This window comes from Diadema setosum, chromosome 12 (genome assembly GCF_964275005.1).
Source record: "Diadema setosum chromosome 12, eeDiaSeto1, whole genome shotgun sequence".
In the NCBI taxonomy this organism is placed as follows: domain Eukaryota; kingdom Metazoa; phylum Echinodermata; class Echinoidea; order Diadematoida; family Diadematidae; genus Diadema; species Diadema setosum.
In genome coordinates this window covers 5,896,840-6,185,197 of record NC_092696.1, presented here as the reverse complement: position 1 = coordinate 6,185,197, position 288,358 = coordinate 5,896,840, and the positions used below count along the sequence as shown (strand labels likewise).

General features: G+C 37.8%; 5 protein-coding genes across 5 annotated transcripts in view; 2 read left to right on the top strand and 3 right to left on the bottom strand.

Moving 5' to 3' along the window:
• LOC140235692 (palmitoyltransferase ZDHHC17-like) overlaps window positions 1-5,731 on the bottom strand; it is an 18,196-nt gene extending 12,465 nt beyond the window's left edge. Inside the window, exons 1-4 of the mRNA XM_072315710.1 lie at window positions 5,325-5,731; window positions 3,898-4,120; window positions 3,549-3,613; window positions 1,888-2,050 (exon numbers count right to left, since the gene is read on the bottom strand). Coding sequence (XP_072171811.1) covers window positions 1,888-2,050; window positions 3,549-3,613; window positions 3,898-4,120; window positions 5,325-5,602 — 729 coding nt within the window. The 5' untranslated portion in view covers window positions 5,603-5,731. The remainder of the gene's footprint in view (window positions 1-1,887; window positions 2,051-3,548; window positions 3,614-3,897; window positions 4,121-5,324) is intronic.
• A 30,611-nt stretch (window positions 5,732-36,342) lies between these two features.
• LOC140236316 (putative ammonium transporter 1) lies at window positions 36,343-60,501 on the top strand. Its single transcript, XM_072316268.1, has 7 exons — window positions 36,343-36,430; window positions 37,341-37,568; window positions 49,915-50,003; window positions 51,536-51,670; window positions 54,246-54,476; window positions 55,916-56,054; window positions 60,479-60,501. Exons 1-7 carry the CDS (start codon window positions 36,343-36,345, stop codon window positions 60,499-60,501), a joined length of 933 nt encoding a protein of 310 aa, XP_072172369.1.
• A 5,211-nt stretch (window positions 60,502-65,712) lies between these two features.
• Window positions 65,713-66,723, top strand: LOC140235565 (uncharacterized). Its single transcript, XM_072315571.1, has one exon. It carries the CDS (start codon window positions 65,713-65,715, stop codon window positions 66,721-66,723), a length of 1,011 nt encoding a protein of 336 aa, XP_072171672.1.
• Window positions 66,724-103,936: 37,213 nt separating this feature from the next.
• Window positions 103,937-106,867, bottom strand: LOC140236135 (uncharacterized). Its single transcript, XM_072316107.1, has 2 exons — window positions 105,253-106,867; window positions 103,937-104,869 (listed from the first exon to the last, which is right to left on the bottom strand). Exons 1-2 carry the CDS (start codon window positions 106,851-106,853, stop codon window positions 104,581-104,583), a joined length of 1,890 nt encoding a protein of 629 aa, XP_072172208.1. The 5' UTR covers window positions 106,854-106,867; the 3' UTR covers window positions 103,937-104,580.
• Window positions 106,868-124,668: 17,801 nt separating this feature from the next.
• On the bottom strand, window positions 124,669-287,593 carry LOC140235638 (uncharacterized). Its single transcript, XM_072315649.1, has 14 exons — window positions 287,571-287,593; window positions 240,667-240,911; window positions 237,484-239,120; window positions 172,200-172,311; window positions 153,155-153,339; window positions 151,608-151,769; window positions 144,621-144,791; window positions 137,888-138,010; window positions 131,130-131,236; window positions 130,357-130,534; window positions 129,641-129,800; window positions 128,661-128,903; window positions 127,861-127,974; window positions 124,669-125,543 (listed from the first exon to the last, which is right to left on the bottom strand). The coding sequence occupies exons 2-14, from the start codon at window positions 240,830-240,832 to the stop codon at window positions 125,473-125,475; spliced, it is 3,429 nt and encodes a 1,142-aa protein (XP_072171750.1). The 5' UTR covers window positions 240,833-240,911; window positions 287,571-287,593; the 3' UTR covers window positions 124,669-125,472.
• Between the last annotated feature and the right edge of the window lie 765 nt (window positions 287,594-288,358).

The window sequence follows — 288,358 nt, the reverse complement described above, 5'->3', positions numbered from 1 at the left end:
GATGTTTGGAAGACATTCACACATTACAATTAGACTGAACAATGTACACAAACACACGCAAACTCACTTCATGTACATGCACTATTATTCTATTCTAAATGCTTGCGCTGTATATTCTTGCAGACTAATATACATACATTCATACAATCAACACATACAAACATAAACATAATACAGATTTACAAATATGCACCCATAAATATGTGCCTTCATTAAAAGCACATGTGTGTATAGAATACCCATGTACAAACATATACACTATAGATTTAACTTTTCAACAAGGAAAAGTGTCTTGCAATAATGAGCCCAGAAATCTCAGCAGCAAATATCATTCCAACAGCATTGCTTGTCACTCACCTTCAATCACTGACTTCAGTGTCACACACAGACAGATGCACTGCATATTATGTTTTATCAATTTGAGTAAGATGTAAAATAAGTCATAGTAGGACAAATTTGTGGATTAACCCCAACTAGGCCAGGGGGGGGGGGGGGGGGGCTCCGAGGCCCCCCCCCCCCCTTGACGTTTCGCACGATGTATCGCTATCGCAAGAAGCCATCGCCGCGACGTTTCATGACTTTTTTCTTTCGAGTCTCCCGCATCTTTTGACACCAAATTTGCGATGCCCGGGTGTGCGGTTCCGAAGTTGCGCATAAATATGCACGTGCATGTCAGACCAAAACTTGCTCAAAAACGTGAATTTGTGTACAATTTCAAAGCAAACTGTGTTTACAGGCAAATTTCATAAAAGCATGAGTATTTTTGGGTTTTATTGATTAAAATCAATTAATAACGCATTTTCTTGTTTGAAACAATGTCATGGACAAATTTCATCGAAAAAACAATGAAAAACATAAAGTCGAAAAAACAAAGAAATAAATAAGAAATTCAAAAAAACAATAAAATACTTAGGATATTTTTTTCTGATTGCGCAATTTTTTTCTCTTACATTTGCTAAGGACACTAAAAAGAATATTTACACATTTACCCCCCCCCCCCAATAACTGTTCACAATTGTGCTAGCCAAAATATTGCTTCAGTGTTAAAATTGATTCTAAGTAGTCCGCCTGGCTAGTTAAAAAAAAAGTTAAGCGCGACCCCTGATACTGTGGAAACACAAAAAGCATCATTCTATCATTATCATTTTCATTGTAAAACAACAGTTTGAAAAAAATTCTATAACAGGGCCGTATGGTATTAGGATCATTATTGCTGAATGTGCTAATTTTACCGCCATGATCACAGCATGTATAATCATAAACATCTTCTGTCTTTAGACGGCACCGTACAATATACATGTAGTACCCCATAATACAACCGCACACTTTGCTATGTACCACATGATGCATCAAATAATGGCTTTGGTTTTCAATAAAGATGAAAAACAAAAAAACAGAAGGTATTGCATTCTGGGCAACCAGTTCCCCCACACTGGTTGCCCAATGTCGGAATCCAACAAATCATCCCCCAACCCCCCACCCATCATCTGTCAAGTACTGTAAAAGTGGATATTTTCGCGCATCTAATTTTTCACGCTAGGCCCGGCAAGAAGGGTGTCGCATGTTTTTAATTCCGTGGAATCAAGGCAGCAAATACGGGAACATATTGCAAGCAAAAATATTCGCGTGCTTTTATTTTCACGCTAGTTTATGGTTGTGCAAATTGCGCAAAAATTTCAACTCCGTGAAAATTTCCACTTTTACAGTAGATTTCATTGGTTCAGAATGATAAGTGCATTAAGTTGTCTCAAACACTATGGGTTTAGTGGCAACTTTATACAGCCCTTTTCATTCTCACCCGACGATTTGCGCTGCTTACAAATCAAAATGAGAGAATCAAAAAAAAAAAATATCAATCACAGTCATTTTGATGAGGGTAGCACTTACGTTTTTGTTCTCGAGGTAAGTGTCTGCACCATACTTGACGAGGACGTTGATGGCAGCCATGTTGCCTTGCACCGCGGCCCAGTGGATAGCACCGTTGGAAAACTTTTTGTCCTGAAGGTTTGGATTAGCCCCCATGGTGAGGAGGAGGCGAGTCGGATCCATGCTAGGGAGGTAGGGTTATTTGAAACAGCGCGCATAGATAAAACATAAAAGTACTTATCTTCCGATATCCAGTCATCAAACAAACACACAAACAAACAAACAAAAAATCCTACACAAAATCTTCTCCAGAGTTCCTCTCTTTATCCCATCTTTATCCCAACCATGCAACATGTACTTCCAGTTTGTAATCATTTACATTCCCAAGTCTTTCATTTCATTCAAAGAGAGCATTGTTTCATGAATGAAAATCAAGATTCTAGTGATACTTATTTGAAGAAATCTGTGTGTTGGGCAGGAATTCACAACATTGCGTCACCTATAGAGTTTGAATGTGAGATGGTGAAGATATCACTCCTTTCATAAAATAAAAATTCGTATTGGATTACTCAACCTGGCTGTGGGTGGAGTTATGTGTTGCTCTATCTGTAATCTGCTCTTGAAAAAAAAAAAAATGTGCTTTATTGCTTTTACTTTCACCAAGGCATTTAAAGGGACTGTACAGTACTGGTTGAGGTGGGGATTCCTGTTTTGAACATTCCTAAGTGAGATAATGAGAAACATCTTATGAAATATGAAAGAGCATGTAATTTCAAGAAGGATTCAACATTTATTTGATGAAAATTGGTTTTCAAATGGCTGAGATATCCAAAAAAGTGATAACAATAGAAGGCGACAGGCCACACCTTTTATTAGGATCACTTTGTTTCACCTTGTTTTCGGATATCTCAGCCATTTCAAAACCGACTTTCAGCAAATAAACTTTTGATACTTTTTAGAACTGCATGCTCTTTGACATCTCATAGAGTGGTTTCTGAATATCTCGCAAAACGTTAAAAGCTAAATCCTCACCTCGACCAGAACTGTACACACCCTTTAATAGTTTGCCTGTAGATATCAGCTAAGCTTATCATTTGAAGGCAAAGATCATACACTACAACTACATGTATGCTCCAAAGATTTCTGTAAAAGGAACAAGAACTGGGTCAAGTTATTGCAAGCTTTACAGTACTACTAAACTGTCATACTTGGTGTTTACAAAATTCACCTGATAGCAAGTGACAGGTTAAAAAATCTTACAGTATACCATCCCTTTTGCAAACATCACAAAATTGTGCATGGTTGAAGAATGATGTCACTCAACATCCTATGTGATATCTTATGGAAATACATCCAAGTTTGTTTGGGTTTTTTTTAAGACAAATGAAAAACTATTGAAAAACTATTGATGCTGATGTCACTTGATAATATGCTAACCTGTTGTACCAAGAATAACAGTTGGATGATTTTTTTTTTTTTTTTTTTTTTTTTGGGGGGGGGGGTCTGGATAAATTCAAATCTATAGTATGTTTCCCCCTCCATTTTAAAGAAGTTATCTGTTCTATTATTCTAAGGAAAGGTCTTAATTAACTCTTGAAGTGTACCTGCTTATGAAAGGAATCTAATTTTCATGGCAGCAAAGGGGACAAAAGAACTTTAAGAGTGAGGTTAGAGGTACTTACGAAAAAGCTTTGTACGATGCCCACATCAGTGGTGTCATTCCATTGCCATCCACCATGTTGGGATCCTGACGATACGGCACAAAATGACAACAAATTTTAAACTATTAAAACTTATTGTGAATTGGTGACTGGCATTCAATACATCTAATAAACAAAAACTTTTATGCGCATTTTACTTTCACAAAGATTGGCTCTTTGAGATATTCACAAAAGTTTCATGCACTAGAAAATGTATGGTTGTATGGTTAAAATATATCATACAAAGGGTCTACATATAGACTACATTCTACCACCAGTCTCACCTATTCTAAAGAGAATGGAAAATGCCAAAACAACAACAACATTTCACCTGTCCCTTGGCGATGAGGTAGGCCACAATCGGGGTGTGAGCAAACTGGCAGGCAAGGTGAATACAGCTGCACCCTTCCCCGTCCCTCAGGGAAGGATCGGCTCCATACTGCATCAGCAGCACCACCATGGGGAGGTGGCCCTGGCGCACTGCCCAGTGGAGCGGCGTCGAGTTCAGGTCCCCGCCCAGTTTGTCGATGATGGCGCCCTTGGAGACAAAGTACCTGCCCACGAAGAGAGGTAAAGCGAGGGGAGGGGAGTTTGACAGGATCCGGCTGCTCACACTAGTGCCCCCGATTGTGACTCATAGAATCCAAACTGATTATGTTTATATTGTTACTTTACAATATGAAAATATCTTGCAGGAATGATGTTTGAATCATTTCACATGAAAACTGGTTATGTTGAAACATACTGCAAATATTGCATTCTTCGTAATTACAAATACGGTACTGAAATATGTATTCTATAGTATTGTGAAAGGACTAGCCTGCATGGGATTGCTTGTTCTCTGCTTCCTCCTATAAACTTTTTTTTTTAATGTATGACTATTTATTTGGGGTTTTATGCTAGCAATGCTGTTGCTTGGTTAGAAAAAAAAATCATCACTTTAAAAGGTTGCATTGTAGTCAACATTTTCAAGTCAGTATGGTATACTCATTTGTTTGCCATGAAAATGAATAATATGATAAGAGGTATACAATGGAGAACAGTTGGAGTGTAATGTGAGTATTTAAAAACAGAACATTAATGGCTGATGTCAGATCCTAACTATGCACTGAAACAATGATTTAACTTCATGGTAAATGCTCATTCATATACAAGGGGATTTTTTTTTTTGGGGGGGGGGGGTTGCCATTGAGCCATGAATGAAAACTTAAGGTGTTAGCAGTCGCTTATTAAACAGAAATAATCAAGAGAAATATGCCATTTTGCAATGCATTGTTTAATTGTTTGATTTTGAATGCACACTATAAAAAAAAATAAGAAAAATAAAAAAATAAGATGAAAGATAACACCCGGACATGACACTGTAGGCATTTTTGCTCTTTGAGAATAAACATGTAGTATTTCAGAGGCTTGTTTTTTGTCTTTGACCAGGTTGATTTTTTCCTAGGAGGGAACCATGTTTAGTGATGAATGAAACTCAAATATACATCTGTATGTGGATTGAGTTAACATATCAAAACATGAAGAATATATCACTGAAATTATGAGTAAACTAGGACAATCCATTCAAAAGTTATGAATTTTAAAGATCCGGTGCTGAAACTTCATTGATGTGTTCTGCCAATATTTAATGGTTTCTATATCTAGGTTTCATTCTTCTGTGAGAAACACTTAATAATAACAAGTCTGAATGGATCCACAGAACCACCAGGAAAAAGACAGACAATAGGTCAGAGTATAGATGTTTTCCCACTGTACCTAACAATATCCAGTCGGTTGTTGATGGCTGCCCAGTGTAGCAGCGTCACATTTTCTTGGTCAGGTTGGTTGACATCGTAGCCTTCCTCGATGAGCCTACGCACGCGGTCGATGACGCCGTACTGGGTGGCCTTGACGATGTCCATCTGCTCTGGGTCATTTTGGGAGTTCTCCGACTTTGGCTCCGATGATTCCGCGGAGCGGGGGTCGAAGAACATCGGCCCACCCGGGATTTGGCTCGAAGGCTGTACCGGGTAGGGCTTCACTTCTTCCATCATGATGAAATCTTGCAAAGAACAGGCAAAACTTAAGTCAAGACAGTCAGCAGAGAAATTAATCACAGAGACAATGTTTGCTGTCGTCAAGAAAATTGGGTGCTAACGTGCTTTCGCATCCATGTAGATGTCTCAAATTCCATTGAACCAAATTGAATTTAAATTACAGAATATACTACAAGATAATAATTTTTTTCATGCATATATCACATAAATTTGAACCAAACTGCTCATAGGGAAACATGGATATTGACGTCGACTTTCATGTCATCCCGTAAGACACAATCACTCCTCAAGAGCGATAGTGCCTCACAATGGTGCCTCACAACCTAAAACTGAAGCTACTCTAGAGCTCTACATTGTAGACCCCTTCATGCAAAGATTTTAACCCGTTGAGGATGAGTCCTGAGTATATGTATGCTCGAAGGGATTCCAACTCTCCCGCTTTCGACGGGAGATCTCACGCCGAAAGCACATAATTTTGCTAAATCTCCCGTTCTCCCGTTCGAGATTTAATTTCTCTCACCCTGGCTCTGTGTCTTCCCGCTTGAAATGATCTCTTACTTGTGTAGTGTCATCCTATGTTGAAAAATAAGCCTGAGATAGCACGAGAGAGCGTGATCTAGAACCTTAGAGCTTCCAGGGCCCTTAAGCTGGCCCTGGACCCCAGCCGCAAAGAACTTCGCGCTCGTGATGTGCGCTCCACGCCCTTCTACATATTTGGAATCTCCCATTTGCTAGGGGTTTCAGGTGGGAGAATCTCCAGATCAGAAGGTGCTTGGGGTTGGAGTTTCTGTACTCGGGCAAGTGTCTACGGGAAATATGTGTTGTAGCAAAATCAGTTCATCCTCGACGAGTTAAATGTGCTTTCATGATGCTTACACTTCAGACGTTTCAAATATCATTTGTTCTATTATTCATTCTATTATTGCTCTATGACTGTAATACAATATCACTTTTAGTGACAGGTGTGTGTGCAACATTAGAGTTGTAGGAGAGTGAATTGTATCATCGGACGCCTATTTTCTTTGTTGCTCTGAATTCCATACTCAGAATATAGAATTTCAAGCAAAAATAACACCAAAGTACAGAAAATCATGAATTTGCAAAATTTTGTAAATTATTCATTCTGATTTGGGGAAACAGTACTTCAACTTAGCCCCTCTACAAAAAAAAAAAGAAAAGAAGTTATCTTTTAGCACGGTGCAAAATCGCATCATCCATGTAGTGGATATGATTTTTGTTATGAAGTAATTGAGTCATGCACCAGAATCACTATTCACACCCACAGTTCACCATACACATTTGTATCAAGCGGACAAAGAAAAAAAAAAACAGCAAATGAGGCTCAAATTTTACATTGTATTGTAAAAGGTCTCACATGAACATTTCAAACAATTTACGAAAAAAATTGTGATACATTGACATTGTCTTCTACAAATGTAAATCTGATGTGAAATATGAATCTCTTAGCATTTCTACTTCTTTTCTTTTTTTTTTGTGCTTTCTCATACAAAGTGTACATGGGCCCAAAACTTTAGGGGAAGCCTTCCAATATCTCTTCGACAAGCACCTTCTATTGATGGTTTCAAAAAGAACCTCAGCTCAAGACCTATCTCTTCAATTCTATCTGACAATATATAGATGATGACTGGCGGGGGAGGGAACATACCGAATATTCCACCCAAAAGGTTTGAAATGCTATTGAGGGACTTATAGCCTCCTGAAATAGCATTTTAAACCCTGAGGGTGGAACGTTTGGTACATGTTCCCGACAACAAAAGTCATCATCTGTTATATTATATGGGTTAGTCAAATACGTCAACATCAACCACCAGCACGACACACTCGCTTGCTCGCTCCCGCAGAGCCAAATTCACTGTGCGCGCGGTCCTATGCCTTCTGTCATTTGTTAAGTGAAAATGTTTTCCCATGGGAGAACATTACAAAGAATGTTCGCTCATGGGCGAACATAATGACTGTACCTCCATCACATGACTGTGTTTAGCCAATCACTAACCGGTATTTGACTAACCCATTTAATATCAAATATTGTGTTTACCTGTATGTATACATGTGTAGGTGTCTATGTATGTATATTGTTTGTTTGTTGTTCTTATAACTTCTGTGATACTCTGTTATAACGTGATACATGTTCTACAGCACCATGAGTATCTTTTTAAGTAGAATGAGCATTTTATAGAGTCTCTTCATTATCATTATTTCTATATATTTGGCAATTTCGGCCCGCACAATGCTCTGGCCTCTGTTACTGCATGTTATCGTTAGTGTAGTCTAGTGCAGCTGTACTAGTAGTATTAAAGGTGCATAGTCCCGGTAGTTTAGAGGGCGCTGTTGATACTGCCGATCACCGATAGCATTGATACGAAGATTACCGAAGTTGATCTGTCATAAAGAGTAAAGTGCGTAGCTGTTGCTAAGTAACGTTGCCTTCGTTGTCTTCTTTGCGCATCGCGCAGTCTGTAGTAACACCAGGGTGCGTGCATATTACATGCTTGTTATTATGACATCACAAAAGAAGTTTGCTAAAGCTGTCATCCCCCTCAGCAAAATCATGAGCAGAACTGTGATCGGACCACTGACTACAGTAAATCGGACTTCTTTGGACTCTGGGGAAGTGGGCCACAACGTAAAGCGCTAAAGAGGAGTCGATAGCGTAGGTCTCTATACTGCTATACTAAGGAAACTTGCGCCGTGCGCCCGCGTACGCATTTAACTAAAACACCGGGACAATGCATCTTTAAGGCAAGGCTCCGGTCCGGTTAGTCAAGAAAGTCCTGTGCATACTGATTGTCATTATTAGTTATGCAGGGGGGGTGTTTCACAAAACCATTCTTAAAGTTAAGAAGGACTTTAGAGTGCTAGCCCTTGTAGGTATTATTGGTACGGGCCTATGATGTAATACCTAACAACTCACCGAATGGCGAACAGGACGACAGGACTGGGGGTACCACCAACAGGAAGGGTAGACGACCGTATGACACTTAGAGTAGTGTAGAAAGCACCAGGGCACCAGTAGAGGTGAACAGTGTCCTTGTAGGATGTATTGCACTTCCCGAAATGATAAGAACGAATATGGACTAACTCCGAATGCACTTAGGGTGTCCGAAGACGACAGTGTCCCATAGAAGTATTATGTACAAAATATCCAGCAGCAGCGTGGAATATCCTCCGGGTGCCGCGGCTAGCACAAGCGAGGGTAGAGTCCACCGCTGGGGGGCTGGATAGATGAAACTGCGAGGTCCCTGGTAGAGCCTGCACACCACGAACAGAACGCTAGCAGGACCGATGCAGTGCAATGTAGGGCGCAGGTAGATCGCGTTGAATGAAGCGATGTAACGAAGCGCTGATCGCGTTGAATGTCAAAGCGATGTAAAAATCCCCAGGTTGGAGTGTAGAGTATGAAGAAAGGGCGAATCGCGGTATAAAATGTAGCGAAAGTCGCGAAGTATAAAATCCGGGAAAGTGTGATATTCCGAATTGAGAATAATCCGTAAGTAAAGGTGATATGCGGACGTGACTTCGACGATTAGGACGTGCTCTCGGGATGAAAGCTAATCGTGAAGTGAGGAAGCGTGGAAAATGAAACAGCGAAGTCGGAGAAAACATGTCACGGACAGGAGCTTTGAGAGTGGTAATTGGCTGATGAAGATGTGCAGCTCGTCACTAATTGGTAGCTTGTTTCCGTGACAGCAAAACAAGAGGTGTGTTTATGAAAATCCGACTACTGTTGGAATGTGAAATACGCGTACCTCAGCACGATGACAAAAGCGAAGAATGTAGTGCGCACCTGTCATGTGTCGGCGCACAAAGAAAGCTCGCGTGGATGTTGACAAAATACTGTGGCCGCCAGACAGCGTAATTTACAACAGCCAGAGTGCCAGACAATATGATACATAGATATAGAAAACCGCTACATTTAGCCCCCTTCCAGATCGCTAGTAGAAAAGTCAATGAAGTGAAGACTAAAAACAAGCGATCGATATGAATGAAAGGTAAACAAAGTAGAGGTTGAAAATTTCAGGTATCAAAATACATGTATTGAACGTAACGTGCTGGCCAGCGTACTTGCCTACCGGTACGGGTCGTCCGTGTCGGCTGCTGCGGCTGTGCTGGCTGTGTTGGCGTAGGCTGCTGCTGCCGCTGCTGCTGCTGCCGTGGTGTAGTGAGCGGGGCGCTCGGTGTGGTCGCCGGAGTTCTGGCGGGGACAGGTGTAGGCTGCCGGACCAGTGCGGCTTCTAAGAAGGCGGCCTTTAGGCGGTCGATTGTGACAGTCTCCCTCTTTCCGTTGACCTCCAGTGTGAAGTGCTTGGGAGATCGACGCAGCACTTTGTATGGGCCAGTGTATGGTGTCTGAAGAGGTCGATGTACACCGTCCCGTCGGACAAAAACATGCGTGGAGTTGTGGAGATGTGTAGGGATGTGAGATGTGGTGTTCTGTTTGCGTGAGTGGGCTGGATGTAAAGTAGACATGTACTCACGTAAACGATGTACATAGTTGGCAGGATCAACTAGGGTGGTAGTGGTGGCTGGGGTGACCATCTGACCAGGTAGGACTAGAGTCGTGCCATATAGCATCTCAGCTGGTGTACATCCAATATCCTCCTTTATGGTAGACCGAATACCAAGCAGAACGATGGGGAGAAGTTCATACCACTTGTCGCTGAGGTCGTGGGCTTTCAGCGATGATTTGAGCTGTCGATGAAAACGCTCGACAAGGCCGTTAGCTGCTGGATGGTATGCTGTGGTGTGAATGTGAGTCGTGCCCAGTGTGTTAGTGAGCTCGTTGAAGAGTGATGACTCAAACTGGCGACCTCGGTCTGTGGTTACAGTAGATGGAACACCGTGCCTGGCTATCCAGTGGTGTATGAAGGCTTTGGCGACGGTCTCTGCTGTGATGTCACGTATTGGTATAGCATCAGCCCATCTACTGTACCGGTCTACACATGTCAGGAGGTATTGATATCCACTCGATGGAGGGAGGGGTCCGACGATGTCGATGTGGACATGTTGAAATCGAGCATCTGGGGTGGTGTAAGTGCCCAGTGGAGCCTTGACGTGGCGATGTACTTTGGCTTTCTGACAAGCCACACATGACCTGGCCCACTGGCGTACATCTCGATGCATGTTAGGCCATACGAAGCGTGATGAAACGAGCTTCTGAGTAGCACGGATTCCAGGGTGAGAGATGTCGTGCAGTGTATGAAAAACTGTCCTTCTGTGTGACATGGGAACATAAGGACGTTGAACTCCAGTAGAAACGTCGCACCAAATCTCACCAGCACCATCAGGCAGGGGGAGATGCCTGAATGAAAGGGATGGTAACTGCTGAGTTGTCGTCCACTCGTCGTCGTCTTCCTGATCGTCGGCGAGCTGCCGTAGATTGACGACGGAGGATGTATGGAGTGCATCGATGTGTATCCGTGAAAGTGCGTCGGCTACAGTGTTGCTGTGACCACTAACATGGCGTATGTCAGTAGTGAACTGTGAGATGTAGTCCAAGTGACGTACTTCACGGGGGGAATGACGATCTGGCTTGGCCTGGAAAGCGTAGGTAAGAGGCTTGTGGTCTGTGAAAAGGATGAAAGGACGTCCTTCTAGCAGATAACGGAAATGCCGCACCGCTAAGTAGGCTGCTAGTAGCTCACGACCAAAAGCGCTGTAACGTGTCTCAGCCGGCTTGAGTTTCTGAGAAAAAAAGGCAATGGGATACCACTCACCGTGAGAAAACTGCTGCAAAACGCCACCTACAGCCGTGTCTGAAGCGTCTACCATAAGACTGGTAGGTAGACCAGATGAAGGATGTGTTAACATGGTAGCGCTGGCAAGAGCTGCTTTCACACGAGTGAATGAAGTCTCACACTCCGGTGTCCATGGGATGGGCTTGCTGCTGCGTTTGGGGTGATCACGCAATGCATTCGTGAGGGGTGTGAGCATTGCGGCAGCACTGGGAATGAATCGTCGATAAAAATTGACGAGCCCAAGGAAGCGTCGAAGCTGCTTGATGGACGAAGGACGAGGAAAATCATGGATGACTTTCACCTTCTCGGGTAGTGGACTAATGCCGTGCTGGTCGACGTGGTGACCGAGGAAATCCAGCTCGTTCGCACCGAATACGCACTTGGCTGGGTTGATGACCACACCGTATTCGGTTAGCCGTGCGAACAGGGCATGGAGGTGACGCTCGTGTTCCTCAGGGGACTCACTGGCGATGAGGAGGTCGTCGATGTAAGCAAAGACGAAAGGCAGGCCTCGGGTAACCTCATCGATGAAATGTTGGAAGGACTGGGCCGCATTCCGAAGACCGAACGGCATACGAGTGAACTCAAACATCCCAAAAGGTGTGGTGATGGCAGTCTTTGGGACGTCGTCTGGGTGAACTGGGATTTGGTGGTATGCACGAACCAAGTCTATCTTAGTGAAGATGGACTTGCCTTGGAGTTGGGCAGTAAAGTCGTGCAGATGAGGAATTGGGTACTGGTCGGGTATCGTCCTAGCGTTGAGGGCGCGATAATCCCCACACGGTCGCCAGTCTCCCGGGGTCTTCTTGGGCACCATGTGTAGTGGAGATGACCAGTTACTACTGGAGGGACGGATGATACCCAGCTCTAACATGTGTTCAAACTCTGCCTTGGCGATGGTGAGGCGGTCTGCTGCCAAGCGACGTGGTCGGGCTGCCACGGGTGGTCCACGGGTAACTATGTGATGAGTTACCGAATGTTTCACGGCCTTCTGATCATAGGTAGGGCGAGTGATAGGATACTGTTGGACGATAGTATCGTACCTATGATCGTCCGGCCGAGAGAACATCGGACTCACGATGGAGGGAGAGTAGTGGGCGCAGACACCGTTGACAAAAAGGTGTGTAGTGGAGTCAATGAGCTTGTGGTGTTTGACATCCACTAACAAACCAAAATGTCGCAAGAAATCTGCCCCGATGATGGGTGTAGGCACATCAGCTATGATGAAAATCCACCGAAAGGTGCCACGGAGACCAAAATCGAGCGTGAGCGAGCGCTCTCCATAAGTGGTGATAGAAGACTTGTTCACTTGTTCACCGTGATAGAAGACTTGTCCACTGCCAGACAATATGATACATAGATATAGAAAACCGCTACACCCTACTGGTGATCAGTTCTTGTGTGCTATACTTATCAGAATCTCAATAATTCAGCACAAGAACTGATCACCAGTCGCACTTAAGTCCTTCTTAACTTTAAGAACGGCTTTGTGAAACACCCCCCAGAGATATGTGTCTGTAGACATGGTAGATCTAATGATTGTAATCACTAATTTAAACATGCACAGCATCTAACTACTTAGCCCGACCAGGCGCTGTTAATACGCTACGCGAATACGTATGTACAGCGGCGACTGGGCTGTGTATAACTACTGTAGGCCTACTGGGTTCTCACACAGTTGTTCTAGAGCTACGTTGTATATCTATTAGAGAGGATAAACGATCTGATAGCACCGAGAATGATACACTAAGTGTAAACATAATGTATACTTTCGACTATTTTTATCTTCTTTTCTGATTCCACTAGACACCTGATAAAAGCAGCCACCCTTATAATGCAAAGTTATGGCCTTGCCGTACTGTACCGTACACTTAGGGCCTACCTACTTTCTGTTTCTTCAGTCCCATCTATTATAATAGTACGTTGTAGAGTGTGGTGTCATGCATACGACGACACACCATAAAATTCAGATAACAAAAGCACAGACAATATTTCCACGTGATTCTTAATATCAATGAAGTATAACTTTAAACACAAGTCTTACATCAGTTAGGATTCGTCTCAATCTTACCTTCTCAAGTAATAAATATTTGTGGTGCTATTCGTGCCGTTCACCGCAGTTACGCCTCACAGTGCAATAACTGACACCAACCACACCGCACGGGATACTGTATGTACGTACGCAGTATTATTACGTACGTACGTAGTATTTATTACGTACGTACGTAGTATTTATTACGTACGTACGCAGTATTATTACGTACGTACGTAATATTTATTTATTCCTGGAGAAGACCCAATGGATACATTCACATCCTGCTGTTTTTTGGTTTTGTTTTGTGTTTTGTGTGTGTGTGTGTTTTTTTTTTTAACCAGAATAGTTACTTTTCAATGTGAACTAGCCAAGCAAGTGAGCCCCCCCCCCCCCAAAAAAAAAAATGCATTTCTTTCCTTTTCTGGTTTTGTTTTCATTCCCTTCCTTTTTTTTTTTTCTTTTTCTTATCCCTTCCCCCTTATTTTTTTTTTTTTTGGGGGGGGGGGGAGTAGAGGTTGAAGCATTTGCCGACAATAATATTTTGAGAGGGAGGTGGTGGTATCCCCTCTATAGCCACACCCCGATAAACAAGATTCCCGGGTTAGAACAATCCTGTTACTCGTCTTCATGAATGCGGATGTCCTATCGATACAGGCCTCAGTGAGACATACTCCTTCCCACCCCCCCCCCCCCCGGGGGGGGGGGGGATTCATGTAGTACATGAAATGTATACACCAGAGCATATTTCATGAAGTCACAAGTTGAGACTGCTCTCAAAATATTACAGTTTCCAGGGGCGTAGACAGCGGGGGGATGGGGCCGGGGTACATCCCCCAAGAATTTCAGGTAAGGGGGGGGGGGGGGTGGTGTGTACAATCATCCTCCAGGGGCCCGTTGCATAAAACTCCAACCGGATTTTTTCCGGTTGAAATCACAAAATTCCGGTTGGAAGCTCCCAACCAGAGTTTTTATGCAACGGATTTTACATTCTTAGGTTAGCAACCTTAAAAAATTCAGGTTGAGCAAATCCCAACCTGAATTTTTTAAGGTTGTAAAAAAAAAAAAAAGTTTTATGCAACGGGACCCAGGTCTCACGATAGTTGGAATAATGATTGTTATATTTGATCACAATGAATTTGAATTCATTTTTAATTGTTCCTGTAATTGTTATTCCTTATTATTTTCGTTCCTATTTGAATAAATCGTCACCTCATTATGATAATAGATACCGATATGCCCACATTTGCCGTTTCGGGGCGACAATATAAAAAACAGATCGATGTTTATGCGGAAACTGTATTTATTTAGGAATAGCTGAAGTGTAAAAAGAGTCATGCAAACAAAAAGTGTAAACCTATATGGCAAACAATCGGTTATAACGAGTTCGGTTATAACGAGATTCCGGGTATAACGAGGACATTTTTGGTGCATCAAGATAAAGAAAAACATAAGCAATTTGATCGGATACAACGAGATTCCATTTCTTGACCTGCCGCTTTCAAACACGCGACGAACGAAACATTGAAAAGCGAATTCACGCTATCCCCGTTATACATTAGTCTGTGTAGAACGCAGTAACACACTGCACAAGTGCCCGTCCTGTCTCGATCTTATGTACATCGCACCATCTGAAGCGGGAAGACTTGGAAACAAACGTGTTTCAGTCCCGCCGTTACAGTTATCCTTCTTTACCGCCCATTAGTGACGAATAACGGGAGTACCGTTCCTTCCATGTTTCTTCTAAACCACATAACATAATCATAATCATGCCATCACTTCGCGAAGTTCCATTTCTTGACTTGGCGCTTTCAAACAAGCAACAAACGGAACATTGAAAACCAAATTCACGCTATCCATGTCCCTCCCGTTTTGCAGAGTAGTTCCTGTTTTCTTCTAAACCACGCGATAAGACACAGAAATAGGCCCTATACCATCCGATGTTCCTATTTAGTTATTGAATAAAATCATTTGATTTTGTTTTTCGTAAGATACGCGTGCGTGATAAAAGGTCAGACCACAGCGCAACGAGAAAAAAAAAAATATAACGCAAGAACTTTTCATGTAGCGACACTCGTGGCCAAAATGGACAATGATATTGGAATACGTGTGCAACTCATCATTATAATTATCCTTTCCATTTTTAGTTCCAACTTCCAGTTGCTTTGCTGGCTAGTAACTATGAGTGTTGATGATTTAAGCCGAAATTAGTAATGAAATCATAGCGATCTCCCCAGTTACAGTAGCGTAAAAATAGTTGAATAACGCATGTTAATCTACTTGAATCGGTGTTTAGAAAAAGAAACAAACGCATTTAACAGTTTGAATAGATCTGGGATTGTTCATTATCATGTAACAAAACATAATATAAATATGAGTGTGCATGATTAATGCCGAAATAATTAATGAAATCATCACCATCCCGCCGGGTGACAGTAGCGTATAAAAATAGTTGAATAGCGCATGTTAATCGACTTAAATGAGTTGGTGTTCAGAGAAAGAAATAAACGCATTTAACAGTTTGAATAGATCTGGGTTTATTCATTATCATTTACCACTGCATTTCACAATGAAGATTTTTCTTTCTTTCAGAATGGTCCACGAGGTACAGACTTGCGTAAATAGGATCACAACCTTCCAAATTCAACATTGTCGCATATTTTTCAAGAACGGGTGTACAAAACGCGAAGAGATTTTCGGAAGAAAATAAAGAACGCACTTTGTAATCCCTTCGGGCGCAACGATCATACATTGTATAGGATTACAGCCGAAATGATTCACGAAATCATCCTATTCCCGCTGGGCACCAACAGCGTAACATACCTCGCAAGTTACGATAAACAATGCATGTATGTTACTCTATTTGCGCTGGTGTTTAGAAAAACTTAACAAGCGCATTTTTAATTATACAATCTGATTTTGTTCATTGTCAGTTTACACTGTACGCTGTATTTCACAAACGAAAAAGCATTCATCTTGTGGAATGGTTCGATACAAGAGGAAGAGATAGGTGTAGAAAGAATCACGAATAGAAATCCTGCCGAGTAGATCTTCTTCTCAGGAACCGTATTGTGCAACTAGTATTATGCGAAGAGATTTTTGGAAGAAAAATAAAGAATTAACGCATTTCAACATCTACTTTTTTCCCGTCTTTTTTATGTATCAATTCACAAAACAATTTCCCTTTATTGTCTCAATAATAACGATCCATAATTGTGTAATAAGAACGCAAAGGATGTTCTTGAGTTTGATTGACGGGTATGACGTCATGCTTATGTTTTCCTTTGTTTTTTATGCGTACGGTTATAACGAGGTACCGGTTATAAAGAGGTACATAGCGATATCGCCGGTCCCACGGACCTCGTTATAACGGGGTTTCACTGTATAATATTTCATTTTGGCTGAAACCTATATCGAAGTACAAACGTACGAGTCTGTCTCTCTCTGCCCTGTCTGCCGCCATTACTCAAATAACTGCGTACGTACGTAATGAACAATACGTACGTACGTATACTACGTACGTACGTAATAATAATAATACGTACGTACCTAATAATACTGCGTACGTACGCAATAAATACTACGTACGTACGTAATAATAATACGTACGTATAACCTAATAATACTGCGTACGTAAGTTACGTACGTACGTAGTATTTTTTTTTTTTTTTAGGTTGTCAAAAATGGCCCTTAGAAAGCTTCGTACTATCTAGCACAACACTGTCAAATATAATCACTTACTTCATACAATTACAGTGGCTACTTGCGTATAAAGGCAGATTGAAGTAATCGACCTTTATGATAATTTGGGTGCGGCTCCTATATTCCAAACCGAGGATCAGGAGTGCGCCACCAAAAACCTCAACGGGAACAAACTGTGAGTTTGTTCATTGAACATGGATGCACACTCGATCTGTTTATACAATAGTTTAACCTTGTATTAGCTTTACAGATTAAAGTTCGAGCGAAGCTAACGCTGTTGACCTAAACTCGTTTGCACGTCTTTTCAGTTGTAGGTAGCCTTGTCCCATATTATTATGTCGCTTTGTTTTTACATCCCTGCCGGCGGGCCTGTAGAAGTAGTACTTTTCCCCCACATTGAGAGCTGAACAATCGGCCGGGGGCCGGTGTGTCTAATTATAGAAATTAGAAATAGTATTGAATTGGGCCTACTCTTTGGTCCTTCCTCCTTTTCTAAACAATAGACTAAAAACTCAATTTAGCTTTTGGTGGTTTACTTCAACCTTTCAGTCCGAGAGAGTCTAGATAGTAACCACAATCAACCAAGGAGCTAGCTCAGATGTCGATATGACCTAGCAGCTTGACATATCTTATTGAGATAGGCCTATTATTATCTGTATCATTTATCTTTTGCAAAGTCGAATGTTTATGTTTATGATGTAATTCCAAATCTATTATGCGTTATGTTTTGTTGGAAAAAGAAGAATGAAAAATAAATGAATTGAATTGAATTGAATTGAATTGAAATTATTACGTCCTACAAAAGTATCACGTCATAAGCTCACACACACATGTATACACACGAGCTTCACACTTTTGTTATTGCCAATATTTTATTTTCCTTTCTTTTTCATAATAGGCATTATGAACAATGATATACAAATTAGTTAGGCCTCATTGCAAAATAATACAAATTAATATTAATTGTGATAATATGAATTCCACATTGTCAATATTACAAATGAAAAAGAAAGAATTTTGTATATAAAAAAGGAATAAAGAAAGGGCAAACACTGGCATCAAAAAAGGGAACATTAAGACACCATTCCTCCACACTCCCCCCCCCCCCCCCCCCACTCAACCCCGTGTCCGGTGAACCCACTCATTCTGATACTGCCAGGGAAGCATTCTTATAGTTATGGGTGTGTAAGAAGATAAGGCACACACACACACACACACACACACACAGAGTGATTGAACTTACGATGGAGGCTATTCCTATTTAATGTTAATTGATTTTATGCGGAAAGGATGCCAAGTAATTGAGTTTCGCGCCTTTCTGCATGGGCCGCAGACAGTAGATGCAATGACCACTCAATCCCCCCACCCCCTTCAAAAAAAAAAAAAAATATATGTATATATTCTATACATATGAAGAGCTCATTTGCAAAAGCGGTTAGATCCATTTTGATGAAAATTGAGTTATTAGCATCACTGCACAGATTTCCAGTTGAGTTAGCTACAGTGAAAATTTCAACTGCAGACAACCATTTGAATATAAATTATTGCAAAATTAGATTTTAATTTTTCTTACACTTGTGTACAAATTCTCACAAATGAACCAATTTTTCTCTGAAGTACTAAAAGTGGATCTAGGCCCTTTTGCAAATAAACTCTTCATAGGTTGTTGGATCTACAGATGACGAATTTGAGACTCATTCTTCTTTTAACATGTATGTATGTATATATCTATATATATATATACATGAATGGTTTGTTTGCAAAAACCGATAAGTCCATTTTTGAAGATTTTGAAGTTCGATCTCTGTCATAAAGTACAAAATAATACCTTTTAAATGATATATTGGTCACTACATATAAAGGTACATTTTTGAAGTTATGGTCAAAAGAAGCAAACATTTTCTTATTATTCTCTTTATTTTTCTTGACCTTTAATCGCAAATATCTCCATTTGGCAAATATGGACTTATCGATTTTTGCAAACAAACTCTTCATATATATATAATTATAACATAATACATGTTATAAGTATAAGAAGAACGAGTCTCAAATACATCATCTAGATATATATAATATATATATATATATATACATGTTATAATTATACGAAGAATGAGTCTCAAATACGCCATCTGTAGATCCAACAAGAGGGTTTTTATTCACAAAATTTTCAACCCGCCTCGGGCCTCCGTCAGGGTAGTGTAAGCCGCTATAGTTAGGCCTAAAAGAACAAACTGTTCATGGATCTACGTGTTTAAGGGGGTGTCTGGAAAACTTAAAAAAAAAAAAAAAAAGAGAACAAACCTGAAAACACACAAAATATCGGGATTGTCCATCGGATCCACATTCCGCTAAAAATGTGGTGGTTATATTGAACCTTTGAACCTACTCTAATATAGCCGCAGGCCAGGTGAGCTCCTTGCCCCCCCCCCCCCCCCCCACACACACACACAACCGAGAGTCCACGTCCCTGTCATGTCTCGAGTTTCGTTGATTAAATACCTGAGGCACTTAACCATAATAAAGTAACCCCTTGCCGAACCCAAGTTCCTCCTTTGAACTGTTTTATGGAAGCATACAGATAGATGAACTTCTTTGGAGCCACGCATGCATGGCATTAAAAGCCTCTAGAGCATGACATTTTAAACATTAACGGAGAATATTTTACACCCCACTGTATTCCAGATCCACACACATCAATTAATGCTGGCGAATTGCATCATGCACCCACATTGAAAAAAAAAAATAAAAAATCAGGGGGGGGGGGGTAAAATAAATTATGAAACACCGAGCTGGTGTAAATCCCAGTGATCCATTTGTGGTGTTAAATTGATACCTCTGGGTGTCACTTCAAAATATAAAACCTTTTAGATAGATAATCAGTTACTGTTCTTCCTGCTGAGTTTGAACTTTAAAGACGAACAAGAACTTTCCGATAAATATTTTAAGTACATGTACTTAGTACTTGATTTTTTGAGAAAAAGAAAAGTTGTGAACATATTTACACCACAGCAACACCAGTTTGTGGGTGTAATACCATTGACATGAATACCAGCAATATCAAATCAACACCATGTTGTGTCATTGCTAAATTAACACCAGCAGTGTCAAAAATATCACCACCATAGTGTCAAATCAACCCACGAGTCATACGGTACACGAGACAGACAACAAAAATCGGTCCATGAATCATATATGCAGCCCATGAGTTACTAATATACGGCTCACGAGTCATACAGCCCATGAGTTCGACACTATGCACAAAAGGCTCACGAGACCGACACTAAGCAAAGAAAGCCCACGAGACCGACACAATTAACGCAATACCCAAGGCTCACGAGACCGACAGTACGCAAAAGATGCTCACAAGATCGACGCTAAGAAAAGAAAGCCCACGAGACCAACACTCACTAGGCAAAGAAAGCCAACGAGACTGACACTAGGCAAAGAGACACACACGAGACCGACAGGATGAACAGCGCCATCTACATGTCAATTACAAATATGTACCTGAACATGGTGTTCCATGAATGGGAAAACTACATAGGCCTACTAGTACTTCGAATAGCGGGTGCATTTTCGTCACGCTATTAGCTATCGAGCGAGAGATTGTAACTTACAGTACCATCTACCATCGGTTGTCTGAAAGTCTTCACGGGTTCAAGTGTATCATCCAGATTCGAATTCAGAACCTTCAAAGTAGGGTAATACCTTAAAAACAAAACAAAACAGAACAAACAAAAACATTATAGGCGGACTGTAAAAGAAGATTAAGCCCAAAATCTTAACCCGTTCCATACGGGAACCTGGTTGCCTTTGTAATGAGTCTATCGGGATTTCACAATTCAGTATGGAACGGGTTAATTGTGAACAATCATTTCTCGTTGACAAAATAACGTTGTCCTCATCCATGAACCGCAGCAAAGTGTGTGAAAGATAGGCCTATGCAGTCATTCACACACTAAATATACGATTACCCTGTCGAAAACACAGTAGAATTCCAGTACATTGTACAGTGTATTACATCGCGTACTTGAGCACAGTTCACTGCACACAGAAGTGTACAACCGTGATAAGATAAGAAAAGAAAAATGCAATGTTCATAGGTGTAATACAATGGCCATGCATGATTGCTATAACGGGGGAAAATGGTGCCATTTGAGTTGCAATCCATTCGTTATGCCAATAAGAGACAGTGCGTTTTGCACGGTGTGTACGATGCGTACCTGCGTGTGTGCATGTACAGTGTAAATTTGCGTCAGTACACAGTTAATTAATACAGCACTAAATGAAGAGTTTGTTCGCAAAAACCGATAAGTCCATCTTTGCCAAATGGAGATATTTGCGGTTTAAGGTCTAGAAAAATAAAGAGAATAGTAAGAAAATGTTTGCTTCTTTTGACCATAACTTCAAAAATGTACCTTTAAGTGACCAATATATCATTTAAAAGGTATTATTTTGTACTCTATGACAGAGACCGTACTTCAAAATCTTCAAAAATGGACTTATCGTTTTTTGCGAACAAACTCTTCAAAATGGGGCTTTCTGTGCTAACTGGCAATCAAAGCACACAAAAATGCAACACGCAAATCAAAACAAAAACAAAAATGATATAAGCACTGGGTTTACTTGAGGCTCCTCCATGGCACTTTAAGGTACCCATGGGTATAGTCGAGGGTCATAGTAGAATTCGAACCTATCACCTACCAAGTAGTTACTGTACCTCGGTTATCAAGTTCAAGTTTCAAGTTTATTTTCATGTTTGCACTTTCTCCGTGATGGGATTACAAAATGCTTGACAGTAAAACAAAAATACAAAATATACTAGATACAACCATGTCTTTTGATTGGAGAAGAAAGAAAAAAAATATACTTAACACAAATGTATATGGTCATTATCATCTGAGGATGTCACAAGTAAATGTCAGAAATGTCAGCTCTGACGAGTGGGATAACAGTGGATAGAGCGATTCCTTTTGAACATGTGGATAAAAACAGATGGTAATTCATTAGTTGTTAGTTTATACATGAAAATTCAGAGATTATAATAAAGTAGGTCTGGAATTTTCAGAATTCTGTTTTGATGAAACGAACAGTAGGTATGAGCAAAATATCCGCCGTGGTTTATGATTCTTATTGCACGCTTTTGAATACGAAGAAGGGAATCTAATAATGAATCAATTGCATTTCCCCGCGCCAAAATTCCATAATTAAAGTGTGGAGATATTAAAGAAGAATTATGCTCTGCAAAATATAAACAGGGAACAAATGTTTTTAGCTTTTAAAATTCCAATATTTCGTCAAAATTAGAATTGGAATTAACATTCCAATATTTCGTCAATATGCCCGCTATGATAGGCCTTCCATTCTGTCCAATACAATCTCTTTCAGCTCCCCCCTCTTTCCTCACTCCCTCAGTCCTCTCGTTCCATTCCCAGAAGCAACATGAGTTTTCACTTTGAACACTTTAACCCTTTCTGTGCCACGTACTGTGGACAGTGTGTAGAACTCCACGTGGGGTTTTCCCTGCCAATTGACACTGAACGAACGCAAAGGGTTACTGGGGGAACTTTTCGCGCGACGAAATCCGGCCAGAGAAGTTTAAAAAGAACAGAAAATCATGATGGTATTGTTTACTGACTTTTCACCCGAATAAAACTTACTTATTCCCCAGTTTGAAAAGTAGAAACATTGGCCCCCATCCCCCGTCGACTAAAAGAGAATAAACATTATATCTGTTTCATTATGTCTGTTTTGAGATAGCGGGTGCATTGAGCAGGATCCCGGTTTCGGGGGAGGGGGGGGGGGGGTCTCTAACTGTCTATAAAGGCAGGAAAAGCCTGCCTGCGAAAAGACAGTGAAAGGACCGGGTTCAGAAATACTGGTAGTCCTGATAGATAGGTTTGTTGTTTTTTTTTCAAATGGAGGGGACGAGCATAATATTATACCTTAGATGATACTGAGTGGGGGTGGGGGAGGGGAGATTAAAATTACCCCCTTTATCCTCTTCTTAGATATCCGTGTTTTAGCTGTCATCCTAATTGTTTCTTTTTCTTCTTCTTTTTTTTTTTTTGCCTGATTTATGATGTTCAGGAGTTTTACCACTTACCACTTCGCACGTACAGCCCCATGACCACATAAATGTATGTTTACAACACTACCTGTTTGCGTCTGAAAACCTCATGTGTTAATGTGTGACATCAATTATTCTGAGAAAGTAAGGATGCCTTGGGAAACATTTTTTTTTAATCTATTGCATACCTCCTAATAAATTTTGATTACAGTGAACGTGACCGCTGTAATGAGCAATACCCTACCTGTTGTAGAGAAAATGGCAAACTTTGCTTTCATGTAAATTTTATGACAAATCTGCGATTATTTTTCTCTCAAATGCGCAGTATACTGTACCTACGCAGGTGATCTATCACTTTGGTCTACTCATGCTTTGTCTAATAGCCATTAATAGTCTCAACCCAAATGGTCTAAACTAGTTTTTTCGTCTACAACTAGTTCGTTTAATGATCATTTAGTCCATTGTCACTTAGCCTCTTTACCAGTTGGTCTACTTCCACATAGGCTATGCCCATTTCGTCTAATATCCACAGTTTATAAAATAAAATGGAAAAAAATCCAAGGAGTCAAAATTGTAATTAGACCATCTGGTAATTAGACGAAATGATAATTAGATAAACTGGACTAGACCAAGTGAGGATTAGACCAAACAGGCATTATAGAGGAAATTGATAGTAAACCAAATGAATTTAGCCGTAGTGGTGTTAGACGAACTGGTAAGTAGACCATTTGATATTAGCTCTATTGTGGTAAGAAACCCCCTACGCAGTCATGATGTACTTTGGCGCACATAACAGTCGCAGAAATCAGGCAGATTACCTCCCTGCAGGAAACTCAAAATTTACTCGCAAATCCAATAGGCTACACACCGCTTGATATTCAATCACCACGCAATTGGTACACAGGAAAGGAATTGCCTGTGATGCTTTCATTGCACTGGTTATAGCATTTTACGATTTATCGATCGGTTTTGGCGAGTTTGTGCGTTTGAGCAAAATATGAGAACTTGATAGATAAAAGGGACTGTAGTTAAAATGCAAGTTGACTAATACTGATTCACATAGTACCCTGATCTTCACTTATAATGAAAAAGGGGTCTATATCTAGAAACATGTTATATGTTATTACATTCTATGATAATTTTCCACATTTTTTCTTTAATTTGCTCGGACATGCCCACAAAAGCCTTTCAACTAACATTCAACCGGTGGTTGTATCTATCATTGCTCATAAAGTAGGCCCTAAATGATTAACAAACAAGCTTAACGTTGTGTTTATATATCGTATTTTTTTTTCTATAACTTTGCATAATGTTTGTGATACTGTATGTATAATGCTTTTGAAAACCAGCCTTTGGCTGACGAGGGTGTTCCACCCAATAAGAATTAAATTGAATTGAATTGAATTGAATTGAATTGAATTGAATTGAATTGAAATGAGTTAGATTAAACAAAAGGAATGCACCTTTCCCTATAGACCAATCATATTCCTTGTATGTTTCCCTGCAATATCTTTTGGGAATCATAATCATTATTGTACACTGTAGCAACAGACAGGGTGATGTCACTGACAGAATTCTGGTTTTGGATGTTCTTGTGGGTGCATTCTAGTAATCTGAAGAGTGCATTGGGCTTAATATAATCTATATATATATATATATATATATATATATATATATATATATATATATACACTTATCCTTGTATAAAGGCACGTATTCAGATATCCATGTCGCGATGTTGAGGGTATCATGAATTTAGTAGTCAACACGTTTTAGCACTTTAAGGTGCCTCAAATAGCTCTTCTGGTTTATAACTGTAAAATAATCACCCTTCCAAAATTACGTCGCATAGTATACATTACTGACTGCAAGAGTTAATGAACACCATAAGACGACTATAATGGTACTAATAATATGTAATACTAGAACTGGTAATAACAAAAATAGTAATAGTAAAAGTAATAATGATAATAATAATAATAATAATAATAATAATAATAATAATAATAATGACAATAATAATAATGATAATAACAATGACAATAATAATAAAGATAATAATTACTTCTTCATTGTTTGTCTCTCTTCTCAGTCTTCACCAAACTTTTTTTTTCTTTCTTTTTTTAATGGCGGGGGGCGGGAGAAGGATTCCTTCAAAACTAGTGCCGGTCACCAGACTGATGATGGGCCCCTTAAATATACGTATGTAGGTGTTTTTAACATCGTCAGAGATAGACAATAGGCGCCTTTGTTTTCGACGAACAAAAGTTTCACGCGAGGTTAACAGCGTGACGCTTCCCTCGTGCAACAGTCACAAGGACACGAATTTTTTATATATTTTTTTTTTTTTGTCATGAGAGCCATAATTGTTTTGCCAATACAGTAATGTTGTATCTGCAGCAGTATAATTTTAAACGTACTGTTTAACTTTGGGATATCACATTTGATGCATTTATATGCGTAGGTCAGTTGTTTCAGAAAACATCCTACCATGTTACTTTAAACATTTCGCAACAATTCAAGGCTAAAATATAAGGATTACCTTTATTTTTTTCAATAAACCACAACTGTAGACGGTTTAGCCTAAAAACACTCTTTTTATACCTATTGTTCACATTTAGTATATCTAACAATACTTAATATTGTTTATACGATTCAAATTTTTATATTGGCTGTTTTTAGATCCCTTTTAGAACTGTTTTGAAGCAATAAAGCTTTTTTTTTTTGTTGTTTCATCTGCAAATGGTAATGCCTTTAAAGATAGAGTATAATAACCAATTTTGTTTGAAAGTATACAATGACTCGGTTGAATCAGACGGAATGGGAACACTTTAGTCAATCGCTTTGATCACTTCAATTTTGCAATTAGTATAATAATTTGTTTACTAAAATAGTTGCGACTCATCAGTTTGATACAGAGGGACTATAGTGTATATTGAAGTAATTGAACCGATATTATGTGTAATTATGTCAAAATTATCTTTTCTACATTTCAAGGTGTCTTCACGTCACAAGTCCATTCTGCATGATTTCTTATTCGACTCAATCCCACGACCCCTGCAGGGGTCAATGGATTACATTTCCCTGATTATATTTCTATTACCTTGTTCTCTCTTGCGTCACATTGTTTTTTGTTTTTTGTTTTTCTCGACATAGGCCTACTTCTGACGAGATCGCTACGTCTGCTGAACATTTTCTGTCTGTTCTGGTTTCTATATTGTTATGTTAGTTCTGTCTCATTTTGTCTCTTCTCATAGTCAACTCTCCGTTGCACTGTTACCGCTGTTTTCAGTCCTGTTTCATGTTAGCTCTTAATAATGATGATAATGATAATAATGATGATGATAATAATAATAGTACTGTTAACAACAATAACAAATATTCATATAGCGCTTTTAGTCTTGTGTCTATGTGTCTGTTTTTGTTGAACTGTCTTTGTAGTACACTACACGGGCTGCCAGACTTTTTCCTTGCTTTCAACTGATGTTTTTCGTCTGAGGGGCCCACATCCTACAAGATTTGTCTTTTTACTGGGTCCATCCATTTTTCGAATTTCGCATATTGTTTACTTACTTCTAATCAATTAAGTTTTATGACGATGTATAATTATCGTCAGGTGCAATCATTGTACTTTCTTTTCATCCTACATAGTTTTACGCACCTTTTTCTGTTACCGAAGAGAGTGATGTCAAAATGTTCCTGTCGAAAAATAAAGATAAAAATTGAAATTGAATTGAATTGAATCGAATTGAATTGAATTGAATTGAATTGAATTGAATTGAATTGAATTGAATCGAATCGAATCGAATTGAATTGAAATGAATTGAATTGAATTGAATTGAATTGAATTGAATAAGAAATTGATTATTAAGCGTTAAATTCACTGAGAAGATCTGGTGGCACTGCGCTGTGGAGTAAGTCCTATAGAATTGCTTGATGCTGTAAGCCTACTGTTGATATTCATTATTATTACGAGGTTGTCTTGCGGATGATAGTGAGGAATCATTTGAAATCATTAATACTTAGTCCCATGAATTGCTTTCCTTGCAGGATTATGAAAAGCTTCTTAAAGGACAAGTTCACCTTCATAGACATGTGGGTTTAGTGAATGCAGCAATATTAGTAAAACACATCAGTGAGAGTTTGAGGAAAATCGGACAATCCGTTCAATAATTATGAATTTTTGAAGTTTCTGCTCGGTCACAACTGGAGAAGACTACTATGGCTTGTGATGTCACATGAATACAACGATATAACGAAAGAATAAAGAAAATTCAACATATTTCCATTTTCCTCACATAACGAAAGAACACTCAACTTCTCTCTTTCAGAATGCAGGGGGAATAATATTACCCTTAATATACGTCAGTAACAAGTCGAAGAAATGTGCACTTTGTTCAAAAAGTAAAGTTTTGTGAACTTCTCTTTATATTTTCATTATATCGTTGTACGCATGTGACATCATACACTGTAGTAGTCTTCTCATCCAGCAGTGACTGCGCAAATACTTCAAAACTAATTCATAACTTTTGAACAGATTGTCTGATTTTCCTCTAACTTTCACTGATGTGTTCTACTAATGTTGCCACATTCTCTCAGTCCTTATATTAATGAAGGTGAACTTGTCCTTTAAGACGGTTACAGGGTTATGTTTGTCTTTCAAGTTGACAATTATTATTTGATAAGGATTTTTTTTCATTATTTCTTTAGTGAGAATGCCCAAAATAGAAAAGACAAGAGAATATTACTGAACCAGTAGACACATAGAGGAACAGAAAAGATCATTCTAGGAAAGGAAACACTGTACGAATGATATGATTGTCATATTAAATGTAAAGTCATAATACCTGTTGAGATTTGTTTGTGGAGTCATACCAGAGATTACTGTTCTTGTACGCTATGAACCAACTGTTGTTAGCTACTGAATGTACCCATAGGTGTAGAAAGGAGGTCATCCCACAGGACCGACACCCATGAGTCATACAGCCCACGAGTCCTACAGCCCACGAATTCGACACTAGGCAAATAAAGCCCATGAGACCGACACTAGGTAAAAACAGCCCACGAGTTCGACAGATATAACACGGAGTCTAATGTGTCGGTCTCGTGGGCCTTGTTTGCTTAGTCACTTTAGTGTTGATGTTGTGATGGTGTTGAAAAGTGTTCACCTAGCATTTCGTGGTGTTTACTTTTCACACTGCGCTGTCTGTTGTTAATTCAACAATGACACTACACAGTGTTGATTTGATATTGCCAGTGTTATTGCCAATGGCATCATGTCACACCCGCCCAGTGGCAATAGGAGATTACAACAACTGCTGTTATTGTGTGGTGTAAACGTTTTCACAACTTTTTATTTCATAAATAAAATACTTTATATCGGAAAGTTCTTGTTCGTCCTGGGCCCTGTTTCATAAAGCTGTTCTTAAAGTTACGAACAACTTACGAGCGACTGCAGTTCTGATGTGCTATACTTATCAAAATTTTCATAATTCAGCGCAAGAACTGATCACCAGTCGGTCGTAAGTCGTTCGTAACTTTACGAACGGCTTTATGAAACACCCCCCTGTTGACGTTTAAAATCAACTTGACGGAACTCGGTGTTTCTTAATGACCAAAAGTGTGTGTTTGTGTGTTTCTGCCCCCCTCCCCTCCCCCAACTCCTCCGCGAGTTTCAATGTTACTGTATAGCAGATTTCATGTATTCTATATATGAAGGTACTGTCTAGCCCAACCCCTTTGCCTCAAAACAAGACGAAACGGATGGTCTGTTTTCGTCAAACGATCACGCGATAGGCCTACACATTCCATTGATCACATGAAACGTAGATGCATACATTGGTTTTTTCTTTTTTCTTTTTTTTTTTCGAGTACTGTATTCGACGATTTATTTTATTGTGTACGTTTATTGAAAAAGAGCATATTATATTAACAAAAAGGAGTTCGTTTTAACAGCGAGGCGAGTTTACTGAAGCGAGAAAGTGTTTTGTCCTTGTTACGCCTATTACTGTATGTGCATTTTCGAATATAAGTTAGCGTTGTATTATGTTCTCGCACAGACACGGGCGATAGGCCTACACATTCCATTGATCACATGAAACGTAGATGCATACATTGGTTTTTTCTTTTTTCTTTTTTTTTCGAGTACTGTATTCGACGATTTATTTTATTGTGTACGTTTATTGAAAAAGAGCATATTATATTAACAAAAAGGAGTTCGTTTTAACAGCGAGGCGAGTTTACTGAAGCGAGAAAGTGTTTTGTCCTTGTTACGCCTATTACTGTATGTGCATTTTCGAATATAAGTTAGCGTTGTATTATGTTCTCGCACAGACACGGGCTGGCTTTAAGTTTAATTGAACATGAGAGGCGCCCAGGTGAAGAAAGCAGCTCAATAATTCGGGGAGGTCACCCAAAAGGATCTAACCAGGCTACTACCGATGATACTTCGCGGATCCACTATCCTCGAACACTTTACACCCGAACATTTCTGAGCACCATTTCCACACGTGTGAAAAAAAAAAAGGATTATAGGATCGGAAAACTATTTCATCTTCAATAACGACCGAGAGAAAGATAGGGAAAGAGAAATAAAGGGAGAAAGAGAAATAAACTGCCACATAGTTCTTCACACTGGTTAATCTCAGCAGAAAAAGATGACAGACGGAGTTCCGAACTGGAATAAGACGGCGGCAGATGTCAAGCTACTAACGGAAAATGTTGACACCTTTTTCCTCACCGTCTTCGGATCTATCGTGTTCTGTAAGTACACTGGATTTTTTTTTCTTCCGTCGTTGGTATTGTTTTTAACCCATTCCATACTGGATTCTGAAATGCCCATTAGACTCAATACACAGGTCAACAGGTTCCCGTACGAAATGGGTTAACAACTGAAGTTCTAGGAAGTTAAACTGTGTAATCCCTGACGCTCTGTCTGTAAGTTAAAGGGATCGTATAGTTTTGGTTGAGACCTAATTTCAGGTTTCTAACAATTTTGGTGAGATAATGAGAAACCTCTTATGAAATATGAAAGAGCATGTAATCCTATGAGGAATTCAACGTTTATTTGATGAAAATTGGTTATGAAATGGCTGAGATATCAAAAAAGAATGATTCTAATAGTGTGGGACCCACACTTTATTACGATCGCTTTGTTTTACTTTGTTTTTGGATGTTTCAGTCATTCAAAATCCGATTTTCATCAAATAAACTTTGAATTCTTCTTAAAATGGTATGCTCTGTTCTATGTCATAAGTGTTTCTTGGTATCTCGCAAAAAGTTAAAAGACCAATTCTCATCTCCACCAATACTGTACCATCCCTTTAATGTGTTTATTTTGTTTTGTTTTTTCTTCTACTGAAGGTCACAAGAAGTTGAATGGTGTAATCACTGGCATCCTGTCTTCTAAGACAGAAGAAGGAACGAGAAGAAGTTAATTGGCAATTACCAACATTAAATCGAAACATTGCCATGCATTACATAATTTGTGAGAATCGCACAGAATCATTATCCTGTTTATCAAACGATACAGCCGATCCTTGGACCTTATTATACCAGGAGCCCGTTGTATAAAAGTTATTATTATGGTAACTTTGCCATCCAATGGTAACTACCATGGCAACAATACTCAACAGCCAATCAAAATTAAGAAATCCATGGAAGTTACCATAGGATGGCAAAGTTACCATTATAGTAACTTTTATGCAACGGGCTCCAGGTGTCTTCTTCATTCTGCTTACTGTTTAACCACTGCTCCATTGTTTAGCTATTATACAATCCACTTACATAATATAAATAATCTGATGCTTTTGTAATCGAACGGACTGTCTATTCTTTCATGTATTTTGGGGCTGCGGATTAAGGGAAAAGAATCTTCGAACAGAGACCTTGAACAGGGAAGGGGTTTTAAATCCCATGTCAGCACGCGCATGTCATGAGCGTTCATGATTGGATGTTTGTTGGCGTATACGCGAAACGCTTATGCGCATTAAACATGTTAAATAAGTTTGCATTTTACAACTTTTCAAACTGCCTTTTTGAATATCAACCAATGACTCTCACTCAGGTGCCTTATCAAGGCAGGATGTGACAACTCGTTGTAATGACACCTTGTTTAGGTTGAGAAGGTTAGAAGGCAGCCTCATGGCACACGTGAAAGCATGCTTTGTTTGCTCAGTGCAGGGCTATCAACAGGCCTCGATGACCTATCAAAATTCGCCGAGACACCTTGTTCAGGATGTAAATGCAATTAAAAGAAGGTAAAGACTATGGTGTTAAGAATCGTTTGAGCGTGTTGGTTTTAGGACAAAAAAAAAAAAAACGCGAAAAGAGATCTAAAACTAAATATTGTTCTTTGTTGCGTAGTTAGTCTCCCTTGTTCTTCGGAGTCACCGTGTTTTGAGTGTTCAATAGTTTTGAGCAAGATTCCCATCATATTGCCTTGGTGAGTTTCCATGGATCGAATTCTCACCCCCATTAAGTTTTAGCTTCCGTCATGTACTGCCTCATTACTTTGGTTCCAGATTTTGAATAGATTATATAAAAGAAAAAAAAAAACTCGGAAGAGAATTACGTATGCATATCAAAGTGGTTTCGATCGCCTGGGTGTATTATTGCAGGGAGCAGCGATATACATATTATCTCTATAAGACTTTGCATGGTAAGCATCACACTAAAAGACCAGTGATATATACTAGTATATGTCGTTACAGGACGTCGACCAAAAGATATTCGGACAAGTGGAGTTCCTTTGTGAAGTTGTCAGGACTATTTCAGCTGAAAAAAAAATGTAAACATGGTAAAGGTGATATAATGTTTATGGATTGTTATCGGTCATTTAGCAAACACAAAGTCATTTGCCTGTTGGCGTACCTTTAAAAGCAAATTTAACCTTTTGTCATTAGGCTTGAAAATTTGGAATGCACTGTATTATTTTTCTCGCACAAAAGGCATTTCACCTTTGTCTTCCTGTTTGGAGCACTGTACAAATGAGACGTCACAATAGAAAATGGCGAAGTAATTCTGTTTGTAAGATTATACCGTGTGAAAGGTAATCGCACTGATAGGCCTATATACAGCTGTGTGTTTATAAAACAACGTTTTTTCATGCATGCAGTCTATAGTCGACTTTATTTCTATTCTCTTACTGCCGTATTGACTGACTGAACAATAGCCCAGTTAAGTATTGCCCCCTCCCCACATAGACTGTTTTTTTACTCAACAGCAACTGTAGCATTTATTCATTGAATTCCATCCTGTAAAAGTGGATATTTTCGCGTGACTAATTTTTCGCGCTCGGCGGAGTAAGAAGAGTTTCGCGTGTTCTTAATTCTGCGCGATCAAGACAGTAACTGTGGGAACATAATTATTGCAAGCAAAAGTATTTTACGCGCTTTTATTTTCGCGCTAGTGTCTGGTTGCGCGAAATGCGCGAAAATTTCAACACCGCGAAAATTGCCACTTTTACAGCACCAGAAACATCGATCTACTTTTGTATACATACTGTACAATATAACAGAAGAATTCATTTAACAAGGAAAACTATTAAGATATACATTTTCGTTTTTCAATAAAACAAGTAAAATACCATAGGGCCTATACTACAGCAATTACAAAAAAAAAATAAAAAAATAAAAGCATATCTAAAATAAACCACACCCCCCGGTATCTAATTCTGTCCTTCCTCGCATCCCACTTATAGTTTCCAGTCAAACAAATAGATAAATGAATAAATAAATAAATAAAATACTTAACAAACGCAAGTAATCCCCATGCACACAGACACACACAGTAAAGGTGTATGCAGGCGCTTCATCAAATTCGACAGTTTACGAAAGGTTGGCAAATAAGAAGTGCTGTAAAACCCCGACATCAGACACTGTCGGATATACCGCTGTTTTTTCTTTACTTTTATACGTACGCCTCACTGTGCGGTTACACTTTATCCATGTACATGTATTATGATCACAGACATAGTATTAAAACCTAATACACTTGTATTACGGAAACGATTCAAAAGCCAATCAATGCATACAAGGAACCTACTTCGCGCACCCCATATCTCTCCTTTCTGCATCACCAAAGTCTACGTCCATGGTCTGCTACCTGTAGTTAGGTAGACACTGCTTCTTCTATTATTGAGGTATAAATAGATATGTTTGTATAACACTCTCTGACTGTTGCATTTCATTCAAAGCGAATTTCTTTTACCTCCTTTAGGGATTATTGTCTCGAACTCTACATTTTCCAACATTATCCTGTATCACATCCCCCCCCCCACACACACACACCACCACCACCCTCAGGATTATCTTTGTGATATTTGCCCTGTAAATGATGTTGTCTGTCTGTGGTTTGTGAATGTCTCTCGTAAAATGAAGTTTTCTTAGAAAGCATCAATGAATGCATGACTAATGTATGGGGAACGGATAAAAAGAAGGGGAAAAGATTGATACCCAGAGCATTTCATTATCTGAGCTCTTCTAAGAAAAATACACAAGTCAGACAACACACAAACGAAGAACCGTGATGACATCCTATGATCATCGTGTTAATGTCGGGCTTATTGTGGCTGGCATTTTGTGCTATCTACACCCAAGCAGGTGTTCATGAGAAACGATTGGGTTTGTTTGTTTGTTTGTTTGTTTGTTTGTTTGTTTGTTTGTTTGTTTGTTTTTTATTATGAAATCTTCCTCAATTGGTTTCAGGTAATCAGGAAGTCTGAAAAACTATAGGTGCAACGCGCGCCAATCCGTTTATCAATAGTCATCGTGAGAACAGGCTCGTTCAAATTTAAAAGAATCATTGGTAATTTGGTGCTTTTCTCCCTTTCCTCCGGCAAGATCTTGTAGACTGAAAGAGAATCAGATCAAACAAGGAAAACCCGAAGTTTCAATTTTGTTCCTAAGCATGAGATATTCCTAATTATTTGAATGTTCATCATGTATTTTGAGCGAAAAATGCATGTGTGCTCTGGGTAACGTTGCCATCGCGCCTCCGTTTTACACATCGTTGAATTCTTGTTTCGCAATAATATTCTGTCACACGGACCTAGTTGCGTACTGGGCAGTACAAAAGGATGCGATACAAAAGTATTACATTATACGTTTAGGCATTATTATGAAAGAGAACAATCACTCCTGTTATATTTGCATTGCGCTTTCATAACAGTGTTCCTAAGGCGGGAGAAAGAGTATTGATGGGGTTTATTCACTCAGTGTTGGAGTTTTTAAAACCTTTCGACAATTTACCGAGACGCTTCCTTGTCTTCCTCATGACTGGCCGCTGTCACCATGCATTGTGCACCCGCGAATCCCATTGTACATCCGCGCAATTGGTTTGAATTCTTTGCGCTGTTCAAAAGTGCGTGTAAGTGTGTATAAATGTGGGTGTGTGCTCAACTGAACGATGATTGTGTGTTTCAAACACACACAAGGACACGTTTTGTCCTTGTACAGTTTGAGATGTATAAGAAGTCCTCCACACATTCAAGTCATTTTGATGGAGCCTTTGTCGTCTGTCCAGACAGGATTTTCAAAGAAGTCTAGACATCTAGAACTTTACTTGATGCACTGATTGGTACTATTGAAATGGCCCAAGACAGGTGTAAAAGTGAATGTGTACCACCCCTCTTCAAAAATGATTTTCAGAGGGGTATAGGGCCTACTAGTAAATGAAAATAGGGGTAGGCGTTATTATAGACAATTACCTCATACACACATTGCCGATTAAAGTAATAACATTATGCTTGTTAATGAGGCCTGCGCTACATAAAGATGCCTTATCTATCCCTCTTCCCAGTGATCTGAATTTCCAAACTTTCACTGATGTCTTTTTTGTATTAATTATGATGTCTGATTTGTATAAAAATTCAATATCATTCTGTCATTTTTATTTCTGTCTCTTGATTCAATTTCAGTTCATTTATTTTCATTTTTTTTTTCAAAACAAATCATAACAAATCTTAACTGAGGGTATAGGGCCTGTACAATTGAAAGGAATGAGACAAAAGAAAATAAATGGAAAAAGAAGGAAAGAGAGTATGCCAACACGCTACAAAGGAAAACAAAGGTCGGTTTGGACACGTGGAATTACAAATTCAACTTTAAAGGGGCCATGAAATCCAAATGCACGTTGATTTGTGTTGATTTATGATATCCTCGACTCAGCATAACTTGCATGTTCCCTCGCCATGTCTTTTGTTAGTCACATTAACATCACAGAAACATGCAGGTTATACTGAGTCGAGAGGGAAGGTGGATTCCAATGTCTTTTGTTAAACATTTCAGTACTTTAGCAATGATTGACAAATAATGTCATCTCAAGAATATTGGTTTGGAAGGATTTTCTTGTGGGCGTTCTCAAGTAATCTGAAGAAAAATAGAAGAAAAAATCGTTAAAAATATACTGAATGTTTCTAGATATTCGTTTTACCGCAAAAGTGATGTTGAGGGTATCATGAATCAACACAAATCAACATGCATTTGGATTTCAGGGTCCCTTTAAAAAGGAATAAAGCTATGTGTAGCAGGGGGAAAGGGAGAAAATAAAATTATTGCTGAAAAAAATGGCAATTATCACTGATAGCACGCCACAGTTGTAGCTAACGACTGGGGGTAACAGATGTTATATGGAACCTGCACATTTGTGCTTGTAATTGCTGGTATGATCAGAATCATGTCCATGAATAATCTTAAAAGCTTGGATGGTCTCACAGACTATATGAAAGAAGCCACATCCAATTCTGATGACATTCAGCGATATCATGTTTTTTCTGTAATCATTATCATTACTATTTTTTAGATATATTTTCGTCTCCGATAAGGATGCTAACGGCGAGTGAAACACATTCAGTTCATTTCTATTAAAATTTTATTTCATTTTTCGAAAAGAAAAACCCATAAACATTGCACGTTCCTTGGTATAACAGAGAATATTAAGGTTGCATAAGCGAAACAAAGTAAACTGAGAAGAATATGATGAACCCTGTATAGTCATGCTTATGATTGATTTTTTTTAATTTACATTGTGTTATAATTTGTTGAAAGAAAAATGAGAATGAAATGAAATGAATGAAATGAATGAAATGAAATGCAATAATACGATGTCATAAGAACTGAAGTGATAAAGACGAAGTAACATTAACTTTCATTTACATTCTTACTGCTCTTCAGTCATGCATTGCGGCTTTGCCTACCTTGAAGCCGGCTCCATACGGACAAAGAACTTCACAAATACGGTCATGAAGAACCTTATGGACTCAGGTAAGTTTAAATTCTCCTTCTGCTGCTGTTGTTGTTGTCGTTGTAATGGTTGTCGTCGTCATCGTCATCGTCGTCTAGGTCGTCGTCGTCGGTGTTGTTGTTGTTGTTGAAATCTAACCTGCCTAATTAAGATTTACAAACCGAGAAGGGGCAACTTGAAAGCAGAGAGCAAAATTGAAGCTTTTTGATTAACAACAACAACAACAACAACAACAACAACAACGACAACAAAAATTTACACAATTTCGATTACCATACGTTCATATTTTATTGACCAATTGTTCTCTGGTAAGCATACTACCGTGGAGCATCATGTGAAATTTATTGCAACATCATCAAAGTTTTCGTCAGTGGCCACGGTATCAAATATGAAACCAATCTATTGTGATACGCAGCTAACCAATTATAAAGTCATAACTAAATGACTTCTTTTTTCATCACTTGCTTTGTGGCAAAATAGTTTTTAAAGCATATTATGGGCACAACAGGGAAAAGTCATTTTTTAGCATCCTATATCCTCTGTCCTTAACTTCGTCTTCTTATTTACTTTTAGAATATTCCTTTCCTTCAAGGGCATTGGTCCTATATATCCCTAGACAAAAGATTCCATACCAATCTTTGTATGAGCTATTCACAGGTGTCATAGGTATGGTAAGAATTTGTGCATTTCCTTTCAGCATACTGCATACTTATCATCAAACTAAATTATTGCTATCACTTATTCTGTTGTTATTATCATTACTATGGCTATCATTACTTGGCTTAGCATGGCTTTGTAACAACAATAAACGGTGAAAAAAAAAGTAAATGATGACTCAGCCCTACCCTTCCCCCTAATTCTGCCTGCGATGCTCGTATTTAACGCTGTCAAACACGAGATTCATTCCCCCTTAACTTCTCCCATCTATAGGTATAGGAGTTCTCGTCTATTGGGCCGTGGGGTTCGCCTTCGCCTTCGGCAAGGGCAACCCGTTCATCGGGCTGTCATACTTCTTCTTCGACAACCTCTCGGCGCAGGAGTACGCCTTCTTTTACTTCGAGTTCACCTTCGCCGCCGCCTGCACCACAATCATCTCTGGAGCCCTTGCTGAGAGGTTGGCCTTCCTCACGTACATCCTCTACTCGGCAGCAATGACAGGTGTGCGGCGGCTTAATTCCCTCTCCTTTCTCGTGTGTGTGTGTGTGTGTGTGTGTGTGTGTGTCTGTTTGTTTGTTTGATTGATTGTTAATATGTTTGATTGATTGTTTCATTGATTATTTGCTTGTTATGTTCTTGCACATGAGAACACACACACTCTCTCTCACACACACACGTGCGCGCGCACGCACACACATACATATCATGTGATACACGCACAGCCTCAAAATCAATTAAAGACAGAGTCAAGTATGCGAAAATGGAAACATCCATATCGCGATAGGGTGTATCAGATATACATTCCAATTACAGAAGCAAACACAGTAGCATATACGAAGGCCTACATGCACACAATCATACACACATAGGGATACGCCTGTCATATTATGCATACGTCATGGATAGACTAGAGTGGTTATGACTCTGTGATCTTAGATAGAATGCAACAAATTCTCGACAGTACTTGCTAAGCAAAGTTATTGACAAGATTTTGTCATGTAATTGTGTATTTCTAAGACAAATATAATATTATTCTAAGTTGCGTATACTGTGCAATGAGCACAAAATAATTTTGTTCAGGAAGTTGGCAAAGGGTGTCCTAATTCTTGCTTTATTCATCACCCTACTATATGCCCCAAAGATATCTCGAGCTGGCTTGATTTCTTTATAGTCTTGCTCGGGTTTGTCTGTTTGTTACTTTGATTTTTTTTTTTTAGATTGTGTTTATTTTTCTTTCAAAATGATTTCATACATAGCATCAACATTCTTTTCAGTAATATTAAATAAAACATAAGTATACAGATTATGATATACATGATTCGAAGAACGAGAATAAATGTGTAAATAATATATTGATTCCATTAAGTGAAATACATATCCTATTATCAAACTTGCAAATGATTACCTGAGAAATTATTCAGACTTAAGGACTGCCATAAAATCAGGTTCATGAACACGTTGCAGCCCAGAAAATCTGTGCATGATGACGTAGTATACATAGTTAGTATTTTATTATTTCGCAGAATGGGAAAAAGACCTGAACATAAAGTTGCATTATCTTTTTTAAAGTGCATGAGATGCTAAAAGGGTTTAGGTGTCGAATTCAAACAAAGATCAGTGGTTACAATCAGGGCACATTCCAATTTATGTCACATTTGTCGGGGGAAAAAAAAAAACAACTATTGGTTTGCTACTGCCTAAAAGTAATCAAACCCAGTATGGAGAGCACTACCTTATTATCGTCACACAGACTTAATCACCTGATCCGACTATAGATTACGTAGAATATATTCCCGGAATTCAAATAGAATGGTTCTTGCTGCGAGTTGTTTGTTTGTTGTTGTTGTTGTTGTTTTTTTTTATTTTAACTGATTGACAAATTGCATATCGTCGATGTAAATAAACACTGATTACTCAGTGTTAAGCGAGTAGTATAGCTATGATAAACATTATGGGCATACATATTCGGTGGGATTTTGACAGGCGTCACATCTACTAGACTACCGAGCTTCCGCCCAATATCCAGGAATGGTTCATAGCCCTATATAGAACAGCAGCTGGTTTAACACTCTGTCCAGCAATCAGAGGGTCTCGGATTCGAATCCCATCATAGGTCATGATTTTTGTCACGGCTACTTTTCAAATACTGAATAAACCGTATTTCAAAACCGTCGAAGAGCAAATACCATTGTGAACTGCAATTCCTTGGTTTGTCAACAAAAAGGTTCTTCAACAATGCAAATGGGTAATGAAAGATTACATAATACTGTGAGCTAAGCCGAAATTCCGCAGTGGCCCCACACAGTATTTTGTGTTATTTTCAAGCAACTCAATCAATAGTCTCTCTATGGCATGCTAGAGTTATGCCGTAAACAATAGATATAACAATAACAATATATGGAATACCAACAGAGGCCTATTTTAGGATAATAATTGCGCAGCATGCTTGTTTATTCTTTCAAAAGACAGACGTGTTTAAAACAAAAGTTAATGGATAAGTAAGCAGTTAACGTGTTGAAGAACACACAGCAATCTACTCCAAATTCATGAAATTCTTCCGTCGAGGTGTTTTCATTGCAATTGATTGACAAATTGCCCTATATCGACCTAAATAAGAGTTGATTAGAGGTTTCAGTATAGTAGCCATGATAGAACATCATGGGCGTACATACTCGAGCAGGTTCGTATAGGTTCGAAGCCTGCTCGAGTATTGCTACTCGCCCATGATTTTTTTTTTTTTATCATGGCGCTACTACAGTGTATTAGAACACTTATCAATTCAGTGCTTATTTACGTCGATGTAGGGCAATTTGTCAATCAGTGGCAACACGGCAATCTAGTTGTTTCTGTTGGCTATTATTATACCCATGGAACTCCACTTGTTTCAAATAGCCATTATTGCATTCTTGCCATTGGAAGAGACGCGAGTTTCTGTTTGAGTTCCGTCTACAAAAGAGTCATTGTGGGCGGGCTGTGTTTGCATTCAACGAAGAGGTGTTTGGGGAGTATCTCTTGTGAAACAAAAATTATTAAAGCATGATCTCTCCAACGGTTAATGAAGCATGTCTTGCCTTGTGGTATGAGGATGATTTTCAAGGGGAACTTGAACTTGTGAACCGCAGTCGGCATGGATATAGTCAAACGCGCATGAGTTCTTCTCATTCTTGATTCTATAATACATAATGCGCAGGATTGTGTATCCCCCCCCCCCTCCCCGGCTTACATACACTCACACAATACACATGCACACTTGTACACCTTTTAACGATATTTTTATTTGAATTCTGTTTGGTGTCACCATTGTTTTCACAATGAAGCGAATACAAACATTAATCTATAAATTAACGTGATCAAACTAAAGAAAAACTTCTGCTCAATCGGACAATTGATTGATCAGGTTTATTGCCATCCAAAAAACACACAGACGGGTGAAAAGTCCGAAGACTTATAATTCCCGTTTACAAAACAAATTATACACAAATACGTGAAGATACCTTTTACAATGTACAATGCAAAGAATATTATTATCACAAAACAAAGATTAAAATGGGAAACAATCGTTACCAAAAATCTACGAACAAATAAAACAGGCACCCCAACAACCTCATACATTGTAGATTGCACTGTATAATACTCTTTGTACACATATACAGTTGTATCTCCATCTATTTTTTCCTTAGTTTATATTTCATATCAAAATCAGCCTCTCCTTTTAGTCACATCCAAGGGGAGTGGATAATGTCGCTTTATATGTTTCAAATTGTTATGAATGCACTGTACATGAAGAGCTTAGCAAAATGAATGACATTGTTGAGTCACTTTTCATTGAGATTACTGTTCCTGGTAGTAAAAAAAAAATGTGATAGGTATTATTTACAGACCTCCTAATTCCAACAACAAAGATTTTTTATCGTATCTCACTGAGCTGCTTACCAACCCTTTATTTATAAACTCTGATTCCTTCATATTCGGTGATTTCAATATTGATTTGTTAAAACACACAACGGATAATATCTCGGGAGAATTTCTTGAGACATTCTTATCCTCTTCCTTCTTACCTCTTATTTCGAAACCGACTCGCGTTTCCCGTCAGTCGGCCACTTTAATTGACAACATATTTAGTAATGTTATAACCCTTCCAGATTCGTCGATAATTTTATCAGATATCACTGATCATTTTCCAATAATGACGCATTTTAAACTTAACCATATTAGCAAAAGTTCATCCCAGCCATCTTTGAGGCGTAGGGTAACCCAAGAAAATTTGTCTTCATTTTCTGCTTCTTTAGATGATCTCAGTTGGGATAGTGTGTTTGATACTGATGACATCAATTTGGCTATGAATAATTTTTATATTTTTGATATATTTTTAATAATCATTTGGATATTTGTATCCCTAAAAGAAAGGATAAGCGAGGGAATTATAAAACAACGCCAAAGCTTCCTTGGATTTCGAAGTCCATTTTGCGTTCGATAAATAGAAAAAATAAATTGTTTTATGTATTTAAAATGAAAAGAACTGAACAAGCACGATTGAAATATACCTTGTATAAGAATACCCTTATTAAGATAATACGTATTGAAAAGAAAAAATATTATTATAAGCAATTAGAAAGATATAGATGTGATATAAAAAGTACATGGAATATATTAAAACAAGCAATGAATGTATCAAATGAAAAGTCTGGTATATCGAAAATAAGATATAATGATGAAATTATTGATAATTCTGTGGATATAGCAAATATTTTTAACACATATTTTACAACAATTGGAGAAAACATTGCTCAAGAAATTCCTGATACTAATAAACATTTTTCTGATTTTCTAAATCAGTATAATATGCATTCAATATTTTTTACTCCTACCACTAGATATGAGGTTATTGATATTGTATCTGGTTTGAAAAAAAAAAAAAAAAAGTTCAGGTTATGATGACATAAGCAATATGATTTTGAAAGGTGTTATATCTTACGAAAGACCATTAGTGCCACGGAGAAAAAAAAACTACTATTTCAACTAATCTGTTTAAACAGATTATAATCTGTAATAACAGATTACGGTATTTCTACTAATCTGTTTAAACAGATTGTAATCTGTAATAACAGATTACGGTATTTCTACTAATCTGTTTAAACAGATTATGGTATTTCTTCTAATCTGTTATTACAGATTATAATCTGTTATAACAGATTAGTAGAATTACCGTAATCTGTTATAACAGATTATAATCTGTTTAAACAGATTAGAAGAAATACCGTAATCTGTTTAAACAGATTAGTAGAAATACCGTAATCTGTTATAACAGATTAGTAGAATTACCGTAATCTGTTATTACAGATTATAATCTGTTTAAACAGATTAGAAGAAATACCGTAATCTGTTTAAACAGATTAGTAGAAATACCGTAATCTGTTATAACAGATTATAATCTGTTTAAACAGATTAGTTGAAGTAATGTAATCTGTTTAAACAGATTAGAAGAAATACCGTAATCTGTTTAAACAGATTAGAAGAAATACCGTAATCTGTTTAAACAGATTAGTAGAAATACCGTAATCTGTTATTACAGATTACAATCTGTTTAAACAGATTAGTAGAAATACCGTAATCTGTTATTACAGATTATAATCTGTTTAAACAGATTAGTAGAAATAGTAGTTTTTTTTTTCTCCGTGGCACTAATGGTCTTTCGTAATATCTTCTGTTGCGGATCCTCTGGCACATATCTTTAATTTGTCAATGTTAAGGGGTGTGTTTCCAGAACAAATGAAAGTAGCTAAAGTTATTCCTATATATAAGAATGGAGATAAGTTAGATATAAGTAATAACGCATAGGCCTATTTCTTTATTATCTTGTTTGTCCAAGATTTTAGAGAAAATTATATATAAAAGAACGTTGAATTTTTTGAAAATGTATGGTGTTTTTACAAATTCGCAGTTTGGGTTCCGAGAAAAGCATAGCACCTGTCACGCTTTGTTAAATTTTGTTGATAAAGTAGCACATGCTTTAGATAATCACTCTCATATGATTGGTATCTTCCTGGACTTCTCCAAGGCCTTCGACACTATAAATCATGATATTTTACTATACAAGTTGTCTCATTATGGTATACGTGGGAAGGCCTTGGAGTGGTTCAGGAGTTATTTAATTGATCGCAAACAATATGTTTTTTTTTTTTTTTTTTGAATAATCATAACTCTGATATGAGAGAATTTAAGTGTGGCGTCCCACAAGGTAGTTTGTTGGGTCCGCTGTTGTTTATTGTTTACATTAATGATTTTTGTGTTTCTTCCGATGTTTTATCTTTCATACTTTTTGCCGACGATTCAAATGTATTTTATTCGCATGAAGACCCAAACACCCTATTTGTGCAGACAGTTAATTCTGAGTTTAAAAAAGTATGTGAGTGGATACGAGCAAATAAGTTGTCTTTAAATATCCAAAAAACTAAATATATGCTTTTCAGTAATACTTTAGATAATTTGAATATGGATATTTGTTTTGGTGATGCTGTTTTAGAAAGTGTTTCCCATATTAAGTTTCTCGGAATTACAGTCGATAATAAACTCTCCTGGAAATTTCATATTGATAATGTCTGTAAGAAAATTTCACGTAACATTGGTGTTTTTAATAGACTAAAATTTTCTATTCCTCAACATTCGTTGTTTACATTGTATTCATCTTTGATATTGCCCTATTTGAATTATGGAATTTTAGTATGGGGAAACACTCATCAAATATTATTGGATAGGGTTTTACTGCTACAAAAGAAGGCTCTTCGCATTATTTGTAACACCGTTCCATATTCTCATACAGATCCTTTGTTTTTCCATAATAACATTCTGAAAATTAAAGATTTGTTTTTGTTTCAACTCGGGCAATTTATGTATACTTATAATAATAACTGTCTTCCGTCTATCTTTAACTCCATGTTCATGCGCAACCGGACATATTATGGATATCCAACCAGACAGTCAAATGAATTTCATTTACCTTTATTAAGAACCGTGCTTGCTCAACAAACTTTTATTTATGTAGGTCCAAGATTCTGGAACTCCCTTCCCATGGACATACAAAATGCAACGTCATTGAATTCTTTTAAAAAGAGATTGAAGAGTTTTCTTTTGAAGTCTTATAATGCAACCGAATAGATATAATTCTGTAATGTATTTTCTTTCACTATAGGCAGCATTCTCTTGAGGCATCGACCATTTTTTACCGCGTTTAGTATTTTTGTATTCCTCACGTGCCCTCAGGGTTGCAGTCTGTTCCGCTGGAAAGCAGCTCAACACTGTTTCACTCTCGAAAACGCGTGGCTATTTGTCTCTGTGGGCTTCGCCCCGGTGTATGCATCAAAATAATTTAGGTTTTTTCTCTCTCTTTCTCTCTCTTCTCCCCATTTTCTGTTCCCTATTTTCACACTTTTGCTTTCTTTTTCTTCTTTCTTTCTTTTTTTTTTATTCCCGACTTTCCCAGTTTCCCGCAATCTTTGTAGTTGTAAGTTTTTCACCCCCTTTACTTCCCCTCTTTCCCACTTTTCCCTCAGAGGTGCCCACATGTTACAAGCATAGTCTTTGAGTGGGTACCTCCACTTTTTTTCTCACAGAGTGTATAAATAGAGTGTATATTTCTTTTTGTACCAAACATAAGGACATGAGCATGTTGTTATCCCTGTCTGACTATGTATATATGTATGTATATAATCAACGACTCGCATGCCAAATGTATCATATTGTTGTTGTTTTTTTGTACATTCTGTTGGAAAAAGAGTGAAAATAAAGTTTGAATTTGAAAGTTTGAATTTGAATGTTCAGGGAATTTCAAATAACACAGATTGATCCACAGGTTTGTATCTATCAAAAATATTTCAGCTTACACAAAATTTACGTTACCAGGCCCTTATACTCATCAATAAATACTTTACATTTTAATAAAATAAGGTAATAACCCTACTGATCGTTGAGACCACATACACACACACACACACACACACACACACACACACACACACATACACACACATTCACTCACTCACTCTTAAAACAGACGTTAAGATTATCAAAACAAGCATTCCAAAATAGCCACACACGCATTGCAAATTACACATCCTGAGCTATTGAACATTGAAAAAAAAAACATACTCATTGCATTCAAAAACAAAAGTACACAAACAGCACATTATACATTAAATCAAAATCAACAACTTTACCAATATTCAAACCTACCCAGCACTATATATTTAAAGTGAGTAAATTATCATCAATCAAAGCTGTGAAGTACATGTACATTGGAAACACACAATATAACATGTAAATTATCATTAGCATTCACATTATACCTTTGAGATTCTCCAAATTCCCCAAATTTCTTACATCTTTGGGTTTTATACCTGCTGAGTAAAATTAAAATTCGAATCCCAAAACTGTGGATGATAATTACAAATACAATAACAAAAACATGTATACACTGCCCAACAAATAAAGATCATTGACCAGTATGGCCTTCAACAGTCGAAATTCACCAAGATTAACAAATCACATTTAACCGAAATCTCTAAGTGATACACTGGTCCTGTTATAAGAACCTGGTGGCCGTACCTGCAAACCATAGAACGTCACATGTACAGCTGTATGACAAGATTAAAAAAAAAAAAGGACAGCATGACATTAAAGCCTGCTGAATCGCACAGAATAGACAAATGAAAAGACAGCATGACATGAAAGCATGCAGTAAACTAAAATCTCATGAAACACACTTGAATTGGTCAAACGAAATCCTGATTTTTTATATATATATATATCGTACATCGAAAGCATAACCCCTGTTCCTAAATCTGGGACTATTAATCGCCAATCCCTCACTCCCCCCCCCCCCCACCCCATGCTAACTCACTCCACCCACCTCAAACCCATCCCTGCCCACACAAAACACACATTACACACACACACACACACACTCACACACACACACACAAACAAACAAACAAACAAACACACGTTATTAATGCCAATTATTTGCTTCTTAACAATTAACAACACTGATGTATCATTACTATAGGCCAGATCTGTTTGTGTCTCAAGTAACGGGGTCATTCTCCTACAGCCACTAGTGCTGTTGGAAGCTCCTCAATTCCCTCTTCCGTTTCCACTGTACATCGTAAAGGATTTCTCTTTTTTTCTTTCTTTTCTTTCCATTCATTCTGTCGTGGCTCATTCATTTCAATGGTATATACCCCTCAGTCAAGTCACGTCAGGTTGTTGTGTTTCTCATGTCTTTTTACTGTGTATTACTGGAACATATCATTTCGCAAAACGTTTCCAAGTTGTTCGGCCCTTGTTGTCGGAACTCGGTTTGCAAGTGGCATAATGGTCTGCAACTATAGTCGGCTATCAAAATGTTTGCGAACTTTGTCATGTTCATGGTTTGCAGTAAGCATTGGTGGCTGGAGGTCGGCGACCAGGCTTCGCGAATGTGTGGCAGGTGCACATGCCTATTAAACTAAAGCGGTTCAGCCTGCTGTTTTAGTAGACCATGATAGATGTTGTACATGGTACTGGTTGCAACGCGCCTGGACATTCTTTAGCTATAAGTGTGAAGTCATAGGGGAACGGGATACACACCATGGGTGTTGATTCTAACACCAATCAAGTGTCAACAGAGGACCACGACACCGACAGGTGTAGAAAGTACGTTTGTATGGTGTTGATTGGTGTCTATCTGACACTTCGGGGTGTTAATTTGACACAACTGATATTTTGACAATGCACTGTTATCGATTTAACAAAGACACTATGGTGTTGATTTGATAGTGCTGGTGTTAATGTCAATGGTATGACATCAGCCTGGTGTCAATAGGAGTTCACACCAATTGGTGTTATACTGTGGTGTAAATGTATTTCCTTTTGTTTTCTCAAAAGTCAAATAGGCCTACTTTATCAGAAAGTTCTTGTTTGACTTGTTCAACTTCAAAACATCAAGAAAAACAGTATATACATGTACTTATAGTTACCTGTCTAAAAATAGTTTTATATTTTAAAGTGACACCGGAGGTGTTAATTTAAGACTAGAAAAATGAACATCGGGAATTTAACACCAGCTCCAACAGCGTTTCATATTCAACACCCGATTTTTTGCGGTGTACCTGAAAAAGAGATAGCTTACGTAAGAGGGGGAGAGGAAAGGAGGATTCTCTGTCATTATCGTCATATTTCTTCGTCAATAATAGCGAGCTTTAGATCTGCGACGCGAACGTGACGACGGCCACAAATGGTGTTCTGCACACGCGCGAGACAGCTGCTTCCATTGTCCAACTGGGGAGGCTGCGTCGTCTTACTGTTCGCGTCGCAGATCTAAAGGTCGTTAATTTGACACGGAGTTCGGCACGTCGTGACTACAGAACGCTTCTACAATCCCGGCGCTGCGTCTATACGTGATTCTGCTGGTCATTATTATATCGCTGTCACATTTCTTTCTTGGTTCGGATTAGTTTCAAGGCAAAAAAAAAAAAAAAAAAAAAGGTAAATCGGTCAGGCCATTATTGTTGGCGATTCTATGCACAAAATTTGAATTCGTCGTTTACCCATTTTCCTTCAACCCCCCCCCCCCCACACACACACACACCAAATTAACAACGACCACATACAATACGCAAATAGACCTACCTATTGGCAGTACCTCAATCGCGTCGCTCAGGAATTTAAAATAACCAGGTAAAAACCAATGATAAGGGTAAAAGAAGGTCATAGGCTGAATAGTTGCACAGTAAAGTCTATGATTATAGGTGAAAATGTTTACCACTTTGCTTTGAGCTTTTCTCATTTCGTCTTTATCATTTCGTCTATTCATCTTTTCATTCTTTTTTTTTTTTACTTTATCTCATCAAGGACGACATCGTAAAGCGCAAAACACCAGCCACGATCAAAATAACTCTTCCCTACGGATCCGCATGAATGTCGAAATGTTTGGGGGCCTGAATTTATGAATGTACACTAGAAAAAGCATTAAGCATTGGGAACGGCGTGAGTGATGTAAAACAAGCAGTCTTACCGACTAACTAACTTACCAACTCAGTAACAAAACAGCAACCGCAACAGCATCACTGCTTGCCGTCCTCTCACCCGTGAATTCAAAGTTATGATTGTAAGTCTGTACAAACTACGGGCATTCGTTATAAATGCAGTTAAGTTTTTCTTAAAGGGGAAATCAAATCCAAATATGAATTAGTCTGATAAGAAAGAGTAAAATATTACGAGTTCAACGGTGAGAGATCGGATGAAAAATAAGAAAGTTATGACATTTTGAAGTTCCATTATTTTTTTGGGGAAACAGTTCTTGAACAGTGAGCATGTCATTTCCTCACAACTATCTGTATAGTTTGCGTATAAAATTATGAAATTTCTCGTTTTTTATTCACACGCAATTATGCAAGAGGATCAAATCTCCAGAATATACAACTGATCTATATTCTGAAGTTATTCAACAAGGAATAACGTCATGTTTCAGATTTCAAGACGGAAACATTGAGTATCCTTAGTTTTTTGTACACGCTCAGCAGAAAATTGTGAAGGTATGACATGGTTATAGCTCACTCATTTGCATATTCATATCCACGGTACAAGAACTGTTTCCCAGAAATCAGCAAAACTTACATTTAGAAATGTCATAACTTCCTTATTTTTCATCCTATTTCAGTCAAGTTTTTACCTTTGAACTTGTAAAATTTTACTCTTTTTTCGGACTAACTTATATTTGGACTGGATTTCCTCTTTAAAAGAAGGAAATAATGTGTAATGCAATGAATGTCGTAGACAAGTCCTTGGTTTCCATTAATAGATGGTATCATATTTTGGATTAAAAATTATTCTACACTATAGGTTGAAAGAGCTTCACGTGATTATAGATATTTTGAGCTTAGAATATATCACAGTGTTGGCATGCTGACGCTGAGGTATAGGTACTATTCGCAGAATTACGTCACTCTTTATAACGGCATTTCCCAAATAGTATGTATCTATTTGTGAAATGATGTCACAAAAAAATATATTGCACTATATTTTGTCCGTCAAGAACCATCTAATACGACATAAAATGCACGCTCTTTCTACATTGGATTTTCAGTAACCCAATATATTAATGCGCCATCAATCTATAGTGGCATATTATGGAACCTGCATCTTGCAGTCGTGAGTGTTGTAATTTTCATAGTCTTGTACATAGGAAAAGGGTTAAGGAATTATGAGGTGACGTCATGGACTTACATTCAAAACATTTCTAGCTACTGTATATGCTGTTTTTGTCGCGTACAGATGTTTTCGCATGTGGGGAGGTCACAGACATTTTCGCGAGATATTGTTTCGCGAATTGACATCGAGGGTTATTATATACATGCGCTAGTTACATTAGTGGACATGACTCCAACCCCAAGCACCTTCTGATCTGGAGATTCTCCCGCCCGAAACCCCTAGCAAACGGGAGACTCCAAGTTGATGTGTGCGAAGCACGTGTATAGGGTTCTAGATGTTCTCTGGTGCTATCTAAGGCTTATTTTTTCAACATACGATAGCAATAAGTAAGAAATCCTTTCCACCGGGAGACACAGAGCCAGGGCGGGAGAAATCAAATCTCCAGCGGGAGAACGGGAGATTTTGCAAAAATGGGTTTTCGGCGGGAGATCTCCCGTTGAAAACGGGAGAGTTGGAGTCTCTGCTAATTATTTTTTAGTGTTGTCAAGGTTGTTAAATAAGCGGTCTTACTGTGATTCGCTAAAGTCGCGAAAATTATACCATCTCGAGAAAAAAAAAAAAAGCCTACAGAGTATTATGTTTTTCTCCGTTTCTTTGGCAGGCTTTATATATCCGGTGATTTCTCACTGGGTCTGGGCAGAAGAGGGCTGGCTGAATTCCGGGCCTGGTATACCGGGTGTTACCATGCAGGTTGGTCAAAACAAGTAACTGCATTTCAATGGAATTGAAACAAAACACTAATTAAATAAACAAACAAACAAACAAACAAATAAATAAACAGACAGACAAACAGACACACACACACATACATACCCTGACAATCAATGAAACAAACAAGCTGACCGACAAACAGAAAATTAAAAAGAGAGATAATAATAACACGATGCATTTCACCAAGTGCACCGCGATTCGCCCAGTGTAGGTTCATCAATTTAAACATTGAAAAGGCTCGCGCTTCCTGTTTCATACGTGCGGTGTCTACTCCGAAGAGTGCACGTCGAAAACGTTCAGTAGCAGTATTTTTTCCAATAGCGGTCATTGTTCTTTTGATAAGGTACAGCACGCACATAGGAAAATAAAGTGGAGGAGCAGTTGAATCGAAATTGGAACCTCTACGTATCATCAACTGGTGAAAACCTCACACAAAGAAAAATATATCCACGAATAGTTGACGCAGAGTCTATCTTGGCTGCATTAGAATGCTCCAACAATTCAATTCGGGTTTTTATCTATCTTTATTTATCATTCATCTATTCTCCAACCTCACAAAGGCCTATATCCCTTTGCGGCCTCAGGCTTTTTTTTTCTCTCTCTCTGTCTCTCTCCTTTAAAGGGGGTCCGATTCAAGGTACTACATTTTCATCGAATACATATTTTATACTCTATAACAATTAAGCCGCCGAAAGTATTCACGAACAGATTGATAATGTAGGTATTTCTGGAGAGGTAAAGAGAGAGAGAGGGGGGGGGGGGGAGAACCATGCTACTGGATATGAATAAAAAGAAAAAAAAAATGAGGTTCCAATCGATTGACCATGTGAGACACATTCAAATTGAAAGGTCACGGACAGGAGCCAAAGTATTTCCAACTATCTTCAAGAGCGACGCAAAATGTAGGTAGCAGTTTGGAATCATTTGAAAATCAGAACTGTACTACATCAAGACAAGCTGAGACCATTTATATTGTTATAATGTTTCGCCCTACTATGAGCCAAGGATATGCTTATATCACAACTAGTTTTAGGCGAATATATAGCAGCTTAATTTCGCCATACCTAGAGTGCAGTATTGACATATTCACACAACATCAATATTTTCCCTCAGAGTGTGATACAGGACTTGAATCTATTATACACACCACCTTTCTGTTGACTTTTAGAATGTGTTTAGATAGCAAAAAACATAAATGGAAAAAAAATGAAATATGGAAGGCACGTTTCATTAGGATGACTTTGGTTTACTTCGTTTTCAGATATCTCAACCATTTCAAAAACGGATTTTCATCAAATCATCGTTTAATTCCTCTTAGAATTGTTGGTCCATACTCTTATGCTCTGCATCACTGTATTACATAATAAAAGTTGTTTCCAATCATCTGCCGAAAGGTTTAAATCTGAATCCCCCATCTTAACCCAAACTATACCATCCCTCTAAGCATGCTAATATTGACTCGCACTGAAAGGGTTACAATTATTTCGCCCCCTCCCCTTCTCCCCATCCAGGATTTTGCCGGAAGTGGTGTCGTGCACATGGCCGGGGGTACTGTAGGGTTAGTAGGAGCCGTGCTTTTGGGTCCGAGGCTGGGGCGATTTGACGAGCAAGGGAGGCCGAGACAGCTCGTTCAACCGACCATACCTGTGAGTATGTAATGCTGGTCGTTACTATCCATTACCTCTAAACCCTGCGTATGGATTACTTACGAGTATTTATGTAAATGCAGTTTGTGTGAACACATTTGATGGTCTTCCATCTCAACAGTAATCAGTGGGTATATTATGAAATGTTTTGCGACGTACCAGGATGTTAAAGCATTGCCTTGCAGAAGGCTCTTTTTTTTTTTTGTACAGTGCTTGCATTTGGAAAAACTGTTTTTATTGTAATAAACATTGAAATCAAGTGACTAATCTCTGATCTTTTGAGTTGATATACTTTTTGGCCTTAAAATCATCCCCCCCCCCCCCCCCGTCATCCATCCTCGGTTCCAATGGTTCCACTGCTCCTGTGAAGGACTCGCGGATGTCGCTGGTTCAGGAGATTATATCAGAGTATTCAAAGGCTATAATAGCGTATGCCTCGCGTACACATTAGGAACCTACGTTCAGGAGAAACTTTGGCAAAGTCCAGATACCTTCGAATACGTTCAAATTCTCTGGCAAAAAAAAAAAAAAAAAAAAAAAATCTTGTTTTCAGATGTTCGCCTAAAAATGATGATGACCGCATGCTAACCGTATTACTAGTATAAAGCGAAGGAAAGCGTGTGTGCAACGTTCATCCAACTCATGCTGGGCGTTCGAAACGAATGACAAAGGAATGCCCGTCGGATGCTAATATATGCGTCATCGAATGTATTCATAACAACATCTTCAACCAAATCTCTTTAGTAGCGTTACTGAAAAAAAAAAAAAATCGATTTTCAATACATTTTGAAACGGGATCCATCAATTTCCACATAATCTTTCACCTCATATTGGCACACTCTTGAATATCATCCAGTTTATAACTCAAAGTATTTTTTTTAATTCAAGCACCTAATGTGACGTAATAGTCTCTTAGAAGTGGAAATAGATTGAATCAAAATAAGTCCCGAATTTAAGTTTGTATTTCGCGATGAGGTGAACGAGCTACTCACATCTAAACCGCTATCTGAACTGTGCGCAATCGTTAATCTACCGGTAGACCAGCGTCAGGCACGTCAGATGAACGCTTTGTGAATGCTGAAGTGGTTTGGTATATACTGTGCATTCGTTGGGCATCCGTTAGCCATTATGTCACACTAACGCTGTGTACACGCTGTAAAAAGTTTCAGATGGGCTGGACGTATTCTGACGAACGGCGGACGAATAAAACACGAATAGCCAGCGTGTACAGCGTTCAAACAGCGAATGTTCAACGAATACATAGTATACTAAACGTACATAGTGTTTTGATTGATAATGTTGTCATCCGCTCAATGTTTTGAACATTTTCAAAATGTTATTAGGGAAAACCTCTTCCAGTGTATTTCATTTGAATTCCTACAAACAGGTGACGAACATAACAACCGTCAAACATGATATGAATTATACGCATCGGATGCGAATGTTAATGAATTCGTTGGCATTTCGTGGCATTCGTTGGATACGTTCTAGTGTAACGTTGCCATAACGGTTACTTTGAAACATTAATCTCATAGACAAATTAGGAGTGCTTTGTCTAGAGGGAAAATCTCTTCCAGCGTAAATCGCGCGAATTCCTGCGAACGCGTAACGAATACAACGACCGTCAAACATGAGTATTATGAAGTGAACGATATGCAACGGTTGCGAATGTATCTTCAAATCATTTCATTCGTTGGCTCGTTTATCATGTTTACGCTCTGGTGTAAACACGGCCTTAACGGTAACTTTGAGAATCTCTTAGACTAAGCAGGAGTGTATCAGCAGGCTACTGTAGGCATGAACAACGCTCAATTCTGAGTTTCCAGTACGAGTCATTGAGTGCAGGAATGAAGTGTGACACCATGCTAATTTCCAGATAGTGACATAGGTTGATCAAACTCAGCAGATTAGGACAGAGAACGGCATATACAGAGTTCAAAGTTAAGGGTAACACGGAAGTACTTTTTAATTTAAAGAAGATCCTACCTCAGCATAAAGGATTTCTTTTTCTCCTGCTTTTTGACCGAATAAAATGTAAGTTTTACGATTTTTTTTTTAAAGAAAGTTAAGAAAATGAAATCAAATATCTTACATAGTAATCATTATTGTCTTTAGATGTTACCATTCTGGATAATGAATTCTTTGCATTGAGCGTAATTCTGTTTCTTTACGGGTTTAAGCTGGACGTTCTTAATGCGCACTTATCTATATTGGTTATGATTTTGGTTAGCAAGTTTTAAATAGATTTTGAACAGGAAACGATGAATGTAAAGCTACGGGAATAGTTAATGTTCTGTTCAATACGTCATTATCACATGCAATTCACGTTATTTTCACAATTGCTTACTTGTTTATTTAACCAAACCAAAGTTGATATCACTATAATATTGTATTCATGTTTTGTTGAAACTTATATGATTCAAAGTTCCTTAAAGTATTATGTACTCATGACATGTAAGCGTTATGTATATTGCTTTGTATTACTTTATATGGAAATAAAATAATTTGAATTTGAATTGAATTCCCCATTCCCGATTTCTGCCACCACCGTCACCACCACGACCAACATCAACAGTACATAGCCCTCGGGACATTCATTCTGGTGTTCGGCTTCATGGCATTTAACGGTGGTTCTGCCCTCACTCTGTCGAAGCGAGGAGATAATGTGGTCGTCGCTCACTCGATCATCTGCACCGTCGTCTCTGTCGGGGCCTCGTCGACGACCACGACGGCGGTGGTCAGGCTCTTTGGTTCGACCAAGCAGTGGAACTTTACCCTAGTCTGCAATGGCGCTCTGGCCGGAGCGGTGAGAAATCTTCAAACTGGACATTCACTCAACTGTTATTTATGTCTGTTTTAGTATAATTATGATACAAATATATCAATATTTATATTATGTACATATACAGTATGTCCCCCCTCCTCCCCAAGAAAAATACAGTCAGATTCCTGCACTAATAACTTTCAATATGATTGCACTGTCAGAATGCTATTACAGGGTCTGAAAATAAAACATCTTACCTACATTTTGCAGAAAACCAAATTTATTTGGTTAAGTGGTCACAGAGAAATGTGAATCATTGTAAAGCATGTCATGGGTCTGTTTCAGTAATCGGCAAGTTTAGCACTTGGATGTTATTGGAACTGCATATTAATGTCTGAACACAATGGACAGAACTTGGAGCGACCGGATTCCTTACATGCTCTACAAAACTCCTCATTTCTCTTTGACCACTGAAGCAAATCGGATGGGGCATTCTGTTAAACATGTGGGTAATAAGTCATTGTTTCATAACCTGAAATTTTATTTGAATTGATTTACTATTCTTAAAGCTATCATTGCGGAGGGTCCCGTTACATTTTTTTTTTCCAATGGGGGGGGGGGGCAAACGGTATATTTTGCCCGTTTATGTTTACTGTTACTTGCGTTGTTGAAATCATTATGTCCTCAGTATGTAGGAAGGCAGAGAAGGTCGTTTGATATTATGTGACCGTGCATCACAATACCAACAAAAAAGTCGTACCCCTTGATTTTACGCGAGTACTCAAAAAAGGTAAAACTGGTCAACCAAGTCAATCTTGAGTTTTTCATATTTTCATAGAAAGCTATTCTTCTTCTACATTATGCTTAAGTTTGGGATAATGAAATGAATGAGAAACTGTGTTTTCAGCAGTTTTTCTTCAACCCTTTTTTGTAGAGTAGTGTGATCAGGTGTGTCTTAGAGGCCCCTTTGCATTTCTTAAAAATCCTTTGCACACTTTCAAGTCTAATAACTAACCAACAGGATAATGCTACTGCTTTGAAAGTTGGCATAAATCATGGACAGAATGTGTTAATAAAGCATGCTTAATTTCAGCTTACTAGTAATCTGATTAATCTCTTCATTATTAAATTGTTGCTACAGAGGTTTACATACTATTTTGTCCCATTTAACGCAGAGCTAGCATGGCTCGGTAAAGATTAAGTGCTTGAATAGACCCTGTTAACACTACTTCAGAACCTCTAAACTGAATAGAACGGGCATATTACCCCTCTCAGAAACATTATCTCATTATGTAATTGAGATTGGATACACAGACAATGCGCTGATGATGAAAAAAAGGTTAAATTGGTATGAGGTCTGCCAGAAGTGATGATGTAATGAATGAATGAATGAATGAATGAATGACTGCTGTTGTTATTGTTGTTATTGTTGTTGTGCTGTTGTTGCTGTTGTTGTCATTGTTGTCGTTCTTTTTTTTTAGGTGTCGATTTGCGCTGGCTGTGATGTTGTTCCAACTTGGAGTGCACTCATAATCGGCTGCATAGCTTCTTTAACGTACCTCGCATGGAGCTGGCTGGTACTCAAACTACGCATCGACGATCCCGTGGACGCTGTTGCGGGTAAAACACACGCACACACTCACACACACACACACACACGCACACACACACACACAAACAAACAAACAAATAAACAAATGCCACGACAAACAAAAATAGATAAAAAGAAAAAAAAAATCAATGCGGTAAGCACACATACGCTATGTGTACCAGGTAATTAACGAAAAATGCATGTACATATATCGTTGATGGAATGGCAGAATGAACTTTCGAAGCAGAGTAACCAATTATTATAGTCCATGGGCCAAGAGCCGAAAAATGGGTTGTTGGTACCACCCGAGGTGGCAAAACCTTTTTGGTGTCATTTTGTTTGTCGGACATAGATACGCTTATCAAGCTATGATAGCATTTCCAAATGAGTAGCTTAGTCATAATAAATGAATTTTTAACCAATTTGGTCTCGTTTTTATATCCCTATACTTCTGAATCGAAACTAACCGCTATACAAATACGATATTGGAAATGGTTTGAATATGGCAGAATGTAAATATGGCAGAATGTAAATATATACTTAAAGAGCACTTTATGGAAAAATGGCAAAAACGATGGGAAAAAGCAGAATCTCCACTGAAGTTGATACAAAAAACAGTTAAGAAAACTTTTCAATGTTCCCTAAGCAACTGGAAGGAACAGTCTATTATGCGTAAATTGAGAATGGGAAATATTTCTTTGAATTATTATTTGTTTAGATTGAATATCCATGAAAATGGAATGTGTCCGAATTGTCCACATATTTTTGAAACAGTCACTCATTTTTTATGTGGATGTCCAAAGTATATAATAGAAAGAAGTAGGTTATTAGCAGAAATAGATACCACTGACGTGCGTCATTTGCTGTTGGTAGGAACTACTAACTCAAAGCATATGCGTGCTTCTGTTCAGTATGTCCAGAGGACAAAAAGATTTACTCAAACACATAATTTTATTAGATAAGTATATGTTTTGATTTAATTATTTTGCACATTGCACACAGCCCAGATGTTTGCTTTATGTCTTAGCGTTGTTTTGTTTTTCTAATATCATGTACATTTGTGATAAAATTCACGTTAAATACTCCCGATTAATCACGAGCACCGATCGAGCCCCTCTCGTGTATTGGAGTGGCCTAGGCAGGTGGACAGCCAATCATGGCCCCTCCTTACCGAGAAGTCTGCTCAAGGTACCGAGCCGGACTGGCCAGAAAATACGATCGTCGATTGGGCAACTCGAACCGAGGCTAGCGAGGGATATTTATTTGATTTGATATGATAGATTAATTTTGAATGATTTGCAATAAAATAAAAATAATATAGGGTGAAATTTGGAAATTTATGGAAATTTTATGAAAATAGATTTGGCGTAAATATTCCTCGAGGAATTATAAACGCCAAATAAATTCAAATAACAACAGCAACAACAACAACGAGCACTGCCTTCTGTATGTCCACAGGTGTTCTGTTGTAAACGCGGTGCGCTTAGTCTTTATTCAAGGCAGCGAAGGGAATATCCAAAGGGTTATGATGTCCACAGCTGTCACGCCGTGCGCTTAGTCTTTATCTAGAACAATGTACCGTTATCATATCTAAAGTTCCTAATAAAAGGGATTATCTATACTGTTTTTATACCAGCCTCTCAACAAATACATCAGTTTTAAACAAAAATCACTTACAAAATCATTTACAACATTATATTATTATTATTATAATGTATTGTAGTGTACCGGTACATTGTTTTTGCATAATCTTTCATTGTTGGATGGAAATAAAGCGACATTGGCGTGGTATTAGCGTTTTCAACCCAGCTTTTTCACCGGAAAATGATAAATAATTGAAAAAGACGCTAGAATTCACGAGAAATTGCTTTTTTGTTGTTGTTGTTTTTAGATAAAGGGATATACACTGTATCATAAGCTTTGGATATTCCCTTCGCCGTCTTGAATATTAGACTAATCGCTTTGGACATCATAACCCTAGGATATTCCCTTCGCTGCCTTGAATAAAGATTAAGCGCACGGCGTTTACAACAGAACACCTGTGAACATACAGAAGACAGTGCTCTTCTTTGTATAGCGGTTGGTCTCGATTCAGAAGTACAGGGATATAACAACGAAACCAAATTGGTTTAAAATTCATTTACTATGACTAAGCTACTCATTTGGAAATGCTATCATAGCTTGATAAGCATATCTATGCCCGACAAACAAAATCACACCAAAAAGGTATTGCCACCTCAGATGGTACCAATATCTGGCCTGGCCCATGGACTATTATTACTGTGTGTGTGTGTGTGGGGGGGGGGGGGTTGAATTTCCAGGTAGAGTTTCCAAAGATAGAGGAAAACCTGATAGATACTCACTAGTTCAAGATCAGCTCATATATCAGAATAATGATTTGATACGATTTATGACTGTCATATCAGCTGTTTTAGTCTGCTTATATGAGGCCAGGCGGGGAGAAAGACCCCAGAAAGAGGATATTCAGATCATGCCAATATTGTCAAAATGATCAGATGGTGTTCTACACCTTGACTCGTTTGTTTTGTTCCGAACGATGGGTTACAGCTCACACACACACACACACACACCAAAAAAAAAAAAAACCCCACACATTCCAGACGTGAAGTCCCGAGAACAATTATATACAGTGATTCTTCGAATTGCCAGGGATGTGCTATACGATTGAATACAATTTCTTTCCAATTTTCTTTTTGGTATTTTCTCGTTCCTCTTTCTGAACGGGACAATCAAAATTCTGCCGAAATTAAAGTCGCTCACTCCAAAAGGACCTGGGATGCTGCACTCACTGAATGATGTAGGCCTAGATGGGAAATCCCAACAATATTAGCTATTTATTATTGACATGGATGGAAAGAAACTGGTAACTGCAGCATACTCGTCACCAGGTTTACCCAGATAGAAGACGCCTACGATTGTCACGCCAATTCATTTTTAGACAGCCGGACATCTTCATGTTCTTTTGGCAAGTAGGTTTGGCTTGCTTCAAACCAGACAAGACAGCACTTCCCAGAAAAATAAACCCTTTATCAATCAAAATAATGCCTTATCTGCCTTTGAAGGAAATGCAACAAATTCATTTGGAGTACAAATGGAAAAATGTATCTGTGCAATGCAGTATATGATTATTATTTGTAGACCCTGTAGCGTGGGGATGCATGGGTGGCCCGATTCATTCGCTGCCCACCACGGTACATTCGAAAGCCATGAAAAGCACCGGTCAGCGAATTCAGTTTCGTTTGAGATGGGGCTTCAGGTTTCCAACGTTTTAGTAATGATTTTTTCTATTTTTTTGTGTTTTTTTTTTTTGTTGTTGAGATGATGAGAAACCTAGAATAAAAGCATATATGGATAAAGCATATAATTCTAAGAAGAATTCAAAGTTTATTTGATGAAAATTGGTGTGAAATGGCCAATATACACAAAACAAAGCGAACCTAATAAAAGATGGAACCCAACTTTTATTAGGATTTTTTTGTTTTACTTTGTTTTGGATATCTTAGTCATTTCAAAACCGTTTTTCATCATATTGATTTTGAATTCCTCTTAGAATTGTGTGGTCTTTAGCATTTCATGAAGGGGTTTCTAAATATCTCCCAAAAAGTTAAAATCTTCGTCTTCATTTCAACCAATACTATATCATTCCTTAAAGGACAAGTTCGCCTTCATTAACATAAGGATTGAGAGAATGTAGCAATATTAGTAGAACTCATCATTGAAGGGGTTTCTAAATATCTCCCAAAAAGTTAAAATCTTCGTCTTCATTTCAACCAATACTATATCATTCCTTAAAGGACAAGTTCGCCTTCATTAACATAAGGATTGAGAGAATGTAGCAATATTAGTAGAACTCATCATTGAAGTCAAGTGCTCTTTTATTATGCCAAAAAATTGAAAATATGTTGAATTTTCTTTACATTTAGTAGAGCAGATAAGCCGAAAAATTTTGCAAAATTTGACTAAAGCATAAAACTTTCACCAGTGTTAGCACATGTTATAAGATTCATTTTAAGATCGGGAGGTAAGTCTGAATTGGCCTCTGATGTCCTCCAAAATTCAATGACCTCAAAATTTGATGAAAATAGATATTTTGCGCCATTGATGAATGTTAAAATGGTAATGATGTACTAAAAACTAATTTTTAGTTACAGTGGAATTGTCTTCATGTTCCATAGAACCATGCCAGGTTTCTACCTTTGACCTCTGATGACCTCAAGAGGTCAATGACCTCAAAATATCATAATATTGATATTTTGTCATTATATAAACACGGCAATGATGTACTAAAACCATGTTTGTTTGTTTTGGTTGTTTGTTTGTTTGTTTGTTTGTTTGTTTGTTTGTTGTTTTTTTTTTGTTTGTTTGTTTGTTTGTTTGTTTTTGTTTTTTTTTTACAGTGGAATTGCCTCAATGTTCCACCGATCCTTGACAGGTTTCTACTTTAACCTCTGTTGATCTCAAATGACCTCAAATTATCAGAATTTTGAGATTTGGTGCAATTGGTTGATGATAAACATGATAACGATGTCTTAAAAATTCATTTGTGTTACAACTGAATCGCTTCCCTATTTCTCAGATCAAGGGAAATTATTTACATGTCTCTGCCTTTGACCTCCGAGGACTGTGACAGGTCAATAACCTCAAAATATGAGAATATTGATATTTGACGTATATTCAATGGTTAACTGTATACCTGGTGTGTAATCACGCTTCATGCTATTAGCATTTATGCTACAATAGAAGTGTCTTCTCATTCCACAGAACATTGGTCCAACTTTGACATCATAGCCACTGTATACGATCATCGGAGTCTTTACTTCCATTGGCAATATCTAAACAGTTTGGGTGAAGGCAAGGTTGTCTCTATGATGCGTGCATTGCGCATAGAATACAGGATGCACGAGATGATAAGAAAGCTTCTTTTTGACTCGCGGGATAACAATCCTTTCTCAGGCAAAGGTTCTGAATTATCGGATCGTGCTCAGTCTGCACACAGTTAGCTGAACACCATATATCAAGTATACGCGTGCAGTGATTGTGTGTAATGATATGGGAAAATGCATAGAGAAATCAAAATACATATGTACATGTTTATGTATTTAACGTGGAATCAGTTCCCGTCTGTTGTCTTCATCAATCTTGCAATGTTGTTGTTTATTATTTTCCCTCTCCGTCACGAGTATAATATGGAACGTGTTGATTATTTCACGTGAAGTTGTTGTGATGTCGGAAAATGCAAGGCTGTATTGCAGGTGGCCTATTGCAGGTGGCCTTCAATTTATTTTTCACATTATATTGACATGTTTAACAGACTGTAACTCACCAAGATGCCCCTTGAAATGTTTTGAAAAACTTCTGCTTGATTTCACACGAGCGGATGATAATGTCTTTCTGCTATCATCGTGTGTGAAACAAAGTATTGTTTCTCTTCAAAAGATAGCTTGCCAATTAATCTGCAATCACTGTTGGTGCTCTATCATTAAGACATTCCAACCCACCTCCAGCCTAGACATCCGTAGGCGTTGTGGTGTAGAGCGGGATCTGAACATCTCTCATGATTAGGCGAGACTTCTCTTTTCTTTTCCCCACCAACAATGTGAAACAAAGTGTTGTTTCTCTTCAAAAGATAGCGTGCCAATTAATCTGTACTAAGGTTGGTGCTCTAAACAAGACATTCCAACCCACCTCCAGCTTAGATATCCGTAGGTATTGTGGTGTAGACATGGTAGAGCGAGACTTTTCTTTTCTTTTCTTCTCTTTTCCCCACTAACAACTAAGTTTAGCAGTAAACATAGAAGCATTCGCACATACTGTTTACACTTCCCAACACATGCTTTGAACATCGGAATTTTCATGTACACATTTTCCCTGGAATTTTGCCAAGAACTTTTCAACACAATACATGTTCAAAAGAAACCATTTGGTTCATACATAATTTGATTAGAGGGGCCTACTTATCACCGTCCACGTACTCGAACAGTTTTCGCTAAAGATGCAAGTATGTTTACAAGACTGCAAACAGTAGAATGAATTGCCCCTAAACAAATCAGACTACATCTCTTGAAATGTCTTCAAACGTAAATTAAAGTCATTCCTCTTGAACGATTTCTCGTATATTGTATATGAAGACAACTTCATTAGTGTGTAAGTTCCCAAAAGCTCCTTACGACTTTCACCAAGCCGGCGACCATATTATTGTACAGATACATAGATATTGGATTTGTCATCACATTTACAGCTTGCCACTCTAACTGATTTCTCGGCTCAAACATGTTTTTTTTTTTTTTGAGTAATTTGCTAACAAACTTCCTTTCCCTAAAGCATTTCGTTGGCTCAATCTTATGCAGGGGTGTGGTGTTCACTAGAAATGAATTCCTTATTGGTGGGGCTAAGACCCCCCCCCCCCCCCCCTTAGCCCCACCGTCGGTACGGGACCAAGCAAAAATTTGCAAGGGAAGTGTAAAAATCCCTTTAGAGGGATGAATTCTGGCAGGAGGGTGACCTTCCAGCTCAAAAGATCATTTATGTTTGGGGATCAGAGGGTAAAAACACGCCATCATGTCATTCCCCGTAATTTGGTGCGGGACTTTGGGGATGAAGAGCCATTTGAACTGACCACTAGCGGGGAAAGTAGCCAATGTCTAACTTATAAATTCCTATGACCATAGACTTTTCTTGGGAAAGGAGGTTTCGACAAAAATAGCTGGAAGGAAGATAACGATTTCATAAACTCCAAGAAGGGGAAAATACTGAGGATATTGACGTCACTGGGTGACTAGGAAAACGAATGCAGTGTTCTGTTTTCTTTTACTCTCTATTCTATTCTATTCTATTCTATTCTATTCTATTCTATTCTATTCTATTCTATTCTTTAATCTATGTGCTAGTAGCCATCTGGGCTACAATTGTAAAACAGATATGTTTGTTTTGTACATCCTCTAAAGATCACCAGAGGTCAATGGTAGAGCCCTGTCTGTGCTCTTTGGAATATGAAGATAATTTCATTGTAAAACAGATATGCTTGTTTTGTACATCTTAACCATGTTTATCATTAACTAATGACACCACAGATCAATATTATGAAATTTTGAGGTCATAAAAACCTCTAAAGGTCACCAGAGGTCAGAGGTAGAAACCTGTCTTTGCTCTTTGGACTATGAAGACAGTTTCATTGTAAAACAGATATGCTTGTTTTGCACATCTTAACCATGTTTATCATTAACTAATAACATCACAGATCAATGTTATGGTATTTTGAGGTCATTGACTTCTAAAGGTCATCAGAGGTCAAAGGTAGACACCTGCCAATGCCCTGTGGAAACGGAAGATTTGTAGTACAAATGCATATTAGTGCAGCGTAACCAAGATCTAGGCCTATCATTCACAAATGCCTCCAAACATCAATATTCTGATATTTAAAGTTCATTGACCTCTGGAGGTCATCAGAGGTCAAATCAGACTTACCTCCCGATCTTAAGATGAATCTTATGGTATGTACTAACACTGTTGAAAGTTTCATGCTTTAGTCAAATTTTGCACAATTCTCATGATTTTGAGGGCTTAACCGCTCTACTAATTTTCTTTACACTGTTGTACTCATATGACATCACGAGCCTTAGTGGTCTCCTCATCCAGCGGTTCCAACACAAAAATTTTAAAAATTCATAACTTTTGTATCGATTGTCCAATTTTCCTCAAACTTCCACTGATGCGTTCTACTAATATTGCTGCATTCTCTCAATCCTTATGTTTATGAAGGTGAACTTGTCCTTTGAAGGTAGGGAATCCCATTTGCATGCCTTAAATGAAGAGTTGTATAAATACAGTGGTATGTTGAAGAGAGTATCATTTTAGAAGCTCCCATAAAGTATTGAAAGTGGAAGGTAACATTTAATTCATTTTTTTTGACCGTTAGATTTTGAATTGATTTTTTTTTTTTCGGGGCTCACCGTAAATTCCAGTATATTACTAGGCTACCTTTGCAGACCCATGCACTGCATGTGTGTCCATCATGTATATTTTGTGAAGATCATCAAAACTTACAAACATTTCTATATACATTCTTGCCACACACTCTATATGTTATTACATCAGCTCTTATACTTTTAGATTTGTGTTTATAGATAAAAAAAAAAAATACAGAAGACTGCAACAAACAGACTTAAGTGTGGCTGACACACAGAACTACTGAGTAGTTGAGTTTTGTGCATTATTCAAATTGTAGATAACTGTTGACTTCCAAATTTCTCAGCAGTGGCCTAAACAAGTCCCCTGAGTTTCATATTTAATGCTTTGCTGCATTTTGGGAGGTCTGTAAAAGGTATCCCCTACCTTTAAAGCGTACGCTCGTCGGTACGGATCGGCACAGTCGAGACTCTTCGGCTGTGTGTGTCTTTGCGTACACTGTAAAAACATCGATGTTAGATTTAACACCATGGGTGTTAAATCTAACACCGATCAATCTTCAATAGAGGACCACACCCACAGGTGTAGAAAATGTATTGTGACGGTGTTAAAAAGTGTCCACCTGGCACTTCGTGGTATTAATTTGACACTGTAGCTGGTGATATGTTTGACACTGCGCTAGAGTTAATTCATAATGACACCGCATGGTGTTGATTTGATATTGGTGATGTTAATTTCAATGGTATAACACCCGTCCAGCTTCAATAGGAGACCACACCAACTGGTGTTACTGTGGTGTAAATGTGTTTACACATTTTTTTCAAAAATCAAGTACTTTATCGGAAACTTTTTCATCGTCTTGTTGAAATTCAGAATTAACAAGAAATTCAGTAACTAAGAAACTATCCAAAAAAAAAAAACCACCACAATTTTATATTTTGAAATGACACCCGGAGGTGTTAATCTAACACGATGAATGAGCACCGGAAATTTAACACCAGCTCGGTGTTTCATATTTAACACCGGACTTTTTGCAGTGTAGGGATCAGTGATTAAGCTGTACACACAATTCGTTTCGGGAATTCTCGAATAAATCTGAGTAGGACCAGCCTTTCCACTCCACTGTAACACCCCAAAGGTACCTGCTCTTTGTTGGATGGTATCAACATGTAGATGATCCAGGAATTCTGTAAAAGGGGGGGGGGGGGAGGGCGCAACTCATATTTCTGGTGCCACTTCCGGGTTTCATTTCATTTTTTTCTTTTTATTTATTTTGTTTTAACGAAAAATAAAGGGGGGGGGGGCGTGCGCCGGTTGCGCCCCCTCTGCATCCGCCACTGGATAATAGTTACTCACATCTTTTTCCTTGTATATGAGAATCTAAAATTAAAAAAAAAGGAGGACGAAGAAAAATATGCAAAACGAGTTAACTCCGTTTTTGTCGACTGCATATATTTGCAACCGAACATGCTTAAAACAAAGAAAATAATACGAAAGTATGAAATACATTTTCCCTTCCACAGGGCGTTTTATTTATACACATATTCAGAAAGTGACATTTACAAATATTTTTTTTAATGCAAAACAGAATGAGAATGTGTGAGGGCGCTATGGGATGTGTGAGGGCGCTATGGACTGAGTTGCACACTACCTCTCGTAAGTCTCGCAAAACTGACTAAATTTCACTTATTTTGGATATCCTCCTGTTTTATGTGAATCACACAACTTCACCAAACGACGGATTAATAACTACTGTGCAAGATGGAACCACTGAAGTCTGCTCGTCCACAGCGGGTGGCCGCTACCAAGCCGAAAAACTATGGTCCTGCATCGAGAAAAATCACTACCCAGGTACATTCAAAAAGCCCGCCAAATCCCAACGCGAAGGTTGCCAGCCCCACGCCACTGACTCCGGCCGCCGTGCAGCGAGAGTCATTAGACGGTCAGGCAACAACCAGCGATGCGGAATCAGTGGAACTAGTACCTGATGACGTCACAAATATGGCCGCCGGATCCACATCGGTAGATGAAGAGAACACGCAACACGCCGTTCCCCACGAGAAGGAAGGCAATGCCATGGCCTCAACACCTACCCATATCCTTACACCAGGATACTTGGATATATACTTCAAGCAGGCAACAGATCGTTTCCACTCTATGATCCAGAAAGCAGTGGACCAATGTCTTGAGAAGCTGACCACATTGGAATCCAGTGTTGATGCCTCCATACAATTCGAAAGGAAGCGTGTCGACGCTATTGAGGAAAATCAAAAGTTGATGGAAAGCAAAATGAAAATGATGGAAAAGGAAGTCGCCGAGCTCCGTTCTGAGGTAATGAAAAATAAAATTGCGGCGAACAAAAGCGAAAGAATCTCCAGGCGGAACAACGTTCGCATCGTTGGAGTCCCGGAACCACCACAGGAGCAGAGGGAAGATTGCGTTGAAGCTGTTGAAGGCTTACTGCGATCCAAGTTCGAGATGGAAACGAAACTGGAACGAGCCCATCGTGATGGTCGTAAGGTTGAAGGCCGTCCAAGGCACATCCTAGTTAGATTTCTCTCATACCGAGAAAAGGTAGATGTGATGCGTCGTGCCCGGGAGGCCTTAAAGGATGAGCGATGCTTCGTCGTCGACGACCTCACCCAGAGTGACCTGGAGGAAAAACGAAAATGGAGGGATCAAGTCCAAGAAATGTACAAAAAAGGGACCAAACTCAGTTTTTATGCCGGGAAATGGCGCCAACATGGAGGCATTCCCTTCAACTTCAAGTGAGTAGTTAAACATGTTCCCTCATTCACTCCCTGATCATCGAGTTAACATGGTCACTGGAAATTTATGACATTATTTACTGTTTGACATAATACATATACAGATTGATTTGTTTGATATATACAGATTGATAATATTTGTAGTAAACTCTTTATTGAAACCTAATAATGCATCAGTTTCAAACTGCAATTGATACATTTACTTGTGACATTTATAGATGCCTATACTACGATGTAATTTCGTGATATAAGACCGAAGACTGAAAACAATCGTAATTATTATTTAAATATGCATTTATATAAGACAACTAACACACCGTACAATTTCACTACGGTAAAAAAGCTCAACATATGTATAGATCATTGTGTATAGTTACCAAAATGCTGTAATGACCTTAAATTAGATCGTACTGCATGATCTGGTCAATTGATGTGATAAACTTTACCTTAATAGACAATGATATTATTGTAAAGGATGCTATTGTCCTGCCCAATAGGACCCATTTTGTCAAAACGTGCATACTGCTTTTTTTTTTTCTTCTTCTTTTTTATTGTGGCAGAACTCCCTGTTACTCTTGTAGATTACTGTATGATTATGCCTGTACTCAATATTGTTAAAAAGCGAGGTATACACTCAAAATTGCCGTATACATTAATTTATTGACCTCCCCAACACAGTATGACGTAGTAATCATGCTGATACATCTGCAATATATAAACATAAACAAATCTTACTGTGTTCTCCAGCAATGTACCAATATAATACAAATCTTATTGTGTATATTTATATACATTATGCACTTATATCTTGGAATGCCATTAAAATGACATAGCCAAAGGGAGTACAGTATACCAACGAAATACGCAGAAAATCATGTACAACGAACAACGTTTTATATCATTTGTCGCATGTATCCACGACGAATGTCTTTATTATGTGGAAGAGCTTTCTTTTATCGTTGCTTTGTCCCCCCCCCCCCCCGTAAAACAAATCAATGCTGTAATGACCTTAAATTAGATCGTACTGCATGATCTGGTCAATTGACGTGATAAACTTTACCTTAATAGACAATGATATTATTGTAAAGGATGCTATTGTCCTGCCCAATAGGACCCATTTTGTCAAAACGTGCATACTGCTTCTTTTTTTTTTTATTGTGGCAGAACTCCCTGTTACTCTTGTAGATTACTGTATGATTATGTCTGTACTCAATATTGTTAAAAAGCGAGGTATTCACTCAAAATTGCCGTATACATTAATTTATTGACCTCCCCAACACAGTATGACGTTGTAATCATGCTGATACATCTGCAATATATAAACATAAACAAATCTTACTGTGTTCTCCAGCAATGTACCAATATAATACAAATCTTATTGTGTATATTTATATACATTATGCACTTATATCTTGGAATGCCATTAAAATGACATAGCCAAAGGTAGTACAGTATACCAACGAAATACGCAGAAAATCATGTACAACGAACAACGTTTTATATCATTTGTCGCATGTTTGAGCACAAATCCACGACGAATGTCTTTATTATGTGGAAGAGCTTTCTTTTATCGTTGCTTTGTTTCCCCCCCCCCCCCCCCGTTAAACAAATCAAAGTCAAAGGGGCAAAACCAAAATTAACACATTTCTTTTCTCTTTCTTAAAGAGGTCTTCGTGGATTTACACCCACCACATCATTCCATTTGGATTTAATGAAATATAATTTTATTATTGTCATATTACTACTTAGAATGCATGAACTTTGCACAAAGTTTCTCTCCGTTAGTGCACAGTCGTTGGCAGGGGCTAAGCAGCATGACTCAGTAATAGCAACTGAGATATTCTTTTTTTTTTTATCTTGTTATGACCCTTTCGCCGAATGCCGGGCCCTGCCGGCGCCGCTGCATTACCGGAAAGACTTTCTATTTACGTGCATATCTGATTATACCTAAACTGTACTTACCTTTCAACCTTGATATTGACAATGACATCAGTTGGCCACATCTTGGTTTGTTTTTTTTTTTTTTTTTTTTTTTTTTGTTTTGTTTTTGTTTTTTGTTTTTGTTTAAACTGAACTTCTTCCCCATAGAGCACTATTGATCAGCAGAGTATCATTTATTTCCGCTTCTGACGAATTAAACAACATACCAGCTTACATTTAAATCAGATTCTAAAAATTTTGTATAAGATAAACAAACGGCTGATGTTTTTGACGATCGGGACAAATTCAATTGGTCTGGATTTTCCTAAACTACCAGTAGATAATGTATACAGAATGAATTTTTTTTTATTTTTGTCAAGACAGTGTCCGTACACAGTTATAAATCACTCAAGAATGTCCCGTTTGCACTCTTGTAAACTTGTGAACCCTTTCATTGTAGTTTGACACAAGAATTTTCCTCCAGATGTACATTCCTCCTTCATGTCTCACCTTCACAAACTATCTCTACGTAAATGCATAGACGTTCGAAGGGGCTTGTCAGCATGACTCTGTTAAACAACCAATCTAATTTTTTTACCTTAACTGTTAGAACACCTCGTTCGTATACTATTATTGGAGTAATTCTATTTTTGTTATTACCATATAAGCGCCTTGTCTTCTTTTATAATCACTATTATTTCATATTACGCATACGAATTTACCTCACCAACGTTAAGTGTAGGAGGATTCCATTTACTTCTGTAGACATAAATTTAGCGAGTCTACATGATGTAACATTTGTTCTATTGTATAACATAAAAATTCTTTATTTTTGTCAAGACTGTGTCCGTGCACAGTTATAAATCACTCAAGAATGTTCCGTTTGCACTCTTGTAAACTTGTGAACCCTTTCATTGTAGTTTGACACAAGAATTTTTCTCCAGATGTACATTCCTCTTTCATGTCTCACCTTCACAAACTATCTCTACGTAAATGCATAGACGTTCGAAGGGGCTTGTCAGCATGACTCTGTTAAACAACCAATCTAAAAAAAATTCTTTTTTTTTTTACCTTAACTGTTAGAACACCTCGTTCGTATGCTATTATTGGAGTAATTATATTTCTGTTATTACCATAGAAGCGCCTTGTCTTCTTTTATAATCATTGTTATTTCATATTACGCATACGAATTTACCTCGACAACGTTAAGTGTAGGAGGATTCCATTTACTTTTGTAGACATAAATTTAGCGAGACTATATGATGTAATATTTGTTCTATTGTATAACGTAAAAATGTATCAGTATCATTATTGTTATTATCAACGCACATGCACTGCACACCCCCACACATGCACACACTCACATTTACATTCACGCACAGACATTGCAACGTACTACACAAAATACATGGCCCCAGAACAACCATTCTCAACTTTGCACTCAAATCCTCATGACTCATAACAACGATCATCCTGACCAGGGTATCATAAGTAATCACAGTAAATACTACACTATTTCGGATTTCAATAATATGTTCCAATCTTCACTTGATTCCACTGCAAGTCATGTTAACAATTCCTGTAGCAATTCCACAAATAGGAATGATGACACTAATTATAACCCCATTAAAGATTTTAGCTTATTCCACTGGAATGCTAGAAGCTTAAACAAAAATTTTGATTCATTTGAATTACTCCTTCTTTCTTTACAAAATTTTCCCTTTTCCGCAATCGGTATAACTGAAATTTGGCTAGGGCACATGTCTCCAAATTTGTTTAGCCTTGATAGATATAAAATATTTCGCTCTGATCGTAAGAGAGGTAGAGGGGGAGGGGTAGCCCTATATATATATAACGAATTGCGAGTAAAAATAAGAACTGATATTGATATTGAAGGTTGTGAAAGCCTGTTTGTGGAAATCATTAATGATAAAATGAAAAATAAGATAATTGGTGTTATATACAGGCCACCAAATCATAAAACCGAAATGTTTTTAGAAAATTTTGATGAATGCCTCAACACGATTACACAAGAAAATAAGGAAATTTATATTATGGGCGACTATAATATTGACATGACGAAAATAGATACTTTAGCGGTAAAATTAAAAACTATTCTTTTTTCATATGCTTTCCATTCCCATATTGATAACCCAACAAGAATATCCCAAACATCTAAAACCTTGTTGGATAATATTTTTTCTAATAACTTTTCTGTAAATAAATTCATTAATGGTATCTTATATTATGATATATCTGATCATTTACCGATATTTATTATTCTTCGTTATTCTGAAAAAGTCAAAAGTATTTCAAAACCCAGGCCGATAATGTACAGAAAAGAATCAGACGAGAATATTGAATTACTTAATCTTGATTTAGTGAAGGAAGAATGGCAAGAAGTGTATCTTCAAAATAACGCCGATAAAGCTTATGATATTTTCTTAGATAAACTTTTATATTATTATCGAAAAAACATTCCTTTAGTTAAGAAAAAAACACGCAGAAAGAACAAACATCCCTGGATTACAAAGGGAATCATCAATTCAATAAAAACCCGTAATAAATTGTATAAACTGGCGATTACTACCCACAATACAAAACATTTTACAGATTACAAAAAGTATAGAAATATACTCAGTAATTTGATTCGTATTTCTCGTAAAATGTATTATTCCGATAAGTTTGATAATCAAAAGGATAACGTAAATGGTTTATGGGAAACTATATATGAAATAACAGGTAAAAATAATAAGGAAACATCGTCCGTTTTTTATAATGACAACAAAGAACTCATAAACCCTGATGAAATATCTGATGCTTTTAACTCATACTTCGTAAATATTGGCCCCCAATTAGCTTCAAAAATAAAAAACAAACATGTTCATTCAAACTTTACTGAATTTCTTCCACCAAACTGCGACAAATCCCTTTTCTTTACCCCAACAGATGAGGAAGAAATACTGGAGATTGTTAACAGATTAAAGCCAAGTAGATCTAGTGGCCATGATGAAATAAGTGTTTATATACTGAAGAAAATCATCAAACAAATAACCACACCTTTATCTTACATTTTCAATCTTTCACTGTCTTCTGGAATATGCCCGAACTCATTAAAAATTGCGAAAGTAGTTCCAATTTTCAAAAGAAAAGACGACCCTTCTCTTTTAACAAATTATAGACCAATATCGTTATTACCTAGTATTTCTAAAATTCTGGAAAAAAATTATTCATAAACGCCTGTACATTTTTCTTCATGTAAATGACCTACTTATACCTAATCAGTTTGGATTTAGAAAGGGCCATTCCACCGATTTAGCTATAATTCAATTGTTAGATAAGATTACTGAATCTTTTGCAAATAAAAAACATTTTATAGGAATTTTCATGGATTTATCAAAGGCTTTTGATACCATAGATCATGATATATTAATTTACAAATTAAAAAGATATGGTATTCGTGGTTTAGCACTTTCTTGGATTATTGATTATTTATCCAACAGAAAGCAATATGTACTATTTAAGTCATCTAAATCTCCGAATTCTAATATTGTATGTGGTGTTCCCCAGGGATCAATTCTTGGCCCCCTACTGTTCCTTGTATATATTAATGATATAATAAATACATCAAAAACTCTTAAATTTATACTTTTTGCGGATGATACTAATATTTTTTACTCCCATGAGAACCTCGAAACACTGTTTAATACTCTGAACACGGAAATAGACAAAGTCTCCCGATGGTTTATATGTAATAAATTATCCCTTAATGTCTCTAAAACAAATTTTATACGTTTCAAACCTACTGCTTCACAGAACATTAACAGCAGTTATAATATCAATATTGATGGATTATCTTTAACTGAAGTAAGATCTACTAAATTTTTAGGAATCACAATTGACTCGAGTTTAACTTGGAACGATCACATTCATAACATCCACACGTCTGTCTCAAGAACTGTAGGAATTTTATATCGACTGAAAAACTTCATTTCTCAAAATTCCCTGACTATTCTATACAATGCATTGATCTTACCACATATCACATACTGCAATATCGTTTGGGGAAACTGTGGCTCAACTAAAATTAATCCAATTTTTACTCTCCAAAAACGTGCTGTACGTTTGATTACCAATTCCCGTTACTTATCCCCATCCAATCCCCTATTTCATCAACTAAAAACATTGAAAATTGAGGATCTTCACACCTTTCAAACTGCTGTTTTTATGTATAAATATACATTTAATTGTCTTCCAAAAATTTTTGATGGCTTCTTCACTCCAAATTTCACCGTTCATTCATATCCAACACGTCAGTCGTCCGATTACCATCTCGAAAACCCCAGAATCATTTTAGCTCAAAAATCTTTAAAGCACAATGGACCAGATATTTGGAATTCTTTACCCCCTAATTTAAAACAACGTACGTCGTTGAACATTTTTAAACGAGAACTAAAAAACACCCTCATAATCCAGTATACTTCTGACACATAAAAATATTCATACCACCTGGTCAACAAACACCCTAAACAATGAGTTCACGGCCATAACTGAAGTAATATTCACCTCATCACACTGATACACAAAATAACACTCAACGTACAAACCAAGATTCATCCCAACACAATGCACACCGCACTGCACCGTACGCCCTTCGCACAATTTACTTCCCACTCAGTGAGTGGCAAGATTTTCTTTATGTATCTCTTCGTTGTGCCCTTTGCACAATTACCCCCCACTCAGTGAGTGGCAAGATTTTCTTTATGTATCTCTTTACCTGGGGCCATCTTCCTCGTCAAGCTTAGCTTATGATGATGGTCCCCTGCATTTCATTTTTATCATTTCCTATTGCTTCCTTTCATATATGATATTCGTTCTTGAAAAAAAAAAAAATGTATGTAAGATCCAAACGTTACGAATACTAGCTGTGTAAATGACTATGTAAGTATTTTGTTGATTTGTGGATTTGTATTGATTTTGAAATGCAGAAATAAAAACTGAACTGAACTGAACTGAACTGAAGAATTAAATAATAATTCAATCATCGACAAAAAGTGGCCTACTGCACTTATACATATAATAACAAAAATTAATTTTGTTTTGTTACAAATATGTTACAAAACCAAATTTTTTAAAAACGTCTTTCATATATAATATTCTATTCATATATTCGTCTTTCATATATAATATTCTATTCAGAAATATGAAATACATGTTAGATCATAGCTTCAAGACTATTCAGTGTCATGCTCCAATTGGGGTATCAATTGTAAGGTTTTAGCTTACTCTCTCTGATGATGGATAGACTTCAAAATGTTTAAAGATGGCGTTGGCCTGTTTTACTATCGAGCTCTTCGTTTGTTTGGTGTACACGAACCCTCAGAGGACCACTGCGACATATCGCACGATGCAATTGATATTGGGTAAAGAAAGAAAAAAATCTCTGTCGGTTCTGAAAGGGTTAAATATTTTACCATTTATTTTGTAAATGTGTTTCTTCGCTACGTATATTTAGTGCATCTCGGAGCTGGTACCTGGGGGATCATCGCCGCCCCGCTTTTCAGTAGAACCAGAGGGGTTTTCTTCCATTTCAACCGATTTGGCTTCACGGTAATTTGCGCGTAGTTCTCTCTTCATTCATTTATATATATATATATATATATATATATATATATATATATATATTTCTTTTTTTGTGCTTGCATCTATAACACTGACGTTCTGTAAGTTCAAATTTAGATAATAATAATGATGATAATAATAATAATAACAATAATAATAATGATAATACATACATACATACATATGAAGAGTTTGTTCGCAAAAACCGATAAGTCCATTTTTGAAGATTTTGAAGTACGGTCTCTGTCATAGAGTACAAAATAATACCTTTTAAATGATATATTGGTCACTACATATAAAGGTACATTTTTGAAGTAATTGTCAGAAGAAGCAAAAATTTTCTTATATCCTCTCTATTTTTCTTGACCTTTAATCGCAAATATCTCCATTTGGCAAATATGGACTTATCGGTTTTTGCAAACAAACTCTTCATATATACACCAAATACACATACATACATACACTGGCCTATACATCACAGAACTCTACAACATGTGTGTAGACTTTTGTGGCCTATATACAGAGTCTATAGCGCCATTTTCCATTCTGATTAAAAGTAGTAGTAGTAGTCTGTAGTAGTAGTAGTAGTAGTAGTAGTAGTAGTAGTAGTAGTAGTAGTAGTAGTAGTAGTAGTAGTATTGCAATCGTTAATTTCCATTACTGATGATCGAGGGAACAAAACTTATTATCCAACGTTTTCCTCCAGTGCTTCGGATGGAACCTACTTGGGGGCGTTGCTATTGTGGGATGGGCAGGCATCGTATCTTGCGTTCTTTTCGCGTCGCTCAACTTTTTCAACCTTCTTCGAGTTTCGGAAAGGGAGGAGGAAATTGGTAAGTATCATTATTTTGTTTATCGTTAATGATTAATAATAGTCTTTTTATGCAGTGAAGCGGGCTAATTACACATAGACTCAAAGAAAACAGATTGTAAAGATATCTTTCTTCATGTATAAAAAGTGCCTGGTCATTATTGTTATGAGACATGAATTAATTATTGTTTTTCTATCTGTGATACAGATCAATTTTGGCATAAATATTATAGTTCAGAATTAAACATGGGCCAAAAGACCGTTGTGTCTCCATCTCTTGAACCTGTTTGATATAACATTATACAGTTGTATTGCCTTATCATTTAATTGTTTTCACGTAATACTTGGCAGTCCCTTATAGAATTTCCCCTCTCTTGGGGGAAAATGTAACTCCTGCGGGAATGTCAAGCGTTATATTTGATTTTTATTTGATTTTGATTTTATTTCTGAATTTCTTTTTATACATAAATGAAATACAAAGTCATTTTAACGAACCAGTTGGGCACAGTATAGTTTGAATCTGACAGTTAAAACAAATAAATGATTAAATCAAATATCCAACTTTTTTTGACACAATGCAAAATGAAAACAAACAAATTATCCCATGCATACATTTATGCAAGCATAGGTCGGATCCCGTGTATCTGTTGTTCAAAGACAAATTAAGCAACTCTTGATGTACAGAAATTCAGGAGACCATCATCATAAGCAAACGCTTGACGAGGACAATGACCTCATTACACTTGTAAAGATGCAATATATGGATTAATATTCTTCATCAAATCAATACTGGTATAACCATGCTTGATAACAGTCGACGTCTATTGGGTGTACAAAATTATGTACAAGAGAGAGATAGAGAGAGTAAGAGAGAGAGAGACAAAGAGAGAGAAAGACGACAGACAGACAGACAGACTGACAAAGACTTTAAGTGTATCTTTAAAGGGATGGTATAGATTTGGTCGAGATGGTGCTTCAGGTTTCCGACTTTGTTTTTCTGCTATAATAAGAAACCTCTTATATAAGATATAAAAGAGCATACAACCTGATAGAGGAATTCAAAGTTCATTTGATGAAAATTAGTTTCGAAGTGGCTGAGATATCCAGAAACGAAGTAAAACAAAGTCATAAAAGGTGGATCCCATCTTTTATTAGGATCGCTTTGTTTTGGATATCTCAGCCATTTCAAAACCAATTTTTATCAAATCAACTTTAAATTTCTATTAGAATTATATGTTCTTTCGTATTTCATTATAGAGGTTTCTCATCTCAAGAAAACGCTATAAACAGTTGGAAACCTGAAACCCCATCTCAACCGAAACTGTACTATCCCTTTGATATTCCTTATAAAAGCAACACTCTTTAACAGTCAACGCCTATATGGTGTATAATAATTTATAAAGAGATAGTGAAAGAGAGAGAAAAAAATAATTGTATCTTAAATAAATGCCTCCTACCAGGTCTTGATGTAGCACTCCATGGGGAGCCTGCTTTCCCGTGGATAATTGCAGCGCAGCAAAACCATTCCGACCAGTCCGATTACGAGGGTAGGTGTAAGGACACCAGGGGCCTGTTACATAAAAGTTACTATTGTGGTAACTTTGCCATCCAATGGTAACTACCATGGCAACAATACTCAACAGCCAATCAAAATCAAGAATTCCATGGAAGTTACCACTGGATGGCAAAGTTACCATAATAGTAACTTTTATGCAACGGGCCCCTGACCATGATTTTGTTTTCAGGGAAGCTGAATTGTCACCATTAGAGTACTCCATAAACTATTGTTATATTTCTACGAGTTAGCAGCTATTGGTGTTACGGAATTCTCCCTGCTCGTTTTTCAAAACCTGTTATGGGTCTGCCTTAAATAGTATAGATAATTAATGGGCTTTGATGAAAAGTCTAACTGTAGTGAATATCGAGCTTCTGTCAAAATCCAAAAGTTTTTTAACAGGCTCACAGTTATAAGTGTCATCGAGTTTTCACGTTACAGTCATTTCCGACAATCATTTATTCAAGGTCTCTTTTGCTATGAATAATACATCTTTATAAATAACTCTCTTGGTTAAACTGTCTACAAATAAGTTATCGCGTGGTTGCAGTGCCTGTGTGCAGTGAAGAAGGAGGTAATCCTTTGGGGTGCACGTCACGAGACCGACACCCACAAGTCATACAGCCCACAAGTTATACAGCTCACAAGTCATACAGCCCACGAGTCACACAGCTCACAAGTCATACAGCCCACCAGTTATACAGCCCACGAGTTCGACACTAAGTAAATAAAGCCCACGAGATCGACATCAAGTGAAATAAGCCCAGGAGTTATACAGCTCACGAGACCGACACTACGCACATAAGGTTCATGAGACCGACACTAAGCAAACAAAGCCCATGAGACCGACACTACACTTAAAAAGGCCCACGAGACCGACGCTACGTATACAAGGCTCACGAGACCGACATTACGCAAAAGAGGTTCACGAGACCGACACCAAGCAAAGAAGACCCACGAGACCGGCAGGCGACCGGCAGACAGGATGAACAGCGCCACCTATAGACCAATAAATTGTATAGGGTGTCCTGATAATGGCATAAGAAGATATGAGAGATGGAAAAGAAGAGTTGCCAGGGTGTAATCCCATCAGTTGCCCCCACCCCCTGAAACGATCAGGATCTTTCATTGTGTTTGCGTGGGTGTGTGTTTGTGAAAAAAAAATGAACAAAATTCAGGAAAAGTGTGCAACAGATCTTTTCACAGTAAACCTGCGAGGGTGTTGATTTAGTATTAAAGGACAAGTTCACCTTCATAAACATAAGGATTGAGAGAATGTAGCAATATTAGCAAAACACATCATTGAAAGTTTGAGGAAAATCGGACAATCCGTTCAAAAGTTATGAATTTTTGAAGTTTTAATGCAGTAACCACTGGATGAGAAGACTACTGCATTGTATGAATAACTTAGATGTCACATGCGTACAACAGTATAAGGAAAATACAAAGAGAATTTCACAAAATTTCATCTTTTGAAAAAAGTACACATTCTCTTGACTCGTTACCGACATATGTTAGGGGTAATGTCATTCCCCCTGCCTTTAGAAAGAGGCAAGTCAAGTGCTCTTTTATTATGCGAAAAAAGTGAAAATATGTTGAATTTTCTTTACATTTTCTTTATACTGTTGTACGCATATGACTCCCAAGCTGTAGTAGTCTCCTCATCCAGCGGTTCCAACACAAAAATTTTAAAAATTCATAACTTTTGCATCGATTGTCCAATTTTCCTCAAACTTTCACTGATGTGTTCTACTAATATTGCTGCATTCTCTCAATCCTTATGTTTATGAAGGTGAACTTGTCCTTTAATTTTAAAAAATAATGTAATCGTCTATTAAGGTAGCGTTAGGGATTCGGAAAAAACAAGATGCATCCATGAAAATAGCTATTGTATTTCACGAAAAAATGAACTGTTTGGAGGAGAATAACACAAGCCACAAATCGAGGTGAATCCCTGCGATATAAAACGTTTTAATTAGTTGAATTACTTATAGTTACAGAGAAAATTACAAATAGATTTTACTCCAGAACGTCTAAGCAGGAGGGTAGGATATCTAATATAGCCTAAGTAACTAGTGAATCGAGAAAGAGAAGAGGTGAAAAGTAAATCCTTTACATCTTCTAGCTAAAAACTGGGAAAGCATATTAAAGATAGCACGATGGCATTATCAAAGCTTTAAAATTAATCCATACATATCGTTCTTGTCCTCTTTTATTAATTCATTTGTGTTTTTTGTCCTTTTTTTTGGGGGGGGGGCATGAAGAATACAATTTTATTTTTCTAATTAATAGCAATGTCGCTCCCTCACAGACCAGCCCCCCCCCCCTCTAGAAGTATGTAGAAGTACATATTTGATGTCGTTCATAATATGTAGATGGTTACCATCTTTCACTTGATAGCCTGACGAAATTGCACCCGCCAGTATGTTATTTTTCCTTTCATGGAGCACCCTGTACAGGTAATTGACATGCAGATGGCGCTGTTTATCCTGTCGGTCTCGTGGGCCTTCTTTGCCTACTGTCAGTCTCGTGGGCCTTCTTTGTTTAATGTCGGTCTCGTGAGCCTTTTTTGCTTAGTGTCGGTCTCGTGGGCTTTCTTTGCTTAGTGTCGGTCTCACGAGCCTTTATTGCTTAGTGTCGGTCTCGTGGGCTGTGTTTGCTTAGTGTCGGTCTCATGAGCCTTTCGTGCGTAGTGTCGAACTCATGGGCTGTATGACTTCTGAGCCGTATAACTCGTGGGCTGTATGACTCATGAACCTATTATTGATGTCGGTCTCGTGGACCGTATGACTCGTGGGTGTCGGTCTCGTGGGATGACCCCATCCTTTGTACCCTTTTCAGCCACTGTACCAAGCTTTATAGGTCAAAAAGTTGCAGTCTCCATAATCAGAATTTTGTCGCATGGGTATCACACACAGTTGTGAGCGAAGCCACTCTTCATGTCATTTTTTTCGTTGCATACTGTTTCTTTTGTAGATCTGTTGTTATTCTAAGATCATTTATTGCATAAAAGAGATTCTAGATTGTTTAACACGTTTAACGCCTTGGAAGATTAAGATACCTTGATTGCTGGCTTGTAGGAATAAATAAATAAATAAATAAATAAATAAATAAATAAATAAATAAATAAATAAATAAATAAATAAATAAATAAATAAATAAATAAATAAATAAATATATAAACAAATAAACAAATAAATAAATAAATAAATAAATAAAAAGAATGAAAGAAATGACTTGTTTATCTCAGTATTATACAAATGCGGAATTTCATTGATGTTATAATGAATAACAGGAGTGCATTTAAGTAATATAACCCAGATTCGTCGTGGCAACAAAAAATGAGTATAATAATAATAATCGCTGTTGTTTTTTCTTCAGCTTTGATATCATTAATTCCTATTAATTGTTTTTCTTTGGTTTGTTTTTGTTGTTTCTACAGCGATATTCGAGCCTGGTACGTCGGGATCAAGCCACGCCTCCGCACAAGAAAATGTACCAATGAACGGCTCGCTTTCTAAATCAAAGCCTCTCTCAGAATCCTCCGTGCTTCTCAAATCGAATGAATGAGGACAGTAAGATACTGAAGTCAAGGCCGTTAATGTGGAACACCAATCGATTTGTTCGAATATGGACACGCACAGGTCGATGTGCGAATGATAATATTGGTCATTTTCAATATCTTTTTACTTGTGGAGGTTTTGTTGACGATGAAAATCGTATTGGTGGTTGTCTTATTTCAAGGAAATCTTGAATTTCTGCCAATTTACCGGTCCTCAGAAATAAAAACAAAAGAAAGGGAGGGTCTATCATTGCGGTCAACCCCCCCCCCCCCTCCCCCTCGGTCGAGTATTGCGCCCGTGATGTGATTTTCTGTTAATGATTCCTCAAATTCCCAGGGATTTTCTACGGGAAAAATACTTTTATTCTTATTATTCCTTACGGAATGCCAGCGAAAGAGAAGATTAAAAAGCTTAAGAATATCATGAATATGGGAATAAAAAAAAATGTGAGAAAGAGATAATGCTGCAATGTTTCGAAACAAACAAACATATTCCGATCTCACAATAACCGAAGATTATCTTGATTTGTCTGTTCAGCCAAACGGCATCAGGTATTGATATTTTTAAGTCTGTCAGTGTTCTGGTGCGCATGGACAGTCAGGATTTACCGACAATATAACAACAATAATAACAACAAAACAATCCCTTTTTTCAAAGGGTAAAAGGTGCATGATAATATGCTTTATGCTCTTTTTATGCACCTATTATCGAGTTACAATAGTCCTAAGCAACGTCTTGCCCTCTGATGATATCCAAACAATCCTATTTCGACTGTTTCAAAGCATTGTCTGAGAAGTTTTTGTCTTTAGAGGCTGCACTCAAGTTTATCTTTATCTAAAGTGGGATTGTACAATCTTTGCTCGGACTTACTTTCGTACAAATGCAATCATTGATTGGATTATACTGTGTTACATGATTTCTTAGAAATCATAGGATGTGAGACTTGAAGCGTAGAAGACCAATCTGTGAGATATTGTCATAATGTTACAGGCTTAAACTGCATGGGCGGCAATGGTGCCTCCTTGTAGCACAAAAACGTCAGATACATTATTTTTTATTCCATAAAGGCCTTGAATGTACGAAGTTTTGAAAAAAATGCATGTAGTGACTAGAACGGTATGAACATTACATTGATGGTGACATTTCCGTAATCTACTTAATTATCATTGCTGCTTGGTTTTGGGAGAAGTCTTTCATTAATCGCAATATATATTTGTGGTAATATTTTGGTACTTTACCTTGTCATCGATGCTGCTTGTTTGTCGAAGAAGTGTTTCAGAAAAATGACTATAAATCATTTTGTCTTTGTAAGTGGTGACGCAATTCTCAAAGTACAATTATTTTGTATGTATATACTTTAAAACTCATTACATTACAGTGATTTCAAGAACTGTTTTGTTTAAGACATGTATTCCTATATATCTTATGCATTTGTTTTGGACAAGGCGTGTGGGACGACGGACATTCTAATAATGAGACTCTGTGCGTATTTTGTTCGTAGGTTGTCGTGTAATATCTGAAGGAACGAGAAGAAAATAGGCATGCATCATTTTTACGTAATTGATATCCTCATTAGTATACGGTAAACAGCAGTTTTTAATAAATCCATCCATCTAACAATCAGGGCAATATACCTCCCGAGGGAACCCCCCCCCCCCCCCGGCTATATACCGTTTAGCGGTAAGATTATAAGAGTGAAGATTAACGTTAGGGTTAGGTTTATATAAGGTTGAGAGTTTCGGCTAGAGTTAGGGTTAGGTTCGGTATTAGGATTAGGATTAGGGCCAGGGGAAGGGTCCGGGGTAATTGCCCAGGGGGTAATTGCCCTAGACCCTATTTAGTAATGCTAGTGGATATAAAGCATGCAAACAGCGGGGCATTATTCTATGACTTCCGTGCCTTATGTCTTATTTTGAGGAAACCTCTGTTCGTCTGCTTTCGCTTTATCGGTTAAATCAGCTTCACCTGCCATTACCTGAGCTTGGACCAACATGCAAGAATAAACTATTATGAAAGTCATCATAAACACCTGGCATAAGAAATTTTATACAATCCAAATATTAAAGAGCAGGGGGTATAGTAGCCTTTTGTCAAGACCCACTCGTTGTATGGTGAAGAGAGCCCAGCTGCTGAGTGGGGTTGCCCGAGGCCTCGCGCTGTCGCGCTCGGCTACAGCGCGAGGGCCTTGACAAAAGGCTAAGGGCATAGCTCTATAATGATACGCTATCGTCTCTATAAAGTTATTTCGTAGCTGATTGAGGGCTCTTAATAGATATAGACTAAACAAGACCTACATTTACGTTCAGTAGGCATCGCCATCACAATTGTCGCCAGGAAAACGGAAAGTCAGTGTCCATCATTTCTTGGCATTTTTTGCAACAAGTTGACCCACTATATAAGCACGATTTAATCTGGTATTGAAATCAAATTCAAATACTTTGGAGCATGCAACCAACGAATATGAAAGCAGATGCAATTAACTCATTTGACCCTGGTGTATGGTAAAACACCGGTGCATTCTTCTTGCCTACATCTTATGATATACGGATGATATGGATGGCATTACATGATTTCATTTATTTTACGTGTGACATAGATCGCAATGACATGTTCATAAACATTTCTATTATACAAATTCCTGCTAATTCTATTCATCTATTTTTCTCATTGCAGTAAATACCTATGTTTCAGAGTTTTTACAGACAGTAATAAAGGTAATCCCTTTTGAAAATAACACAGTGTCCCACAATGTGAAATACAATGTAAAATGTCAAACAAACTGTGAAATCTCTTCACGCTGTTAAATTCGAGCGTTTTGATAATGTGAACACATTGTGAATCATCAATTCACAGTGTGAAAGAGAACATTATTGTGAACTCTCTGTGAAAACCACAGTGTGAAATCATCTTCACACTGTGAAACGAGCGTTCTCACATAGCCGACTATGTAAACGCATTGTGAACACACTGTGAGACACTGCTCTTTCCAGCAGGGATGACAGGGGTAAAAGCTTTGCCTTGTCATAATCTTGCGGATGATTGCCATGATCATTTAAAAAAAAAAAAAAAAAAAAAAAAAAAATTCTTTGACTGTACTAAGAAAGTGCATTCAGGCTTGATCAGTGACGTATGATACGCGTAGTATTGCAAGTTCTGATAGTTTATACCGGAATGTAAATTCCCTGCTGGAAAGAACACGGTGTCCTACAGTGTGAAACACAATGTGAAACACAATCTAGGTGTAAACACATTGTGAACACAGTGTGAAATCTCTTCACACTATTACATTCGAGCGTTTTGACAGTGTGAAAATATTGTAAATCAATTTACAGTGTGAATCAGAACATTACTATGTGAACACCCTCTTCAAACACACACACATACACAGCAGTGTGAAAACTTCACACTACTGTTGAATTGGAGCGTTTCCACATAGTCGACTATATGTGAACACACTGTTGGACACTGCGTTCTTTCCAGCAGGGTTAATAGTGTAAACAATAATTAGTCGTCTATATTCACTCGATCTCTCTATAGAGGGACTATGGAATAGTAAGAAAAGCGGGTTATTCTGAATGCCAAAATGTTATTGATCACTGAGTATAGTTCGGCATTACTACTGCACAGTATTTCAAAGAAAAGTATATAATAAGAGATTGGTGCTTGCTAAATATGCAAAACATATAGTAATCTTTATTGCTGCATGTAAACCTTTGTACATTAGTAATCAGATATGCGGAGATGATAGTTCAGGAGTATTTTTGAATGAGGAGATTTGGTGGATAAGCCAGATCGTGGTTCCACTTTGCGCATGAGCAGCGAAAGGTCAGTTGTGCTAACAGGACATGCTGGTTTTTAAATACACTGTGATATGAAACAATGTGACTTTGAATAATGATTACTCATGTAATCCTTTTATTATAAATGGTGCTTGTTAGAGAGAAAGAAAAAAAGCCAGGCATAATTTACATGATTCATTTCGACTCAAAACAGTGTACCACCATGGCATAATGCATATAGGGCTCTACAATAAATTATCCAGAATGACTGCTCCGCTCCGGATTTAAATCCTTACTGCTTACTGTGTGGGTTCACCTATGTTTTATCCGCGTTAGCTCAGGTGTAAAGATGGGTCCCCGGCAAAGCTGGGGTAACAATAGTAATATCAACGTTATTGATTACAATGTATAATACTCTGAATAATACTTGGAAATTGGTTTACTCTTAGCTCCTATTTATTCTCCTTTATTTCAGTGCTTCATGGACATGCTTCGGTGCAATAGACTAGTGACATGGAATGCATATACCAGGTAGTTTATAATCCAACTGTTGGAAAAAAAAAATCTATTGTGTGTTATGAAGGGATAAATAAAGGAATATGATATATACAAAGCATATATCACATCAATGTGTTTTGTCTGTTTATTTTTGTTCATTGATTTCAATAGGACTTACTTATTAATTTATTCCTATCAATTTACCGTTGTAGCCCAAATCAATGCATTCTTCACAAACAAAGCTTTGAAGGGTATACACTGAAAAAAGTTTGGTGTTAGATTTAACACCACGGGTTTTAAATCTAGCACAAACCAGTGTCAATAGAGGACCACACCAACAGGTGTAGAAAGTATGTTGTAATGGCGTTGGAAAGTGTTCACCTCGCACTTCATGATGGTGTTGATGCGACACTGTTGTAGCTGCGAGGTGATATTTTTGATACTGCGCTGGTGTTAATTCAACAATGACACTACAAGGTGTTGATTTGACGTTGCTGGTATTGATTCCAATGGTATAACACCCGCCCAGTGTGAATAGGAGACCACACCCTCTGATGTTACTGTGGTGTAAATAAATGTGTTCACAACCCTTTTTCTTTTTTTCTTTCTTTCTTTAAATCACGTACTTTACCGGGAATTTTTTGCTCGTCCTGTTAAAGTTCAAAATCAAGAAGAACTGGAACTAATTACCTATTAAAAAGTTGTAAGTGACACCCGTGTGTGTAAGTGGAACACCACAAAGCAAGATGAGAACCAGAAGAATGTCCCGGTAAGTAGCTATGGATTGACCTTCCACACTAAGACATACGGGTTCAAATTTGAACCCTAAAATTGTCGCTATACAACCACCCTAGGGTGCAACTTTGCATCCCAATAAACAATTTGAGGTGCAATACGATGAATTTTGAACCTGCAGGGGTGCGAATTTGCACCCTCAGTTTTGTGCTAATCAAGGGTGCAAACATGCACCATAAACATTAATACATTGTGAATTGAAAATTTGGACCACGAGTACCAAGGTTTTACTCGTATTAAGATCAAACTTACATTCTGACGGATATGTCTGCATCTTCTACAGGTACGAATATGAACATTAAGAGATTTAATTTTCTACTTGCATAATAAAAGTTGCAATTGTGCACCCCAGGATTCTGCTATAGGGACAAAAGGGTGCAAATTTGCCTCTATCTTTTATTGTGTAGATTTACGTTTCCCTATAAAGAGTATGAGTCCAACAATTTATTGAAACAGAGAAATAGGGCTTGAAAAGCAGGAGGAATATCAAAGGGCGATTCCACATCATTTTCTGTGTAAATGGTCTTTATAATGAAATCAGCAAAACATCAGGAGAATGATAAAAATGTCAATAAAATCAGACCTAAAATAGGAAGGGTATGGAGTTTTAAGCCTTGCATGTTTTCATGACACTCTTACATTAGGAGAAACCACATGAAAAAGGAATGGAAGAACCGCCGGGGCCCGTTTCATAAAACTTGTCATCAGTGACAAGTTGTCATAGGTGTGACAAGCTACGGAAATCCTTGCATCTGATTGGCTGAGAGCAAATTTGTCATAGAAATGTGGCAGTTGTCACTGATAACAAGTTTTATGAAACGGGCCCCGGGGGTATCAAGTATCAAGTCGTCACGATTCCCTCTTGTCCCCCATTGGGATGTACAGAATCTCTGCACATAAATGAGATTGCTTTTCACTTTGACATGTAAGACGATTAAGTATCCTTCCCGTCATATTACTACAGTCTTACCAAGCAACGACAATTTCCAGGAAAAGGGTTTGTAGATGACATCTAATGAAAGACCAAAAATATGATTTAAATTATATTTCTTGTGTACACACCGTATTTTTGAAGTTATAGCATCATCGCCTCTACGATATATTTTGAGATATCTATGACTATCATAATTTATATTTGCGACAATAATCTTATGCGAAGCTACAAAATTCGATAACTCTCTCGTAGTTATTTTTATATCATGTGGCCTCCATCGTTCGGTTTATCTGACTTGACTTAACTCCTTTAGGTCCACGGCTCGAATATAGTTTAGAATTGTACCTTAAGTTAGCCACGAGTTATTTCATTTCTGACAGAAAATGTCTATTTGTGAGAAAATGTACTAAATATTTAACTCACTGCTGCATTGCCGTCACTTTTATATACGCAAGGTCAGAATAGGTTGCTCACAAGTATGGCAGCCATAAGTCTCCATGAACAAACTTTCACGAAATATTGGTTTTCATAATTATCATCCGCTTTATTAACATACTGAAGAAATTAAAAAAAATAATAAATAATAACATAATAAAGAAACGAAGCCAGACATACTCGACTCGGAGGAAGCACAAAACCGTGCGATCGCGGCATAATGTTCAATTTAATCACTGCACATGGACATACTATTTAATTCCGAGAACGGTTTAAGTCCGTTCCCGGACGCTTCATCATCTCCATCGTCTGACCTGGTGGAGGGAAGGCGTCGTTGCCGATCGGCACTGTCGACATTCTTGTTCTCGGCATCAAACCAGTGACTTGATTTTTGTGTCTTAATTGAATGTTATTATAACCTGGATGAATCAGAACTTCTATCATTGTTCGTATAATCTCACCATGCTATGAAAATGATGAATAAGGTACCCACAACGTTCGCTCGATTTTCATCCGTCTTTTAGCTAGTCCTTCTACAATGGACACGTTAACTTGTGTCACCTGGATTGAAAAGAAGTCAAAAATCACAAGCTAGGACCGAAAATTCCACATCGAAAATTGTATACTAAATGGTTTCGGGCAAATTGACAGCGAATGAAAAACTTGCATCCAAGTATCAAATAAATAACAGTATATAGGCCTATTCATCTGCGATGAAAATAATATGGATTGTTCCAGTACATGGGAGAATAGCTGAGATATTGCATTCCTATTGCCGTCTCGTAGTCTTTCGCTGGTACTCGGAAATTTGTGACAGTCGGGTCAAAAGTTCGTAAATCTCCGGGACGACTTGTCAGAGGACTCGTCCGTTCGGCGACGCTTCGGTCGCTGGTTACGTTTGGTGCTGAAAGGCCTGGCATCATCGCTCTGCCTAATTCTCGATTAGCCAAGGATGCTTGCTGGAGAGCCAGGATTCCGGCGTCGTGGTAAAAACCATGCGAGGCTTGGGCTACCGCTGGCATGGCCGGGTAGTGCTGGGTAGGGTAGTGGAAATAAACTTGGTTCGGCGCTACTGAAGCAGGAATCGATGGCACTGGGTATTGTTGCAAAGGTGACGTCATCAACGGAGGAAGATCCGGTGACGTCAGGGGAGCAGTGGAAGCAATACTGGGGTCACGTTTCTTTAAGGGGAAAAATAAAATTCAACGTTAACAATATGGACTAAATCTTAGTTCGAGGAACAATCTGACCTCTAGGGCCCACGCCTATGACACAGGGAAATTGAAACACACGAAGACTGGCCACTTCATCATAGTTCTTTTTAGTCAGTAAATCATGTTAAATATTTGTTAAATATTACGTGAGTTTGCCAATTGGCAATATCCTGTATAGGCCTAGACGACTAGGCTGAGAAAGCAATTGATCACGTAATTTGACAATCATGGATTTCTCAATTATTGTAAAGCACACAGATGAAGAACAACCAGTATATACTTAAGAACCAGTAAATACCTTAAACCAGTAAATACTTAAGAAGAAACCTATGGAATGTCCTGATAGTATTACTCATAATGATAATGTTATCACTAATCCTGACCAAATTGCAAATATTTTTAATAATTTTTTTGTTAATGTTGGTCCTTCTTTAGCAGCATCTATTCCCATAAATGATATAAAAAATTATAAAGAATATTTATCTGAAAATAATCAAAATTCTTTGTTTTTTACTCCAATTAATGAATCTGAAATTATTGATATTGTTCGACTTTTGAAATGTAGTAAATCCTGTGGGCCCGATAATTTGAGGGTGAATTTATTGAAAAAGATAATTTACCCCCTAGCAGCCCCTCTCACCCATATATTCAATCTATCCCTACTTAATGGCAAGTTTCCAGACTCTTTTAAAATCGCCAAAGTTATCCCCATCTATAAAAGAGAAAATCCATTAATGGTGAAAAATTATAGACCCATCTCATTGTTGCCTGTTCTATCGAAAATCTTAGAAAAAGTAGTTTACAAGCGTCTTTACTCGTTTATGATTGGAAATGATATATTGAATACGAATCAGTTTGGTTTTAGGAAAGGATTTTCTACCGATTATGCTATAATCAAATCTGTCGATAATATTATTGATGCGCTTAGTAAAAAAGAACATATAATTGGAGTTTTTATGGATCTTAGTAAGGCATTTGACACTATTGATCATGACATTTTACTTGGAAAATTACAGAATTATGGCGTGAGAGGGATTACTTTGTCATGGTTCAGAAGTTATCTAAGTCATCGCAAACAATATGTTGCATTTAAATCTAGTCACTCATTATATTCTAACGTGTCATGTGGTGTCCCTCAGGGATCTATCCTCGGTCCCCTACTTTTTTTGATTTACATTAATGACATCACCAATTGCTCCCCTCGTTTGAACTTCATCTTATTTGCAGACGACACTAACGTTTTTTATTCTCATAAGGATATTGCAACACTGATTGATACACTTAATATGGAATTAGGTAATATTTCGAAATGGTTTAGAAGTAACAAGCTTTCATTGAATATTGATAAGACATGTTTTATATATTTTCATACTCTTCAATCCCAACCCACCCTTCCCAAAAGTATTTATATTGATGGTATAAACATTGCTGAGAAACACTCAACCAAGTTTCTAGGAGTGACCCTAGATAGCAATTTAACTTGGAATACTCATGCGCAGAATATTACTACAGCAATATCTAAAACAACTGGTGTTTTAAGGAGAATAAAGTATTTGATTAATGATCAAACTTTAATAATGTTATATAACACTTTATTTTTACCATATGTAATGTATTGCAATATTGTATGGGGCAACTGTAGCAAAAGTAAATTGAATACAATTTTTATTCTTCAGAAAAAGGCTCTTCGTATATGCACACACTCAAATTTTTTGGCTCACACCGATCCTATATTTCATCGCCTAAAAACTTTAAAAGCCCATGACATACATATATATCTAACTGCTATATTTATGTATAAACACACTCGAAATTTATTACCATTTTTTCATAATGCCTTAGTAACCAATGACCATATTCATTCATACCCAACCCGTCGTTCCCATGATTTTCATTTAACTAATCCAAAGCTTTTACTTGCTCAAAAATCGATTAGACATCACGGTCCGGATACATGGAACACTCTTCCTGAGGAGTTGAAACAATGTGCCTCCTTGTTTTCATTTAAAGCAAACTTAAAGAAGCACATTTTATTACAGTATACTTCAAATACAAATTAAAAACAAATAATTTATATGATTAATGTATCGCAACATCGCATACCGTTCCCTTTTTCAGCAAACCAATTCGATTATTCTACATTCCAGCATATCTGCCCTTCTGCACTTTCTAGCACTTGCACGCACATCCACCACCACCACCACCATCACGTTTTTCCCCTGCTATCTTCGCAGCAGAATCTGTATTGTATTGTAGTATTACCAGTACACTCCCCTACCTTTTCCTCTGGCCGGCCATCTTTTCAAGCTATGCTTACAATGGCGGCCCTCTGCATTATCGCTCCATAATTATAATTGTTGTAATCCCCGCTGCATAGACATGCATACTGTATATTGTATCATTAATTACCTTTTATATCTTTGTTTACGCAAGTCAAACGACTCTGTTTTGAATCTATTTTGTATATTTTCCACATATTCATGATCATGTGCCTTATGTATATTGATTTGCTGATTGATCTGTTGATTTGCAGAAAATAAAGTATCTATTAAACAAAAAAAAAAAAACAAACAAACAAACATACCACTGATATACCGCGATCCATAATAGGGGAAGGGCTCTGGGAGATTATGGAGTAAAGAATACTAGCACTCAGTAGATTAAGGTGCAGAGGACGAGGGAGTCATCCCACCAGACCGACACCCATGAGTTCGAGATTGAATTAACGTCCATGAGTCAAACAACCCACTAATCAAAAAGTCCATGAGTTTGCCCTCTACAAAAATAAGGCCCATGGGCCTGACACTCAAGCATGAAAGGCCCACGAGTTCGACAAGTGGTTAAAAACAATGGAGCCATGAGTTCGACGAGAGGTAAAAAAAAAATGGACCTACGAGTTCGACAATACATCACGGGCTTAATGTGTTGATCTCGTGGGCTTTGTTTGCTAATACTGTCGAATTCGTGGGCCAGCGTTGGACTCATGCAATGGGCCTTGTTTGCTGAGCGTCGAACTCATGGTTTGTATGACTCACGGGCTGTATTGCTCATGACTCTGATATGGAGGTCATTTTTTTTCTTTTTTTATGAAGGAGCGATACCTTGCAAAGATATCACAAGAGAATCTTCTCTCCACGCATTAGTAAAGTATCTTTACATTCTTCTGAAAACGTCAACGTGGAATTCATTCAAACCTATGCATGGTTTCATTTGAAGTTCCAACTATGAGATAAATCAATAAAGGAACATAATTCAAGACGATCGAACTAACGTCAGAGGTAAAGTTAATCAACTATTCGAAGAGCAAAGACGACTCATTGAGTTTAGGGTTGCTCAGCGATATAATCTTCTTTTTTTCCCATTAATACGCAAAGATAATTACCACTGTGCAAAGAAATTGCGAAATATTCAGTTTCATGTGGAATGGAATGTCCCTTTAACTTACCGCTATGTCCAGACGCGGGACTGACTTTGGGGCAGGAACTATGTCCGTATTTCTGAGTTCTTCCAAACCTCCAAAGTTTCCTAGACGCTCGAATTTTCGCCATTTCGCCCGGCGATTTTGAAACCATATCTGATGATGAAACAGAAACACATGCAGGATCCTGATCAACTTCTTTCATTCAGAACGAGGTTACCCGTTATGATTCGGATGAATCAAATGAAGATGTCGTTTGGCTAATGGAATTATTTAAACTAACCTAATATTCTGATTTTCGAAATAACATCAAACCTATCTTGTATGGTAAAAACTTTAACGTGTAGGTTCTACTAGCTATTTCCGAAGTACATTGCTATTAAATGAAAGCAAGATATTATTCAGAGGGGTGATGGTTCAGGTGTGAGATTCTTCAATTTGAAGAAGTTGTCGCTGTCCGGAAAGCAGTAAATGACAGGTTCGAGTCCCATTGGTTCCTTTTTCCGACGTGTTTGTTAATTTACAGATCAACAGTTGCGATCTTAACAAATTTCATTTGTAGAGGGAGACAAATTGAAGAAACTCACACCTAATCCCAAATGTTATTGTTTATTACAGCGAAATTCAGACAGTCCTCACAGATTTCTTCATGATTATTGTTACCATTGCTACTGTGATAAATCCTTCGAATGCCAATGTCATTACTATACGATCTGATGAATCCAATCCTTTCTTTGTCCTTTTTGTTTTTCTTGTAAACATACTAACTATTTTTCTACATAAAGTGTGCTCGGGGATGACTAACTAATACCATTATATCTTATTTGAAAATGTGAGGAAAATCCGCGGAAGAGATCCACGCGGTATCGCTGGAACCACACCAGCAGCGAAGCTCTTACCTGAATTCGCTGCTCCGGCAGTGCCGTCTTCTTCGAGAGCTCGTCTCGGGTTCTCGTGTCTGGGTAGTGAGTCACCTGAAAGACCTTCTCAAGTTCACGAAGTTGTTCCGGGCTAAAGGTCGTTCTAAAACGTCTTTGTCGCTTGGAACTAATCCACTCGGGCATGCCACCTTCATTATTAGTGTATGTGTTTGGGGTGAGATAAAAAGAGAAAGAGAGTGAGGGAGAGAGGAAAACAGTTATTAGACATGTTTGTCATGTCCGATATAAAGCAGTTTACTTACGCGCGCACAGGCAATTATCAAAACTAAATACAAAAAGCAGCAATAACAAAACACGCGCACACACACACATTACAGAATAAAGTTTGTTTTTTTTTTTTTCCAGTGGAAGTTCATCCAGTTTGCTATCCTCCATTCATTGAAAGAAAAGCATGTTTGACAGTCGCAAGAAGTTATGAACGGAAATCACTAAATGCCAGATAATATGCCATGTAATTCACCTAGTTTTCGCCCGTCCGATCTGCCTTCGTAACTTCTGTCCTTAACGTCGTGTCCGTAATCACCCTTACAGGCATTCTTGGCGTTGATCTTTTCATTGATGACTTCATGGCCTCCATTTTCCTCATCTTCTTCGGGACTCTTTCTCTTGCCCGTGAGCCTCACATTCGTATTACCCTCAACCTGTTTCACTCGGTTTCGTGTAGCACTTAAATCTATTAACGACATGATGTCGCATGAAGAGCTGAATTTCAGTATGCCCTTGGTCTTTTCTCTCCTTCCTTTCAAGATATTTTCTCCAGTCGGATTGATCCCTAACACCCTCTCTCCTTTGATGTTGCACCACAGCGTCTGGTCAAAGTTATGTGGAAGGACTTCTTCGCCGTCTTCACAAGATTCTTGAAACCCTGGCAATGTACAGCAATCCAGATAAAGACAAAAAAAGAACTCGTAATTGGGGGTGAAATTCATACAGCATTTATAAAAACGAATCAAACAAACGTAAAACAAACAAATGTGACACGACAAGTTATAGTTAAAAGTGTTGAGTGGTTTTGTGTTGACAATATCATGATAATGTCGATAATTTAATTGTGTACGGTTCTATAGATTATTGTGTATTTACTGCAAAATGAAAGAATATATGATAACTTTAGTACTGAATAACATATGATCATTAACTGAAAGATAAAAAGCAACTTATATCAATTGGAAATACAGAGAAATGTGTAATACCGAAAGAAATGGTCAAAATATAAAGTTTTCAAATCTTGAAATAACAGGTCATGCACACAGAAAGACAGACACACACACACATACAAATAATATTTGTACAGGATGATGAGTGTGTATGATTATATATATATATATATATATATATATATATATATATATATATATGTATATATATATATACATATATAAATATGCACGTATTATGTTACAATAAGATATAACATTTTGTATACTGCCCCCTCCCCCGCTTTAAACTATACTCAGGGCTCGACATTAGGATGGCCACTAAAATTTGAAGTATAGGGCCACCAGATCTTTGTTTTTGTTGTCCCGGCAGGCAAAATCCAAAATGCATGAATTGTTAATGTCCCTTTTATTTCAGACCACAGCATTACTTTGTAGGACCACCAATATTTCAAATTCAAAGATTTTAGAGGCCCTATTGCGCCACGGGAGAAAACAAGATAATGTCAAGCCGCGTTATACTTAAACCAGTATTCCTGTGGTATCTCGTGATATAATAAATTATTATGCTTGCAAAGTTGTGTCAAAGGACTTTTTGTTTTTCCTCGAAAGCCTACCGATATAGATACTCTCTCTATGCAAGAGAAAAAGGTAAGCTAACCAGAAGTCAGTCGGTACATGCATATCGCACAGTTTCGAGATGTTGTGCTGTGTGTACATTCCGTTAGTTTTTACTGCTCTTCAAATACCATAAACGTTGCATTTTACGAGAAGACAGTGTGAGCCCAGCTCAAGTAGTCATTTTGACGCCCAATGTTTGCAGAGAAGTGAATTAAAGAATGCAACCATGAGGATGTCTCTTTATGCACTAAGAGTTGAAACTAATTGGTGAGGACTACTCCAATTTGGTAGTATTTAAATGGGGTCTAGATCTGTTTAACCCTGGTGTATTTTTATTTCATTTTAATCCACGTGAAACTGTAGCACAATGATTTCTGCAGGATAGAGGAACGATTTACGCGAATGAATGCTTCCTTCTCCCCCCCCCCCCTCTCTCTCTTTGATGATTTACACAGATTTAGACTTCAGAGTTCGTCCAAGCATTCAAGCCATGGATTTTTTTTTTCTTCATAAAGATTAATAATACCCCACCCCCCCCCCCCCCCAAAAAAAAGAAACACGAATTAGCGATAAGGTGAAATATTCTCTCAAAACTTACCTAAATGCGCGATAGGGTGCTTTGCTTCTATTTATCAAAAATGATCTCTCCATCTCTCTCTCTCTCTCTCTCTTTAGAGAGAGAGAGAGAAAGAGAGCCAATGGGATCCTATGTTTCTTGTATTCCTTTTTTTTTCTTGATTTAATTTCATCATCACACATAGACTAGTTTGACGAATAGAACATCAATGCACAGGCGAGTGTATTCTTTCGCCAGGCTCTTTAAACCGGTGCGTTTATTGCACCTTTATTTTTAAAATCTACGGGGCAATATTTGAGTTTATACTTCAATTCCAGGCAGCAATAAAACCATTTGTGCCCCATCGACCCCTACTTCTACCGCTCAGCACAATGAACCTTGTGTCTAGAATGACTGTCATGGTTATTTTAGGGTTATTATAAAGACAATTATGGCATAAATGATCCATTCTTGATTATCATTGCCCCAATTAAGTGGCATGATATGGCATCTTAAGGGCTTTTATTCTTACATGAGAGAGATACGTACGTAAAGATTGCATTATACGTATTGAAAGTAATGTTTGCAGTTTGTATTGCAAATACATTGACTTGAGTGTGCCCAAGTGGCCTGTGATGCATGAAAATGTCTGTAGTAACCTTCTCGACAGTCCTCTGCATGGCAATGAAGTGTACTGCAATGCCTAAAGTTGATTTCGTCAACAAGTCAAGTAGACATAAACAATATTGCATATTTAGCTTCATTGGAATAAAACAGAGAATAATAACAGGTATATAATTTTTATGTTGTACATAATTATTTTCATAATACATATAATAGGCCCTAATCGGGACATCGATTGCAATCGCGTATCACTATGCACATTTGAATGGGATGATTATTGTCATCACCATATGGGTCCGCAATGGGTCAGTACACAAACATCCATGATATTCCTTCAGAAAAATAGAATTAAGTGCTTTCTTCCACGAGGTCGGTCCCATCGATGCTTGTCAACGAATATCAAACTGCTTCGATAGTTTCATTTGACGCAAAATGGGCGATCAAAACTCCAGTCCATGCACTCAACTTATCTGTTTATTATCATTATTATCTGTATGTGTAGAGGTATGACGTCCATTGTGGCAGTCAGCTCCTTCAATCTCAAAGTGTTACACAACATAATTATCTGTAGGCCTATATCACTCAAGACTCGAAATAAAAAAACTTTTCCTTTTTTTTTTTTTAGTTTACTGACAAGCTTAAACAGTACACGTGTATAAATGCAAATTTCACACCATCACGACCATTTAACGAAATATTTTAAAATCGTGAAAAACACAAGAATGCAGAAAATGCAAGATAATTTCTAGCCAAATTGCACCGTGTATAATGATGGTCAATAGAGAGAGGGGGGGGGGGGGGCAGAGAGTGATTTCACAGGTAAAGGGGTGGTCAAATAATACGTCGGAAATTCACGAAAGGCACTTATTTCATTTTCAACTGAAGTGTTATGAAATCAGGGAACACGTGGATTCCCAAAGGAACAATTTATTACAACGTTGTTCTTTTTTTGCTGTTTTGCATTAAGCACTGTTAAGAGTAACGTGTATCTGTTCTTCTGGGGTTTTTTTTTTTACGTCAACACAGTATTGCTCTTTTTCTCTCACTAGAATTTAAATTGCATAACTTTGTTTATGGGGAGATGTGAAATCAGTTCCAACCCGAACGATGAATACTGAATAAAACCTATATAAGTGAATATAAGTCACGTGTCATTCATTCAAACAAATTTGGCTTTCACGTGGATAAGGCTGCCAAAGAATTGACTGCTAATATACTCACAAATTCTTGATTCTATATGGGTAAGATGCAATTAAATATTATTTCCACGCTAACAACACTTGAATCTCAGTCATCATTTTCTAAAAATAACAGCAATGCCACAAAAATTTTAGATTTTGTAAAATCTAGCATTATACAATACCTCCCCCCTCTCAATCAATTATGATGTGAGGGTTTCTTGTGATATCATCAATAGCAATAGTAATAATTACTTTTACGGATAAAGAGAAGTCTCAAATTTAAACTTGTTTTGTAACTTGTGAGATAATCATTGCAAAATTACTTTTTGCGTAAATCATCATTAAATGAAAAGGAAAGAAGACAATCTCGCGGGGAAAAAAAAGACGAATAAAAAGCTTACCGTTGTCAATTCCCGGCACCCGAACTCCAAGCTTGTGAATGGCGGCCCGCTAACGAAGCCTATAATCAATGAGAGTGTCAATCGCAGAAGATTCCCAAGAAAGAAATACGTTAAAGTCAAGTTGGTAAATGCCGTTAAGTCACATGGAGCCGAAACCTCGGAAATAAATTGTGTTGCAAAGTCGTTCGGGATTTATATATACCTTCCCACCACGCTAAAGTTTTATGACTTTATTGCCCTATTCCTCGGTTCTATAGCGCCGATAAATCCACTCCATAGAAAGAACGGATGAGAGCTAAATGAATTCTTGCTTAAACATCGTAAAATGATTAGTGTTTCGTCATCGTTAATGAGTCGAAGTAACGACGTTCTGATTGGGACATTACCTGCAAGATAAATAATATTTGAGAAACTCATATGAATTGATGCTTTGTGAGAAGAGCGCGTTTCACTTCCGTTTCATCGGCTGACAAGAGAGGACGTGCGTTTGATTTGGAAACCCTTCAGTTACTATTGTATAATATTCCAGATTTTACCAATGTTAAAGGAATGATATTCTTTATGTAACTTTGTTACTGTTTATGCAACAGGGTAAATACTTGTAGTGACTCTACCGCTGCTGTTTACTAGTATTAAATGAGGGTGACGGTGCATGTCGAGAATGACCATGGTCATATTCATCCGTGATGTAGTGCAAGCATATGAAGCAGCTATCAATAGTCATGTTAAAGGACAGGACATCTAAAATTACAAAGGCGAATTCAAAACTGTAAATGAAAATTGCCAACATAGACTTTAAAAATGAAATGGAAAAGCTACCATTGTAAATGTTGTCGGTCCGCCAAACTTTTGTGAGATTTGAATTTAACTTTCAAAATTTTGCATTTACCATTTCATTTTTTTTTTAAATAGTGTATTGTATTTATATAGGGCCTACATATCGCAGTGCCGGGCTGTATAAAATGAAACTAAGTCTTTACAGGTCTAATGGAAGTATATATATATCTAGATGCTTGGGCTTATATTACGCATTTGGTGTGTATAATGTTGGCTGTTTACAATGAAAATGCAATAAAACGAAAAAGCATCAACCTCATTATATTCCCATAAAATTGGGCAAATTGATTACACAAGATTACATAAAATGATCATGACTTTCAAAACTGACCAATATTGGTGATAGAGCATGGTCGGCGGAACCGTGGAGGCCGTGGGGCTCGGCCCCCCACACTTTTTGTGCACCATATACAAAGGAATACATAACGTGTCATCACTTTGGGCCCCCACATTTTTTTTTTTTTTTTAAACCCGAAAGTACGTTAAGTGGCACTAAATAGAAATAGATAGAGATCTTGAAGGGTGAGCGCGGTAAGGTTATGTTTTTCCACTGAAGACTTTTGTGTGTGTGTGTGTGTGTGTGTGTGTGTTAACTCATGAAACCCGGAAGTGGGCCCCCACACTTTTGAAATCGCTCCGCCTGCCCTGTAGAGTACATCACTTTGGGAATGGTCATTACATTATTTCACTACATTTTCATCATTTTTTAGTTCCTATACTCATCAAAATGAAGTGATATAAGATTATTAGAATCTTACGGTGTTTCTTTTTTTTAAACATATCTGTCACTCACAAAATGGGCTGCTTAAAACAAAGTATATACGCCCTATACTTGTACTCTATCAGAAGATGAAGTCAGCGAAATTCATGACACTTCTGTCATTAACTGTAATTAACCGATTTTCTCAACCAAAGAAGCTTTGATATATCCTGGATTCAGCATCCATTCTGCTCCAACTACTCGAGAGCATCCTTTGGGTATGGGCATAAAGATGGTCGTTTACATTAGTACGCCCTAATGCCGGCAACGCACACACGAATTATGGCCACGTCTCCTTGCAGATAGTGCATTTACATCACGTTAATTGAATGAGTCCAGGTTGTATTGCTTTATTACACCAATTGTAATTAACAATTAGGTCGGCGCAGATATGGTTCGACTGTGCTAGTGATTTCGTGTAGGTCAGCAGGTTTTTGATCACTCGTCATTTTATTGTGTTAATGTTTACTATAGAAAATCTACTATCTGCTCGCTACACACATTTTCTGCTTTAGTCTTCATTAGCCACGATGCTTTTATTACCAAATCACTCGAGACATCTGTAATTAGCTGTCACGCAGTCAAGATCTGCATTTCTGCCAATATTAGGCCTATCACCTATACTAATATTGTCATACCACTTTTGAGGGGAATTCAGTTGCAAATTAAACATTCATGAAATTTACGCACACCGACATTTCTTCAAAACGCTTTTTGCTTTTTGTTTTTATTTTTTTAATTCTTTGTGGACATGCGTTTGTTTGTTCGTTTGTGTTTTGAACATATATATTTCGGATTTCTGCATATTATTTGATTTCACCACTACCTATTTTCGATTGCATATTACTCTTTTGCCAAAACAAAAGCTTATCTATATCTATATCTATATCAATTTTATACATTACCGCAAGTTGAGCATGTACATTTCACACAGGTCTGTCACAAGTCGTAGTTTGTATATGGTTTTGTTGGCTTCTGTAGGATATTTGCATCAGAAAGACGAGAAAAAAAAAACCAGAAAAAACAACAACACTTGATTAAAGCGAACGTGGAATTAGTAATCAGGTTATGTATAATCTATATTTTCTTTTAATGTTCACCTTTAGAGTGCATTTTTTTTAATTTCATTATTAATCAAGACACTTCACTTTACATTGCATACAAAGAATAATGTTTTGCGTATATTCATTAAGGCACCACTGAAGATGTTCCGCCGAACAACAGGTTACTGTGTATAAATAAGGAAAAATATAAATGCATGCAAAAAGAGAATAAAAAGAGAGAGGGAGGGAGAGGGGGAGGGGATGAGGAGAGATGTCGTTTTGTGCAGCCGCTTCGCTTCCGCTACAAACAGCTGACACTAAACTGATGCATAACAACCATACACAGGTAAACAGAGGCCAGCTATGGAATGGTTCTAAGTGGGTTTTTATGGGGGATTGTCCGGGAGAAGCAGGCGGAAACCCCTTGAACTGGCATCTGTGTCGAGTTACGGTGTGCCGCTAATTAGTGTTTCATCACCAATTCGATTATCATTAACTTGTGTGAAGTAACTACGGCTTATCAACTCTTAGTCAACAAAACCCAAGTCAACAGTGGCCTTCGCTCAGAGGCTCATGCCTTCTTAACTGACTCTCTAAATTAAAAAGCAAAACAAAAATAGATGAAGTACAGTGACAAAGGATGACACAAAAGAAAGAAACAAATTAGTTATCTGTAAAATTTACGATATTGTGTACGTCTATAATTATAGAGTTATAGGTAGTTCTACATCCATACAGATCAGTAAAACCCACACCTTAGTGCCATCAAAGGTCTTCATTACACCCTGTCTTCTAACTCATCAAAATAAAATAAACGAACTTTTAAAAACACGTCTCTCTCCCAATCCCCTCTACGTCTCTTGAAAAGATCAGTATCATTTTGCGGGGCCGTGTGTGACAACGACAGCTACGACGACGACGATGACGATGATGATGTGTGTATGTATCTCTGTGTGTGTGTGTGTGTGTGTGTGTGTGTGTGTGCGTGTGTGTGTGTGTATGTGTGTGTGTATTTTGAATATGCAGGGAATACGTTTTGTGTATTACGGGGTATAATATGCTTATGGTCAGCTGAATTATACATAGCATAACTAGCACAATAAATTTCCTCTTCGGTTCTGTAAAATGTATCATTCATCAGTGCCAGGTCAGATACGATCATCAGATTATGGTAATTCTGTCAATGAAACTAGTACTGTATTTTTGTCTGCATTTGTTCACATTAGAATCACACAAACGCAATACATTTACTTCAGTTACTTCTACAAATATCTCATGCAACCATGCAACACTCTATCATTACACGAAATAAGAAAATAAATCCACCTGTAGCTCTGCTCGACTTCTTGTTTCTTTCTTTCCTCTTTCCGGTCATTTTTTTTTTTTTTTTTGAATAGTGTATATACCTTATATTAACTGAAATGTATTCTCAGCACGTAAGTTGTGTATATCACATTATAAAATGGGTTCAAGAATGTAGCCAATCGGGTATTTACAATGTAGTGCATGTTTCACAATTGTAAATACCCTCGAGTGCGTTACATCTCCACTAACGCACTCTATCCTGTGCATAATTTGTATATTAATACAATGAGTTAATACCCCTTGTTCATCTTGTATATGATTTATCATGTATACATGGAGTAATGTATCAATATTATCCAACGCAGCACGAGCCACCACTCAGTAATACAAAGCGTCAGCCATAAACCATGTTTTATTATCGTGTTATAACGTACATCACAGCGACCTCTAAGAAGCAAAATCTGAATAGCCTTACACATTGATCGATTAAAATATACTTCAATGTGTCTAAGCAAACAAGTGCTATCATTGTATTTAGACATTGATCATTGCATTTATTCTTTACATATACTCTACTTATGGTCGTTGCTGCATATTAAAGTAAAACGACAGTAAGGCAAAATATACATTGTACAGTCAACCTCTCCTAAGTCTACCTCGCACAAGTCGAAAATTACTCGTAGTCGAAGAGAAATTCTACCCCTGATGGGGTATATTGTGTTAACTCTATTGTGCAAGTCGAAATTCACGTATTGTGGAAGGGTTTTTCTCTTGTCTTTTTGCATCCGACTAAAAGGCGAATTTGACTGATAGTATTTTGTTTTCAAAATGAAACGACAGGATTAAAATCAGTTGATTACACATTTACATGAATTATAGATATATTCATTACAATGTTCATTCATCTGCACTCATCCTATCATTGTGCATGTGGGTATACCTGTTCAACTGTTTTAGGACAAATCTGCATTATCACAATGTGGTAAAAAAAAAGCTCCTTAAAATATACAAATTCTAATGTAAAAAGCTTTCACCAACATGCATCGTGTGTGTGATTATTCAAACCTATGGCGAAATAAGATTACACGTATATACATTCACACATCAAGGTATACTAGAGTAGAAAAAGAAACTGCCTGAGCATTTAACATGTTTCTTCTGATGAATAATTAAAGAAATGCATGCATCGCAAACGGATGTGTCGTGTGTAGGAAATTGCACATTTAAGGAGATTGCGAATCATATAGAATAACGGCATCTTTCGTCTACACTGATAATCATTATAACAAGTGAGCGTAGATATCTGTCACTGACCAGTAATCTGCTAACGTTTACAGGCCAGCACTGACATAAGTATGCTTTTCAAACAAAGTTATGAATAAATATGGTATAAATATATATTGTTTTCAAACATTTCACTCTAATACGAAAATCCTCTCAATGAATAAACTTTAAAAATACATCTTTACAAAGGATACATCTTCAATGTATGTATTATATAGAGCAGCACGTATATAGAAAACATTCCAGCGTCTGTTGAATGGTACATCGTATAAATACACTTTATTAGTTGGTATTGGAATACGAATGCACAGACTTGCCTTGCAACTTAATACTTTCTAGATCCACAAATGGTTTAGAATATATAAAAAAAAAAATAATACAGTATATACATTCTACAACGGATACATTCCAGTTGTTTAGATTTGTTTTGGGTTTTTCTACGGTTGTATAGCTTTTATTCATTGGTATTTTTCATGCGTTTCAAAAATACTCCACTCTGAAATTGATCATACCGCAGTATGATTTTTTTTTTCTAATTGACATATAATGCGTAAACGATTCTGCATTTGCATGAGTAGCTGGCAGATTTCGAAGATTGCTTTAAAATTTTCGATTTTCAAAACGCGACCGAAATGTTATCTTGCGAGTATGTTACGGCAATTTCCAAGTAGTAACCTAAAGACAATCACACACACACACACACACACACACAAACACACAAACACACAAACACACACACACACACACACACAAAACGAGCACACACAAAAAAAGACACAAACAGAAACAAGGAAAAGTAGAAATTACGCAGTGCGTAATATATGTCCCCGCCGGAAGTAGCATTTTGTAGCAAAATGTGCAATATAGGTAAAAAATCAAGGTCAAAGGTCAAAGAAGTCAAAGGTCAAAATTCTGTGTAAAAGTTTTGAAGCCCTCACCTAGTGCCATCACATAAAGCAAACGGAATCGAAATCGGGTTAGAAATGGCGAAGGAGTAGCATTTTGTAGCCAATGTACAATACAGGTCAAAAATCAAGGTCAAAGGTCAAAGAAGGCAAAGGTCAAAATTCTGTGTGAAGTTTTGAAGCCCTCACCTAGTGCCATCACCTAAAGTAAACGGAATCAAAATCGGGTTAGAAATGGCGAAGGAGTAGCATTTTGTAGCCAATGTACAATACAGGTCAAAAATCAAGGTCAAAGGTCAAAGAAGGCAAAGGTCAAAATTCTGTGTAGAAGTTTTGAAGCCCTCACCTAGTACCATCACATAAAGCAAACGGAATCGAAATCGGGTTAGAAATGGCGAAGGAGTAGCATTTTGTAGCAAAATGTACAATATAGGTAAAAAATCAAGGTCAAAGGTCAAGAAGGCAAAGGTCAAAATTCTGTGTAGAAGTTTTGAAGCCCTCACCTAGTGCCATCACATAAAGCAAACAGAATCGAAATCTGGTTAGAAATGGCGAAGGAGTAGCATTTTGTACCAAAATGTACAATATAGGTCAAAAGTCAAGGTCAAAGGTCAAAGAAGTCAAAGGTCAAAATTCTGTGTAGAAGGTTTGAAGCCCTCACCTAGTGCCATCACATAAAGCAAACGGAATCAAAATCGGGTTAGAAATGGCGAAGGAGTAGCATTTTGTAGCAAAATGTACAATATAGGTCAAAAATCAAGGTCAAAGGTCAAAGAAGTCAAAGGTCAAAATTCTGTGTAGAAGTTTTGAAGCCCTCACCTAGTGCCATCACATAAAGCAAACGGAATCGAAATCGGGTTAGAAATGGCGAAGGAGTAGCATTTTGTAGCAAAATGTACAATATAGGTCAAAGGTCAAGGTCAAAGGTCACAACTGAAATTCTGTGTAGAAGTTTCAAAGCTCCCATGTAGTGCTATCATATAAAGCAAACAGAATCAAAATTGGCTCATAAATGACAGAGAAGTAGCAAATTTAACATTTTGATCACACACGGACGCACACACGGACGGACGGACGCACGGACGGACGCACAGACACACACACGTACGGAGCCCGTTTCATAGTCCCCTGCTCAACTCGTTCGGCGGGGACAAAAAGGGGAAGGGCGTTTATACCTGAAATTCGCATGTAGTTCCTCACGCGGTGTCTTACGACATGCGTCATTCGCGATGAAACATGTTTGACGGTAGGATTGGTGAATGATCTCGAAAAAGTCATAAAAGAATTCGAAAGCCACACAGGTTATCAAAATAATGCAGAGAGCCATGGCTAGTGGCATGTATGCTTTCATTTCATCATGCTCCATGGACAGATGCAGTGCACTATTATTTTCTGTATACCACACACAATCTAATTACTCCTAATACCTGGACGTAATGGTTGTGATAAAGTCTATAGGAGTGTTTCCCCATAACTAGGAACTTACGCTCCTGCAGTTCCTTAAACGAAACTATGCTTAAATACTTTTATAGCGTGCGGTACGTACGGCCAGCCAACGTGAATAACACAATCCTCATACAATGTGACGTATTTCAAGTCCATATCTGCTGTAATATGAATACTTTCTTTTGTCTCTTTGTTGCAGTTGTTGTTCCAGTTTTGCTTATTTCATTTTTTTTTTGTGGGAGCAGGGAAATGAGGACTATATTTGCACGCAGAGGGCTGCTATATTTGGAGTTGAGTAGACGGACACACTGTCGGGGAGTCCCCGTCGGTCGGGATGGTCTTCGGGGAGAAGCAGACACAGGTTTCCATGGGAGTCCATACTCACGCCAATGGAGACGAAGGCATCGCCATCGAAGTAGAGGGCAGGGTTGTGCGGATACCACTGCTGATAGAGACCAGATGAGAACAACCCGCTCTGCGAATTGCCGTTTAAGAGCCACGAGTCTCCCTGACCGTGTTCAGATTGTCCACAGAGCATCTGCTTCCTAGAAAACAGCAAAATGATAAGTATGGAAATGAAGAATTAATCACACTTTATATAGAAATCATGCAAGCAGGTCCTGTTGAATATTTGATCACCTTCCTGGCTACCGTGGCATTCTATGTAGCATGGTCTTATGAAAACCAAACGTGAAGCCGTTTATAAGAAAGTTACTAAGCATCTGACACCAGCCGTTCAACTGTCTAGCTTTAGAATGAAAATAAAAGAAGAAAAAACGTCAAGAAATGAGGTAAAATAATGATAAATTATAAATAGATAGGAAAATGAAGTGTTTCTTGAATATTACTCTTCCGACACACTTTCATAAAACATGCCCTTGCATTTGATCATATTTCTTCAAATCATTCATTATTAAGAGATACTTACACAACAAGTTGTTCGCAGAACATGATAAACTCCTGCCGTATAGTCTCGTTGTTTAGTATCATAGATCCATAGTTTGCAAGAACCTCTGCAGCATCCAGCGTCGGAGGAATGTGGTTGCTGCCGATGATGATACGCAGAGCGTCCTGAATATCTGCTTCTTGCCCGGGCGACAGCCGATGTTTCTCCACCGAGCAGGTGTCACCGCTGGCATTGGCAAGAAATGACCTGGAGCTCTCGAGCATGTATTGGTAGTCGCTGAGAACTCCTTGAAGACCCGATTGAGAGAACCCAGAACTGTCAACACTGGGATCCTGATAGCCAGCGCAGCACACCCGTTCGATGTCTTTTGCATGCGCTTGGATGTACAAGTAATCAGGGTATGTGGTTTCCCTTGCTCCATACACGCTACCCCTCAGGATAGGATTGTAGTCAATGAGATGCAGATCTTTGGGATGGTATGGGAACAGGACCGAATTGCCGTAATAATTCCCAAAGGCATCAACCTCAACTGGCTCTTCTTCAACTACTGATGTCCCGGGACGCTTGGAAGAACGATTATTCTTATACCTCCTACACCTTGATTTATGACTTGAGATTTCGCACAAGTTATCCGGCTGTGTGCTTCCCAATACTGTCACTGATGCACTGGTTTTGGCAAAGTCGACGTTGAGCTGTGATTGTCGTTTCACTGCATCTATTCCACAGGGGAGGCCGCTCAACTTGTGATCAAGAAATGGCTTCCCAAGATGGATGCTTCGGGAGGAGGGCGCTGCGAACATCTCATATGTCTCCTTAGGAGATATAGTAGGTGATGATATGCCTGAACTTGAGATGCTGGCAGTTGGGACAGGTTGCCTGGCAAGAGAACGATTGGCGGCGCCCTCTTCTCTGTATCGTTTACTTTCTTCAGAGTCGGTATCATCAGTTTCATGAGAAGGTGACATTTCAGGGTCTCTACCAAGATCCTTAGTCATCAAACAGGCCTCTTCCTTGCTACAGGCTTGCCTATTGTTGTCAGGAGATGGCGGGATGTCTTCTGGAAGCAGAACTCCCTCTTGACTTCCAGCACCAGAATCCTTCATTACATCTTGCGTAACTATTTTATCGCCTCTGATGTCTTTACTCTGGCTCTCCAAGCTAGAGGTTGTCGACAAAAAATCATCTTCGCCGAGAGATTCTTCGTTGTCGCCTGTACCCATGCTGTCGCAAACGGGGTTCTTCATGCGCGAATGTGAGGGAAGAACCAAAGGACCTGATTCCGTCAAAGGGGTATTCAAGTCGTTTTTAACAATGGGTGTAACATTGATGTGGCGCTGTCGAAGCCCTTCTCCCTCCGAGAGGGTCTGCAATGATTCTGCGACAAAATCCATCATTTTCGGAGATGACCTGATCTCAACCTTGGATTCGTCTCCACCGCTGGGCATTCCTTGAGAAGCGACATTTTGAAGCGGTTGGGGCTGTGACTCCAGCAGCCGCAGCAGATTTGGTCTATTCATTATATGCTGTTGATTCAAAGGTTTAACGTATCTTAGTTTACCCGAACGATCTTCACTTAAAGATGCGTCCATGCGGATGAGGGCCGGCGGGTCAGGCGTTGGCATGGAAAATAACGGTGTACCTATACATGATGATGATTTGTGCCCTTTTTCGGCTGACAGATCCGGCATCGATAAATCGTGAACACTATCCTGCGAAAGATGCTCTTGCGGGGACCTTAGAATGCCTTCGTAGGTCCCTTGCTGGGTTTCGGAAGTTAACCTTGCAATGTCTGTTCGATCATTCGCCGTTTCACCTACTGGTGCAGAATTAAGTATTTCATCATTGAGTTCGTGAAGATCAGCCTGTTCAGCATTTTCCACAGGGAACACAGGGGGGTTCTCTGGGTCACTACTGATCGTTTCTCTAAGTTCATGGTCCAACATATTCTCGTTCCTCGAGTTTAGTTCCATATCGTTGAGATCCATTCTGGGACACTTACAGGCCGGTTTCTTGTCGCCGGACGACGGAAACCGTAGTCGCTTTCGCGCAGATCTTCTACACTTGGGCTGCCTAGAACTGTCGCCAGCTACCTGTACCATGTCAGGCTTGTGAGCCACTGCTGAAATGCGCAACGTAAACCAAAAAATGTACGTCAGTGGACAATCAACTCCATGTCTCATTTTAAATTCAAAACAGTCAAACCACCTTTGTTTTGACGTTTTGACTGTTGTGCTTTAATTGGCCTCGTAAACTTGATGAGAGGTATGCACATATTATACAAACATAGAAGAAAATCGATTAGAAAAAGAAGTTTAATGGAGGAATCTAAGTTTCATATTTCTTTCTGCACATTTCTTTGACGATTAAAGACATGATAACTAGGTCTTAAAAAAAAAGAAACTTTGCGATTCCAAGACTTCTGGATCATTACGGCGAGTCCATTTTCTTAAATACTCCAGACATTTCTGGCTCAAATATTTTCAGATCGTAGAAGCTAGCACACAAACAGAACCATGTGTTGAACTCAGTTTGCTAAATATGAGGCATTACAAATATGACAGATGGAACAGAAAGTGCCAGAAATGGTAAATATAGTGAACAAAAATTAATGAAAAATCTATCTGCGTTAATACGATTTGTACCGTTTCTTCGCTGGCTCCTTGTCATTCTTTGCTCACTCACAGGGCTCATGCTCGCACCGTTCTCTGCTTTCTCACTAGAGCTTGGACGTCTCTTTCTTAACGTTACCATGTTGCGGTTCACGTCCAAGCCAGTGTTGCCAAATACCAACTGTTTTCACACAAAAAAAAACAACAACAAATAAGTAATGGACATTCAAGGATGATGATTATGATGATTATTATTTGGATGATGATTATCATTATTTGGATGATGATTATCTCTGCAACTACTTGAACCCTTTGAAGACTCACATAACCTAGACCTCCCCGAAAGTGACAAAATAATCAGCATGTTGATTGTGGTCACTCTCACGGGAGAAGAAGGAAACAAAGTAGAATTAAAGTAGACACCTTTAGGGGAACGTGGGGCAAGATGGGACACGGGGCAGGATGGGACAATGCGATAACTATCTAAGTAAGCATCAGAGGGCACTATAATCTGCACTGATAAAAAGCACGCTGTCAGGAAGCAATCTTTACGCTCTGTGAAGCTGAGATTCTCTTGAGCTTTGGTGGACAAACGCAAAAATTGATATTGATGACGGCAGAATTTCTGCAGTTAAAGGGAAGGTAAACCCAAAGAGCAATGTGGATTGAGCGAAAGCAGCAACATTAGTAGAACACATCAGTGAAAGTTTGAGAAAAATCGGACAATCGATGCAAAAGTTATGAATTTTTAAAGTTTTGGTGTTGGAACCGCTGGATGAGGAGACTACTAGAGGATATGACGTATGAGTGGACAACAATACAAAGAAAATATAAAGGATATTCAACAAAAATTCACTTTTTTAGAATTATGAAAGAGCAGTGGACCAACCGCTTTCAGAAAGCAGGGGGAATAATTGCTACCCTTAACATATGTCAATATCAAGTTGATGGAATTTGTAATTTTCATGAAAAATTGATTTTTGCAGTATTTTCTTTACATTTTCTTGATATTGTAGTCCACTCATACGTCATAACCTCTAGTAGTCTCCTCATCCAGCGGTTCCAACATCAAAACTTTAAAAATTCATAACTTTTGCATCGATTGTCCGATTTTCTTCAAACTTTCACTGATGTGTTCTACTAATGTTGCTGCTTTCACTCAATCCACATTGTTCTTGGGGTTTATCTTCCCTTTAAGAAATGTATAGTATCCCTGGCGTAATATGAAGAAAGGTAGAACGTTGATATCGTGTGTGTGTGTGTGTTTTTTTTTTTTTTTTTGTTTTTTTTTTTTTATAGTGATGCATCAAGTTTATTTCACAAAATGTAGGCAGACTGTATGTCATTGCATGTATTGTGTAGAGCTTAGAAGTGTAGTGTGTGTGTGTGCATGGGGCAGGATGGGACGTCCACCTCGGGGCAGGATGGGCGGGTGTCCCATCTTGCCCCATCATATTTGATGTGGTTAATGTATATGTTTTATTCTTTTTTCCAGTTTCAGAATGGTCCGGAATTACAAAAGAAAGAGCGACCGTTTCAAGTGGAACACGGAAATATGCGTCTTCATTGTTTGTCCCATCGTGCCCCACGTATGTGGGGCAGGATGGGACAGATTTGGCTATTTTCAGATGGCTATGACGTAAAATGAAAGTAGGCAATTAAGATGATATTACGTCTGATAGTGACTGTTGCCTTACACAATCTTTGTAAATCCTGTTTCATGTGGTACATTGTAGTTTGTGACGTAGTATTTGAAATAAAGCACATTTAGTGAAATGTGGCCCATCCTGCCCCACGTTCCCCTATTAATTTCATGACTGAAATGGTGTCGGCTAATAAAATGTAGAAATTAGATGACCAAAGAGTTATTCAACTAGATTAGACTACTAGGTATTAAATAGAGGGGATCTTCTCCAAACATTTCAGCATCACATGACTTCCCGACATATCAGACGTCACAAGATTGAATGCTTATGGTTAGACTTCACTATACATTAAATCTCCGAATCTATGTAGATTTAGATAATATTCTAGTTCTGTATTGTGGGTTATGCTACCATCTCATCAAGTAAGTAGAGCTAGATGGGCTGCATATCTCTTCGAAGACTTAGAAAATGTCAAGAAAAGAAGGTCAAACATTGGGAGACATGCAGTTCTCGCATTTTGTAGTGGATGACAACGGCTTTTAAAGCGATTTTTTTTTTTTTTTTTAGGGTACCGTAACAAACTAACCAGACAAGACACAAGATATTCTAAAATCTGACTGAAGAAAAATCGCGATTGAGCATCTTGATATAAAGTTACTTACCTGGGTTTAACCCCAACCCGAGATTCTTGTAGGGCCTAGCCCTAATGTACTAGTAGGCCTAGGCCCTACGATTTGATCGTGTAGAACTCTACATGATGTAGGTAGGCCTAGGGCCTACCGGTACAGTTTCTGGACCTGGGGGGGGGGGGGAGACCAGACCTGTCTGAAGTGAAAGCTTCAGTCTGCTTCTTCAGCCATGTTCTCAGCAGGCCTAAAAGGTGGATCCAAGGCAGGCTAGACTGGATCTTTTTTATGGTTTAATCGTGGCTGTATCGATAGAGCAGGTTCATTATTTTATGGAGCCTGACATTGTCATCAGCGGAACATTTCCCGAAGAAATAGGATACTGTGGTAGACATTTCTATCTAGGTCTATCTTACCTATGTATAACGTGTTAAGTATCTGGGTTCTAAAAAGAAGTCTACGGTCTACAATTTGTGTTTAAATTAAAGCGGGCTTTTCTACCTGTAACGTTAGGCTAGACACTAACTGCACATGTCAAACTCAGTCATACCGGCGGTAAGCTTAACCGTGGAGCGTACAACACTCAACACAGTGCGTGTTGAACACGTTCGACTCTTAAACACAGAGAGTTCTAACATTAGGCCCCATAGACAATTTCTAGACGGTCTAACGTTAGACGCACTAGACTCTAGATATTCTAGACCAATGACCAATGTAACCAAACAACGGTGTCTAAGTTAGGCCTAAAATTGGTTAGAATCTTAAACGTTAGTAGAAGTCTAGGATATTAAGTAGGAAGCAGACCTCCCAACCTTTCTGACTGAAAAATAGGTATGATTTGGTTCATAAGTAGGAAAGAAAGAGCAGTTCTCATACTATGTGTGTAGCAAAATGATCAAGGAAAATAGGAAAATCCTATTGAAATAAGAGTTGGGAATGGACAAAATTCAGATTCTTTCCTCCAAATTCAGAATGGTTGGGAGGTCTGAAGAAGTAACGTGTTAGAATTCAACGACAGAACCAGAACTAACGTTAGATTCTAACGTTAGTTGTGAGACCCTTTCATTCGTGGACTGACCAAAAAGCGACAGTTTGGTCAGTCCACGTAAAATAGAACTTCTACGCCGTCATACGTTCACGCAGTGTTAGAACTAACGTTCGGCCTAACCCGTTAACGTTAGACTTCTAACGTTAATTCTAACGTTAGGTGTTAGGCCTAACGTTAACGTTATACCTAGGCCTAATAATGTTAGCAGATCTAGAAGTCTAGAAAATATTGTTTAGTAGGGCCTACCCTAGGTAGCTGGAACGTACGTTACTTTATAATTTCAAGGGCTGTTTAAAGTTAGTACAATTCTAGTAGATTCTAGTAGTTTCAAGAGTCAATACCACTTAGGCCCTACTAGGCCATTCAGTTGAATCAGGCCTAACTAGTTCTACTGTAGACTAACGTTAAAGATATAGATCTAAAACTAACTTAGGGCCTTACATAGCCCGACCAGACGCTGTTCGCTAAGCGAATACAGCGTCTGACCAGCGAGCGGGCACCTACAAAGCGGGGAGCCACAACACAACTACAAAACTTACGAAAATTTATACGTTCTTTATAAACAATGTAGACGTTACCAAACGTTACTCACCTTAAGTGCATGCTTGTATTACAGAAGGTTCGTAAGTCCATTGAGAGCCCTCGTGATAAGTCCGTGGAACCAAGAAATGATACTTTCTGGCGGATTCCCTAACACCGTCGGGGTTCATCGTTGCAGAATTCAAAATCGCGCCTTGATCTCTGCGGAAATCTTTTGCGTGCGTGCGATGCGCTGCTTGAGTGTTGGTGTAGCAGCACGGTCGACAGCGCGACCTTTTGAAAGGGCATTCAGATCATGTGACCTCCCGGATACAGTACAGTATTGGAAATGGCCTGGCGTGAAAGACGACGTACCGTTCGTGAACCGTTCACACATGCTGCATATAACCATCATTTTAGGTAAGTTATTAAATCTAAATTTCAATATTCATAGCATAGATATGAAGTCTCATTATCATTTTGTTCGTCAGATGAGTTTGAAGTGACAAAAAAAAAAAATGATCTAAAGTATCAAAATTCAATCCGATCGCATGCGGTCGTTGGACCCTCTTCGTGTTTGGAGCTTCGCTGGTACAGCCCTGTCGTTGTGTCGCGCTACGTATGTACAGCGGCGACTGGGCTGTGTATAGTTAGGCCTTACCGTGCCCTAACGTTACAGCTAAATTACAAAACATTCAGTCATAATTTCTAAAGTCAGATCGTTTCTTACCCATTTTTTTTTGTATTTTGCCAAGCAAGATACAAGAGAGCCCAGTTACGGCCGCAACACACATTCATCAACTTGTAACTCGGTCCGTCCTTTTGCGACCCTGAATACTGAAAGTAAACCATAAACGTTCCATCCACAAGTTTGAATGTACACACGTACGTACGTCCACAAAAACAAGTGAAAAAGAAATGGCATTTTGTCTCCGTCCGAATATCTACAGTCGTACTGTAAACCAGTTGCACGCGCAGCATTTTACGCGCATCTGTACATTTTTGCTTGCATGCCAGCTACGCACGAGGAGCTTGGAGATGCTGCGCTTATGTTCTGGGTCAAATGTAACAATCTGTGCGCATAACCTAATTTTAGTGCGTGTGTCCTACATTTTGTTTCCCCCATGAGAAACTAACAGCCGATTCTTTCATCACATTTAAAGAGAAAACTAAGTTCTGGTAAGGGCTTGAGAACCCGTCTGGCACCATTTCATATTTGCTTGCAATATATCGAAAGAGTCTACAAAGAAACTTACCTGGCTGACGCGGTTTGCCGGAATGATGAGTCGTTTTGGAGTATTTTGAGAAAAATAATAAAAGTCGGTAAACCGACTTTTATTCCAGAAGGCTCCAGACTAACTCGGTCTCAGGGAAAACTCGACCCTATTTCAGACAATTTACACACAGTTCGTGATCGCCATGTTCATCAGTAGCCTTATCTTTAATACTACGGGCACAGGCCAAACGAGGCCTTACTGAGCAGACAGGAAAGTGCGTGCTAATCCTGTACAAAACAAATGGACAGCGCGCGGTCCTCAAGCCTACTAGCAAAGACGCTTTATAATACGCACATCACCTCAGTTGCTGAGACGCGCGGTCTTTGAAGTTTTTGTTGTTGTTCATCAATTGTCTTTGATTGTTTTTAGAGGTGCTTGAGAGGCGCACACTAATTTTGCATGCGCGCCAAAGAGGTTTTTGATGCGCGTGTTGTAACAACTCGGACCATTACTCTCTATCTACATCAATTAACAATTGCTTTTTTGAGAATGAAATGGATGTTTATGTAAATCTATTCACTCTTTTGTACGCTGACGATACTATTGTACTTGCTGAAAGTGCGAATGATTTACAAGATGCTCTTAACGCTCTTTCTGATTATTGCCAATTGTGGCATCTTACTGTTAATACCACAAAGACGAAGGTTGTTATTTTTTCTAGAGGAAAAGTTAGAAATATTCCAAAGTTTTATTTTGCCAATGAACTTTTAAGTGTAATTGATGAGTATGTATATTTAGGAACAATTTTCAACTATAACAATAGCTTCAAAAAAGCTATAAATAAACAAGTAACTCAAGCACAAAGAGCTATGTACTCCATGAAGAGCAAAATTGCACCCCTTTGTCTACCTGTTGATATTCAACTTGAGTTATTTAATCAATTGATATTACCAATTCTGTTATATGGATGTGAGGTTTGGGGTTTTGAAAATGTAATTCAAATTGAAACGTTTTATTTGAAGTTCTGTAAAGAATTGCTTGGTCTGAACAAGAGAACTCCCAATTGCATGACTTACGGTGAACTTGGGCACTACAAATTAGAAAAAATTGTCACTAGTCGAATGCTTATGTTCTGGTATCGTCTCGTAAATGGGAAATCAGCTAAATTATCAAGCGTCATTTATAGCTTTGAATTTTTCTCCTTTTTGAAGGGGAAAAATCAGATGGGTTGGATTTTTAAAGTAAAGAATACTCTTGATAGCTTAGGCCTTTTTGACGTGTGGAAGAGTCAAGCAAGTAATCTATCTTTATCTTCATTCAAAAGAATAATAGATACAAAAATTAAAGATATGAGTCAACAGGAGTGGCACAGTGATGTTGAGTTAAACAATCAATGCACTGTTTATAGAATTTTTAAGCAGCAATTATGCTTTGAAAAGTATCTGATTCGTCTTAATGAAAATGATAGGAAATCTTTAACACGTTTTCGTTGCCTTAATTATAAGCTTCCAATAGTGTCTGGGCGTTACAAAGACATTCCAAGAATTGAACGTTTGTGTACCTATTGTTCTAAAAATGATATTGGTGATGAATTTCATTATTTGTTTGTATGCCCCTTCTTTATGACAGAACGTAAAAGATTTCTCGAAAAGTATTATAGGAAGTATCCTAACACATTTAAATATGATCAATTGTTTAATTCCACTAAGAAAAAGACTTTGACAAACATTTCGAGGTTTTGTAAGGTAATAATGTCCTTTTTTAGTTAGTTACTGCACTTTATTATTTCGTTGGATTAAGTTTATTTTATATACCCTTTGCGTGATTATTTGCATCAGGCAGTGCCTGCATTGTGCGTAATTCATGTGATAGTTTTACATTTTATTTTGTATAGTATATTATTCATAACATACTTTTATGCAAATTTTATTTGAAAAGTATGTTGATATCTTGTATATATTTGTATTATATTTGTATATATGTTCATTCTTGTTTGAAATTTTCTATTTTGTGTATTTTCAATTGACATTGTACTCCCATACCCCATGAGGGTCGTTGAGTAATAAATCAAACTTCAAAACTTCAAAAAAAAAAAAAACAACAACAACAACAACTTCAAACTGCGAGTAGCCAGAACGCTACAATGTAGTTTATACAGGCCGCTCCCGTGTGCATAGTACTGTACAATCCAGAGGGAAAACCAGTAGCAGTACAACTCATCCCGCCGTCAAGCAAAGCGAGGCCGAGTTATTCCCGAGTCCGAGTCTAGCCTGACCCCGTTCGGGTAAGTTCCGAGACTGAATGTTTTTGGTTAATATATCCCATTTTCGTCCTTACCCATCGAATATCTTGTTATTACAGCGTTATTCCGCACATTTCCTAGGCATACGTTCACATTTTGGAGCAAAATTTGACAACTTTTGCAGGCATACCAGAACTTTGTTTGGGCTTTAAAAAAAAAGGATAATGATGTGAAATACGGAGGTAGGTGTTATACTTTTGATATCATTACATACTATTTTCCTTTCAGATTTCAGATGAAGTACCGATGTAGATGAGCTTCTACTCTACTGGTAATGCCGGGTAAATGATGATAATTATAGTTGTGATGATAATAGCAAAATCAGTTCGGCTGGTGACGAATGAATTGACTAAAGTGTTGCTGCTTGGTTTAACACGAAAAATCTAACTTTTCTTCCATGGAGCTACATGTGCCGCCATTAAAGATTTACGGAGAGATTGAATAAAGTGTTTCCTCAAGGTGATGAGTTGGCCAAAATAGTGATTCCATGATTTCCTTGATGATCTATAGAGGGACGTTGCAAAGATCATGTGGGCATTATACGTGGCTCTCGAATAGTAACATTAGCCTGCAGAAGCGGATCTAGAGGGGGGGGGGGGTTGGGGGGGTTGCAACCCCCCCCCCAAAAAAAAAAAAAAAAAAAAAAATCCGGGGACAATTTTTTTTTTAGTCTTATCTTCTTTTTTTTTTAACTTGTAATTTTATTTTTTTCTATTTATGGCAATGACCTCTATACCCAAAATAGTGGTGTTTTAGATGCAAGAAAACGCCATTTTCACACACGGATTTTCAAAAATTCTCCCTACTGTGGCACGGGGGGACACCCCCCTCCCACACCCTCCCCCCCCCCCCCCCCCCCCCCCCTCGCTCGCTACGCTCCCTCGCATACCGCCCCCAACCCCCTCCTTTATAAAAAGCTAGATCCGCCCCTGGCCTGGGTTTGTAAATTCTTCTTCTTCTTCTTCTTCTTCCTCTTCTTCTTCTTCTTCTTCTTCTTCTTCTTCTTCTTCTTCTTCTGGTTAAATCTGCCTCTTTATAACCTGAAGATTCTTGCAGACTGTACAATACAGTTTATCTACAGATAGACATAACAACGTTCCAAGGAGTAAAGACTAGCCACTGTGATCAACCGTTAGTTGGTTACGGAATGTTCCCACAGATGGCGCTGCAACAATTTCCGTGGGCTCCAGCTCATCATTAGATTCGCGGAAAGAGCGAATGGCGATGCGATTCATTTCTCGAGTATTAATAACTACTAGTTTCTGATAGGAATAGCTTGGTTGGGTGGCTCTCGTCAACTCAGTAACCTGTTTAATATTATAGTCCTGTGCCGATAGGTGAGCAAGATTATTGTGTATTTTGTAGATTATATGGTTAGCGCCTGTCATTTTTTTCGGCGCTGTTCCAGAGTGGTCGGATCGATTGCAGCATTTTAGTGACACTTGAGGTAGGCCTGTGGAAGCGATTCAGAGTCAATCTCGCAGCTCTTCTCTGGACCATTTCCATTTTGTGGATGTGGTTCTTGGAAGATGGGTCCCAAAATGAGGAAGCATATGCCAAAATCTACAATTGGTCGAACCAACGTTTTGTAGGTAAACTGTGGCTTTGACATCAAAGGTTCTGGACCAATTAAACTGCGATATCAAGTGGACCACTTCCTTGTTCAGAAAAAAAAAAGTGCCTTCAGCGCAACTTCTGGTGCCACTTCCGGCTTTCTTCAACTGTAAAAGCAAAGAAAAGAAGAAGAAGAAGAAGAAGAAGAAGAAGAAGAAGGTCTTCAGCACAAAAACAAAGGCCTTATACAGCCCCCCCCCCCCCCCCCCGAATCATGGCGGGCGACCGCTGGTTCCAACGGCTAAATCCAGTTAGACTGCTCCGGGAATTCCATGCCATAATATTATTCCATAATATGATTTGATGACACTATATAGTATATACGTCAATATAGTGTTGTTAATCACAAGTTTTTACGAATATTTAGGAAACTATAGACAAAACCTCATTCGAAGTCGCCATTTAGGTTACTAGTATTGTACTGCACTAATAGGGGAAAATGATAGAACGTTTGTAGAAAAAGGAAGTCAAGACGCGCTTATGCAAATTTGAAGTTTACAGCGGCGTGTAATGGATGCGCAAATCATTAATTGGCTTCTTATTACATGCGCACTTATGTAGAAAAGCTTTGATTTTACTTCCTTGCGACTCGCCCATGGGGGCACCACCTGCAACGTGCATCACTGCCACCACTGCGCGCTTTAAATTATAGGTGTATTTATGTTTCGTTTTGTTTTTTTCAGGGTGTGCGTGGGGGAGGGGCACAGAAATTATTTCTGTTGGGGGGGGGGGGAGGGTTGTCAAAATGGTACTTAGTAATTCTTTCAGGTTGTTGTGTCGAGTGTGTGTGAAGAGGTACAGAGCAAGAGGTACAGGTACATTGTGGGGGTACCATGTTACGTTTCGCTTTGTTAATCAGGCACTGTGGGGATAAAAATGACATTGTGGGAGTATTTGTCTGTATGGTAGAAAGCAACAGGGTACTTATTGCTAGTTTGTTGGTTGGCAAATGTTTGGGCAATCTATTTTGCTCTGAAATGACTATGAACAGGCAGAATGTAGAGCAGTGGTGACATTGGTGGGCTGGAAAAAAAAAAGAAAAAAAAAAGAAGGAAACACCAAACACTATCAAATTTCCGTGAACACAATTTAGCTCCATCCCCCATCTTTTTTCCAGTCTCTTCTAGTGCGTGCACACTCCACACGACATACGCACACACACACACACACACACACACACACACACACACACACACACACCCAGAGTAAATTGTTCTGTCAGTGTCGCAAAGCCATATTGACTTTAGAAGCGAAATCCCCTTGTGATTTTGTGTTTCCTTTTTTTTTTTGCCTTTCTTGTTTGCGACTTTGCAAAGTGAATGAAAGACAGTATTATTCGGAAGATTCCTTCCATTCTCCTCTTGTTTGCTTTATATATATATATATATATATATATATATATATATATATATATATATATATATATATATATATATATATATAATATGTTATGTTTTTTTATGTAATGAGAATGGCGTAAATGAAATGAATGAAACCCAAATATACATGTGGATTGAGTGCCTTTCGGTGGATGCGAAGAATATAGCAGTTTGTGATATCACGTATGAGGCATATAAATAAAATACAAGGAATATTCAACAAAATTTCACGTTTTTTTCATCCCCTCGCTTTGCTACTGAGGGGTGCTATAAACGTAAGATTACATTTATTTCCCCTGCCTTCTGAAAGAGGTAGGCCTACGTCAATTTCTTTTTTTTTTTATTATGCTTGAAAAGTGAAAACATGTTGAAATTCTAGACATAGGCCTACTTGTCTTTACATTATCGTTCTTCATAACATGTGACGTCACAAAATGTAGTAGTCGTCTCATCCAGCAATGACTGCACCAAACCTTTAAAAAATCGTAACTTTAGGACGGATTGTTCGATTTTCCTCAATTATCTTTCATCGATGTGTTCTATTGCTGCATTCAGTCAAATCCGCATGTTAGTCTGGTTTCCAGACCATTCTGCCTGTATTACTAGTAATTTCTTCCCGGAATATTAACGCCCTCTATCGACGAAAAAAGCAGCAAATTGAGCTACATGGTCCTCCAGACGAGCCTTCAGCAAAGGCGGCGGCTCAGTCTATATAATGGCATCGATTTCGTCGTGGAGAGCGCACTTTGTGCATCAGGGTCTGAAGTTGACACAAGGTTTAGAAACCAGACTAGAGATCTATCACATTGTACTGAGTCTATATCGGTTTCATTCTCCTTCAATGCATATTTCTTTGATTACAGTGTATTATCATTAATGGTAATTCTGCTCCCCTGGAACCTGGCGAAAAAGTGTTTATGATGATGATTACCATTACTGTCATTGTTAATAATAGTGATAATGATATTACTTTTACCATAAATTAATTAACTAATTAATCAAATAATCAACTAATTCATCATTTAATTCATCATTTGAAACTAATCAATTTATGTATTCCTCATTTTCTCTTCTTTTTTTTTGGGGGGGGGGAGGAAGTTATACAATAATGTGTTATTTTTATTTTTATTTTTATTTATTTATTTATTTATTTTTATTTTTTTTTTTTTTGGGGGGGGGGGGAGGGACTTATACAATGATGTGCAATGTCGTTAGTTGCCATAGAACTAGCCCTTTATTAAAATGTACCTGTCATCTCGACTACCTTTCTGGAAGTAGATGAGGACCAAAGAGTATAAAGTGCACTTCTATTGTACTCTTTGATGAGGACTTTTGACTACATGTACTGATTCCAAACAGACATCAGCGGAAAGAAGAATGAGGACAACAGCGCCACGCAAAGTTGTTGCGATAGACAGCAAATGAAGGTAAGGACACAAATAGTGTTTATTGCAAGTTCTTCGAAAGAATGCATCGTACAACGCAGTGGATCAATCATTACGTACATCTTGTCACTCGTTTACACACACCACGGTTCGAGAGACCAATGCGGCCAGGGTCTGCAGTACTTATGCTGCGTTTCCCACCGAGCACCGTACAGGAAACGGCCCAGGTTTTTGCTATGGTGTGCCAAAAGGACCCATGTCTGGTTCTGTTACAAAAGAATCAGCAATTTGGTACAATATCACCCAAAATTTTATTTTTATGTCAAAACTGAAAGCAACAAAATCAACACGAGATTTAATAGCTGGAAGCAATATTGTCACAGAAAAAGATATGGCTCCTTTTGGCATACCATAGCAAAAACCTGATACGTTGCCGATACCGTGGTCAGTGTAAACAGGCCTTTACACGTCAAAAGGGCATCTATGTCATAATATTTTATGAGCGGTTCTCACTGCACATTGTGTCATACACAGATTACACAATCCTGATTCAAGATTCAAAAAAATAGCAAGAGCAGAGAGGAAAATGACTGAAGTAAACACTTATATTCAGACTAATGAATATCCCATGTTATCTTGCCGTATGGAATCCCGATCAATAAATAACAATTGAAACATCGGAACCTCTGAAAGATAAGGCACAATATGACTACCTTGAGCAGTGGTCTTTGTAGAATATGTTTCAATACATACAATTATATTTCTGAGGGTAATACAATCAGTACCTTTACATCTGGGTTTCTGATAAAGATATACATTTGAATGAGTTCACCAGCAGCTACACATTAGCTTGGTTCACAATAGACTTGGTGTTTTGTTTTGTTGTTTAAATTCATACCAAACATACATTTTTATACTGTCCAGTACATGTTACAAGTTATAAAGGCTAATAGGGTAGAAATCAACTCCAAAAACTGTACATTTAACATTCTTTGCAAACAGGGGTATTCACAACACCACAATTCCTGGGCACTCGCCATTGTACAAGATACGTGTACTATCATCTCAAAGTTGTAGATTCTTACATGGAGGAAAAATGCCCAATACTTGGATAAACAATTGTTTCTGTGTAAATATACCTGCAACAGAAATGAAATGTTATTGTGGTTTTAAACATTTCTGATGATTTACCACATATATAAGCTATATGACCCTGTCATACCAGACAATCACTTACATTAGAGAGGAACAAATAAGAAAATGCATAATGTCATGTCGAAATTAGAAATTCAGCACAAAATATTGTTTTACTCTCTTTACTGAAAATCTATCTCTTTCTGTGTACTGTATTTGGAAAACTGACCTGACCATTACCATTAATATATAATAGTGATATGATCCATCATGTGGAAACACTCGACATACCTTTTGACGCCAACAAGGGCAACAGAATGCACTTAACTGTGACAAGGAGGTTACATAATGCCTTTTGCTTGTGTCATCTACAGTACAAAATGTGACAGTGACTTTGCAGACCATTTCACATGGCATGCATCAATCTTTAATATTAACAGGATGGCAATACTTCTGCGAATTGACACAAATTACTAGTCTGCGTGTGTAATGGTCATTGTATATTTCTTTAATCTAAGGACATGGGAGGGGAGGGGGACAAGGGATGGGGGGGGGGGAGGGAGGAGGTAAGGGTTAGTGGTTACTCCTATGCTGCTTGCTTATAGGCAGTTCATACTTCTTTTCATAAAACAAATAGGCCTGAATTCTCAAAGGTGGAATAACTTTATTACACCGCTCATTCCGCCGATTTATTACGCCTCTTATGCAAATCAGGCCCTCGTGACGTAAAATGACTCGATTTCTTCCCCGGAATTTATTGTCAAAGGTAGAATAACTTATTCCCCGGAATAACTATTCCGCGGAATAGTTATTCCAGCTTTGAGAATTCGGGCCATAATGATTAAATTCATTGCAATGACTTGTGACGGACAGAGTTTTCGCAGTATGCCTATTTGTAAAACATATACACAGCATTACTATATGAATACTGCTAACATTTTCGCCATTGAACTTCTTTTTTCCATGACTAATGCTATTCTGCAATGTTGATTCATTGCATGGTGGACACTGTAATGACAAAAACTTTAATATAGCTTAAGACTGTATGAAAAGAGATTAGGTAGACTGGGCATACAATAAGCGAGCCATCAGTACAGTGTGGTAAATTTTATCAGAACAACACAGGTTATAAATCAATTTATCATCTTGTAAGGAGAGTGTACTAACAGAGAAAAAATTTATGCATTATGCTCATATTCAGCAACATTGTTATTTTTTCATTCACACAGTATATAAAAAGAAAGAATAGAGGGTGTATACTTGATAATATTATTGCTAAATTGGAAGAAACATTGCCACCTGTTATTTACTTCCTATAAGATCTAATCACACTACTTTATTCTGGAAATTGCACACTTTAAAGAGAGCTGCTCAATTCTAGACTTCAAGAAAGTAATACACAACAACTACACAATGAAAGAGGCTGTAAAAAATAAAACATGATGTCACAAAGACATCCAATACATAATTTACAATACTGATTGAAAATGACCATTGATAGGAAATAATTGCATATAATCAACAAAACAGAAATCAATATCAAACTTTACTTATCAAGTACAAATCATATAATAGTAAACCAACTACATAATAATATAATGGAATGGCACCAGAGATTTTGAAAATGCACAATACAAAAAGAGAGAAATGCATAAATCAGTGACATTCATTCTTGGCAATTACTTGAACAGCTAACAAAATACCCTATTCCATTCAACACTGCACTCTCTTAGTATCTACGTACAGGACCATTACTGTAAAATTGGAAATTTTCGCGGTGCAGGCATTTTCCTACATTTCTTGTAACAAGAAATTAAAAATGAAATAAAATGATTTTCATATTCAGAATCACCACTTTCTCACAAGTCCACAGAATGCATTCAAAGAGAGGGAAAAAGAATGTTGAGAGATTTGATTTCTGATAAAAGTTTGATGATCAAGATTACATTAACAAAGAGAGAGATACATAAGGAAAGTTAAAGTGAGATTTCTTCGACCAATTGAAAAATAACAGTCATTCAATAACAAGAAACTGCTACAGAAGAAAATGATTCACATAACTGAAGTTAAAAGTTCCATTATTTTTCTTTTTTTAAGATGGGAGGAAAAGCAAGAGAGAGAAGTAAACTTAGCTTGGAAAAAAAATCATTAGGAATTTGGTTGGTTTGGGAAATCAAAATCAAAGGTGCTTTAGGGTATGACAGAGGAACTGCAATAACGTGGATATCCTTGTATTACATCATTGTTTTAGGTATCTTGGCTCTCTAATACAATGTATATGCCAATGGAAGACATAAAACTATTTCACTATGAAAGTGGGAAATTTCTGCATGATTGATTTATTATAAATTGGGCCAATATGAGCGATCCTTGCCTGTCTACAAGTTTGCACTTATAAGTTTTTGAACTGCATATTACACAGACATTACCTTTTCAGAGGTGTAATATAATACACGACAGCGCCACAGGAGTTACGTTTTTCCCAAGAGATTACATTCTTTTTCAAAATGCTCAGCACTGATTGAGGGAAAAAAAACCTGCTCCATGGAAAAATTTAATTCCCTAGGGACTGTAGAGTATTATATTTCAATGATAGACAAGGCAATGTGTGTGATACTAAAACGAATGGTCTACAAATGATTGCAAAATACATGACATTTTATTCTAGCCCCATCTGCAGCCAGTCAATTTCTTGATTATCATAACCTCATGTGATGCCACTGACCGAAATGTACCAGTATTGATCCTCCCTGCATTAGTCACATGATTGCATTATGACCAATCACTGATCAGTATTTACGTAGGCCATTCAATATTCTCTCATAGTTTTGAAAAATATCCATGTGTTCCTAATTTTTGTGCAAGATTAGTAGAGCACACATTGTGTGATATTCCATGTCTACCAGCAAAAAGTCTTGGAACAATTTAGGAAAAACTCTGCCTATGCAACAAAAGTAGCATTGCAATATATACAGCAGATTCGTAATATATATTCATATATTCAGCTAAACAATTATTATATTACACCTGCCTTGATATATATACATGTATAATATAGACTAGTGTTAATCCACAGAAGGCTATTATATTACATTCAGAAAAACTGTACAGTTTGATTGGCTATTTCTACCTCCCTTACTACTGTATATTTCAGCGGTTATCTCCTTCATCGTGTTCTCAAGCTGGACACCATACATACTCTTACTGAACCACTGGAATACACACAGAAAATATTTCATCAATATAACCTATATACTCTCTGATCTTCATTTTAGTGTCATAGATACTCTGTTGCAACACACAGTTTTGTAGTACTATAATGAAGATGCCCATTCATAAATCGCCTCTTGTATTCCAAATCCTTGGGGGGGGGGGGGAAGATCTTCTCCACCTCTGGTTATATTCTTTTTAGGACACACAGGCATAACAAAGAAACCATCGCAGAAAAAGGCTATTCTTGATTTTATTTCTCATTTTTGTTTTTTCTCTTGGATGGTACTCTCCACAACAGGTTGGTTATGTGCCATTCTGTCTTTGATTTTTTAAACAATGGCACCAACCGGTAAGTTATTAGAACAGTCCAAAAATTTGAATAAATACCTACCAAAAAATCCTTCATTTTTTTTTCTTACAAGTGGAGAAGTACATTATGGCTTCTTCTATTATCATATTAAAGAGCAGCACAAGACAAGGAAGCTGTGGCAGCTTGTGTTCAGCAAGGAATGATGCCCTCTTTTCCACACATACCAGCTCACGTATTTCATCGAATGCAAGCATATTATAACAAACTCTCCTGAAGAGTTAACCAAAATGACACCAGGCATCATACTGCCCAGACTGGGAAGAGATTCTATACAAATCTACTCCTGCTGGTCTTCCGTTAGTTAATGATAGAGCAATAGACTTGCCAAAGCCCAAGATTTGCGCTTCTCTCATTCACATTTCTGTTTTTGTCATGCTATAGAAAGACCCGATATCCTCCACTCCTCTTTTCCTCCCTCTCTGACGACGAGAAAAGAAGCGGGAAGTGAGGACAAGGGAAGGGTTGCCATGGCGATGAAGAGAGACTCGGCGTCTGGGGAGGCACTTCACAAGCTGCGATCACATCCTGGAGAGCTCCTTGGGAATGTTAAAAGAGATGATGACACACCAGCCACAGGTATACCACGGATGCAGCATAATACAAGAATTACTCACACCGCATCAAAAGTCAAGGAAAGTTTGAAGTCAGAGACAGTCGATCAAAATAGTAATGATAATGATTACAAGAATGGAGAAGAGGCGTAACTTTCTTTGACCCTGTTTGACCCCAACTGTCTAGGATGGAGATCGTGATGGGAGGTGCATCCATGGACAGTACGGGCTAAAGTTGATTCTCTCTCTCTTTTTAAAGGCCACCAGTAACTGAAAGCTCATCTTTCTTCAGACTGACTCGGTGGAGACGCACGTCGAAGGCCCGAGCGATGACAGAACGCCTGTCTCTAGGGGCAACCACCCCATGGAAGGCAGGGGGAGAGGGTCTTCCGACTGAGTGTACTGGCAGGATTCTTCAGGGTGTGTGTCCAACGTGGTATGTGCCACTTGTCATTTTCATGCAACTCCTGCCACGCACGTTCATCCCCGTTGTTTCTGCCGTGGGCACCCAGAAGAGAGCCGACGATACAGTGTCCATTTTCTCTCCTAACTCTCTCCTTTTTTTCCTTGTCACTATCGACTCGTCACGTTCCCTCGGAAACGGTGGTCACATGGGAGGGGCTTTGCGTCATATTCTGTCGTCCAGGTTGTGCTTCATCCTCATCTTCACTCCCTTGGCGGACTCGGCGAGCTTGAGACCTGCAGGGACAGGAGTATGCAAGACAACTATTTATAACATCAATTTTAGACATGCGTATGTGACCTTCCACCACAAAAACCACCACGAAAGCCACTCATTCCGTCCTCAGCGACTATCAAAATTTTGAATCTCTCTTCTCACTATGATTTTAATTTTGCTTCCCAACCATGCACTATCAACGTTCAATCTTCTGTCCACTTCCTGTAATGCAAATACACCATTTGAGTCTTTGATGTTTTGGCTATGTCAGCTTCATGAAATAATAATTTTTGCTACACTTCATAAATTAAGAAATAATTTCAAGCGCAAAACCTCTTGTCCTTGTAAAAAATAAAAAAACAAACAAACAAAATAAGTAGATATTCAAATAAAAAAGGATGCATATCTGGCAACCAAAATTTTAGGTAAATCCAATGGGAACTTCAGGCCATCTGCTGACAAATTTTGCTTCTCCACTTGCATGATGATTCTTTCTGAATGCTGTCTTTTATTTACAGTCCAACTTTCTCCCCCAAAGCAGCTTTGAATGCCTTCCTTACATTGTCACCTCTTGCACTCATCTATAGAGGAGGGTTTATGAGATTATACCGTGACAATGACTTTTTTTAGAACTACTGCTGGTCTCAAGCCTACAACCTTTCATGCACATGCATGCACAACCTATAAATTTCAGATGGAATTTATTTGTGTACATGATAGACACGTGCAGCATCTCCGCTGCCACATATCATAATATTCAAAGCCCATCATAACCATGGAAACTTTAATAAACATAGTCACCTATTGATCATTAACTTACAGATTCGGGCATTGTAATCATAATCATTGTCAAGAATGTCTGATAGACTGTGCAAAGAGCCACATTACGATTTCCTGACTTCAAAGCAGCCGGTATCCTAAAAGGGCGCTTCACCCACAATCCAATACGTCTTCCCAGGAGCCTCCCCCCTCCCCCCCCCCTCCCCCCCCCCCCCCCTCCAACCCACCGGCTCTGGAGTCGAGTGGAGCTGAGTCACCCCTCCAATTATAGCCTGGTTTGGGTTTTGAGGTGAATGTGGATCTGACCTCGCCGACATTGATGCATCGCTTCCCGCTGGAGACTACATCTATATCTAGAACTCGCCGGTATGTGGGTGTACCGGTACATCCTTTCTCTCCGACTACCAGTAACTTATAATCACTTTTCCCTATGATATCTACTGACTGTGTGAATAGCCCCACTCGGGACACTGCAAAAAACAGGTGTATCCATAAATCCAGAAAGCACAAGGACAAGCCCACACTGTTGAAAATTATGGAGATTTTTGTACAGTACTAATGCTAATGATTCCAAACACACTTTTTCTACTACTACTGCTGCTTCTATTAATACTGTAAAAGTGGATATTTTCGCGCGACTAATTTTTCGCGCTAGGCCGGGCCAGAAGAGTTTTGCATGTTTTTAATTCCGCCGAATCAAGACATCACGCACAGGAACGTATGGCAAGCAAAAATATTCGCGTGTTTTTATTTTCGTGCTAGTTTCTGGTTGCGCGAAATGCGCGAAAATTTCAACACCGCGAAAATTTCCACTTTTACAGTAATTATTGAATGATACTAATTACGATGCTAATGAGGATAGCACTGACAATGACAATGATGACTATAACAGAGGCGGGGGGGGGGGGGGGGCACATCGGGCGGTGCCCCCTCTTTTTTTTTTTGTTAAAACAAAAGAAATAAAAATAAAAAATGGGGGGGGGGCTTGCACCCCCTTTGATATTGTAAAGGCACCTCCCCTTTACAGAATTCCTGGATCTGCCCCTGATTATCATAGTCAACAATATGATAGTCTTACCAAGCTAACTTTAGTCCCTCTGAACTGGTGCTAATAGCACTATAAAACACATGCTCCACTTGCTGCATACATGTTGCCATGTACAAGTACCTGGTACATAAGTAAATCATAAGGTCTTTTTGTGCCATGTTTGCACACCTAACTCAGTCAATGGCTTGTTTAATGATAGCGAAGTCTGGTCAACTTCACAACAACCCTAAAACGGATTTATTTTGAATACTGGCCATTTGCAAGAAAGATGGCTATAGTTTTGTTATGAAATTTACATAACCGCAAAGCTTGCAATTTTCTCTACAATTTTGCTGCACTGCATTTCTGACTTGAACATTTCTATCAGAAAGGTACATGGCTGGAAAACGAATGTTTTCCAAAAGCGCTCATGGGTAGGGGGTCTCAAAAGAATGTGGCACACAGGAAGTTGGCCCCGTGGCAAAGCAAAGAGTTAAGGAAAGATCATGCCTACTCTTTGCCCAACTTACCCGAGTCCTTGATCTCTTTGACGGCCTTCCCAATCTTCTTCATTTTGGCACTGATGTTCTTGGAGTTACTCTTCAGCTCGTTTTCATACTCCCTGACTCTCCTCTCAAAAAGACCTGTATTGGGGGAAGAGAACGGGCGGGGTTAGAGAAACCCAAAGAGCGAGAACACAAAGCAAAGATGCCAAGGGCAAAGAGCAGCTACAATGTAATAATGATAATAATAAATAGTAATAATAATAACAATAATATAAAAAAATATATAAGATAAAAATAATAATAATAATAATAATAATAATAATAATAATAATAATATTAATAATAGTAATAATATTTATAATAATGATGATAATAATGATAATAATGATAATAATAATAACAATAACACAAAACAAAGATGCCAAGGGCAAGGATCAGCTAGGTTTGAGAATATGCCTTTGAATGTTTTTTTTTTTAATAGATATATTAAAGTTTTATAGCAAAAGAAGCTATAATTGTAACTCCATCCTTGTTAAGTTGTGATATTTGTGATTAAACGTGCTAAAAAACAGAAAATAATGAAGCAAATGTATATTTTCAATCATAACTTCAAGAATGTTTCTTGTCACATTACAATTGTCACGTTACAAACGTCCATTACTATAAAAGTTTTATTTTGCTCTAACTGATAATGGACATGCTTTAAAATGTTACAAAAATGGCGCTTGGAGTTGCCATTTCAATCATTACAAAATGATAAGTCTGCAGTGAAACCGCCTCATGACTTGATGGGCTAATATCCACACCAAGGGTTCCTGAATTACCTTGTGAGATGCCCTCACTCTCCGTCTCCTTCTCCTGGATGAACAGCGAGAACATCTGGGTCTCGCTGAAGACCTCCAGGAAGTTGCGCACGCTCTTGGACGAGACGGCCTTGACGAAGCCCTCGCGGTCAAACTTCTGCTCGCCGTCGAACTGCTGCGTGAAGTGGTTGGAGTAGTGCCCCACCGTCTCCACGAAGAAGCGGATGAACGCCTCTGAGATGGCGCTGTTCTTGGCCTCGTGATCTGCAATCGGTAGGGGGGTACAATGGAGACCAGCGTGGGTGAGTTCAAAAGGCTGTGGTATGCAAAGTCTTCTTTCTTCTTATTTGATACTGGATTACTGTCTGGAGTAAATGGCTAGGCACTCGCACAAATTTGTGTTGCATTTTTCAATTATTGTCAATGGGAGTGAACTAGAATAAGCATCCCACATCTAATTACTGCACCACTATACAACTGTCCGGAATAAACAGCCAGGCACTTGACAAAATTGGAGTTGCATTTTTCACTTAGTACCAAAAGAAGGGAATGAGAATATGTGTATTCTTATACTCTACTAACTATTACTGTACAACCACCTGGAATAACTAGTTATGCACACATTTTAATTCTATGATGCACTTCTCATCTACTTAAAATTGCAGGTTTTACTCAGATGACTATTAATTCTTATGACAAAGCTATGGCTGGGACATCGTCAACAAACAGTGGCATATTGTGATTTACATGTACCTCTTGATTTGTGCTCACTTGTGCACTACTTGGGCAAAATATGCAAAGTTGGCAAGCCGTTGATTGGGTCGGGAGTGCAAACGTGGCAAAATAACAAGAAAAGATTTTGAACCGGAGAGCCTAGGGACACCAAGCTTTAACCCCTTCTGTGCCAGGAACTTTCAACGGTGCGTACAATGGTATTGGGATTTGTGTGCTAATCGGCACTCAAAGCAGAGAAATGGTTAAAAGCTCTTCTCGTCTCTCACCTTCCGAGAGTTCATCGTCGGTGTCGGCTCCCTCCCAGCTGCTCATACTGCACACCTTGAGGGCTCTCTCCAGTGCCAGCGTCAGTTTCTTCGGCAGGATCGTCTCTTCGTCGCCGACCATCGTGTAGAAATCTCTCGAGTCCAGGTCAACGATCAGTACCTGGGGACAATGAGAGTGGAGTCAGAAAGACTATGAGTAATCACCTCTCTAGAATCTCAAAAATTATGAAGACTGAATACTCATAGTATATTCCATGATTTGATGTGTGTTCGATTGTCTGTGCCTTTTAATTGACTTTGATATATTACACTCATTGCAGAATGTGAGCAATATTTGAATTCCAGTACAAGGTGTGATAAGCATATTAAAATTACTCTACTTTCTTACAAAGATTATCAAATTACTAGCAAATGTTTCGTACTTTGGGATGAAGAATGCATTGATTGCATCATTTCATCCCATCAGCAAAATGTAAATTAGGATAAAGTTGGTAGCTGGGCATGTTCAAAAACTTTGTAATGGAACAAGTCATATAGTAGAAGGAAATTCTTCTGTTTTGCAGGTGAGAAACATCGCGACAGATTTCCACTGGGGCGCAACCTGTGCACCCTCCACCACTGGCCCCACCCACTCTTCTCCCCCTTCCCTTCCTCCTCCTATGAAGTAAAGCCTATAATAAAGGGATAGCTGAGCTGATATGGAGGTGGCTCCTCACTTCTTCCAAGGGCATCTCCTCCAGCCTCGGGATGCAGAGCGACAGCATGCCCATGATGTAGGGCGTCGGCGAGCAGCACATGTCGATGAGCTTCTCAGGCAGGACCGGCACGTAGACGTGTTGCCATGAGAACGGATACAGGAGCCCCACCAGCGCCTGCGAGCATCTTGACAGTTTGCTGAGGAGGAAGACCAGAAAGAAGAAAAAGAAAAAGGAGTAAACATCGTGTTTTGAGAATTCAAAGATGAAGCCAGTAAGGGAAGAATTAAGATTAATTTAGTAACACCACTATCATGTCTTTACAAAATAGAAAATCCTATGATAAAATTATGAAAACATCATCTCAAAACATAAACATGGAAAAGTGTCTTTACTATGCACACCTACTGACTTACCCAGGACAACAAGAATGCATTTAGGCAAGTCACACAAATTTCTATCTAGTAATATGGGTACGTTCCTGCTAAATGTCTGGGGCCTTTACCCAACATTCCACTGGGGCAGATAAGCTGTTTCTCTTTTAATGCCTGTCAAAAAGACAATGTACGATGCATGCACAAAGTGTACTGTAAAGCACATCTTACACAATGGGCTCAAGATATGTTAACTGCTGAAAATACATAGAAATGACACACAATGATTCAGTTCTGTTTCGTTTTGTGTTTGAAGTTTTTCTTTTTGACCACCAACATTTACAAATGACTTTATGGGAAAGTTCTGGAGAAATAGGATTACTTAATTGAGTGTTAAGAGACACCATAGTATGACAATACCTTAGTTTCCCTGAACACATGATGACCCGCCTCTCCAGTAGTAATGATGCAAAGATCTGTACTATCCTGTTAACACTCAGGCAGTTGAATAGTGTGTCAAAATCAACCTGTTGACAAAAAAAAAAAAAAAAAACAGTGAGAATATTTGATATTGTCTTCAGCTTGAATTGTGTATACTAAAAAGCACAAGCTAAAACAAACATAGAAAAACAAGCACACAAATAACAAATAAAGTAAAACAAAAACAAACAAAAACAGTTTGAATGTGGTCATCACTAATCATGATACATATTAATCTTTAGTAACAAAAAATCACACAATCATTCTCTATCTTTGCAAGGAGAATACCTCATAAGGGGGGGGGGGGGGGAGTCTATAAGAATTTATGTGATCATTTTGAATCATCAAGTGTCACATAAAGTGAGAATTTAAAACTTGTTCAATGTTCCAAAAACAAGTTTTAACCACAACGTTGAACAAAGTCATGATATCATATTCACAGTGACTAGTTGTTATGTCTGCAAAGCACTGTACCAAATAGTAATTTACAAGATCAGTTGTTACTGAGTAACCTGTTGAGGATGAGTCCTTATTATACTCAGGCAAGTGTCTATGGGAAATGCATATCGTCGGGAAATGCATGTTGTAGCAAAATCAGTCTGTCCTCAACGGGTTAAAGTATCCAGTCACATTATGATAATCCTTGGTCATGTTGAAGGTATTGAAACTTGACTAAAGATTGATGGAAAGATAATGCAAACATTGTACTATATTACAGAATTCAAGCCCACTGGAGATGACAAAAGGAAAGTCTGGCTTGATTGCTCTCAAGTGAAATGCAAATTTCAAAAGCAAAACTGTTTACATCCCAAATCTACTTGTTGACATGGCAAACATACACCAATTATTAAAACACTCTCTGGAGTTGGTGACTTACCAACAGAAAGAGTGAGCTTTCTATCTTTTGATATGTGTTATATTTTTGACAGAAAACTAGCGTCTGAAATAAAATTGAACTGACATAATCACATGGTACCTAACTTGATAAATCAAATATCAAAGCCAGTTGAACAGTTTCATGTGGCTATAGTTCTTAACCCGTTGAAGACAAGTCCCCGAGTGTACTCGGCAGGTGTCTATGGGAAATGCATGCTATAGCAAAATCACCCCGTCCTTAACAGGTTAATTTTCATTTTGTTTGCTTCACCATCAAACTATATCGCCAGTACTTTTTAACAAATAAAACTTGAAAACAATCACTTTAGGCTACAAGTATGCAGTGATCTAAAAATAGCATGAGCACATACGTCTGTTGCCAAAGTTTGAGAGACAACAGTAATGACTAGTCACCAGCGACATGGTCCCTGACGTAAATGTGCTTCCGTGACCTTTGTTTCTGCCGCTCAAAGCCATTATGAGTGAAATCGAATGACACACAAGATGTACGGCAAATTGTTCCGAACGTGGGCAACACTCACTTTGGCATGAGTTTTGTACATGATTATCTGGTGCATAAAATTAGAAAACTTTCCATAGCTGAATTCCAGTTTTTTTGTTTTTTTTTTTAATTCCTGTCAAAGAGCTAGGGTTTGAGTTGTTAGCACTGATTTAGAAAATTGGGAGTTTCATGTAAGAAACCTACAATATACTGGCAATTGAAAGATACATGTGACTATGAAATACAAAATGACAAAACATTGTCCCACTGGTTGCGATTCAGCACACAATATAAAGACTAATGTGAATCTGACTAAAAATTGCTTTAACACAGGATTAGTGGAATACATCAAGAGAATTCCGAGGAAACGAGTTACCGGAGAAAGAAAATCCGACATAATTCCACTAGTCTGGAGAAAACTCCAGTTACTTTACTTCAACGTGGTTGGAATATGCATACGCCACATCACAATTTGACAAGAGACACTACTTAAGGAAAATGTCTGATGGCTGTAAACAGAAAGATTTAATATCCACTGTGAATAAACACAATTTGTGAGAGCATGGAGGCAGGCTCTTCAATCCAATAATCCTAAAAGCATTCTGTCATAGTTTCCTTACTTTCGGCTGCACAAAGACGTACATCATGTAAATTGCTGCAGTGTAATCTAGATGATATCAAGGGCAGGCCTACAGACTGATATACATACTGCCTGCCAATGCACTTGTTAAAATTGTTTGTTTTTTTCTGGAAGATATATGATAAGTATTACACATATGGAAAATCATTTATACACCTTTCAGTTTCTGATTCAGAAGTAATTTTCCCTCAGAAGTAGATATCTCACCCTCATTACAATGTAAATTGGCAAAGCTGAATTTTGCAGTATATTTTGCAGTGCAGAAAGACTAGACAGAATTATCCAAATTTATTAAATGTGCCCAAATCACACACAAAAATAAAACTACAACAATCTGCTGACTTCAGTAAGAAATATTCTTATAATGGTAAAGGGACTGTTACTGTTAATCTCTAGAGCGAACTAAGGATCCTCTCAGGTAATAAAACATACCTAGAACTACCTGACTCATGAAAGGAATTTATGAGCTGCAACATTCAGGAATATTTTTGATGCACTTGCAACTTCAAGCATATATTTTCCAGAGTATGACCATAGGCAGTGATGTCATTGCATGTGTATCGTTCATCACAATTGCAATACAATACTGTGAAATGCTTGTACTTTCAATAAGCAATTTATTGCACCCACATTTTGTCATCTATGATTACACAAAGAAAGAATACCTCATTACACTCACTGAACACTGCCCTCTATTGTCTCTTGCGGAACAGTTATTGTGTGTCTGAGTGTGACATGATACATACTTGGAGCACGAGGGAATGAGTCAAGTGTGCAAATCAGGCACAAAGAGAGACATAATACACTGCTTACCGCATCAGGGGATGTCATGTATTAACCCTATGGAAAATTATCCATATAAGATGGAATATGAGTTAATAAGAAACTCTGTAGTCATGTGAAGAGTGAATGGTTGGGCACACGCATGTACCGCGTATGTCACACACAGTAATCATGTTTAAACATGACCATAAGCTTGTGAATCTGAGTATAGAGAATGTCTCATGGTTGTATTGAAGCAGTCAATGTTGAATCCACCACTCAAAATTGGCATGGTGGGGTAAAATCTATTGTTACTGGGTGAAAGTGATTCAACATAGCAGCTCTCTGTCTTGAAAAGTACATTGTAAATCCCAGCCTACGATGTAAGTTACTGATTCTAAGAGTTACTCTACATTGAGATAGCTATCATTATGACTGATATGCCATATATGTAGCTAGCCTAATTTTTTTGTGTATCAAGACTTCCAAACATCTTCACAAGTGGCTAAATTTGCGATTGTGGAGTACGGTAATGAACGGAGACATGTTTGCATGCATGTCACATTCCTGTTATTTCAAGCTACTCTCTCGAAACATTTTTCTCTCTTGTAATAAACAGATAGTAATAAGAAAACCATAATTCGGGAACAGGAATGAAAGTATTGACTACAATCTTTTGGCATGGAAACTTTGATAACATTCCATCCCTGATTATTTTGCAAGAAAGCATTCAATTTGTGACATTTCTTCAATAAATCAAATTCATGTCAGGAAAAAGCACATTACATTCTTGCATCCATGATGCTTTAAGAAACACCAATAGTCCAAATCTAGTTGTAGAAAAATTCTAATTTGCATAATTCGGGGACGATTTCACTATAATAATTTTTTTGGGTCAATTTCCTCTTATGACAAGCAAAAGCCTAGCTTTTCTGTAATTCACAACAAGAATAACAGTAAATAAAATACAACTACTAGTATACATTAAAAAAAAAAATCCAATGCAGGTACAATTGAGGGAGTATACGTACACAGCATGGACAATATGTTTATATATTCTTTTCTCTCTCTTCAAATATTTTGACAGAATATCATAAAAAATCTTCTGACAGCAGTAAAAAGAATCCACACAGACAGACTAATTTCATTTCCCATAAAACCACAGATTCAAATCTTTGCAAGAAAAAAGGGGTAATAAAGACCAAATAACCAATTAATGCTGCTGAGTTAAATGGTACCACACAACATGTGGTTGTGGTAAGGATGTGGATTAAGCAGTGCATAATAAAGAAAACTTGATCCACTCAAAATCAACGCAAGGTCAAAATCCCTAATTCATCTTGTCTTTTTACACAAACAAAATGCCCCCACAAAGTTATTCCCTGTTTCTCTTTGCTGATTTCTGATTATTAATCCAGATAAAAGACTGGATTTATGATGACTCCATCAAGAATGAAATTTGTAAACAAAGTGCTTGGCATGCATCAGCTTTGTCTCAATTTTGAGCTCTAACTTCCTTCTAGAATATCAGTGAATCATCAAAAACCATGTTTTCTGCTTGGAAATTCCACTGACTTCACAATGTTCCTGAGACAATAGTCTGCTCTGTGACCCTGGAACAGAGCAAGATTATAGTACAACTTTATACTGTACAGCTAGACAGGTTTGCGGCATGAAATTTTCATGAATTGGACTTGTAGGCCTCTTTCGCGGTAGGAAATTTTCGCAATTTGCCACTGGCATTCAATGCACATAGTGTAGACATTAAAGGACAAGTTCATCTTCATTAACATAAGGATTGAGAGAATGTAGCAATATTAGTAGAACACATCATTGAAAGTTTGAGGAAAATCAGACAATCCATTCAAAAGTTATGAATTTTTGAAGTTTTTGTGCAGTCACTGCTGGATGAGAAGACTACTGAAGTGTATGATGTCACATGCGTACAATAATATAAGGAAAATATAAAGAGAATTTCACAAAATTTCATCTTTTGAAAAAAGTACACATTCCCTTGACTCGTTACTGACATATGTTATGGGTAATATTATTCCCATTGCCTTTAGAAAGAGGTAAGTAAAGTGCTCTTTTATTATGCGAAAAAAAGTGAAAATATGTTGAATTTTCTTTACATTTTCTTTATACTGTTGCACTCATATGACATCACAAGCCTTAGTAGTCTCCTCATCCAGCGGTTCCAACACGAAAGTTTTAAAAATTCATAACTTTTGCATCGATTTTCCTCAAACTTTCAATGATGCGTTCTACTAATATTGCTACAATTCTCTCATTCCTTATGTTTATGAAGGTGAACTTCATTTGTCCTTTAAGAACTTTTGCATGAATTTTTAATTTCACAAATTTTGGCTCTGGCCAAATTCTCAAAACTAAAATGCACACAAACATTTCTGGTTTTAGATTATTAGATTCTGGAAGGTAATATCACTGCCAGGCAGGTAAAAAAAAAAAATATCAGGAAATCCCGAGTCATGGAAATTAAGACTCGCTATTAAAAGTATGTGGTGCATACAGTACATTGTAGCTGCATTACTGGATAGAAAATTGGCAAAGGGTCGGCAAAGCAGAGACTGTTGTAACTCGCTTATATTGTACGTCTGGGCATCTCGCAATCACAATGGACATTTATTCATCCTGGCAGACAACAAGCTAATATCCTAAATATAACATGCTGGCTGGATTAACTGCAATACCTTTAATCTACGCACACAGGCAATCCGCAAATTATTAATAGCTCTGAAATCCTGCATGTGACGCTGGTTTCCCCCGGTCCAAACTATGCCTAGAATTTCATCAGAATTACCGAATCCAGGTGGAAGAAAAATGATCATGAGAATAGATGTATTGCACTGGCGCATTATAGGTTAATCACAGTTTTAACCGACGCACTTATGTTGTCTAACTCAATCTACCCTGATCTCAAAGGGTGTAACCTTTAACAGGATGTAGGGTCAAAGCAATCCTCCATGGTTTATTATTTGGTCACATCCTTCAATTCAAAATTCAAAACCCAGACTCGCTCAAATGCAATGTGTTGTTGATTAAAGGCACTGTTTAAAAATGTTTTTAGCTATTAAAAGAAAAAAGGAAAGAAAAATCAGTTGCATGGGCCTACGTGCTGCCACAGTCTCTGATATGAATGTATGAATATGCGAGCTGTTTGGAAAACCAATATGATGGTTGAAATTAATGCTATTAAAATGCTTTGCGAAAAATGGAAAACTGAGTGGCCCAGGTAACAATGCAGTGATATTTTCTGTAGACAGCAGTGTTAACCTGTTGAGGACAGATTGATTTCGCTACAACATGCATTTCCCATAGACACTCGCCCGAGTATACTCGGGACTCGTCCTCAACGGGCTAAAAATAAACAATTCAGTGTACAGTTTATCACCATGGGGATAGTTGTCCATTGGTCTCTTGAAAGGGATTGTTCAATTTGCAAAATGTTTGTATGCTAGGGTGTTTTCTTTTTGTTTTTTATGCAATTGAAGATCACTACACTGAGAAACTTCAACTCTCCTACTTGGACATCAACACTGACTCCGACATCAACACTGACACAGACACAGACAGACAGTGAAACTAACACTGACACAGACACACACTGACACTGATGACTGATGGTGATACAGAAACGGACAGTGAAACTGACACTGACACAGACACTGACACTGCCATTGACACTTACACTGACACTGGCAGTGATTGACACTGACACAGACACTGACATTGGTGCTGACACAGAATTGACATTGTGACACTGACTCAGACACAGACACAGATATTGACGACACTGACATTACGTAATACTCTCATTGACTGATGCCGACTTGTACACTGACCCCACCCACCGATGCATCAGTGATAGAAGAGATAAAACTGATACGGGAATCTTACATGTTCCAGTCGCTGATCTTGAGGGCGCTGCAGAATGAGAGGTTTGTGTTCGTAATTGTGCAGCGTGAAGTGGTTTCTTCTCCTCGTCTGTGGGGCTGGGGTCGTGACCTTTGTGTGACTTCCCTGAATAACAAATCAACAAGCAAAACATGAAGAAAAAAAAATGCTGATTAGAATTGAATGTTTTTAAAAAAATGAATATCAAAAATATATCACAGTGCATGCAATGAAAATCCATATCACAAGAGAACACTTTGACTGACAAATTTCATGCAGAGAATAAATATTAGCATAATCACAGAATCACATATTTAGCTGTTTGCAAAATGGGGGGGGGGGGGGGGTGGCATGTTACCAAAGACCAAAGACTGTGTGTTGACAGGTATCCGAACAAAAACAGCATAGCAAAATCAATTTTTTCAAAAGTCATAATTAATATTGCACACTTTTGAACGATACTTTTGGATGAAGCACAAATTGTTTCATGATGGCTAAAACATTGTGAGACAGAGTAAGAGACAGAAAAAGCCTGGCAAGTAAAATCAGTGGAGCAGCTTCAAATCAGCCCCCATGAGATAAAGCATATATTCTCCTTTAAATCTTTATGTGCCACGTTTGCATGCTCAGTCGATGGCATTCCAAGTTTGCATATTTTGCTCAAACGCCCAAACCCGCCTCAAACCGATCGATAAATCACCAAATGCCACAGTAAAATGAAAACGTTTCTCACGATTCCACTCTTGTCACATGTACAGTTGTAGCTTGCATTTTATGTGGTGATGTACCAAGCTGTGTTCCCTACCGGATTTGCCAGTAAATTCTAAGTTTCTGTCACTGTTCCATCTGTGCAAAAGTCTTTCCTCTACAATAATGTATCTGCTCATTATTCGAAAGAAAAACAATCATAGATTTGTCATGCAATTTACATCAAAGCAAAGCTCAGTTTTTTTTTTTTGTACAAATTTCCTCTTTACATGTCCATGATGACAACATTCTATGAAAGTTACATCAATTTGTAAAGAAGAAGGCTTTCCCAAAGTATGACTACATTGCTGTCTCAGAATAATGTGGCACACACAGGGGGTTCAGACCATGGTGCACAAAGAGTTAACCCGTTCCGTACTGAATTCTGAACTCCCTATAAGGTTAATACAAAGACCACTAGCTTCCCATAAAGAACGGGATCAAGGAAAGAAAAAACAACAACATTTGATTTACCTGCTACCATGTTACATCTATATAAAGTGTAGTGTAGAAACTTGTATCAAACATATCAGCATTGCTCTCTTGATACACTGCGATACTGCACAGGAATAAACGTGAGCGCTGACATTCAGTCGTATCCCCCGCGTCATTCTATGGTGACCTTGCTTCATGCGCATACTCCAGACACAATTTTGTCTCCTGGATGTAAGTGCGTTTCCTGTCTCGTTCAATCCCAGATATCCTGGGCTATTAACAAACTCAAAATGTCCCTTCCCCCTACCTCCCTCCCCCCCCCCCCCCCCCGCTATCTAACACAAGCTCAGTTTACAGCTCTTCATGTGCTAAAGACAGAGATGAGCGCATTATAATCACACGTACAATCACCTCTTTCCCTTTAAAGCACGGTAGCAGGGAGGTTATCTATGCACAAATCATGCTTTCCGCACAAAGTTTTTCCTCAGTTGCATGGGGAACGGGGAAGGGGGGAGGGGTAAATGAAAAAAAAAAAAAAAGAAGTAAAAGTGAAAAAAGGTTTGGAGAGCAGTCTTGTCAGTCATTTATTGAGGGGCTGTGGACTTGTGGGACTGCAGTATGCTACGATGAGTCAGAAAAGATGAAATAGAGACTGGTTCAGAAATGTCACATAGTCTGCCTGCTTCCTGCCTCTAACAGTGCCCTTCATACTTAAAGGCAAAAACAAAGCGCTGCAAATGCGGTACATTAATTTTCGCATATTTTGCGCCACTTCTGGCTAGCGCAAATTCTATAATCCGCGAAAAATATCTTCACTATTTGCTCTGCATATTTTGAATGGGTTGACAATTGTGCAGCTGGAATTCAAGAACACGCAAATATGTTTTTGTGTTGCTCAGCACGAAAAATAAATCACACAAAAATATTGATGTTTACAATATTCATATGCCTGCAGACCTGTCAATTTCTGTTCTAAAATATATAGTAATGCACAAGAAATGTGTGAAACAGTGGCATAATATTACAAAATTTCAGTTGGGTAGTGACAAAAATGCAAAACACTGACCAAAAGTTTGACCAGAAGTACTACAGTCTCAAAGCATATCTGATCTGGTCGTGGTTGCCGTGTAATTTATCATCAATGATCAGTACTCAACAAATCGGGCCACAGCACTATCCATTGCTCTTCCACACTAGAGTGAATGACATGCAGCTTGTTTAAAAATATAATTGCTAGGGCATGATCAATAATCACATACAGTTGAACCTCTATTATCCGGCCTCCCTTTATCCGGATCTCTCTATTATACGGACGCAATCTCGCCGTGATTTTTTTTTTTTATATAATTACGGGAGGAAAGGGGGATTCCCAACTCCATGAGAACTCCTACACAAACACACATGAATTACATATTATACTTGATACACTTCTTAATAATTATTTAGGTAAATCATCCCAAGAATTTATAAAAGAAAATGATTTCATTCTTGCAAACACAAACCTCTATTTTGGGATCTGTTACTGAGTGTAACAATGAAAAGGTTGCAGTATACACATTACTACATGTGGTACTACAATCAATGGGCTACATCAGTACATGTCTATGTACATGTATAAAGCATTGAGTCTCCAGTATCCGGCCAAATCCCTTATCCGGATGAGTCCCGGTCCCGACTTGTCCGGATACAAGAGGTTCAACTGTATTATAAAATGGACTTTAGAATCCCTGCAATCTGATTGGTCAATTGTCATACATTGATTTGTACAGATCCACACTGAGCCATGTGTCCCGTAAAATCCGAACGCATGGCTCAAGTCTTGTACAGTGTGGTAGGTGTACCGGACGCATGAGGGGGAAAATGGTTGTATCTCATGAATTTACGGGCCCATTTCATAAATCAAATGATGCACAGGCCTATTTAATGGATCAGTGAGAATTGGATGCTCTCTTTAAAGATAGGGAATCCCATTTGCATGCCTTAAATGAAGAGTTGCATAAATACAGTGGTATGTTGAAGAGAGTATCATTTTAGAAACTCCTATAAAGTACTGAAAGTGGAAGGTAACATTTAGTACATTTCTATTGACCGTTAGATTTTGAATTGAATACTTTTCGGGGCTCACCGTAAATTCCAGTACATTACTAGGCTACCTTTGCAGACCCTTGCACTGCATGTGTGTCCATCATGTATATTTTGTGAAGAAAGTTCATCAAAACTTTAATACAAACATTTCTATATACATTCTTGCCACACACTCTATACGTTATTACATCAGCTCTTATAATTTTACATTTGTGTTTATAGATAAAAGATACAGAAGACTGCAACAAAAAGGCTGAAGTGTGGCTGACACACAGAACTACTGAGTAGTTGAGTTTTGTGCATTATTCAAATTGTAGATAACTGTTGACTTCCAAATTTCTCAGCAGTGGCCTAAACAAGTCCCCTGAGGTTCATTGTTTTGCTGCATTTTGGGAGGTCTGTAAAAGGTATCCCCTACCTTTAACATTGGAACAGTCTAAAACAGTTTAAACAGTTCCAAAGTTAGACTCGCGCATCCAATTCTCACCGATCCACTCTGTCCTGTGCGTCATTTGTATAATGTTCTCCCTACCCACTACTGAATAGGGAGGAAGCTTCAGGAATGACGCACGCAATAAAATTAGGTGCTGCTCGGGAAGCTTCTTGTGATCACAGAGCAAAGAGGGCTGTATGGCATCACTATTTGAATTGGCCCATTAGCTATGGTCACCTACACTCTACAAATTAATCAACACTTTGTTATCCCTAAGAATATTTGATTCTTCTCCCAATGAAACATAATCTTCAACTTCAAATGAAATGATGGAGATATAGAGCAATGCAAGATATAAGCACAGAATGTGTTGCATGCTCTCATCTTTCTCCGTACCTTCAACTCCTACTATAACTTATTTTCTGGATCTACAACAAATTGATACTATTCCGTCTCTGTGGGTTTGTTTTGGGTCTTTATTTTAATGGAAGCATCTAAAGAGTGTATGAGAATGAAAACTTGTTGAGTGAAATTTAAATTTCTTGTCTTCAGGCAAAAGTGATGCATTATATCTCATCAAAACTGGATGTCGCTATCAAGTGAAATATATGAGTATCACTTTCTGTGCTAGAGACTTTGGATACTGAGTATAATGCTATGAGGCTTTCTGTAATAAATGGTACTCAAAGCACACAAAGGGTTAAATGATTCGAACTAAGGATTTTTTTTTTTTTCTGAGGAGTTTTGAAAACATGCTGACCCACTCTTTCATGTGCGCACAAAAAGAAGAATTCAAACTCCATCACAAAAGCTGAGAAGGCATTATTGAAAAGATACTGAAATTTAGCATGTTCACTATTAGTATTACATATTCTAAACACACAAACACTAAATATATATTTCTTCTTTTTTTCCTCTTTTTTTTTGGGGGGGGGGGGGTCCAAACTTCTGCTCAGCTGTCCACACCCCTGTGTGAGTAGACTAGTCACATGAAACAGGTTCACTTTTTTTATCACTCTCTATCTTTCTCTCTTTACCTTTTTCCTTGTCTCTCTCCCTCTCTATCTATCCCTCTAACTTTATATCTACCTTTCTATAAATACCTTTCTATCTCTATATTTATCTATCTTTCTCTCTCATCTTTCTGTCTCTAAATATCTCTATAAATATATTTCTGTTTTTTTCTATCCACGTGGGATATTATCTATATCTCCTTTATATTTTCTTTCGAACGTTTTTTCTCTATATACATATCTGCACATCTTTCTCTCTTTCTCATCTCTCTCTCTCTCTCTCTCTCTCTCTCTCTATATATATATATATATATATTTGCCTATCTCTGTCTCACTCCTTCTTAATACCTACTTCACATTGTGTTCGTTAAAGTGTGTCCCCTTCTAAACTCCTTCTCTTCTTTATTCTACTTTTACTTGCGACTGAAAGTGGAACAGCATTAAACAAACAAACGGCGACATTATTTCTTTTTTTTATCAAGGTTGACTCCTTTTGATTACAATCATCACCATGACATCTTTTGAAGTGGACTGACAGTACCTACGTGACAATCATCACATACACAATACTAGTATCTCATCTCATGACTGAGACATTTTTCTTGTTTTGTCATATTTTCCTTTTAGAAGATAAGAGACAAGAGAGCTTGGGGGAAGGATGGGGGCACAAATATAAAGGGAAATAGATTTTGGGTGATATTGTCTTATAAAGCCAGTTTGTAATTAGCTCAGCATGTATACAATGTACATTGGTACTAATGACTTTAATTTCAATTTTCTCAGTTGTTTTGATAGGCACTTCACTTGTTTTCAAAGTGGCATACTGCATAGGCTTGCACGACGTAACAATTTGTAGATTCATGTTCAAGTAAAGAATGAACTCACGTCTAGACCAGAATAGTCCATCAATTGACATCCTTGCAGGTATCCATTTCATTGCTTTGTATTGAATGCAACAACAACCTTTTTCTTTTAATATTGCCAAATACCAGGTTTGCTGTCAGAAGTGGATGTGCTGGCAACACACCGTTTCGATAAGAATCACACAAACAATCATCACATCACAGAACTGATGCATATCTCAGTGAATTAACAAACCAAAATGCCTGCTGGTACAAATTAACTTTTTCTGCTTAAGTGCAAAATGAAATTACGAACTGGTCTATTCCCATGGGGTCTTGTTTTGTTTTTCTATGATTCAGAGGAAATATCCCAGGAAGAAAACAATAATTATTGGAAGCAAACTGACTCCAAATTTGTCATGTGGATTCAGTAAATGCCTACATACTTTAGTAGTACACATTTATGATAAAGCTTTCAAAAGAAAAATTGGACTACAAACTAAGAGATGTTAATTTTATTTACACTAATGACAAATACAGATTCCTTAAATGTTTGTGAAATATGTTAAAAGTAAATATAATGCCTTACAATTTCTGAAAGAAGTATGCCAGATGATCTGCCATTATGCTATCAAAAAAAGAGAAAAATTAAGCTGAATTTTCTACATACAGTCAAACCTGCCCTAGCCAACACCTGTCTATCCCTGCGTTCACATTGGTCCCCGCGACGCGGGGAAAGTCCCGAGCTGTGGGACTTTCTCCTCAAAAACCATAATGTGAACACTCGCTGGGACTTGTCCCCTCGTCCCCGCGAAGCAAGTCTAGTACGGGGACAAGATTTGGAGGGGAGAGTGACCTTGGGGCGCAATTGATAGTGTCCAGCTGTGGTCATCAAATGTGCGCATGCGCTATGCCTGGATTCAAGTGGCAGAGCTCGCTCCAAGCCCCAAAATGCCCCCACAGCTCGGGGACAGATGAGATACCAATGTGAACGGTCAGTCGTAAAAAAGATAAGATCTGTTGTGGCTGTCCCCGCGTCGCGGGGACCAATGTGAACGTGGGGGAAGGCAACCACCTGCCATGTACAGCCACTAGAAAAACATCTTCCCAAAGTCTCGATGAATCTCGAGAAAAACTGTGAATACAGGCAGGGTAGGAGGGGACCGTGTGTCTGGACTTACCGGTCTGGGGAACGGCGCCTCGTTGCACAGCTTCAGAAGGTTCTCCACGGCCGACATCGACGACTTCCGTCGGTTCTCAATCTCGTCCAGGAGTTGGTTGTAGATCGGGTAGCAGCCGATGGGGCTCATGACACACACTACCTCTGGGAGCCTGGGCCCATCACCAGGGGGCTAGATTGGGGTGGGGAAATAGATGGTGACACAGGGGTATTATGCATAATAACCTCAAATACATTACTAGTAGTATAGATAAATTCATTACATTGATGCATGTCAATTTCAAAATGAATGTTTTTGTTCCACAGCTGCAGTGCAGTGATCTACCCCCAACCCTTAAAAAAAAGTACACAAACATAACAAACACAAATACACACACATACACACACACACACACACACAACACACAAATCTGATCAAACCTGGGCTGAGGTGTTTCTATAAAACTTGTCTAAAATCATTCAAACAAAAGCAAGAAAATGGTTAGACTCACTGTGTACCTTTCATAACCATCAAATCCCTTGGCGTGATGTACTAAAATGTTGCCTAGTTCATTTATGGTACAGTTCATTACATATCAATTTTCCTTCTGTTATTCTTATTTTCATATTGTGAACAGGGCCCTGTTTACAAAGAGTTATAATTGATTTCTATCATTTTAAAAGTCTATGGCAGCCTGTGTGGTATTTTTTAAAGGGAATTTACAATTGATGATGTCTTTTGATAAAACGGGGCTCATGTCCATTAACTGGGAGCGATGCACGTTATTCCTAGGGTAAGTCACTCCAAAGCACACAAAGTCTGTTTACCTAGATGTTCTTTAGTCTGAAAAAGAAATAGGGTTTGGTAATTCAAATGTTTATGGTGTTATTCCAGAGGATCAAACTTCTGAAAATTCAATTGTCCAAAAATAAAATAAATTTCATCATTTGGAAGGTTTGTTAATCCAAAAATGAAATATAAGGTTCATTAACTTTGAAGGTTCGTTCATCTGGAAACGAAATTAAATTTATTCTGAAAGTTTGATAGTAAAAAAAAAAATGTATAACAAGATTTGGACTAATGAACTTTATGAATAACAAACCTTTAGACTAATAAACTTATGGAATAATGAACTGTAACCATGTTGTGCCCAGAAGCTTTGCATCCGCACTTCCTCACTCGCCCACTCAAACTTTCCTCCCTCTAGGAGAGTAGCTAGGCAACAACTGTACATGATATCATACACAAGCATATCTTGCTCTAAAGCAGCCAGATTAAAGGCAGTAACACTGAGGGAGTGAAGGCTAAATATTATAGATATGGCAACTGTAAATTCAGACATTTTTGCAGTACATTAATTTTTGCATATTTCACACTACCTTTGGCTAGCGTAAATTCTAGAACCAATGCAAATATCTTAGTCCCTATTTTCTTTGCAAATTTTGAATGGGTGTACAATTGTGTATCAAGATTTGAAGAACATGCGATTACGTTTTTGAGCTGCTCAGTGCAAAAATCAATTTGCATAAAAATACTAACAAGTACAGTACTACAGAACATTAATCACTGCTCATACTCGGTACCACCTCAATCCCAAACTGAGCTGTGATCACTGGCCTAATGCAGAAAAATAAGATGATAATGATGAAAATTATACGAAAAATGACAACAAAAAATAACTAGACTCGGAATTTGTCAAGACTGACAAATTAGGTGATCCAATTTTTTTTTTTTTAATCAATGATTCGAGTCCTGATCGCAATAGGCATGACCATATAGGTTTCATATGTGTTTAGAGACATTGGCCGTGTGATATTTGGATTCTCATTTACAAAAGAGAGTCAGGTCTACCATCTTTGGTACCAAATTCGGTATAAACCAGGGAGGTACCTCCCTGGTATAAACTATAACGAAGATACAGAATGAAGTACATTTGCCCATTGACCCAACTTTGCACAGCCAAGATGGCATCTGAGCAAAAAGTGGTTATTTTGTGAAATGATTCTTGTAACATGGTCTTTGCGTGTGCAAAATATTGGAAAGATAGGACATGTATTCACCAAGATACAGGTTGAAACATTTATGACCTTTGACCCTAATTTACATACCCAAGATGGTGTCTGATCAAGTAGTTGTTATTTTATGAAATAATGTACGTGACATAAACTAAACATGTGCAAAATATGGGGGTGATAGGGGCTGTTTTTCTAGAGTTATTGCAAAGAAAGTTGCAGAAAGAAAGAAATATCTCAATACATCGAAGATAAGTTTGATTTCAACCAAGTTTTTTGACGTGATCTCGGCGTCGTATGAAAAGATGGAGCGAATACCGACGATAGCCCAAAGTCTCAGCTACAACATATTAAAATCTGGGAGAAATTCACCGAGGAGTAAGTGAGCTAGTGCTCGATAAAGACCGTCATGTCAATTTTCATTTCCAGAAAAATTCCCTCCCATAGAGATAACACGTAAACTGGTTAAATTTGACAAGGTTACATTATATCCATTTTCACGAGGTGAAGACATCATCCGATTAAAATTTTGATGAACAAAACTTAAAGAGTGTTAAATTGGCTACAACATACTAAAATCTGGAAGAAATTCACCGAAGGGTAAGTGAGCTAGTCGTCGATAAAGACAATCATGTCAATTTTCACATCTAGAAAAATTCCCTCCCATAGAGATAACACGTCATAACGAAGATACAGGAAGAAGTAGATATGACCTTTGACCCCACTTTGCACAGCCAAGATGGCATCTGAGCAAAAAGTGGTTATTTTGTGAAATGATCCTTGTAACATGGTCTTTACGTGTGCAAAATATGGTAAAGATAGGACATGTATTCACCAAGATACAGGATGAAACATTTATGACCTTTGACCCTAATTTACATACCCAAGATGGTGTCCGATCAAGAAGTTGTTATTTTATGAAATAATGTACGTGACATGAACTAAACATGTGCAAAATATGGGATTGATAACCATTGTTGTTCTTCATCTATTGCACAGAATGTAGTAGAAAGAAAGAAAAATAAAGAAAAAATTATGTTATTTTATAGAAATTTGAAGGAGGAGCATTAAAAAATCAGAAAAAGATAAAGTTAGGAAGGGAGATTAAGACTAAATAAAGAAAAAGAAGAAAAAAGAGTTTGGAAAAAAAAATAAAAAAATATTGGCAAGGGTGAGGCTCGAACCAGGGACCTTAGGATTACGAGTCGGATGCGCTATGCAATGACCTATTTCATGCTCCATAGGCCCTGTGTATTAAGCAAAATGACGCTGCATCGAAGCCACGTGCCATTTTCAACCAAGTTTTTCGACGTGATGCCGGCCTCGTATGAAAAAATGGAGGGCACACTTACGATAGCCCAAAGTCTCAGCTACAACATACTAAAATCTGGGAAAAATTCACCGAAGCATAAGTGAGCTAATGCTCGAAAAAGATAGTCATGTCAATTTTCACTGCCAGAAAAACTGCTCTCCCATAGAGATAACACGTAAACTGGTCAAATTTGACAAGATTACTTTTAATCCATTTTTACGAGGTGATGCCGCCATCCAATCAAAATGTTGTTATTACATTAATGAAAGAACATTTAATAAGCTACAACATACTGAAATCTGAGTGAAAATTGGCAGAGGATAAGTGAGATACGCCCAAGTAAACTTGAAAATTGATGACGTCATTTTGAAAATTTACTTTTTTTATTTTATTAAGAAATTTGATATCTTTTAATCACTTTTTCAGTATCGCCAACCCATAAACTGACATGTACAACTCATCAGCTTTCAGAATATGTAAAGAAAATGGGGGGTCACCGTCCATCCTGACGAGTAAAATCGGATTTAAAATTGGCGGTTTTTGGGCATTGTTGTACTGTATATCGCCATTGACGCGCGCGCGGAATTTCAACTTTGACAGTCCCGTATGACGTCATATTGAGTCGGATTGACTTGAAACTTGCTAGAAATGTTCCTTGACTTTTCAGACATCCGATAAATGTAAAAAATCGGGAAATTTCTGTTGCATATGAGCTGTACGTGCGTATATGTGCGCGCGCGTACGCGTCCGTCCAATTTTTTCAATTTTTCAAAAAATGCTGCAAATGGTCTGAAACGTGTGCAAAAAAAATTTGAGCTCGATTTGAACATTCAAATATTTTAACGCGCGCGTACGCGCACGTTTTAAGAGAAAATATGAATTTTGAGAATATGAGTAGAATGCGCATAACTTGAAATATATGTGACGTAAATTTCATTGAAAAACTCTATTCCATTAGTGAGATATGATTGAGAATGTGTTTTCATATAATGACGTCACAGTGACGTCACGGTCGACTGATCACTATTATACATTAGATCTGTCGTCTTTGGGACATGATACATATATGGTATAATTTTGAAATTGATAGGAAGAGGACTTTCTGAGCTAACCTCTACACAAATTTTGTCCAGAAATAAAGAAGAAGAAGAAGAAGAAGAAGAAGAAGAAGAACCAACAAAGAATCCGTACAGATACAGAAGGTGATCCGAGAGGATTCTCGGATCACCTAAATATGACTATTAAAATTACAGATAACAACATATATTTTGAATAAATAATAGACAAAATATATAAGGGATATATTATAATGCAACATTTACAAACACAAAAATAGTGATAGATAAACGCCTATATTCATAGGTCACATAAGTACATCATACAAGTAATGAATTGAATAAAAAAGAAAATCTTTTGCTTTTACATGTAAACGGAAAGGCTTTTCACAGTAACCAGCTGTGGTGATACCATACATTTTTGTTGTTGTTGTTGTTGTGAGACTTCTCCAAACTTCAAAGAAGTTTCAAAGTCCAAACACCCTCATAAGTTTGTGCCCAGAAGCAATCATCATATTAATCATTCTCAAGGAAGTGGGGGCTCAAGTGTGGGGCAAAAAAGAAGAGGGTCAGTATTGTTAAAAGACCAAAGGAAAGAAAGGTTGGAACAAAAATAGGTCAATGCCAAGTGTGAGACAATATCTTGCTGATCTAGCTGCACAATGATTCACAACTTTCTTCAAGAAGTGCAAAAAAGGAAGGGGGAAGAAAGCCTGCTTTCAACTTTTATCATCACGCAAAATAATGATTCATACAGAAGACAAATATCTTTCTCATTCTGTTGTGGTTCGCGATCTCCTTTAAAGGGAACTGATCAGCGGATATATATATTAAAGGGTACTTGTGTTGAATTGACCTTCATTCGCTGCCTAGCAAGGTACATTTGAAAACCAGAGCTAGCACAGGTCTGCTAAAACTGCCTGTTGGCAAGTACCCTGTGCATCAAAGCATGTTATGGTACAAATCCTATGCACGACCAGAAGGTTGACCTACAGTAGTCTCTAACCGCTTGACAGTCTTCTCTTCTTGCTATTACAAGAGTCTGTTGTTAGGGTGTTTGCTCACGCATTATGGGGATCCCAAAAGGTATTACAATTGCTAAAACCAAAAACAGCAGAACAGTCACACACAAGGGAACTATAAAGCAACTTACATGTTACCAGATAGGAGACCTTTGTTTTCCACCCTGAATGCATGTGTACGCGTGCTTAGATAAGTGTGCATAACAACAGAATGTTACACAAAAAGTGTTCATTGCTAGATGCCCATTAAGACATATCTAAGTGCTCATCCAGATTAAAGGGTCCTCCCACGTAACTTTTCGTTATGGGTAACCATTCATAATAGATTAAAGGGTCACCCTGGGTAACCATTCATAATAGATTAAAGGGTCACCCTGGGTGACCTTCTAGAGGGAAACATGCATGAGATTATAAAGTGTCATGAAAGATGAAAATCTACAACATTCCTCTCTGAAATATATCAGCTTCAGCTTTATGCTATCAGCTATCAAACTTTTACAAGGACAACACAGAGATAGCTCGAGAAAAGTAAGCAAGGACTTCCCTAGGTAACCCTGGGGAAAAAATAAAAGAATAAAACCTCTACCACAGCAAATATAGCACCTGTCAGCAAAAATCCCTCCACTAGCTAAATTTTAGCCGTCTTGCGTTCTATGCAAAACTTGCCCACCAATGACTCATTCTGGGATCTATGAAGTGGTTAGTATACACCTGCTGGATATTTCAGTAGAAATATTCACATTTTTTTTTTTTTTTTATCAGTACCTATTTCATATCATCAGACAATAGGGCGGCAAGGTTAGCTGTCAGCTGAACAAATGGGTAGACAAACAAAGCACTATTGTGTTCCCTTGCACTGAGTATGAGTAACTAGAGCTCTGCTGTTAGTGTCTGAAATGTTTATAATTGTGCCTTGATACCGCCTTGAACTAAATTCGAATTGAATTTGAAATGAATTTGAATTGAATTCAAATTGAATTTGAAGTGAATTGGAGTTGAACTGGAGTTGAATTTGACTTTGAATTTGAATTTGAGCTAAATTAGAATTAAATATGACTTGAATATGAATATAAATTTTATTCTAAATTGAATTTGAATTGAATTTCAGTTGGATTTGAATTGAATTTCAATTGGATTTGAATTGAATTTGACATGAATTTGAATTGAACTGGGAATTGAATTTAGATTTAATTGTTCCATTGATTTGATTTGATTTATATGGCCACTAAAGGAAGCAAAAGGATGCTCATTAAGCAAGCAACCAAGGGACTGACCACTATATAAAAGACCCCCTTGAGAAAGAGCCTTGTCGATGGGCACAACTGGCATAGCCAGGGGACTTGAACCTGGGACCTTGTGATCAATGGTCTGTGGTCTAAACCACTGAGCCATTAGAACTCCTGAAGAAATAAATGCCTAGTATTTGTGAGTATCCGAATAATTCCAGGCTAACATTTTTGCTGAAAAAAATATTGTTAAAGTTCTCTTTTTCTAACTCGGCAATTCCAGAAGAAGAAGAAGAAGAAGAAGAAGAAGAAGAAGAAGAAGAGGAGAAGAAGGAGGAGGAGAAGAAGAAAGAAGAAGGAGGATGAGGAGGATCAACATACCAGAAAGCGTCTGTTGTAACCATAGAGACGGGAACCGTCAGAGCTGGTGAGTACGAAGCAGAAGCTCTCACTGTTGTACTGGTCCACTGGTGCCCACTTGAAGGCGTCCGGGAAGCAGAACTGGGGGATAGCTCTCAGTTTGTCGGTCTGACTGTCACTAACCTGTAGTGGACCAATGATTAGTGAAAGACCAGGATGTTAAAATAAGTGGGCGTGGCAATTTGCTGTAGTAGTTGTTGTTGTTGTTGTTTGTTTGGTTTCAAACAGGTGTTGACTCTCTTATACTTCCCATTTACCCGTTGAAGACGAGTCCCGAGAATACCAGGGCAGGTGTCTATGGGAATTATCAGAGGTGGATCCAGGAATTCCATAAAGGGGGGGGGGGGGGGCACAGACAATATTTCTGGTGCTACTTACGGGTATCATCTCATTTTTTTCTTTCTATTTCTTTTGTTTTAACAGCAAATAAAGAGGGGGTGCGTGCGCCTGGTGCTCCCCTCTCTGGATCCACCTCTGATTACAGCAAAATCAGTCCATCCTCAGCGGGTTAAAGGTGTACACTTGTATGAAAACAACACATTAGATTTAGTAGTTCCATGGTACACCACCATGTATTCCTTCTTGGATGTTGAAATGGTCCTAGAATTAATGATATACTCAATCTTGGCATGTTGGCAAACATGTTCTCATACAATGGTCACAAGAATGGAACCAACCCATCACTAAAAGGACTACTTCACCTTCATTAACACAAGGATTGAGCGATGTAGCAATATTAGTAGAACACATCATTGAAAGTTTGAGGAAAATCGGACAATCCGTTCAAAAGTTATGAATTTTTGAGGTTTTTGTGCAGTCACCACTGGATGAGAAGACTAACTGCAGTGTATGATGTCACATGCGTACAACAGCATAAGGAAAATATAAAGAGAATTTCACAAAATTCTATATTTTGAAAAAAGTACACATTCCCTTGACTCGTTACTGACATATGTTATGGGTAATATTATTCCCATTGCCTTTAGAAAGAGGCAAGTCAAGTGCTCTTTTATTATGCGAAAAAAGTGAAAATATGTTGAATTTTCTTTACATTTTCTTCATACGTGTTGTACTCATATGACATCACGAGCCTTAGTAGTCTCCTCATCAAGCGGTTCCAACACAAAAATTTTTAAAATTCATAACTTTTGCATCGATTGTCCAATTTTCCTCAAACTTTCACTGATGTGTTCTACTAATATTGCTGCATTCTCTCAATCCTTATGTTAATGAAGGTGAACTTGTCCTTTAACGAGGACAGGCTGATTTTACTACAACATGCATTTCCCACAGACGCCAGCCTGAGTATACTTGGGACTCGTCCTCAAATCATGGAAACCTTGACAGAAAATAACATGTTATATCTTGTGAGACACAGTGCATGATGTTACGAAATGCTTGACTTGTTGTTTTTAGCTAGAATGACTCTTTGTTTTCCCTAAGATCACTTGGATGTTAATAAATGGGGGCAAACTCTTTATCGAATACATTGAAAAAAAAATTCTTACCTCATACGGAAACCGCCTCATCTCGTACGGCTCGTATCTTCTCGTCTCTTCATTCATCTGTAGTGACACGATGACAGCGTATTCGTAGAGCTTGGAGTACTGGGATGTCAGCCTGGGCTGCATCGTGCAGTAGACGGACGATCGTAGCCGCATGGCGCGTACTTGTGTCAGCCGCTTTTTGAGAACTGTAGCAAGAAAAAGGAGATTGAAGCGATTGATCAAATTATGTCAAAGCATCATACTAATCAGACCGGAAGATATCTGCAACTCACAGAATTAATGATGCTGAATGAAGACACACAGATACCTCTGTGCATATAACCTGTAATTCATATTTCTAAACATTGTATTGCAGGTGTATTCAAACATCTCACAAGTGGCCCATTCAGAGCCCCACCATACAGTTCCCAGTGGGGTGTAAAGACACTCCCTCGTGGTTCCAAGGCAACATCCCTTGGAAGTCCTCTATTCTTAGAAAAATAAACATATATTTCTTTTTCATGAGCGTTAAATATCAGCAGTTTGTTCTGGACCTACTTCAATGCCACAAACTGCTCAGAAAGTGAAAACTTATAGATGTCTTTTATTTCTTAATCTCCTCACACATAGGCACAGAAACTTGCTGAAGATTAAAAAAAAAAGAAGGAATATGACATTTAAACAATCTGATGAGATGAGGAAAGGAAGCATAAGACAAGGCATTGAAGAGAAAAAAATCAAGGAAAAGATGATAAAATACAGGAGAATATGATAATGATGATGCTGGAATGAAATAAAGGAGAATATGATTATGATAATGCTAGAAAAAAGAAAGGAGCAAAGCTAATTTTAGAGAAAAAGTTGATAAGAGATTAGAGAAGAATTCAGACAATGAAATATGCTATGTCACGGCTGATCGATACACGTATTGCATCCAGCATAAACTGATATACTGAGGATGAGGTAAGATAGGGTAGGGATGAATGCAATTACTGTCAAACGAAAGGAGCACTGTCACTTTCGGGAAATGTAAGTAAAAGTGTCATCACACCAGAACATCTTCACAATACTGCTGACCATGGGGGAAACAACAAGGCATGCAGGACGATGCGTGCAGCAACTGACGTCAAAGGGTGCTCCCACTGCCCACCCCATTTCCTCCGCAAGGACACCATACCACAGGGAGTGACGTCATAGAAGGGAGATACGATGAAAATAACAGGAAATTATGACTGGCTGTTTGCAGACTCTAGAATTGAGTACCAGCTGAAGCTGACCAAATCATGGCCGACAGAATTCACTCATTAGCGACACTCACAGAAACAATAACACACACGGAATGTTTGGATCTCAAATCCAGTTTTCAAACAAACTGAAGTAAACTCTTGTCAGTTTCTATATATAGAAAAATTATGCAGACATATATCCTGTCCCATCATGATGTGTAAGATTTGCTGTAAAGTGAGACCATGATACTAGATAAGCTCCTTATTCTAATCATCCATGTTACTTCATGGTTTAGGTTATTTAACCCTTAAGGGCACTAAAACTTGCTATTCTTTCCAGTCGGCATTCTGTAATCCTGCAAACTAAACCTAGTTGTAAGTAAAGTTAGTAAGCCTATGTTAGTAGCAATGTGCCTCAGTCCAACAAGAAGGCCATGTGACGCAATAGGGATCAGGTAATCTCTTTTTAAAGGACAAGTTCACCTTTATATACATGTGGATTGAGTGAAGGCAACAATGTTAGTAGAACACATTAGTGAAAGTTTGGGGAAAATCGGACAATCGGTTCAAAAGTTATGAATTTTTAAAATGTCTGTGCAATCACTGCTGGAGGAGAAGACTACTACAGTGTATGATGTCACATGCATACAATGATATAAGGAAATTAAAAAGAGAATTTCACAAAACTTGACTTTTTGAATAAAGTGCACATTTCCTTGACTTGTTACTGACTTATGTTCGGGGTAATATTATTCCCCCTGACTTCTGAAAGAGAGAAGTCGAGTATTCTTTTATTATGTGAGAAAAGTGAGAATATCTTGAATTTTCTTTATACTTTCTTTATAAAGTTGTACTCCTATGACATCACAAGCTATAGAAGTCTTCTCATCCAGCCGTGACTGAGCAGAAACTTAAAAAATTCATAACTTTTGAACGGATTGTCCGATTTTCCTCAAACTCTCATTGATGTGTTCTACAAATATTGCTGCATTCACTCAACCCACATGTCTATGAAAGTGAACTTGTCCTTTAATAGTTGACAATAGTTCATAGACATCCGTGCCAATTGGTAAACAAAGCCCACAGGCACGCAAACAAATCAGTGAGGTTAAAGATATTGTTTACCATTGGGAGCAGTGATTTGAAAAATGTTCAAGTTGTCACATCTGATCCATGCTTAGGTTAGTTGTATCCCAAAACATCCTACCATATAAGAATTTTGCAATAAAGCCTAGATAAAAGAAGATATCACTTGTTTTCTCAATGAACCATAACTGTAGATGGTTCATAATTTTTCTATAAACATTTTTATTCTAACTATTGTTTACATTTTGTATATTCAACAATACTTGACATGATTATACTAATTCAAATTTTTACATTAATTGTTTCTATCCCTGACTCGCATTTTAGAAGAAGCACTAAAGCTGGGTTTTTATTTCATCTACAAATGAGAATTTTAATACAAACTTTTAACAGTTAGTACCCGTCCTTGTACGACATTCAAATTTACCCCAAAGTCTCAGACCCCGTTTACAGTGCGAGGCTCGGCCGTGGCCGAGCCCAGCCCCGCTTCAGTGTAAACGCGCAAAAGGCCAAATGCGAGGCCAAAATTGGCCTCGCATTTGGCCTCGCTCTGGAGGTGGTCTCGGCCGCGGCCGAGCCGCGGCCGAGCCCAGCCTCTTCTTGGTGTAAACGCAAACTGGACCAAATGCGAGGCCAATTGCGCGGCCAATTTTAGTCTGGCTTCCAAATCCTCTGCCTGTATCTTTCGCTATTCAGGATATTAACCCCCTCAACATCGAAAACTAGTATAGTTTAAGGTGGTTTTGTCCTGCAAAGGATTTTTTCCTTCGGCAAAGGCCTTTGCCCGTACGGCGACTTCGTCGCCACGGAATTCATTTGGCAAAGGGTCTGAAAACCAGACAATACCAAATTGCGTTTGTTTACAAGCAGAGCGCCACTACGACAAAATATTGAAAGGTTTGAATCAAAAGCGCGGCCGAGCCCAGCAGTGTAAAAGGACAAAATTGCGAGGCTCAGCCGCGCAATTGAGGCCGGACTCGGCCGCGGCCGAGCCGCGGCCGAGCCCGGCCCCGCACTGTAAACGGGGTCTATGTACTGGTTGCACTTTAAAGTGGCACAGTTCTCAGAGAAACTTTTGATGCAGATCACATTAAATATACAAGCAGCACACAAAACTGCAGTTCGACATGCTTGTACCATCTATTGGATCTAAACTCTTTCAGGTAATACACGCTTATAAACAATGTCAATGGGATTTAAGTCTCCAGGGCCCCGTTTTATCAAAAAAATAAAAACGATTTTAAGTTTCCTTAACACACAGGCTGTCATAGACTTACAGTTGAAATCAACTATATAATCAATTTTAACTCTTCATAAAACAGGGCCCAGGTACCGCGGGGGTTAATTTCCAAACTCCAATTGGAGTTACATTGCAGTTCCAGTGCGATTTATAAAAGCTCTTATACATATGACATTATTGCCATAAAGCCTCTGTTCTCTTTGCCGCAATAGACCAGTTCGTAATTCCACTTTGCACATGAGCAGAAAAAGGTCATTTGTACCAACAGGCATTTTTTAACCCGTTGAGGACGAGTCCCGAGTATAATCGGGCAGGTGTCTATGGGAAATACGTGTTGTAGCAAAATCAGTCTGTCCTAAACGGGTTAATTCACTGAGATAAGCATCTGTGATGTGATGATTATTCGACACGTGATCCTTTAATATGATCCTTTGAAATGGATGCCTATTGAAATGTCAATTGATGGACTATTCTGTCATCTGGTCTAAATGCAAGTTCCTTCTACAAATTCCAATGCAAACTCAAGAAAAAAATATCGGCTTCAAGAGATAAATTTACAAAGCTGGTTTCATCATCAAAAATACCTTCAGATCAGGAAAGGCACAGAAATATTTTATATATCACAGAATTATGCCAAAGAGAATTATGCCATTACTCAAGAATCCACTTCATTGTCAAAAGATAGAAAGGCAGCACATTATGCACACACACATAAGTCCACAGCAATTCTGTCAATTAAAACATGCAATATATACAACAACAAATATGATGATACTCACACAATCCTGGCATTCTACGACCAGTCTACGCACAGACCAAAACACTCAATGACATCCTGCATCAGCATTTCAGGGAGACCATAGAAAGCAGTCTCTCTACCAGTGGTGATTTCTATGACATCACTTTCTGCTATTTCCATGGTGAATTGACAAAAGTATTAATGAAAAACAAAGTGGTGTCACTATTCAAGGTTTCATACCCCACGTCATAGCCAAGCCTTGTTTTGTAGTCCAGTCCAAACATCGCGGGCGTCAACAATCTGACGTTTTTTAGTACTCCGGTGGGAACCCTTCACTGGTCCTTGTACAAATGAGACTAGTCAATTAAAACCATCAGAGAGTGAAATAATTACACCCTCCCCCCATCCCCCTGTCCCCCAACCTCTTCCCCTTTCCCCTGTCAAAAAGGTTAATGAGGATCCTGCCATAGGCACCAGCACACAAGTAGAGTGGTATATATCACTAGCAGTACCTGTCATTGAGAGGAGGGGGTTCCAACAACACTGTGCTAACGATATTCAAGAGCTGCATGGCACAAGAAGTTTGTGTGTCCTGTTCTTTCTCGCTACCCCCCTTTGGATGCCTGGGGCAAAACCTATTAATGGGGAACCGCTAATTGGTTTAAAATTGACGCTAATTAGTGGGTCAAGTAAAAGGCCGCATTGATGCCACTGACATACAGCGTCCGGCCTACCATGTGTGCATATACACCTGTTCCCTGTGCATTACACTTTCTCATCGTTAATGGCTCGATCTACTGACATCGCTAGAGGTATTGGGATTAAACACCTCTGCATCAATTGCCTCCACATGTTTCTATGGATTTACAGAGAATCTTTGAGATAATTAAGTCCTATGGTGCTAGAACTGCTAGTGATGTGTGTTACCTCCAAGGCAAACTGTCTTACCTGGGAGGTAATGGGGTCACGTGCAAGACAAACATAGCTTTACAGGAAGCAAATTAAATTGGCGTGAAAGAGCAGACTTGTACATTTCCCCCATCTGCCATGAACAAACCTACAAAGTAACGAAACTGATCATTATCCTTTAACCCTATTAGTATCTTTGCCGCCTGCTTTGCAGACTTACCAACCTTGCATTAACTCTTTACATGCCATGGTATAAACCCCTTGTGTGGCACATTATTTTGAGACAGCAACATAGTCATGCTTTGGGAAAACATTCTGTATGTCAAATCTTTGTAACTTTTATAGACTTGTGTTACCTTCGACATGTAATATGTGAAGTTGTAGAGAAAATGCCAAGCTCTGCTTTGATGTAAATTGTATGATTGCTGTTCTTTCAAAATGACCAGTATATTATTGTATAGAGCTATGACTTTTGCACAGAAAACAGACTGTGACAAAATCTTAAAATCTACACGCCAAACCAGTAGGGAACACCGCCTGATATTCAATCACCACATAAAATGTAAGCTACATATGACAGGAATGCAATCGCGAGAAACGCTTTAATGATCCTACTGTAGCATTTGGCGATTTATCGATCGGTTTGGGCAGGTTTGAGTATTTGAGCAGAATATGCGAACATGGCACGCTGTCCACTGAGTTGGTTGTGCCAACGTGGCACATAAAGAGTTAACAGCCCTGCAGACTTATTCTGACAACTAGAAAGGCATAATTTTGCTGGGAAACAATATTTTTACCTTTCCTGCAATAGAAAGGTATTGTAATAAAATTTGGGAGGAAACTGCATTTTCATGAAAACCAGCAGTATCTTTGGTAAATAAAACAGTTTAAAAAGTACTTCAAAGAGTAAAAAGTTGGCATCGCTGGATTTGTAATACCTTGCTTTATAGGGCTACTTGAAACAGGACAGTAGTGGTACTTTTGGGTAGTTTTTCTACAATTCTCTTACTGCTGCAAGAAGCTAGGCAGCTTCAAGGCATTCTAAGAATGACATTGAGAAAGAGGAGATCTGGCCTGCGCTATAACATACCCATGGGCAAGTCTGCTGGCTATTACATAACGGTCCTTAAAAAGTTAATTTGTCAGTGACATAATGCTACGAGTGACCCTCAGTATAACAAGACAGAAAGAGAATGAGAGAGAGCAAAAGAGAGGGAGAGAGAGCGCGAGAGACCTGGAGAAAGAATGAGGCCCTTTCCTCACGACATACTCACATTCACCCACCAAGAAGCTGGCTACGTCTCTCCCTGCACACAAAACTGCCCGATGCACCCCTTCCGCTTCAATTCCTACTGTCCCCAGCACATTGTTATTTCTGACCTGGTCCCTGTTTCCTAATTTGGCGGCAAAAGACGTCAACTGATTACATCATCCCGGCGAAGAGCAAAGGTTCACCGACACTTCAAGCGCAAACAAAGTTGAAAGCCATTTCTTTTTGATCGACTCTTTCCCAAAAATATCACGGAAGAGGGGAGACAAAAATAATTCTGTACGCAGGACTGACATGAGTAAGTTGCTCTCACTCGGGTTTTTTTTTCCCCCCTTCGTACTCGGCTATTTCCTGAAGAAGTCTAGCCCCGCTAAACTCTTACGCAGTCATACATGTTACAGCTTATGGCACTAGTCTCCTTCCCAGGCACTGTCTTGACATTAATATTCTCTCAATTATGGAGCATGACGCTGAGAAAGTTTGATGACTATAATAATCCTAACCAAAGCCTTATGAAGTAACACAAAATAACTTCATTTTCAACTAGCTGTGAAGAAAGTCTGACTTCCAGAATGGAATTTGAAGGAAAATTAAGAAGAAAAAAATGTGCTATTCCTGTTAATTTCTAAAGACAGAACGTAGCATTGCACGATCTACCCTCTGCCATGACACAAAAGTAGACCCACGAAGATGACCTCCGGGCAACGAAAGAGCAGGGCTGAACATCACAATGGACGACGCATGGCCACCATGTGACTCACTCTGACCAAAATCCGAACATAACACGATTTTAGTGGACATCACACACTCTGACATGTGGATTTCATAGACACGCATTGGGACGACGCTACTGACCCAGCAGTTTACTAACACAATACGAGGCTCATGCTGCTGAAAATCATGAGTATCTTCAGCCAGGCTAAAGGTTGCTGCACTGTGGACTAATGTATGCATAGATGTTGGCACAGCTACAAAGCTTACGACTATCAAAGCAGACTCGAAATATCAATACAGGGTTGTGCCTCACTAAAGCCTGGATTATGGATGGATTATTTCTGCACAGATTCTGACATCACTGTCCCATGAACTTTCAAAATGAAAATTGGTAGAATACTTCCCCTTTTTGCTGACTGATGTACCATCAACGTGAAATTCAAGCAAGATATACAAAAACTTAAAAAGAAAAGAAAATGGATGAGAAATCAATAATTAAATTGGTCCCATTGTTCTGCAATGATGTGCAGTTTAGTAATAGATTTTGATTAATTGATTTGTCCAAGGAAAAAACAGAAGATAGCTGGGTAGCTTGCAACAACCCAAGCAGACTCTAAAACTCTGACTGGTTTTCCTTTTAATACTACAGTTTATGTGAACTGGGCATGCCCACATGCGAGTCAAATTTAAAGGAGCACTGCTGTTATTCATAATTACATAGAAAGCAATGACTGTGCAAAGTAGTAAAGCAAGAATTAGACAATCATTCTTACATGGAACAACAGCTAAACTAGCACTATGAAGATATTACATGTAATTTGCTTGGTAAGATGTAATTTGCTTGGTAAGATGTAATTATACAAGAATGTCACAGATGGAATTAAATACTGAGAAAGGATACAAATTTCGAGCTTTGATTTAATAACTACTGCATAAAGTCCCAAAGTATACTTTATTGTACAAAGTATCATCAGCTTCATGGTCACTATGTGACAATAAAAATTAATCCTTGAACTCTTTATGTGCCATGGTGGAAACCCCCTGTATGTGTGCCACGTTATTCTGAGACACGAAGGTAGTCATGCTTTGAGAAAGAATTCTGTTTTTCCAATTTGTATAACTTCTACAAATTTCTGTTCAGGTGGACATAATAGTGAGCAAGGTTAAAGCGGAATGCCAAACTTTGCTTCGATATAAATTGTATATGACAAATCTATTTTCAATTTTTCTTTTGAAGGACCAGTTGCTACATTACTGTAAAGGCATGACTTTTGCACATAAAACCGTGACAGAAACTTAGAATGTACACGCAAATCTAGTTGGGAATACCACTTGATAGTCAATCACCACATAGAATGCAAACCGTATGTGAGAGGAAAAAAAGCGCAAGAAACGCTTTCATTGTACTGCGGGATTAGCGATTTATCGACTGGTTTTGGCGGCTTTGTGTGTTGAGCAGAATATGCGAAGTTGGCACGCCGTCGACTGAGTCGGACGTGCGAACGTGGCACATAAAGAGTTAAGTGCTTTGAGTGACAACTGGCACAGTAAACCCAATAGTATTGTACACACTGTACTGTCACATAATTACTACAGTGCACTCCCGTTATAACGAACACGGTTATAACGAAATTCCGGTTACATCGAAATAAAATTTAGGGCCGCAACATTATCAACTCTATGTATTTTTATTGTTTATTCATTCGGTTATAACGAAATTTCGTTATAACGAAAGAAAACTGCCGGTCCCGAGGACTTCGATATAACGGGAGTCCACTGTATATCAATAACGACTGAATCATTAAAAAATAAAGTCCCTGATGACGGGGAAAAGGATAGGCCTAAAACATGACAAATCTTGTCTGGTGTCAAGGTTGCTCCCTTATTTCAAGCAAAAATCACTCAGTCTACATGTATATCTGCTAGTATTCCCTTTGACAAATCAGTTGGTTGAAAACTATTTCATACTGAGCTAAATATCATTGCAGATCAAACTGAACAAATGTGGATATGCATTCCCTATTTTTTTTTTTTTTTTTTTAGTTTCATATTTATCTTGAATTTGACATTAAGGTACAATCAACAAAAAATAGGGAATAGATTTGACTAGATTTCACATAAGTCCAGGGGGGTGTTTCATAAAGCTGCTCGTAAAGTTACGAGTGACTTACGAGCAACTGGTGATCAGTTCTTGTGCTGAATTATGGAAATTCTGATAACTTTAGCACATCAGAACTGATCACCAGTCGCTCGTAAGTTGTTTGTAACTTTACGAACAGCTTTATGAAACAGGGCCCAGGTGTCTTAGACAAAGATATTTGTGGAGAATCAAAATCTCATGCCAAAGAGGGTGACTACACCTTTAACGAAGGAACCCCCTTATCAAGTTGGACTGCAGAGCTGCCTTTAGTCCCACCTATTCCTAAATGATGCTTCCTCCCCTGAGACCATGGCAATGTTACATCACTACTTGATGGGTGATGTTGAACATTCATGAGCTTGCAACAGCAGCATTCCATGGCAAAAGTTCTTTGGGCCTTTTTTGTCTTTTCTACGTCATCCAGTTTCCTCTTTGTCAAAGAGCCTTCTTTACAAAGAACAGATTTTTTTTCTTTTTTTTAAACAGTATAAAAATTCCCTTTCATGCTTTTTATGTCTTTGGATCACTGTCACAGAAGACTAGCTATGCCAGAGACATAACACTGCAAAATTTAAGACATTTTCGGCATGAATCTTTCACAAATTGAAGCCAAAAATCTTTTTTTCGCCATATAAAACTTTTGCAAATTGCCACTTGCATTCAGTGCATTGTGCAGACAAAAATTTTTGAGCGCATGGTCCATCAGCAAATGTTGGCTCCTTGCAAAATTCACCAGTTTTCATGCTAGCAAAAGTTTTTGGTTTTAACAGTTTTGCATTCTGAACTAAGAAAAACGTACATCAGTGATATGTCAGTACTTGTATCATTGACTATCTGTATTTGTATTCATAGCATCATATCTCGTATAAACTGTTTGAGTCATAAGTTACAATTGTTCATCGTTAATGCCACCAATATCAGTTTTAGGACATCTGTAAATAGATCATATCACATAAATGTCACAATCATCTTTCCATCTTATATCTGACAAACTGTGTGTGACTCATCTCTCTTAATAGTTTGAAATGTTTTTATAGAGAAGAGAGTAAAGATAGAGCAACATATGTCCCCTCTTCCAGAATCAATTTGCAGAAGTTTCAAATATCAGATGAACTGATTAAACATTAGAAGGAATGAAGTCATGCTACATTATTTGCTGATAATTATATCATAAAACACAAATTCACTTTAACGATTTTAGGAAGTTTGGCTAAATCATTCTGACTCTTAGAACTTTATCTAGAGACAAAAAAAAAAGAAGAAATGTGAGTCTACTCAACCCTAAATTTTAGCATAAATATGAAAAAAAAAAACCACCATGAATATCAGTGTATAGCATAATTACACTTCATATGCTGCCCTCTATTGCTTGAAATTTTTCAGCCCTTTATAAGATAACAGTAATAGAAGGATAACAATACTTCAGAAATGTGTTTACTTTTGAAGGGATCAGGCAATTTTCCTCAAGCTTTCACTACATGTTTCCCTGATCACTATGCATTCTAAGAATCTAAATTATATATGTTGTGGAAAATTTGCAATCAATCATTTCAGCTTAAAAAAAAAGAGTGTGAGAAGAGTGGCATCAACCATTGTGTGCTTTTAAAGGGACTGTACAGTACTGGCTGAGGTGAGGATTCAGCTTGTAACGTTTTGCGAGATATTTAGGAACCACTCCATGAAACGTTAAAGAGCATACAATTCTAAGGGGAATCAAAAGTTTATTTGATAGAAAACAGTTTTGAAATGACAGAGATATCTAAAAACAAGGAAAAACAAAGAGATCCTTAAAAAAAGTCATGACCTGTCAATTTTATTAGGATCACTTTTTTAGATATCTCAGCCATTTCAAGGCCGATTTTCATCGAATAAACATTGAATAATTCTTGAAATTACATGTTCTTTCATACTTCATAAGATTTTTCTCATTATCTCTCTCAAAAAATGTTATCAATCTGAATCCTCACCTCAACCAGTACTGTACAGTCCCTTTAAAGTCGACTGGCACAGAAAACAAACAAACAGACAGACATAGCACTATCACCACTGTCCAAAGTTCCAGGCACAGACAGGGTTAAAGTCTGCAATGACTAAGAGGCGACAGATGCAGCTCACAGAAGTGTGCAAAGAGGCCACATTAATTGGAGCAAGTTTTGTTTGTGGCACACAGGGGCACCTTGTCAAGTGCGCGAGGAGGGTGTGGTGTTGTGGAGTAGGGAAGGAGAGAATGAATGTGTTTGACACTATCTAGCATACACACAGACAGATGAAAACACACAAAACACACACATAATACACACATGTATGAACGCTAACAAACTTGTAGTATACCATAAAAAGAAAAAAAAAATACAACCGGATTTTCGCATTGATAATACCCGAATATGATTCAACCGTCTAATTGCTACTTCAGGGTCTTAAAATATAACATCTTAGCTCTATTTTGCAGAAAACCTCATTCAAGTTGGTTAAGCAGTCACAGAGAAATGTGGAATGTTGGAAAGCATGTCATGAGTCTGATTCTTCCCAGTTTAGCACTTGGATGCTCTTGGAACTGCATATTAATGTGTAAACACAATAGACAGAACTTGGAGGGAAGGGATTCCTGACATGCTCTACAAAAATCCTTTCTCCTTGACCACAGAAGCAAATTGAATGGGGTTTTCTGTAAGATGTGGGCAATGAGTTATAGTTTCATACCCTGAAATTGTGTTTGGATTGATTCACTACTTTTAAAGTTATCGTTGCAGAAGGTACCGTTATAATTTTTTTTTGAGGGGGACATATGGTGCACATACACACACACATACATAAAAAAAAAAACCAACAACTTTGGATCAGGCCAAGCAAGCATAAAAAATTACACAAGACAGTCTGAATGTTCTCTTTTCTTCTTCAAAATTCTCAAAATCAGAATAAAACATACAGTAATTCCATTTTAGGTACACACAATCTTCAAGCATCCACTACCAACAGAAAATGCTAATTCTTTTTGAGCGAAAAGAAGAATTGCACTGATATTGATTCTCTCCCTCCCACATTCTGCCCACCATTATGATAACATGTCAGAATTTGCATGCTCTGTTTACAGGTAGTAAATGAAATAAGAACTGAATTGAATGGTATTGCTGGGTAACGCACATCTCAAAGGGGCTTTAAAGGGTGAGTTCACCGGATAGAAAGTTTGCGATTATCATATCTAGAAGAGACTAAGATCGGTTACACACGAGAGAAAATTCGTAACTTGAATCATCATTGTAATGATGATTGCAATTCCTCTTTAGAATTATCGGATCCTTACACACGCTCGCTCGAAAACTGTGATTAGAATTCGAATTCTCGAGCGAAGGCGTTACGTAATCCTTGGTGACTTGTCAATCAAAACAACAAGGTTCTATAGCACGTATTATCTACGGAACCATGTTTTTTCCTTGTTTGTTACTTTAACTCTCTCAATGTACTGCACGGGGAGAGATTGTTTCCCCATTCTACCATGGAACAAAGCCAATATCTGCTATGCAAGATGACATTTCTGTCTTGTTCCTACCTAAACTAAGTTGTTCTTTCAACCTACATGATGTGCTCATGGTTTGTTTGTTGTTGTTGCTGGTTTCCTTTCTTTCTCTCTCTTTGTCTCTTCCTACCTCACAAGATTTTGACAAAGTTGTGAACAAAGCCTCTGAAAAGGTCAAAGTTGAAACACATCCAACTCGGAAACAAATCAGTCTGCCTTTCCCGCCAAGATTGTTCACATACTTTCCTGTACTTGGCTTTGTTTTGTTTTTTCTTTGTTCCTGGCTCTTTTTCACCATGATTTTGATAAATGGTGATCTTGACCTTTTCAGAATGCCAAAGTGCACACAAGTTTAACTCAGCCACATACATCTATCTTTCTTTTCATGAAAATTCTTCTCCTGTATAAAACAGAATTTACTGCATTCTACACATACTTTTGACAAAGTTCCTAAACCATGCACATGTCATGAAAGAAGCAAATAGGCCTTAAATGAAAATCAGTTTGTATTCTATTACCCTGACTTGGAAGTAGAAAAGATGCCAAGGCCCAGTCAAAGTGTCCCTCTGTGCAGAGAAGCTCTCAATACAAGAAGATTCTTTAAAACATGAATCAAGTACTCCTAAAGAGGGCGCCATTTAATTTGCAGTGCACTTGGCATTGAACAAAACCCTTACCCAGTAAATACAATATTTAATCAGAGTACTTTAATCTAGCAAAGGTCAAAAATTGTAATCATATACTCAACTGAACTCAGGAGCCTGACAACTACTTTAAAAGGGGTTGGGGTAGGTTGATGATGCTAAAAATAGAAAGTGAGGAGATATCATCTAAGTGAGATATGAAGTGAATTTTGGGGGTTGATTGTCAGGAGTTTTCCAGTTCCTGGAGCATTGCCACTCCTTGCCTTGTGTTAATGACCAGGTTGGTCACATGGCAGTGAATTTCTACATTGAATGTGAACCTGCAGGGTTGTGGACAGCTTTAACCTGTTCAGGAAGGGCTGATTTTACTACATCACGCATTTCCCATAGACACCTGCCAGAGTATACTCAGGACTCGTCCTCAACAGGTTAAATAATGATTTCTTAATGGAAACTGACTACAAGACTGTTTCCACCTGTTGATACCCTAGGATTCTTTGGATACGTGGGATTGCAGGAACCATTATAGTTGGGATAGTGACAGAATGAAGAAAAGAACAAGAAGAAAAAAAAAACAACAACACAGAAACTTTCCTGATGTGCTACGTCATGTTCACAGGGCTTGTGAAAAAGATGTATGATATAAGGCAAACTTTAAAGCAGAGACTCCAACTCTCCCATTTTCGACGGGAGATCTCCCGCCGAAAACCCATTTTTGCAAAATGTCCCGTTCTCCCGCTTGAGATTTAATTTCTCCCGCCCTGGCTCTGTGTCACCCGTTGGAAAGGATTTCTTACTTATTGCTATTGTATGTTGAAAAAATAAGCCTTAGATAGCACCAGAGAGCATCTAGAACCCTAGGAACTTCGCGCTTCGCACGCATCAACTTAGAGTCTCCCGTTTGCTAGGGGTTTCGGGCGGGAGAATCTCCAGATCAGAAGGTGCTTGGGGTTGGAGTCTCTGTTAAAGTGTTTCCTGTTTCCCAAAGTTGAATCATTTCATCTATTTGAGTCCTCACATACAATCAGATCTTGCAAATAAATGTTAATTTTGTGAATGCATGATCACATATTCACATACTATTGACTAGTTTGTTCTATTTACAGTGATTTCGAGAACTTTCTATCCACCCCTCTTGTTGATCTTGTCTAACCACAGCAGAGCCGTGGGACGGGAAACAGACAGGTAGCCACCGTCTCCTAGCAACCAGACTCCGTCAGGTAACCCCGTAGACGGGAAGAAGGGTAAATTGACTGTAATATTAAAGAGCCAAGGCCACACAGCTCCCACACATGTACCCTCCCTCACCAGCATGGATTGATATTCTCATGCATGATCTATGGTCTCTCTATGTAAAAATCATTTCAGATTTGTTCAGGTTTTGATATTGTATGTGTATGGATCACAAGTCATTAACCTATTGAGGATGGGTTGATTTTGATACAGCACATTCATTGTATTTCCCACAGACCACAGACTAGAGTGAATAAAATTTGGGTATAACGACTTTCACTATTTTACACTTTTGACCTCAAAAAATGAATTTTAAGTGCGTCTGTGAACTATATATTTTGGCTTAAAAAAGTACATGAATACATGAATATAAAAACAACCCAAGTCCAAATACGGCTATTGTCTTTGGAGACCCTTTTCAAAGTCATACAAAGATAGATGATGAGTCAAAATGAATGATAACATTTCACCAACTGGAAAAATTGAAAATATTACAAAATTGTAAATGATTTCTATTTTCTTCTACATTTTCTGTAATGGACTTGGGTCGTTTTTATATTCAGGTATTCATATGTGTATTTCACTGTTATTTGCTTTTCTATCATGAGATATATCCAGTACCTTGAGCCGCTGATTATCTGCAAATTATGAGAACTGCATGTCAACACAACTACACCTCACTGTTTATCACAGATCAACGTCTGTAGTTTGCGGACACTCAAAACTCATTCAAGGTGAGGGTGGAGATACTGAACGTAAATATGCAACATCATGTTAACGGTAAGCGGGTCGCTCCATATCTCATGTAGCATACAGAATCATGATTTATCTTTTTATTTTCAGCAAAAAAATCATGGTAAGCATGAGATATATATATCAAAAATTTATATATAGCAACTGATTGACAAATTGCCCTACATCAACATAATCGCTGTAGGGCAATTTGTCAATCAGTTGCAATGAAAACATCTCAATGGAAGAATTTCATGAATTTGGATAATATATATATATATATAGGGAAAATTGCTATAAGAAATGAGCAATCAAAGGAGACTTAAATATTTGTATTCTTTATGTGGTAACCATTGTTCCAGCTCTGTTCTGAAAGGGGAAATTCTCCTTACAATTTACTATTTCAATATGAAACTGAAATTGTCAAGAAAAATTTTACCCACACACAACATATTAATGTTCATAATGCCTTGCATCCAAGCATTAAAAGTGAAGTGATGTTTAATAGCATTTACAGCATTTTACGTTTTTATAGAAACATGATTCCAAGGGTCCAGTTGGTGCTTTATTTCTTTCTATCTAACACTACTTTAAAGACATTTAAAGACAATGTGGACATCTGCTCTTCAGTGCATATTCAGAGAGAAGGATTTTTAAGGGGGGAAGATAATCTTTGCACACTGATGACACGGATTTGTGGAGGCACCAGTGAGTGCAGAATGAATTGTTGAAGTACAAGTACGTAGTTGTCCCAGTAATGGTTCTAATGATCATAATAACAAAAAATGATGATGATGATGATAATGATGATGATGATGATGATGATGATTATGATGATGATGATGACAATGATAACATTAACACTAATGAAAACAAGTATCACTGATATTACTATTTAGTGGTGGTATTAGTGGTATTAGTAGCACTATTACGATGACTACTCCTGTTACTATTACTACTTCTTCCACTAATAATATTACTAAGATCTCCACTACATCATGATCATGATTGTAATGCTGATTTCAATTGTAACTGTATCACTCACAAAATAATGACATTATCGCAGGAAGAAATCTTTTCATTTATGATGTTTGACATGAGGACATCAAACTTCTTGGCTTCAAGAAATGAGAAGAAATATTTTTCATTACACAAAGGATGATATGGGGGAAATTCAGTATTGAAAAAGTAATGCTGATGGGTAAGCACAAAGAACAAATAAAATTTAAAAAGTGGAAAAATTTAGGCAAATTTAATGCATCTTTCAAATATGGCACTTAATTTCCCACAGCACAGGAATTTTGTTCCTCTCTCATCGAATATGCCTTAGTTTCCTCACAGGAGGAAAAAACAATTCACGGTGAGCCATATCTGATGTCTAGCCCCTCCAAGCATGATTTAGGGTTCCTGGCCCGTAGTCTTGGTTACTAGCTTGTCGCTCATTAATTTTTTTCTTCCTCATAGCTATTTTTACTTTTCTGCTGCACTGCTGCTGCTGTTCCTTTTTTTCTTTACTATAGTCAAAGGGGATATGTTAACCTGTACATAAAAGGATCAGCCAGTATCAGACCAATTGTACCTTGATAACCATTGATGTTTGATAATTGGCACTTTCAAAAAGAAGCAAAAAAATAAAAAATACATAAAGGATAACAATAGGCTTCTTGTACCCTGTTTATAACCTATACTGTGCCAAAAATTGGCTCGCTCATGAATCATTTTGAAAGCCCTTTTGAAACACTGATCCTTTGTCTATCTACATAAACACTGCTTGAGCGGACTGCTCAGATTTTGCCCAAGCAGGCCCTGACCAGCTCCATTCTCATGGTAACCAAGTTCCCCAACAATAAAAAATGAACATTTTCAAATACCACAATCGCACTTAAATATGAGCATTGTTGGCTCGTTTTAAATTCTTGCCTGCCTTATCTCACATGTTATATGTATGGTGGGTGTAGGTCTTATATTGACATTTAATATGCCTTTGTGCTTAAAACCTACACATGTCATGAGATTGGTACACTACTGCCCTATTGTGCTATGTCTATTATTAGTGGCTAGTCATGTTGGCTGGTTTGTTTACTAAATGTTTGCCAGCAATGACCTGTAGCGATTAACTTCCGGGTCAGCAAAAAGCCGCTTCTCAAAAGCCAGCACATTCATACTGCAGCCAAGCCACTTCAAGGCAGCCCCCTAGGTGGCTTCAGAATATATTCTCTGTGCTTTAACCCACTGAGGACGAGTCCCAAGTATACTCGGGCAGAGGTCTATGGGAAATGTGTGTTGTAGCAACAGCAGCCCATCCTCAATGGGTTAATAGTGAGCTGAAAGGCTGCATGCTCGAGGAGGCTTCAGACACAGCAGACTTTTGGTCAGTATAAATGGAGTGTTGGTAAAGCTTGCAGGGACTGCTGGATTATTGGTCGAGGAAATGTCTTGCAAGAATGAGATCATTCAGTGTACAAGGAAGTTAACACCATGCAGAGGGGGTCTGACCACACCCAAGCAACCAAACAAAACCTCAAGGGGTTCTGAAGATTACGTGATCAAACTCAGCTCACAACGGTTGCTAACCGAGGTTTACATAAACAAGTCAGCAACGACAGCTTTGACAAGAAAATCAACCGCAGTCATCGCAACGCTGGAAATCTGAACACTCCCTCCAAGAAAAACGAGGTTGGCCATATCCACCTTAAACCCTCATGAACCTTTCGATATGACCAGCCATATCCTCCTTACTTTCTAGTTCTTTGATCAACTGCACACTGGGACATGGTGGATAATGTGCAATGTTAATGAAGATCTTAAAATCATGTAGTGAAGGGGTAATAGCAATACCCTGAGTTGTCCAACTCACCACAGAAGTAACCATGGCACCTTGTTCATGTCAATGCACTACTGTATTATATAATATACACTCAGCAAAAAAAAAAAAAGAAGAAAGTAAACACTTTCGCTAGAACATATTTTTCACAGAAGATTTTGATAAAAATCATTGTGTCATGTACTAAAGACTATTCAATTGGCTATCAACCTGGTGGGCTAAGGAAATTTCATGCATGAGTAAACACATTGATTTTTGTCTTTCAAGACACACAAGTAAAAATTGCATAAAAGTTTGCCTTTTTATATACCTACCATGTTGATAGGTAATTAAATTACCTCTACCATGGCATACAAAACATTAATATTTAGCCAAATTTTCCATGAGAAATATGAACTTGAAAAGTGTTTACTTTTTTTTTCTGCTGTGTGTATTTCACAAGCAGAATATCTGGTGATGTCAAAGTTGTATGACGATTTAGAGAGTGGTTGATATCATGACTGAGAACCAAAGGGACACACAGATTTATAATTAATATTAGCTCTCTCCAAGAGAAAACTTCACAATTTTTATTTTTCACCTTTGAACAACACACAATGCATTTCTATAACACCAGGCAATCATTTCCTGTCTAATAGTAAATCAGCTAATACCACTCAAAATTGATAAAAATACCTGAAGAATCAGTTTTCACAATAGTCTTTTTTTTTTCCTAGTAGGAACACATAGAGATGGGTAAATGAAAATCAGTGGAAAGTATGACTGGGATTAAATTCCATGTGTTTGACCTCTCACCTTGCTCATTGACCTCTGTATCACTTCCTTCGGAGGTCACCGAGATTCGGTCCTCTTCCGTCTTCTGATGGTGATGCTTACGTCGGAATGCATCATTGATCTTCCTCCGCATCTGTGATTAAGACAAGAAACCAGAATTATGGATAATGTTTTGACCCATCAATTCTGTGGGGTGGGGGGGGGGGAGGAAATTTTGTAGCAGAACTAATTAATTTCTCATCGTCAAATTAGCAACTTTAAACTTCACTGCTTAGGCTAAATTGGAGAAAGATTTAATTATAAATGCAGAACTATTAATCCACTGGATTTGCACAAGAATCATAAAGATATCTTTTAAAAGAATGAAATTTGAGCAATAAAAATTTAACTTTGAAATCATTGACTGCATGGCCAATCTATGAATCAGCTCTTGAGATACAGCAATTTAGATGTCATTGAAAGTGCTGTAACCATAACAACCCAGTGCAACTTCAGCTATTCAATAAAAAAAAAAAACATATGTGAACAACAGGCTCAAAAGAGAAATATATTCTTATTCTATTCAATACATGGTAAACAGATACAATGAAAAGATGACCAAAAAAAAAAACACAAAGAAAAGACAATGTGGTTGCTGTGACTATAATGGGTTACAGTTCCATTAGCTAACTGTGAGTAAAAACTTTCATTTTCTGTACTTTCATTGTCATTGGTTTCATTGTCAATTCTATTCTGTTTGTAGTGTGTTTTCATGTTCTAAGGAGGATCACTTGTGATAAAAAACAGCCATAAAAATTAGGGGATTTTTTTTTCTTTTTATTTATTTGTTTGATAGTTCTTTATGATCCAAAGAGATGCTGTAAGAACACAACTGATTTGCATGAAGAGAGAGAGAGAGAGAGAACATTTGAAATGATTTTGCTATATGACCCACATAAAGCAAACAGCATTTGCTCTATCTTGATGTGATATCTTTTGGTTAGAAATGATACAAGATTGTAGGTAAGAATAATAGCATCACTTAATGAACAATGTGAATGGTAGGAAAGATGTTATTCAGAGGGGTGAAGGTTCAGGTGTGAGTTTCTTCAATTTGTCTCCCTCTACAAATTGAATTTGTTAATTTACAAATCAGCAGTTGCGATCTTAACAAATTCAATTTGTAGAGGGAGACAAATTGAAGAAACTCACACCTGAATGTGTATGTAGTTTATTAAAGATAATAAAAAGTTTTGGTACCTCAAAAGTGTCCTTGAATTTCTTTGTCTTAGTTTGTGTTTCAGGTTAAAGTACCTTTCATATAACTAACACTGTGAGACTTACTCGCCCCAAAGTGCTCTCATGTCTTAGTAATCATGCAATTAACTGCGATCAGCAGCCCCATACGCATAGCGACCAGCAGTCCCATACGCATAGCGTAATGGGGCTTCGCATTGTAGCATTCAGGATCATGACAGAATTAGTATCGCGGGTAAATGTCAACTTAAAATCCCATAAATTCTTCAATTTGAAGACTTACCAATTAAGTTGAAGTATTGAAAACAGGCTTCGGGCAACGTTTGGTTCTGCCTATAGTCCCTTTCTGTTCGAATTGACGACTGAATGTGACTCTGTCGAGAGGACCTTGGGAGAGCTACATACAGTTCACACTGAATACTACAGCCAGTGCATGCGAACACATCACATGCACACAAATTTCAAATCCCATATCAACGGATAAGATGTTTGTGTGCGCATGCGCTGGCCATGGTATCCAGTGTATGTAGCTCTCCCAAGGTCCTCTCGACCGAGTCACATTCAGTCATCAATTCGAACAGAAAGGGACTATTGGCAGAACCAAACGTTGATCGAAGCCTGTTTTCAATGCTTCAACTTAATTGGTAAGTCTTCAAATCGAAGAAATTTTTGGATTTTAAGTTGACATTTACCCGCGATACTAATTCTGTCATGATCCTGAATGCTACAATGCGAAGCCCCATTACGCTATGCGTATGGGGCTGCTGGTCGCAGTTAGCTATGCGTACAATGGGCTGCACGCTGCTGGTCACAGTCAGTGGTTTCGTACAATATTTATCGACGCTGTACAGCGTCGGCTCTGGTACGAAACCATTATTGCATGATTACTAAGACATGAGAGCACTTTGGGGTGAGTAATTCTCACAGACAACGTACTTTAACCTGAAACACAAACCAAGACAAGGAAATTCAGGGAAGCTTTTGAGGTACCAAAACTTTTTATTATCTTTAAATGATGTAACATACACTGTACATGTACCAAGGTGCAACAAAGGGAAAGGCACCTGGTCATGGCAAATGTTTGTTGTATTAAAGTGTGTGCTGATCACTTTGATCATGTGACATTGTCACATGATACATCATGTGATATGAACTTTCCCACCTGCACTGAGGGCTATTAACACAGCCAACAAGGACACTTGCTGTGACACTATGCAAACATTCAAACCGTATCCACTTAAACTCACACAGGAAATGGGTGATAATAAGACATAAGTGTTCAAGAAATGAGGTCTTGAGTAGATGACCTTCTAGAATACTTCTCTCTCTCATTTTTCCTCTCTCTAAAGGAGGTATTAAAATGCCAAAATTGTAAGAATATTATGTATATATCCACTGTACATGCAGAATTTTCATTATAAAATTGGTCACAACTAGTCCACGTGGGTTTGAAAATATGATTGACATTTCAAATTGTTATCCTAGGATATTGAAATATCCAGAAATAATTTCAAAAATGTTTGAGTCATGTAAAAGTATGTTAATAATTAAAGTGGATATGACGGAGGCCTACAGATAAGAAAACTAAAAATACTTTGCGTCTCTAATTCACGACCTACATGCTTTATTTTATCAGAAGATCCATGACTTCCAAATTAAAAAAAAAAAAAGAAAAAAATTATTGTCCCATCATCATGGGAAAGATGAAGGTCGGAAGTTATATTAACACTTCCCCAGTGACTCAAAGTCATAGAAGATGAAGAATACGCCAGTCAGAGCGAAAGGAAGGGAGAAAAGTCAAACCACAAGGAAAGATCATCTCCTAGAAGGATTTTGCACTATTTATGTACTGTATACGCCATATATTTCGCGAGTCTAAATTTTCGCGAATCGGGAATTTCCAACGATTTCGCGAGTGGTTAAAAATCGCGATTGTGGAGTCTGTACTGAACGGAGAAATGTACACGTGTACGTCACATCCACATCGGGATCAGAGTCAATATTTTCGCGAGTCTTTAATTTTGCGAATAGCACCTGACTCGCAAAATACGCGAAAATAAAAACCTCGCGAAATATTCGGCATATACATATCTCAAAGCATGTGAGTGCAAATTCATACAATGTTCACAATACTGTAAAAACCAGATTTTTTTTGTGAGTTACATGAGGAGCCAAGATTCACAAAATTAAAATGCACTCAAAAAAGTTCTTGTCTTCTCTATATACATTAAATGCCAGTGGCAATTCGCGAAAAATTCATGCGGCAAAAAATGTCCTCGGCTCCAATCAGTGAAAAATTCATGCCACCAATATTTTTGGTTTCATAGTTGCTTTATAAAAGCTGGAGTAGACTAAGATGAATAAAATGCTACAAGTTTCATAAAAATCAGGTACGAGAAAGGCAGTTTTGGAAAAGAATATAATATTCATGCTTTCATGTAACAGAGATTTTGGGCTCTTTCAAATGTTAGAAAAATATCTCTTGTGATTATCTCAATGACTTATGATTATGATTTTGATGTGAGTTACGGAACGTTCACATGCTCATATGTAAAAAATTCAAGCTCTTTCAGACATCAGAATAATCTCTCCTGTAGTCATTTTTTTTTTTTATGAATCTTGATTGTAGTTAGATCTTGATTAAAAGTTTTTGTTGCACACCTATGGTTCCTGACCCATCAATCCAACTTGCAATAAATATGCTAGCGCTACAGTAGTGCAACCAGGGAGATTGTATTACATTTCACACTGTCTGTAATATGCAGAAGTAGATGTAGGGTCAAGATAAGCTGCGCCTCCTCAATCATGTTTTGGAGGTCAAGACTTTCCGGCGGGAAGTGTGCACCAGGAATCCAGCAGGGATCAAGATCTGAAAACACCTCCGGACCTTATTTGCACATCAGAATTCTGGGATAGTAATTACGATAATTTGCTTTCAGACACAAGAAATATCTTGATTACAATCATGATTCTCTTAATTGAGATTACAACCAAGATGGCAAGAAAGGTTTTGCTACAATCTAGAAAGGGTGGGGGGGGGGGGGGGAGGGGTAAATTACCATCAGCTTCTCTTGTAAGCAAGTCAAGTGAGGTGATGATATCATAACCTCACAAGTTTCCCAATGACCTCCACACAAATCTGTTCTAAATTTCCTGTTTTGACAGGAAGTCAAAATGTAAATTATGATCACATTCCACCAAATTTTTTTGTAACCATATGATTTTGGAATAATCTTGAACTAAAGGGGAAAGTTGCAGCTGCTGTCTGTTTGCTGAATAGTTTACTGTAAAAGTGGACATTTTTGCAGTGATGAAATTTTTGCACATTTCACGCAACCAGAAAGTAGCATAAAAATAAAAGCATGTATTGATATATTTTTGCTTACCATATGTTCCATTACTAATACTGTCTCGATTCTGCGGAACTAAAAACACACAAAACTCATCTTTCTGGGCCAAGCGCGAAAAATTAATCATGTGAAAATATCCACTTTTACAGTACCACAAACATAACTTTAAAGACAGTTTTTTTTCTTCATGCAACAACGAGAGCGTTTATCTCTCACATTAACAGGAAGGTTGAACATGAACAAGGTGCATGATAATGCAGTTTAGTAGATAATGCAGTTTAGTTGGCCACTTTCAAGGCGTGCCTACTGTGTGAATGGATGCGCACATTTCCCAATACTCAGCCCATTGCTCTACTCCATAATCGCAAAATTCCACCACTTCCCAAATTGTTGTGAAAAAATAAATAAACAGATGAAATTGTGAAAAATTAGACTCATTAAATATATGACATCTATAAATAATAGTGAAGAATGATTGGACATACAGAGAAGAAAGCTGCAGTCAGCAGGTGGTTAAAAGTATAGAAAATTTTGCCAGGTCTTGACAATATGGGAGAACCTACGAGGTATAGCTGTTCACAGTATTTCACCTGTGTAGACTAAATGATGATCTTTCTCAGACAATGAATGAAGGAATCAAACTCTCCTTCTCTCTTTGATATTGAAGACGGGTACAAACATTAAAAACTTCAGATATCATATCTTTTGTAAGATTATGATGTTGAAAGCAGTATCTTTGCATTATAGTGTAAAATTGCAGACATATCAAACGCACACATATTTAAAAAGGGTGGGGAACAAAAACAAAACAACAAAAGATTTACGAATACACAAAAAATTATATATCTCAGTTAATGACCGCATAAAACACTTTTGAAATGATCATCATTTAAAACTAACTACTTCCAACATTCAAATGGCAAGAGCTAACTTTATTTTATTAACCCATCCTTTTGCATGCACATATTTTGGCTTTGGAATGTGATGCTTTTGCCTTGAGGCGATAACATACACCCACGCAATGAAACATCGGTTATTTTTCTTTTCTTATTCTTCAAATCTGTCACTGAACCAGAATCTGCTGACGTTATGTGATTTGTATGTTTGTTGATTGGGCTACATGTATGAAATGAATCAAATGAAAAACTTAACAAATGGCCCAATAGATCTTTTGATACTTTTCAAAAGCTTTTTTAGAAGAAGTTTCTGTAGATCTTTCCCAATGCATATTTGCAGTTCAAGGTGTGACACTGCCTAATTCTTCTTCTTTCCCCTTTGATCTACGCTGATTTTCAAATTGCCACTTTGTGAATGTTGCATATGTCCAAACAATCCTTCTTGAAATATAGACACATATTATCGATGTTAGCTTTTATCTTACATCTAAAGATTATTTTGGTTGAGTATTTGGTTATCAAAATCTGATACTTAAGTTTAAACAGTTTGCTTTCCTTGCAAGTTTGCAATCATTTGAGATCTGGCAAAGACCACCTTGCACCAAACCTACCGAAGATACGGACTGGAAGTCATAATCGGTGACCATGTCCGTCGCCGAGATATATCCACGGACGGGCATCGGGTCCCATTCCAGTTCAAACAACAACATCCAAGAGGACTGGAAGCTTGGGGGCCCTACCATGAGCTCCCCAATATCACAAAAACCAGAAAGAAAAAAAAAGAATCACAAGATGCAAAGATTGAGCAGTTTCTACCAATCCGAAATATCCTCAAAGTTGTGCCACGAATAATCCTTTGTGTTCAGAGTACATCACCATTACATGGAAGACCACTCAGTACACGAGTCCAAAAATCAAGTCAAGTCTGTAGCCCTCAGAGTCATCTGAGGAAGATGTAACATTGGTCTAGTTGAGACTCGCTACCAAACGACTTCAAGGAACAACGGCAAGTGCTTTGACGTTGAAGCGAGAAAACCACTGACCAGTGGTCATTTCCGCTGACCACAGGAGTCTATCCGTCCATCTTTACCCCTGGTCTGTTTCTGACTCTGGCGAAAGATCCTCGTAATATCCAGACTATTCCCAGTGGAACAGGGGGCACACTGGCACTTGAAAAGACCATGAGACAAACTTCGCATTTAGGCTGATGGCAATCCGACCAAATTGCATTCGATGCCAAAATCACACACAGATGGCCAGCTGTTGTCGGAATCGAAGAGCTAAAGTACTGCGAAAAATAACGGCTAGCATCCCATCTTCCCAGCCAAATGTCAAGCTTGGAGGGGGGGTTTACCCCATTTGCCCCCAAAGAGAGACGAGATGTGCCAAGGGTACACGACAGCTGCACGAAATGGGCTTCGATCGTTTTGACGCAAGTCGTGTTGTGAGCTCCTATCGCTGATTATTGCTACAGAACAATCATGCCAGCCGACAATGCCCCCCTCGTGGTCCCAAGTTTTTACAGGATTGGCTTTTTAATGAAACTGGTGGGCTGGAGAGGCCAATGAACAGGTTCATTAAATGGTGGAGAAGTAGCACAGAAACAATGCAGTGATGCACTGCTGAAATGACCGAACGAGCGCAAGCGGGTCGCTACCAGCTCTACCCAACCTGTGATGCTGACTCACGCGATACTCCCCTATCCCTTCACCTTAGGGGCAGGAGAGATTCTGAGCAAATCTGACGGATGTTGCTATGCAATTCCTCCAGAGGTACGGCGGTGCGCCCATACTGGAGTGGGGAGGGGACCGCTTAGTACAACTGGGGCATTTTTTCGCACAGTATCCTATATCTCAGCACACAGTGGTATCATATCAAGGGGGTCGTTGGGACTGGAAGTAATTAGAGTCTCTCGCTGCCGACGCAGACAAGGCAAGAGAGCTCCAATGAAAATCTCCCAATTAGGCGCTTCCTTGGGAGGTACAGACTGCCTATCCTCCAATGCCGACCTGCACTGAGGCAAGAAGTGCGGGGAGGCTAGAAAGATATTCCCGTGACTCAAGGTGGCCACTCAATCTTTAGGGACATACAGAGGTGAAAACCGACCAGCAAAATATTTTGGCTGATGATGACATCTCTTTCGTCGCCATGCAAGTTTCTTGTCGGTTTTGTTTCTCTGTTGTTGTTCTTTCTTTTTTCATAGGATAGAATATGCGCACCAAAACATTCTGTCTGCAAGTTTAATAGCATAGCTTTGTATCATACTGCTGCTGAATGTTTTTCATGTCATCCCGCCCTGCCAACATTTACTACAAGTCTCATATTCTAAGGTAGGCAAGAGATAGTGTGCATTTTACTTTTGCAAATCTTGGTCCTCACTAAATTTGTGAAAAGTTTTATGCACACAGAAATTCTAGTTTTACAATTGCAATAGTTACAAGCACTGGCTCAATTATTTTTTTTTTTTTATTTTAAACATATTTCAAGCTGACAATTTCAACCATTTGCTTCCTGATATGACTGCAACATTCACCAAAAATGAAAAAAAGATTTTAATTTCTGTACTGAATTCAAGATTCAATGTTTGCCACATCCATTTATGTCCGAAGTGTTGTATAAAACAAATAATGGTTTTACTAGAGCATTGAATGAAATTTGCATTCAGTGAAATATCTTCTACTAAATGCACTCGTGACCATTCACTCTTTGCACACAACACATTAAATATACGTATAATCATTTTTTTTTTGATACGGTATTACAAAAAAATGCAATGTGAATAATGAACATACATTGTAAAGTTATGCTAGTTGTACTAATTAAAGGAGTTTTACAAAATATCATGACATCAGTCTCTTTGAAATCAATTCATATAATGGTTATTGCAATTTTGATAACAGTCTACTTCTGTTCCTTGTTGACTTGCTTGATGAGATTCCCTCGAAGTAACTGCAACTAACCAGTTCCCTACAACATTCTACTACTAATACAACAACTACTACATGGCTGCGTTTTATGCCAGATATCTCCTTTCATCTTCACTTTTTTGCATACTAGGTTATTTCATGCCCAATATTTTGTGCAATGCAATCAATATAGTTCTGACGTCTTCTTCCTCAGAGTGGGAATGTTAGTTTCACGGAAATTACGTCAGATATGATTTGCTCCTTGGCATGGAAACAGTGACTAGCAAATCATGTTCTACGACTAGTTACAATGTCAAAAGTGGGTGGAATATACATGTATATCATTGCTTGCATGGCGGATTGTTGTTTACGCGATTCCCTGCGCATGGTAGATTGTCGTTAGGGTGCGGGAGTGCACATACTGGTAGGGTTAACAACATTCTGCCATTCGCAGGGAAGCGTGTTAACCCGTTGAGGATGGTTTGATTTTGCTACAACACGCATTTCCCACAGACGCTTGCCCGAGTATACTCAGGACTCGTCCTCAACGGGTTAATGACAATCTGCCATGTGCAGGCAAGCGTGTTAACGACAAATCTGCCATGCGCACAACAATATCTCCATAAATCTCCTCATTAATTTTGTGCTCTTTCCAGCTGATATTCTACACTCTTAAATAACAAGCTGGGTGTTTGTGCTATGAAGCCAGTCCTGTAAGATCTTTTTCATGGTTCATGTCTCAGATCTCTATCTACAAGAGTATGATTTCAACGACATTCTAAACTTCACATAGACTCTGTTCTGGACCCGTCACGTTCCAGTAGGCACTGGATTAAATGCACAAGGCATTTTAAATACTGACAACCACTACACCATGGCAACAGCAGTCAGGGATTTCTAGCCTTTTTAGCTAATACCAAGCTAATCTCTCAATCATATCAATTCAAGATATTCTTCAGACAAAGAGGAAATGAAGATCTGTGGCCTAAATCCCGACTGCCCCCTCATTATTAATGGTTTGGTCTTTTAAAGTGTGTCAGTAGTTGTTGTTGGATTGTTTTTTTCTTTTCTTGTGCAGACGGGGGCTGATTTCTTGGAAAAGATGGCTATCTGGTTTGCTGTCATGGATATACTCATGTTTGACTCGTGCCAAGTTTCAAAATTGTACAAGTTTCAAAGTGCATTGCACTGATGGAAAAAAGAAAACAAACAAAATAAAAATAAAAATTAGAAAAAATAATGATTGCAAGTCAATTGCACTTTCAAACACACACAAATCATGCACACTACACATTATGCATACATAGTTACATAAAATATTATACATAATGTAATGTACATACAGTTGTTACTATTGAATATTCAATCCTTTTGCTTGAACCTAATAAACAAAAAGTAATTTAGTGTGTATGATTTGATATTTCGGACGAAATCACTGATTTCGTAATGAAATAGGCTATGCGACACTTGGCACCCCATACAAAACTACAGTCTTTGTCCATGGTTTAAACAATGGACAAGATTGTACCACCTTTGTGAATTCGGGCCAGTAAGGCTACACACATGCACACATATGGTATACATAAAATGTATAATGTAATTAGTCTTGTAGTTGTATTTTATTGTTATTGAATATTCAGTCCTTGTGCTTGTAAAAAGTGCTTATTAAATCTGTCAACAATAAAAAAAAAAAAAAAGATTTAGTGTGTATGTTTTGGTTTATCAGTTGATACAGCACGGCTGTCTCAAGTTCTTAGAAAAAAAAAGAAAAAAAAATAAAGATCATACAGTCAATATTCAACTTCAAAATGCAAAATTGTTCAAAGAAATTTTGATCCAGAGGCATTAACAGACAATAAATGTTCATTGGTCCAGCATCACAACATACTGTAGAACTACTTGTAAAATGAATAAGAGCTTAAAACGTCAAATTTGACATCAGGGTATGCTCAAGCACATATTACCACTCATTAATTTGTTATAAATGGAGCGGATTCCTTTATGTGAAATCACTCTGAATTCTCAGAATGATTCACGCAGGGAAAAATATAACACCGCAAAGCAAAGAAGCCAGCACAACCAAACTTAAAAGTCCTGCATGAATAAATCCACTTTAATACGATAGGCCTACACAATTACCAGTGCATGGGACTAGTAGAAAGTGACATTTCATTAAAGGTCCACACCTTCCTCTCCCGCTGCCTTACTTGTTAGATAGCTCCCAGGACTCACAGTGAAATAGATTATCTGCAGTTTGCGTACGGTGGCTGATAAAAAGCATGCGAGGAATCTGTTAATTAGCCAGTTTTTCGTTAGAGAAACCGTAGTACTTACAAGACTGTTCTGGGAAGGTCGATCCTCCAGTGTGATGGAATTTGGTACAGGGGCCATTACAACGGACATAACGTTGAAGTACTCTGAGATCTAAACGTACAAGCTGGGGTGTAATAGTTGGGACTTAAAAGCCCCCCATGACAGGAAGTGATCCATCGCCCAGCCATCAACCCTGACACAAAGTCCGCAGCTCCGCTTAAAGGTGGGAATGGGACATTGTAGCAAATCGAATGCTAGCCAATTTCAAGCTATGTGTCTTTTAAAGGAAAAGTCTATGTACAATGACACAATGAGCTTGAATTCAAAAAATCATTCTGAATTTTTGTTTGGTTTATTTCTTTTTTTTTTTCTTTTACATTGGCAATAAATATAGCTCCTGAGTTTATAGAATTTGACATATCAGGCCATACCTTTAAGGCATTAAAAGCATTTTTTTGTGGATTGTGCACTGGGCTTTCAATAGCAAAAGGTCTAGGGATCAATACCTGGCATGGCACTCAGAACATTTAGAGTGCACCCTACCTTACTTTTAAAAATAAAAATTTTTACAGTTATTATTGTTATTCCAAGGGTTTGCCATTCCAAAGATTCATTAATGCAAGCATGAAATCAGGTTCATTATTCAAAAGGTTCGCTATTCCAAAAAAAAAATTGTTTGTTAATCTGCACATGAAATAAGGTTGTAATTTCTAAGGTTCATTTAATAGCACATTGTACAAGCTCTCTTTTCCTTTTCAGATTAACAAACCTTGAGAATAACAAATCTCATTTCCTTTTCAGATCAATGAACTTTTGGAATAGCAAACCGTATTTCATTTTCAGGACTAATGAACCTTCAGAATAATGCCCTGAATACTCAGGTCAACAAACCCTATTCCATTTTCGGAAATAACAAATGGGGAATTCATCTGCTGCAGAATCACCTACCTGATGTGAATAACGAAACCTGCTTCATTTTGAGGGATTGATAGACATTTGCGGAATATCAACTATAATTAACTGTTGAAGAATCATCTGCTGGCACGCTAAGAACATGGATAGAATATCAAGAAAATTCAGAATGAGTTTCGGAATCAGTAGTTAAAGGGGATGGCTAGTAACTGATCAGTGGGAATCAGTGGGAATGCTGGGGGATGATTGTTCCAATCCTTTTGGGGATGATTGTTCCAATCCTTTTGGGGATGATTGCTCTAATCCTTGTGGGATTCATTTAAGAGTACATTATATCTATTGTTGTATGAACATTATTTGCTTCAAAATGGTCTCATATTCAAGTAATGTGCAGTTTAATCACCCCGTCACTGTACAGGCATGCTAACCTGGAAACACTAAACTGCAAATTTCTTGAACATGAGACCATTCTGAAGCAAATAATTTTCACACAACAAAAGATATGTAATGTACTCTTAAATGAATCCCACAAGGACTGGAACAATCATCCCCAGCATTCCCACTGATCAGTTACTAGCCATCCCCTTTAAGGTCAACTGCACTCTGAATTTTAATTTCCTTTCAAAGCAAAGCATTTCTCATACTACAAAATCATAACTTGTTTGTATAATGGTATCTTTGATTTTGGTGCTCATCCAGATATAGACAGACAGACGGACACACACACATACACACACTGACTTTCCTTTGCACTGAATCTAGTTCTCATTATACACTAAACACTGGCATAGAATCTCAATCTCTGTTCAAGGCAGAAAATTTTGCCAGTGTCATTAGCTCTGTAAAAGTCCTTTGAGCGCAATTATGACGTTAGACCTATTCAGTTTGTTCTACAAGGAAGAGTACCCATAAGTTAACTCATTGAGGCTGGTTTGACTTTACAACACGCCCCTCAGGATACATGTACTCGGGACTTGTCCTGAATGGGTTAAAAACCAAATATATATCTTCAAATACTTTCACAGGCAGATTTTAAAGGAATGTCTTGAAGCAACCACATACTGTTTGTCATTTAGATGGACAAAGGATCAAGCATGGATCAAGCAAGATCCTTTGCATCTTTCATCTACTCTCACAAGAATCAAAACTCAAAAAAGTCACAAGTGTCATGACTTCAAGAAATAGAGTCCTTTTTAGAAATAAATGAACAATTGTATCAATACAACAAGAAAACCAAATGCACGTGATGTGTAGAACAAGACCACTACTTTACCTTTAATTCAGAGCCATGAGCATGCATTGAACCTGCATTGGACTTTAAAAAGCAGGGCTAGGATCTATTTGCATCCCCGTGACGGGATCACACGCCGCAATCCAGGACACGCGGAGAGGATTTCAGAGGGCTTATAAATAACTTCAGAAGATGCAGCAACTCTTAATTGGCTTGCCCCTTCCACGCAAGGAACTGGTCTCGGACGGAGATGCACCCCTGTGCCAAGTTTGGATGCAGTACAGTACCTCCCGAAACAAAACTCGCTTCTTGCAGACTGGCAACCTCAACAGTACGGCAAAACAGACAAAGAGATGTGATACACAGCGGAAGGTTGGGGCAGACAAAAGTACTAATTATGTGTTGAAAGAAAGAAAATACACCTTGCCTCCCACTCTTAGAATGCCACGTGTTTCTATCAACCAATAAAAACACTCAAGATTCCCACAAAATTAGCTTTTTTCTCTCCTTTCTTTCTTTTTTTTTTTTTTTTTTTTTTTGGGGGGGGGGGGGGAGGTGCATGCGACATTGTACACCGAAAGCAAAAGAGGAAGAACATCCCGAAACACTGATCAATCTTCTCAAATTCAAACCAAAATTGATATTTTTCCAGCACTCAGCAATGTCAATACACATTTCTGCCAAGACACATTAAAGGGAAGATAAACCCCAAGAACAATGTGGATTGAGTGAAAGCAGCAACATTAGTAGAACACATCAGTGAAAGTTTGAAGAAAATCGGACAATCGATGCAAAAGTTATGAATTTTTAAAGTTTTGGTGTTGGAACCGCTGGATGAGGAGACTACTAGAGGTTATGACGTATGAGTGGACTACAATATCAAGAAAATATAAAGAAAATACTACAAAAATCCATTTTTCATGAAAATTACAAATTCCATCAAATTGATATTGACATATGTTAAGGGTAGCAATTATTCCCCCTGCTTTCTGAAAGCGGTTGGTCCACTGCTCTTTCATAATTCTAGAAAAGTGAATTTTTGTTGAATATCCTTTATATTTTCTTTGTATGGTTGTCCACTCATACGTCATATCCTCTAGTAGTCTCCTCATCCAGCGGTTCCAACACCAAAACTTTAAAAATTCATAACTTTTGCATCGATTGTCCGATTTTTCTCAAACTTTCACTGATGTGTTCTACTAATGTTGCTGCTTTCACTCAATCCACATTGCTCTTTGGGTTTACCTTCCCTTTAACAAACACGATGAGTAGGTTGAGGGGTCTAGATATCGCGCACGAAAATTTGAAATGCTCTTATAATAGAAGTTATTCCATAATCGTACCTGAATTTCTCAATGAATATCACGAAAATGCAGAAAAATCACCTCCCAGAATCTCCTGATGATACGATGACGGAGTAGTGCGCTGTCGCCATTTGTATGTCGGACTTTTTTTTATGCGTTCACCTTCTCGGGGTATGTAAAGATCGCGCAGCTGCCCTATGTAGTTTCATGCGTGAAAGTGTCTGCCCCTCTCTGCGGCTGTAGCGTGCTTCGGCTTTCGTAGAATATTATCAACGATCGATCGAACAAATTACGAATTCTATCGGCTACGATCATACGAACGAGACAAGCGAGACGACACGTCTAGGCTACAACATCCTTAAAAAAAGATTTTAAGCTAAGGTAGGTAAATTATAAGGTAAAAAATTGGAAATTTAGTGAAAAAATTTGTTCCAAAAAATTGGAAATTTATTGAAAAGTTTGTTTGAAATCAAAATTTCTTACCTGCTTTCTTCTCATGTTTAGCGGTTGTCAGGTATTTTTATTCCATGGGCGTATCGGCAAATTTTGCGCTCAGTCCTACGCGTATACGCAGTTACGCTATGCGCGATCATTAAGTCCCTGCGCGAGACCTAGTACCCTTACTATACATGACGTATACATTCATATGATTTACATACATACGTTTTGTACATGTAATAAAAAGATGCATTGCCAGGCACTATATACTGATAAACTGTACGTTTACAACAGGCACATCGCATATTCTGCAACTTTGAATTTGAGCCAAGATAGAGAAAGGGGCTGTTAAATTCTTTGTAGAAATATTTTCTTCTGTCTTTCTCCTTTTCTTTGATTGTTTGTTTGTTCGTTTGTTTGTTTTGTTTTGTTTTGTTTTGTTTTCATCTATCATGATTTAATTAGCTTGGGGTTGTCCTTCTATAAATTCTGTCTTTGACACAAATATTCTGTGCTCTTTATACATAGTAGTTTCTTCAGTACATGAAAACTGCTATACAAAAATAATGTATTATGCGAAACTATCAAACTACAATTAACAATCTAAACACTTTGTGAACATGGAAATGGTACAATCCATAACAATGCAATACAAAAGTAGAAATACATTGTATGTTAGCAGAGACAAAAAAAAATGAAGAAAATAGAGTGTTAATTAGAAGAAAAAAAGATAATTTGCTGGTTTGATTCATAGCCAATCTGCTTTCTTAAGATGCAAAATAAATGTCAGGCACTTGTCAGAATTCACTGTCCTTGATACAGGATTTTCATATAACCAGTTACACAATTAACTGAATTGTTCTCTTTACAAAGGTAATTGAGGATGAGTTCTTTAAACTTAATTATCTTATTTTTGCATAACCCGAAACCCCTGGATCCCCCCTTTAGTTGCCTTTGTTTTAATTCCTTAAAGGCATCCAAAAACATTACTGTTTTTTAGAACCCAAACAGATAAAATATTTTTTTCTTTATTTCTGTTGCTGCTACACTGTACTTTTAATACACAATGTCCTTTTCCCAAAATTCCCCTTTAAGAAACAACAAAGAAAAAACTCAATATCTTTACTGTTCAAATGCTGTTGTTTTGGTTGTTAAAGGACAAGTTTGCCTTCATTAACATAAGGATTGAGAGGCTGTAGCAATATTAGTAGAACACATCATTGAAAGTTTGAGGAAAATCGGACAATCCCTTCAAAAGTTATGAATTTTTGAAGTTTTTGTGCAGTCACCGCTGGATGAGAAGACTACTGCAGTGTATGATGTCACATGCGTACAACAATATAGGGAAAATATAAAGAGAATTTCACAAATTTCATCTTTTGAGAAAAGTACACATTCCCTTGACTCGTTACTGACATAGTTTATGCTATGGGTAATATTGTTCCCATTACCTTTAGAAAGAGGCAAGTCAAGTGCTCTTTTATTATGCAAAAAAAGTAAAAATATGTTGAATTTTCTTCACATTTTCTTTTATACTGTTGTACTCGTATGACATCACGAGCCTTTAATACTAGTTTCCTCATCCAGCGGTTCCAACACAAAAATTTTAAAATTCAGAACTTTTGCATCAATTGTCCAATTTTCCTCAAACTTTCAATGATGTGTTCTACTAATATTGCTGCATTCTCTCAATCCTTATGTTTATGAAGGTGAATTTGTCCTTTAAGGAATGCAGTAATGAAGTATGAAACAAACTGATTATGATCACCTAAGTCGGTAATCAATCTCATACACATAATGTTCATACCAGGTCCTACATTGCAAAGAATGTCCCGCACCCCAGGACTTACATCCTTTTTCAAGAATCAAAGTGAACCCGTTGAGGAAGATTTTGCTACAATATGCATTTCCCATAAACACCGTCCCGAGTATACTCAGGACTCATCCTCAACAGGTTACAGTGCCAGATCCAGAGGGGGTGCACCGGGTGCGCCCCCCCCCCCCCCCCCTCTTTATTAGTTGTTAAAACAAAAGGAATAACAAGAAAAAAATGAGGTGAAACCCAGAAGTAGCACCAGAAATATTGTTCGCCCCCCCCCCCCCCCCCTTTACTGAATTCCTGGATCCGCCCCTGGGTTAAGTGACTTTGAGACAATCAGACAACTCACAAATTCACAAAGATAAAACCTCGGTCAAAGAATATTTGGTATACAGACAAGATTTTTAAATCTTTACATAACTTTTATATATAAAACAGTGATTCTATAATCTGTAGGTGATAACGAAATGAAGCCATTTGTAGTATAGTTCCCTCACTGGTTTATGTCTATATATATTTACTGAAAAAAAAAACAACAAAAAAACAGGAATCTAGCCATTCAGAGCAAACAGAGAATGAGCAAATTTGGTTTCACCTTTCTGGGCTGGTACTGAAACTCAGTGGATACAACAATATCTGGCATGTTATGGCCACGGGGCTGGGGGTGGTGATACGAACGAAGACAGTTGTTGTTGTGGTGGTGGTGGAGCTGATGATGGTGACGATGGCGATACCGACACTGATGCCGGTAGCACGGCGTCACAGCAACCCTTTTCATTTTGGTACACTAGCTGGCTGCTAAGCACACAAGAAAGGAGGAATATAACACTGCTGTCTCCCAAAAGAGAACAACACGCAATTGGGCACAGACACTCAAGCCCACACTGGACACTAAATCATATACTGTTTACATGCTGCTGTGGGAGACTTGAAAGGTCCATCAACATACTATTCACACATGATCCACTGTTCAGTTGTGCCAAGTCCAGATGAGGAAGTTTATTCTAAGAAGACTTTAAAAATTTGTCCCGGTTCCCACGATGGCAAAATCGCCAGGGATAGGCTTAACCTGCTGAGGATGAGTTGATTTTGTTATAGCACGCATTTCCTACAGACACCTGCATGAGTCTATACTCTGGATTAGTCTTCAATGGGGTAAAATCAAGCAAAGCTGAGATCAGTTCCAATGAGGCCAGCAAAACCTGTACTCCAGAGAGAAGAGAGTTGTCAAAACTTTTCAGTAGTTCTGCGCCCTGAGAAGTGGTTGCAATACCCCCTCAGATCATGTTGCAGAATCCAGACAGGTTAAACAGTACAGCTTGAAGAAATTCCGCAACAGAGCACTGCACAATAATTCATGAGCAATGATCAAAGACCCTGCTTTGTCATCATTTCAGAATGTTTTGTTCCCGAATTACTCCCTCGTGCTGGCAAGTTGTCAACTGTAGGTGACGGCCAAAAGCAAGATGATAGTGATCGATGGGAATTCTATCACAGAATGAGTTGCAGACAATATAATTTGGAACAGCTCACTGCATCGAAGTCCTCATGCCAACAGCAAAATGGGATAGAAAAAGCGAAAAGATGAATTTGCACGTTTCTGTCAGTCTCTGAAGAACAATCAAACGCAGAGTCACAGATTGAGGCTAAAAATAGACACAATGTATTTCTCATTCATGCTGCTTCACCTCAAAATATTCAACCTCCCCTCCGTTTTCTGATTATTTTTTTTTTCTTCACCCAACAGCAACAAACATCCTGACTGAAGTCCAGTTTAATCTAGAGAGGAATGAGGATTGAAGCCAAGCTGAATCCTCCCAGCCGCAAATATTTACTATTTGGCACTTTCTAGCATGATCCTCCCGTATTGAATCACCGTTTCTATCGCAAGAGACAATGCTCGAGTGCAAAAAATACCCCTCGGAGACGGAGGATGGGACAAGTGCCCGTAACCAACGGCAACGACGGTGATTCTATATCAAAGTGAGCAACGGGTCCAACTGTTGTTCGCAGATGACGGCAGGCGAGTAATATCTCTGCTTGCAGCCGACGTCGTTCGTGATGTCCTCTTTCCTGTAAACATCCAGGAGAGGTGCATCATTACGGGGCCGCAAGTAGGGGGGCAAACAAGTGCCTACATAGGTGCCTGATACTTCCGTTGGCACTGCAGACACCCTGGACTGTGAATTTACATGCCACGGTGTCTTTCCAAATATAAACTGTGAAATCTCTTATTTTTGCATACAGATATTTTTGTTGATGAGGTCACAGACATTTTCGCTAAAATTAGATACGCACAAAAATAACAGCTTTTACGGACCTAGTAGATTCAAAGGTGCGAGATGATATTTGTGATGTCCATCCCCAAATCTCACTCCAAGAGGTTAATGTAAACCTTAATAGGATCCAATGTGTAAACCTTGATAGAACCCAGAAAACTGCGGAGAGATCTGTTAGTTATTTAATAAATGATGACAGACAGTATCCTCCTTTCCTATCTCTGCATCTTTTTCTCTCCCTTACACACACACACACACACACACACACACACACACACACACTGTCTCTCCCCCTCTCTCTCTCTCTTACTCCCCCCCCCCCCTTGGCCAATCATCTCAGCAAAGGTAGCCTTTCCTCCCTCAGTCTCCCTCTCTCCTACCATTCCTCATTCTCTATGACCTGTTGGCATGGAAACCTGATAAAGTTGCAAAACTGCCAAATTGCTTGACCTTGGAGCTCTTGTTTAATTTAATGTCGTATGCTTCCGAAGGCTATAACTGATTATTGCATACACAATCTATCATTTGATTCACTTCATTTCCATCAAAGAAACTAATCCTATTGTCCACTTTCAAATACTGTACTATAAAACGAGGAATGTTCTCGTGCATTTTAATTTCGCAAATTTCGCGAGCGCCAAGATTCGCAAAATTGAAATGCACGCGAAAGTTCTTGTCTACACTATATACATTGAATGCCAGTGGCAGTTCGCGAAAATTTCATGCCGCACAAAAGGCTGTCGGCTCCAATTCGCGAAAAATTCATGCCGTGAATATATCATGTTTTACAGTAACCAGAAATTTTTGCGGTATGCAACTTTCATGCCTGGAGTCAATTTGTAGCAGCCTTTTTTACAGAATGAAACTTTCACCAATTGGCTACTGGCATTCAATGCATTGTATACACACACACACACACACACACACACACAAAACACTTTCATGTGCATTTTACTTTCGTGAATCTTGGCTCCTCTCAAAATTTATGAAAAATTCATGCACACAAAATGTAAGGTTTTACAATAAACACACGTTGACAAAGTGGGATCTGGGGGGCATTTTATGAAGCCTTTGGTCAGATATTTTTCCGACAAACCGTAATAAGCTACTGAAATCCTTGCATCTGATTGGCTGAGAGCTAATTTGTATGACAAATTTGTCAGACACAACTCTTCATGAAATGCCACCCCCCCCCCCAAAGTCTACATGCAGTCACTCATGCAGTTCGAATAGGCTTTCAAAGACAGCAGGCTAATTCTTAACACCAACTTAAATTTTTAACAGCAAAAATTCTGTAAAAATTCGTAGTAAAGACTGTAGAACTTGTAGTCTATACACTATCATTGCACTTTTGACTGGTAAACTGACTTGCATTTTCATGCTCTTTACTGTGTACACCTTCTTATTATCCTCTCTGCAGAAGTGCAGTTTCATCTGTTACCGTGGTAACGGGACGCATCTAAGGTTTCCTCTCTCATGGGCAACTACATCTGCACAGGCGCTGACATTAAAATGACCTATAATCACAAGGGCTAGCTTTACAGCGGGAAAGCACCAATCACATGATCCATGGGTCCAGAGAAAAAAATAGGTCACCAAAACTTTCCCTATGTAATGGACAATATTGACAACACATGTGGTAAGCCATTTTACATGAAGAACTTTCACTTGTAAACACATGTTTGCAGCAAAGAGATTCCCCTCAGGCTTGTCAACAAGCCTTTTAAGGGGTACCCCCTTCTCCTGTCCTCCTGTGGGTATATTATGGGAAGGGGAAGGGGTGCAGAGGTGCACCCCAGAGGTGAGAAGGTGATGGCAGGTGCATTAGTCTCCAACTACAATGACACCCAGCAGGGCTAAGATGTATCAGCCAGTGAAATGTGGCCTCCCGGCCTTGTTGATTGATGAGTACAACTTTTATGGCAACACTGTCACTGAAGTTAGGTTCACACGCTGTTCTTAAACTTAAGTTTAGGTCGAAAACTTAACTCTCAATGATTAGCTTGCAGTTTTAAAGTACAAATGTACCATGTGGACGCACTTGAAAGTTAAAGTTTAGTCAATGATTAGAACCACAAGAGATCTTAGGGTTTACGCTCTCTCCACAAGCCATGGGGGGTACCCGCTCATAGTTTCGCTCCGTGTGGACACAGTAATCCATGAGTTGTGAGTTAGCGTAAACCTCGCGTCTCATTTGCTGCGCTATTTTGTATTGGCATAAGGTCATCTAGCAAAGACTCTACACTTCTGTTGTAATCATTGAGTGGGGCTCACTCGTAAGTTTAACTTAAAATTTAGGTGCCCGTGTGAACCCACGTCGTGAATTCACGAGTGGAGCTAATCATCGACAGTTAAGTTTTCAACCTAAACTTCAAGTTTGGCAACTGCCTGTGAACGTAACCATAGTAGGCCAACTCTAACTCTGTTCTAGACAGTGATCCATTATGGATAAATGTCTCATACAATGAAACAGCTTACCATTTTATGTCAGTCTCCCATGTTTGAAAATGAGCGTATGCTACAAAAAAAAAATCAAGAAAACAAGGTGGATAAAACTTTCTTGTCTACTGAATTAATATGGATGTCTCTTTTTAATATGACAACTTAGCAAGTATTCAAGAGTCAATTTTACTGCAAGTGTTTAGATATCTATGAGCCCACTACAAATTCTGCCCTTACTAAACATGGAAAGGAAAAGAATCTCATGACATAAATTTTCTTCATTTTTCAAATAACAAAAAATATTTACAATGCCTATGTAAGTGAAAGAAATTAATAATTTTGAGTTTGATGTACACAGACATGTAGATTGCACTGGCCAGCATCTATCCATAAGAAGAAAAAAATGTTAGTAAGAGACAAACTGACTGAAAAAAAAAAAATGAATATTTTCTAAATTCTGCCTACTTTTTGTTCAGACATCGATTTTTTTTTTTCCCTCTTGGACATTATGAAGACCTCTCATTTGAAGACTCAGTTAATTTGCTATTATGCTACAGTACAGATTACTACGTACAAACCACAGAAGGTCATATGTCGAAGGCAGCAGACTTTTCTGATGCAATGTCTGAATTGAACAAGAAAACAACAAACAAATCTCATCGGATTATCATCAAAGAAAGATACAAATCTCAACGGATTATCATTGAAGAAAGATAAGTATGTATACTATAAAGGATGTTCATTGTGACTGATGTGAAAGTTTGTTCAATGGTTGCACACCACACATCTACTGCAATGAAGCAAGCAGCAGTTTCACATTCCAAAGCTGCTAACTTGAATAAAGTTATAAGGCCGGTCCGTGACCTTTCAATGACCGGAGTATACAGACTACAGCACACAAAATTTCACACTTAATTAACTGTGTTTGTCAAAGGTAATTGCTTTAAATGAACACTTGTGTACTCTCTGCACGAAGTGGTACAGCTACATTTTATAGGGACATCCCCTACAAGACATAAACCTCCTATTAGGGACTTCCCCTATGCAAACTCTACTTGTCAAATACCAGTGTACATTACACTTCCCAAAGCAAGCATAGTCTGTTTGCAAATGAATGCATTAAATGATGAACAGAAACCGGATTTGCTCAAAGAAGCCTACAGAGTGTGATTTCAAGAAATATCTACTGTTAGAGTGTAAGAAAAAAAACACACATTTTTTATAAACAAAATTATCACATTTCATTCTACAGATGTGCACGGAGTACGCAAGTTGTTTTTGTTTGCCAGTAGTTCTCTTAAAGGGACTATGCGATGTGAATGTATGTTGAGGGTTGATTATCTATAATACTATCATGACATATATATGAGACAATATCAAAGATTCAAATTCATGAAATTCTTCTGTCACGATGTTTTCATTGCAACTGATTGCCAAATTGCCCTACATCGACGTAAATGAACATTGAATTGATCAGTGTTTTAGTAGTAGCCATGATAAAAAATAATGGGTGTACATACTCAAGCAGGATTCGAACCTACGACCTCCTGATCACCGGACAGGCGTCATCTCCACTAGACCACCGAGCTTTCGCCCAACAGCAAGTGTTGGTTCTAATCCTTATAGCATGCAGCGGGTGATGCGTAATTGTTCAAATTCATGAAATTCTGTTTTCAATGCAACTGATTGACAAATTGCCCTACATCGACGTAAATATGACGTTTGTCATGGCTACTACTAAAATACTGATCAATTCGGTGCTTATTTACGTCGAAGTAGGGCAATTTTTGTCAATCATCTGCAATGAAATATCAAAGATATTTTCATAATTTGTCTTAGGAAATTCTGAATCATTATTCCACTCCACTTGCATTCAAGCATGAAGTGAATGGTCCCTGCAGATTTATTTGCCCTCAAATTATTATTATCTAACAAAAGAAAGAAAAAATCAAATAGAGAAATTTAACTGGATCCACATGTAATCCGTCAACACAAGTTGACAAAGTCACAAAACACTGCATTTCTGCTTAGAAATGGTATTAATTATCAATCCTCAAAAATATCAACTTTGCAGTTATGAATTGTCTGTCATATGTTAGTACTTTGACCAAAAAAGACAAAACAAAACAAAAACAAAACCCAAATTAATACACAACATGGTACAGTACAAATGTATGTATACCCAGTATTTCCGAAAGCCAAGCACCACATGGACCCTGTGTAGGATATTTTCCTTTTATGTTACAGAACACTTTACATCAATTCAAGAGAAGAATTCATTAAAAAAAAATAGTTCTGAATTTTTATAAACACATCAGACTTTCCAGGTCTAGATATAAGGTTGCTAGGATCTATAATCAAACTGTTGATTCATGTTGAACACAAATATCACAATTTCTCTATTATTTTTTTCTCCAAATTTTCAAGTTATTTTGCAGTTTCCCTCCAACTGCATTGTCTGGAGCCTTATGAGTGTACTAGGTAATGTGCTAAGTGGTCACATATTGTCCCAAACTAGTCAAGAGAAATTTGAAGGCAGGCTCTACTGGTAGTCTTGGCATGAGTAAGGTTATATAAAGAGAACAAAATATCTCAGGTTCGTGGATGCATAACATCTTTATATAGTAAGTTGCCCCTCCCGAGATCTCTAAAAATATCTGTAACATGATGTTTTTAGGTTTTGCTTTGTGGGTTTCTTTTTCTTTTTCTTCCTGATAAAAAAAAAGCCCCCTGGTATCTTAGTCATAGATGGAGCAGACAACAGAAGTCAAGGTTGGGATAAACTTGTGTTCGATCGTTTGAAAGTATGTTTATGTTACGATGGTCCAGTAATCCAAAAATAAAATACGGTTTGAAATTCTGAAGGTTGGTTATTCAAAGAAAAAAAAAAGGAATAGGAAAAAAGGATCTTTATTCCAAAGTTCCATTAATACAAAAATCATATCCCCAAGCTTTGTAATTATGATGGTTCATTAGTACAGGCCTCTTTTCATTTTCATATAAACGTAGGTTCCTGATGCATGAAATGCACGAAAATTTCTACATTGTCAAAAATTGCACTATTACGTACATAGTATACAAATATACTTGGCCTTGAGAGGTTCTTGTTAAAACTATGGGCAGCGAAGCGCCTGCAATACGCAACAGTGCGAGAGACCGGAAATTGAAAAACGTGGTAGCCGTGGCACCGCCAGAGTTGCCCGTCGCATGTATCCAAGCGTTCGTATGGCCGCTGCAAACCTGAACACTAGAATTCGGGACTGGACGTGGACGGGTACACTTGATTGTAAAGAAGGGTGATTGTGACATCATTTTGCAAATAGTATACTATTTGCAAAATGTCGTCATAAATGTGACGTCATTTTGCAAATAGTACTTCATGGAGTGTCAAACACACCAACACTCTAAAATAGTTCAAAATACCTATAATCACGTGAAGCTCTTTTAACCAATCAATGGAAGACAAATTTTTGATCCAAAATATAATACACACTATTTGGCCAGTTACTTGAGAGTTTCCAAACATTGTTGGCACAATTCAGAAATCTAAAATGGGTCAATATAGCACTTTTGTCAAACCTCATCAAGTGTATGTTATATAAAATCAAGGGTAGACAAGTAGGGTAGAAGAAGTTGATGTGAGCAGAAAGAGTCAATGGAAGTGAGCTGTAGAACAAAAACAAACACACCTACAAACACAAATTCACACACACACATACACACACACAAAGTGTTCCATGACCTAATGATTGCATTTTGGATGATTCAGCTGTAATTAACTAGTTTAAACATTCAAAGAAAAATCTATTTAATTTCCTGAGTTCTTTGGGTTTTAGCCAAGTTTTTGATGTATGTACTGTCAGATATTGACGTAAAAGTCCCTAAATTTGCATTCCATTACTTTAATGAACCACTCCGTCAAATACATACACAATGTATCAGGCATTTACTCCAGTGTTCAAATGATATGCTCTTATAATCACATTGTTTATCTCCTCATAAACAATGAATGAACAAAAAAAAAAAAGAGGAACTGAATTGCAAAGTTAGCTGGCCTTGGGAATACCATCAGTACACAAATGAATTCTTTCTTCAATAAACACAATTGGCCTGATTCTTTTTTTTTTTTGGGGGGGGTGGCATTGGTGTTAAATCGGTTTTGAAATGACTGAGATATCTAAAAACAAGGTTAAACAAAGAGATCCTAATAAAAGTTGTGTCTTGTCAATTTTATTAGGATTGCTTTTTGGGATATCTGAGCCATTTCAAGGCCAAGTTTCATCAAATATATGTTGAATAATTCTTGAAATTACATGCTCTTTCATATTTCATAAGAGGTTTCTCATTACCGAGTATCACACACACACACACACACACACACACACACACAAATGTTATAAACCTGAATTGTCACCTCAACCAGTACTGTACGGTCCCTTTAAAATCCAAATGCCAAGAGGAAGGTCACGGTAATGTAGGCAATACTCTATTGACACTAAAAACAATGGTACACACTGGCACTGGTCCAAAAGTCCCTGACAAGTTAAAAACCACTGCCTGACCAGTAACTTTTTCAGAAATGGACTAGTAAAACGTGGAAAAACTGGGTACCTACTGGTATTAAAGACAGACAAGTCGGACCAGTAGAAAAAGTGGGTTAGTGTGCAGCTCTCTAAAAACAAGAAACAACAAATGACAGATGACCTCAGTAAAGTATGAAGAGTCTGATTGCAAAATGGACTTAGCACAATTTTTAAACATTTTCAAATAAGTCAATTATCAGATAGAACCTTAGTGATTGATACACGTACCTCACTTGTAATATAACAAGGAATATTCTTGAAGTTATGATTAAAGACATCCCATATTTTCTTGAATTAATAGATTTTTGAGCAGCTAAAATCAGAAATATCTCACCTTAGGAAGAATGGAGTTAATTCGTTTTGCTAATCGAACCCTTCATATTTGAGAGACTGGAGCTTTTCAAGGCATGCAGTGCAGAAGGGAAGGAAGCATGGAAACCATCGTTGGCCACAAGCCGACTTCCGTCCTGATCATTGAGGGCAGGATCACAGCGGCCACCCGTACCAAATAGGATGAACCCTAACCACACTTTGAAATTCATAGTCATTCTTATAGTCCAAGCGTCTCTGTGTACAAATTTATACGGTTTGTGTGAATTGAGAATTGCGTCAGGAACACCCCAAATCACAGGTCTGTTTTTCAATATCAATAAGTCTCCTCCCCTAGTTACCTTTAGATGATACGATGAAATGCACTGTATGAACGTGCATAACACAAAAAACTTAATATTATTCTTGTTTATATTTTGATTTTGATGTTGATTTTGCCATAATGATTTCAATTGCACAAGTGGAGAAATAAAACAAACTGAATTTGAAAGATGTTCATACTCCACTATGATAAGACAAGAGAAAGATATACAATGTACTAAAGCACAGGATGCTCATAGTCTGAGCAGATTTTGGAAGCATGGGGAGAAGGGGGTGGCCCAATTTCATCGATCTTCATGTTGCTGCTCAACAATGGTACATTAAACAACCACAAATAGCCCCCATCAGCAAATACGCACATCAAAGTGTATGATCATTGCTTTTAAAGGGCAAGTTCACCTTCATAGACATATGGGTTGAGTGAATGCAACAATATTTAGTAGAATACATCAATAAGTATTTGAGGAAAATCCATTCAAAAGTTATGAATTTTTGAAGTTTCTGCTCAGTCACAGCTGGATGAGAAGACTATAGCTTGTGATTTCACATGTGTACAATGATATAAAGAAAGTATAAAAAAAATTCACCATACTTTCACTTTTCTCGCATAACAAAAGAACACCCAACTTCTCTCTTTCAGAAGGCAAGGGGAATGATATCACCCTTTACAGTTATGTCAGTAACAAGTTAAAGAAATGTGTACTTCATTCATAAAGTACTCTCCGAAAAAAAATCAAGTGAAAATGTTCACTTTTGAAGGAGTGAATGACAGAAAAGAATGAGTTCAGAGTGAATTTGAGTGAATTTTGAGTGAAAATTTCCATTTTCACTCATATTAGAGTGACCTCAGGGATCACTCGAAGATTTTGGAGTGATCCCTGAGGTCACTCCAAAATTAGTGAAAATAAACATTTTCACTCAAAATTCACTCCAATTTCACTCTAAATTCACTCTTTTCTCTTATCCATTCCTTAAAGAGTGAACATTTTCACTGTATTTTTTTAGAGAGTAAAGTTGTGTGAAACTCTCTTTTTATTTTCCTTATATCGTTCTACCATGTGACCTCTTACACTGTAGTAGTCTTCTCATCCAGCAGTGATTGCACGGGTAAGTTAAAAAATTCATAACTTTCGAACGGATCGTTACATTTTCCTCAAACTCTCACTCATGTGTTCTACTATAAATATTGTTGCATTCACTCCATTCACATGTATATGAAGGTGAACTTGGCCTTTAAATATGATTTGGGCATTCCCTTCATCTGGACTTCTTATCACATGGCTCCTGTCTGGGACTTGAGTGTTGTGCATCATAGAGGAAGGGGGACTGATGAGATGTACATGTACAACAAAGGGAAATATATATGGGGGGGGGGTGTCCCCATGAGGTCAGGGTAATGGAAGAAGATCCCACAGGTGTATGATGGCTGTCATGTCCATGCTATCTTTAGAAAACTTTTTGACAGTTTCGTCTGTTTTTGTGTTGTTGTTGTTTTTTCTTCTTTTCCTTCTTCAAGTGAGGGTGATTTTTCATCACTACACCCCTCTTTCTATACAGTCACCACATCTTCTGTAAACACAGAGTGATGTGTCTAGCTGGGGGGGGGGGGCGGTGGGGTGTTACTTTTTTGGTAAATTTATGGTGATAAAACCAGAAGTTGGAAACCAGGAAGCAAAATTGCATTTTTGTCATGACAGCCTCCCCTCTCTCAAAAATCCATTTCCTACATGCCAGCTATGTATAACTGAAACACGAACAAATCTAACTAAAATCTGAAGGAAAGAATGCTAACAGAGCAGATGGAAGGAAAAAAAAGTGCTCTTGACAAAAAAAGAAGAAAAGAATAGATAGATGGAGAGATTTTATCACTGGTGTGTGCCAATACTGCATTCTAACAAAAGGGTTCATTAATTATTGTTTTTTGAAGCAAAACATGCCAGAGAAATTTGACAACTTTAATTTGAGCATGATGTTCTGCTTAACCAGTCTTGGATCCTTCTACCCACTGAACAAAAGAAAAAGTGCAACATACAGACTTTTTTTCCCCAACAGTACACTTCTCCATTACACGGAAGACCAAGTAATTGAACTTAACCTGTTGAGGATGGTGTCTATGGCAGGTGTCCATGGGAAATGCATGTTGTAGCAAAATTAAACCGTCCTCAACGGGTTAATGTTCTTTCTGATTCAAACGCTGTCTCTTTGTATCATCAAACTCATCATGTGCCCGGAAGAACGTAACTATGCAAGTTGCATACATACGAGCACCGTGTGCATTCGCGTCATTCTTCCGGGCACACGACACACTGTCATCATGAATTTGCCAGAAATTGTAGGGCTCAAACACAGTACTTATTTTGCTGCAGATGATGATGATCAGTTATTCCATCTAAGAATTAACATCTGTTGCTAGGAGACATTTGTGAAGTATCTTGACGTCTGCATCATCTGGAGGCTCTTCCTGACCTTTGATCCCTTTGTCCAACAAGTGTGTGTATATATGTGTGTGTGTGTGTGGGTGAGTGGGCGGGTGAGTATTTTGATGAAAGAGAATCTCTCCGTTCACGGTCTCATCTCCCACTTGGATCGGTCCGTCTCTTGGTGATGTGCCAGTGACAAACCACGTAACGTTATCTTCCGTATATGTCAGCATATTTCGCTGACGATCAGACATAATCCACGGCATTTCATCCTCTCTGTCAGTAGCAATGTGTAATACAATCTATCTTAAATTCTCAATTGATCTAGTTCACAGACATCCCCATAACCCAGTTTCCAGTTTCACTATATATAGCAGGAAAAGTCCAAAGGGGCTTTGGACAATAACATACAAGGAAACATTTTATGATACTAACAAAATTAAAGGAATGCTGCACTGTTAACGGGTAGGCAAGTAGGTATTTCAGCAAGAAGCTGGACAGTAAACAATATTCAAAGCTGAAGACTAACAGCAGGGCCTGGCAGAGGTGAAAAGAGTGCCTTCCAGTGATTGGCGAAATGTATGCTCATAATTCTTCTGAAAGCCAAGGAAAGTCTACTATGTGTACCTCCCATAATTTCCTCATTTTTTACGAATGAGAAAATCGAAAAAAATGAGGTAACAATAATTTTATTGGTTGCAAGTTAGAATTGGACATATCCTTTTAGTAATGATTAAATAGATTCCTACAAACACCTAATTTCTTTTGTAAGCATGGCATTTCTCCAATTCTAACTTGCAACCAATTTTACAGGGAGTCCTTAAGAGCCAAGGAATAGGTGCATTCATATTCAAGAATTACTGTGGTATTTAATACGACTGTAATTAATGTGAATTAATGCAGCTATTAAATGAGAAGTACTCTCATTTTTAATGAAGCCTTGTCAAAAAAAAATTCCCACACTTGTGTTAAGACAACAGTTACAAGTGAAGTAAGGCAAAGCCAAGGGTATCAGTACAAGGGCCACTTGAGATATGTGCCAAAGAGGTTACTTTAGTTTTCATGAGCTCAGAGGAAGTTTCATGCAGCAAACATTCAACTCTGCTTTAATATTTCACACACTGTAGAGTAAGATGGCCTTTGACAAGAGGTTACTGTAAAACGAGGAATGTTCGTGTGCCTTTTAATTTCGCGAATTTCGCGAGAGCCGAGATTCACGAAAATAAAATGCATGCGAAAGTTCTTGTACACTATATGCATTGAACATTAGAGGCTACTCGTGAAAATTTCATGCAGCGAAAAAGGCCGTCGGCTCCAATTCACGAAAATTTCATGTCACGAAAATATCTTGTTTAACAGTACTCCAATAATCAATCTTTTTGTATTCTGTCTATTTTACCCCAGCATTTTGATAATACAAACTGTAGAAGTGGACATTTTCATGGTGTGGGAATTCCCTTATGTTTCATGCAACATGAAACTAGCGTACATATAAAAATATGTGAATGGATTGCATCTTGCATGTATTTCTGTTTTATGTTTTGATACCACGGAACTATCAAAACATGTGAAATTCATCTTACCAAACTGAGAAAGAAATATTACTTGCACAAAAATGTCCACTTTTATAATAAGTCAATTTATACATGGCGGGGCATTTCATTCAAGAAGTAATTAGCCGAGGTCATTTGGGGTATATTGTTTAGGTTTCTCAATGTGACAGGGAAAATGTCAACAAAATCTGTACAAGTCACTGTAGAATCACTCACAGTGTTATCTGGTTTAAAAATAACATCGGAAATTTCAAAATCATCTTATCTTTGAGTCAGGCAGCTATCGCACATCCTGGAGAGAAATTTTGCCTTACAAATCAGTCTATACTTGGTGAATACGTGTGAAGCCAGTGACCATAATACCACATTCGAACACAAACTGAACACAAAAAGATGGGAAAAATGTGTATGTGGTTTCTATGAGAGATGAACCTCGGAAATCAGTCATTATGTCGTGGCTTAACTTCCAAAGTGCTACTTGAACTTTGCTCATAACTTCTGGAGACAATAGACAACATTAAAAAAGCAATGTTGACTCAAACAGAAAAAGCTAGGTTAACCCTTCCTCTACTGCTCACAGTACACTAGGTATTGGGCCCAAAGAAGATGTTTTAAACAGCAAACCCTGATCAGCTGTGACAGGTTAAAGGGATCATATAGTTTGGTTGAGACCTAACTTGAGGTTTATAACATTTTTGGTGAGACAATGAGAAATCTTTTATGAAATATGAAAGAACACGTAATTCCAAGAGGAACTGAAATGGGTGAGATATCCAAAACAGAGCGATCTAAATAAAAGGTGGGGGCCACCTTTTATTACACTCGCTTTGTTTTACTTTGTTTTTGGATGTCTCACCCATTCCAAAACCGATTTTCATCAAATAAATTTTGAATTCCTCTACATAAAGAATGGCATGGTGTGTACTCTTTCATATTAAGTGGTTTCTTGGTATCTCACAAAAAGTTAAAAGCCTCATTCTCATCTCAACTAATACTTTACTATCACTTAAAGTTTGCACTGAAATACAGCATATGAGAGATTGTCACTCGAGAATTGCTTTCAAAACCAGTGTCAGCAAATTTTGACACATTTGTGTACAAACTGGGAGTCCCCACTTCCCTAGTACACACATTAGTTGTGTATGCAAGAAGCAATCTAGGAAGACAAACTAAATGTTTCTGCATAAATATGACGACAATCAAATGTTGTGCAGCTTTGCAACGCAAACAAACTGAATTGCATTGCACTCATTTGATTAGAAACAACAGCCATTACTGGCCATTACTGGCCCACCATTTAACTCCCTTTAGTGAATGCGAGTTGTCGTTGATACTGCACACAAAGTTTGTTGGTGATGTGATGGCAAACCTCATGCTCAGAAGAGCCAAAGCTAGGGAAGGCAGGTACTGTCATACAGAGCAACACTTTCAAGACATGGATTTATATCATGGAGGATTGTGAGATAAACATATGAAACCATAATTACGAGAGAGGTGTTACCATGTTATTACCGCACCTATGAATACTGTATGAGCTGAAATTTTCGGGTACAGATATTTTCGCGAATTGCTACTTGGAGGACATTTTCGTGTGTTGTTAATTTCGTGGTTGCGAGGGTCTAATTGAACTTAGTTATTCGCGCGTTGTTATTTTCGCGGTTCAAAGGCGACTCGCGAAATTCGCAAAAATAAAACCACTGCGAAAATTTCAGCTCGTACAGTAACATAGAAGAATCACATCAAGTATGTACAGTTTACTTCTACATTACATGAAGATCTTGTCTCTATTGCACAAAACTTGTAATCAATCAAAGAACAGTGAACTTTACCATTCAAGAACAAGGACATCCACCTTTTGAGGTTCCTGCTATGAAGTGCATTTTGAGTTACGACCGAAATTTTTGTGGAAACTCACATGAGCAGGGAACTTGACCCTTGTAAAACAAGGACACCCACTCTGTATTAAAAGTTCTTGCTATATGAAGCATATTTTGAGAGTCGTGACATAAATTTCTGTACATTACAAAGACTATCCTCACACACCATAATGTATGACTTATCAACTGAGCCTTTGATTTGATAGCAGAGTACATCTCACTGATCCAAAGCAAGCAGCGATTCCAGATAAAATACCAGCCCATTCCATGGTAAGGATACTCACTTCCTCAAAGGGGCAAAATTGCACCTTCACCTCCATCATCCCCCCTCTGTCGTTTTCTCTGCTCTTCTGGTGGAGATGGAGAGGGATGTTTTCAGAGATGCACCAAGTTCTCGTAAACGCAGTCTTGATGCTTCCTAGATCTTATTAAGTCACCTGTGTGTTAGCTCCCATGATGCTAATGGACTTGGTAACTCCTAAGCATTAAAATTCTCCAAACTACGCCCCATGGTCAGGGAAAAAGGAGTCCTAGGTTGCACTAAAGGCAGGGCTATCCACATTCAAAGCACTGTGCAGGGGATCATCACAGTTATTTTGTGCCAGTGTGCCTGTCGTAGTTTGGCGGAACAATGGTACTTCCTTGTTGGCATTTTTCTGTCGTTTGGTAGGCAGAGCACCTCTAGAGAGATTTCACGCAAGGGGAAACTCATACAGATTGGTACACGGTACCTATACAAGCCCCCACACAAAATAAGAGATAATAGACCAGGTGCAACAACAACAGCAATGACAACATCAAAAAAAAAAGAAAAAAGAAAAAGAGAGGTAGTGATTGTGTGGGAGGACAAAAAAATTCTCACCCTCACATAATGAAACATGCACTGTGAGCTTCGTTTTGGGAGCTGAATTTCCCAATGAAACTTCCTGTTTCCGACATATGTAATGTCAGCCCGTCCCTGATTTCTATTTTTTCGCCTTTTCCGTTTTTAATTTTGCAAATCACTGAGTGGCCACAATATTAAACTTGTTGCCTTTTTTGTTCAAGCTCCCCCCCCCCCCTCTAAACAAACACAAACAGTGGGCAAATGTTATCTATGTGGGAAGATACAATGTTGTAGTATGGAGCAAATGTCAAAGTCTCTTCAAAAATGTCTACATTAGACTATCAATCAACTTAATTTGTCTCATTCTCTCTCTTTCTCACTCTATCTCTCCCTTTTATAGATCTCTATTCTTAACACTGTATGCATATGACAGAAAAATGAGAAACTACACAACTGCTCTCTCTCTCTCTCTCACTCTCTCCCTCTTTTTCTCTTTCTCTCTCATTTATGTTATCTTTTGTATGTGTACATTAAACTGCAAATTCAATACATCATTTTTTCTTTCTCTTTTATATGTTATGTAAATATATGTCTGCGTCAATCAAATAAATTCTCTATCAATGTAAGGTCTGGCACTCTATTGATGAGAAATATGTGTGACCCGCTACAACAAAAGGATCCTAACATCGCTGACGGCTGAGCCAAGAAAATCGAGTTTGAAGTCACATCATCAAAATTGGTCAAAACAATCAGATTTCTGTTTTGGCATAATTTTGTAGTCTAATGTTTTGTCCATCATCTGCCGAAATTTTGAAACTAAATGATCAGAGGAAAGGCAAGAAATCAGCATTTTTCTGGGCCACGATTTTCCAACTTTCAACGTACCAGAATCGGGTCCGAAGATTTGGATTTAGCGCCGCAGCTAGACTCCACCCCTAGCAACGAGGGAGTGATCTTATTGGTCAGTGCATGGCATCCTGATTACTGATTGGTCGTGCGTAGACCGCTGGCGCTAAGCTTGAATGAACATCACAGAGGTCGCTAGGAGCATACCTTCTATTGTCAAGCGGGGAAAACTCTCTTGCCTCCCCTTGATCATGGTGGCGTCGGAACGGAAACTTTGAAGGCGTTTTTCTCAAAACTTCCACAACCACTTGACATGCACTAATAAAATCATAGATATCTCCGCAACCGAGTATTTCTATGAGTTGTGCTATATATGAAATTGAAGTAGAAGAGTAAGGGAATAATGTCATGCCATTTTCAGAAAATTGTCCTCCCCCGACTTTTGGATCCTTTTGTTGTAGCGGGTCACATGATCTAATCCCATTTTCTCTCTCCTTTCTCTCACTCAGTTTATATCTCTCCCTCTTCTTCTATCTCTCTCTCCAAGACACTGCACTGCAAAAAGTCCGGTGTTAAATATGAAACACCGAGCTGATGTTAAATTTTCGGTGCTCATTTTTGGTGTTAAATTAACACCTCCTGGTGTCACTTCAATGTATGAAAATGTTTTTTGACTTGTTACTTGGTTATTGTTTTTCTTATTGATTTCGAATTTCAACAAAACGATCAAGAACTTTCCGATAAAGTACTTGATTTTGGAAAAAAAAAAGGTGTGAAAACATTTACTCCACAGTAACACCAGCTGGTGTGGTCCTTTATTGAAGCTGGGCGGGTGTTATACCATAGAAATTAACACCAGCAATATCAACTCAACACCATGTGGTGTCAATGTTGAATTAACACCAACGCAGTGTCAGAATATCACCAGCTACGGTGTCAAATTAACACCACGAAGTGCCAGGTGAACACTTTTCAACACCATCACAAAATACTTTCAACACCTGTCGGTGTGGTCCTCTATTGACACTTGTTCGGTGTTAGATTTAACACCCACGGTGTTAAATCTAACACCGATGTTTTTACAGTGTGTGAGGCATGACTTTGGGGGCGGATACACATGCTTATTACCATAAATTACCATTTGCAGATGAAACAGAATCCCAGCATTAGTGCTTCAAAATAGTTCTAAAATTTGTGTTAGGGATAGAAACAACCAATGTAAAAATTTGAACCAGTATAATCGATGCTATTAATTTTTTATTACACAAAATGTGAACAATATAGTTATAACAAATATGTTTCCAGACTAAACTGTGATACAGTCATCATGGTTTAATGAGAAAAATAGTGATACCTCCTTAATTTGTTTAGGCTTTATTTCAAAAAAAAAAAATATTATATGACAGGATGTTTTGTGATACAACTGACCTATGCATCAAGAGTGATATCTTGAACAATTTTTTTTTTTTAAATCACTGCTTCCAAAGGTTAACAGGATCTTTAACATCTACACCTTTCTACACCCACTGAGAACGAATCCCCAGTATACTCAGGCTGGTGTCTATGGGAAATGCGGAGTTGTATCAAAGCCAGTCCGTCCTCAGTGGGTCGATAGAAAAATGGTTGGTACTACTGATAGCGTGACCTACGTACAGCCCGGCAGCTGCCTACATTCTGTAGAGTCACAGTAAGGATGCCGTGAGAAAGCACCGAGTCATGTTAGAAGGCACTTTGTGACGTGCATGTCCACAATAAACCTATCTACTTCTGGCAGAATTCTGCTGCAGAAATGTTTATCTTCCAAGCATTTAAACTGACACCTTTGAATATCACTGTACATCTCATACTGGAGAGAAAAAGTAGCTTGGCAACTGATTAAACCTCTGTGAGTCTGCATAAAATCAGAACAGAATTTACCAATAACTGGCTGATTTCATAGAGTAACAAGCACTTTCACTTTCTAAAATGAATTTGTAATCTTTATAAGAGGCAGTTTCTGTAAAGAAAAGCCTCCCTGATGCACAACAGTCCTTTAGTAAAGCAACTGATTTTCAAAAAGATAATGATATACACTGAAGATTGACAGTGGTGTGAATAGGCATGTTCATATCTAATATTGATAACTTTTCAGGAAAGTATAAAAGAGGCAGAGCAAAGGAAAGTTTGACCGATTGCCTGTCGAAAGCTAGTGGGTCATTGCCAAATTCTTCTGGCATTGTTGAAACTTGGAATGGAACAGGTTACATGTACTTGCTTAAACTGCTGGAGCATCAATGAAATGCATAATTCGCACATTGCAACAAACTTGTAAGTATGAATACATAGTCCAATTACACAAACCAATGTGGTACCAAGTCTCCACTTTGATTTCCCTTTCGAATTTAAAGAGACTGTACAGTTCTGGTTGAGGTGAGGATTTAGCTTTTAACGTTTTGTGAGATATTCAGAAACCACTCTATGAGATGCCAAAGAGCATGCAATTCTAAGGGGTATCAAAAGTTTATTTCATGAAAATCGGTTTTGAAATGGCTGAGATATCCAAAAACAATGTGAAACAAAGAGATCCTAATAAAAGTCGTGGCCTGTCGCCTTTTATCATTATCACTTTTTATTTTTGGATGCATACCATTTAAAGTGGTCATGATGCTATTTAAATTTGGAATGCCAGAATCCCACCTTGCCAACATCATACAGAATTGTGAACTGGGTACAATTTTTTTTTTTTTTTTTGTGCGTGTTCTTTTTTCTTCTTCTGCTAGGCGTTGTCATTGTATTGTATTGTTTTGTATGGTATTGCACTGTATTGTAATGTATTATTTATTTGTACCTTTTCTATTTTCTTAAGAGAGAGAAGAAAGCGCTTTGAGTAGTTTGTAACTGGACATAGCGCTTTATAAGACATTACTTATATATATATATCCAAAGTCAAAGTGACACATTTCTAAACACCTGAAATAATGGTAAATGGACTGTCATAAACTAAAATGACCTCACGAGCCAAATCCATGCCTTGTTCTCTTTGAGTCATTTTTTAAGGATTGTCAAATTTTTATTCAAACTTCACTGTTGTATTTTACTAATATTGCTACTTTCACTCAACTCACTATATATTTTGGTTTGATTTTAATTTTACAGGCATTTGGTTCAAGAGAGGGCTTCTGCAATAAGTCAAGCACATTAGGAAGGGATCAACTCCCTTTTTTGGGCAAAATCCGGTGGGAACTAGGTACACACGTACATGTGGTATCCAAACGGCTCGACAATTTTTAGCATCACCAGCCCGCAGCGTGTTTAGTACCAACAGGACTCAATGCCCCGTCTTTCACCTCTCTTGATGTTGAGTCATGGTGTCCTATCTACAGCCGATCAGTAGCATGAAGCTTTAAAGGCACTCTTTAGCCATGTTTCCAGTACCCAAAACACGCTCTGTAAAACTGGTCCTACTACATGCCACAAATGTTTCTGATAGAGCAAAAAATTACGCTATATGAAAATAGTTCTGCTTTTATCTTCATTTTTTAATATCAAAATAGTAATTGACAAGAGTAACCATGGTACTTAATATTTCCCATAATCATATCTTTCTCTATAAAATATATTACATATCATAAAATGTTATTACCACTATCATATATTATGTAATATATTATATATCTAAATTATTATTATCATTGTCACATATTATTTCATACATTATAAAACAAGTAATCCTTTCCAAAATGGTCTACTAGCATGTTGATGTTTTTTCAGACATCTTGATAATGACATCACAAATCTCAACCCTTCTTTATAGAATACATGTTTAATATTCCATTCATTTGAATAAAAAAAATCTGGCTTTCAGCAAAGCTTGAGTATTCTTTTCTTTAACCCGTTTAGGACGTGTCCCGAGTATACTCGGGCTGACGTTTTCCAGGCTGTGGACTGGTCCCGAGTATACTCGGGCTGAGAGAGTGAAATGAACACGCATTTTTAAACTTAGAATTTCACCAACAATACAATGCCTATGTTGAAAATGATTTATATTTTGTGGGACTACATACATCAAAGTTGCCATCTGTGAACATTTTGTGATGATTGGTCATATCTTATGGCTATAAACAAGCAAAATATTGACAAACATGAGTGCAATTTTCACGACATTCAGACCTTCGCAACGGTCGGGAAACTGACCAATGACCAGCGACCAGCCGCACGCTCTGGCGATCTCATTTGCATCGGTATGCAAATTGTCACACTCAAGTGAAAAGCGTACGTGCGGCGGTCAAGACCGTTGCGTGCACGCACCTACCTTATCAGCACACATTTACATGATAAAGTATTGTAGCATACTACTTCGTGTTATATCAGGAATGCAATGTCGTACTTGTGGATCTTCTATGAAAGCCACCTCGGCATGACAACCTGCTTACCATTATTGGCATGAAATGTTGGCCTTCTTCTTCCGCTGCCGAGTCCTGGGATTTGCCAAAACTCAGCGAATTGAATAAATTCAAAAGTAAATCTTTTGCGTGTCCCTGCATGCATGTGATGTGTGTGAATGTTTTTGTGTCTGTTTGTTATCATGACAGCGATGTTACTTGTAGCTGTTTGAAGAGTTTTACCGTCATGAATAATATTCTGATTATGTTATAAAATCGTTTAAAAAAAAGAAACCACTTGGCCAAGAACAGACCGAGTAGGGGATGTACTGCATACAAACAACGCAGTCGATTGTGCTACTTCATCGAAGTCGTAAATTCATATAAATTGAATAGACCAGGTGGCCAGAGTATCAGGTTACATTGCACCTCCTTGAATAGACAGGATGTTGATACAAAAACATTCCTAAGACGCACTCGTAGACGCCATCTGAAAAGTCGGGGATTATGAGCATAATAGAGAAGTTCAAAGGCCGATTACAGACAGTCTCTTTTTCCTGCACCGGTCCATAGAATGCATTATAGTGATGTGCTTCGTATGTATTACGTAACCACTTTTACGGACCCCAATGATTTTATGGTTGTTGGGAAGCGAATGTGCAAGTTCTCATGTGGTTGTAACCAACATATATGTATAGAATTTAAACTTCGACAACGAAATACGCTGCAATAAAGCGAGTAAACAAGACATATGGCGTTTTTTTTTTCTCTCATACGCTTAGCATTCGCCAAAAAATTGTAGATATAATTATGATGTTCGGTATTTGATGTTTGCAGCATTTCAAAGAAGTAGTCAAAATAAAATAATATCCCATATTTCGATGATACCGACGATGGTGATGTCGACTGTTTAGTGTTTTTTGTTCTAGTTCTGTATGAATTCCTCATAATATGCTAATATTCGGCTATAGTTGCTCTGTCAATTACTTATACATTTAGAAGTCTGAGGTGTTTTCAGTCCACTTCTTTCGTAAGTTCAGGAGTCAATTTTTTTTTTTCGATCATTGAGTTCAATCCATTTATAATCAGTCAAATATGACAACTTATACCGAAAAAAACGACTTTTCTTTTTTTTTTCTTTGTAGAAAGCGCTCCAAATTTCCGAAGTGGTGATTCAATTTTGGGAGAGACGGAGATGTGATAACCACATCGCTTCAATTGAACACTTTGTTTAGGAGGAAGGTATTTCGGGCAATAAAAACATGAAATTAATGTTCTTGTCTTATCTCATGTTTATCGACGTAATAAAATTTTTTTCATGTTGCTATTGAAGTAATTTATGCACTTATCGTGCCTGTGTATTTTTTTATGTCTACGTATATCTCTGCATTTAGGTATGCCTACATTCATTCATTCCATTAGACTTCGTGAAATCGCATTGAAGCATTTTCATATTCATAAACGATTGCAGCAAATGCTCGTTTCCTTTATACATTATGCTTATTGAATGAGATTGTTAGTACTTCATTTTTGTTTTTGTCTTTTATCGGGGGATGACTGGTATACACAATAAAAAAAAATATTGATTTACACTCATGACATAAGAGAAGACCATTTCAGCAAAATTAACCGTCTGTTATGAGATATCAAAGAATGCCGGGAGAAATGTCGTTTATTTCAACAAAAATATCGTCTTTTCCTTATTTTCTGAAGTGATGTAATAATTGTAGGTCTGCAACCCTGTGTGGCTTGTACTTGCCATACCTCCATGATCATGTCGGCTTCTTCTACAGCTGCCGGATGGCCAACCTTTTTTGTTGCTAAATTGAATGAATTTCTCCGTCGAACTCGGGAATGCTCACCTGCGACCCTGTTGAAAAGACGCTCTCTCATATTGAGACGAATTTGAATTCTCAATGGACATTCTAATTTGAATTGTGTTAAGGCTACATAATTTGAAGTGATAGGATATAGTGAAAGGAAACTGAGATTGAATGAACATCTTCATTGGGCGATTTTTTTTTAGGCGATTTTGAATTACCTAACTGTGAAATTAGAAGACAAACGTACACACACACACACACACACAAATGACTGCAAAATCTTTGCATAATGTTGAACCATTTTGAACACTCGAATATGCCGTTTTGCTCTTCCTTTGTAATACATTTGCCTCGATTAGTGCTGCTTCGATTTATCTCATTGCATCTCATTACTTTCCTTTCCAGCTATCCACTTCTTCATTCCCATCATCTACAATCAATCGTTTAGATTGGATATCCCCATTGATGGTGGCGATCACCTTTCCAATATACTTTGCCCGTATTATTATATATAATCTCATAAGATATCACCATAACACAGATTATAGGCAAACCTAGGCGTGTGTAATATTTCATTTCGTTTGCAAAAGTGTGTTCAGATTACCGTCCATGGAACTAAATTTAGAAGACCAGCCTATTTTTTATCTCTTTATCTCTCAATCTTTCTTCTTATCGCATAGACTCCGATGTTTCGTTTGCAGACCGGAAGAGCTCATAAATGCTCCATCAACTGACTTGAATAGGTGTTATATATATATATATATATATATATATATATATATATATATCGATATATATATATATATATGAAGAGTTTGTTTGCAAAAACCGACAAGTCCATTTTGGAAGATTTTGAAGTACGATATCTGTCATAAAATACAAAATAATACCTTTAAATGATACATTGGTCACTACACATAAAGGTACATTTTTGAAGTTATGGTCAAAAGAAACAAAAATTGTCTTATTATTCTCTTTATTTTTCTTGACCTTTAATCGCAAATATCTCCATTTGACAAATATGGACTTATCGGTTTTTGCAAACAAACTCTTCATATATATACAATAATCTATCCCGTTTGCTGATGATTATCATATCACTGTGTGACATTTAATTTCAAGTGATGTGCAGTGAACAATACCTTCCCGCCATTACGGTAGAGTTGTAAGGGAATCATGATTGCACATAAAATTTGCAACATACAACCCGACAGTAAACTTACAAATGCGCTCGTTGATCTCCTTTATTCATCTCATGGAAACCTAAGTCATATAATTATGGTCGAAATCTGGAGGCAGTCATGATGGATAATTTCACAAAGCAAACGTCTTTATACAAAAATGCATGGAGTTCGCAGGTTTAGTCACCATTAGCTGTCAAAGATTGCAAGAAAGATGCAACGATTATTTTATCTGAATATTGAACATCCCATCAGGCTCTTGTCAACATTATGAAAATTGTTGAAACAAAACCAAGAAACAAACTCAAATGGAAGATTGGTTTGAGAAACTCAACTTCGATGTTGCTTGAAGCTTTTTTTTTTTCTCTCTCTCATACTTATGAATGACAGCGTGATTATGTTATAAGATCGTTCAAAAAATCTACTCGGCCAACGAACCAAATAGAGGATATACTGTATAATAGTCATCATTTTCATACAAAGCAAGAGCCGATATTGCCACTATGGGGTCTTACAATTATATTCATCATGGTGAAACACAGCGTAACATGTGCCCGTGTTATAGGCAAGAACACTTTGAATAGACCAGGTGGCCAGAGTATCAGGTTACATTGTACCTCCTTGAATAGACAGGATGTTGATACAAAAACATTCCTAAGACGCACTCGTAGACGCCATCCGAAAAGTCGGGGATTATGAGCATAATAGAGAAGTTCAAAGGCCGATTCAAAGGTCTCTTTATTCTGCACCGGTCCATAGAATGCATTAGTGATGTGCTTCGTATGTATTACGTAACCGCTTTTACGGACCCCAATGATTTTATGGTTGTTGAAAATCCAATGTGCAAGTTTTCATGTATACTTGATACGAACATGTATTACAGAATTTAAACTTCGACAATGACATACGCTGCAATAAAGCGAGAAACAAGACATACGGCAGAAGTTGTCTTTTTTTCTCTCTCTCTCTCTCATACGCTTAGAATTCACAAATAAAAATTATGATGTTCAGTATTTGATGTTTGCAGCATTTCAAAGAGGCAGTCAAAATAAAATTACATCCCATATTACGACGATACCGACAATGGTGATGCTGACTGTTTAGTCTTTTCGGTTCTATTTTTGTATGAATTCTTCATAAAATGCTAATTTTCGGCTATAGTCGCTCTGTCAATTATTTATACGTTTAGAAGTCTGGGTTTTTCAGTCCATCTCTTTCGGAAGTTCACAAGTCAAATGATTTCGCGATCATTGAGTTATAATGGTTTTAGCAACACACCACCGTTTTGTAGCTCAATCGATTTATAATCAGTAGAATATGGTAACTCATGCCTAAAAAAATAAACTTTTTTAATGTAAATTTGTAGAAAGCACTCCAAATTTGCGAAGTGATGATTCAGTTTTGCGAGAGACGGAGATGTGATAACCCGTCGCTTCAATTGAACACTCTACTTTGTTTAGGAGCAAGGAATTTCGAGCAATAAAAGCATGAAATGTTCTTGTCCATCTCATATATTGATGTGATCAAATGTTTTCATGCTGCTATTGAAGTGGTTTATGCACTTATCGTGGCTGCGTATTTTTTATAATAATTGCATTATACATCTCTGTATTTACGTAGACCTACTTGCATTCATTCCTTTAGACTTCGTGAAATCCATTGAAGCATTTTCATATTCATAAACGATTGCAGCAAATGCTCGTTTCCTTTATACATTATGCTTATTGAATGAGAATAGTACTTCATTTTCTGTCTTTTACGGGCGATGACTGGTATACACAATAAAACAAAATAATATTGATTTACACTCATGATATAAGAGAAGATAATTTCAGCAAAATTAACCGTCTGTTATGAGAGATCGAAGAATGTCGGGAGAAATGTCGTTTATTTCAACAAACATATCATCTTTTCGTTATTTTCTGAAGTGATGTAATAATTTTAGACCTTCAAGCTTGTGTGACATGTGCTCGCCGTTCTCCCATGGTCATGTCGTCTTCTTCTATCAGCTGGCGGGTGGTCAACCTTTTTGTTTCTAATATGAATGAACTTCTCCGACGAACTCGGAAATGCTCACCTGCGACCCTGTCTGAAAAGATACTCTCTCACATTGATGCGAATCTGAATTCTCGATGGGAATTCTAATTTGAATTGTGCTAATGCTACATTTTTGAAGTGATAGGACATAGTGAAAGGCAAACGAGGTTGAATGAACATCTTCATGGCGCTATCTTTTTTTCTTTTTTTTTGTTGGCTATTTTGAATTACGTAACTACGAAATTGGAAGGCAAACGTACACAAAAAAAATGACTGCAAAATCTTTGCATAATGTTGTACCCTTTTGCCCTTTTTTGCCGTTTTGCTCTTCCTTTGTAATACATTTGTCTCAATTAGTGTTCCTTCATTTTATCTCATTACATCTCATCACTTTCCTTTCCAGCTATCCCCTTCTTCATTCCCATATATACAGACGTGTAGATTGAATATTATCATTGATGGTGATGATCGCTTCTCCAAGATACTCTGCCCATAATATATATATATATATATATATATATATATATATATATATATATATATATATATATATATATATTACATATGTATTATATAAAACGTAGAAAGATATTACCAAAACACAGGTTGTAGGCAAACCTTATCTTGTATAATTCTACATTACGTTTGAAAAATCTTTTCAGATTATCTACCGTCAATCAAACAAAATTTAGATGACCAGCCTATTTTTCTCTCCTTTTTCTCTTCTCATCGTATAGACTCTCCTGTTTCATCTGAAGAGCTCATACATGTTCTGTCAACTGGCTTAAACAGGACCGGTGTTTTATTCTTAGTTTTTTTTTTCTATGTAAGAAATAACGATACTCATTTAGGTTGGTGATTACTTTTTATAATAATTAAATATATGTCTTGTATCACTGTGTCAAATCTCATTTCACTTGATACATAGTGAATAATCATTATCTTCCCGACATTACGTCGAAGTTGTAAAGGAATTGTAAGATCGCACAGAAAAAATAGCAGCATCAAACCCCGATAATAAACTCACAAATCCACTCGGTGATATCTTGTATGCATCCAATGAAAACCTATTATAAGTCGCATGATCGAAATTTGTAGGTAGTCACGATTGATAATTTCAGGAAGCAAACTTCTTTATACAGACTTCTTCAGGGGATGGCAGGTATCGCGCAAGCGTGGATTATGCATTTTTATTCGTCTCAAAGAAAGTTAGAAAGATGCAAAGATTTATTTGAATATTGAACATATTCCAGGCTCTTGTCAATTTTATGGGAATTACTGAAACAGAACCAAGAAATAAACTCAAGTGGACGTTATTCTATTACGAAATTCGACTTTGATAAATCAGTATCACCAATTCTACTTGTAATATTACATCGTTGATGGTTTGCCTAGTGTTGAAATAAAGCCACGTGCTTCTGTTACAGACACGCGAGCTTTGTATTTGGATACAAGTAGCGGGGACAAACAAGGTGTAACAGATTTTCAAATGTTGTATACAATGAATAAACTTCCTTCTGTTTCCAAAATTCATTGACTAGCTATTGTAAGGAATTTTGTGAACAACAGGAAGTCAAGAGTGGGTTCGTGTGCCTTTGATATCGCCACAATACGAGATTTACTTGGCGTGTCTTACAGTCGTGTAAATGGAAATACGCAAGCCTGTACACAATCCTCCGATCGATCGCTTTTCATTGAAAGACTTTGAAGGCTTGTGATCAACGGATTACAGTTTCCATAAAAGATTGCCTCCATGAATCAGTAAATTCAAGACAATTATGTAGTAGAAATTTGCAACACCCTCGACATAGCCTGGTGCCCAATAATAAAAGACGCTATTCATTTGAGTTGACGAGGGAACGTAAATTGACGATCGTACAGTACGTGAAGTTCAAACCGCGCGCGCGAACCCAGATAGCGAAGGGAAGCGACATTATTATTCATGAGCGGTCGTTATTCATCCAATCAGAAAGCGGATTCCTACACCGCATACACGGCAATTTGATGATTGGGTAAAGCGGGACCGTAAGTCACACCCCCTTAGTAACCCTCGGTTCGGGCTCGATTTTGGAAAACCTGTCCGTCTGTGGGGGTGTTCACTCGCCAAAGCAAACCGTCCTAAACGGGTTAAATATTTAATCACCACAATGTTCACTAGTGCCCTTAAAGAGAGCTGGCTTTCCTATTTACTCATCTTTAGTAGCATTACGTCATTAACTTTAATTGCCAAGTCATCCGCTTAAAGGACACGTTCACCTTCATTAACATAAGGATTAAGAGAATGCAGCAATATTAGTAGAACACATCAGTGACAGTTTGAGGAAAATTGGACAATCGATGCAAAAGTTATGAATTTTTAAAACTTTTGTGTTGGAACTGCTGGATGAGGAGACTACTAAGGCTTGTTATGTCATATGAGTACAACAGTATAAAGAAAATGTAAAGAAAATTCAACATATTTTCACTTTTTTCGCATAATAATGAGCACTTGAATTACCTCTTTCTAAAGGCAATGGGAATAAAATTACCCATAACATATGTCAGTAACGAGTCAAGGGAATGTGTACTTTTTTCAAAAGATGAAATTTTGTGAAATTCTCTAAATATTTTCCTTATATTGTTGTACACAGGTGACATCATACACTGCAGTAGTCTTCTCACCCAGCGGTGACTGCACAAAAACTTCAAAAATTCGTAACTTTTGAATGGATTGTCCGATTTTCCTCAAACTTTCAATGCTGTGTTCTACTAATATTGCTACATTCTCTCAATCGTTATGTTAATGAAGGTGAACTAGTCCTTTAAAAGGCTATGAATGTATGGTAAGTACTTTACAACTCACTGGTCAATTCAATTCCCATTTTGTTTCTTTCAATTGGGCATTATCAGTCAATAAGGATATCATAATTGTATTTGGAAACATTAAATCATTAATGGGATAACCTTTAAGTTTTGAAAGGTAAGAAGAGAAAATAAAAAAGAATTTTTTTTTAAACATATGAAATGGTTGAATTTTTATGATATTGAAAGTATTGTTACTGAGTGTTTTTAGAGTGAGTATCAATTAAGGTCAAGTTTGAGATATTATTGCACTGTAAGAAATGAAAGTCTGACCTTCAGGTCACAACACACGATGTTGCAAAAGGTAATTTTGGATTCAACTGAATAGGAATGAATAATATCAATCAAAATCTGCATCTTAAACACATGGGAGAGAAAGTCTATGAAAGGTCCTGTTTACCTTTGGGAGCAGTGCTTTAAAAAATGTTCAAGATATCACTTTTGATGCATATACGTGTAAGTCAGTTGTATCACAAAACATGCAACCATACATTTTTTTTTTTTAGCAATAAAGCCTAAAATATAAGGAGACATCACTATTTTTTTCATTAAACCATAACTGTAGACGGTTTAGTCTGGAAACATTTTTATTATAACTATAAAGTTCACATTTTGTATATTTGACAATACTGGTTCAAATATTAACATTGGTTGTTTCTATCTCTAACTCACGTTTTAGAACTATTTTGAAGCAAGAATGCTGGGTTTTTGTTTCATCTGCAAATGGTAAATTACGCCTTTAAAGAAAAGGTAATCATCTCTGCAATCCTGCGTAGGATGCGATAAAAGATGTTTTGGAAATCTCTTTTTTAAAGTTTTTTTTTTTCAAATCAAAATCAGGAAAAGGCTACCTCATTCACCTTTTGTTATGGTGGAAAAATAGAAATACAAATATACAGAATTCTCTATCCATTTCCTTTTTATTGTTGACCTAAATACTATGACAGCACAAATTGCTGCATCCTTCTTACCCAGCATATGTGGCACCAAAAGTTTAAACTTTTATATTTTTTTCAACAGACTGTCTGATTTTCTTGAAACTTCTCACGGATGGTATGGTTTTGGATGAGATATGGGATTCAGATTTTTAATTATTTGTGGGATGATTTAAAACCATATTTGAAATATTGAACAGCATACAATCCTTAGAGGAATTCATGGTTTATTTGATGAAAATCAGTTTTATAATGGCTAAGATATCAAAAGAAAGGTAAAACAAACTGATCCTAATAAAATGTAGGTTCCACCTCTTGTTAGGGACCTCTTTGTTCTTGGATATCTCAGCCATTTCAAAACCAATTTTCATCAAATAATCTCTGAATTCCTCCTCTTTGCAAAAGTAAAATGCACATAAAAGTTTTTGTCTACTCGTGTAGTATATATTCATTCATAATCTTTTCATGGTTGGAAAATCACGTAAGGTTCATACTGTGAAAAAAAAAGAAAAAAGAAAAAGCTGTCGGCTCCAACTGATGAAAGTTTTGTGCCGTGAATGATCGTGGTTTGATAGCATACAGTGTAGGATAAAATGCCCTGCTCCTTGTTGAAATATCACACAAGACACACACACTCTCTCTCTCCTGTGGTTTCATCTATAGCTAGTCAGTTGATCCGCAGCCCTGATTTCATGAGATGTTCAGGAGTTCTTACCATCAGATGAATCAACGTTAAATTCCATCACTAAACATTAAATATTCAGGGTATAGTTTGCATTCTTCATGATGTACAAGTACATGCACAAACCTGTTCAAAAAAGAAGGGGATTGCATAATGTTTTGTAGAGAGCATTACAAAAAGGATACATGAAGAAAAGAGAGGGGAAATAAGAGAGAGAACTGTGAACTTACAGTCAAGAGTTTACTCCGCTGTCGAAATCCACCTTCCCTCCGCCCATCGTGACTTGCCACCCCCTCCTCGTTAGTGGAATCGGCTGTCCTCCCATTATCCCTGGACCGTACTATTCCAGGCTGATCGCGTAGTTTGGGGGGTAACTCCTCCTGCCTGAGTATGGGCTGAGAAATTGAGTTCGAATGAGGGCGGTGTTCGACCACCAGCTTTGCCGAGGACTACGCGAGAGAAGTGGCCAGGTTTGGGGTTTTGCAGCGTTGCAGCGTTGCCCATTGGTGAAGTGGGGGGTGAGGTTATTTTTAGTGGATTATATGCCGATTTTTCGCGGAGCAAGATGTGATGACGGTTGTTTGCAATTGTTTTTTTTTAACAAGAGTTCGTTTGTTTTCCACAGTGCAAGAAGTCAAGATAGATGAAGAGAGCCCAACCACCAGGAACGTCAGGAGGAGAAGACGAGACAGGTAAGAGACAAAGACATGAGAGGTGAGGCTAGTGAAACACACAAGACAGGACATTTGTATTCTTTCATTAAATAGACATGATACAGAATGCAGGATGCACTTGTGCAGCAGTGGCAAGTTGGTAGCAGAAATTGATGCATTATAAATGTGGGGCAGAATCTACCTAGGAACAGGGTGCTACAGACCAAGAAATGTACACCACGATATATTAAAGCAAAATGTGTCCAGGGGCAACTAATATTTCATCATGCTTGCCCAGTTCACGATGGAATTATTTTGGAGTGGAAAGTTTTGGCCACATCTTCTGGAAATGGGTCATTTCAGTTTGAGTCAGAAAATTTACAATAATGTAACACCCTGTATAAGAGAACTATTCACAAATGATACAGATAAAACAAAAACATGCACAGACCAACTCTTTGTGCAAGCAAACCTAGTCAATTCTATAGCTTTAATACCTAGAAGTTATGAAAACCTGCAAACATTTAAGAATGACTATAATGTGGATTTAAACCTAGATGATTTGTACAATATACAATATGTGACTTTTAGTTTAAATAGAAGATCATATTAAACTCATCATGGAGTACATCAGTTCAGTTTTGTAGGATTAGATGAATCATTATGATAATGGACACATGCATGACTCTGCATTATCACAGTCTGCTGCATTTCTTTTTATAACTGTCTTTCCTCTTTTACTCTTTCAGGATTTTTCCTTGTTTTTCCTTTTGTTTCTTTGTTGTTACAAACTACACATTTGCGGGGGAGGGGTTCTACAAACAGTGAAAGTAGTTCCATACTTGGAAAGGAAAACACAATAGAAGTGAAAGACAAACAAAAGATGAAAAATAGACGCCTGGATAGGACATGACAGATATGACAAAATACTACATGAAAGATAGAAAGACAGCTGTTCAGACAGAGAGGAAGATAGAGAAAGAAAGATATATGAGAGAGATATAAACGAAGAGATCTATGTAAAGAGAAACATAGAGAGACAGAGAAAGAGAGATACAGAGAGAGATACAATAGAGAAACAAGAGAGACAGAGGGGAGAGTGATAGGGGAAAAGAAATATTAAGACATATTGAGAAAAGACAGAAAGATATAAAAAGAAAGAAATATATGAAAGAGAATTAGAGAGCTATAGAAAGATATATATAAAGAGAGATATATAGAGAGACAGAGAGATAAATATAGAGAAACGAGAGGGACAGAGGGGGACAGAAAGGTAGACAGACAGACTGACATACAGATGGACAGACAGACCTAGGAGACATTTCATAGGTTTGCAGTTAATCACTTAGCATAGCGGCAGTCAAGGGATAACCAATCAGCTGTGAGTACTGAAATTGTTGCCACGGTGATGACAATTATTGCACCTCACAGTGATTGCAAACCTGTCTTAAAGGGGATGGCTAGTAACTGATCAGTGGGAATCAGTGGGAATGCTGGGGGATGATTGTTCCAGTCCTTTGGGGATGATTGTTCCAATCCTTGTGGGATTCATTTAAGAGTACATTATATATCTTTTGTTGTGTGAAAATTATTTGCTTCAGAATGGTCTCATATTCAGGTAACGTGCAGTTTAATCACCCCGTCACTGTACAGGCATGCTAACCTGGAAACATTAAACTGCACATTATTTGAATATGAGACCATTCTGAAGCAAATGATTTCACACAACAATACATACATAATGTACTCTTAAATGAATCCCACAAGGATTTGAACAATCATCCCCCAGCATTCCCACTGATTCCCACTGATCAGTTACTAGCCATCCCCTTTAAAGGACAAGTCCACCTTCATGTACATAAGGATTGAGAAAATGCAGCAATATTAGTAGAACACATCAGTGAATGTTTGACGAAAATCGAACAGTCCGTTCAAAAGTTATGAATTTTTTAAGTATCTGTGTAGTCACTGCTGGATGAAAAGACTACTACAGTGTATGATGTCACATGCGTGCAACGATATAAGGAAAATAAAAAGAGAATTTCACAAAACTTTACTTTTTGAATAAAGTGCACATTTCTTTGACTTGTTACTGACGTATGTTAAGGGCAATATTATTCCCCCTGCCTTCTGAAAGAGAGAAGTCGAGTGCTCTTTCGTTATGCGAGAAAAATGGAAATATGTTGACTTTTCTTTATTCTTTCTTTATATCGTTGTACACATATGACATCACAAGCTATGGTAGTCTTCTCATCCAGTCGTGACTGAGCAGAAACTTACAAAATTCATAACTTTTGAACGGATCGTCTGATTTTCCTCAAACTCTCGCTGATGTGTTCTACTAATATTGCTGCATTCATTAAACCCGCATGTCTATGAAGGTGAACTTGTCCTTTAAGAAATGGTCATTATGAAGAGAAGAAAGAAAGAGGGAGAAAATACGATGAAGGTAGAAAGAGAGAGAGGGAGGAGGGTGAGTTGTGTGATAGTATTAGTAAGAGAGGACATGGAGAGAAAGCATACGTTGTAGGTTCACACGCTGTTCCTAAACTTCAAGTTTAGGTCGAAAACATAACTCTTTGATGATTAGCTTGAAGTTCACCACCGTGTGGACGCACTCGAAAGTTAAATCTTAAAAGTTTAGTCGATGGTTAGAACCATGAGACATCCTAGGGTTTACGTTCTCTCCACGAGCCACAAGAGGTCCCCACTCATAGTTTTGCTCCGTGTGGACACAATAATCAACAACTTTGTGAGTTAGCGTGAACCTCGCTTCTCATTCACATCAGGGTCAACCTCCAGCTGCACTATTTTGTATCATGGGCACAAGGTCATCTAGCAAAAACTATGCACTTCCAATGTAATCATTGAGTGGGATTCCCTGGTAAGTTGTAACTTAAAGTTTACGTGCCCGTGTGAATTCGCGTTGTGAATTCATGAGTGGAGCTAATCATCGACAGTTCAGTTTTTGATTTAAACTTCAACTTTGGAAACTGCATGTGAAAGTAACTATAGAGAGAATTTGATACTTTGAGGAAGAGAGTGACAGGTGATTGAATAGACAACTCGACATATTAAATAAATAAAGAAAGAAAACACAGGATCCATAAGAATATACAAGACTGAAGAGTGTATAAACAGAGTATCTAAAGTATATTACAGTATGAAGAGTATAGAGGAAACACAGAAGAGAGACTACAAACTAAAATGACAAAAGTGGCAAGAGTGAATGGGAGAAATGAAACTGAAACAAGAAATAGGAGTCTACAACCACGCCGAGATACAGTTTTACAGAGATCTACGCTTATTGTACAATTTCTCCTCATTAGTAAAGACTGGAGTGGGAATTATGTGAGAAATTACACATCAGAAGTTGTACAGAACAGAGAAGTTGTAAACATTACATCCTAATAATCCATACTAGCATTTAAATGATCAAACTGTAAGCCCTTTCTAAACACAATGCCCATTACAAATGCTATTAAATAGACATTTGGCATTATGTCTACCCAAAAATATGGCAGACTATCTGTCGACATTTCTTGTGTACTGTCAAAATGCAACATGCACATTCAATGATGATGTTTTAAATAAATTGAAATGCAGAAAATAATCCATGCATGATGAAGGAGGGTAAAAGTGTTGGTGATCTCCATGGGTGCATTCATGAGGAAAGTTGAACAAAAACTGAAGAAATAATTTGGTAGGTTGTTTTTTTTTTTTTCTCTCTCTCTCTCTCTCTCTCTCTTTCCCTCTCTCTCTTTCTCTCTGCATAAACTTTATTTTCCATGACTGCTGTCAGCTGAAGATTTTCAACAGTATATTCAGGTGGACATTGTGTCAATTGTAGGCAGTAGTGCCTGGAGGAACTGAAGGACATGCTAAGATCACCTGACACCTCTGCAACAAAAACTATGGTGCTAATCTTCAATACACTATAACAGAAGATTTAAAATTCAGTTAACATTGAGTAGCTCTCTTTCAAAAGGTGTTATATAACTCTTATACACCTAAAAGGGCAATAATGAAAAGTTTGGTTGCAAAATGAGTTTACTCTATTCTTGTCACTACGAGATATTTGTGATTAAATCTGCTAAAAACACAGAAAATCACATGCAAATATAAGATATTCTTAATCATAACTTCAGGAATAATCCTTACTATGCAACAAGTGAGGTATCACCAGAAATGTTTATTTTGCTCTATCTGACGATAGACTTACTTTAAAATGTTTCAAAATGGCACTTAACACATTTTGCACTTAAACTCTGCATTTTGGAGGTATTTGGATCATGCTTTGAGAACTGCAGTTGTGCAATCTCTTAAGACTTTTGCAGCATATTAATGAGCAAATGTTTACAAAATACAGCTTCATGGCATGTCATCTACAAAGTTTACAAGGACAGCAAACTGATATTTCTCCAATGGTCAGGGCTAACATAAATTAATCGATTGGTATACTCAATAGCATCAGTTTGACTGCAGCTTAGAGATCAAAACCCACACTACAGTCTAGATTATGAGATTTGGTATGTAAAAAAGGGATTATCACCTACAAGAATAAGTGCAAGATTAATGGCATCCTCCTCATCATCTTCTTCCTCGATGTAGCTCCCAAGTGACATGGTGGGGCTGACAAGACGTCACGGGGTCTGGAACAAGACTAATTCTTCATGGAAAACATGGCCTTCTGCTTCACAGTTTTGTTTGCACATTAAAGCCTTCTAAGGACTTACAGCTCTCTGCACGTTACAATCAGGTAGACGGCCTTATGGGCATTTTGTTCATTGTGACTGGAACAAGACTACTTCACAGTCTGTAACACATTATATGTCTGCTTCACATATGTAGGACATTCAGGGCAATTCGTTGGCTGTGACTGGAATGAAGACTAGCTCCGCTCAAACATGGCTCACTGTAGGAGGCATACACATTATGTACACAGTCATCAAAGGGTAAAATAGTTCATTCTGATTTGATCAATCCTCACTTCTCCAAAATCAATTTGGTTCTTTATGTCATGAATCAGTTGTTTTACGTCATTTCTGATGTCATATAAGTCGATACTGTCTCACTATACAGTATCTCCGAAGTAGTTCTCTAAACATTAACAAAGATACTATATCAGAAATTGAGAAAAGAATTGCATTCTCACATTTAACTTTATCTGTAGAATCATACTTAGAAAAAAAAAAAAATTATCATAAGAGATTTGACCTTGATGGTGATATATCATGAGTATAGAAAGACCATGAATTTTTTCCGTCATGGATATACTTTTTTTTTTTCACTAGATTCATACGAAGCAAACAATAGTGCTTGCTTCAGGATTTTAGTTTACAGTGCAGGTAAAGAAGATTACAATCATTCAACTAGGGGTAGAAAAAGAATATTCACTTACAGGTGCATTTGCTGTTCCTTTTTAGAAAAGAACCTAACCTACCATACACGTGGTTGAAGGGTGTACACGATACAACAGGAAATAGCGTATCATCTCACCAATTATATCTCAAAAAATTTGTTAAAAACTAAACATCAACAAAATAGAATGTGTCACTGGCACAGGCAACACTACAGCAGGTTGTCATTGCTCTCGTAGTCAACTACACTTTTCTGACAGCCTTCGCAACATGAAGCACAGTCCTCAGAGAATGACACTTTTAAATATTCCAAGGTATATTCCACGTAATAATCCAGAATGTGGCACTGATGTTGAGAAAGAACGGATTGTGGTGCACACTTCAAAGGTCTCTGGTCCGAGTTTCAGGGGAACATTTCTGTTGGAACGTCATGACATCAATTTGTACAGCACTGTTGCCAAAATGGACCAAATCTCTGAGCATACTGCATAATATATTATATCACTGTTGAACTAAAACCAAGGGACTGAGGTCTGCGGGCCTCAAAGTGATGTTGCATCGGCAACTGAAGAATACAGCTGTTTCCCTTTTATCTTTATATCTCTGCTTAATCACTTCCTACACTCTCTTTTTATAAAATCAAGTTTTGCTTTCAACCACAGTTATATGATATTTTGGATAAACTCCTTGCTGTGATGTGGTGTTTTGCTCAAATGAGGCGACTGAATATTTTATCTCCTAAGATTAAGAAACGACTTGTTGAAATTTCTTCTCACACTGCATGCTGTATACCATAGCCCAGAAGCTAATATGTCAAGTGATGTGTACAGACGAGTACCTTTAAACATGTAAGCCTTCACGCAAGTTCAAATGTGTCCACATAAAGCTTGTTCCACTGTTTAAACAAATGATGGCACATGATACTGGGATCCACACAAAATTAGTTCCACCATGCAAATGACTGAAGAAAATGAGTCCATATTAAAACTAGTCCCATCATTCGAATGGCGGAGGAAATTGTATGTCCACATAAAACTAGTCCCAACATATGAATGACCAAAAAGATTCTTCCACATAAAGCTAGTCCCAACATCCGTGTTGTTCTAGATCAGAAATATCCAAACAGTCCATTCCGTGAAGAGACTGTAAAATAACAGCACAGATGATCACTTTTCATGGATATATAAATAAGAATCAAAACCAATTATTTCTGTCCATACACAGTCCTGCTAGCCTCAGGCAAAAGAGCGTGTGCAGAGATTGGTTGGTAAAACAAACAATCCAACCAAAGCTGTCCACAGTATCCTCTCCACTTTAAAAGAAAGGCATAAATTCTACACCTCCAACGTTTGAGAGGTGTATCTATAAATCCTGGTCTGTACCATCATACGTTCAGCAAAACCTCATTTCACGTTCGAGAGCCATTATGCCCTGTGTCATTGTCAAACGGATTGATATACCATGGTACAAACGCTCAGATTGGATATACCTTGTGGCACAATTGGTTGTTATACTCATAACAGTTTTGTTTCTGTAGTTGTTGACAATGCATTTAACGTAGATCAAGGAAGTACAAACGTCTCTGGCATTGCCACATCAAAATGGATTAGTTTATAAAAAGAAAGTAGGTATGAAATAAACTAGGGGAAGTCCTGCACTGAAGAGGTCATGGTATCTAGGGGTCACGCTATCTGTAAGCTTCCTGTCGTGAGCTGTTCGTTCGTTCCCCGCATCCTGTTCTACCACCTCGGACCGGAAGTTTAGGAGCAGACTCCAGAAGCGAAAGAAGTGGAAAGGAGTCACGCAGGTGCCACAAAGTTTGCTAACCCAACTAGCCTACAATATTGTGTACACTTGTACATGCCTCTACATTAAAAGTGACTTTGAACACACACACACAACACACAAAGGGCATTACAGTTTAATATCAGAGAACACAAAGTTTCTGTGCTGGCCAAGGTTATAACTGTGCCTTCCTTTACCTATTTCTCTATGAGATTGTTTTTGGGTGTTTTTTTTTTCAATAAAATTTGTGGCTTTACCAAAGGAATGAGGATATTAACTTCGGCGATGTGCTGGGGTTTTTTTTTTTTTGTTTTGTTTTTTGTGTGTGTATGTGGGGTTTTTTGTGTTTTTTTCATGGGGGAGGGATTTTCCAAGATTGCATTTACCTTGGTTTCTCCATATTTCATCATTGTATACAAATCCTGTAAATATGCATACAATGTACACCCATTTACTATTGATACCTATATCTGACAAAGTGATGTTTAACGATCTAAAATAAAAGTATGCCTAGGATCACATAAGACTTGATCTAAAACTACCACATGATAATTTTCAGTTTAACCCATTGAGGATGGTTTGATTTTTGCTACAAAACGCATTTCCCATAGACGCCTGCCCGAGTATACTCGGGACTCGTCCTCAACAGGTTAAACACACTGTCTATAGGAAACAAGTTGCAGCATACAGTGTTCTGTTTCTGTCGAATTGCCATATCTCAAAGACAACTATGTCATACAGAGAATGTTATGTATCAGAGCTAAGGGATTTAAACAGATACTCTTCTAAATTTCAGTCACTCCCCTTCAAGCCCAAGAAAACCACATTCCTGAAGTTTGGTGCCTTTTAATTACAAAAATGTTCATTACTCATTCTTTGTGCTTCACAACATAATAAGCTTCCATTAGTTAGAGCAATCTACCATTCATAAAATGTCAACTTATATGATACTGCTCTACAATTTTCAAAAGGACTGTGCTTAGGTCACATCTAATGTTTACCTTGGCAACACTTTTTAGATTAAAGTTCCCAATTTCTCTGTCGGATTAGCAAAGACTTGCAAGTTCTTTCTGATTTCTTATCTCTTTTTTTTTTTTTTTACAGATTTAAGGAATATAAATCTTTAGAATCTCTCCTACATAAAACGTAATACAGTAACATGCAGACCTGTGAATTTAAAGGACAAGATCATAATTTATGCAGCAAAATTACCCAAATATTTCAGCAGGTTAGAGGTCACCAAAACCTTCCTACATACATGTAGGATGGTCTAAATACATTACATGTACTCTATCCTTTTATGCAGTCATGTAGGGAAATAAAAGTTTTGCAAAGTCTCTGTCTATTACAATGAATTTGCTTTAAATATCTACAATGTTCTGCTTCTGAAACTCATGTTCAAACATTGTGCTGACTAGCTGAACAGATTTTGTTCAAGGTTTTATTTCTACTTTTGTTTTGTTTTGTTTTGTTTTGTTTTGTTTTGTTTCTTTCTTTTTTGGGGGGGTACGTTTGGATTCTCAGCTATGGTTGTTATCTTTATTGACAGTATAAGCTCAACTTCTAAATCACACTTTCTGGTTTTTCACATTTGGAATGAGACAAGCTATGCACTGAAATATCATCTGGAGAATTAACTGTTGATACCAGTGAGAGCACTGTGGCATAGTGGATAAAACTCTTGACTTTTAATCATAGGTTTGAGTTCGAATCCTTTCAAGTGCCGACTTCCTTGGACAAGATGTTTATTTCTGCTATGTCCCTCTTGATGCACGCAGGTAATATTTAAATGGCTAGTACCTGGGAATGCTAGGGCAGCGCTGAACACTGGTACTGGTCCAACGGTCCCTGACCAGTGAAAATCACTGTCAAACAAGCAACATTTTCAGGAATGGACCAGTAAAAAATGAAAGAAATTGGGCATCTACTGGTCTGACCCGTCTGTTGGACCAGAAGAAAAAATGGGTTATACTGTGGAGCCCTGGCGAGGGTATTAACAATCGTAGAGAGCTTTTGCAACAGTAGCAGCATCAATGAATCATAAACATGATGAATATTTAATGATAAACGATTATTATTCACTCTTTTTATGCAGCATGTGGGACATAAACGAATGGTAAACTCCATTGACTCTGTCATAATCCAACATGACTGTCTAAACCTGACCAGTAGATGGCCTCCTTCACTTTTTCATTTCATATGGCACTGATTCACATCCAGTCCAAATCCCTGAAGTACTCCAACTGCATAGGAAATAATAGGGCAGGCAGCACACAGCTGCACACTATGAGAGAGGAATGCATTATTAACCCTTTGAAGACTGGTCCTGAATATAGGGCCTACCCAGGCAGGTGTCTATAGATGGGAAATGTATGAGTGTTAGAGCAAAACCACCTCCTCCTCAAGGGGTTAAGGTTCCTAACTAGAAATCAAGACAAGGAGGGGAGAGTGGGAGGGAGGGAGTGTCTTGATAGTTCATAATTATAGTAACATTTTACTGTTTAACTCTGAACTTGCTTCTTCCAATATGATTAGAAGATCTCCTCATTGCTAACTTATTCATTCTCAACCATATTTTTGTTCCTTTTTTTAGGCTTTATGGAAAAAGATTAAAATGAGGTCTCATCAAACCAGGGCAGGCTTTTCAGTGTATCAAACACACATGCTCTTCCAGAGGACTCTACCATTTTAATTTATCCCAGGGCTGCCATTTTCATACTCTACCTGGGTTAAGAGGAAAATCATATCCACACAATAACAGAGACCAAAGTAGCATGTGGGCATGCAGCTGATTTTTTTTTTCTTTTTAGTTTTAAACTGGAAACACTACTGTAAAACCAATGATGTTCAAAGGCATGAAAATAATTATTATGAATTTCGCGAGGAGCCTAGATTCGTGAGAGTAAAATACAGGTGAAAGGTGTTTTTTTTTTTTTTTTTTTTTTTTTTTTTTACACAATACATTTTTACTAAATCCAGCCTGGCAATTCGCTAAGTTTCATGCCGCAATAAAGGCCATCAATTCCGTTCTGCGAAGGTCTCATGTCGCGAATGCTTCTGGCTTTACAGTATCAAACAGTATCTACGGTAGTGTCAGAACAAAAACAAAAAGAGACAGAAATACAATCAGCCTTGTGACAAGGCTAGCAACTTCAAATACTCCACAAACATAAAGGTTCCTTCATTCCATACCATCAGTCTTTTACAACACGGATCTACAAGACTGTGACTATACACACATGACCATGCACAGCAGGTTGAATGTCAATCTACATTTCGTCTGTTGAGAATGAGAAGGGCGTTAAGTTGTCTTGAACACTACGGATTTTGTGGCAACTTAACGCCCTTATCATTCTCAACGGATGATTTTGTAATTGATCCTGTGACAAATTACTCAATGCACAGGTGTGTGCTTTCACCATCAGATGACATCAAATTTAACCCCCTTTAAATACAGTAGTAGAACCAACATCTTAAAGGGATCGTATAGTTTTGGTTGAGACCTAATTTCAAGTTTCTAACATTTTTTGGTGAGATAATGAGAAACCTCTTATGAAATATGAAAGAGCATGTAAAACTATGAGGAATTCAACATTTGATGAAAATTGGTTTTAAAATGGCTGAGATATCCAAAAAAGAGCCAGTCTAATAAAGTGCGGGACCCACACTTTATTACGATTGCTTTGTTTTACTTTGTTTTTGGATGTTTCAGTCATTCTAAATACGATTTTCATCAAATAAACTTTGAATTCCTCTTAAAATGGGATGCTCTGTACTATATCATAAGTGTTTTCTTGGTATCTCGCAAAAAGTAAAAGCCCAATTCTCATCTCCACCAAAACTGTACCATCCCTTTAATATGCAATCAATAATGTATGCAAACAAAGATTGCCTAAGGTTATAGGAAGCAGGGGTGTGAGTGTACTTACAGAAAAACGTCTGGAAAAAAATCTGAAACTTGTTCTAAAAAGTTTGAAATGCAATGATTTGTAAACATTTCAATGCATTTGAACTGGGGGGAAAAAAAGGCCTAAAGAGTGGGTTCTGGGCAGGGAGAAAATGTCTGAATCAGGTGTTCAAAGCAAACAAAAAAAAAAGAATAAGAAATAAAAAAATGTTTGGTGAGTGGCTTTTGGGTAGGGAGAAAAAGTTTGAATCAGATTACTGTAAGAGTAGAAATGTTCACAGACATTTGATTTCACAAATTTTGCAGTGGCTGAGCCAAGATTCATGAAATTAAAAATAATGCAAATGAAAGTTCTTGTCTACACTATATGCATTGAATACCTGTGGCAATTCATGAAAAAAGGCCATCGGCTCCAATTCCCCCCCAAATTTCATGCTGCGAAAATATCTCACTTTAAAAAAGAAAAGAAAAGAAAAAAAAAAAACTCTGAAGTTGCATATCCCTGAAGAATGATAAACAGCTCGCCTTTGGCTTGATAATTGTCCCACTGCTTGTGCCATCCCATCATTTCTGAACACTTTTTTCTAACATTCATCAAAGGTTACAGATAAGATAAATTTACCGGATATATGCAGAAAGCTAGCGGTCACATGTGAGTCACATACTGTAAATGGGCAGTACAAAGCAGAGCTTCCGGCATATTGCTTCCCATTGTCCAGTCTGGTGCTATTTCAAAGCATACAGTAAGACCATTCTGACCACTGCAGTACAGGAACGAATGACTCATTACAATAATGGACTGTCAGATGTATGACCAATATAACAGGACCATTGAACTGAAGAAAAGAAGTGACCCGGAGGACCAGTGAACTATATGACTAAGGAATTCCGAGTTAGTGATGTCAGATATTCGAATCTGCAATGGGACACACACATGAAGATATATTCTACTGGCCCTCAACAAGTCTTTAGACTTATTGGGTGTCGTCATAGGTATTTGATTCTAATTTGGTAATTCAGGTAATTCGGGTAATTCAGATTCACTACCTGTGTACTTTAACAGTTTCAAATCATTATTGCTATATGGAGGTAGTTTGTTTACTTGGTTTAATTCATTCATATTTTAGAAAAAAAAAAAGAAGTTTATTGCACAGCATGAACATTAAGCCAAGATTACATGTTTCTTAATCACTATTTTACAATTCAGACATGCTGTTGATAGCAGTTCTGCACCAGAAAAATCCTGTTTACCCTACCACACATAAGTCTATAATCCTGAAATATAGGTGGGGCTATCCCACAAATTCCCGAAACAAACGCCTCCCTCTCCCCCCCCCCCCCCCCCAAGTGTGAAGATTGCAAGAGAGAGAGAGTAAACAAAAAGAAGAAAGGGGGGGGGAGAGAGACAACAAGCAGAAATCAGGCTAAGTAAATCTTAAAGCCATTATTAAAGGGGGTTTTGCAGGGCAAAGGTACACAAAGGTGGGTAGGAAGTACCATCACACACGACCGCAAAGTCAGCCTGTCCTGATATTTACGGCTTTGTAGGTCTATTGACATGAAGGGGAGTCTAGCCATTAATTGTCTACACAATACTATCCATGGTGTGAGTCTGCATGTTTTAGTGTTTTGGACCACATAAGATCTCTCGCAGCTGAGAGAGAAAATATTCACCAATGACACTTTACAGTCAAAAGTTGCAATGAATCCAAATCATAGGCAGGAGTACAAAACCAAGTAAGAGCCATCTTGGGTGTAGGCAAAACAATAAAAGGAAAAAATAGTAAAAGTTGCTGGTAGGTCTGTACTGCTTTAGCATAAAATTTTAAGGCAAGACACAATTATTGAAGTTGAGCTTTGCAGTAAACAGTGTGCGCCTTACAGTAATATGGCAGTTTTTTAAACCATCCTTTACCAGTGCTACAGGATGGGCCCAACTTTAATAGCATTATATGTGTATTCATAGAGAACAAAAAAAAAAAAAAAAGAATCTCCCAATACCTCAATATTGCATGAACAAGCAATCAGTTCTTGTTTTTATTTTTCTTGTAAGAGAAAGTCATATTTACATGAAGAAACACATACCACACACACACATACACATACACACACACACACAGATTTGTGGGGAACAGTGTGCAATTATTCTCTCTAATTGCACTTAAAGGCATAATTTACCATTTGCAGATGAAACAAAAACCCAGCATTAGTGCTTTCAAATAGTTCTAAAATGTGAGTTAGGGATAGAAACAACCACTGTCAAAATTTGAATCCGTATAATCGATGTTAAGTGTTGTTAAATACACAAAATGTGAACAATAGTTATAATAAAAATGTTTACAGACTAAACCGTATACAGTTACGGTTTATTGAGAAAAACCCTGATATCTCCTCATATTTTAGGTTTTATTGCAAATATTTCATATGGTAGGATGTTTTATGATACAACAGACCTACACATATGCATCAAATGTGATATCTTGAACATTTTTGAAATCACTGCTCCCAAAGGTAAACTGGACCTTTAATACCGAAAAAAAAAAAATTTCATTGTATCCTGTACCCAGCAACCATAACAGAATAAAGGCAATCATTTCTTGTGCTTTTTTTTTTTTTCTGTATCCCACAAATGAATCTATGTCTATGTATACACAAACACACACACACACCACTTATAAAGTTACAGACACTGCAAAAAGTAGACAGACATGCAAGATGAAATACTTTGGCTGAAAAGTACAAAGGATAATCTGGTAATTGTTCACTGAATTCAAAAGTTGAGGTACCCCAGTCTAGGTCTCAAAGTTTCAGCAAGAAAAAACAAGAGCAAGACAAAAACTGTTTATTCTTCCTGATTAATGTAAAACCAGCAGTTTTTGCAGGCATGAAACTTTTCCAAATTTCAAAAGGAGTCAAGATTTCCAAAAGTAGGATGCATGCAAATGGTTTTGTCCACACAGGGGCACACTGAATGCCTGTGGCAATTTGCAAAAGTCTCATGACGCAAAAAGACCAGCAATTTGTGAAGGTTTCATGCCACAAATGTTTCTACTTTTACAGTTCAAGGCTGTGGCATTTTTTAATTGACTTGCTGCAGCTTTTATATACATGTAGGATGCCTAATCTCATTGACTACATTTACACTGCAAAGCCCAGAGTCTTGCCTGTCGGAAATTACAAAAAAGAGAGGCAAGCCACAGATCATTTTCAAGCTTGAGTCTGGAAAATTTAAAAAAAGCTATCATGAAACAGAACAAGTTTTCTTTTTAACTGTTACCCCTTTCATAAACTCAATAATGCGGATAATATCCGCAACATTTGGTCGTAAAATCGGAGCGGGGAAAGAATAATGCGCTTTATTTCGACCCTTCTATTATCCGCATAATAGCAGCATCGGGACCAGATTTGGAGTTTATGAACGCAAACCCAAATAATGCGGATAATTGCCGGGGTGCGGTCAAACGTCACCTGTCTTTCCCGCAGGAGGGACGTGTGCAGTCACCATGACGATTATCCGCCTTTTTCAGGACGGGCGCTCGTAAAAATAATGCGGATTATGTTCAGAGTTTGTGAACGCATTTTTTATTGAATTGTCCGCATTATTCTTATGCAGATAATAGGAGGATGAGTTTATGAAAGGGGTATATGTCACACTTTTGTAAGTCATAGCAGGTCATATTTAGTAGTCCCTTGCTACACCTTGCAGCTGTGTTTTTGCTAGCAGATGGATGTCATAAAAGCAGTATTATGCCAAGAAGGGCAAAGCTAGAACTATGGATTGCTTCACAATCCCACCTTGCTTCATTTGTAGTAAGATTTTACTGTACACCTCTTCACTATCACCTGATCAAACATACACTTTTATGAAGATATTTTTAATCCTCCCATACCCTCATGTACAGTAGGCATCATACATGTAATCAGCATTAATACAGGGTTGCCAAAATGATTTCCTTAATTATTACTTTGTATTTTGGAAAATGAATTCAGCATGAGAATTCATATTCACTGGAGCATTAGAAGCGGGTGTATTCTTTGAAGTCCAGCTGATTGAGTGGAAGTTTGCAGCCCTGTACAAGAATTCCACGCAACATTCCATTTTGCCCATTGCCAGCATACAGCTTGAAGTACATGGTGAGTCTACAGGTCACACAGTTGTTTGTACCTTGACTACTTTAATACAGCTATCAAATAACTCTAGCTGGTTCTCATTACAGTGTGGGATATTTGATCCCGTGATATGTAGCTTTGTGTATACATATTTAACATACATGATAACATAGCACTCCAACTCAGCAGCAAGTTTCATTTTTCGCTTTCTAATCCAAGCATGATAGTATGACAGCTAAGCACTCAGTCTTTAGTATCAAACTATTTGAAATCCTTTACCTGATAAGGGCACTTAAGCTTGTAAACCCTTTGTGTGTTATGAGTGCTGACTGGCAGTGGTTCTCTATAGCATTGTACACACTGTCCAAAGTCCCTGGAACAGGAAGGGTTAAAAGCTCTTGATTCAAATCCTTGTGTCATAGAACTATCTATAAACATTCTTTTTTTCAAGAACTCTCCTTATCGCCCATCAGTGTGAATTTTCATAAAGAATCTGAAGAAGTTCTTATGTCCTCTTGAGCTTGCTTTCGTAATAATTTTACTATGTAAACTGAACTAAAAAACAAATCAGTGTCATATTCAAACTGTGCTAAGAACTAATTCTTATCATTATTGTGAATATATCAAAGACTGCATTAAGAATATGTTACATATCAAAGAGCATTTGGTAATGATAACAGCAGGCACACGGTGGAATTCATGGGCAACACAGGAATGGACCTTGATTTTACAGAGCAAGAAAAACCCGTCTTGCTACTATTGGGAACTATTACCAGGTACAACATCTGTATGATCTTCATCCTCAGAAATATTGCATTACTACAATATGTACCTACATGCAACACTTGGGCGACTGGCAAACTACTCTACACTCTACACTCTAATTCATCCTAATTCAAATATTTGTCAGTTCTATGAGCTGCTGATTTTGCTGTATTAACTTTTTGACATTAATTTCCATTTGTTGCGCACACACGCACACACACACACACACAAGCTGATAAATACTTCTCTAATATAATTCTGGGGGTGACTTTGAAGCTTTCAAGTTATTAGCATGTTCTGTGCATGTATTATTGTGTTGTACAATGTTGATTGCATTGCATGTAAAATCAAACATAATCTGAACATAAACTAAAACATGACACATGTTTAAATCATATGAAAGAGGCGTGCATATGATATTTGTGTCAAATTTATGATGAAATGCGAGTACATTTGTAAACTATGAGGTATATTATCTGTAACAATAACGAAGGGTCACTAAAAATTGTATCATTGGCCACATCATTTTAATTTTCCGCAAAAATGGAGAAATTATATGTGTAAATAATGAAGTCAGTGGCAAGGATCAGTAATTCAAAAAAAAAAAAAAAAAGCAGGGAGTGTTAATATGTGTCTGGTGATTGCATTCACATGACAAGAAATGTACACTCTTTAATGAAGATGCTCCACCATCCAAGATGCATGCCTGTATACTCTGACAGGAACAAAAATCATTCCTATAATTGCTATATATAATACAAACCATGCATACGCAGGCAAACATTCAGTCCAAACAACCAAGGGTGGACAAAGACAAAAAAGGGGGAGATTCAGCAATCGCATGTTCAAGTTCGATGAAAAAAAAAAAGTGTCATTAGGACACAGACATTGTTATACTGATCACAACATAGCCAAATAAAACAATTGCTGGATACATTATGTGAGAAAGGAAGCATGTGTTGACCTATGAACTCTGACCTTACCTTTGGCCTGAGGGTCTGGGCCTTTGATGGTACCAACAGGTGGCTACCAGGTACAGAGTAGCCCTGGTTGTCGAGAACTGGAGACTGTCTGCGCAGCGTCTCCAAGCTCTCGTCACTGAGGGACCTCTGGATGGTGATCGGCTCTGCATATTCGGCCTGAGCTGGTAAGTTATCCTTCATGGGGTGGCCTCTCCTTCGCACCGATCTGGGCGAGAGGCTTTGGATGAGGGCGCTATCCGTCATGCGGCGAGTCGATCCAGGGGACATGTACTCTATGCGGTCCTGGGTAGTATGGACACCAAGGTTTAGCTGGTGGTTGGAGGTATTCCCTGAGGATATTCCATTGAGTTTGCTTGCGTCACTTGGCAACGCTGTAGGGACGACACCTTTGGCTTGAGGAGATGGAAAGCGTGGGGCAGCATCGGACTTTACGTCACCCAGAGATGACGACAAAGCTGTGTGCATCGGAGGAGGAGGAGGTGTGGGTAATTTTGGTCTCCTACTGACGGGTGACTTTAAGACGTCCAGAAAAGAGCTCCGATTGTTGTTCTCAACTACAACTGTGTTGTGGTAGTCCTTGGACGATGCAGGGAAAAATTCTGCTCCTTGATCAAAACCAAACGGAGTCCTGTCAATTTTCTCCCTTTCCATCTCACCATTGTGATTACAGTTTCTGCTGCAGCTGCTGCCCGGCACAAAGCCCTCTGCTACTTGCTCGTACTCAGCGCGATCGTTCGTGACTTTGGCGCTCTGCGACCGCTGCTTTTTGTGCGCTTCATCAGCTGCAGTGGCATGCCCATTTGACAGGCTCTCCTTTAAAAACAGAATAGTGTTCCTGTCTTCGTACGTCGCGCGAGGCCTCGTCACCCGTTTCATTGATCGCTTACGTCGGACACTGTCAAAGTTTATCTGACCATCTGGTTTCAGTTTACTGTGATCATAGATATCCTGCGCAAAAGTTCTTTCAGGTTTAACAGGAGCTGGCATTTCTTCTTCCTGGTTCTCCTTGACATTGGTTTGTGTCAGTTCAGAAGCAACCGTTTCAAACTCCTGCACCAAGCTGTCCATGCTGCGTGACTTCCTCTTGTGAAGAGGAGGCGGCTTTAAGAGACCTGTCCCATTTTCAGGAGGAGCAGTTCCACCATTAGGAACCACTTTGATGGTATCACTGTTCCGCCTCTCTGTCTTTTTTCTCTCCGGCAACTGGAACATCTTGGTCTGATTCTTCGCAGGGCCTCCCAAAGGCGACTTTCCGTTTTCAAAAGCACTCACAAGAGCAAGCACCGAATTCCTCACGCTGTCTTCGCCCGCACCCGGCGACAGGTTGTCCTGTCTTATGACCGGTATCTTCCTCCCATTGACAGGCGATCTACACACTGGTACCTTCAGTTCCACCCTCCTCCTCGGTGGGACAAGGGCCCTTTGCACCCCTGCAGACACAGGGCTTCGGTTGTAGCCGTGCATGGTCTGCTGAGCGGTCTTCTTTCGCAGCACGTCTCTGCTGCTGCTGCCACCACTGGGCTCCTTGTTGGTGATGTCCAACTGCGTCCAGCGCTTTTGCTCCGGACTGACCACCCGAGGCTGCCTACACAACACGCCATTTCCATTTCCATTTCCATTTCCATTACTGTTTTCATCTGAAAGAATAAGAGAGAAGCAACAATAACAACTGAAAACTGGGGGGAAATGGAATACCAAAGTAATGATGTCACAGTCTAGTATGTTATACAATGGGATGTAGCTTGGTGTTGGAGCCAGGTCGGTGCATCAGCTAGGTGAAGTTGTTAAGAACTTATTTCCCTGGCGACGAATGGCTATGGCATCAAACTTTACTCAATGAAAGAATTGGCAAAAACAGAAGAGTAGGAATCCTGCGAGACTCTTCCTCTTTTTATCAAAAAAATAAATAAATAAACAGACAAGTATCATATGTGACCCTGCACCTCAAAACAAACAAGAAGTCGCCAGACATGAATTTTTAGTTAAGACCATATTCTGAAAGAGCAGACTTTAAGCTTTAAAATGATGTATAACTCAAATCAAATGGACTCTCCTTAAAACCTATCTAAATATTGGAAAGAATGCACAAACTCAGGAAAAGTGTGAACTGAGAAAAGAGGCTCTGAAGTACAGTGTCTATTCAAGCGCTTAATCTTTACCAAACCGTGCTGGCTGTGCGATGAATGGGACAAAAAACAGGAAGTAAACCACCAGAGTAACAACAATGAAGGGATTATTAGATTAAACTGAAATTAAACATGCCTCATTAACACATTCCATCCATAATTAATGCCAACTTTCAAAGCAGTAGCTCTATTCTTTCAAAAGTTATTTGAGTTAAAAGTGAAGAGTGTGGACAAGGTTTTTCAAAAATGAAAAAGGGATTCTAAAGACACACCTACTCACACTATTCTACCAAAAATGTTTGAGATAAACTGCTAAAAAACACACTTTCCTGCCCGTTTTATGATCCCAAATTTTAACATAATGTAGAAGACTTCCTCTTTCAGAAAATATGAAAAAGTCAAGTTCGGCTAGGTTGACCCATTTCACTTATTTTCAGTCCTCACGCAAAATCAGTGTGTGCGACTTTTTGTTCGTTTTGGGGTGCACAGTCACATATTGCAAACAAAGGGAAACTGACTAAATATGTAACTCATGAATGAAAAATGAGCAAAGAAAATGGGATTCTATCAGATATGAACCTGAGATCTATGGATTGCAACACCGATGATCTTACCAACTGAGTCTAAGACTGAGCCTGAGACTGAGGTCTTGATTTCGAATCCTGATGGAATCCCATTTTCTTTGCTATTTTTGTAGCATCATATTGCAAACAGAGCTCCTGAGAACAAAATAGGTGTTATTAGTAACCCATTTTTTGTTTTCCCAACAGTTTGTAATAATATCTGCAGCAAAATTCATGCAACTGTTCATTGATCATAATTCTTATGAGGCCCAACTTTATCTGCATATTATTCACACTGACTACAAAAGTGCAATCACGTATGCCCATCAGGGTGTGAGAGGCTTTACTGCAGATGTACAAATGTATTGCCTTGTTTGCTTGAACAAAATTTTGTAGTTACATAAGATACAAAATATTCTAATAATCCAAATTATGGTACAAAGTTTAGTTGGACAATCGCTTCTTCTCTGAACTTCTACAAGGAACAAGATTACCTTTGTGTGAGATCTCCTCAAACATATGAATTCTCTTCTGCAGTTGTCCATCCTCAAAGTTCAACTTCAGGTTGCGTGGACGGCCGTTCGGTTTGTCGGCAAGCGGCGGAGGCCTGTGATTGGCTACAGGCTGTGATGTCACCGGTGATGTCATCTGCGTTGTCATGACACACCTACCCTCCACATGAGTGACCTCAGTCAATGGACGAACGAGTCATCATGACTTCAGACACACTGCAAACCATCTGCAAGAAGACCAGGAGGATGAAAAATAGAAATAGGCCACATGAAAATATAGATTTTAAAAGATAAATCAATCAAATATATTATACATACACCTGTAGCTGTCATAATATCATTATTTCAAACGATATCTCAAAGTTTGAAACTAATGGGCAATCACCCCATTTCGAAGGTAACAGGTTGGGTGAATATTATGCAAAACGGTTGAATTATAATAGCGAAAATGACTACCTACTAGACAGACATTGTCCTTTTACATAATACACAGAATTCTTGGGTGACAAGAAAATGTGACAAGGTGACAAGTAAAAGTATACTAACAGGACTTGACACTAATTTTTTTCTCTGGTGGTCCATTTGGGCCATTAAAATCTAATAAATTCTAAAATGTTGGGAGAACAAACAAAACAAAAAATACTGCCCAAAACAGACATAAGCATAACAATCCATTTTCAATCAGAAGTGCCAGCTTGGGCCTGTAACCGATAGCCCTTTTGGCAATTTGGTGGCTCGACATCAATTTTTAGTGGCCCGACATCAATTTTTAGTGGCCCACAGGGCTACCACTAATGTCGAGCCCTGTACTGAGTAACACACAAGTGGACATCATCACATTCGTACAAAAATTATATATTGTTAATTGACTTCAAAATTGCAGCAATAGACAGTCAACATAAGGGACAGGAAATACAGCTTCTTGCATGATAGTTGTCTTCTGTGCTGTCCCTTTAATAGGGCCTACCCATTAGTAAAACAAGACGGTCTGACAGAAATAAGAATTCTGCAAAACCTCAAATAATTGGCAGTGTCAATATTTGAACAAATGTTGTGCTCTACTGAACCAACATGAAATGTCAATACTTAGTACTCTCATGTGCAAGATTATAGAGTTTTGATCACTGCAATCAGAACGACAGCAAGAAACTCAAGAAAGTGAAGTTGTCATTTTTACAGCAGACATTCATCGGAATCATTCTTGGCAATTAACATACCAAAATCTATCCACAATCACCAATGGTCCATGGTACACTTTAAGAAAAGCCTCCGTCAAGCTGGGTAAAAGGGTCCAAACAGATTCTAAAACATTCTAGACATGTCCAAACAAACTAAAGTACGTTACACAATGTTGGATCAAAGTCGGCCGGCCGTCTGAGCAATGTAAACTTTCACTCTCTCCGTGTGTTAGAAATGAATTACGTGCAACTGTGCAGCTGTACATGTGTGAGTATGCCACTGAGAACTATTCCGTAAACACCAACACCGAAAGTGTTCAGCATTAAACAGATGATAGAGGGCTTTGACATCCACTATGTGCACAGTTAATAGCTGGTGGTTACATTGAAAAGCAATGCCAAATGCAGTAAACGTATATCTAAACTTCCTGGTTGAAATGACTGGACCACTCGCCTTGTACACAAATGACTAGCTATCTCTTTTCCTTACTTCACATACACCTGTAGGCCTTGGGGTGGACGCACTCTCTGGCTTATGCCTTAAAGTGAAAGGTCAATTCATGTTTTTACTGGTAAAGATATTGTTTACCATTGGGAGCAGTGATCTAAAAATGTTTGAGTTATCACATTTGATGTTTATGAGTAGGTCAGTTATTATCACAAAAGATCCGACCATATTAAAATTTTGCAATAAAGCCTATAATACATTCCAAAAGAAGATGTCACTATTTTTCTCAATAAACCATAACTTTGGATGGTTTAGTCTAGAAACAATTACAACTACTGTTCACATTTTTGTTGTTGTTGCTGTTGTTGTTGTTGTTGTTTTGCAAATTGGGAGTTCTCAAAAATTTTGCAAGTGGCTAAATTTGTCATCATGGACTATCCATAACATAAAAATAAGGCTGTGTGCATGTGCACATCAAATTCACACCAGGATCATAATTCATATTTTTGCATGCTGTTAAATTTGTGAACAGAACCAAACTTGCAAAATTTGCAAAATTACAAACTTCACAAATGTATGGTGTAAGCAGTACATGCCTGGCATTTACCAAACTTTACTTCACCTAGTATCAAATGGGCTATATCTTTGATAGACTGGCCATACAGACACATTAACACATTCCATACTTAATTCTCAAATCCCCAGGTCACCAGGTTCCTGTAGGAAATGGGTTAAAAGACAATTTAAAGTACTTCCACATCCATTAAAAGACAAATGGTATTTCCGTTTCTCACTATAAAAAGGAAGCAAAACTAAAACTCAATTGCACAATTTGTGCATATCTTGGATGTGTGATTCACAAAAGACAAACTTTGTGATTTTTGGAAGAGATTGTTTATAAATTTCTTGATAGTTTTCATAAAATGCATACTACAATGATTAATGTGACATCTCACACAGGAATAGAATTCTTGTAATTCTGACATTAAAGGGAAGGTAAACCCAAAGAGCAATGTGGATTGAGTGAAAGCAGCAACATTAGTAGAACACATCAGTGAAAGTTTGAGAAAAATCGGACAATCGATGCAAAAGTTATGAATTTTTAAAGTTTTGGTGTTGGAACCGCTGGATGAGGAGACTACTAGAGGATATGACGTATGAGTGGACAACAATACAAAGAAAATATAAAGGATATTCAACAAAAATTCACTTTTCTAGAATTATGAAAGAGCAGTACACCAACCGCTTTCAGAAAACAGGGGGAATAATTGCTACCCTTAACATGTACATGTAACATGTATGTCAATATCAAGTTGATGGAATTTGTAATTTTCATGAAAAATGGATTTTTGTAGTATTTTCTTTATATTTTCTTGATATTGTAGTCCACTCATACGTCATAACCTCTAGTAGTCTCCTCATCCAGCGGTTCCAACACCAAAACTTTAAAAATTCATAACTTTTGCATCGATTGTCCGATTTTCTTCAAACTTTCACTGATGTGTTCTACTAATGTTGCTGCTTTCACTCAATCCACACTGTTCTTTGGTTTTATCTTCCCCTTAAAGATGCTCTATCTTGGTCCCATATCATAAAAGATGTTAGGATACCAACTCCTGCTGGAATGGCAACTTCTCATAGCAACAGCCAGTCAGGAAGCTGGATTTTTATGGTCACCATGGCAATTGTCATTCCGGGAATAGTTGCTATCATAGGAACTTTTCATGAAATGCGGCTTTGGGTGTCATGTTGAATTATTCAAAATGTTCTTATCACTTTCCATTCTTCCCCGAAAGCAAAGCTGGAAAGTGATGTCAGATATGATATCATTTCATTTCATGTCATCATCTTTCAGAAGTAGTAAAAGTTACAGATGTCTTGATAATAAAAAAACTGAAAGAATATCTAAAGGAAGTATCAAGAACACTAATTTCCTCAACAAAAATAATCTACTACCACTTGCCAATTACTGCTACTGCAATATGTGATAGATTAAAAGAGCCTGTAGAAGGTGAACTTCACCTTTAATTCTTTAGAGGTAACAAAAAAGGGTTGGGGCTATACATCTTGGAGAGCTCTTGGCAAAGCTATGTCACTATGACTGGCACTAAAGGTCATTATGCTTAAATCCTTTCGAGTGTGTCACTTTCTATATTATGTCAGAGGAAAAAAAAGAAAGAAAGAGGCCAGTTACAGTGTGTCTACTATGTGGTTTGTGTAGTTAACATACCTGAACTTCATTTTTCTCTTCTTTTTTTTTTCATCTGGTACAACATGAACAGCTGCGACATATATAATTCACTGACTCTCCAATATTTGGAGCAAATTGCAGATAGATGGTGAATACTCATTGCATGATTTGACATCTTTTAATCAATAGTTATAAAGTACAAAAACCTGGTGATCATGCTCTCTGGGAGGGAAATGTTAAAAGAGGAAAAGTATATCATAATATCCATATGTTTTCATAAAAACAAGCAGGTATACTACATCGAATTGAAGGAAAAAATGCAAATATTTACCTAAGATAGATATTTGATATCACAGTACCAAATCTAAAGAGACAGTCTGATAAGAAGGGAACCTACCTAATTTGTTTCTGATAATGAAAGCATGAAAGAAACTTGCATGCTGAAATTAACTTGTTGCAAAGGTACAAACTGTAAATTTAGAATTTAGGTAAAATAGACCACAGTATAAGCACTTTTATTTCGGTGCCACGTGCGGGGCGCAGAGCTAATTCGTTGTTTTGTCATCTACGTGCATACGTCTAAAGTAAACTATATAGCCTAAGTCCTGAGGATACCCTAAGACAGCTAAAACGGTTTCAGATGTGGAATGAAATGGGAATATCTAGGACCCTAGATGTGGAATATAAAGCAAATAATCAACTTTTAGTTTCAGGCAATGAGACAAACTATCACTTCCTCGGTGATCTGAATGTGTACGCTATCTTTCCTCAGCTGCGATACGCAAAGATAGCTACATCCAGATCGCCTCGGAAGTGATAGTTTGTCCCATCACCTTCACCAACGTTGATTATTTGCTTACTACTGCACATTACAAAATAACATACATCCCCCAGGAAATTCAAACATAAAATACATTACTTCAAAAGATGACTTTTTAACCTGACCTTTAACTCATTAATTGTAACTGCTTGTCTTACAAACAAAGGGAGATTATTCCATAGTTTTGGTGCAGAATACAAAAATGCCCTGTCACCAAGAGTAACTTTTCATTTCCCTGATGGATATTTCAATAATGTTTGATCCCGTGAACTTCGGAGGTGATAAGATGTTTGAAATGATGTCTTTAACTCTACAAGTTCCTATATATGCACACTGGTGCTGTACCATGAATAGCTCTATATACAATCAACAGAGTTTTAAATATGATTCTCTGCTTTACAGGAAACTAGTAAAATTTATACAATGTAGATAATCTTTCCTTAACTCTTTATGTGCCATGGTGGAAACACCCTGTGTGCCACGTTATTCTGAGACACGAAGGTAGTCATGCTTTCAGAAAGAATTCTGTTTTTCTAATTTGTATAACTTCTACAACTTTCTGTTAAGATGGGCACAATAGTAGGCAAAGTTAAAGGAGAATGCCAAGCTTTGTTTCGATACAAATTGAATGACGACTCTATTTTCAATTTTTCTTTTGAATGACTAGTTGCTACATTACTGTAAAGGCGTGACTTTTGCACATTAAACCGTGACAGAAACTTAGAATGTACAAGCAAATCTAGTTGGGAACATCGCTTGATAGTCGATCACCACATAGAATGCAAGCCGTATATCAGAGGAACAAAAGCATGAGAAACGCTTTCATTGTGCCATGGGATTAGCAGTAATTAGCGGTTTATCGATCGGTTTTGGCGGCTTTGTTTGTTGAGCAGAATATGCGAAGTTGGCACGCCGTCGACTGAGTCGGAGGAGCGAACGTGGCACATAAAGAGTTAAAGTTTTGAGTATACATCAATACTTGATGGCAAGGAGTCAATCACACATTATCCAATTCATTCTTACAGACAGATTTTGGTTTCTCATTGATATGAATATAACACACATAAAGATTGCAAGTTTCCCTGCTTACAATGTTCCAAAGTAATTTATCAAATGTGAAATGTGGCAATTGACCTGGCAAATGTACAAAAATTGCCCGGATATGGTCTCCCTGTATCAAAGAAATAAAACAATGAAAGGAGTTTAAAAGGTATCATCAAAGAAAACTGAATACTCACAGCTACAATACATGTAGTCCTATGGCAGATATTATGATGAGACAAGCATCCATTAATTCCTTGGCAGCCACGTATTAAGATCAAATCATAATCCGAATCAATTCATTTACAAAATGCCTACCCCAATTGCCATGTTTAACATGGAGACATAGCAGTCAAATGCAGGTCACATACAGCAGTCACTATCAATTCCACACAAAACTGCACTTTCAATTCTGATCGGTGAATTTCATGTAAGAAAGATCAGCTGCTCTTTTGGTGGGTGATTAATTGCAGCAAGGTTTCATGTTACAGGGCCCAGTGTGTTGAACGGGTAGTACCTTACACCATGGACCTACGAAGACTGTGTACATACTGCATACCCATAATAATAAGCTTCAGAGGATAATAAAAAGGCTGTAAAATGATGAGCACAGCAAACTACTGTATGTCATCTCTGAGATATTTCTCACATGATCGCATGAAACAAGTACAGGTTGGCAAAGAAAAGGTGTGCTTACAAATTTAATGTACAATGATGTACCTGTACGTATACAATGTATATGAGCTGCATACAATACCAAGTTTCTTCCGCTTAAAGGTCCCATTTACCTTTGGGAGCAGTGATTTTAAAAATTTTCAAGATCATTCAAACTATGCATAATATGTGTAGGTCTGTTGTACCACAAAACATCCTATCATATAAAAATTTCATCACCAAGTCTAAAATATAAGGAGATACAGTATCTGTATTTTTCTCAATAAACCGTTAACTGTAGACCGTTTAGTCTGGAAACATTTTTATTATAACCAGGGCTTATTGTTCACATTTTGTATATAAAATTAACAATACTGAATATTGATTGAATTACCAATTCAATTTTTTACATTGGTTGTTTCTATCCCCAACTCACATGTTAGAACTATTCTATAGCACTAATGCTGGGTTTCTGTTTCATCTGCAAATGGTAAATTATGCCTTTAAATAGCAACACAAAAAATGTTCTAGCTGCAAACTGTATAGTCACCATCATTATATCAGGAATCCAAACAATGTCAGAGTGAAATTTCTTTTCATCTAATATTGAATGAGACGTATGCCATCTTACTGTGATAGTCATTCAAATTAAGCAATGGTGACTGCTACACATGTTTTCAAAAGACGGCAACCTCTAGAACATTGTTATTAAAAAAGCAACCACTAGATGACAATTGTACATTTTCACATGGAGAGATGAGAGAATTAGAAGCAAACCTTTCAAGGGATCATTATGACGATGTGCATCAGCATATCAAACGATGTACAATTATAATTATTCTCTGGACTATTAAGAATCTCAATACCAAAATTGTTGCTTTATACGATAAGCACTCTATTCCCAGAGCCTAGAATTATTTGTGTATGACACATCAAATAATTTCTTTATGCCATCTACAGTAAATGAAGCAATATGTTCTGCAATACATTTTTTCCACCCTAAAGTTTTGTTTTTCCTAGCCCAGTAAGAAGTGATACCATTCTGCGAAATTCCAGGAAAAATACTCCCATGATCTTTTACACCATCTTTAATATACATGTACCTCTTTTAAAACAGTTATTCATTAATTAATCTCTGCATTTTGCCATTATGCTACCAAAATCATATCACAGATGTATTAACAGCTTCCTTCTGATGTTATGTGTTATTAAGTCAGTGAAAATTTCTAGATCTACATCTCTCCAAGGTGACAAAATGCATTATCAGATTTGTTTTGGTTTTTTGCACCCTGTTTCAAAATATCTGCATCACCATGACGACCAGCATCCTGCAGAAAGTCACATGAAACCACACAAGTTGAATGTGTTTCAAGTGTGAATAAATTCATCTCTTTTCCCTGTAGGAAATGCGTACGCACATTGCTTATCTCAGAGAGGTGAACTTTTACAGCCAGAATTACCACAGATCGTGAACGAGAACGGCACCAGGTAAATGACCTCAATGCCTATCACCATGGTATTGAGTATGAGAATGGTGCAAACAAATCACTGTGGTAACCGATACCACATCATTCAAACATGAATGCACCTATTGTGTATTAACCCGTTGAGGATAGACTGATTTTGCTAAAACATGCATTTCCCATAGACACCTGCCTGAGTATACTCGGGACTCGTCCTCAACAGGTTAAACATGCTGCTTGTGGGGACTGAAGGGTTAAGCAACACCTGGAGACACACACCTATTGATTTGTGATAACTGGTGCACTTTGGACTCACAATGTTACCTATGTCAAGACGAATGCTATGAATTTTTATCTTTCACCTGGAGTCCCATTCACACACATCCCAGAATAACCTATTAAAGCGGGTGTACCGCAGTGGGGGAGATAGCAAATAGTCCATTCCACCTGTAGTCCCATTTATACACATCCCAGATAAAGGCAATGTGCTGTGAAAATCGTTAATTCTTCTATGAGGAAACAAAAAAAAAATTGTTATACATCACAATATACGCAATGCAATGTGAATATCTGCACACACACAAAAATAGTACAATTGGTTGAGTTGATGTAGGAACATGTTGCCAATTTCAGGCTCAGCTATAAATTCAGGAATTTACAGGTTGTAGGTACAATTCTGCAACCAATATAAGCCTCTGGTACTGTACATGATCAACATTTAAAGGTTCAAATGAAACAGAAGATTTTAATCTGCCTTATCAAATACTAGCATCAACGATAGAATTAATATAAAAAAAAAAATAGCACTAAATATAGCACTAAAATACAGCATTAAATCACAGAACATGATATGGGGAATTTGATAGGTTGCTCTTGTTTTTGGTATAAAATTTGTATGAATTGCGCAAAAGTAAACAATAGTTAATTCTGGTGTCCCTGTATAGAAGAATTCAAATTAGCCCCATCAAGTGGTTTGATGTTGCTCAGAAAAGTATTTTTTTTTAAGTATAGCTGAAAACAAACAAATAAACAAACCAACAAACAAGTGCTACAACATTGTAGTTCTTACTGTACGTGCCACGGAAGAATTAAGTGGGGAAGAAATCAGGGCTGGAAACCAAAGGGAAGAACTACATTGTAAAAAAAAAAAATGATATGAATAATAATAATAATAATAATGATAATCAATGGAAAAAAAATGGCTGGAAAATGCCCTAACACATCACATGATTTTTCACTGGGTTTCCCATCAGTAACCAGATTGCTATTTAAAACTGGTTCCAATAAATCTATTCCACTTGCAGTATTAAAACTGGTACTGCTATGCAAGTGTACCGGAATGTCTGGCTGAGAAATCACATTAAAAAAAGCTTCAGGGAAAAAGCAAGAAAAGATGTACTTCCCAGCTTTTTCCTGCATTTAATTCATTTTTCATGTATCCAGAATGCTATAATCACCAGACTCTTCATATGTTGGGCCATTCATCATGATAGAAAGATGTACCTGGTACATACATACACATTGTACCATGGAAAAAGTGTTATGCATGGCTGACTTTTTTCCCTATTAGTTTGACTGCCTCATAACAACTGTACATATGCCATACACTTTTCAGGGTCGTATCATTATCCACAAATGCGGTGAGTCAACTGATTAGGATATTAAAGAGTAAAATTAACAATGTCATGCATGTACTGGAGAGTAACACCAGTCTCATGTGTATCGTTGGCATGGTTATCAAAACAAAAGAATAGGCACAAATATTGCTGACGATGACTCTTGACAATGCCAATTCTCATTCCATTACTATGAATGGAATTCACACTGAAGTGAATTTCAGGGTTCTCGCCAGGAATTTCTTCACGCTTGTCGGCATTTATGCGCGCTGTTCTGGGGGTGGGTACGGGAGGGGGGTTCCCCCTCCCGCGCGAAGCGCGGAAGCCTTCGCTAATGCTCAATACAACACAGATAAATCGCCGCTAAAATGCCACTAAATGCGACATTCTCACGGAGATGTAATGAACGTTGTGAGGGGCATATTCTCACAGAAACAGTGCAGAAACTCCATACCTTATGTTAGCGGCAGTTCCTAAATAATACCGGTAAATGAAAGAGAAGTAGGTGCCAATGGTGGAGGTTCCGATTTCTTTTAGGCCTTTCCTGTTTCACTGTTGCAATAATTAGCCGCCTCTGCATCGCAACAACGCGCGCCGTGTTGCTTTCTCGCCGTCTGCTCGACCACGTGATAGGCCTATTGCATGCAGATGCGCGAGAAGCGATCGAGAACTTTCGGGACATCGTTGCACTTTCCTTTCTTGGTATACTGCGGTAGTTTGGCCGTGACATCAAAGAGGTATCCTACAATTTTAAATGTAATGATGGTCATTATTCCGAAGGTTTGTTTAATCATAAAATGAAACGATTCATTACTGAGTACTTCGAAGGTTTGTAATCGAAAACAACAACAACACCAAAGGTCGGTACAACAGATGAATGTTCAAAATAAAACTGATTTCGTTCGAAGATTAACAAGCATTTTTTCTTTATCATTTTCCGATCAACGAACCTTCAGAAAGGAATCTATCATCTACCATCGTTATTGTTTCAGAATAAAAAAACCTTCAGAATAAGAAAACACCGTTTTTGGGCCGTTGTTGTATTCCGAAATTATACTGGCAGAACATTCGAAATAACAAAACTGATTTCGTTTGGATATAAACGAATATTTTCTCCTTTATAATTTTTCTATTAACGATCATTCAGAATCAAGAATGTAGAGTATTATTTTGCCATTATTCTGTCGGAGTAACGAACCCTGAGGGTAAGAAAACTATAACCGTTTTCATTTCTTCTTTATCGTTTTCCGATTAACGATCGTTCAGAATTAAGAATCTAAAGTATTATCGTTATTCTTTCGCAGTAACGAACCTTCAGAGTAAAAGAAAACTAACAGTTTTGGGGCCGTCGTTTTATTCTGAAATTTCACTGACGGAAACGTTCGAAATAAAACTGATTTCGTTGTGAAATGAACGGACATTTTTTAAAATCATTTTTGGATTAACGAACCTTCAGAATAAGGAATATAGCATTGTTTTATCATTAATCTCTCGGAGTAACGAACCCTAAGAGTAAGAAAAGTGCAACTGTTTTTTTGGGCAGTTGTTTTATTCCAAATTTCACTGGCAAAACGTTCGAAATGACGCACTGATTTCGTTTTGAAATTTACGGACATTTTTCTTTATTCAATTTTCGGTTAACGAACCTTCAGAATAAAGAATCTACAATTTATTATTTCATCATTACTACTTCTGTCGGAATAACAGACCCTTATAGAGTACGAAAACACGCTGTTTTGTGCCGTCGTTTTATTCCGAAATTTCACTGACAGAAACGTTCGAAATAACAAAACTGATTTCGTTGTGAAATGAACGGACATTTTTTCTTAATCATTTTTTTTTTTTTGATTAACGAACCTTCAGAAGAAGGAATCTAGCATTATTTTTTCATTAATCTGTCGGAGTAACGAACCCTCAGAGTAAGAAAACTGCAACCGTTTGGGGGCAGTCGTTTCATTCCAAAATTTCACTGGCAAAACGTTTGAAATGACGCACTGATTTCGTTTTGAAATTTACGGACATTTTTATTTATTCAATTTTCGGTTAACGAACCTTCAGAATAAAGAATCTACAATTTATTATTTCATCATAACTACTTCTGTCGGAATAACAGACCCTTAGAGTACGAAAACACGCTGTTTTGTGCCGTCGTTTTATTCCGAAATTTCACTGGCAGAACGTTCGAAATAACAAAACTGATTTCGTCGTGAAATGAACGGACATTTTTTCTTAATCATTTTTGGATTAACGAACCTTCAGAATAAAGAATCTAGCATCATTTTATCATTAATCTGTCGGAGTAACGAAAAAAAAAAGAACCTTGGTGGCGATAACTGATCCTGGTGTAGAGAAAAACAAAGACAGCTCGCTCTAAAGATGCTTCCTTCTTTCAGTTTATTTTCTCCCCAGTCATTCTTATCGTTCTCCTCCCATGAACCCCTGCCATGCACGGACGATGAACAAAACAAAATGTTACCGACGCTGCAATGAAAAAAAGAAAAGGAAAAAAAAAAGAAAGAAACACGTCCTCGAAGCAAATTATCTACACTTTTCAAGTTGAAAAAATTGATGTTCGTAATGAAGAATAAAAAAAAAAAAAAAAGCACGACCTCAAGCAGTGGGGAAACTTGATATCATGGCTTGTGGAAATTTCCACGAAAGCCAGGTGTCAGATAAAGAATGTCGCGCGTACTGCCACCTTGCTTCAGTAGTCGTAAACAGCGTGTACATAGCATGTAAACCAACTGGGAATATTGATGAATGATCAGCCATTTATTTTCTGCCCATGAAGGCCCCCTAACCCACCTTTTAACAAACCAACCCAGAAGCACGTGGAGCATTACGTACGTTGAACTTGAAAGACCATCATGACAGAATTACTATAAATTTCGGCCCGGAGAAGGAAAATGGAATATTCACGAATGACGTTTACAAATCCATGGAAATTGAAAAGGCTAAAATGGAACGCATAACCCACTGAAACTACCAAAACCTAAATAACAATTTGCATTTGCTTACTCCATCGCACGTTCTTTTTTCTTTTCTTTTTTTAAACGAAAAATGGAGTTAATTTTCTCTCTGCGGCAATGCTTTGAACGCATCTAATTTTGCATCATTGCCGATGGCCAGCTTCCTAAAGAATTAATACGAATCCTTTCAAATATACGAAACAAAGTCTAAAAATCCTGGATCCTGGCGGTGAATTTCGATGGTATTATAAATCCTGCTCACTATCAAAATTTAATCATCAATAGTTCCTTGCGCCATTTTACCAACCTACTGAACCAACTGTAACTGTTCCTGAAAATTTCATCCTAATCTGTTCCCAAATTTTGACTTATTTTGCGAATAGAGAGACAGACAGGCAGACAAACTAACAAACAAACCAAAGCAGCCCAAAAAAAAAAAAAAAATACAACCTTTGGCGGAGGGGGGCATGCATTTCATATCGTTTGTTTTTGCGTAACCCGACAACAAGCGTGACAACAAGCGAGCACGTGTCAGCCTTCCTCGGCCTCCTTCGGCCTCCGACCCTCTCTTTCCGTCCTCTCTCTCCCTCTCACAATACACTGTACCGTTGTACACGCAGGCAGTGGCCGGCTGGGTGCTTGTGCATGTGTGTGTGGATCCCAAATCAGAGCGCATGTGAGTGAGCAAGTGTGTGATGTGGTGTGTATCAGCTAGTACGTCGCTCTGTTGTGTTGAGCCGCGTTGTTGTGATCGGTGCGGTGACTGCGTAGATAAATTTTTGCGCTTGTATAAGTATGTAAACTGCTGCTGCTTTCACATCTAGCATCTTTTCTAGCCAGATAATAAAGACTGAAAAAGGCGAGAAATTGGTCCGAACTTAGCTCGTCAAGCAAGTTACCCTTGTCGGCAAGTTCACGCGTGGTGTTACCCTTGTCGGCAAGTTTTACCCTTGTCGGCAATTGCTTCTTCAAACCGCACGCTTGTCGGGGCCGACAAGGGTGATATACGCTGGCGAGATCCCTGGACTGGAATACAAATTTCGAGATTCGCATCATGGTTAGAATCTCAAGATTTTTGCCTGTGGGGACAGAAAACCTCCCACTAAAATAGTGTGATCAGCATCACGATCCAAATCCTAAAACATGTATTGTGATTTTTTTAGATTACCATAATTTGATTGACTGATTGATTGATTGAGAGAAGAGAACTCTCCCTTATTTCTTTCAACATTTTACAATATAATACAATTATTAAAGATGAAATATAACATAATTCAAACAAAATACAAGGGATGACAAAGGTCATCATATAACAATGTGTTAACAAGTCAGACTTTAAAGAAAGAGCAAGAAAAGAGAAATGAAGTAAAGTGGAAGAAAATGGTGTTCCGTAAAAGCCTCAAGGGCTTGCAGTGATGGGATCACCTGACTATAAAGAGTTGGAATACACAAGAATAAAAGAAAATGCAGTGCTATGTTGGGTAAATCATACAAGTGGAGGATCAAGTGTGAAGCAACATGAAACTACGGTTTGGCGAGGAAATATTTGTGAATGGTAGAGCAAAAAAAAAAAAATTAGAGATATTGTATCCTATCATTTAAACAAGCACAATGAACAGTGTACAAAGACAGCTAGGCAAGGATCACCATTTTGGTAGATTTTGGGCTTGTGCAGTTTGGTTGACAAATTATTGTGATCGGTAATTAGCGGGATATTTCTGTCTGGCTGAATTGGTGAAAAAAAAAAAATCTTGCAGTAATTTAGATTAGACTGCTATCCCTCTTTTTAGCCCGTGTGAATGTGACTACTCTAGATCCTGCTTACTGGCTTGACCACACAGTATGCGAATCACGGTATGCCAAACGTTACACTCATGAAAGAAATAGGGAATGGAATACGTCAACACTTCCCAGCAATTTCTCTGGTCTTGATCAATTAAAACAAAAAAAACCAAAAAAATCAGTTCTGTAGTTTAAAGGGATGGTACAGTATTAATGAAGATGAGAATTGGGCTTTTAACTTTTTGCAAGATACCAAGAAAACACTTACGAAATAGTGCAGTGCATGCCATTTTAGGAGGAATTCGAAGTTTATTCGATGAAAATCGGGTTTGGAAAGACTGAAACATCCAAAAACAAAGTAAAACAAAGCGATCATAATGAAAGTGTGGGTCCCACACTTAACTAGAATCACTCTGTTTTGGATATCTCAGCCGATTCAAAACCAATTTTCATTAAATAAACATTGAATTCCTGGTGGAATTAGATGCTCTTTCATATATCACAAGAGGTTTCTCATTATCTCACCAAAAAATGTTAGAAACCTGAAATTAGGTCTCAACCAAAACTATGCGATCCCTTTAACTAAATCAGTAAATGTGTCACCTCCTAAAAACAGCAGTATGTATGGGATAAGTGTCTGAGAGTTTAATTAGTTCTATGAGGGGACTTTTGAATAATCACCTCACAGCAAGGAAATGATCTATAAACTTGAAATAACACAATTACATCCTCAAAAAATAACAATAATCAAATTAATCTGCAGAGCTACATTGTAGATAGAACCCTATATTCTGCAATCAAGTAAAATGCATCATTTTTGATCTATTTTTACAAAATTCTGGAAAAAAATTGTTGAACTCTCATACTCTGATTTGAATCATAAGATGGCACTTTCCAACAATATCAATTTGTCTCATTCTTTTTTCAAAATACTTATTCACAGTAGGACTCAGAAAGCTAGCCTTGAGAAAGTTAGTTCTGAACCTTAAATGTATACTTTGTAGGGTGCACTTATCAACTCACTTCTAGTGCAGAATTAATGTTTCCCAACAACTTTCAGGGAGTTTTGGGCAGTTGATAAAGACAAAGCTGTTTTGATCATGGGGGTAAAAACGTGTTTCTGAAATGAAAAATAAAAGAATAAAAAAAAATAAAGTGTGATTGCAAACATGTTTTTTTTAGAGCTTAATGATAAGCTCACATTTGTTTTGAAATTTGTGTATCATTAGCTCTGTTGGTAGTGATTGACATGGAGCTGTACAGTCTCAAGGCCTCATGATCCAATCACAACAGAGTCAACAAACATGATGCAACAACTTGCGATACACTATCCAAAAGGTGTCTGTACGCATGTTTTGACATTGGTTACTGAAACAAATCATGCCTTCAATAAAAAGGGGAAAGTTGATAAACACAGCCATAGTCCAGCAGGAAAAAAGATTAAATGTTCAAACACACATCGCTCTAGGTTTACACACATCACCATGGTAATATGCACTGATATCGATCACAAAACTCAGGACTTCTTAATTCCCTTTACTTAACCCTAAAAAGACTGGGCTATTTTGGTAGCTCGAAAGACTGGGGGGGGGGGGGGGGGGGGCCTAAAGGGCCCCCCCTTAAGATCTCGGCCGTGGATCGCGTGATCGCCGCGGAAATTTGCACAATGGTAGTGTGCGATGTAATCTACAAGATCGTATATTTAAATTTTCCAAAATAGTCTTCTTTTATTTTATTTTGATTAATTATGCTAATTTATGCGAGAAATCAGACTTTTTAATCTAAATCAGTAAATAAAGCTCCAAAAGTGCTCATTTTTGGTCTAGATATTCTTTGTAGCATTCTTAGCAAATGTACTTGAAAAAAAATTCGGTATCAAAATTAATTTCTTATTTATTTTATTGTTTTATGAATTTCTTATGTATTTCTTTGTTTTTTCGACCTTTTGTTTTTGTTGTTTTTTCAGCAAAATTTGTGGCAGACCCTTTTTGAAGCATAATACTACTGAAACAAATTGATTTTAGCCATTGAGAGTAAAAATAAGCATATTTATATGAACCATGTGATAAAACTCAATTTGTATTGACTTTGTACACAAAATTGCATTTTTGAGCCATTTTCGGTCTCACGTGCATGTACAAAAAGTTATGTAACTTCAGCACCGTACCCCCGGGCGTCACAAATTTTGTGTCAAAATGTGCGGGAAACTCGAAAGAAAAAAGTCACAGAGAATCGCGGCCAGAGCATTGCGTGTTGCTGAGTAATCGCGCGAAATGTCGAGGGGGGGGGCCTTTTAGGCCCCCCCCCCCCAGTCTTTTTAGGGTCACATTTTAACTCTTAACATGGTGAAAACCCCCTGTGTGCCACGTTATTCTGAAACCGCAATGTTTATTCTTTAGGAAAACATTCTGTTTTTCTAATCTATGTAACTTTCATATAATTTGTTACCCTGGACATGTAATGAGCAATGCTGTAGAGAAAATGCCAAGCTTTGCTTTGATGTAAATTGTATGACAAATCCATTCGCTGTTTATCTGTCAGTGACCAGGAGCTACACATTATTGTCGAAGCATGATTTTTGCACTCAAAAAGTGACAGAAACTTCACAAATCCAGTAGGTAACAAAACCTGATGGTCAATCACAACATAAAATGCAAGCTACAATCTGTACATGTGACAGGAATGGAATCGCGAGAAACGCTTTCATTGTGCTGTGTGGCATTTGCCGATTTATCGATCGGTTTGGGTGAGTTTGTGAGTTTGAGCAGAATATGCGAACTTGGCATGCCATTGGCTGAGTCGTGCGTGTGAACATGAGACATAAAGAGTTTTAACAGAACGTACAGCTGTAGTCAATATAATCAATCTTCACATTTTTAGAACGATGAGAACGACATATATTGGGGAAAACTACTCCTTTAACAGGTCACTAAATGTTAAGCTCCGGTCACAAAGGTTCATATGAAGAATGCATTCGTACGAATGTCACTGTTCGTACAAATTCTGGAGTTCGTATGGCTGCCTTATGATCATGAAGAAAGGGTTTTGTGCAAAGTTAACAAAAAATCTTGGACACGACTATCGACCAGGCTACGAACTTACAAACGGTCTACAAACAGTCTACGAACGTTGGTTTCGTATGGCCTTCTTAAGCAGATCTTATGAAATTGTCTAAAAATCATTCGTACGGCATTCGTAGCAGTTCTTAATGGTATTTGTGACCAAGCCATAAGATGCAGTTTTGATGCAATATGCAGTTTTTAAAGCTCTGCCACAATATACAACATAGTGTCAGTAATAAAATAACATACCAGAACACAGGATAGTAAAGGCCATGAGCTACAAGTGGCTATCAAGCCAGCAAAAAGCAGACTAGAATCCAAACAAAACTCTACAGTAAAGTTCTCTCCTATCACAGCCACAGAATGGACATGAAAGAAAACTCAAAGGCAATCCTGCAAACAGCGCTGTGCTTTTCACAGGCTCTACCTTAATAGGTACCTCATATGCTTACGTCAATAATGCTGGGGTGCGAGATACCCCAATATATACTCGGTATACCTTTGACAAAGTGCAGTGAGTTTAATATTGACAGTTCCTGTTGACGATCCGTGCATGTTGACTGTTCTCTCCTGAACCTCAAATCAAAACCGGCATGGCCGACTGCGTGCAAAGTAAAGCAGTCCAGATATGGGTACTTTTCCTTATCTACTTCCCTCGATCACTTCATGGCAGGAACACTTCGGGATGATCACAGCGAAAAGGCAAACATATCCTCCTCGTTCAACTGAGACTCTCTTCGAGCAAATCCGAAACACATGGAACGATATCATTGTAAATAAGACCATCCAGTTCCGTCATGATCATCTCCCTCAACAAAAATCCAAAGTTTCCTCCCGACCAGGAATTCTTGTCGTCAATGGTTGCGTCAGAGAGAACGGAGAAGGGCGAGGGGGGAGGGAGGGGGGCAGCACATAGGTGCCAGGTATGACGACGAGAGTTCATCCATTCTTAGACTGACAGATTAGTAATGTCAGTGAGTAATCTTGCGTTGTTGGCTAGTCTTATTCCAAGACCACCTGGTTGCCATTGGAGTGAGCATTTACTGTCACAGTACAGTGGTCACCTACTGTATGTATACGTACACAATACACAGGCGAGATACATTGTACCTATCAACACCTCAAGGGAACTTTAAAGAGATATCAACACTTCGTCCGGAAATGATTACACCCTTCATCCTTGGCACTCTTGCACAATCGTTAATGATGTCAACATTCGACATCAAGTACAAAAGCAAGACAAAGGAAGTGACTGCGTGATATCAATGTGTTACCATCAATCTGGTGTGCAGTACAATGAGTTTTAATTCAAGCTAAATTTCTAAACTAATTTTTTGTTGTTCCTTTTTGCAGTTACAATATCCTGTATTATGTAGGACGTTTTAGCGGCACATTAACCCGTTGAGGACAATTCAGTCCTGAGTATACTCGGGCGAGTGTCTATGGAAAAATCAGTCATCCTCAATGGCCCGAATTCACAAAGGTGGTGCAAATGAAACCATGGTTTAAACCATGGACAAAAACCACGGAGCGCCAAGTGTCGCATAGAATATTTCGTTACAAAATCAGTAATTTTGTCGATGAAATGATTATTTTGTAACGAAATGACAACATTTTGTAACTTAATGAACATTTCGCCCACGAAATGATAATTTCGTTAACGAAACGGTCATTTTGTCAACGAAATGACCAATTTCGTGATGAAATATTCCGTGCGACACTTGGTGCTCTATGGTTTTTGTCCATGGTTTAAACCATGGTTTCATTTGTACCAACTTCGTGAATTCGGGCCATTGGGTTAAAAACGTGTATTGTTGTCCTCTCAATTTTTACTCTTCAATATGAAAGTGTATTGATCGAAATGCATCAAGGCCAATATATTAATCCTCCATAGGCTAGCTACTGAAGTGGCTGTTCAATAATATTCCGTATTCCATTGTCTCCTCAGTTGCGCGAGCACTTGCCGAGTGGGCAAAAGCTTGGTATGTATTATTAACGTGTGTGAACTCTAATTGTTAACAATTCACAAGCGCACAACATCTTGCTATACATAGTACATGTATACGCAAGCACAGTGTGAGTTGCTCTTTTATCAATGCAGTGTTGACTACAGTCTAGAAAAAGTATTGTACTTCTTCACAGTTTAACCTCTTGAGGACAAGTCCCAAGTATACTCGGCAGGTGTCTATGGAAAATGCATGTTGTAGCAAAATCAGCCCGTCCTAAATGGTTAAAGTATGGTATACAGTACTTCTTCACATTTTATGTCCTCTCTACATAATAATTATATTGGATGACTTTAAAGGCGCATAGTTCCGGTAGTGTAGAGGGCGCTGTTGATGATACTGCCGATCACCGTTAGCATTGATACGAAGACTGCTGAAGTTGAGCTGTCATCAAGAGCAAAGCGCGTAGGTTTTGCAATTGTTTCAATTTTGTTTTTGCTTTGTTGTCTTCTCTGCGCATCACGCAGTCTGTAGTAATGCCAGGGTGCGTGCATGTGCTTCTTAAAAAGAAAAAGCTAAAAGCAGCCATCCCCCTCAGCCGAATCATGAGCCGAACTGTGATCGGACCACTGACTATGCACAGTGGATCGGACTTCTTCGGACTCGGGGGAAAATGGGTCACAGCATAAGCGCTAAAGAGGAGTCGATAGCGCAGGTCTCTATAGGAAACTTGCGCCGTGTGCCCGCGTACGCATTTTACTAAACCGCTGGGACCATGTGCCTTTAATACATGGAATACGAGGGAATACTGTATTGCACTCGTTAGGGCCAATACTGCACTCATCTTTGATTCATGCAATATTGGCCCTAACTCGAGCAATATTCCCTTGTATCCCATTCATTACCATCCAATAAAATATAAATGAGCCTTCAAATGTATCTTGTCACCTTCAGTTTTCATACAACAGACATTGTGCAAGGATGAAAAGTGAGAGCCATAATACTCTCAATGTACACAATGGTAAGTTTTCTCTATTAAAAACTTTAGTTTCAAGTACACAGCACAGAAAGTAATCATGCACGTTCAATATGAACATTACTTTCACATTGTAGATTCAATTGTGCAGGAAGCTATTAGAGCCATAACAGAGCACATGACAGCTCGGAGTACAGTAAATCTGTATTAGTCACATTGACTTACACTTACACAACCATGTCCACCTTGAGATTCACCCTCTGTAGGTCATGGACTTTGGACAGTGCATACAATGCTATGTACACGTGTACACCATTGAGCTGGTGTTAAATTTCCAGTGTTCATTTGTGGTGTTAAATTAACACCTTTGGGTGTCACTTCAAAGTATAAAACTCTTTTCACTAGGTACCGGTAATTAGTTCCTGTTCTTCCAGTTGATTTTGAACTTCAACAAGATGAACAAGAACTTCCCGATAAAGTACTTAATTTTTGAAAGAAAAATGTGAACACATACACCACAGTAACACCAGTTGGTGTGGTCTCCTATTCACACTGGGCAGATGTTGTTATACCACTGAATTAACACTGGTCATCATGTGGTGTCACTATTGAATTAACACCAGCGCAGTATCAAAAATATGAGCTACAGTGTCAAGTTAACACCACGCAGTGAACACTTTTCAATCACCATCACAACATTCTTTCTACACCTGTCGGTGTGGTCCTGTATTGATACTGGATTGTGTTTAACACCAGTGGTATTAAATCAAACATTGATCTCTTTTCAGTGTATAAGGTTTTCTGTGCCAATGGACACTCAAAGCACACGAAGGGTTAACAAATTACACAGTAAAATCAGATGAACAGAATGGTGGAAAGTTTCTTCATCAAAATAGCCATGACAAGAACTAGAAAAGCACTCTGACAGTGCAGACCTCCGCCATGCAGCTACTTTCCACCCATCCCCACATGCTGAAACTAGATTGTCCAATTTCCCAATTATAGAAGCCTTCTGGCTACGTCACCAGCTTCCAGCTGCACAGCGCCTCGCCCGAGCACAGTATGCGCTTTAGAGCGGTGAAACCTCAAATGCACAGCTTGAACTCCAAAGTTCATTAACCCTATCTGCAAAAAGATAAAAAACTTCAAAAATCCATAAACAACAATTTCCAGATCACTCACATTGTGTAATTTTCAACTTTTCCTGCAGGTTTCATTCCAATCTGTCTGGATCTTTTTTAGTTATTTTGCACACAGAAAAACAAACAAACAAACAAACAAACCGACGCTGAAGAGAAAATATCCTCCATCCTTGGTGGAGGGAATAATTTGGAATCTAAGGTTTCACTATTTTTTGCTGAATACAGGTATGGGTCCCATGGAAGAACAGTCTATGTATCACATAGATCTAAAATTAGCTATCCATCATTACTAATTTTATGACAAGCTACATGTTAATTCATTTTCATTATGTTTTGATGTCTAATATCATGTATCTTTGAGTCATGTTGTGAACTATATCATGTTCCCTACTCTCCTACATGAGTATTGTAAATACTGTTTATGATTTTAATGTTATGGATACAGACAAACAACAAAGAAATACATACAGATTGGGAGGTGTGAAATTCTTAACTAAACTATGTCTATGCATTGAATGCCAGTGACGATTTGCAAATGTTGTCACGAAAACATCTTGCTTTACAGTACCCCCTCCCCCAATAAAAAAATGAATAAAAAAATTTAATGATAATAATAATAATAATAATAATAATAACAACAATAATTATAATAATAATAATGATAATAATAATAATGATATTAATAACAATGACAATAATATTAATAATAAACAAATAAATAAATAAGTAATAAAAATGGTTAAAAAAAAAACAACAAAACATGCACAGGAAAATTATACTTAAACTGACTTCAGTCCAGTCATCATGTTTGGTTGAACATACAGTTGAACCTCTATTATCCGGCCTCCCTTTATCCGGATCTCTCTATTATCCGGACGCAATCTCGCCGTGATTTTTTTAATCTTTTTTTAATAATTACGGGAGGAAACACACATGAATTACATATACTTGATACATTTCTTAATAATTATTTAGGTAAATCATCCCACGAATTTATAAAAGAAAATGATTTCCGCTTGCAAACACGAACCTCTATTTTGGGGTCTGTTACTGAGTGTAACAATGAAAAGGTCGCAGTATACACATTACTACATGTGGTACTACAATGGGCTACATCAGTACATGTGTATGTGTATGTACCATAGAGCTCTATTATACGGTATGTACATGTATAAAGCATTGAGTCTCCCGTATCCGGCCAAATCCCTTATCCGGATGAGCCCCGGTCCCGACTTGTCCGGATACGAGAGGTTCAACTGTACCTACACACCCCTCTAATTTCAAACCACCAAAAGATTGTGAAAATAAATGGATGAGATGCCTATAGTCCAGACTTCTGTTGTTCTTTGACACAAATCCAGCAGATTACAGGAAATTTTCCGTTTACTTGAGGACAACCGATTTTAGCTACTACATGTACCAAGAGCGGAAAGATTGTAGAGCAGTCTGCCAAAGAAATGTCAAAAGCAAGGACGTATCCAGTCTTTACTTTTATAAAATCCACTTTTTGCTAACTGTGCCACTTCTTTTCGCAAATTATCTGGTACACAGTGGAAACTTACTTTTTGTTCCTACAGACATATAATATCTCATGGACAATTCTAAGGATACAAAGCTTTTTTTTTTAATCATCAATAAACAATGCTAAATGGAATGCATGAGTGCTCTATCCATGGAATCATTCATGACTAGGCCTTTCAGTCCTGCAAAATAAAAGGAAGTTCCAAAGTTTAATATGATCATAAATTAATGTTTTTCTTGCTTATCATGTAGATCAACAGATGGCATAACTTCTATAATTTGGAAAATACATGTACTTCAGCAATGTGGCTTTAATGTGCATATCATGACTACAATACAACCCAGGTGACATAAAAATATAATCTGCGAGTGATAAATAATGATTTCATATTCTACTTTGAAGCTACCACAAGAAGCAAAACATACTGCATAAACAAGATAATGTGATAATAAAATCATGGACTTACTGTAATAAAGGACAGATCCAACTACGAGTCTTTATATTATTAACTAGTTGAGGACGATTCCCAAACATACCCTGGTAAGTGTCTATGCAAAAAGCGTGTTGTAGCAAAATCAGCCGGTCCTTGACGGCTTAATACTGTATCTTCTCTACAATAGTGTAGGAAAGTTAGCATTACTTTGCTGTAATGACAAGAAACATTTTCCTTTTCAATTTCCCAGGCTACTTTCTCTTGAAATATGATCCATGTTTGATTGTTATGCATTTGCACTCAGGAAACCGAGTTCTGTGAGAACAAGAGTTACTTCTGACTAGATATACTTGATGTTCTGATGAACCTTTTCATTGTTTCTTTCTGTCAATACTTTTATCCTGATAAGGAAATAGAAGCACCACTGCACTCCACTGATGAAAATAAACATATTCATTTCCCAGGCTATATTCTTTTGAAATATGGTCAGTGCTTGACAGTTGATATTGAAAGTGTAAACATAGAAAGGAACTCTGTAGCAACAACCGGATTACCTTTCTTTAAACACCTGTTCAAATCAGTCAGGAATGAATCTTTCCTCGCTTTCACATGTATCAAAAATGCTTAATATGAAAGACGATTATCATGATGCATCATTAGAATCGTAATTCAAATTAATCATCCTTGCCATGTGAATGCAAACTGGAATCACGTTGGGGAAAGGGGATTTGAATTGTGATTCCAATAGTGTTTCAAATGACCGTCTGGAGGTGTTTTTCAATCACGTTTTGCCAGATTTATGGAGCAAAACAGTCGTGTAAACGAATTGACCTCCAATTGTGTTTTGGGGTGCAGAGCTAGGGCGACCTTTAAACCACTTTGCTGAAAGACCACAGTCCTAAAAAAAACATTCACACTGCAGTAAAAGTGCGTGCTACAGGTGTACTTAGACCCCGTTTACAGTGCGGGGCTGGGCCGAGCCGCGGCCAAACCGCGGCCGAGCCCAGCCTCAATTGCGAGGCCGGGCCCGCAATTTTGTCCGTTTACACTGCCAGACTCGGCCGCACTTTTGATTCAAACCTTTCAATATTTTTTCGTAGTGGCGCTCTGCTTGTAAACAAACGCAATTTGGTATTGTCTGGTTTTCAGACCCTTTGCCAACTGAATTCCGTGGCGACAAAGTCGCCGTTCAGGCAAAGGCCTTTGCCGAAGGAAAAAAATCCTTTGCAGGACAAAACCATCTAAACTATACTAGTTTTCGACATTGAGGGGGTTAATATCCTGAACAACGAAATAGTACAGCAGAGGGTTTGGAAGCCAGACTAAAACTGGCCGCGCATTTGGCCCAGTTTGCGTTTACACTGAGAAAAGGCCGGGCTCAGCCGCGGCTCGGCCACGGCCGAGACCACCTCCAGAGCGAGGCCAAATGCGCGGCCAATTTTTGCCTCGCATTTGGCCTTTTGCGCGTTTACACTGAAATGAAGGCAGAGCCTCGCACTGTAAATGGGGTCTTACAGAACTTTCAAAAGTGATTGATGGGAACTGGGAAAGAAGCCACACCTCCCCTCCTGGCTCTGAAATTAAAAACCGCAGAATCCATGAAGTCTTCCTCAGTCATGTGAACTAACTTGATTCAAACCATTATTGCAATCATGTTACTTTGTAATTCAGCCTTACAATCACGTTTCTTCATGGGTGTGAAAGCAACCTTTTATAAGATTTGAAACTTCACTCATTGCTTTGGGAAGACTCCTGTTTGAATTAATTTCCTATCAGAGCAACATAGGAATGTATCCATGTTGGTTGCTACCAAAAGCTTTTGCATACATGTTTAAATGGTGCCTGTCATACAATAGACCATGCACCAACTAAAAGAATGGCATGGAAGTACATTAATTATATGTTCCACATGTACTGGAAAGCAAGCAATGTGTGTGGCATTTAATTTTTGTGAATTGCCACCGGCATTCAATGCATATTGTATAGACAAGAACTTTTGTGTCCATTCTAATTTCATGATTCTTGGCTCTCGCAAAATTCATGAACTTTACAGTATTAGAGAGAAAAGAGAGAGTGGGGGGTAGTGAGAAATAAACAGTCATTTGAGATAGGTGAATGGTTCAATCATGGCACAATGTACACTCTAGGTATTAGTAACAAAATGTTATGCATGGCATATTTCTGATCATTGTAGTCATGATAATACTAATCTGACTTCACAAGGAGCAGATGAACACGAGCACCCAACATACACGTACAACATAGATTTGTACAGCACACTGAGACATTCAGAAAAGTACACGTACAAAGATGCTGCCTTATGAGATTAGTTTTATGGATACATTGCATATAATACTATACGTATATTACGATAATATTTCAAAATTAAGACTTGAAAGACAATTGATTTGATAACTGGTTGAATTCACAATCAAGAACCAAAGTAGTGGAAAATGGAAGAGGTAATAGGAGACAAGCTAGTGATTCCACATCTTGAATTACATACAAGCTGTATTAACTTAGAACTGTTTTTGATGTGTTTTTGTTGTGATGTTTTCCATGTTTGATTCAACCAATATCACAAATCCTGCTAAATTTTAAAAGAAACTCTATAATGCCACAAACAGTATGTACACCACTCCCAACATCAGGAAGAGCTCTAGGCAAGTGCTATGAATGTCACAGTTTAACCCATTGAGGACTGGCTGATTTTGCTACACGCATTTCCCATTTATAACACTTGCCCGAGTATACTCAGGACTCATCCTCAACGGGTTAAAAAGCTAACGACTGACAGGAAGCAAAAGAGCTTAACAAGCCAGCTGACTTTGTGAACAGGTTCACACACATCAACATCTGTTCACACACAAATTGAGATAAAGCCTGTAACATCTTGAGGGGTGTCAGCCTGGGTCCGGGTGCATTCAAAAAGATGTAATCACGATGTAATCAAACACAGGTAAGTCAGAGAAATCGAACATAAATTATTAGTTTGTAGGTATCAGCCAATCAAATTAAATTGATATTCAGAGAATTATGTTAGATTTTCTGAACTGAATTTCATTATCAAATTTTATGGAACAGGACCCTGTCCACACTCCACACACATCTGGAAAAATACAAAAAAAACGCCCAAAAATGTTTTTCGATGTCATTTTGTCTGACTGCTATTATTGCAATAACTGACTCTAGGTTGACATTTCCTTTAACTCTTACTATTCATAATTCAAGCAATGACCCCCATTTGACCCCTAAACCTTAATAATCTCCATCATCTTCCCTGCTGCATTAACTCTTCCTGGTTACACAAACTTGACAGTTTTCGGAAAACATGCAATGCACAATGCCCTATTCTTGTCCCGAGCTGTCTGCAAGTCCCGAGACAAAATTTAAATGTAGACAGGCGGATGTGCACTGTAGAGAGTGAGGGAGAGAGAAATCAGCATTGGGTAGAGAGTCATAGCCAGACAGCATGAAAAATAGTAACAGACAATAGAGAAAGAGAGAGAGAAGGATGAGGTTAATACATAAACACAACTCATTAACTCTGACAGCCATGTTGTAACCAATAGATCCCATGTAGATGAAGAGCTTTAACCCTTTCTGTGTCATACACTTTGGACAGTGCATACAACACCATGGAGTTTTCTGCACCAATCAGCAGCTCTCAATGCACACAAAGGGTTAAGTGAGAAGATTGAGAATGATTAGGTTCTTTCCACCAGCAACTACAAAAATAGACACTTAAAAATAGATTGAACTTTAAAAATATTTCAAGCCAGAAAAACTGATGATAAATTATGACACTTTATCTGCATCATCTTTCTCTCCATTTAGAATTTTCTTGCCACTTTTGTCAGAACTAGAAAATCTCTGATAAAGTTATGAAATCAATGAAAGTCCTATCTAAATTTGACATTAAGACACACTCTTTTTCATACAATTACTTCTATTTCCATCATGAGACAATATTTGGCTTTTCTTCTACAATCATGACTCCCAACTGGAAAAAAAAAATATATATATAACTATACCTTCTTTTAAATGATCTTCTGCAATATGCAATGAGTAGGTTATGAGTGAATTTTGTCAACAGTTGGCTTGTGGCTGAAAAGCTCAATAAGAACAGAATGTTAAGTTCATTTGCTTTAGCCTACAAAGAAGAATACAAAATAACACAATGTCAAAGATAAACACACCTTCATATTTACAATGCAGTTCTAGATCTGTGACATGTACTTCTAGGGTAATATTTCTCATTGATTGCTAATACAACAAACTGGATAATCTGGGTCGGGCACCACCCTGGAAACTAAATACCCTCCATTTCCACAACTAGAGAGCTGTATGTAACCAGCCGGGTTGCCAGTCAGCCCACTTTCTTATTGGAATGTGAGTGTTTCGAGCAATGGGAGGATATCGGGTCTGACAAGACTGTAAGCTGCTGTAATTAAACAATTTCCTTCCCAATGCCTTGTCTGCTCCATTACGTGCTATCCTTGTTCAATTCAAAAATCAATTTGGAGACATGGCACAATGAAATACTGATATCAAAATGGCTAAATGAACAATACTGGGCCCCGTTTTATCAAAAGATACGATTTTGGCCCCCCCCCCCCCTGACGTTTCGTGTGATTATTCCACAACGCATGATGCTCTCGCCGCAACATTTTATGACTTTTTTCTTTCAAGTATCACGCAACTTTTGAGACCAAATTTGTTGCTCCCGGGGCACACACTTTTGAAGCCACACCCCTTTGGAAAAAATTTGTCGACACAAAAATTGCTCAAAAACATGATTTTGTGTACAAATCCAATCGTTATTGTGTTTTTGTAATTAATTCATATAAAAATGAATATTTTTACTTTCGATGGCTGATAATGATTTATTTTAGCCTGATTATGTTTTAAAAAGTTTCTGCGACAAATTTTGACGTAAAAAAACAACAAAAACAAAAGTAAAAAAACAAGGAAATACATAAGAAATGATTATGAAGCCGAATTTTTGCTTCAATAATATCTGAGTAGAAGTCTTGGAGCTTTATTTTTTGATTTATAGGCAAAAAAAATTGCATAAATTAGCATGAATTAATTAATATAAAAATATATAAATCAAAATTTGAAAAATCTAACTATACAGTCTTGTAGATTACATTGGCTTCTACTTTAGTGCAAATTTTCGTGAGGATCACGCGATCCACGACTGAGATCTGAATGGGGGGCCAAAAAGCCCCCCCTCCCCTGGTGGTTTCAAGTCCCTCAAAAAACCCGGTGGGATTAGGGTTAACACATTCTACCAATGACTAATACTAACTTTCAAAGCACAGGCATCATCCTTTCAAAAGCTCTTTGAGTTGAAAGTGAAGGGTGAGTGAAAAATTTTTTGAGAAACGTAAAGGGGACTATAAGGCACACGTAATTGCACTCTTCTACAAAATGTGTCTGGAAAAACTGCTAAAAACATTTCCCATTCAATCAATTATTCCAAACTTTAGAATTTATAATATATTTAAGAAGAATGGCTCTTTCAGAAACTATTAGAAATTACAGGTTGACTAGGTTGACCCATTTCACCTATTTTAAGACCTTGTGTAAATTCAGTGCTTTTTCTTGGTTTTGTGATGGTCACGGAATTATGATATAACCCATTCCAAATATTTTTGTGCATTTATTTTTCATACTGCTGTACCGTATTCATATGAGTTTTATTCACTGTATGGTATTGTAATGCCATGAAATCAAAATTTTTCTATTTTGTGTAGTTTTGATATTGTATCTTTCTGTGTGTTTGGGAATGATAAATCTTCAACAATTTTCAGATTAATGACCATCGCCTGAGACATGACATCATTTCTCGTAAAATTCATTACTATGGTCTACATCAAAAACTCTTGAAATTACTCACAAAATGTCCCAATTTGCAAGAAATATTTTGCATAATATAATATATGGCATGCAGATACACCAAGGCTCAACATTAGCGGTGGTGGATGGGGGGGGGGGGGGGGGTGTTACCAGAAATATATAAAGGGCCACATTATCTAAGAAATGTTATGTTTTTGTGGCCCAATCGGGCAATAATTTGGATGTGGGTCTTTTTTTCTCTCTCTCTCTCTCTCTCTCTCTCTCATCCAGAAAAGGGGGAGAATGACTTGCAGCTCAGAGGTTAATAACAGCATGCAATTCAGATCTAGCTGATGAAACCAGGGTTGCCAAATTGTCCCTAGTCATCCAGGCTAAACTCAGACTATTTTATGGCCAAATCTGATCAAACTATTTTTTTCTCACAGTCAACTTTTACTTACCTAAAAATAGAAGTAAGCATAAGCCTATATTAAATATAATTTCATGAAAATGCATCATCAAAAATTATATACAAGCCTCAATTCATGTATGTTTAATATAGATTGAGTAAAGTTAGTCACAAGTGATTTTATTTTAAGCCCTGTATCATACCTGATAATTTTCACATAATTATCATGGTTTATTGTAACATTTTACTGTCTTATCGACTGATTTTATTTTTCACAGTTTTCTTAATTTTTCAGGTCACCAATTTCATTGTCAAGCCATCAAAAAATGAAATTTGATGGTTTCAGTAACCCAAGCAGTCCATCAGGGAAAAAAAAAGTTAGTGTGGAGTCTTGCACAGCAGAGGAAGTTCAATTATCTATTGTAACAGCGTAAATAATAGGAGACCAGGGCCCTGTTTCATAAAAAGTTGATATGATAGCAACTCTTGCTAGAATGACAATTCTCACGGTAATGATGAGAATCCAGCTTCCTGATTGGCTGTTGCTATTGGAAGTTGCCATTCCAGCAAGAGTTGCCATCCTAACATCTTTTATGAAACAGGGCCCTGATGATGCTTTTAAAAATAACATTTGAAGAAAAAATATTCATGAAACTTCAGAAAAATCTTACATATCTCACCGCTTGATGCATACAAAGTTGTCTCTGATATTAGACATCTAGGCTTTTATGATAAGAAATCAGCAAAATTTTACCGGCAAGAGAATGTACAAAATGTATCTTCGAAAAGCCTATAATAGAAAGTTTGGTAATCTCAGAAAGGCACAATTGGGATATTTTGCATTAATTTCTAATCAATTGCACATGTTGAATGTTAAATTGGAATCATACAGCATATTAGGCTTTCCTTATAAATTACATCATATCAAAACTGCATTGCCTACTACAAATATTCATGAGTATGTGGGGAAACACAATTAATTTTGAAAACATATTATCACACCATGGCAAATTATAAATCAACTATAGAAACAAATGCCATCATTATCACAATCTGTCAGTCAATGGGATGACAGAAAAAAGGCATATTTCATGACAACAGTGCAAAATATCAATCACAGCCCCCCCCCCCAAAAAAAAAAAAAAAAAAAAAAAAAAAAAAAAAAAGCTTTAAAGAAACTGGATGACAGAGTCTTGGAATATGTTTCAGGACAAGTTTGGGAAATTGCCAAAAGGAAAAGTAAATATTAGGAAATCAAGTTGAATACACACAGACAGCAAATATTCAACTTTTTCATAATCTCATGAAGGAAATGAATCACTTTTCTACATTTAAAAAAAAAAACTCAACACCTCAATACACAAGTCTACACAAGAAGAGATTCAATGTTTTGTGTTTTGAAATGTTTTCTTTTTTGAAGATATTTCTAAATTCCTTTAGTAAATCATGCCTTTACTTGTGTCTTAAACGTTTCATAACAAATATACAGATCAGTAATCATAACCTTTGGAAATGTAACTTGATTATCAAATTTATGCAGAGTACAAGTTTCATTTAGAGTGCAGAGAGTTATTGTCCAAGCCAAAATGTGGAAGACATTATGACCCGTCCCAAGGGTCGGCCCTAAAGGGCTCAGTAGGATATGTTCCACTTCTTGAGAGGAGGGTAACATCTTCCTGTTTTAAATGTCAAACTGTCCCCACCAGAGCTCTCGATCAAAATTAGTCCAGTATGTCATACCTGATGACACGTCAACATCCAAACAGCACTGCATGCAGAATTCACAGCTCTATGTACTCTCACAGTGCCATTAAAAATGACTCGCAAGGGGTATTCATCCATATCATATCTTGAGACTATGGAATTGCATCAAAATGGAAGCCACACTACTGCATGCACCAAAATATAATTTGACAGCAATATATTTTGGAAACCATGGTGCAGGACTTGTACAAGTTTGAACAATTTTGCAAGCTCAAGTTGAATTCTCAGTCTTACAGCATGACAGCGAGAAGTATCTGAGACCCCGTTTACAGTGCGGGGCTGGGCCGAGCCCCGGCCAAGCAATGGCCGAGCCCAGCCTCAGTTGCGGGGCCGAGCCCCGCAATTTTGTCTGTTTACACTGTCGGGCTCGTCCGTGCTTTTAATTCAAACCTTTCAATATTTTGTCGTAGTGGCGCTCTACTTGTAAACAAACGCAATTTGGTATAGTCTGGTTTTCAGACCCTTTGCCAACTGGATTCCGTAGCGAAGTCGCTGTTCGGGCAAAGGCCTTTGCCGAAGGAAAAATCCTTTGCAGGACAAAACCACCTTTTTATACTAGTTTTCGACGTTGAGGGGGTTAACATCCTGAATAGCGAAATAGTACTGGCAGAGGGTTTGGAAGCCAGACTAAAATTGGCCACACATTTGGCCCAGTTTGCGTTTACACTGAGAAAAGGCCAGGCTCGGCCGCGGCCAAGACCACCTCCAGAGCGTGGCCAAATGTGCAGCCAATTTTGGCCCCGCATTTGGCCTTTTGCGTGTTTACACTGAAATGAATGCGGCCGAGCCTCGCACTGTATATGGGGTCTTAGTGTTAATTCAGGGTATACTTTTAAGAGAACACTTACACAATGATCTATTAGGAGGAGCAACACACACAGCAATGCCAGCATTAGAGGCAATATTTTTGCAAGTTGTTCATTTTGCAAATATATGACCACTCGCAAAAGTCAAGCAAATAAAAAATTGCCAAATATTATCTAGGCAGTATCTATCTCAGTTACATTAAATGTATTTAAGGATACAGCTGTATGGATAATCTCCAGGCTTCACAAATGCACCACTTTCACTGGAAAGTCTGTAACATGATCTCAACATTTGAAATCAAATTTCACTTGCCCCTCAGAGCAGCGCCCTCTACAGGCAATCAACGGGAGAGGGAGAAAAAGACACACAGACTTACTGAAAGGGCAAAGAAAAGCATTGAGAAAAAAAAAAAAAAAAAAAAAAAAAAAACCTCCCTTCCAGATATTACGAACCTCATGACAATGACATTATCCGTTTGGAATGATAAAAACTTCAGCATCCAATTCTATGCCTCCCCATCATGCCACCCCCCCCCCCCCCCCCTTCACCACCACCCCACTATCTTTGTCCTTTGACTGGAAAATAGGGGAAAAAAAGAGATTTCCTGGAGCTGGTGAGCAATGCCCTAGAGTCCAACAAAATATCAGGGAAGTGTTGCTTACGAAGGCATGAATACAGACGCTACACACCGTACCTCATGCTAAAATACCAACATACCATGTACGTGTGTACGATGTTTGGGGGATTTCGACTCCTACTGTACAGCAAAGTCTGCAGCATGTAGCGCTTGTGTTGACACACCTACATGATTATGTTATTATGTTACGAACATGAATAATTCATCTCTTTCAACCATGCCATACTTAATAGGTAATACAATGTAGCTGTGTACTTGTGAGTTAACTTTGTTCTGAGTAGTCTGGCAAGTGAGTTTATGGGAATAGGAAAACTCAGTGTATTTTAAACTATGGAAGTACTTTTAAGGAAGGCTGGTACAGTATTGGTGGAGATGAGGATTGGGCTTTTAACTTTTTGTGAGATACCAAGAAAACACTTGTGAAATAGTACAGAGTATACCATTTTCAGAGGAATTTAAAGTTTATTTGATGAAAATCGGGTTTGGAATGACTGAAACATCCAAAAACAAAGTAAAACAAAACAAGCGTAATAAAGTGTGGGTCCCACACTTATTAGAATTGCTCTGTTTTGGATATCTCAGCCATTTCAAAGCAAATTTTCATTAAATAAAAGTTGAATTCCTCATGGAATTACATGCTCTTTCATATGTCATAAGTGGTTTCTCATTATCTCACCAAAAAATGTTAGAAACCTGAAATCAGGTCTCAGCCAAAACTACTGTATACCATCCCTTTAACAGCACTCTCTATAGGCCTGACCATGGCCGCATATAGTAAATAAATGATACAGGGCAAGTCCAAGATAATGTCCCCTCAGATGCTCAAAATTCATCTTGATTTTATCAAAAAGTTCTTGATATCATGTTGTAGCCAAAGAGTTAAATCATATATTTCCAGCAAAGAAAATATTGAATTATGCAAATTTATGCAAGAAATATGGCCTTGATTTGCATAAATCAAAAACAAACCTTACGTATGGGACAAATTATAAATATTCATCTAAAATCAGTTGAATTTGTCCTTGACCTAGTTCCTTTATGGACATGACCCCTGTATGAGTTAGTATAATCTGCAATTGGTAAGACAAGGTCAGCACATTAATTATGCAAATTATGCACTTTCCCAGAACATAGTGTCCCATACGTAAGGATTTGAGTATGTTTTTTTAAGTTTTTTCTGAAGATTTGTAACATTGACCAATCATACTTTAGGAAGTTCTAATTTATTCATTTCAACTCCAGATTAGCAAAACTAAATGAGGAAATTTAATTAGTCCTTCATCTTATAACTAATTAAAGTCTGCTTACGTATGGGACAAATGCCTTACGTATGGGACATTACATGCAAAGTGAATGGGAAAACCGCCTTTTGACATGGATGCTATATGTCCTTACATTTGTTTGGTTAATGGTTATCTTTGCACCTACTCTGAAGGATATGTCTATATATCTGCCTCTCCTACTCAGTTGACCTCAGGGAGAGTGTAAGAACAGCATTATTGAGTCATTCTATGATTAAGAAAGGAAAATAAAGAATATTCATTTATACTTGTATTTTCTTATTTTCATTACAGGCTGTGCAGCTGGTCTTAAATTAACATTCCCCGTTAACATTTTGATATTGGACATTTTCTTAATTCAGTTATCATTTTCAACTTTACCTCTCTACAAAATGACTTTGTCCAAGAATGGGATTCTCTGAGTGTCATTTTAGGTGCAGTACACTGTTCAGCATGTACCACAGGTTGTACAGCCTCAAAAGCGAAATCAAAACAATTGTGCTTATGGCGCGCATCAATGACAACATTATAGGTCTTACTGAAAAGAAAAATCACTTAAGGTGTGAGCAGGTAACTTTGTCAGTACTAGAGTTGATAGCAAAGGAAAAACCTTATGAGAATACTTTTTATTTTGATATGATTGTTAATATTTCAACTGCTCACCCTCAGAATATGTCATGACTTATCAAGGTCATGAACATGATTTCTGAAAATCCTGTAAAATGAAGACTATAGTTTACATTTGCTATAAACCACAATATCAATACTGATTCTGTGGTTGGAGTGCTAAAAACACAAATTACACAAACAAATAGGGAATTCAATTTTCTTTTCTATTTTGTGTTTGAAGAGACAGATGTGCTCTGAGACACCTTCATCAACTCATACTTACTTTGTACCCCACATCTACACAATTATCAACATACATTGCAATCTGGTAGTGTATGATCAAATGAGGTTATTAGAATTTATTCAAAATTGTAATTTGCAGATCAGTGAGTTACTTAAGTGTTTCAAATCTAGATTTGAATGTGCAAATGATAATCTTTCCTGTATCACTACACAAGCATGTATGTATGCACAAAGTAACACAAATTTTGTCGTCTTTGGTTTCATAGACACGAAGCCAAGCAATTTGAAAAAAAAAACAAAAACAAAAAAAACAAACAGCATTGGTACATACATTCTTCTATCTCCTTAAAATCTAAAACTTTCATTAAAATTTGATTGATTTTGCAGTTCAGCTAAAATTCACATGGCAAAACATGATGATTACAGAGCAAAATGAAGTACTCTTGTTGTTGTTGTGTTTTGTGCTGCATTTCAAACAATTATAAAGCTTTATAAAAACTTAGACAACTTGCAAGGTAAGCCTAGAGCTACTGAAAGTACCCACTTCAAACTGTATTTGCAAATTACATTGTACATGACATTTGATTCTAAAGTTGAAATTATCAAGACTACAAATTAGTTATTGTACATGTACATGTATGCTATATCAAGGTCACAAGCTAGAATTCGCTTATTTTTTTTTCATTTGATGAAAAAATATTGACTAGAGTAATTACAAATGGGCTAGAAATAGAGTGTCAGTATACTGTATCTGTATGTGTAGACATCATGAGGACAGTGTTGATGCATGAGGGAATCCAAACTAAGACACTTAATTATAAATTGGTAATTACTTTTATTTGTTTTATTTTAGCTTTTGCTAGGTACCTGAACCGGGAAAGTACCCACCTAGAAGTCTATTTCATTTGTTACATGTTGTAGCATGATTTGTGGAACTGAATATGACACTATGGGGAAATTTAAAGTCAATCCCATGAATGCATTTGTGCACTAAAGACAAATGTCCCATACGTAAGTTGAGCCATGTCCCATACGTAAGGTGTACTTTCGTTGATTAAACCAACTTCATGAAAATATGCTTTATTCTTTTGCAGTGAAACTTTGCTGAAAGATACTTCAGTATTGTACCTTTCTTCACTTCCAAACAGAACTTGATCAGTAAGGTACTTTCAGAGAATTTTCAGTTCAAACTTTATTTTGAAAAATCCAGTTTTTCTCTGGTCCCATACGTAAGTTGGCATATTTTTCTTAATAAAACTATCAACCCAAGGTCAAATGACATCAAACTTAAACACAATATTCTTCTCAGGGATACCAGTCCTCCTGATGATAAACAATAAAATCCAAGTGCTCCTTCATTACTTTTCAGAGGTTTGAAATCTCTGAATGTCCCATACGTAAGGTGCGCGATATCTTGGACTTGCCCTACATCATTGCTAGAAACACTCTGAATTAAAATTTGTTACTTTTTTTGTAAATATCCAATTCAGTGTAGCCTGAGTGCATTAGCAAAATCATGAAGACAAAAAAAAAATGTACTAGTATTACAAGTATACCCTTTCAATTTCTTAAGAACAAACTCTCCTTTTACAGTCAAAATGCTCGAACAATGCTCAAAACTCATCTACAAGATTTAATCAACTAATTTTTTTTTTTTTTTGTCATGCATAGTCACATCACAGTATATTCATGTACAATGTATCTTAATTCAATTTCAGTCGTATTACAAAGCAATTAGAAATGAAAATATTGAGCATTATATACCAGTACTATTCAGCATTTATGTATTAAAAACTTTTAATACATACAATGTAGATCTCTATACATGCCTCAAAATACATGCTGCATTTTCCTTTCAATATCAGTATGAGGGAACGTTAAGTGGCATTGATTATAATCAAGCAGGTATCTAATGAATTTAGGCACATTGTATGTGATAATTCATACTAAATAATATAGTGTTCCACTATAATTCTTTATCATGGACTAAAATGTGACCATGCATCACAAAACAAACAAAAAGTCGCACACCTTGATTTCACTTGAGGACTCAAAACGGGCGAAATGGGTCAACTATAAAGTCTATCTTGAGTTTTTTGTATTTTCTGAAAGAACTATCTTTCTTCTTCATTATTCATTAGTTTTGGGATCATAACATGAATGGGAAAGTGTGTTTTCAGCAGTTTTTCTAAAGCCCCTTTTTGGGGGAGAGTAGAATGATCAGGTATGTCCTAGAGGCACCTTTTCATTTCTTGAAATCCTTTGTACACTCTTTCACTTTCAAGTATAATAACTTTTGAAAGGCTAATGCTACTACTTTGAAAGTTAGCATTAATCATGGACAGAATTTGTTAATTGACCATGCTCAATTTCAGCTTAATCTGATAATCTCTTCATTGTTGTTGCTCCGGTGGTTGGCATCCTGTGTTGTGTCCCTTTCATAGCACAGCTAGCGCGGCTTAGTGAAAGATCAAGCGCTTGAATAGACCCTGTCCTTCAGAGCCTCTTTTCTCAGTTCACACTTTTCTAGAGTGTGTGCTTTCTTTCCAATATTTGGGTAGGTTTAGGGGAGTCCATTTGAATAGAGTTAAAGCCGAGAGTCTGCTCTTTTAGAATCTGCCCTTAAAGGGAAGATAAACCCCAAGAGCAATGTGGATTGAGTGAAAGCAGCAACATTAGCAGAACACATCAGTGAAAGTTTGAAGAAAATCGGACAATCGATGCAAAAGTTATGAATTTTTAAAGTTTTGGTGTTGGAACCGCTGGATGAGGAGACTACTAGAGGATATGACGTATGAGTGGACAATAATACAAAGAAAATATAAAGGAAATTCGACAAAAATTCACTTTTCTAGAATTATGAAAGAGCAATGGACCAACCACTTTCAGAAAGCAGGGGGAATAATTGCTACCCTTAACATATGTCAATATCAAGTTGATGGAATTTGTAATTTTCATGAAAAATGGATTTTTATAGTATTTTCTTTATATTTTCTTGGTATTCTTGTCCACTCATACGTCATAACCTCTAGTAGTCTCCTCATCCAGCGGTTCCAACACCAAAACTTTAAAAATTCATAACTTTTGCATCGATTGTCAGATTTTCTTCAAACTTTCACTGATGTGTTCTACTAATGTTGCTGCTTTCACTCAATCCACATTGCTCTTGGGGTTTATCTTCCCTTTAACTAAAAATCCATGTCTGGCGACTTTTTGTTGGTTTTGTGATGCAGGGTCACAAATGGATGTCAACACTAGAAACAACAGCAATGCAAAGTTCTTTAAAATGACTTCAATTTTTGCAAGGGGCTGGAGAGCAAACTAAATCAATTTAGGGATACAACATTTGTGACCGTGCACCTCAAAACGAACAAAAAGTCGCACCCCTTGATTTCACTTGAAGACTCAAGAAAGGTGAAACAGGTCAACCAAGTCAATTTTTAGTTTTCCGTATTTTCTGAAAGAGATATTCTTCTTCTACATTATTCTTGTGTTTGGGATCATAAAATAAATTGGAAAGTGCATTTTCAGTAGTTTTTCTACAACCCTTTTTTTGTAGAGTAGTGAGATCAGGTATGTCTGAGAGGCCTCTTTTCATTTCTTGATAACCCTTTGCAAACTCTTCACTTTCAAGTCTGATAACTTTTGAAAGGATACCACTACTGCTTTGAAAGTTGGCATTAATCATGGACAGAATGTTTTGATAGAGCATGCCAAATTTCAATTTAATCTGATAATCCCTTCATTGTTGTTGCTCCAGTGGTTTACATCCTGTTTTTTGTCCCATTCATCGCACAGCTAGCACGGTTTGGTAAAGATTAAACGCTTGAATAGACAGATAGACCCTGGACTTCAGAGCCTCTTTTCTCGGTTCACACTTTTCCAGAGTGAGCACTTTCTTTCCAGTATTTAGATAGGTTAGGAGTGTCCATTTGAATTGAGTTATACATCATTTTAAAGCTTAGAGTCTGCCCTTTTAGCATCTGTCCTTAACTAAAAATCCATGTCTGGCGACTTTTTGTTTGTTTTGTGGTGCAGGGTCACATTTATGACAATGAACCATGGAACCACAGACTTCCTTTATTAAATCAATTACTGTACGAGCTGAAATTTTCACGGTGGTTTTATATTTGTGAATTTTGCGAATCGCCTTTGAACCGCGAAAATAACAGCACGCAAAAATAACAACGCACGAATAACTAAGTTTAGTTAGACCCTCGCAACCGCGAAATTAACAACACACGAAAATGTCCTCCAAGTAGCAATTGGCGAAAATATCTGTACGCGAAAATTTCAGCTCGTACAGTAATCATATACTGTAAAAGCTGTTTGATATTTTTGTGCACAGATATTTTCGGGAATGAGGAGGTCACAGACGTTTTTACAAGATGTTGTTTTCGGGATCTGATACCATGGCTATCGTAACTGTACACTAATGCCCGTCCATCGCAAGATTCTCGCATGTTGTCAAATCCATGGCCCAAAAGTGATTCGCAAAATTTTTGAGAATTAAATCCCAACAAAAATAACGTACAGTACGACATCCTCCTCAATATATTATATCATTTACTGTATAAGCTGTTATTTTTGCAACATGGGTTTAACTTTCGCGAATTTCGTGAATCATATTTGGATCGCAATTTTAACAACATGCAAAAATTTCATCATGTGCTATTAGGTAACAGCGCACTTATGAAGGTCTCTGTGTCAATTCGCAAAAACAACATCTCGCGAAAATGTCTGTACGCGAAAATAACAGCACAGTAGACTGTTGCAGAAGTATTAAGTGGTGCTTTGTTCTGATGCAATGTTCACAGCCATGGAATGAATTCACGCATCGCAGTGATATTTGTCTACGGACAAACCGCCATCAGAGGAAGGTGCTCATTGTGGGATAAAGTATTTTGAGGTACTCGACCACCACATTGGAAGCGGGCCCGGTGCGTGATTCACGGCATGGCAAGAGGCAGTGAAGCTTCTTGTGGTTTTTTTCGGTCAAAACAAGCAGTGGGGATGGTCGGGCTGCCTTTAATTATAATAGACTGCATTGAGCAAGAGGAGAGTTGGAGAGAAAGTGAACCATTCTAAAGGGGATGTATAGAAAGTCAGGTCTCCATGTGTATGACTTCAGCATGTGCTTAGAACTCAAAAATTTTGGAAAAAAATGATTTTGTATAGATGTGGTGACAACAAAACTTTCAGTTTCTTCTTCTGTACAAACACAATATGCATGGTTCAACAGAAAATGTTAGCAGTGGCCAGGTAGCAGTGTACCATGGATGCTATTAAAACATTACAAAAGTGGTTTCCAATATAGTTCGTGGAAAGAATCTGTAGAGTAAAATGACCAAACACTGTATTGTGGCTATAACTGAAAGAGGCAAAGGAATAATTTCTATTCCACAGAATACTAAGTAAAATTTTCGAACAGAAAACTACTAAACTAGTACTATGTAGCGATAAATACTTTCACAGGGGTCCAACACTCAACCTGGAAATGTACACTGCATTAATGAGACTTCAAGAACAAATCTCTTAATGTTTGTGAAACAAATACCGGTATAACATTTAGATACAAAATGAAATTGACCAAAATCATCTTTTATGTACGAGGGCACGATGATTAGACACAAACATGTAGACCAAGTTATAACGAACAAATGTTCGCTAAATATTGTCTGATATCACACAATTGCTCTACAGTTTTCTACCTTACCAAAGAAGAACATTTGACTTACCTCTTTCAGAAAGCAGGTAGACCAATATTACCTATGACATGTGTCAGTAACAAGTTGAGGGAATGTACTTTTCATTAAACAATAGAATTTTGTGGAATTCTCTTTATCATCTCTTTGTATCAAAGTCCTACAGTGACTTCACACCTGGTACGGTTTAATAGTCTTCATCATCCAGCAATGGTGGTACACAAACTTTCAAAATACATAACTTTCGAAGGGACTGTCTAATTTTCCTCAAACTTCACTGATGTATTCTACAAATGTTGCGGCATTCACTACTAAATGCACACATTTGTGAGTGAACTTTTCCCTTTAATTTCAGTGACTGCCATTACATGTATGTGTCCCTTTCCTTTTGAAGTATATTCCTACTCAATATATCTCCATACAGCGTTTGTATCTCCATCTGTCTCTTCTCTCTCTCTCTCTCTCTCTCTCTCCCATTCTAGGCACGTTAGCAGCCTTAATCACATGAACCAGATTATTAACCAGGTGCTAGGAATTACTGGTATCATCAAGCAGAATATCATGTGATTCACTTCTACTTACGAGCGGCGAGTATCGAGTACCTCTTTCAGAGCTGACGAGTGCCAAACGTGGCTGATATGTGAGACGACGGACACGAAACTGAGACCGCTCTTGACATAACATGCCCACCCCTTTCCTGTGCAATGAATACATACAATTATGCTTATAAATTGGATTTTATATGACTTGTACAGTACATGCCACGACCTTCATGCCAAGCTATCAAGGATCCTCCTATTAACAAATGTAACTGAGTGGTGGAAATACTTTTTTTACCATACATACAAAAATACAGTGGTATGATTTCAGGCGAAATACACAGCGTCTGTAACTGTATGACGCATTTTGAAAGAAAGTACAGCAACACCAAATTACATGTACAGATTATGTTTACACAATGTCATTTACAGTATTTCTAATTCTCCTCTTTTCTTTCCTTGTGTTTCACAGGAGGGTCTGGAGTAGATTTTCTTCATAGTGTTAGGGGCTATGTGGTTACTGACTTGTAGCTAGTGAGTGCCTTTTCAATCTAATTCTTCATCGTACTACAGTTTACGGCTGACTCTACAATTGTACATACTTGTCAGGGGTCGCACTTAACTTTTTTTTTAACTAGCCAGGCGGACTACTTAGAATCAATCTTTAACACTGGAGCAATATTTTGGCTAGCCAGACGGACTAGTAACTTCAGAATTTTATGATTTTTAGCTAGTCCGACGTGATTTTGGGTGGCCAATGGCCAGCGGACCATCGCCAATTTCGAACCCTGCTTGTATATCAATAGACAAATCATGGACCTACAGGTCCAAGGACAAATCAAGCAGAATTGGCAATGTGGCAACCTGGCTGTAATGATTATTTTTTTCATTTTTACTGTGAAAGTGGAAATTTTAGCAGTGTGGAAATTTTCGCGCATTTCGTGCAACCAGAAGCTAGGGCAAAAATAAAAGCACATAAAAAAAATATATATTTTTGCATACAATGTGTTCCGATAATTTAAAAAACATCCTGATTCCGCAGAATTAAAAACACGCAAAATTCATCTTACCCGGCCGAGCGCGAAAAATTACTCATGCAAAAATATCCACTTTTACAGCATATTAAAAAAAGAATGCAAGAGTTCAGATGAACCCCTTTAAAAGATTCTTCTTTATTCTTAGTAGAGCATAATATGTCCGTCTTGACAGGAAGGCCACATCAGGCAGAGGGTCAGGAAGTTTGATGGTAGCTGAGGATAAGATTTCATTCCCAACCCATCCCTGACATTTACAACATCCATGGACAGGGCGGGACACACCACGAAGACACCTCAAGACAGTGGGAGAGGAAGAATTGTGGGGGGTGATGGTGGGGGGGTGGTGGTGGTTGGGGGGGGGGGTAGCCTAGTAAGATGAATCTTCAGCAGCTAAAAAATGGCAACTTTGCATACTGTAATTTTATAGTCATGGCATGAACTTTACGCAAACTGAAGCTTTTCTGTCTGCAAAATAACTCAAAAAGTTGATAGTAACACAAAGAGCAGATCATTTAATTTTGGTAGTTCTAGGGATAACCCTCTGGATGCGGGATACTTTTTGATTTTTGGGGGAATTTTTTTTTTTCATTTTTTTTTATTTTTATTTTTTTTACGTTTGTCATTGGCAACTCTCAGCCAACAAAGAGGGAGTCCAAGTTGCCCATGTTTGAGGTATACATGCATGCGTGCACTGAGTGCATACTCAATGCACAGCATGCAGTAGGCTGCTGCAATGAGGTAGGCATGTATTATGGATATTGTCTAGACTCTGAGACTCAATCAACAGAAAGGCATTTCATTATCACTGGGAAGGCAATTTCCATCAGCATGTATGCATGGGTGGAAATGAGCTGCTTGGAAGAGGTCTGCGCTCTCTATTAGTGCTCTGTAGTTTAGTTGTGAGATCAACATTATCTTCCTTGTTTAATTCAGTTGTACTGTACAATGCTATTGAACCCTTCCATGATCTCCTTCTGTCTATAAAAAGTGATACATTGTTCTATAACTACAGAAAGCGTTGTATTTAAAGCTTTTGATAAATTATCATTCGTAGTTCAACAATAAAAGCAAAGGTCAAGGGACAAGGGGCTCCCATATAAACTTCTGTTGGTTCTGACAGATGTCGCTGTGTCTGTATTACTTATATTGAAGTACAATATTTTTATTAGGTTTTAAAAGAGCAGTTGTTTATGTGCAGTTCAGGCAGGGCCTTGTTCTCATGGACGCAGCATGAACCTTGACAAAATAAACGAATAGCATTGAAACACACACACATACAATGTTCTAGGCAAATACAGTATACACAGACAAACAAATGCACACACACGCATGCACACATAATGTAAATACAGAATTTCTAATGTGATTGTAGTCCTGTGCTCAGTCATGTATAGATGACATTCATTTGATTTGAATACTGCCGACTGTTGGCACAAAAATGGTCAGTATCGAAAAGTCATATTATGGATAAAATCTAGCAACCAATAGTACAATTCTGAATCACACTAAAATAAACTGTATAAAACTACTGTACTTACACTGCAAAATATTCCACATACAACTGTATTCATAAATGTTACATTTTTTTTTAATCACACACACTGATACTGTACAATAGGTGTATCTCTCTGGGTTTTAAAAGTGGCCAAGGACACAAACAGAGTTTCAGTCAATAGAGTCTGAACTTTTGAGACTAGAAAACATTCTACAGTTGACCCAGTGCATCCATTCTTTTGTTAACATCTCTCCTAGCACAAACAAAACACCAAGGTTCTTGTCACCTATCAATGCAGGAAGGTTGCTTTGTTCTTTGCTCCTTTTGATACTTTTTGCATGTTAAAGGGACTGTACAGTACTGGTTGAGGTGAGAATTGGGCTTTTAACTTTTTGTGAGATACCAAGAAAACACTTATGATATAGTACAGAGCATACCATTTTAAGAGGAATTCAAAGTTTATTTGATGAAAATCGGGTTTGGAATGACTGAAACATCCAAAAACAAAGTAAAACAAAGCGACCGTAATAAAGTGTGGGTCCCATACTTTATTAGAATCGCTCTTTTTTGGATATCTCAGCCATTTAAACTCCAATTTTCATCAAATAAACGTTGAAGTCCTCATAGAATTACATGTTCTTTTTTATTTCAGAAGAGGTTTCTCATTATCTCACCAAAAAATTTTAGAAACCTGAAATTAGGTCTCAACCAAAACTACACGTATACCATCCCTTTAATGTCAGTCTTCGTTACAATAAAAACACAACAAAAATGCAGTCATGGAAATGGAATTTCCCAATACCTGGAACAAGACCTAACGGCCCTAATGGTTGGTTGGTTCTAATCTTTAGCATGCAGCAGGTATTGCATATAAATCTAACAGGTTCAAATTAATTGAATTCTATTGCCGAGTTGTTTTATTGCAACTGATTGACAAACTGCCCTACACTGACACTTAAAGATTGTGTATCAATGATTCAGAGCTAATGTCCTCAAAAAATAATGCACAGTTATGGACCCTAATATGGCAAGACAACAACATTAAAGGCACACGAAGGTTACACTCGTGTCAGCAAATATCAAAAGTTCAGATATATACACAGAGAATTAATATACATGTACAACTGAATATAGGCTTCTAATTCATATTTTGCTTTTGATCTGCTTTTAAGGATGGCTAGTAGAGTGAAATTTAGTGTGAAGCAACTCTGAAAAGGATCAACAACCAATTTTATACAGTCCAGCCTCATGCATCCAGCTGTGTTGGGGCTGGCAGCGAGATTTCAACTGATATTAGTGGATACTGTAAGTGAGATCTGCCTCAAAGACCACACTTTCAGGCCAGTTGAAGGTATCATGCAAGACATTGTAAATACGCAATCATTACGATAATATTTATATTGGATATAATTTTTGCATTTATAGGCCTCAATATCTGTGTTATACTTCAACATTCAAATGCAATGGAAATGTAATGGAATGCGAGCAAACACCACTCTTGTTGTGTCTCTTATTATCTAGTTGTGTTTGCTGACAAGGAGAAGATCACACAATCAGACAAACTTTTTTTTCCTTCTTCTTCTTCTTCTTCTTCTTCTTCTTCTTCTTCTTCTTCTTCTTCTTCTTATGACAGCATTCTGTTTGGCATAGAATATAGGCCAACATCTAAAGCTCATGGTGACCAGCAGTTTGTCCTGAATTTCATACTGCAGTATCCGGTATGCAATACAATCAGGAAGACAGATTTATGTTAACCCGTTGAGGATGGACTAATTTTGCTACAACACACATTTCCCATTTATAGACACTTGCCCAAGTATACTGAGGACTCGTCCTCAACGGGTTAATGACAATAGTGGTGTTAGAAATTGTAATTTTAATACACGCGACTATTATAATGAAGTCCTTAGGATAGGTGATTTTCTTTCATAATATTTTGCTATAAAATATCTATATAACCAATAAAGTGTAAAAAAAGAGTATTAAAGATGATAATGTTGGGCACTGAATTTCACTTAGTTGTATCTGGGATTTAAGTTTATAACCTGTGTTTGTTGACATATTAAACGGAGGTGCACTGTATACCCTGTTTTAGTTTAGTTTAATCTACAAGTCAATTTTATGGTGCAATATTCAAGATGGATATTTCTGATATAAAAGTTGTGTTTTTTTTTATTACAAACTCGATACATCTTTTCCTTTTTTGTACAAATAATTTAAATGTATTCATGCTGATTAATGTAAAATGTCAAAAATTCAGCCTGTGGGCTGCAATGGATATCATTCAGTTAAATACATTTTCAATATCAATTTACATGGTACCGGTATATCAATCAAATTTTCGATGGATTCAGTATTTGGTTAAATTTGCCTTTCATTCAAAAAAAAAAAAAAAAAAGATGGGGATCTGTGAAATTCTGCTTTCAACAAGAGAAATGAAAAAAAAAAATCAAATACTTTCTACATTGCAGAGTTGATAGTTTCATGCTATGTCCTCAGTGTTACTTGCCCTGTACCCAAACAAACACATCCTTTCTGACATTTTAAATGATTGCAGTGTCCTACTAACACCTAGTGTAAAGCAGACTTCAGAATACTCCTAGGTTAGTGGGGGGGGGGGAGGGGGTACATATTTTATGGAAATCTTTCCCTTATGTACCCCCCCCCCCCCCCCCCGCTAAAATTGAAAAAAAAAAAATTCTAGATCTACTCATAAAAATGAAATATATATGACAATCCTATAGAATATCATACAATTCATATGTTTAAGTAGGCCAAAGCCCGAGCAGGCCTTAAATTTGAAGCAACATATTGTCACGTAATTATGGCAGTATTAAGCTATTGTCGATAATAAACAAAAACAAATATCATTCATTAATTCACCTAGGCTAGACTAACGTTAGAGTATTGTGAATCAAAGTCAACAAAGAAAGACTTTCATTCTACTATTTTTCTATGATTTGTAGTTCATGAACAATGATGAACTGTTAATGGAATGTTAACTACTACGAAGAAAACAATAAAGAGTCTATCAATATATTTTCTACTAAAGCATACTTTAAAATCATAGCCCGCAAGACTCTCACTTTAACAATTTTTATCACGATAAAGAGTCGAAGAGAACCAGGCACTGGCACTGCGTCCGACAAGAATACAGCCCGGAAGTATTACGCTCACTGACACCTGTTGCTATAGATGGGACTGAACTATATATTTCCAATTGGACTCTACAACGAAATAACTTAACCATGCGAGAAGGTTATGTTTTACTTACAAAGATATTTCGCCAAGGCGATCAACATCAGACGCATAGACGGCTCATAGGTCGAACAAATATTCCATCAAAGTGTAGGAGCTTGGTAATAAGAAGATCAAAACTATCCCACAATTGTAGACTTCCACTTCTTGGAGAGTGAACGAACACCATGTAGAATCTACACACCAGTAACCAAAAACCACAGACCAACCGAGACTGTGAACTACAGAAACAAACTTCGCAAACTTGTTTCGCAGTTTTTTCTCCAACTCCTCGCTCGCGGTTCGATTCGTGACGAAACAACACACAAACACACGCCGTCCGTGTGTAGGCCGTCGCATCGCTCCCTGCCAGATAAAGGATATTATTATACAGATCGCGATCGAGATTAAGAAACGCGAAGGAGTGCATAGAACGTTTCGTAGGGTAGCTAGCAAACAAACCTGTTTGTTTTCAGTCCCTTTATTTTTAATTTTTACTATTAAAAAACAAAAACAAAAAAGCAAAACACCCAAATGCCCTCTATACAGCGCCCCCACACCGAAAATCCAATTATTCCACTTTAATGATGAATGCACAGCAACATTCGGTGTTTGTACTTTCATGTAAAATAAGTAACTGGGCTGGGCAAAGGGCTATGATTTTGTTTTTTTAGCAGTATGATACTCTGACTCTGGATAGCGATCAACACGGATGTTCTGTTAAGCAAACATACTAGGACGTATTTTTCAAAGATGATTGTATCCTGATAGGCCCTACTAGTAGATTGGATTTTCCCCAACATAATATAGTCTTGCGGAGCGCTC

Excerpts from the sequence above, each read along its gene's own strand:
- LOC140235565 (XM_072315571.1), top strand. The coding sequence starts at position 65,713 with ATGGAACCACTGAAGTCTGCTCGTCCACAGCGGGTGGCCGCTACCAAG.
- LOC140235638 (XM_072315649.1), bottom strand. The coding sequence starts at position 240,832 with ATGACAACGCAGATGACATCACCGGTGACATCACAGCCTGTAGCCAAT. Across the intron at positions 239,121-240,666 it reads TGAGGAGATCTCACACAAAG|ATGAAAACAGTAATGGAAAT; the intron begins GTAATCTTGTTC and ends TTATTCTTTCAG. Across the intron at positions 138,011-144,620 it reads AGGCGCCGTTCCCCAGACCG|GGAAGTCACACAAAGGTCAC; the intron begins GTAAGTCCAGAC and ends TTTGTTATTCAG.
- LOC140236316 (XM_072316268.1), top strand. The coding sequence starts at position 36,343 with ATGCATTGCGGCTTTGCCTACCTTGAAGCCGGCTCCATACGGACAAAG. Across the intron at positions 50,004-51,535 it reads TACCGGGTGTTACCATGCAG|GATTTTGCCGGAAGTGGTGT; the intron begins GTTGGTCAAAAC and ends CTCCCCATCCAG. Across the intron at positions 51,671-54,245 it reads TCGTTCAACCGACCATACCT|TACATAGCCCTCGGGACATT; the intron begins GTGAGTATGTAA and ends CAACATCAACAG.
- LOC140236135 (XM_072316107.1), bottom strand. The coding sequence starts at position 106,853 with ATGCCAACGCCTGACCCGCCGGCCCTCATCCGCATGGACGCATCTTTA. Across the intron at positions 104,870-105,252 it reads TTCTGCGAACAACTTGTTGT|GAAGCAGATGCTCTGTGGAC; the intron begins GTAAGTATCTCT and ends GCTGTTTTCTAG.